The sequence below is a fragment of the Lepidochelys kempii genome, chromosome 12 (assembly GCF_965140285.1).
Source record: "Lepidochelys kempii isolate rLepKem1 chromosome 12, rLepKem1.hap1, whole genome shotgun sequence".
NCBI classification, from domain to species: Eukaryota; Metazoa; Chordata; order Testudines; family Cheloniidae; genus Lepidochelys; species Lepidochelys kempii.
This window is the reverse complement of record NC_136391.1, coordinates 41,435,623-41,684,253: the sequence shown is the minus strand read 5'-3', so window position 1 is coordinate 41,684,253 and position 248,631 is coordinate 41,435,623. Positions and strand designations below refer to the sequence as shown.

General features: G+C 43.8%; 3 protein-coding genes across 9 annotated transcripts; 1 reads left to right on the top strand and 2 right to left on the bottom strand.

The window, feature by feature from the left end:
• Positions 1-14,545: 14,545 nt before the first annotated feature.
• On the top strand, positions 14,546-22,983 carry NQO1 (NAD(P)H quinone dehydrogenase 1). Its single transcript, XM_078848163.1, is given in 4 exon segments — positions 14,546-14,669; positions 20,409-20,548; positions 20,616-20,768; positions 22,272-22,983. Coding segments are annotated over 4 exon segments (726 nt in total). The 3' UTR covers positions 22,581-22,983.
• An 8,589-nt stretch (positions 22,984-31,572) lies between these two features.
• Positions 31,573-182,112, bottom strand: NFAT5 (nuclear factor of activated T cells 5). 4 transcript variants are annotated; one of them, XR_013634503.1, is made up of 15 exons: positions 176,021-176,349; positions 130,771-130,896; positions 109,066-109,624; positions 102,603-102,795; positions 93,786-93,976; positions 84,149-84,321; positions 80,634-80,768; positions 80,372-80,424; positions 76,878-77,010; positions 67,689-67,766; positions 54,539-54,687; positions 49,996-52,417; positions 45,499-45,745; positions 43,604-43,715; positions 31,573-41,122 (listed from the first exon to the last, which is right to left on the bottom strand). XR_013634503.1 is itself a non-coding variant. In XM_073308338.2 (14 exons), the coding sequence occupies exons 2-13, from the start codon at positions 130,826-130,828 to the stop codon at positions 45,507-45,509; spliced, it is 4,383 nt and encodes a 1,460-aa protein (XP_073164439.1). In that variant the 5' UTR covers positions 130,829-130,896; positions 181,942-182,112; the 3' UTR covers positions 31,573-43,715; positions 45,499-45,506. The 4 variants fall into 4 exon arrangements, 3 of the variants coding, with proteins under 3 accessions (XP_073164439.1, XP_073164438.1, XP_073164442.1); XM_073308338.2 differs by lacking the exon at positions 176,021-176,349 and adding an exon at positions 181,942-182,112 and having other exon boundaries at positions 31,573-43,715; XM_073308337.2 differs by having other exon boundaries at positions 31,573-43,715.
• A 20,240-nt stretch (positions 182,113-202,352) lies between these two features.
• Positions 202,353-238,830, bottom strand: CYB5B (cytochrome b5 type B). Of its 4 annotated transcripts, XR_012154555.2 has the most exons (7): positions 238,259-238,830; positions 222,031-222,159; positions 220,481-220,507; positions 206,526-206,568; positions 205,185-205,380; positions 204,285-204,316; positions 202,962-203,013 (listed from the first exon to the last, which is right to left on the bottom strand). XR_012154555.2 is itself a non-coding variant. In XM_073308332.2 (6 exons), the coding sequence occupies exons 1-6, from the start codon at positions 238,412-238,414 to the stop codon at positions 202,846-202,848; spliced, it is 555 nt and encodes a 184-aa protein (XP_073164433.1). In that variant the 5' UTR covers positions 238,415-238,822; the 3' UTR covers positions 202,353-202,845. The 4 variants fall into 4 exon arrangements, 3 of the variants coding, with proteins under 3 accessions (XP_073164433.1, XP_073164434.1, XP_073164435.1); XM_073308332.2 differs by lacking the exon at positions 205,185-205,380 and having other exon boundaries at positions 202,353-203,013; positions 238,259-238,822; XM_073308333.2 differs by lacking the exons at positions 205,185-205,380; positions 206,526-206,568 and having other exon boundaries at positions 202,835-203,013; positions 238,259-238,809.
• Between the last annotated feature and the right edge of the window lie 9,801 nt (positions 238,831-248,631).

Below are 248,631 nucleotides of genomic sequence, written 5' to 3'. Positions count from 1 at the left end.
CCCCCGCGTTTCTGTAGGAAGTGGGTAGAATCCAATTAAAGGTCTGTTGTGCTGCAGTTTGCCTCAGTGACTTCAGATGAAGCTTGTTAATGAAATTGCCTCTAATGAACTCTGCTAACAAGTCTGGCATAAAACCCAATCAGATGTGTGGTGCTCACAGCTCTGTTGCTTCCAATGGGGAGAAGGAAGCCAATAAATACCAGATTGAAGAGTGAACTGACTTAAGATACGTTGAAATCTCAGCCAGAGGCTCTGGGTGCCATGGCAGTATTTTAAATCCTAATGCGCATTAGATGGAATGGGCCTGATGCCTGCTGGGAAGGCACAGACTGGAGAGGAGTATAATGAATCTTTTTGTAATAACGTCAATGTATATTGGCTTCCAACTGCTCTCTCCTTGCTCACAGCACAATGTAGGGGGAGCGTTCACAGGGTCTCCCTCCCATTAAGTGCTGCTTAAAAATACAAACAAGCAGCACAAAGGTGCTTTGTCAGACAAACAGCTCAAGGAAACCCACTGAAAGTCAACACATAGAACAAACCAGGTCTCCATGGGGCAGAAAGGTTACGTTAATGCCAGCCAGGACCTGGAAAATCTGAGCAAGCCAGTGCTACAGCCTGCTCAGTAGGACCAGCTGCGTGCAAGCAAACAATGTGTTTTACTGTAGCTGAATGTAAATCTCTACATTTACAAAGACCATAGGTTGTACTTACACAATAGGGGACTTTTCTCTGGGAAGCGGTGACTCCAAAAAAGATTTGGGGGTAGTGGTGATTAATCAGATGAACATGAGCTCCCAGTGTAACGCTGTGGCCAAAAGGGCTAAAACGATCCTGCACACATACTAGAATCTCGAGTAGGCAAAGGGTTTTACCCTGTATTTGGTACTGGTGCTGGAAACGTGTCCAGCTCTGGTGCCCCCAAGTCAAGAAATATGTTGATAAATGGGACAGGGTTCAGTGAAGAGCCACGTAAATGGTTAAAGGACTAGAAAACTTGCCTTTTAGAGACTCAGCTTCTTGAGTCTATCCATTTAGCTTAACAAAAGGAAGGTTAAGGGTGACTGAATCACAGTCTAAAGACCTACATGGGGAACAGAAATGCAATAATAGATGACTTCCATCTAGCAGAGAAAGATCTAACACCATCCAGTGGCTGAAAGTTGAAGCTAGATAAATTCAGACTGGAAATCAGGTGTACATTTTTAGAGGCAAGCCATTGGAACAATTTACCATTGGCCATGGTGGACTCTCCCTCACTGACCACTTTTACATCACAATTGGATGGTTTCCTAAAAGCTCTGCTCTAGGAGTTGCTTTGGGGAACATAGCACCATGACTGCTGACTGCCTCCTGAGCCCCCCTCGTGGGCAGGGTGCCACAGCCCTGCCCCTCTCCCCCCACCCGCCCCCTCTTCCTGGCCCTTTGAGAAATTACAGGTCACAGGTGGTTCCAACCCCACAAGGGCGCCCATTTATTGAGTCCATGGGTACATACGGGCTTGCTAGACCTCAAGTTCAGTTCAGTGTCTCTCTGCTAATGATGCCAACGTAATGCAAAACATAAACTCACCTAGTCTGCAGCCCAGCTGGCTTTACAGGCGCGCTCTCAGGTCTCCCTGCCTGGAGAGCTTTCCCCACTCTTTCCTGAATCTTCAGCTTCTCCTCTGCTGGCTGGGGCCCTACCAGGTGTCTTCTAGCTCCCTACAGCATCCCCAGGTCTAGCTGCAGTCTCCTGAGCTTGCCCTTTTACTGCAACTTCTTACTCTGTTTATTCTGGGATTAGTTGATTCAATCCAGGTGTGGCCCGTCCTGTAATCAGGACTGTTTTAGGCTCTCTATTGCATGGGGCAAACCCCCCCGTTACAGGGACATGCCATGGCCTGTGTTACACAGGAGGTCAGGCACTTGATCACACGGGTCCTGTCTGGCCTTGGAATCTGCCGCAGGTGTGCTCTAGATAGGGGCAGTACAGAGGCTCTAATCTATCTGGATGTCAGTAAAATATTTGTTACGTTGCCAGGTGGACATTATTAGTAAAGCTAGAGAATATAAGGATTAGTACACAAATGAGGGGGGAGGGATAGCTCAGTGGTTTGAGCATTGGCCTGCTAAACCCAGGATTGTAAGTTCAATCCTTGAGGGGGCCATTTAGGGATCTGGGGTAAATAATGGGGATTGGTCCTGCTTTGAGCAGGGGGTTGGACTAGATGACCTCCTGAGGTCCCTTCCAACTCTGATATTCTATGATTCTATGAGGTGGGTACGGCACTGGCTAAAAGGGAGACAAGTTGTGATAAAAGAGGAACCATTAGGCTAGAGCGAAGTCACCAGGAGAGTTCCTCAAGGAGCGGTTGTGATGGTATCCCCAGGATACAACCTGGAACTGGGGTACTGCTGGGCCCCTTAACTCTCCAACCTGGGCTGTCTCTCACAATGCATTGCTAGCGACAAGCAGCAAACTCCTCCAGGTGCTATTATCACTCAGCACAACCACATGTGGAGCCCCACACCCAGCTAGATTGCATGAATGCTCCCTGAGCCACTCATGAATCACACAGAGAAAGATACGAGCAAATCTCCCAAGCCCCCAGCCTTGCACCCCCAAAGTATACCGTCTTGCCCTGGTCAGAAGCCTGACCCCAGTATAAGTTTATTATCCAGTCCACCCCTCCCATGATGTCGAGAGGACACACACCAGCCTTTGTAAACTGAGGTGAGATTACCCAAGCACTTCAACCCAAATACACTGTTTTAGGTAAAACAGATTTATTAACTACAGAAAGATAGATTATAAGTGGTAGGCACAAAAGGTTAGAGATAGTTACCAAAGAAAATAAAAGGTAAATGTACAGTCTAAATCTTAAACCTTATTAGACTAGGCAGTAGTTGGATCAAGCAGTTTTTCTCATTTCACTGGATGTTGCAGGTAGGTTATAGTTCTTAATACACAGGCTTCCCCTTTAAGCCTGGGACCAGTCTCCTCAGTTCAAGTCTTTGTCATCCCAGCATTGTTGTTGCTTCCAGCGTCAGTGGTGGAAGAGAAAGGCCAAAGCATGATGCCACTGTCCCCTATTTTATATCCTCTGTCCACGTGCCTAGAAAACAGAAGCCCAGACATGTCCTGGTGGGCTTTGTTGAGTCAAAGGGTTGAGCAATCCCCCACTGTGTGATGCTTCTCTTACAGAATTGTAAATCCCTTATTTACAACTCCCCTGCTGATTAATGGTCTTTTAACACCCTCCTAGGAGTTTATTGTTACTGAAGAACTGGCAGTAGACAACTCTCAAACTTACAACATATTTCAGTAACAACCATTGAGTAAAATCTCATAACTTCATACACACTAACGATATACATATTTTGACAGAACAACGGGTTTCAGTAGATCATGACCTTTCATATGATATCTTCCATGGCATGCTTTGTATGAAATATACCATAATTCTATTACAGGGGTGAATATTGGGGTTCCAGGATGTTTCTTTGAGGTACTGTGTGCCCCAGTGGTCTTGGGACCAATCTTATTTAATATTTTCATTAATGACTGGCACAAGAAGCAGGAGTGTGCTAATGAAATTTGCTGATGAGAGAAAGTTGAGAGGCCGATTAGAATATCCTACTGAAAGAACCGGTTGACCCTGATGACTGGAGCAATGGAAATGAAATGAAGTTAAATAGTGCAAAGTACAAGGTGGTGCATTTAGGGGCCAATAACAAGCATTTCTGCCGTCAGCTGGGGACTCCTGGGGTGGAAATGACTGGCAGAGAAAGAGCTGGAGGTATTAGCTGATCACAGGATGATCACTGTGATGCAGCCACAAGAAAGGCAAAGATGCACCAGGCAAGGTATTTCCAGTGGCAGTAGGGACGGCTAATGCCATTGGGCGGTGCACTGATGAGACCGCATCTGGCACACTGTGGGAAATTCTGGTGACCCACATTCCAGAAAGATGAATTGCAATTGGAACAGGTGCAGAGAAAGGCTATTAGGTGATCAGGGGAATGAAAAGCCTATTTTATGCACGGAGACTTAGAGACCTAGGCTTGTTTAGCCTAGCAAAACAAAGAAAGAGGGGATAGAGTTGTTTTCTATAAATACATTTGGGAGGGTTTGCACAGGAACAAATGGGGATAAACTGGCTGTGAATAAATTTAGGCTGGAAGTTAGAAGAAGGTTTCTAACCATTAGAGGACCGAGGTTCTGGACCAACCTCCCAGTAGGAAGAATCAGGGTAAGAAAGGTAACTACTTTTAAGGAGCTTGATGAATTTATTATGGGGATTATATGATGGGGTTGCCTCTGATAGCAGGGGCTGGAATCACTGACCTGGGAGGTCCCTTCCAATCCTGTGTTCTTATGTTCAAAGTGGATGAAGATTTGGTACACAAGAAGAGACGTCTTGATACTGATAACAGTTTATTTAACAACCCCTCAGCATTTTCCTTATGGTGAATATTACTCCAATGTCTCCTAGGTGACAGTCAGTGAACCTTCCTCAATTTCAGGGGTCCAATTTTGCTCTTGCCCAGGAAAAAGAGGCTTATTTTTGTCTTTTCTGATTCACCGTGCTTGGCAGCTACCAGGTATCTCTGAACAACATGTTCACAAAGTTTAGCCTTTTCGTAGTCAGATACACCAATTTGTTTTAAGAATGTCTTTCATCTCAGAGTGCAGCCAGCAAGTTGCTGAGGTTCTGCTATTTTCATCATCACTAAAGACCCCTCTCATTGGTCTAGTTGGTGGCCTGGAACCAGATACATTATTTCAGCATATTCCATTATCAATTATTTAAAAGACCTGTTAGAAGAGGGATAATAAAGCTTAACAAAGGGCCGATAACCTTCCCAAACTGTTATGCAATCTCCGTCTTTCTTTTTAGGGCCAGTCTCTCATTGTTTCGTTTCTAATAAAGCCTCATCTCTGTTGGCAGACTTACCTGTTGGGGCTCCAGGGGGTCATTTCCTTTTAAAGTATTAAGCTCCAATTCTGAGATTGGCTACTATCACATCACCAGAGGCAGCACACAAAATAGCCTCTCTCTGCTACAGGGTAGCTTTGGTGAGCAGTTTTAAAAGGATCACATTTCTCCACATATGTCTTACTGCCAGCAAGTTTGTACCCAGATCTTTTGGGACCTGCGGACACAAACTCCAAATTGTGTTCCTTTGGCAGTATCTCATTGGTCAGATCCCCTAAACAATCCCTCAGCAATGGCGTCCAATCCCCTTCTTTATTCACAAAGATCACAAGAATCAGTGTCTGCAAACAATCTAACCATTGGTAGAGCTCTTGCCTCGCAGAAGCAGTGGGGGAGTGGGGGCGGAATCCCCAACCCGTCTATCACTAGCTTTCATGGCCTTCCATTCATGTTCCCATGTCATCCTCACCTCAGGGCCTTGCCTCCTCAGAAATTCAGGCTGCGGGTGCAGTGATCGCGCTGCCTGGAGCCCCAGAGCTGGGGGCGCTGTGGCCGTGCCCCCCAGGGGTTGTGGGCACGGAGGCTGTGGTGCATCGGGAGGGGGGCCTTGCCCCCCACCCCTAGCTGTCCGGGGCTGGGGGCCACGGTTGGGGGTGGTTTGGGCTCCTGCAGGGGAGGAGGAGATAAAAGGGGAGGGGAGGGGCCTCGGGAACAAGGGGAGGAGCCAGGAGTTAGCCTCCTGCTGCCGTGGCTAGCAGCAGTTCAGAAACGCTGCTTTCTCTCCAGGCCTCATGTGCTCTGCCCCAGGCCTAGGACCCACAGCTTTCGGATTCTCTGAAGTGCTGAAAAAAATGTGGGAAATGCCACTTGACTCCTTCCGACTCCATGGCCTTGGGCAATTTGCTGAGCTTCATGGACAGAAAATTTACAGAATCTACAAGTATGATTTCTCAGGCCCCCCGTTGGGCACATGAGTTTTCCACCCTGCATTAGAATGTCAGTGCCCATATTTTTCCTTAATCAACGAAGGATAAAAACTGTCGTAACTCTCAGTGTTGTGGACAATAAAGGTGAACCCCTTAAAATACTTGTCAACAAAATTGAGAACAAACTCAGTGACACAGTCATCCCCTTTAAAGTCCCAACTGGATGCATTATCTAACTGCCTGGCATAGATATAATTTGGCACATAGCCCAGTTTCTTGCATGCCTTCAAAGTCATATAAGAGATAATCCTCACCCTCTTCTCGAAAGCGAGGACTACATACAAAACACTAGGGGCCATTCGTGCTGTCAGTCTGCTCATAACACCGGGAATATGTCTTGCTTTCACAGTAGTGATTTTTAACATTGTATAAATCACACCTACCACAAAGACACTTAGTGTCAGTCAACTTTACCAATTGCTCCCAAAGTTCTGGGTTTTGCTACACAGACATTAGACCTGCAAAATAGCTTACAGCTGGGCCACCCCAGTCTTGCCCCATACACTTCAACACCGTCTGTATTTACACATGGACAGCAGTGCTTTTCACAGGCATGGTGGTGTTAGCTGGGGATATTATACTGACCCCCAAAATCTTCACACTTTACAAATGATCTCCTGGAAACTGGTGTTACAGGATTTAAATTAAGAGGGTTTCTGATAGCAAAAGTCAATAGGTGCTAATTATCAATAAATATAAAAGATTATGAAGAAATTCATTACTCGGCCACTTGGTCTTTTCCCCTCTGGTTCATCACCCCCGAAGGGGTGAAACCAGGCCCACAGACACAAGTTTACTTTGGCACATGCACTCCAAGAATGTGCACCCCAGAGACCTGCTTGGGGTGAAAATAAACAAAAGCGTTATTTAATAGACACGGCACAGACTCAAAGATCAAATAGTAAGGAAAAGCAAACCTGGACAAGCTCCACAAAAATAAACACAAAGATGCAACCTCAGGCTTTACCCTTTCAAATTAAATAAAATGCCTCCGATGAATTGGGCTGTAGCCCACGAAAGCTTATGCTCAAATAAATTGGTTAGTTTCTAAGGTGCCACAAGTACTCCTTTTCTTATTGTGAATACAGACTAACACGGCTGCTACTCTGAAACTTTTCTAATACAGGATACCTATTGCCTTTGACCCGGTTCCTACCAAACCCCCTGCCATTGAGGGGAGCCAGTGTTTCAGAGAGCACCCGCCAAGTGCGCATCCCTCGGTTTCTAGATGCATTTCATTTCATTCCCATCCCTTCCATTTTAAAAGGACTGTTCTTCTTCAGTCACTATAGCTACTCGATGTGAGGAAATTCCTAGTTTTCTCAGTGTCTGTCTATTAAATTGAATGTTGCCTTTTCCTTGGTTGTACAATGGATTGTTACTTGCACTGGGTTTTGTGTAAACACCTGTCTCGGGAGGTCTCTCTTCTTTCTGATTGCTTACTGTCCTGCTGCGGAGTGGTGCCTAAGTGTTATGAACACAATTCTCTATATACACAAATACTTAAATTGATAACCATAACCTGTATGCATAGCTCATAATGATCACTCCACTCAAAACATTACACATTTTCATAAAAGACTTTACTTGGCATGTTTTTAATAGTACAATAACACAGCATACAATCATAAGAACATAAGAATGGCCATACCGGATGAGACCAAAGGTCCATCCAGCCCAGTATCTGTCTACCGACAGAGGGAGTGAATCTAACAGGTAATGATCTAGTGATCTCTTTCCTGCCATCCATCTCCACTGTCTGACAAACAGAGGCTAGGGACACCATTCCTTACCCATCCTGGCTAATAGCCATTAATGGACTTAACCTTCATGAATTTATCCAGTTCTCTTTTAAACCCTGTTATAGTCGTAGCCTTCACAACCTCCTCAGGCAAGGAGTTCCACAGGTTGACTGTGCACTGAGTGAAGACGAACTTCCTTTTATTTATTATCTTATCTTACTCAACTGCTTATTCTTGGGGTTCAACGCTCCCACCCCGTTGTCCCCTCGGGGCGTCTGGATCCTGACTGTCACAGTTAGGTATGCCTTTCATTAGGGCATCTGTCTGCCATTTTTAAAGGCACATGCTAAAGATGTTGTGTAGAAAGAGGCAATTTGATTCCTGGTACAGAATTAAAACCAAATAAGGTTAACTGCTAAATTTACGTAGGTTTTATAAAAAGTTGGTGGAGAAATCTACATGCATTCCTTTTGGCTGGTATTTTTAACTCTGATTTATGTTTTAATGTGTGACAATGAATAAAATGCTATGTTCAGCATGACTCAGGAAACTATGGGTCAGTTAGATATTGATGGATAAATCCATAAAGTACTGTGCTCAGCAGGACTCAGGAAAATGTGACCCGTTGTAATATTGTGTGATGTGTCATCCCACTAGAGGTTCCGTGATTAAAGAATACCTTCTGACTGGCTCAGCCAATGAGGTTATCACAAGCTCCTAGAATAGAGGTGGGGGGAAAGGAGGAGTCCTTGTGGCAAATTTATTTGGGCATAAGCTGTCATGGGCTAGAACCCAATTCATCCAATATATGAAGTAAAAGATACAGGAGCAGGTATAAATACATGGAAGGATGTGGGCTGCTTTACCAAGTATCAGGTCAGTATAAACAGAGCAGTTTGTGTCATTTGGCCAGTAACTGTCTGTGGGATGAGATGCTTTTTTCTGCCCTCTGCCTTTTTTTCCTTTCTTGCTGTTTCAAAACCTTTTTGGTCATCTCTGAAAGATGTCCCCTGTAGTATGGGACTAGTTTTCTGGATGCAGGTTTTCTATCACTAATACTTTGTGATCTTTGTGCAGTTGTTTAAATCAACTATCTTTAGAAGTGTAATAACTGCATACAATTCTTTTTGCTAAAATGTATGCTTATATATCTATTAATACTCCTCCTTTATTCCTGTCATTAATACTTTGCATAGGTATTGAATGATTTTATTTAGAAATGCACTAACTACATAAAAATATTTTTCCTTTAAAAATGCATGTTATATATATAATATATACACACACACACACACCCTGATACAGATATATGTATTAACAATTCTTTATTCCGCTGCTACTAAGATTTAGTAAGTTATTTAGTGATTTTATTTAGAAATGTGCTGTGTTAAAATTATTTTTCTGTAAGAATACAGGTTAATCCTCCTCCTTTATTCTTCTATCATTCTGACTTCATACACCTGTTTACTAGTCTTTATTTAGAACTACCCTAAATGCATTCCCAGAGAGGAGTTATCAATGGTTCACAGTCATCCTGGAAGGGCATGATGAGTGGGGTCCTGCAGGGATTGGTTCTGGGTCTGGTTCTGTTCAATATCTTCATCAATGTTTTAGATAATGGCATAGAGAATACACTCAAAGTTTGCAGATGATACCAAGCTGGGAGGGGTTGCAAGTGCTTTGGAGGAGAGGATTAAAATTCAAAATGATCTGGACAAACGGTCTGAAGTAAATAGGATGAAATTCAATAGGGACAAATGCAAAGTATTCCACTTAGGAAGGAACAATCAGTTCCACACATGCAGAATGGGACATGACTGCCTAGAAAGGAGGACTGTGGAAAGGGATCTGGGGGTCAGAGGGGATCACAAGCTAAATATGAGTCAACAGCATAACACTGTTGCAAAAAAAAGCAAACATCATTCTGGGATGTATTAGCAGGAGTGTTGTAAGCAAGACATGAGAAGTAATTCTTCTGCTCTACTCCACGCTGATTAGGCCTCAGCTGGAGTATTGTGTCCAGTTCTGGGTACCACATTTCAGGTAAGACGTGGACAAATTGGAGAAAGTCCAGAGAAGAGCAACAAAAATGATTAAAGGTCTAGAAAACATGACCCATGAGGGAAGACTGAAAAAATTGGGTTTGTTTAGTCTGGAGAAGAGAAGACTTGAGAGGGGACATGATAACAGTTTTCAAGTACATAAAAGGTTGTTAGAAGGAGGAGGGAGAGAAATTGTTCTTCTTAACCTCTGAGGATAGGACCAGAAGCAATGGGCTTAAATTGCAGCAAGGGCAGTTTAGGTTGGACATTAGGAAAGACTTCCTAACTGTCAGGGTGGTTAAGCACTGGAATAAATTGCCTAGGGAGGTTGTGGAATCTCCATCATTGGAGATTTTTAAGAACAGGTTAGACAAACACATGTCAGGGATGGTCTAGATAATACTTAGTCTTGCCTTGAGTGCAGGGGACTGGACTAGAGACCTCTCAAGGTCCCTTCCAGTTCGATGATTCTATGATTATAAAAAGAATATTTTCCTCCAAAAACTAGGAAAAGGCATGAAAGCTATATTTATTCGTTTAGTTCTAATGTATCCAATACAGATAAATTAAATAATTTTGTAAAACTCTTTTCAAAATGGGCAATGGTGCCAAAAATGAGAGCTAGGGGCAGATCATAAGGCAAAAAGAGATGTGTGGAAACCTGTCATATTTATATAATTCTAAAAGCTCTGCATTGGCTAGAGATTCTCCCATCCAGATGCTGATCTCACTGAAGACCCTTCCTCAGCTGGTTCAAAAACAGGAAAGACAATACAGCAGTACACGTGCAATGGTCCCACTGTAGACAACATCCACTGAAAGCACAAAGAAAAGGACTCTTTGGACCTGCCAGCCCCCTATGTTTATGCAGACCCAGCTGCAATGCCTGTCTCAACACCACCGACAGGCACTAGGCCCTTGGGGCCTGGTCAACCCAACACGCCGGCTGGGGCCCAGCCTGCTACCCAGAGCTCTAGCCAGCCACAGTCCTCAGCTCCTGGCCTTTGCCAGGCTTTTTGCCCCCCAGCAGAAGCAGTCTGCCTGCTTCCCTCCCAGTCAGACTTCTGTTGCAGAGCTCCCCTCCTCTTCAGCCCACCACCAGCATAGGTATATCAAGGCAGGGTTCACTGGCCTCCTGGCCATAAAGGGGCAGTCAACCTTGCTACCAACTCCCCCAATATCTCAAATATCAGTTTTGCAGCAAGACCAAGAGAGATGCCGCTGTATGTTTTCCAATACGCATTACAGCTTGTCTTGGACAGCCGTGTCCTGTCTGTGACTTTTGCTGCTGTGGCTCCATGGTGGCTGGAAGCTGTGGGGTTCCCCCTCTGCCCATGGCAGCCGGAAGCTGCGGGGCGGGGGAGCCCTCTGCCCAGGGTGGCTGGGAGCTGCAGGGTGACCATATTTCCCAAAGAGAAAATGGGACACCCCCACCCGCTCGCCTAAGGCATCCCCCGGTGCGAGGCTGTCGTCCATCACTGGAACCCTGAGGAGGGCCCCCTCAGGAGCCTGTCACCTGTCGCTGGAACCTTGCAGGCGGCCCCATGAGGAGGCTGGAGGCTGTCGCCTGTCTCGGGAACCCTGCCAGGGCCCCACTGGCTGTCAGCTCTAGAGTCCTGCAGCCCCTGGGGCTGAAGCAGAGAATGTCAGGGATTCAGGACTTCCATGACCTCCATGACATAAAGGTCGCCTTAATTATTATGGATTTCCAAACTAAATTAGGCAGGTGATGAGTCAGGTCAATATGCAACCATGAGGCCCACAGCATATTTATATCAGACACCAGAGCATCCCTGTGCTGCAGTTATAACTACACAACCCAAACCAGTCCATCTTGTCACTGACCCTCCGTATCAAGAGCCTGAGACTGGCCCCAAGTAATCAACCACCACCCTGTACCAGTTGTGATGGGGCTCGTTAGCAATTACCCCAGCAAAGGTGAGCGTGTAGCTCATAGAGCTGGCGTCTTAGCACTGACACAAAGGAACGTATAGGCCTGTATCCTGTAAGACATTAGCTAAGCAGTTAGCATAAGGCTCCAGCTGTTTCCTTCACAGGCTGATGGAGGAATCTTCCATCAAGCCAACTTGTTTGTCACCAAGTTCGATGCCGGCATGTCGTTCCAGAGGTATTTGGTATGTACAGAACACACTTGCAAACTGAATTAGAGTCAACACGACAATTCCTTGCTCTGGCAATAGTGCAACTTTGCAAATGCAGACCGTGATGACAGATGCTGAATTAGACTTGCTGAGTTAATCAGTAATCCAGAGTCCAGAGAAGCTGTTGTTTCCATCGGTATATCAGGTGCTGAGGGCCGTCCACCAGAGGAGGTTCCCTAGGTGGCTGGTATCTAAGGAAGCAAACTCCTACAGTCCCCACAGACACTGGGCTCATTGTCGTGAGTGAAGTGAATGTGCCCATAGAACTTTGGGGATGCTGTCCCATGAATGAAGTTTGCACCTGGGTGTCTGGCTTTGCTCAGAGGCCTGCCTGGCACTTAATTCACTTGTTAATGCTCCTTATTTTGCCGGACTAAGTACTGCGGTAACAGGTGGACTCTGTTGGACTCCTTCCTTTTGTTTCTCTCTCTAATTATTGCTCTGGATACCGTCCACAATCAGCAAAGCTTTCTTGAAGTCCAGCTGACCCTCCGCAGCATCCTGAGTTGATGGCTGATCTGATTTTCAGATTCCTCTCCATTATTTCGAGTCTGGTGCTCAGTAATGCTGGTCTCCTGCTGAGAGAAGCTAGAGGTGGTTGACTGCAGTCTCTGGAGTGCTACCGTGTGGTCCACGGCCACCTTAATTTTTAGTATGTAGTCCACTTCCCAACCTTACTTTTAGTTTGGGCAGGAGGCAGTCATCCTTACCATTAACGCGTAGGTGAGGTTTGCAGCCCCACTTAATGACAGCATCGTTGCACCACATGTCACTAGAGCTGCCTGAGAGCAAGTCACTTGATGATGAAAACAGTTACATCTACAGGACTGGACTAGACTGTCCAGAAAGAGAAAATTCAGTTTAAATCTCTTGATGGCCATGTGCTCAATATACACCGAAAAACATAATTCACCATTCAATCATTGCAGCATTACAAAGCTGCATAGTGATCATCCCAAACAAGCCCGAGATAAGAACTGAACTGCACCAATGAAACAAAAACAGAAGGGACACTGCCTGGGAACACCAGCCTGCAGAGCGGGCGTAGGCTGCTCGTGATCGCTCTGCCATAGGTTTACGGTCGTCTCTAAGGGGCTCTGGAATCTTTCTGCCTAATCCCAACATTCCACTGACGCAACAACATAAAAAAGAGGCTGCTAATTGTTGGCACTGGGGAACGCTGAATTGATGTGTGACATCTAGCTCCACTTCTTAATGACCATGCTGCTGTGAATAGTGCCTCCAGACAGAGCCTGGGCTAAGAAACTGAGCTCTCCTCAAAAGGAAAGCAAGATGTCCCAAGTCTCTTTGCCCCCTGGAGGACATTAGTTCCTCTCCAGCATTGTGTCGAGGATGGGAATTGTGGTGGAGGAAGTGAGTGTTCTCAGAGGTAACCCTGCCATGCCCTTTATAACCTCAGCACATGCTCAACGGTCACACCTATTTCTCTGCACTTGAGCAGCCACAGGGCAAAATCTTTTGTTTGCTGCTGTTATCCGATGGAGCTATACCCATGTTGTTCAGTGTGGAGTTCTGACAACTTCATAGCTTGCCTGGCTTCCCTCTACTCACAATTCCCCATCACAGGGGACAATCAGCCAGCTCCATAAAAGAGAACGGGGAGGCACGGGACAGTGCTGTTGCTGTGAGATTTCCCTGGAGTTTAAGGCCAAAGGACAGAAAATAGTTCAGAGCCAGCTAGTTCCTTGCTGGAGACTTGGGGGCCCCTTTCAGTGGAAGCAAGGGCAGCTGAGGGGCATATTTTCAAAACAGCCACTCACACCTGACAGTCCTCTAATGACAACAAGGGTGAGTAATCGCAGTCACCCTGGCTATTCACGAGGGCGGGGGTTAAACCCATTCAGTTCAACAGAATAAGTCAGCTCTATTGTACTCAACCACACATCTGAACCATCCCTGTTTGTTTTATTGTAAACACATTTTTAGGATATTTTTCCCCTCCCACAACATACATTTCAGCTTTTTTGCTGTCAATGGGTCTCTCTTACACAAAAGACACAAGAGCTAGGTTCTCACAAACAATTTTTTTTTTATTTAAAAGACATACAGCTCCTTGAAAACAAACCAAGATGCTCCATTAAAGAAAGAAAAAAAAAAACCTTTAAGCTCCCTTAAGGGCCAGAGACCTTTTAACAGAAACACAGAGAGTCACAAAGCCCTTTTCAATAGATTGTTTTTTTTAAATTTACAGCTACCAAGTTTAATATCGCATGTTTGGCCCCTCACCATTTTCTTACTTCATCTTTTTAGATTTCTTACAAAGAGCTTTTTCTGAAGCAGGGTTCTGTAACTTTTTGTGCGGACCAGACGGTCAATATAACGCTCTAAGTAGGCATCTTCCAGTTTGGCCATTTTCTTTAAAACATGGTCAGGGTCTCCACTGAATTGCACAGCATTTATCAAGGTCACCCCTTGCGCTAAATGTTCTTGGGTGAGGCACAGACATTGCATAGCATAACCTATGGCAATCACAGCGTTTAATAAGCTTTCCAAACACAGCTCAGCACACAGGCCCCGGAGCTGGCAGTTTATATCCACCGAAGTCCAAGTCACACAGTCATGGTGCCACTGGCCTGGCACATCTATGACACAGCCCTCACAATCTTCAAAAAGCTTTCCCCTAAGACAGTGATTAAGAACAGCATAAACAGCAACGCGTACAATAGTCCGCATGACCTTTTTACGCTCACGACAGGGCTCGGTGGGGGAGGCCGGGGCCATTATAAGCGCTAATGAGGGGCGCCCCACCTGTTCGTGCTGCGGCCCCAAGTCTGGATCGCCAGCTGCTATGGCAGGTGAGCGAGGGAGCGGGAAGCTGCGGCCGGCCCAGCCCAGCCCGCGGCTTTGCTGCACTGGGGCCAGGCGGGTGCATGTCTGTCCGGGCCACTCCCCACGTAAATGGCTGCTCTGGGCACTCCGGCGCCGGCTCTTCGCAGCCGCATGTCTGCCCAGCCCAGGGCACCCGGGTCAGGTCCTGTCCTGTCCCCGCTCCCTTCCCTGCCCTGCCCGCCCCGGAGCCCCCCTGCGTTGCGCACCGCCTCGCTCTGCCCTGCCCGGGCTCCGGCCCGCACAGTACCCGGGCAAAGTGTGTTGAAGTGGGCCGGGGAGCGCTGGCCCCAGGACACGGCAAGCCCCGCAGGGACCCTGAGCGGCTTGGGCTGGGCGGGCACCTGGCGCGGCGTTGCCAAAACCCAACCGCCCCCAGCGTATGGGGCAGGGGTACTGGGGGGGCCGCTGCCTCCCCCCCCCCGCTGTGAACAGTGGGTTCGGGGCTATTTCCAGTCATTGAACAGCTCAAGGCCCACTGATTGTGCATCTCATCCTGTAACACCCGGGCTGGTGTCTGGTATCAGGTCTGCTCTCGATGACAAGGGCGCATGTTCTTGTCTTTTTCCTTGTCTTTTTTTTTTTAATGGAGGTGGTGACTTTGAAATAAAGGATACACAGTTATTCCTTACTGGAGAGTAAGGTGCACTTTTCTTCCAAGCTGGGCCGTTAGCATAATACAATAATACCTAGCTCTTCATTTACTCCTTCTCATAACACAAGAACAAACAAAAGGAAGTATTTCTTCACACAACCCACAGTCAACCTGTGGAACTCCTTGCCAGAGGATGTTGTAAAGGCCAAGACTATAACAGGGTTCAAAAAAGAACAAGATAAATTCATGGCGGATAGGTCCATCAATGGTTGTTAGCCAGGACGGCAGGGATGGTGTCCCTCATCTGTGTGTGCCAGAAGCTGGGAATGGGCGACAGGGGATGAATCACTTGATGATGACCTGTTCTGCTCATTCCCTCTGGGGCACCTGGCATTGGCCACTGTCAGCAGACAGGATACTGGGCTAGATGGACCTTTGGTCTGACCCAATGTGGCCGTTCTTATGTTTTCCATGGCCCTGGCTGTGACACAGTATCCTGACCCCTGGGTGCAGAGTCATAGTGAAACAGCTGTGGTTTCTCTCAGCCCATTACAGACATCTATAGTCCAGATCCATAAATTGATCACAAGGCGAGTATCTCACTAATCCAGGACCCTCCCTTCATGCTCTGGAATCAATATCAAACAAATCTGAGCAGAGCAGGGCTGAAGTAGCTGTGTCTGGGGTCTAGAGACCAGAGGCTGGGCTTGGTGGACAGGGGAATGAGTTTTGTTAGAGAGGGTTCAAAACTATAACGTAGAAGCAGTTGAGAGGTTCCCCACAGTTGGGCAGCACCTTTGCACTTGTCTCCCAAATACAGAGAAGTCAGTCCCACTGCCAAGGGCAAGTTATATCCCCTGCTTCAACTGCTCACCAAAGGGGCTGATCAGTTGACTTGGTCTCCACCAAGCACCCACCCCCATCTCCTCCCCTCGCACGCACAGGTCATGCTGGCAATTGGCAACTCTGGTAGTTGCCCAGGGTGGTAGATTCCTGAGGGTAGCAGATTTTGGGAGCTCTCCTGGTTTCTTTCCTGTGGGGTGGTGGCTGCCCCATAGGGAAAGAGGCAGGTGGGGCTGCCCATGGTGGGGGAAAGGAAGAGCCCCCTAACAGGCTCTGGGGAAGTTCTCCCCTTCCCAGCTCGTCCCTACCCAGGTCAGGGAACTCATGGTTATAGCTCAGACACTGAATGGCACAGGGCTGTTCCTGGTGGCACCAGCCAGTACTGGCTGCTATGGGCCCTGCTGCCTGGGAAGCCCCCTACCCAAGCTGCTACCTTCTGTGGCTGTCCCATGCTAGGAGCCTGAAAATTAGGCCCTCCCCTGTAGGGGTGGACCCAGGAGTGGGGGTGGTTAGGACCAGGCAGGGAATGGGGAGTGGACTGGTGCTGCAGACTGCTGTGCAGACAGTGCCCAGGTCATGGTGGGGTTGAGCTGAGCGGCTCCAGGGCAGGGGGCCAGAGGAGCCTTGGCTCATCTCCAACATCAGCTGCCTTCACTCTTGCTGTGGAGTATCTCCAGCAGAAATCCCCTGACCAGGCCGACTTCCTCCTTTACAAATTCATGATCTCTTCCCTCACTTCTGCCATCTTCCTTGCTAAACAACCCCACTTCTCTAGTTGGCTGAACTCCAGGCCTGCAATCTCAGCTGCATGTTTGCCCCCTTTGATTCACTCCTCAAACCCTCGTCTCCTGTCTCCACTTCTCTCTCTGCACAGGATCTCGCAGATTTCCTCCAAAAGAAAGTTGACAAGACACAAGATGTCTTTCTCCCTCCCATTGGCTTGCATTCCCCTGCAGTTCTCGCCTCCTCCTGTCACATGCACACACACTTGTTTGCTCTCCTCCGCTTGCCCCAGTCATCCATCTCCTTATCATACTTGCGCGCCCTCTCGCGCTGACCTCATTGTTCTCCCTAACCTCTCACTCTTTCCCTCAAGACAAGCAGCCTTACAAACAAACTAGAAACAGAAAAACCAATACGGCACACTAACTGGATTAAACGCTGGCTAACTGATAGATCTCAATGTATTTGTAAATGGGGAATCATCGAGTGAAAACCTTTCTGGGTGGAGTGTCTCACAAAGATCAGTTCTTGGACCTGTGCTATTTAACATTTTTATTAATGACCTGGGAAAAAACATAAAATCAATCAGTAAAAGTTTGCAGATCTGCCAAAAATTGGGAGAGTGGTAAATAATGAAGACAGGTCACTGACCGAATGATTTGGATAGATTGATACAAGCAAACAAGATGCATTTTAATATGGCTGAATGTATATATCTAGGAACAAAGAATGCAGGCCACACTTACAGGATGGGAGAAACTATCCTGGGAGGCAGTGACCCAAAGAGATTTGGGGATCATGATTAAGGCTACATTTTAGTCACAGCTCACAGAGCTGCCTGGCCACACCTCCACCTGGCAGCTGAGCAAGGGGGATGTCACCACTTCTGGGGAGCCCCCCAAATAAGTGCCACCCAGAGCCCACCTCATCCCCTCCCATGCCCCAACCCCCTGCACCCTCCCACACCCCAACTCTGCTGCTGGAGGGGTGTAGGGTGCAATGGCCCGAGACTGCCCCAGCAGCGGCCAGTGCACCTGGTGCAAGGGCTGCCCTCGCTGCCCTTGAGCCAGGCGCACTGGGCACTTCAGAAGTCATGGAGGTCACAGAATCCATGACCTCTGTGACAGACTCGCAGCCTTAATCGTGATGGATAATCCGTTGAACATGAGCACCCACTGTGATGCTGTGGCCAAAAGTGCTAATGCGATCCTGGGATGCATAAACAGTGGAATCTTGAGTCTGAGTAGAGAGGTTATTTTACCTCTGTATTTGGCACTGGTGCGACCGCTGCTGGAATAATGCATCCAGTTCTGGTGTCCACAAGTCAAGAAGGACGTTGATAAATGGGACAGGGATCAGAGAAGATCCATGAGAAAGATTAAAGGATTAGAAAACCTGCCTCATAGGAACAGACTCAAAGAGCACAATCTACTTAGTTTAACAAAGAGAAGGTTAAGGGCTGACTTGATTTGTCTGTAGCGTATTGTCCGCTACATGGTGGAAAAATATTGAAAAATGGGATCTTCTATCTAGCAGAGAAAGGTCTAACACAATTCAGCTCATGCTGGAAGTTGAAGCTAGACAATACAGACTGGAAATAAAAGGTGTAAACTTGTAACAGTGAGAGTAACTATTCTTGGAGGAACTTCTCAAGGGTCATGGTTCAGGATAAGATTTTTGTCATGGAGGTCACGGATTCTGTGCCTTTCAGAGACCTTTGTGACATTTTCCGCTTCAGCCCCATGCTGGAGGGGGCCCTGGAGCTGTAAGCTGCTGTCATTGGTGCTGGGAGTGGGAGCTGGAGCTGTCAGTCCTTCTCCCTCCCCCCAGTGCTGGTTATTTGTAGTAAAAGTCACAGACAAGTCATAACCTTCTGTGAATTTTTGTTTATTGCCCGTGACCTGTACGCAACTTTTCCTAAAAATAATAGCAACAAAATCTTAACCTTCGTCATGGTGGTTTCTCCATAACTGGCAGTTTTTCCAATTGAGATTGGATGTTTTTCCAAAGGATAGGTTGTAGGGAAAGTCACAGACAAGTCATAACCTTCATGACATTTCCAGCATGGCCCACCTGATGATCACTTTAGATAAGCTATTACCAGCAGGACAGTGGGGTGGGAGGAGGTATTGGTTCATATTCTCTGTGTATATATAAAGTCTGCTGCAGTTTCCACGATATGCATCTGATGAAGTGAGCTGTAGCTCACGAAAGCTTATGCTCTAATAAATTGGTTAGTCTCTAAGGTGCCACAAGTACTCCTTTTCTTTTAGCTGTTTGTTCTAGCTCAACATGGCTAAACCAGAGCTCTTCATCTTGCTCTCACTGCTACTTCCTTTCTTGGTCTCTCTGGACACTACTACCTCCCTGCCCGTCACTCAGGCTGAGTAAATCTTCCCAATTCTTTGTGTGTAACATCTAAGAGCCCCTTTCCGATCCATCCACACAGCTAAAACTCTTGTCCGGGCTCTCATAAGGATTACGGCACCATCCCTCTTTGTATCCCTCCACTGATTCCTCTTTATCAGGCTACTTGTCTTTCCTTCCAAGGCCCTTCATGGCCTGCCACCACCCAACCTGTCACCTTTCAGTCAGTATGGAAAGGCCGACTTCTGCCTCGATCAATCAGCCAGTGGTGCCAGCCTCCAGTGCCCAGTTACATTTTCAAACCGGCACCTACAGGCTCGCACGAGAGGTGCTTCGCATGAACATCCACACAGCAGTGTCCTCCTTCAGAACCCACCTTTCCTGGGGTGCATATGGAACCCTGGGCTGCTGGGGCCATCACCTGTTGTGCCAGCCAACGTTATCTCCTTGATTCTCATGCTCCCCTGTCGGTCGGTCTCTTGTCTTCTACTTGGCTTGGGAGGTCTTTGGCACAAGGACCATCTTTTTTGCTCTGGTAGTGCAGTACCTAGCACATTGGGCTCCTCGAGGACACAGTAATGCAAATAAATTTCATATTTACAGACTGTAACATGAGGTTTGGGCCAAGGGTCTGGTATCACAGTACTGTCCTCTGAGGACCACTGTCCATGACAGCTTGATCCCTGGCTGACCAGGAGAGGTGGTGGCAAGTTGGGCTGATGTATGAAGTTTTGCTAGACAGGGTTTTATGGGATATACTTTGTCCTCCCCTTTGCCCCCAAATCCCTCCTGCCTCGATTCAGATTTGTTGCTGAGTCTGGAGTACAGCATGTACTAGGAGCATGTGTCTGGGAGGGTGCATGGAGGGAGGCTTGTACACAGCCCCCACCCCTGCCAATTGCTGAACGGACTGTTGCATCAGCTAGGATCTGTGCACAGTTTTTAGGAACAGTAGGGGAGTCCCACATACTAATCACACAACACTTTGCAATGCTTTGAGTGACACCTGCGGGTTTATGAAAGTGCACAGAATAGTCAGTCCCCTTGTTCTAAAGAGTCAGTTCTTGGTCACCCCAAAGGCAAGTCATAGAAAAGCTGCTCAGTTTTATGATTGGTCTCTTGGGTGTCCCTTTCTCCCACAAAGGAGGAAAGGGCTCTAGCTTGCTGATGTGCTTTGCAGGAAGAAAGGCCCTGATTGTGTTGGCACACGAGGAGAAGAACTCCTTCAATCATGCCATGAAAGATGCTGCTGTGGGTGTGCTGCAGAAGAGAGGCTGGAGTGTCACCATTTCTGACCTATACAAGATTAAATTTAACCCTGTGCCATCACTGGTACTGAACATCACTACTCCCCTTAAAGTTCAGCATTTCCCATCTTTGTTCTTAGTACTGACCTCTGTCTCCTATCTCAGGTAAGTCAAAAGACCCCAAGAACTTCAAGTATGGTCCTGAGACAGCCTTGGCATGGGCAGAAGGTTGGCTGAGCAGCGACATTGTAGCAGAACAGAAGCTTGAAGCTGCAGACCTTCTGATATTCCAGGTACCATCTCTCCCTGCCAGAGGAAAGGGGAAAGTCCTGGGTTGAAAGAGAAGCATAATCATTACCGGACACTATTCTGGAAAGTGGGAGAGGTGATAGTGTCCCTGTAAAGGGAAGGATCTGTCTCTCCTGCCCCAGAGGGTGAAGCTAGCACGTATATGCGTATCCGCCTGTGGTGTGGGTAATAGAACTGAACACTGGCTTGTGGCACTCCCCAGGGCAAGGCTTCGGTGGAGATGGATAGGCTCAGCCAGCTGGAAAAGAGACTAGATATGGGGTAGGCTTGGCGGTTTGAGGCCCAAAGCCATTTCTCTACATCTAGGTTGACTCCACTGTAACGCAGGGCTCTATCCCTCGGTTGCTGTGCCAGGACCCCCCTGCTCAGCCCCTGGCACAGTGCTAGTTTGGGAAACTGGGGTCAGGTCCAACCTGCGTGCACAGGGGGTGAGGAAAGCTCAGGGTTGCTGGCAGGTATTGCTTGCCTGTTTGAAGCACAGATGGGAACTGAAGAGAAACAGTCAAACTAAAGAGTCCCATTCAACTGGGCCCAAGCAAACACTGTGAGTTTTAGTATGGGTAACATAAAGGGGTGCAGTTAGGCCCAAAGAATGTCAGCGTTGCTTACAGGCTGGAGGACTGGAGCCTGGGAAGAGTTTGGGGGCTACTCAGCTGCACATGAGCTTTCAGTGAAACACTGATGGGGATACATGAGCAGGGGAATCTCACGTAGGAGCAGTCAGGTCACTTTACCTCTGCATTGGGCGCTGGTGCAACCTCTGCTGGAATCCTGTGTCCAGTGCTGGTGCCCACAAGTCCAGAAGGATGTTGTAAATTTGAGAGAAGAGCCACGAGATTGGTTATAAGGCAGGTTTTCTAACCATGTAGTGATAGGCTCAAGGAGCTGAATCTGTGTAGTGTAACAAAGAGACGGATAAGGGGTGACTTGATGAGTGTGCTCTAAGTTCCTCCAAGGGAACAAATATTTAATAATGGGCTGCTCAATCTAGCAGACAAAGGTAGAACAAGATCCTGTGGCTGGAAGCTTGACAAAACGAGAGGGGAAACAGAGTAATTAACCATGGGACGAACCAAGGGTTTTGGTGGATTCTCTATCATGGGCAACTTTTAAATGAAGATTGGATCTCTTTCTAGAAGCTGTGTTCTGGGAAGTTCTGCAGCCTATGCTACAGCAGAGGTCAGACTGGATGATCACAATTGTCCCTTCTGGTCTTGGAATCTATAAAACTCCAGGCCAAAATTCCTGCAGCACAAGGGGATGCAAGTCACCCCTCCTGCTGTACAGCTAAACCCATAGAACAAGACATAACTTGAGGAATTAGATTTTCACAGCAAACCAGAAACCCTGAGGGTACCAGTATGTGCTGTTACTCTTGGTTCTCGGCCTTCTCCAGTAGTTGTAATAGCCTTGAACTGAAGGCGGCCTGTCCTGCCCAAATAAAAGCCTTGGCAGTCTTAGAGCTTTCCTGTGTTTTCTCATTCTAGAGTGGCCTGCTCCATTTCTGTGGCTTGCAAGTCTAGGAGCCCCAAATCGCCTACAGCATTAGTCACGCTCCTGAGGATGCCCGTTTGCAGATCCTGGAGGACTGGAAGAAGCGACTGGAAGCTATCTGGGAAGAGAAACCTATCAGTTTTGTTCCAGACATCAACTTTGATCTGAGCTACGTAGGGGGCTTTGTGCTGAAACAGGAGGTGCAGGACCGCCAGAAAGCTCAGAAATATGGGCTGAGTGTGGGGCAGCACCTGTGGAAAGCCATCCCACCTGACAGCCAGGTCAAAGCCCAGAAGAAATAGCTTCCTCTGCAACACAAGGCCCAGTGGGCTCCTCTCTGGTCTCTATCACTGTGTGGCTCTGCCATGGTGGCAGGTCTCTTGGCTTTACCCTACTTTCAAATGCCTTTCTGCTCTTTCGTAGGGCGAGGAGAGCATTTCTTCTCTTCCCACCTCTTCCTCATGGGGGCGTTGGTGCCTCTTGCAGGCTACTCCTATCTCCCCTTGACTCAGGGAGGCGTCAGTGCCATACCTCCTCCAGTCAGGTAGCGGTAATTAACCTACTGGGTTCCAATAGCATCTGAGAGTGGGATGAGTTGGGAATCTTGCCTCCCTATTATTACATGGTGCTTGCTGTTCACTACCCTGGTGGTCTTGGTATCGTACAATGTAAGCTCTCTGTTCATGTATAACACAATGATTCTAAATAAAGAGGTTTCCTATTGGAACTGCTTATTTTATATATCTGTGTCCTTGTGTTCAGGGGTGACCTTCAGGCCTGGACAACCCCTGCACTGAGTTATTGCACCCGCCCCCGAGGTCTCTACCAATCTGACCTGGGGGGAAATTCCTTCCCAATGCAGATACGGTGATTCGTTAGACCTGAGCATGGGCGTGAGACCCACCAGCTAGACACCTGGGAAAGAATTCTCTGTAGTAACTCAGAGCCTTCCCCTCAAGTGTCTAGTGTTGCCCACTTTCTAATCCCACAAAACCAAACACCCTAGCCATGCCCCTTCCCTGAGGCCCTTTCCCCAAGGCCCTGGCCCTCACATTTCCCCTTCCCTCGGTGGCTCGCTCTCCCCCACCCTTTTAGAAACGCCCCTTGTTTGTTTTGGAGGGAAGTCCCTGCTCTGCTGTCTAAATTTATGATCCTGCTACTTGCAAGGAAGGTTTCCATTGGGTTTAGAGACCTCCCTGATTTGTCTTGGGTCCACCATTCCAAAGAGCAGAGAAAAGCCACAGCCATCTCTACTGTTCCTTCTACATTGGCTGCCGAGTGTAGCCCTGCTGCAGGAACAGCATCACTGACAAAGCGTGCAAGCTGGCTCAAGGTGCTACCTCAGTCAATACCAGGAGGACAATAGGGGCAAGAATCTCCATCAGGTCACTTGAATAACACAAGTTTTGCCCCCTCTCTAGCTCACCTTGTTTTCATTACGTTTTCAAGTTGTCACACAGCTTGGAAGGTGATCTGGCTGCTGGGAGGAAAACGTTTGGTCTTTGTTTAACCACTAGGCTGAACCTCAGGAAGAGGACTGGCACTGCTGGCCCTGTCTCTTCCTGGGTAAGGCCTCACATTTGGTAGGGTCTGAGGTCAGTGCCAAAAGCTATTTCGCAGACCCCTTTGGGCAGTGGCCAGGCCAGGAGGAGGGTGCAGTCCTGTAAGTGCATATGTATCAGTGCAAACCTGATCATCAGTAGCCCTGGGCTATGGTAATATGCAGGTATTATGCTTGCAAATCTCTTGGCACAATTAAGTTTCATGGATGAGTGATGAGGAGATTCCCCCTTTAATCATGATATGTTGAAGAAGCCATTGAGCCACTTCAAGCCTGCTCTTTGGACTGGTAAAAGAAGTGGAGTGTATCCCTTGCCCACATTTAGAATTTGCTAGTGGGAGAAGGGTCACTCCTTTTACATTAGAGGAGCATACTTCCGTGGCCTTGGTGGTCTGATTCTTAGCCAAAGGGACACAGCTTCCCTCGGAGCCAGCGCAAGGTTTGAAATTATCCTCGCATCACTCCTACACAGACTGGAATGTTCTGATGTGCCTTAGAGAGCACACTGTGCAGCTCTGCTCTACAAGGACAGGCCACCCTGACTACTGGACCCTCAGACTCTCCCATCCAGGAGCTAGCGTGCCATAGCCACACCCCGAGAGCCTGGCTTCTAAGAGACTAGCCTGCAATCACTTGGCAGGTAGTCCTAAGGTCCTCAACTGCAATCCAGATTTTCCTTCACTTCTAAAATAAATGAGGGTCTATTTGCCCTATCCCCGGAGGCTTCCCTCACTGGATTTGGAAGTGAGGCCCAGGGAGATGACACACAAGGTGTGCAGGTCCTGCAGCCAGGTGGGTGTGCTGTCAGCAAGGCGCTCTCCATGTGCAGAACAACAGGCAGAATGGCCTGGGCTGCATTCCAACAGGCACCTATGTGCTGGGCCCTTCCTTTTGGGAACTGTTGAAAGAAGGGAGCAGCCACTGCTGCTGCCACCTCTGGCTCTGAAGGAGCCCAGCACAGCTGGGCAGCTAGGAGAGGTTTAGGGTTGAGCCACTAGATGGCACATGCCAGCTGTTGGTTGGTCGGAGCTGCAGCATGGATAGAAGAGAAGGGAGCAGTAACGCAGCCATTGCTATAGTGATTCACTGGTGGCAGCCATTCAACTTGGGAGAAACCTACAGGTGAGGGCTCTTGGGGTCCTCAGAGTGACGTCCCAGGAAACCGCTGGTGGGTTTTTAGGCTCTAACAGGAGTAGCTGCGTGAAATGTTCTCCCCCTGCATTGGCAGAGCTTTGACTCTGCACCCGAGAATCAGTTCACTCTGCAAATGAGCAATAGGAGACAAGTGGCTGGTGTGTGTGTGTGGAGTAGCTAGGAGGGCAGTGAGGGAGAACAGACCCCAGGGCTCAGCCGACCAGCTAGAGGAAAAAGTCTGACCAAACTCGCAGTGCGGCTGGCACAAAGCAAGTTCTCTCTTTCTGCATGTCAGCTCAGAGCGGGGCCTGGCTGGCTTTTCCCAGCCCCAGTAGCCACATGTGGCCTTGGTAGGATATTTTCTTTTGCATTCAATATTCTAATCCCAGTGGACCCAAAGGAACCTTTTCTTCCCCACTCAGAGACCGAGTTTGATAGAGTTAGAGATGGCAGTTGACTGAACTTGAAAAAAGGCCCCTTTACCCCACCCAACCTGCAACTGTACACGATGGGAGGAGAGGCACATCTCAGGGAATACCCAGCCTTTGATCAAAAAGGGGGGGAGGGGAGAGGCACCTGACAGCAAAGATGATCTGAACCTAGCACTGCCCCCTTCAGGGCTCTGCCTGAGTCCTCACTACGTTCATATAAATTCTGTATAAATCTGCTTAATTGTGGTGAACTGCAAACATTTGATTCAGCACTAACTGGTCCCAGTGAGGAATGAACAGTCAGAGGGTTGCAGGCTGGAGCACTTATGATACAGGGGTTGGTTGTTTCAAGGTTTTGTTAGTACAAAACCCTCCCGGCCCTCTTCACTGTAGAGGGCTAAAGCTTCTGACTAACTCCCTGCCTGCTCCAGACAGTATCCTGAGCACTCAGCACATGCGTGGGGGAGACAGTCCTGCCCAGCCAACAGGAAAAGGGCTGTGTCCCTTGGTCTCCCCCCCCCGGGCACTCAGAACAATCGGTTAAACCCCAACTTAGTTGTGAATTGCACATGACGTACTGCAGATGCATCCTCTGACTCTCACTCTTGCTGTTTCCTGGACAAAATCAAATATGGTGTTAGTTTAATGTCTGAGCAATCCCTGCTGCAATGTGCCTGCAGGGGGGCAGACTCACTCCACTGCTCTATTTTCTCTGGTCTTAGTTTGTTTGAAAATTTTACCCAGCATAAACAAAAGCAACCAGAGGTGCAGCACTCTGGCTCCTGAGTTAGTCCTGTGCCTCTGACAGTGCCACGTGCTGCTATTCATCCCACCAAGGGCAGGTTTTGTTACATGTGGAACCCACTGGTGGAATGAGGCTGTCTTGTCACCCATGCAGAATGGCTGGCAGCGTGGGGGTGGCTGGTGGACACAGCCCTGGAAAAGCAGGAAATGCTGGACACTTGAGGCACTTCGGCTCTTTCCAAGGTGACAGAGGCCACAGCTCGCTCAGGGATTTTCCTTAGTTTCCAAATCATTGAAGGCCAGGGGGGCATTTTTCTTTAACAAATCAAAAGGCCCATGAAACTGGACTGCAGATGAGGTAAATCACCAGGCTCATCCAAAATAAACCCAAGCACCAGACCCCGAGGGAATAGAGACCTGAGATGCCACATGCTTCTGGGGGCGATAATGCAACAAGAACAAAGGTCCGACTTTTCTCTGGAGAAAGGAGAATCGAATCCTTTCCCCCTGCACAGCTTCTTCCAGACCCTAAGTTGTGGCTGCTGCTGCAGTACTGAGACTTGCAGCAGAGAAAGGAGGGGCCACAGCACCCACGGCCGCTCGTCTGCCTCCCTGCATGAGCACTTATTCAGACGCTGCAGTGGCCCCAGGGGGTTAATGCAAACTTCCCACTGCTCCCTTGCTCCATGACTGCAGCAGGAGAGTTGAATGATTGTGTCCTTCTGCAGCACTTTACAAATATTACAAAATGGCAGGTCACAGGACCCTCAGGACACAGGTAAGTCATAGCCCATTTTACAGGTATTCAGAGTCACAGCAAGTCACAGACCAAGTACCAAGCAGTGAGCACAGCGCAGCTTTTGAGAGTTCCATTTGGATCACTTGACACTCCGCTCAAAGGCCCTGCTACAGGCAGCCTTGCAGCGTAGACTCATTGCCAGAGCTCCTCAGTGCCACTCCAGCGCCAGGAGGAGGAGCCTGCCTGAAAGCAACACCAGGGACTTTCATGGAGGAACAAGAGCTTGAAGTACTGGGATGACTCTGTAGCGATGGGAAATGTCCAGTGAAAGAAGTCAGCAGCTCCAAAACTGACAAATGACCTGAGCCTCTCCTGTGAGGACAGGAACGAACCAAGCATAGGGCTTGTTGGTGCCCATCCAAGAACCCATGGTGGTATAAGAGAGAGAGAGAGACAGAGAGAGAGAACACAGAGACTGTGGATTGTCAGTTTCCAACACGCTCAGCAGCAGCCCTTGCAGGGCCTGAAAACCAAGGAATAAGCTACAAAGTGCACAACACTTCTCATAAGTCTCACCTGGAGATCATGGCTGAAGGCCAAACACAGGGACTCTATTCTTTAAAGCTACCTGGCAATGTAAAAGAGGAGAAAAGAAGCCCCATAACATTATTCTACCCCCTACAATATTTACATATTCAGCTGAGAGGGCAAGCACTTTGTGTGTCAAGTCCTGGAAGCGGCAAGGCACTCAAGAAAGGGAAGGGACAGGAGGAGAAGGGCTAGATAGTGATGGGTTCTGAGATCAGTGCAGCTAGATGTGTTTTTAAAGTGGCACTGGAAGGCCATGGTATGAGTCACTGGGAGCTTTGCAAGTTCCCCTTTATGGGGACAGTGCCAGTGCAAAAGGATTAGTAGCTATTTTCAGCCACCAGTCCCTGCAGAATGAAAGAAATTTGCAGCAGAATGCTGGAGAGGATCCCATCGTTTAGGGCATCATTTTCCTACCATCTGGGATTATTCCACAATGAAAAGCACCTAGTCAGATAGAGAATTGATACCAGAGTCATTTCCAGGGTATATCCCCCAAATTCCTATTACCGTGGGGTTAGGAAAGCGACCTGATTTACTGAAATGAAACTGACATACTAGTTTAGAATTCTTGTGGCTACAGCTAATAAATCTACTTCATCACTAGGGTTGTGAAACAAATGTCAGCTACAGAACTGTGGCGGGTCAGAATCAAGAATTGAGAAATTGAACGATTTACCATTTATATTAGAAAAACAACCGAGCTCTTTGAGAAAAGCTGGGTCAAAATGGGATGAACTGAAAAATAAATGTATATACATATTTTAACGAGTTTAACTTTGACTCATAACCTCTGAGACAAACAGTGTAAGTGGGAATACAGACCTTGCATACAATTTAAAATGTTATGTTTCAAGCGTGTTTCACCTCGATAGGAACTTCTTTATCAAGATAAAGATTCTAGAGATAAGCTGTTTGATTTACAGCCCGATTCCAAAAGGGAAAGATGACTGTAAATGCCTTGTTTGGAGAAGAAATTGGAGGTTGTCAAGGTTCCTTCCCCACTCTGAACTCTGGGGTACAGATGTGGGGACCTGCATGAAAACCCCCCTAAGCTTATTTTTACCAGCTTAGGTTAAAACTTCCCCAAGGTACAAACTATTTTACCTTTTGTCCCTGGACCTTATTGCTGCCACCACCAAGTGTCTAACAAAAATAACAGGGAAAGAGCCGGCTTGGAAACGTCTTTCTCCCCAAAATCCCCCCAAGCCCTACACCCCCTCTCCTGGCTTGATTAAAATCCTCACCAATTTGCAAAGCTGAACACAGATCCAAACCCCTGGATCTTAAGAACAATGAAAAAGCAATCAGGTTCTTAAAAGAAGAATTTTAATTAAAGAAAAAGAATCACCTCTGTAAAATCAGGATGGTAAATACCTTACAGGGTAATCAGATTCAAAACAGAGAATCCCTCTCAGCAAAACCTTAAGTTACAAAAAGACACAAAAACCGGAATATACATTCCATTCAGCACAACTTATTTTATCAGCCATTTAAACAAAACAGAATCTAACGCATATCTAACTAGATTGCTTACGGACTCTTTACAGGAGTTCTGACCTGCATTCCTGCTCTGGTCCCGGCAAAAGCAACACACAGACAGAGAGAACCTTTGTTTCTCCTCCCCCCGCCCTGCCCCCAGCTTTGAAAGTATTTTGTCTCCTCATTGGTCATTTTGGTCAGGTGCCAGCGAGGTTATCTTAGCTTCTTAACCCTTTACAGATGAAACGATTTTTCCTCTGGCCAGGAGGGATTTAAACGTGTTTACCCTTCCCTTTACTATTATGACAGAGGTGATAAAGCTGATAATTAAGTTTATTTTTAATGTTGCTGCTGGATGGATGTTGTGATTGGTTTTTTAAAATAATCTGTTTTTATAGGATTTCTTTCATATTGAATGTTCGGTAACATTATTTTAAGCCCTTTCACCCAGTTAAGGCCATGCCAGTTTCTTCCAAAGTCGCCTCATGAATCTGGAGTTTGGGTTTTTTTGGGGAGGGTTGGGGGGAGTTACAGACATCAGTCACACTATGCAAAATATTGAATATGTGGGAGTAAGGGGCTTGGTGGCAGGGCTGGGAGGACCTAGGCAGCCACTAGAGGACGCGGGCTAGATTGGGGCAGTGTGGGAATTGGAGGTGGGCAGATTTCAGAATTGGGAAGGGGGCCCCTAACATGTTCTTGCATGAGGACCCTCTGGGGCTGTGTTATGCCACTGGCCAGCAGCCCTAACTTCAGAAGTACTTTTCTTGAACTGCTTTAATGACTGCAGTGGTAAGAAAAGCTTTAGCATAAAATTGTTCATTTTACTCATTTCAAGGATGATGACGTGATTAGTGAGAACATTTTAACTATGAATTATATATAGGAAGAAGGATCTACAAAGCATTTTTTAACGTTTCAGCATCTCCCTTTAATAGTGTTGTGTGTTCCTCCCACCAGGGGAAGGGGACAGTTCCTTATTCTGCATCAACAGACTTCACCTTTTGAAAAACACTCAGTCTTAGAGCTTCAACCTTATCTAAGGGAAAGTGCTTCTAGTTTGGTTAATCTAATCACTAAATGGTTTGAAATACCCCAAATCAAAACCACAACCCATCTTACAAGACACTGGAAAATCTCAGATTTCCAATGATTTTAAAAGAAAACCCAGTTCTTTTAGTCCAACATTCCAGCTTGTCAACACGAGAGCTTCCTGTCTCATGGTATTTCAAGGTAGCAATTGAAATCTTATTGTGTGCACTATGGATTAAATACATCCTTTGAGATTGCAAAGTAAAGACAATTCAAATCCACATGGGGCCAAGCTGACAGCTGCTGACCAATGTAGACATCTTGAGTTGTAGGCTCCCCTCTCCAAGCTGGTGCTGTGAAGACAGTTCTTGGGCTTGGTGAAGAACTTGTGTACCCCCTAGCCAGATGCTTTACAGATGATACAGTTATTTAGGTTAATCAAGACTAGAGGAGACTGAGGAACTCTGGAGAGACCTAGCAAAACGAGGTGATTGAATTTCATCTGCTATCATTCTGCCCAGTGTTGACAAATGTATGCAGACACTTGTGGAAGGAATACCCCTGGCAGAAGGATTACATAACAAAAGCATGAATGGTTAGACAGTCAGTCAGGGTCTCATGTTCACCCGTTCAAAATACGGGAACAAGGGATACTCAGTCAAAGTGAAAGGCAGCAAGTTAATACCACTGATAAAAGGAAACACTTTCCCTCCCAACCCTACCATGAATAATCAACCTGTGGAACTCCTTGCCGTAATGTATCATTGACGTCAAGGGCTTAAAAGGATTCTACAAAAGATCAGAAGTTTCTATGGCTAACATGGAAACATACAATTACATTACGGAGGACAATTTTATAGAAGTTCTAAACCTCATGTTTCTGGGTAAAAGGCTAAATCAATCACTAGCAGGATTGTCAACTCCTGCAATTTTATCATGAATCTAGCAATATTTTGTGCTTTTTAATCCAGCTTGTAGAATCCTATAATTGAGAATCTCAGTTTTTGTTATTTAAAAAGGTAAATTTCTGTTCCTCATGGATGCAGAGGAAAACTTGAAAATGTGACTTGAGTGAACCCTGAAGGCTCTGAAATCAAAAGGCAACCTCCCCTTTTTCAAAATAATACTGGGGGTCCAGACTCATTTTGGAAGGGTGTGGTAACACTGCAGTAGGCAGCATAGCTCACGACGTTGAAGGCCGGAAGGAACCATCAGATTGTTTCATGTGCCCTCCTGTATAACACAGGCCATTACTTTTCACCCAGTTACCCCATATTGAGCTCAGTAACTTGTGTTTGGCTAAAGCCTCACCTCCAGAAAGGCGTCTGGTCTCAATGGACGACATCAAGAGGGTGAATCCACCATTTCTCTTGGGAGTTTGTTGCAGTGGCTAATCACCCTCACCATTAAAAAATTGTGCCTTATCTGTAATTTGAATTTGTCTGGCTTCAGCATCCAGACATTGGTTCTTGGTCTGCTTCTCACTATTATATTAAGCGGCCCTTAAGTACCTGGTATTTTCTCTAATAAGGTTCTTAGACACTAATCAATTCACCTCTCAATCTTCTTTTTGACAAGCTAAACATACCGAGCTCTAAGCCTCTCACTGCAAGGCATTTTCTTCAGCCCTTCAGTCATTTTTTGTGTGGCTCTTTTCTACGCCCTCTCCAATTTTCCAACAGCCTTTTTAAAATGTGGACGCCAGAACTGTACACAGCATTAGAATATTGGTCTCACTAATGCCATTTTCACAGGTTAAATCACCTTCCTAATCACTATTCCCTGTTTATACATCTAAGGATCACATTAACCCTTTTTGCCACAGCACCAGACTGGGAGCTTCCTGGTCAGTTGCTTGTCCACTATGGGTATGCCTACACTGGAATTAGATATGCACACCTGTCTCAGGCTTACAGGGCTCAGGCTGTGGGGCTGTTTAACTGTACTGTAGACTTCTGGGCTCAGGCTGCAGCCCAAGTGCTGGGACTTAGAGCCTGGACTCCAGCCTGAGCTCAGACATTGACACTGCAATTAAACAGCCCCGTGAGCTCCAGTCAGCTGGCACAGGTCAGCTGCGGGTGTCTAACTGTAGTGTAGACATACCTCGTGAATCCTAAATCCTTTCAGTCACTGCTTTCTAGGCTACAGGCCTCCATTCTGTTGGTACGTCCTGCATTCCTTGTTCCTAGATCAGTGGTTTTCAACCTTTGGTCCGTGGACACATGGGGTTCCACAGACTATGTCTAAGGAGTCTGTGAAAGGCTGTACTTACCATAGAAGAGTGGTTTTCAACCTATAGCCTGTGGACCCCGGGGGTCTGTAGACGATGTCTGAGATTCCCAAAGGGGTCTGCACTGCCGTTTGAAATTTTTTAGGGGTCCACAAACGAAAAAAGGTTAAAAACCACAGTCCTAGATTTATAAATGTGCAAGTGGCTGTATTAAAAACACAGTTTGAATGGACCCAGATTGCGAAATAATCCAGATAGCTAGGTATGACTGCCCTGTCTTCAACACTATTTACCACTCTGACAATCTGGGTCACCTGCAAACATCATCAGCCGTGAGCGTCTGTTTCTTCTGGGTCATTGTTGGAAACGTTGGAGAGCCTCATCCCAGAGCCGATCCCTCCTGGACCCCACTGGAAACTCCCCGGTTCAATGGCAATGCCCTGCGGACAGCTGCTTGCTGATACCTGTCGCTAGCCAGCTCTTCATCCAGTTCATCGTGCTAATGTTTTCATCAGACTGTTGTGTGGTATTAAGTCAAACACCTTACAAAAGCATAACCACTTTACCTCTGTGCAGGTGCCGTTATCAACCAAACTGGTTACCTCAAAGAGTTAGATCAGATTTGTTTGACGAGACCTATTTTCAATAAAATCATGTTGATGTCAGAAATTACACTCCTAGCCTTTAATTCCTAATCAGTTGAATCCTGTATCACCTTGTCCAGAATTGACATCTAGCTAACCATCTTAGAATTACTTAAGAATTACCCTATAGACAGATTAACCATAGTTGTCCACTATGGAGGTTTCTTGCACCTTCCTCTTAAACATCTGGTATTGGACACTGTCAAAGAGGATACTGGACCAGATTAATATAGCAATTTTCATGACCCTATAAATGCAAATGCCATGGCCCGAGCAGCAAGGAGATTTCTGCCTCTGTAAGACCACTCTGGAGTTGGGAGAACCAGTTATGAGGTCAAAAGGAATCACTAAAACCCCTGGGAAAGCTGCAAAGAGTATTTGCTTGTGTAACAATTCCTACAAGGGTGCCTGAGCAGGATACCAGCCTGGACTCAGTCTCCCCTGTGTCAGCACCAAGCCATAAGGCTACCATCACCAGCCAGCCAAATTTATTAAGTACTTACAGTAGCTGCTTTTTTCACTGGGACACGAGAGAAGCTGCCTTTGAAAGAACATGACAGGAGTTCACGCTGCAAAATGAAAACTTTCAATGTTTTATTCTTGACTGCAGCTGTTTACAGAAATATAGTTGCGAGTATACAAATGTCCCAATAGAAGCAAAATATTTATTTTTATTTTAATATTCAACAAGTTATCACAGGATAGCTAAAAACATAGATGCAAATGAAATCTCCCCTCATAGAATAAACTGAAAACACCTGGTATCAGTGCTCTGAAGATCCCAACTACAAAAGCCATATACACAGAAATGCACAAAAGGAATATCTGGTGCTACTTTCACATTGCAGGACAACAGAAAAGATAGCTCAGTGGTGATCTGTGCACTCCAACAAAAACATGGCAGAAAGGCAGATAAACCACTCCAGAAAGAAAGGACACAAGCATGTTGAGTTTATGCAGAGAACAACAACAGAGGTAGAAGGCTCTAATTTGAAGCTTTTGGAGCTTACCCATTAAAAACAGTGAGCTGTATGGGGACAAACCTCAAAAACTCTTTATATCAAATAGTAATCAGCACAGAAAAGCTTCAGGTTGGTAATGGTCCTTTTAATAGGACACAGGGGCATGATCCCAATCCCATAACATCCAGAAATGCTCATTTTTTCCCTGAAATGGGACTAACACCACATAGGACTAACCTGCTCAGAATACTACCTCCTGCCTAGATGGAGCACACGCAGGAAGTGGACACTCTGGACCAGACCCTAAGCTACTGTAAATTCCTCTGGCTCCAAGGACTTCAATGATGCTATGCCAATTTGCACCAGCTGAGGATCTGTCCCTCTCCTGGCTTGGAGACCAGAACAAGTCTGGTGGCTGGGTTTCACAGCTGTTAGGCATCTGAACCAAGCACTTGTCAAGGGAGGATGAATGAGAATTCAGCAGCTGGAAGGAAGAGCACTGATATGCTTATGCTGGTTTGAATGAGATGTGCATTTTGTGGGACAATTTCCCAGCCAGGAGGAGCACAACTGCGGAAGGGAGTGTTTCTAAGGTACAGCAGGAGGAAGGTCAGGACCAGGTAAGTGCTCAGCATTAAGGGAAAAGAGGGAAGTCAGGGCATCGGTCTTGGACACTGCAAGGGAGCGAGCAGAGGTGGTTTGAATCAAACATGCCAGAATCGTAATGTCTGGGGATTAACTGACTGTCAAATTAGAATGCACCAGGAAAAGCTGTGGGAGCAAAATACATTGCTCTTCATTTCTGTCAAGAACCGACATTCCCGTTAAGAGTTTAATCTCTTCCTAAGTCTTCAACAAGTAAGTACTGGCAAGTCCAGTGCTCCCCATACAGCAAGATACCACTGGGGAGAACTTACTCGTCAGACTGCTTCAATAATTAAACCTTATTGGTTAAAACCTTATAACAAAATTCAGCAACCCTTGGTTTTTGATCACCTTTCCTTAGGTGCAAAAAAAATCAGAAAAAGTAGAACCGGAAGGCGCTACACAGGTAGGTCTAGGTCCTTGGTTTAAGCCCAGTCCCGCTCAGTAATGGGGTAAAAATCTTTGCCATTTGACAGACGTTTGGTAACCCCTGTTGAAAGTGGATTACTTTTATCAGTCCAGCTCCTAGCTAGTCCCTACCACAAACCCCACCAGGGTGTCCTTGGCACTATCTGGTAGCCTCTGCTGAGAAGCCTGGGAAACTGAGTCCTGAGAAGTGGCCCCTCCTGAAAAGGAGTGAGGCAAATTGGCAAAGAGAAGTGTGTGGGAAACGTACTGCTGTTGCCCTTGCTGAACCCATCCAGGGGACTGCGATTTCCTGGCCTGCCAGTTTGCACATTTCACAAAACATCAAATTCACTAAAGGTTAATAAAACTCTATAGAAAAATAGAAAAGCACAGGGATGTTTCAAACAGTCATTTCACCTTAATCCCATGGATTTTAGTGAATTGCTGAAAAGTACATATTTCTGGGATAATACTTATTATTACACTACTAATCCCTCCCCACTCATACAGTATTTACACATTTATATAGCTATTACTGATCTATTGAAGAGAGTTAGAGAAACAAGTGCACACTAAGGACAACTATGTTCTTTGAAAGTTATAAAAACGTTACTATAACAGTCTTTATGCATTTATATAATAAACTCAATGGTATAGTGATGGTTTGCAGTGTTGTTGTCAGCATGTTGGTCCCAGGATATGAGACACACAAGGTGGTGTGATGAGGTAATCTCTTTTATTGGACCAGCTTCTTCTTTTATTGTCCAACAACGGAAGTTTGTCCAATAAAAGATATGACCTCACCCACCTTGTCTCTTTGGCATATCATCTGATTCCAACTATATACATATGTACAAGTCAAGGATTTTTATGCACAATATATTTACATATATACAAGAAATTATATAAGGGAAAAAAGACTTTTCTACATTCTCTCTCAAAAGCACAGACTAAATTGGAGAATTTTATATGTACATTTTCCCCAGATTTTCTCTGCTGTGCCGTATCTTTTATTGTCTCTAAGTAGTGTATATCACATATCAAGTAAAGAGTTCATGAAGTCTGGCTCTTAGTAGGCAACTATTTGTACACAAATGTATACATTTGCACACATAACTGACGGTTTGCACACACCATTACCAGAACTGCAAGGGTGAATATTTTTGCATGTAGAATTATCAAGATCTGTCCCAAAAGACTCATCAAAATTCTACACTCAAGAGCCTTACAATATGCTCTTGACTATCAATCCAGCTAGCTTTTAAACATCTCAAATAATGGGTCTTCCACCACTCTCTTTGCAAGACTATTCCACAGAAACAGATCTCTCACTGGGATAATTCTTTCTTCTCCCAGTGGTCAGATTAAATTTCCCTTTTCTCACTTTCAACCTACAGTTCCAAGTTCAGAGAACACTAAGCAATTCCTCACCATGCTTGATGCTTCCACTGTTCAGATAAATACTTGTATAGACAGAGCTCTGCAAATGGGTACATAGTTTGAATAGACAGCCTGATAATTGTTAAGTAATAGAGCAATGTGTGAGATACAATTGAAAATAAAATTCTGTAATTAAATTTCTTTTTCTTCTGTGCATTGTTATTGTAGCCATATTAGTCCCAGGATATGAGAGAGACAAAGTGGGTGAGGTAATATATTTACTGGACCAATTTCTGTTGGTGAGACAAGCTTTTGACCTACACAGAGCTCTTCCCCAGATCTGGGAAGAGAACTCAAGAGTTTCACAGCTAAATACAAGGTTGAGTAGCTAGTTTAGCATAAGTAGTGTAAGGGACCATTCAAGGTGAAGTGGCCCATTAACACTCAGCAAAATTATGAATTTAAGTTCCCAGGCCTACCAGTCCTCATCAAAGGAAATCTGCACATTGTAAACAGATGAGCCTGGGAGCTTAAATACATAACTTTGCTGGACACTAAAAATCATGGTCTTAACAGAGACACTGGATTTATGGCTTATTACAACAATCTGTAACACACTAACTCCCCTTTTTGTCCTATGACTAAAGGGGTGTTAACGGGCCCCTTCACCTTGAATGGCCCGTTAGAATATATAACTACTTACACTAAAAAGAACAGGAGGACTTGTGGCACCTTAGAGACTAACAAATTTATTAGAGCATAAGCTTTTGTGGGCTACAGCCCACTTCATCGGATGCACAGAATGGAACATATAGTAAGAAGGTTTCAGAGTAGCAGCAGTGTTAGTCTGTATCCGCAAAAAGAAAAGGAGGACTTGTGGCACTAGTCTCTAAGGTGCCACAAGTCCTCCTTTTCTTCTATATAGTAAGAAGCTATACACACACACAGAAAAGGTGGAAGTTGACATACAAACTGTAAGAGGCTAATTAAGATGAGCTATTATCAGCAGGAGAAAAAAACTTTTGTAGTGATAATCAAGATGGCCCATTTAGACAATTGACAAGAAGGTGTGAGGATACTTAACAAGGGGAAATAGATTCAATATGTGTAATGACCCAGCCACTCCCAGTCTCTATTCAAACCCAAATTAATAGTACCTAGTTTGCATATTAATTCAAGCTTTGCAGTTTCTGGTTGGAGTCTGTTTTTGAAGCTTTTCTGTTGCAAAATTGCCACCCTTAAATCTTTTACTGAGTGGCCAGAGAGGATGATGTGTTCTCCTACCGGTTTTTGAATGTTATGATTCCTGACGTCAGACTTGTGTCCATTTATTCTTTTGCCTAGAGACTGTCCGGTTTGGCCAATGTGCATGGCAGAGGGGCATTGCTGGCACATGATGGCATATATCACATTGGTAGATGTGTGGGTGAACGAGCCCCTGATGGCGTGGCTAATGGGATTAGGTCCTACGATGGAGTCACTTGAATAAATATGTGGACAGAGTTGGCATCGGGCTTTGTTGCAAGGATAGGTTCCTGGGTTAGTTTTTTTGTTGTGTGGTTACTGGAGAGTATTTGCTTCAGGTTGGGGGACTGTCTGTAAGCAAGGACTGGTCTGTCTCCCAATATCTGAGAGAGTGAAGGATCATTTTTCAGGATAGGTTGTAAATCTTTGATGATGCGTTGGAGAGGTTTTAGTTGGGGGCTGAAGGTGACAGCTAGTGGCGTTCTATTATATTCTTTGTTGGGCCTGTCCTGTAGTAGGTGACTTCTGGGTACTCTTCTGGCACTGTCAATATGTTTTTTCACTTCAGCAGATGCGTATTGTAGTTTTACGAATGCTCAATAGAGATCTTGTAGGTGTTTGTCTCTGTCTGAGGGGTTGGAGCAAATGCGGTTGTATCTTAGAGCTTGGCTGTAGACAATGGATCGTGTGGTGTGTCCTGGATGGAAGCTGGAGGCATGTAGGTAAGTATAGCGGTCAGTAGGTTTCCAGTATAGGGTGGTGTTTATGTGACCATCGCTTATTAGCACAGTAGTGTCCAGGAAATGGACTGCTTGTGTGGATTGGTCTCGGCTGAGGTTGATGGTGGGATGGAAATTGTTGAAATCATGGTGGAATTCCTCAAGGGCTTCTTTTCCATGGGTCCAGATGATGAAGATGTCATCAATGTAGCTCAGGTAGGGTAGGGGTATTAGGGGACAAGAGCTAAGGAAGCCTTGTTCTAAGTCAGCTTACTTATGCTAAACTATCTGTTTGTCCTGTTTTTAGCAGTGACACTCTAAGTACCTTTCCCAGACCTGAAGAACAGCTCTGTGTAGCTCAAAAGCTTGTCTCTCTCACCAACAGAAATTGGTCCAATAAAAGATGATCTCACCCCCATCTTGTTTCTATAATTTATAAAAGTTTGACCTTTTTGGGTGTTTAATTTCTTTATTCCAATGAAGAAATTTTATAACAAAGCATCTTTCCTGCTGCTCATATGGTTGTTTCGGCTACGTCAGAGAAAGGATTTGAGCTCCTGTGTGGTTTGTCCTTTCTGAAGGCTTTGGAAGGACAATCTTGGAGAATGAAAAATCTTACCAGAGCAACAGAATGAGACTTCTTTTTGGACAGTGTCCCCTAATCAAAGTCATAGCAGGAGCACTGGAAAACTCAAGGCTTATGTAGATTAGAAAAATGTACATCTGTGCAACTGGACATGCCAGTTCTGTGTAAGTATGCTGTCAAGATTGACAGACACTAACCTGTTTATTTTTTATTTAAATTGAGTATAAATAAAAAAAGGTGTCCATTCACAGGCTCTGAGCACACTGACAATAATGTAAAATTAGCCAAACAAAAGGCCTGGTGGTTAACTGTCTATTTTGGCCCAGCAAGGCTGAAATGACTTCTTGAATTGATTTTGTTGACAAAGAAAATAATAGTAGAGCATTTGGCTTGGATAACCATTGAAAGAGTAGAAGACAATTAGTGCCAACAAGTAGACTGGCCTGTGAAGTGGAAAGCGATGATGATCATCTCCTGCCATAGGAAATGTTTGGCTAATGCTTGTCTTAACTTTTTCTACAGCCTAAGTGTTATCCACCTACTTTATTCATCACTAAAGGAATAATAGTTTAACAGTTTCTTTTTATACAAGGGTGTTGTTTACATGGAGACAACATGACACAGGTAGAAGACATACTGACGTGGTAGCTAGCAGGGAGCATCTCCCTGGATATTAGTCAGTTATTAGGAAACAGGTGTGTAGTACACATCAGACATGCTGTAGACACAACATCAGAAAAATGGGGTTTAGGAGAGTCAGGGAAGTTAATGGAGAAGTGACTTAAGCCTGGAGAATATAACCTAGTTTGAGGGAGAGAATGTGTGTGTGTGTTTTGTATTAAAGGTGGTTTAATAGAGAGTTCATGCAGGAGAAAAGCTCAAGAATCTTCTTAACTGTAAGGACAGTAGGACAATGGAACAAACTGCCTAGGGAAGCATGGAATCTCCATCACTGGAGGTTTTCAAAAAGAGGCTGGATAGCATCTGTCTTGGACGGTTTAGTCACAACAAATCCTGCATCTTGGCAGAGGGTTAGACAACATGACCTTTGAGGTCCCATATAACAATATGGTTCTATGAAAAAGAAACACTACACAGAAAATCCACCCTACAAATATAGTTCTACAGCTTTCCAGCTTCCATCCAGCACGTATAGCTATAAAACCATCTACTTCCATTGGTGAACATTGGCCTGACAGATATGAAAGCAAATTTCCTTTTGCAATAATGCTCCTAACATTTGATCTTTGGCAGTCTGGCTTCTTAAGTAATGTTCATCATAAGCAAGGGGTAATAGTTAATGTCATTTTTTGACTACTCAAGATGCACATATTTTCATTTACCTTAAATAATATCTAACTTTTCAAACCAAACTGGATTTGATTCCCCTGCCTCTCAATAACTCTACAGGCAATCCACTTTGTGTGCTTTTCCTCTAATACCCATACTGATGCAGACATATTATGGAATAAATAAGTTGGGGGTAAAAGAAAAAACAAAGGATAAGCTCCAAAAGTAAATGTCAACTATTGAAATCAAAACAGTGCCTGAGCAGGGCTCTGAAGGAACAAAGATGTGGTTCACATTATTTTTAGGTCCTTCTGCCATGAAACAACTTCTGTAAGCGGTTTCCTAGGCCTTTGCTGGCTCATTGAACCTCTCTCTTTATCCTCTGTAACAGCTGTTTGAAAGCAGCAGCAAGAGCACTTGTCAACCACTGAGCAAACCCTTCATTCAGAAGACAAATACTTTTTGTAACCAAATCACATGTTCAAAATGTTATACATTTAACATTGACCTAAAACAGACAGTAAATTTGACAAAAAAGAAAATATAGATAATGTCGTTATTTGAATATGGTAGCACAGCCCTTGTAATCAACAATCTAAAAATATGCACACATTTAAACATTCCCCCCACAGTGGGAATTGTAGCAGTCCTGGTAAAAGGTTCTATTTTGGACACCAATTTTATTAAATGAAGAACTGGTCCCTGGTTTCTTGGCACCGACCAACAACATTTCATCATGAGGATGCTCTCCTTCAAAAGAACAAAAAACAAAACAAACAGCACACAAGTCAGTTTATCATCCTCATCACCTCATTCTGCCCACTGTTGGCCTACGCAGCCATCAAGGTATCACCAAAAATCCTCGTTCTGGGACTTAGTGTGAACAAGCTGCTCTTGCAGAAGCCACCAGTTTCTTACAAACGGATTACAAAAGGATGGTGTATTCAATCCGATGCTGTGCAGAACCCTTCTATTCATCCTCAGACAGCGCTCATTCAGTGCTGACAGGCTGCTCTTTCATGTCCTGAACCATAACAAAGGATTTTATTTTACTTTTTTCCATAGCAGGAGAAAAATTACCGGAAGAAAAGCGTATGGTTCAGAGCTAAAAAGCAGCTCTGGACATTATGAAGTCGAGAAAATTTTCTTTAACATGATTATAATTTCAAACATTTTAGTGTAATTATAAATTAAAAGATCCAACACAAAGGAGCTAATAAAATATTAAATAGACAGTGACAGAGTAAAAGCTGAATGGCTCATTCTGAATGAAAGCCCATCAGACAGTTGTCTAAATGGGTTTCCTTACTACATCCCACTGCTGTGTGACAGACACAAACACACACTGAAGTTGTCCAGAGCCAACGGGAACAATACATTGCCAGATGGAATGGCCCAAGATGAACAAACTATTTATGTTGCAAAAAGTACTTAAATACTGAGTAAAGACATAACAAACCCCACCCTCACCCCCACCATTATCAGACGCCACGTTGTGGTAGAACATCAGACAAACTCACAAATTTACCACAAAAATGTGTGGCAAAAAGAATATTTTATATATATGTATATATATAAATTTTTATATTTATGCCATTGTACTCACTCAGTACAAATAGCAAAATAGTATACCATTTCCTAAATACAAAATATAGCTTTCCAAAAAAATGAAACACACATTAGATATAAACCATCCAAAACTTGAACGATTGAAAACTGTATTCAAAATTAAATGACCCAGAGCAGGTCTCTTTCTGAAAAGTTCCCTTCATATCGGCAAGAAGCCTTACTACTGAAAACGTAATTCAATGCCTCTCAATGAGAGAGAGAGAGAGAGAGAGACAGACAGACACACACACACACACACAAAAAGAGAAAATGAACATTGTGACAGATTTTGACACACGGGAAAAACCGTTAAAACCAAAGAACATCTCTACATGGCTCAACTAGGTGCACAAGTTAGAAAAAACACGCAGTAAACAGACTAGGGTAACTTGAAAACCATTTACAGGATACTCTCCATTACTTAAAATAACCAAAATGAAAAGTGACAGGATACCAATTATGCTACACCAAGGCATAGTAGCCACGCATGACAGCTGTTTGGCTCTAACCTGCATTAACATCTTTCTACAGGAAGGAGAGGGAAAAGACTAAAGAAAACGTCTGCCTGAGGTTATTGTGAGGCACCACATCTCTCTTGAGCTAGTCGGATCATCTGAAAGAATCCACATGCCTCACACTACAACTGCATGGCCTAGAGTGGGTTATTCTTAGATACTGTAAAACATGAGTAAATTGTTTTTAATTAATGTATGACCCCAGAGAGGCTACAACTCATGGGGACTGCTAGTAAAATGGATGCTTCAAACCTGCAATGAACCAAGAATGCTACAAAGATGCAGCAGCTCAGCTTGAAGTGATGTTTTAAAGAATGATTAAAAAACATGCTGTTTGCACCCATATGGGATAAAGTTTAAGACTTTATATCAGCAACAACAGGGAAAAGTAGGGTTTCTCTAGGATTCAGGAAGTTTGGGGGATGGAGACAAAACCAGCATTTTCTCACGCCCTCAAACCCTGGTGACATATAAAGATGCAGCCACTGGCTTGGCACTTTGCTACCACAGTGAGAGGTGCCTTGGACACCTAAGAGTTACTTCAGTTTCTAAAACCAGCAGGATATTTGTATTTGCTTAGGAAACAAATATAAAATTAGGGGGAGGGATGAAGAGCATGGAAAGAATGAAAGAGGGCAGCCTGGCATGAGAAAGCATAATGTTCAAGTTCTAATCTATGCCAAAACAGTGAGAGGCATGAAGCAGTTGTTTCCTCAGCTAGGCAGATTGCGCTCTTCAGTTCAAGGGATTTTAGAACACAATTTACTGTGACTTTCCCCTTCATTTTGATAGAGCCACCTAATTCTTACTCTATGCAGTTTATATCTAAAATCATCAGTACAGAAAAAAACCTGTTAATCACACCCTCAGATGGGAAGCACCCACATCTCTTTGGCTGCTCCTAGAGTTGTAGCAGATTTTCTGATTGTATATTATATATATCACCACCACCTGCTGCGAATAACACACCCCTGCAATGGTCCTTCAGCTCGACTGGAAAAACTGCAATTCCTTCACTGACTGACAGCTATGCCATGAATCACAATGCAAGTTAGGGCACATGATGTTCCTGCTTCACAAGCTTTCCTACTCAACAGAGGTGTTGTGAAGGAGGAAGGGAAGAAAGAAAAAGTAAACATGATAACGTGTTATTTTCTAACAATAATAGCTGAGCAGTCATGCTTTGAATTAAAACAGCAGCCCATTAACTAATGGGGCCTAGGAAGGTGGTTAACAGTCCAGTTCCACCCCCTGTAACACAAAGCACAGCTTTTCAGCCATTATTGGCTTCAGGTGTCTCAAATGCTATCATTATAGCCTCAATTGCTAGACACTGCAGTAGGCAGCAAATGTGCTCTTTAGAAAAGAGAGTGAAGTTTTACATATTTGCTTGGGTACAGGCCATTCTTTAACAGAACAGTTCAGCTCCATACACCCTAATCCAGAGCCACAAGGTCTGAGAGGATCTTGGAAATCTTTTCCTTCACAGAATTTCTGAAATTAAAAACAAAACAGAGTTAGGCATAACTAGTGAAGTCTCATCTTTCATGTAGCTCCTTCATTTGAAAGCTCTTTACAAATTACAGAAACAAGTCTACACCCAGTGCCAAAATGCAGCCATCTTTGGGACAGAATATGACAACTATCTTGCAGTTTACAACATCATTACGAAACAGTTTAGCTCAGAAAGTGAAGAGCACAGCACGCAATTGAAACTTCAGGTTTTTCTGGGAGGCAGAACATCATTACAAAAGGTGGATATAGTCAGACGGTGTGGCTATACCTGAATTGAAGAGCCCATATATATTTAATACTCATGCATGAGCAGAGCTTTACCTCTGATGTGGGGGGAAAAGGCACCTTCCAGCAATAGACACTTCCTAGCTCCGTGCTGTTGTATTGGCTCAGTTCTAACAATGATTCAGCAAGTGGTGCCTGTTCAATAAACACCATTTCCTGCAACGCCTGGCCCTCATGCGAACTACTTCAGCACGATGGGAAGGGCTTTGAAGACTATGGACTGAAGTGGCGTCTAATGCATCCACAATAAACCCAAAAAGTTTTACCTAAAGCCAGATTTGGTGACAGTTCTCAGAGATGCCAGGTCAGGCTGAAAGTGACCCATTTACCTTACCTTTGCCATTACAATGATTAGACTACAATGCCAGGTGACAGACCAACGAATGACCATTCAAGAACAAAACCCAAACTTGATCAATTATTTTCTACAGCTTCTGATCTCTTGATGAACAGCAATACTCACTACACTGGACTATTAAAAATTATACCAGGGGTTGGCAAACTGGGGCCAGCGGGCCACCTCTGGCCCCTCAGGACTTTGGATCTGGCCCACGGGATTGCCGCCCATGGTGCCACAGGCCCCACACTGCTCTCAGAAGCGGCTGGCACCGAGTCCCTGCAACCCGGGGGGGGAGGGGGAGGGAACGACACTCGGCAGCAGAGGGCTCCATGCATTGCCCTTGCCTCCAGGCACTGCCCCCCGCAGCTCCCATTGGCTGGGAATGGAGAACCACGGCCAATGGGAGCTTCAGGGGAGGTACCTGGAGGCGCGGCAAAGGCAGCGCATGGAGCCCTGTGCCCCCCCTCCCCCAGGGGCCACGCAGGGACGTGGTGCCGGCTGCTTCCAGGAGCGACACCGCATGGGGCCACGGCAGGCAGGGAGCCTGCCATGGCCCCAGTGCATGCTGCTGTCACCCCGGAGCCACTTTAGGTAAGCGGCGCTGGACTGGAGCCGGAACTCCTCCTACACCCCGCTCCCAACTCCCTGCCCTGAGCCTGGTCACACCCTGCACCCCAACCCCCTGCCCCGAGCCCCCTGCCACACCACACAACCATCCTGCACCCCAACACCCTGCACTGAGCCCCGTCACACCCCGCACCCTTCCTGCACCCCAACCCCCTGCCCTGAGCTCCTTCCCACAGTCCGCACCCCTCCTCCGCCCCAATCCCTTGCCCTGAGCCCATTCCTGCACACCACAACCCCTCGCACACCCCGCACTCCCTCCTGCACCCCAACCCCCTGCCCTGGCCCCACATACAATTTCCCCACCCAGATGTGGCCCTCTGCCCAAAAAGTTTGCCCACCCCTGAATTATATACTTGCTTCAGGGGCATAGAGATATATTAACTGATTTCTGCGTGCACTGTGACTGCATTGCAAAGTCATCATCTGTTAAAACAAGAGGTTCTTTGGTATATATAAAAACTTACTAAATATCATTGCAAGACCACCCACAGACCCAAAGTCACTACTTACTTGGCCAATTAAAATGAGCCAGTCATGTTGTTCCCCTGGTTTTGTAATGACACAAGCAAGTCATCAATTTTCTCTATACACTGATTGGTTGTCATAGACGAAGGTAGTGGAGAATTCTCAGATATCTGCTGAGACAGAAGCGTTGTCACTGCTGGTTGCCCCTCACTCTGTGCCTGACCTGGCTGACTTATAGCCATCAGCTGATCTGGCAATGCAGATGGTCCAGAGGTTAAGAGCTGGCCACAGTCTGTTAAGAAAGAAATGAACATAAATACAATAAATGATGACGATAATCCTTAGCTCTTATCTAGCACTTTTCACTAGTAGATCTCAAAGTGCTTTACAAAGGTCAGTATTGTTATGCCCTTTGATGGGTGGGGAAACTGAGGCACAACACAGTGCAGTGCCTTGCCCAAGGTCACCCATCAGGCTAGCAGTAGAGTAAGGAATAGAATCTAAGTCTTCACACATGGATATTGAAACTTGGAAATCCACTCATAAAAGGAGTTTGTTAACATACTAGTGTAAACATCTTTATTCAGGTCCAAATCGGCAGAAGAGGATGCACAAAAGTACACATGCTTTTGCACATGCATAAATTAGGTATGCAAGTTTGCCAGTGTACAAGGACAAATCAATTACACATAAGATCAAAAGATTCAAAAACATGTCAATAACCTGATTGAGGAGATGTACACAACTTTGATTTTACTGACATATGCAGTTCTGTATTGCTTGAATTACTCTATTAGTGGAAATTCAGAGCAGCTGATTATCCCACTGGCCCTACTTAAGCCAACAGCAGGAACAGGAAGCGGTCTGAACAATGAGGCTCCTCCCTGTTCTGGACTGTGTGCCTTGTGCTTCCTGCTCCCCCAACCTGATTTTCTGGCATCCTGACCCAGCATGACTCCTGGCATCTGATATGTGATTCTGATCTCCAGCTTGTCTCCTGGCTGTGACTTCTGGTATTCTGACCCAGCCTGACCCCAATTCCCAACTTGGGGTCCTGATCTCAAGTTTGTCTCCTGCTTCTGATTTCCCGGTATCCTGACTAAGCTGACTCTTGATTCCCGTCTCATGAGTGTGGACTCCGGCTCTGACCACCAGGTTTGTCTACCCACAACCCGGCCGTGACAGCTTATTTGGCGCACAATAATGCTACGAGACTGAGCCCAGTGGGAGAAGTATGGCCCAGCAGCACCACCAGAGTCACTGGATGCATCAAGCACTGCAGGCCCAAGTCATGCAGCTCATCAGGGAGAAGTAGTGGCTGCAGAATTTTGTTCACCGTGACCAGCTAACATGTTAAAACTACAACTTGCCCAGCTTACACTACGACTATAAAATGCTAGCTATCATTTGTTTAGAAAAAAATTCCTATCATGGACAAGTGTAACTCATTTTCCCAGTTTAGATAAGACGATCAGCTATTGCTGAAGGATTTTAATTGGTTATTTTATTATGGAAAAAGAGAATAGAATCAAAAAAATAACAGAAATAGCAGAGTGGCCAATCCTGTTCCTGCTTATGACAGGTTTCAGAGTAGCAGCTGTGTTAGTCTGTATCTGCAAAAAGAAAAGGAGGACTTGTGGCACCTTAGAGATGAAACAAATTTATTTGAGCTTTCAAATAAAATGAAAGCTCACTTCATCGGATGCATACAGTGGAAAATACGGTCGGGAGATTTTTATATACACAGAGAACATGAAACACCCATTGTACACAGAGAACATGAAACACTCATTGTTTCATGTTCTCTGTGTATATAAAATCTCCCGACTGTATTTTCCACTGAATGCATCCAATGAAGTGAGCTGTAGCTCACCAAAGCTTATGCTCAAATAAATTTGTTTAGTCTCTAGTCTAATGCCTAGTCTAGTTTAGTCTTTAGTCTAGTGCCACAAGTACTCCTTTTTTTTTTGTTCCTGCTAATGAAATCAGTGGGGGAAACTCACAGCAGGATCAGCACTACCAAGGTTCTCAGCAAAACACAGTACTTTTTCCTGAGAGGTATTCATTTTAATTTCACAAACTGCGCTTTAGAGAAAAGCATACTGCAGAGCAATTAAATACTTTATATTAGTTAGTTGGTATTTGCTAGCGAGATTATATATACACACACATACACACACACGAGAGAGAGAGAGAGAGAGAGAGAGAGAGATTGATTTAAGGTAACACTACAAAACAGAGAGGAAGCCTGCAGAAACACTGAAGACTGCATGGTAGGAAATTTATGCTAGCAAATACTAGCTAACACCAGTATAACTTACTATGACTAGGCTACATGCAGAACCAGATGTGTGTTGTTTAAATAGATCAGTTGTGCCATTTATCCACTGTTCCTGAACACTACAGAAACACTAACCCAGGAACCAATCCCTGCTACAAACCCCATTGCCAACTCTGTCCGCATATCTATTCAAGGGACACCATCCTAGGACCTAACCACATCAGCCACACCATCAGGGGCTCATTCACCTGCACATCTACCAATGTGATATGTGCCAGCAATGCCCCTCTGCCATGTACACTGGCCAAACCGGACAGTCTCTACGCAAAAGAATAAATGGACACAAATCAGACATCAAGAATTGGAACATTCAAAAACCAGTAGGAGAGCACTTCAATCTCCCTGGACACTCAACAACAGACTTAAAAGTGGCCATTCTTCAACAAAAAAAACCTTCAAAAACAGACTTCAGCGAGAAACTGCAGAACTGGAATTAACTTGTGAACTTGACACCATCAAATTAGGCCTGAATAAAGACAGAGTGGCTGGGTCACGACAAAAAATAATTTCCCCTCTGTTGATACTCACACCTTCTTGTCAACGGTTGGGAATGGGCCACATCCACCCCGATTGAATTGGCCTCGTTAGCACTGACCCCCCACTTGGTAAGGCAATGCCCATCTTTTCATGCACTGTATACTTATACCTACTTACTGTATTTTTCACTCCATGCATCTGATGAAGTGGACTATAGCCCACGAAAGCTTATGCCCAAATACATTTTTTAGTCTCTAAGGTGCCACAAGGACTCCTTGTTGTTTTTGCTAATACAGACTAACATGGCTACCACTCTGAAATTAGTAGGACTGTAACAATCAAGGCCTCAAAAGGATAAACAGCGTAACACATTATCAGCAGGGGTATCATAGGTAAGAACCACTATTTAAAAAGCAAACTCTATATAGGAAAATCAAACATCTGTCTCCTTTTACACTTAACTTTAAGATTCTTATCACTATCCCTCCTATGCACTGAATGAGGCAAGCTTATTTTTGGAAATACCGAATACAGTGATACTTCTCTCTCAGAACAAATTTTGGCATTAGTCAGAATAACTAGTTTTCCATGTGTTTGGAAACATCCTTTTTATTCTTCTACTTTCTTTACTTTTAATAGTGAGTGTTCAAAAAATGGAAGTAAAGGGACTGGCACACACGAGGAGTGAAAAATGTTGAATATCCCATTGAGGTAAAATCTGAAGACTAATTATTTTTGTAATGGGGTGAGAGAGAAGAAGAAAATACTGCAAACTTCAAGGTGAAAGTTCAGAATTCTTAAAGGAACCTTCAAACGTAACTGACAGATCTCAGAAAGTAGTCATCAATGGGGAATCATCTCTGAATAGGGCTGTTTCTAGGAGGTTCCATAGGGATAGGTACCTAACTCAGTGCTATTCAACATGAACTCCTAGTGTGATGCTGTGACCAAAAGGGGCTAATTAATTTGCTGGATGTATAAACAGGGGAGTAATAAGTAGGAGTAGAGGGGTCAGTTTTACCTCTAAACGTGGCATTGGCAAAACTGATATCTGAGTACTGGGGACAATTCTGGTGTCTACATTTTTAAAAGGACATTGACAAACTGGAGAGAGCACAGAAAATCACCACAAAAATAATTTGAGGGTTTGTTTATCTTATTAAAAAGAAGATTGAGAGATAACTTGATTAGAGTATATAAGTACCTTCACAAGCAGAAAATACGGGGTACTAACGAGCTCTTTATTTTTAAAAATAACTTCACTGACTTTTTTAAACACATCCTTTTATTACCTCTATATAAGTACTAAGCATGAATTAATTATTTAGAACAGATCCTCTTCTATAAAGTCTAACTCTGAGCACCAATTTCATTTTTCACATTGAGCACAAAATTTCCTTTCCAACCACCATGGTTTCATAGATAATCTTTAGTATTTTGGGATAAATGGTGTATATCCAACAGAAATGCAACTGTATTGGCTTATACACATGTACATTTTTTGCATGTTCCATTGAAGGTGACAGAAGTTTCTCAAAAGGCATGGGTGTAATTTATGTCTTTCCTGTCTTTAATGACTAACACTTTCAACAAAAGGACTGTAACCATTACCACTTAGCACTTTACACCTCTACAGAGCTGTACAAACACAAGTAATTTGGCAGCCTCCAAAGTAGCTGTTTTTCTCAACCATAATATTAGAATCAAGGATTTTTAATACTTACTATTTTGAATCCCAAATAGGAATATTCCTGAAGTTTGTTGAGATGAAGCAGGAGAATTCTGCAGTTGGTTGATAGCACTTCCTGCTGTATTGTGAAACAAAGAAGATTGTTGCTGTGCAGGAGAAGCAGCTCCTTGAATACCTGTCATATTGTTCTGAGAAGAGTAGATGGGAGACTGCTGCAGCTCTTGCTGGCTCATGCTATTCTGCAAGGCAGACATGGAAGCTGAAGAGATGAAGAGGGTGACTTGCTGCTCTTGAGAACCTGGTGATCCTTGAACCAACTGAATCTGGGGTGAGTTATGAAACATGGTGGGCTGCTGTGTCTCTGTCTGGCTGGTCCCAGGATTCTGAAGTGGAGTCACTGTTGTTTGACTCTGGAACTGCATGGGCTGTTGATCTTGATTCATTGGCGTCATATTGGATTGTGCATGAAAAAGAGATTGGTTCTGCTGCTCCTGATTAGTGATTGGATTTTGATTTGGGTTGAAAAGCATAGTCTGCTTCTGAGAAGCAATTGTACTTGTATTTTGAGTACTGAACATCATGTTCTGCTGCTGCTGTTCTTGGGATGGAGGGCTACTCTGAATAGCAACCATTGAGTGTTGAGACTGGAAGATAGCCCCTTGTTGGTTCTGGGGCATTGTACTAGATTGGAGGGAGCCTAGTGATACTTGTGCCTGAAACAAACCCTGCTGAGTGGGCTGAGCTTGGGGCTGATCTTGGGGAATCATAGGGTTTTGAATGTGGGGTATCTGTGCCTGCTGCTGGAAAGAAGTTTGCTGCTCTGTGTTTGTGGCTGTCTGAAGTGGAGTAATGGAATTCTGTGTTGTGAAGAATGACATCTGTTCTTCTTGAGTTACAGGGTTGTTCATTGAATTCTGGGAAAGGAACATGTTGGCTGATTGCTGGTCTTGAGGTACAGAAGAGCTCTGCAATACACCCATGGCGTTCTGGGAGTGGAATATTGGAGGCTGCAATTGGTCCGAGGAAGAGGAAGTGGTCTGACTGTGGACAATGGAATTTGGACTACGAAAAATAGACCCTTGTGTTTCCTGGGATATATTTTGATCATCACCAATGGGATTCTGAGAGTGAAAAAGTTGAGCCTGTGAATGTGGGGACTGCTGCATGAAACTTCCTGACTGAATAGACATAATTTCCCCACCTTGCTGGAACAGTCCACCTCCCTGCTGTTGAGTTCCACCTGCCTGAACGGCCATCATGTTTTCTGTAGATGAAAACAGGTTAACTTGAGGCTGACTTTCCCCACTGTGTTGCATCTGAACCATGGTCTGAAACACATTGTTTTGCATCTGTTTATTCTGTCCTGAAGCTTCTTCTCCATCTGCAGAACTCGAGGTCTGAAACATGGTAGAGCCATTGGTCGAGACTTGCTGCTGAGCAGTAGTAGTTGTTTCATTTCCAGAAACACCAGAAGATGAGGAGAATAACTCACATTGCATCTGCATGTCTTCACTTGTTGATAGCCCACTTAGCAAGTGGGAAGCTTGCTGGTAAACAGGGGACTGCTGGAGGTTTCCATTTCCTGAAGCTGCTGAGGAGAAAAGATCAGATTGCATCTGTGTTGCAGCCTGGCACATACTTTGCTGCATTCCAATCACCATTGCTGCAGAAGTCTCCATTGCCTGCTGCTGCTGCTGATTGGACAATGAGCTCTCAGGCTGTGGATGGACATTTTCAGCTCTTCCAGACAAAAGATTCTCTTGCCTGGAATGGACTGCTGTCTCTGATGAGGAAAATATCCCAGGATTCACACTGTTTTGGATTTGACTAACTTGCTGAAAAATGTCTGCACTGAGTTGCTCTTGAACATCCTCACTACTATCTGACCCAGAAAACAAAACCGAAGATAACTGCTGTTCAGCTTCTAAGACTTGCTGGACCAAATCAACATTTCCACTGCTTCCACTGGCAGTACTGGTTGGAAAATTTCCAGCTTGCAGTTGCTGTATAGTGTTCTGTAGCTGACTCACACTGTTTGCAGGTGAGAAAATACTTGATGAAATCTGTTGCTGTAGTGTCTGTGCTGGTTCTGATAGCGTTGACTGCTGTTGCTGCGAAGCCTCAGTTAACTGTGACAGAGTAACTACTGTGCTGTCTGACGGCAACACCTCTCTGGATTGGGACTCTCTAGTCTGGAACTGTGTAGCTTGCTGCAATAGTGCATCACTATTCTGCAGCTGGCTGGGAGCAGAGACAGCTGGAAAGCTACCAGGCTGTGAAATGTCCTGTGTTTGGATAGTAGTCAGAGTCTCTGGATTATACACTTTAGGCTGTATCTGATGTTGTTTTTCACTCTCAGAAGGTAAATGAGAAGAAGCAGTTGAAAAGGTTGCATTTCCTGATATGCTGGACATATTTTCTAATGTTTGTTGAGTTGGTCCTACCACCTTTGTAGCCTGGTGGGAAAAAAAAGCAGTACACATTAAGAAGCGTGTAGGATTACTCGGGTCATGCTTAGAAACCTTCAGTGATGCCTTAAGATGTGCAAAAAGAAAAGGAGTACTTGTGGCACCTTAGAGACTAACCAATTTATTTTATTTATGCTCAAATAAATTGGTTAGTTTCTAAGATGCCACTAGTCCTCCTGTTCTTTTTGCGAATACAGACTAACACGGCTGTTACTCTGAAACCTTAAGATGTGGTTATAGTTAATAAGATGATTTGCACTGCCACAAGAGATCAGAAAATACTGTAGCTGATTTTAAAAGGGGATGCAAAATTTTAACCAATAATATTTGTTATTATGATGCTAAAATAAGGATGATCAAACCTTCTGTTTCACTGCATAAACTGATGCTGAATGGGACCAGGAAGGGATTTTCACCCATATACTCTGCAGAATTAGCTAGATATATTAAGTGGGGGTTTATTCACTTTTCTCTGAAGCATCAGATAGTGGACTATTGTAGACAAAACACTGGACTTCATGGACCAGGAGTGTGATCCAGTATAGCAAGCAAGGTTTATGTGCATCAGTGTGGGAAACTCCTATTTGTGAAGCTGTAAGCCAGATGTAGGATAAAATAACTTGCTCAGTTTTTATTTTTGAGCCATTGACAGTAAAAGTTGATAGGCTAATTCAGTAAGAGAAATGGATTTGCAACCCTTAACTTTTCAGTTGATTTTTGTTCTGACTGGGGGGGAAGCATGTCTTAGTTTTTTTCTTTGTGGGAGGTAGTCTAAATTCTTAGCAGGAAGTGGTAGCATTCATTTCATAGACACATAGGTCAACAGTTTCAAACTTGGGTGCAAAAAGTTTAGACAATTGCATATTTGGTTGACCTGATTTTCATAGCTGATCAGCAGCACTGCACAACACACCTGGGTTTCAGCGGGAATAGTGGATACTTAGCATCTTTGAAAATCTAGTCACTTTTATAAAGTTGCCTAAAAGTGGAATTGAGTGCCTAAACTGTATGAACATTTTGAGTTTGTTGAGGTCACTTAATAAATAGTTGCAATGTAGAATGGCTTGCAGTATTTTCTTTTTCTCGAGTCTCCATGAAGTCATCGGTTTGCATGTATGTTTGTCCTGGCTTTATCCTGACTGTTCCTTGTTTCACTGACTGTGGTGCAAATAAATAAAACTGTTCTGTATTCATTGTGCTGCTGTATAACAGAGAAGCAGCCATACAATGGTGATACTACTAACATTTTTCAGCTATTCTCCAGCTTTGTGTTATACCAACAAATTTCCTGTAGCAGTGCTTCCCTTCCTCAGCTGTTTTCCTTATCTTTTACTTACTTTGTCTTGGTTACGTGCATTTCTCATTTGGCTATGTTGTCCAGTTTTGAGACTCAAAAGCGGATACTCATACCTTACAAATGAACCTGCCTGCACGTAGTTGGGGAATGTAGATTACTCTAGGAGGAAAATTTCCCACTGTCCTAGAAAAGAACCAAAAGGCATCCCAAACAAAACATCCTAAATAAGCCATTGGTCATGGTTACCCAACTTTTTTCTTAAGTGATAAACTGGTAACTATCTCCTCCACATGCCTCTGTATTGGCACTGGGTCATAATTTTTTCCTTTACTCTGTCTGGTTTCTCATGTTTTCCTATCTGTAGGTTTTTTTTCTCCCCCCACTCTGTGTATTTATCGTTTTTTTCCTTTTTGCTCCTCCTCATTCTCCCAAATCAACAGAACAGGCTGCTGCTCAGGGCAGGTCACTATTAGGAGCTTTCTGGAGGTTGGCTGTGTTTGATTTTACGACGGAACACAGTGCAACAGGAGAACAGAGCCTTGGGCCAGCAGGCTACTAACAGAACTTGTACACCCGTGCTGCTCCACAGTCTGGTTCACTATGGACAAGTGCAGGAGTAAGAGCTCCTGTTGATGACTTTTAAGGGAATCACTCTGCTTTATGTGCATGTCTGGATTATAGGTTTGTCTGGATTTGAGCTATGAAGTTTTCACCACTCTCCTATTTCTCTCCTCTGCTGCACACTACCAGGAAATAGTCTGACATGCCCAAAGCTTGGATAGTCAGCATAGTGGGATCACAATTTAACTTACCTTGAAAATAGTGGGAGATCTTTTTTCAGCTGTAACTTCCATTGGAGCCACATCTTCATTCTTAATCACACTGGTTGGCATAAGTGGAGTTATCAAGGCACTAGGGAGAATATTTACTTTATCCAGGTTACAGCCAGTGGCTGCCACTGCTGCAAAACAAAGAGTTGATAAAATGTTATCCTGCATTATAGCCTCTAAAATCAATGTACTGATTCCTTAGTTGCAGACTACTGGGGAGATGGTGGCTCTTTTCCAGTGCAGATTTGCTGGGATGCTATAAACTTTCCTCCTCACAAGAGATGGCATACTAAAAGGAGAGAGAGCACTATAAAAATCAGAAACCTTGAAACGATCTTGGAACACACATTGAACCCAATAAATCAAACAACTGTAGTGTCAGATAAACAGGATTTTAAACAAACAGCAATGCTATACTTTGCATTTCACGCAAGAGTACATTTCTAGACCAGCATACCCAAGCAAACCCATACTTAAATTGTCTAAATTACGAACTTCTAGGCTCAAGAAATGATTTTCCAGATTGCAATAACTTAACTGTATTGCATTTGAGATCGCAATATGAAACAATCCGGTTTCAGGATATGTTTTCACAATGGCAAGTTCACAAAGCAGTTTGGTTAAGTCTTCATTGGGATGAAGCACTATAAAACAAAAATCTTGACCCAATCTATATATCAGCTTTATGATGCAGTACGTAAATAAGATCCAATTTGTCATCTAAATGTTTCTAAACTTAGAGGGCAGCTTCTTGAGGAATGACATTTTTTCAATCCTAAATCCTTTCTAATCTAGTTGCAAATTGTGCCTAACACGAACTGATGGTTTTGGATGTGAATAAAAGGGAATTACTTAATTTCAAAAGTTTGCTGAAACTGCAAGTCTCAGACCAAGAAGTAAAATATATGAAGCCTGAATTCAATGAAGTGCTAATCTTTTTATCAAAGGGCTGTTATCTTTTGCATTTCTTATCATCCCAGACCCAAAATCAAGGCTATGAAACAATTTTCCTGTTTGTAATGTACACACAGCACAGCATGATACTGACTATGAAGAGCCTCTGCAAAGTGCCCTGGACAATGCTTTCATGTCCTACTCCATGTTCGTAGTACACTTACTCTGCAAAAGATCAGAGGTTCTCTCCCAGAAGAACATTTTGTATCTTGAATAATAAATCCTCAGCCACTAGTTAAACATAGTGTATAAATAGCCAAATAAGCTCTCCTCCCTCTTTCCGTCTGCTCAGTTTTGGAATGTCTCCGGAAACAAACCACAGGATTTACATATTGGCCAGTTAGCAGGGAATACGGTTTAAGTGAGACAAGAGTTTCAAAACATTATTTTCATCTCAGAATGGCTACGTTTTGGCCAATTTGATAGAGATATAGCATTTAAACATAACTATTTGTGATCAGGATTTCTTTATGATATAAAGGCAGGATTTAGAAACTTATCTTTCAACTTTAGTCTCGTGCTTCTCAGGAACAATGAAAAGTTCTTAATGCATTTTTGAAGAAATGGCAGATCAACAACCATGTTAGTACAAAGGTAATTCTAAATCCCAATGATGTATGGGTTAAACACAAACAATGGTATGTTGGTTCACAATCAAAGGTATATTTCTTGAACTTTTCAACAAAATTTGGCTGGAAACCAACAGAAGAAATTGGGAGCAATTAGAAAAAGTAGTAAAATATCACAATATTTCTTTATGCTTAGCGCTAGTATTTCTTTACATTTGTACTCTCTCAACCAATACTGCACTATTTAGGTAGTTATGTAGCACACTCAGCACAGGATCTGGAGACTGACACCATCACCAACAATTTCAGAATAAACTTAGCATTATGGAGGCAATGTCAGATATAGAGCAGTTCTTTAGCCAGAGTCCCAAATCTTGTGGGTCCACACACATGAACACCCTTTCCAAGTTTTAAAGGATGCCCCAAGATTCAACTCTTGAAAGTTGGTCTTCTGCACAGCACTGACATGGGTCAGAACTCCAGCATTCTTTCAAAATGTTAGAATTGTGGATTCGATGTTTTTCTTTTTCAATAAATGGAAAGGTTAAGTTTGGAATGGAAAGAATCCCATGAGTAATGTGCATAAATATCTGTGAGAAACAATAAAGCCTTCAGTGATGAGCATGGCAAAGCCTGGCAGCTAGTTATTTAACATTATGTGTAACGCTCAGTGGATTTGTCCCTGACTCCACCAGCCCACTCCATTTGGCAGGGATGCCACTTACAGAGAACAATAACTGCAAAGATTAGTAGCAAGTAAGAGGATTTAAATAGCCAGGATACATCACAAAGGGGAGAGAGAAGGGTATAAATAAAAATCATGGACTCAGTGAATTGACATGTTCAAGACATTAATGGCCACTTGGATTTATGAGAAAGTTTTTTCTCAGGTCCTTTGCATTGAGAGCGCAAGAAAGATGTTTTGCATAAGCAGAGGGTTAATGATTTAACAGAGGAAGAATGTTTAACAACCTCAATAGAAGAAAGTATGATGTTGCTACTTTTTAGAATATGAATACACATTGCATAGGATTGCTGTACGCAGATTATAGAACTTCAGGGCCTTTGCCCCTTCCTGCCCTAAAACAAAGTTTACCCATCCCGTTTACGGTACCAAGCTTCTGCGTGTAGCCACAATGAATACATCCACACTAGGACTTTTTGCTTTGTTTGTATCGCAATGGTTGAAGTGTTAGTTTAAACTGGGTGCAGGTGTTTTTCCACTATGTCATCAGCCTTCTCGGTGTAGGGTGACAATGGCAGCACCCCATGTACACAAACAATTCGGCAACCATTTCTTCAAGTCATTTGTACCATTCCCTGTGACTGATGTGCAATGCATTCTGGGGTGATCCAGTCTGAATGCTACCTAGACACAGACCACAGCTCTGGACTACAGAGAAGGATCCTGAGTTGGAAGTGGGTTTTAGGGTCTATAAACCAATAACCCCAGAAAGGGGTTAATGGACTGCGTTGGGCGTACAACTGCTTAAGCTGTCAATCAAATTCAGTAAGGATAGGGTTACGGTCGAGGACTAAGGACTCAAATGAAAAGTAGCTTCAATCCAGGGCTGCTCAAACTCCAGAAAATGCACCCCTCCCTCAGGGCTGGAGGAACCTGAATAGCTAGGGCCTGAGACAGCCAAACTGAGAGGAAATTTGATTGCTGATAGGAAACACAGGGCAAGTGAGTCAAGTGCTTTTGAAGAGCCCCTGGAGAGATGAACTTCTGGGGGGTTGGATTTTTTTTGATTATTTCTCATGCCTTAGACAGCTGTGTGCTATTTAGGGATGGCCCAGTTTATGAAATAGTTTGCACATCACCTCCATATTGGTGAACATAACAAAATTCATGTGGCGGAGGTGGGGCCGAGGGGTTCGGAGTGTGGAGGGAGCTCAGGGCTGGGGCAGAGGGTTAGGGCGTGGGGGGTCAGGACTCCAGCTGGGGGTGTGGGCTCTGGCGTGGGGCCAGGGAGGAGGAGTTTGGGGTGTAGGCTACCCCAGGGCTACAGCGGGGAGAGAGGACTACCCCCCTGGCCGCAGCACGTCCAGGAGTGGGCTGGGGCTGGCAGGGAGAGGCGCCTCTCCCTGCTACAGCAGATCCAGGGCTGGGGGAGAGGCATCTCTCCCCTGCGCAGCGCTTAATAGGCTGCTGCGCAACTGCGCAGCTTAGAGGGAACTTAGACATAGGTGATGAATTAGACATTTTTTTGGCTCCTCTCTCTCTTGTGGAGCCAGAGCAAAAAAACCTGGAATCATAGAAACGTAGGACTGGAAGGCACCTCAATAGATCATCTAGTCTAGTCCCCTGCACTGAGGAGTGACTAAGTATTTTCTAGACCATTCCTAACAGGTGTTTGTCTAACCTATTCTTAAAAATCTCTAATGACAATGATTTCTCAACCTCCCTAGGTAAACTGTTTCAGTGCTTAACTACCCTGACAGTTAGGAAGTATTTCCTAATGTCTAACCAAAATTTCTTTTGCTGCAATTTAAGACCATTTCTTATCCTGTCCTCAGTGGTTAAGGAGAACAATTTATCACCCTTCTCTTTATAAAAACCTTTTACATACTTGAAAACTATCATCATGTCCCCACTCAGTCTTCTCTTCTCCAGACTAAACAAACCCAATATTTTCAATTTTTCCTTGTAGGTCATGTTTTCTAGACCTTTAGTCATTTTTGTTGCTCTCCTGTGGACTTTCTCCAATCTGTCCTGAAGTGTGTTACCCAGAACAGGACACAGTACTCCATTTAAAGCCTTATCAGTGCTGAGTAGAGCAGAAGAATTACTTTGTGTCTCGCTTACAACACTCCTGCTAATATAGCCTAAAATGATGTTTGCTTTTAGTTTTTTTTTTTTTTTTTGCAACAGCATTACATTGTTGACTCATATTTAGTTTGTGATTCACAGTAACCCCCGGATCCTTTTCTAAAGTCCTCCTTCCCATTTGTGCAACTGATTATTCCTTCCTAAGTACAATACTCTGCATTTGTTATTAAATTTCATCCTAATTCAGACCATTTCTTCAGTTTGTTAAGTTCATTTTGAATTCTACTCCTGTCCTTCAAAGCACTTGCAACCCTCCCAGTTTAGTATCATCAGTGAACTTTATCTCTATGTCATTATCCAAATCATTATGAAGATACCGAATAGAACCGGACCCATGACAGAGCCCTGCGGTACCCCACTCACTATGCTCTTCTAGCTCGATAGTCAACCACTGACAACTACTTTCCAACCAGTTGTGCACTCATCTTATAGTATGTTCATCAAGGCTGTATTTCTCTAGATTGTTTATGAGAAGGTAAGACAATAACAAAAGCCTCACTAAAGTTGAGATATTACATCTACTACTTCCTCCTCAACAACAAAGCTTGTTACCCTGTCAAAGGAGGATATTAGGTTGGTTTGACATGATTTGTTCTTGTCAAATCCATGTTGACTGTTACTTACTACCTTATTTTCTTCTAGGTGCTTATAAAAAGATTGTTTGATTATCTGCTACATTATCTTTCTGTATACCGAACTTAAGCTGCCTGGTCTATAATTTCCTGGGTTGTCCTTATTCCCCTTTTTATAGGTAGATACTATATTTGTCCCTTATCCAGTCTGCTGGGATCTCTCCTGTCTTCCAGGAGTTCTCAAAAATAATCACTAATGGCTCAGAGATCTCTTGAACCAGTTCCATAAGTATTCTAGGATATATTTCATCAGGCCTTGTCAGCTTGAAGACATCTAACTTATCTAAGGGCAGGTCTACACTAGAAGTGCTACATTTGCGCAACTGCAGCAGGTCTAGTGAAGACGCTCTATGCGGATGGGAGAGCACTCTCCTGTTGGTATAATTACTCTGCCTCCACGAGAGGCGGAAGCTTTGTCAGCGGGAGAGCGTCTCCCGGCAATATAGCGCCAGTATGGACAGCACTTAGGTCTCTGTAACTCACATTGCTCAGGGGGGTGGCTTTTTTCACATCCCTGAGCAAAGTAAATTAGATTGATTTAAGCAGTAGTGTAGACTTCCCTAAATAATTCTTAATTTGTTCTTTTCCTGAGACCCTACCCCATTTACACTGATGTTCACTATGTCAGTTATCCTATCATTGCTAACGTTTTTGGCAAAAACTGAAACAAAAAAAAGCATTTAACACTTCAGCCACTGCTGTGTTTTCTGTTACTGTCTCTCTCTCCTCACTGAGTAATGGGCCCACCGTGTCCTGGGTCATCCTCTTGCTTCTTATATATTTGTGAAATATTTTCTTATTACCCTTTACACTCCTAACTAGTTTAATCTAATTTTTGCCTTGACATTTCTCATTTTGTTACTGCATGCTTGCATTGCTTTTTTGTACTTATCCTTCATAATTTGACCTAGTTTCCACTTTTTGTATGACTTTGAGTTTCAGTGTTGTTGATGATCTCCTGGTTAAGCCAGGGTGGTCTCTTGCCATAATTCTTATCTTTCCGATTCAGTGGGATAGTTTGCTCTTGTGCCCTTAATAGCGTCTCTTTAAAAAACTGCCAACTCTCCTGAACTCTTTTTTCCCCTTAGAATTGCTTCTCACGGGATCTTACCTACCAATGCCCTGAGTTTGCTAAAGCCTGCCTTCTTTAAGTCCACTGTCTGTATTCGGTTTTCCTTCCTATTACTCCTTAGAACATTGAACTCTACCATTTCATGATCATTTTCAGCCAAGCTGCCTTCCACTTTCAGATTTTCAACCAGATCCTGATTGTCATAAAGGTTCTTCAAAGTCTTTCCCTACGTTTTCCCTGCAAGTTTAAACCCCATTACATATTGTTCTATCCTTGCTGATTGGTCAAAAGTGTCCATTTGGTTTCTAAGCACATCAACTGCCAAGGCCCAAATGTAAAACTATTAACTTTAAATATCAGCTTTGTCATTTTAACCTGGAGCTATGGATTCTTATCAAACTTGTGATCACATTGTTTAATCTGCTCTCCTTTCAAACTGTCTTTATCAGAGCAGGTTATGGAAATTTCCATTAACCTTGGCACACTAGTTTTAACAAATGAATAAGAAATGTCCCCCCCCTTTACTATGTTCCAATACGTACAATTTAAATACACCTCCCACTTCAAAACTGGGGAATTTTGCAGTTTATCTCATGAGCCAAGTGACGCAAACGTCCCAATTAAGCAGTATTAATCACACAACCGACACTGGAGAAAATGAGTGAAGAATATTAGAAATAATTAGTATTCTCAACTTCCCCAGTGAAACCAGATATAAAAGCTCTGCTAGGCCGCTACAGAACAGCCCCCACTCAGCTTACAATATGGTCACAATGTAACTTCAGCCCTAAGGTAACATTCAAAGCTAGAATATTAAGAGGGGATTGATGTTAAACTTAGTTCTTCTTAGGGTATGCCTACACTATGAAATTAGGTCAATTTTATAGAAGTCGATTTTTAGAAATTGATTTTATACAGTCAATTGCATATGTCCACACTAAGCGCATTAAGTCGCAGAGTGCGTCTTCACTACCGTGGCTAGCATCGACTTACGGAGCGGTGCACTGTGGGTAGCTATCGCACTGTTCCTGCAGTCTCCGCTGCTCACTGGAATTCTGGGTTAAGCTTCCAATGCCTGATGGGGCAAAAACATTGTTGCGGGTGGTTTTGGGTACGTCATCAGTCACCCCTCCCTCCGTGAAAGCAACGGCAGACAATCGTTTCAAGCCTTTTTTCCGTGCAGACGCCATACCACAGCAAGCATGGAGCCCGCTCAGCTCAGCTCACCATCACCACTGCTGTTGTGTCCTGGGTGCTGCTGTCAGCAGACGATGCAGTACGACTGCTAACTGTCATCATCCACTGCTTCCGCTGCAACTCTGCTCTTCTGCTCTTGTAAATGAGCTCAGTCTCAATAGCAAATTTCTCCATGTTGTCGTCATCCACCGCTTCTGCTGCAACTCTGCTCTCCTGGTGCCATGAATCCACCTCGCAGGTCCTCTCATCATTCTGTATAAATATCTATTCTTGTGGCATCCGTCATCCACCACTTCCGCTGCAACTCTGCTCTCCTGCAGACGCAAGCACGGCAAGCATGGAGCCCGCTCAGCTCACTGCTGCTGTTGTGAGCATTGTAAACATCTTGCACATTATCCTGAAGTATATGCAGAACCGGGCTAAGAGACGCCAGCATGAGGACAATTTTGATGAGGACATAGACAAAGACGTTCCTGAAAGCACGGGCTGTGACAACTGGGACATCATGGTGGCAGTGGGGCGAGCTGATACAGTGGAATGCCGATTCTGGGCCCAGCAAACAAGCACAGACTGGTGGGACCACATAGTGTTGCAGGTATGGGATGATTCATAGTGGCTGTGAAACTTTCGCATGCGTAAGGCCACTTTCCTGGAACTCCGTGAGTTGCTTTCCCCCGCCCTGAAGCGCAGGAATACCAAGATGAGAGCTGCCCTGATAGTTGAGAAGCGAGTGGCGATAACCCTGTGGAAGCTTGCTATCCCTGACTGCTACCGGTCAGTTGAGAATCAATTGGGAGTGGGCAAATCTACTGTGGGGGCTGCTGTGATCCTAGCAGCCAATGCAATCATTGACATTCTGTTACCAAGGGTAGTGACTCTGGGAAATGTGCAGGTCATAGTGGATGGCTTTGCTGCAATGGGTTTCCCTAACTTTGGTGGGATGATAGATGGAACTCATATCCCTATCTTGGCACCAGACCACCTTGCCAACCAGTACGTAAACCACAAGGGGTACTTCTCAATGCTGCTGCAAGCACCGGTGGATCACAAGGGACGTTTCACCGACATCAACGTGGGATGGCCGGGAAAGGTGCATGACGCTTGCATCTTTAGGAACTCTGGGCTGTTCGAGCAGCTGTGAGAAGGGACTTACTTCCCAGACCAGAAAATTACCATTGGGGATGTTGAAATGCCAATAGTTATCCTTGGGGACCCAGGCTACTCCTTGTTCCCATGGCTCACGAAACCGTACACAGCCAGCCTGGACAGTAGTAAGGAGCATAGAATCATAGAATACCAGAGTTGGAAGGGACCTCAGGAGGTCATCTAGTCCAACCCCCTGCTCAAAGCAGGACCAATCCCCAATTAAATCATCCCAGCCAGGGCTTTGTCAAGCCTGACCTTAACTTCTAAGGAAGGAGATTCTACCACCTCCCTAGGTAACGCATTCCAGTGTTTCACCACTCTCCTAGTGAAAAAGTTTTTCCTAATATCCAACCTAAACCTCCCCCACTGCAACTTGAGACCATTACTCCTTGTCCTGTCCTCTTCTACCACTGAGAATAGTCTAGAACCATCCTCTCTGGAACCACCTCTCAGGTAGTTGAAAGCAGCTATCAAATCCCCCCTCATTCTTCTCTTCTGCAGACTAAACAATCCCAGTTCCCTCAGCCTCTCCTCATAAGTCATGTGTTCCAGACCCCTAATAATTTTTGTTGCCCTTCGCTGGACTCTCTCCAATTTATCCACATCCTTCTTGTAGTGTGGGGCCCAAAGCTGGACACACTACTCCAGATGAGGCCTCACCAATGTCGAATAGAGGGGAATGATCACGTCCCTCGATCTGCTGGCAATGTCCCTACTTATACATCCCAAAATGCCATTGGCCCTCTTGGCAACAAGGGCACACTGCTGACTCATATCCAGCTTCTCGTCCACTGTCACCCCTAGGTCCTTTTCCGCAGAACTGCTGCCTAGCCATTCGGTCCCTAGTCTGTAGCTGTGCATTGGGTTCTTCCGTCCTAAGTGCAGGACTCTGCACTTATCCTTATTGAACCTAATCAGATTTCTTTTGGCCCAATCCTCCAATTTGTCTCGGTCCTTCTGTATCCTATCCCTCCCCTCCAGCGTATCTACCACTCCTCCCAGTTTAGTATCATCCGCAAATTTGCTGAGAGTGCAATCCACACCATCCTCCAGATCATTTATGAAGATATTGAACAAAACCGGCCCCAGGACCGACCCCTGGGGCACTCCACTTGACACCGGCTGCCAACTAGACATGGAGCCATTGATCACTACCCGTTGAGCCCGACAATCTAGCCAACTTTCTACCCACCTTATAGTGCATTCATCCAGCCCATACTTCTTTAACTTGCTGACAAGAATACTGTGGGAGACCGTGTCAAAAGCTTTGCTAAAGTCAAGAAACAATACATCCACTGCTTTCCCTTCATCCACAGAACCAGTAATCTCATCATAGAAGGCGATTAGATTAGTCAGGCATGACCTTCCCTTGGTGAATCCATGCTGATTGTTTCTGATCACTTTCCTCTCATGTAAGTGCTTCAGGATTGATTCTTTGAGGACCTACTCCATGATTTTTCCGGGGACTTGTGCACGTCCAGCTTTTCTAAATAGTCCCTAACCACCTCTTTCTCCACAGAGGGCTGGCCATCTATTCCCCATGTTGTAATGCCCAGCGCAGCAGTCTGGGAGCTGACCTTGTTAGTGAAGACAGAGACAAAAAAAGCATTGAGTACATTAGCTTTTTCCACAACCACTGTCACTAGGTTGCCTCACTCATTCAACTATAGGCTGAGCAAGTGCAGAATGGTGGTAGAATGTGCCTTTGGACATTTAAAAGCTCGCTGGAGCTGTCAGACTTCAGCGCAACCAACATTCCCATTATTATTGCTGCTTCCCATGTGTTCCATAATATCTGTGAGAGTAAAGGGGAGACGTTTATGGTGGGGTGGGAGGTTGAGGCAAATCGCCTGGCATCCGATTTTGAGCAGCCAGACACCAGGGCGATTAGAAGAGCACAGCAAGGCGTGCTGCAGATCAGAGAGGCTTTGAAAACCAGTTTCATGACTGACCAGGCTTCAGTGTGACAGTTGTGTGTATTTCTGCTTGATGCAAACCAACTCCCTTTGTTAATTTTAATTTCCTGTAAGCCAACCATCCTCCCTGCTTCGAAATAAAGTAACTATTGTTTTAAAACCATGCATTCATTCTTTATTAATTAAAAAAAAAGGGAGATAACTGACAAGGTAGCCTGGATGGGGTGGGGTGAGGGAGGAGGGAAGGATAAGGCCACATTGCTTATTGTAGCCACACTACAAATCGGACTGTTTGAATGACAGCCTTCTGTTGCTTGGGCCATCCTCTGGAGTGGAGTGGCTGGGCACCTGGAGCCTCCCCCCACCACGTTCTTGGGCATCTGGGTGAGGAGAATATGGAACTTGGGGAGGAGGTCAGGCGGTTGTACAATGGATGTAGTGGGGGTCTGTGCTCTTGTTGACTTTCCTAAGCTGCACCGGATGCTTCATCATGTCCGTTGTTCCCCCATTAGCCTTAGCATTGCCTCCTGCCTCTGTTCTTCGCGCTCACTTAATGCTTTCCTAGCCTCTATCACTGAATGCCTCCATGCATTCAGCTGTGCCCTATCAGTGCAGAAGGACTGCATAAGCTCGGAAAAGATGTCATCGCGAGTGCGTTTTTTTCACCTTCTAATCTGCGATAACTTCAGGGGTGGAGATGATAGGGGGAGCCTAGAAACAGTTGTACCTGGGGGGAGGTAAAAAGGGAGAGTAAAATTTAAGATGATTCATTTCTGAGAACAAAAGGGAGACTCTTTCACAGTGAATCAAGCAATTCGCAGCAGACAGCACATGTGCTTTACGTACAAGGTCGCATTTTGCCTTTTATATTGAGCGCCTGCTGATATGGTGACATCACAAACAGCTGGGCAACAGAAAAGTTTCCATGCAGCCACGGTAAGTCAAAGGGTACGCGGGGTTGGCTTCTTACACATAACAGGTGGGAATGGTTTCAAACTGCAGTGCCATCCTTTCCCGTAGCAAGCAATGGGTTGGGTTTCACATTTAAAAGAAGGGGCTGCGGTTTTCGGGCAGATGTGCAGCACACACCTACCCGCACCCCACCGCTTGGCTATTCTCCGGGATGATCCCTTTTAACCAAGCGCAAATAGCCCAGCCTGAACGGGGTCCTTTTATTGTTCCCTTACAAAAATTCCCCTATTTCAGCCAGGTGACCATGAATGATATTCTCCTGACGCTAACACAGAAAGATATAGACCAAATGTTGCTTGAATGTGACCAAAACCCAGGACCATTCACTGCCATGCTTTGTGCTGCAATGATTCCAGAATATTTTCAGAGTACCTCCAGGAGAGCTTCATGGAGATGTCCCTGGAGGATTCCTGCTCCATTCCCAGACATGTGAACAGACTTTTCCAATAGCTGTACTGGCTGTGAATGCATCCCAATTCTTCAGGGCAAATCAAACGTTAAACACTATTGCTTTTAAACCCTGTACTGTAGTTACAAACGTGCACTCACCAGAGGTGCCTTCTCCAGCTTCAGGGTTGGGGATCCTGCCTTCGGAGGGCATTAGCTTCAGGGTGATGAAAAAGTCCTGGCTGCCAGGGAGAATGGATTCACTGCTTGCCTGCTGTGCATTCTCCTCCTCCTCTTCCTCATCCACAAAATCCTCCTCCCTGTTGCGTGAGACTCCCCCCTTGCAGGTGTCCACAGACAGTGGTGGGGTGGTGGTAGGGTCCCCTCCTATAATGGCATGCAGCAGATCATAGAAGCGGCACGTATGGGGCTCTGACCCAGAGCAACCGTTTGCCTCCTTTGTCTTTTGGTACGCTTGCCTCAGCTCCTTAACTTTCATGCGGCACTGCTGTGTCCCCCTGTTGTAGCCTCTCTCCAATATGCCCTGTAAGATTTTGGCAAATATATTTGCATTTCTTCTTTTTGATTGGAGTTCTGCCTGCACAGATGCTTCTCCCCATACAGCAATCAGATCCAGTGTCTCCCTTTTGGTCCATGCTGCAGCTTATTTGCAATTCTGGGGGGAGTGTATGGTCACCTGTGCTGCTGAGTTTGCCACGCTGACCAAACAGGAAATGAAATTCAAAAGTTCCCGGGGCTTTTCCTGTGTACCTGGCTAGTGCATCGGAATTCAAAGTGCTGTCCAGAGCGGTCACAACTGTCGATTTGCGTCCGCACTACCCCAAATTCGACCCAGCAAGGTCGATTTTCGTGCTTCTCCCCTTCCCGGGGAGAAGTACAGAAGTTGATTTTAAGAGCCCTTTAAATCGACGGAATGGGGTTGGTTGTATGGACGCATTCATTTTAAAATACACCTAACACAGCTAAATTCAGCCACACCCTGTAGTGTAGACTAGGCCTTAGTCTTCTAAATTTTATCTTGCATAAATTAATTCTCTTATATTTTCTAAATTCCCTGTAATAATTCCCATGTTAATTGTGTAAGTGACAGAAACGTCGTTTTCTCTCATCCTCATCCCTTGGAAGCATATTAAAGAAAGAGTGGAACATAGGGCCATCTAAAGGAAGAGTCCAGATGGATTTTTTTAAAACTTCTGAATGGTTTTTGCTCTACATTAATCCGTGTTTATTTATATATATATAAAAACACTGTAGTTGCAGGGTGAAGTCTTCAAAGTCAGAAAAGAAAAAAAGTTATATGCATACAGTCTAATGATATAATCACAAACTATTTCTATGGGACCCCTATCTCCTTCAGTGTACAATCTGGACAGGAATGATGGAGGAAGTTATAGCTCACTCATTAACAACATTGATAAGAATCAATTTAGTACCTTTTATAGCCTCTTCAAAAGAGCAAGGCTGTGCTGGGCTGGAGATTTCTTTCTTCACATTAATATTCAGAGTACCAGCTGTTGAGACAAAAGACATTGCTGAATGTCAGGTATGTTGAAAGCATTGTCACAAGAAATGGCAACTTACTTTACAGTAACTGTGGTTCTTCAAGAGGTTTTATCCATATATATTCCACTTTTGGTGTGCATGTTCCCAATGCACTTGAGTTCAGATTCTTTTGGCCACTGATGTCCATTGCAGGCCATACTGGCACTTTGCGTGTCTTACTGCCTCTAACTGAGGGCATAAAGGGCAGGCTACCCCAATCACCTCTCCATTCCTTCACCAATATAGAACCCATATCTCTTCTGTCTCCTTGGTAGCACGGAAAGAGGGCAGGTTGTGGAATAGATAAGGACAACACATCTCAAAGAGCCAAAGTTACTGTTCGGTAAATAATTGTTTCTTCTTTGAGTGCTTGTCCATATATATTCCACTATTGGAGACTCAATCAATAACCTAGATGACAAAGGAGGTGGGTGCGAAGAATCTACCTAAAAAAATTATTTCAAGAAAGCCCTACCAAAATGAGCCTCAGATCTTGACGCTTCCACTGTGTAGTTATGCTGGATAAACATATGCATCAAACACACACAGCTTCCCTACATGTCTCTCTAATTTTTCTCTACCCTATTCTGATTGTGCCTCACACTCCCCCTCACCATGTCTCTCTCTCTCTCTAAGACCAGGTGCCCTCTTTTAAAGGTCAGCTGGGGTGAATGGACCAGTCACAGGTGCACTGGCCCTGCTCTCACTTAAAGTGTCAAAGTCACCCTGTGACATACCCTCATAAGACTTTTAAAAAAAATGTAGCAACTGTATGGTGTGAAAAATGTGAAATACACATGAACTGATGAGCAGAAAGTTGAGATGCATCCAATGAAGTGAGCTGTAGCTCACAAAAGCTCATGCTCAAATAAATTGGTTAGTCTCTAAGGTGCCACAAGTACTCCTTTTCTTTTTGCGAATACAGACTAACACGGCTGTTACTCTGAAACCTGTCATACTAGGATCTGTCCATCTCTGAGATACCACATCTGGCTGGGGAGGCAACTGCACTGGAAGTTGGATGGAGATATTCTTCTGGTCTGAGGACCAGAATTGCCTCAGTGATGCCTGAACTACCGTGACTATTCTGGCTCAATCCTGCCTGAGCTTCACGAAAACTCTTGGGATCAACAGAATTGGAGGGTAAGCATACATCCGTTCCGGAGAGCAGGGGATCAGAAATGCATCAGACAGGTATGCCAGACTTGGTCCTCCTCTGGAGCAGAGCTTTTGACACTTTGTTTTCTTTGGTGGCAAAGAGGTCTACGACTGGATGACTCCACTTGATGAATGTCTTGGATTTTAGTGTCCTTCACTGACCATTCATGGTCACTTGCAAATAGTCTGCTGAGATCTGCCAGCATATTCTGTAATCCTGATAAGTATTTCTGTCAGACTCATACAGAAGTTCCACAGATGTACAGATTCATGACAAAGCATCTGCTCCCCTTTGTTTGCTTATATAAAACATTACTGAAGTGTTGTCTGTTAGGAATTGACTTATTCAGCCTTTTAGAACTCAGAGGAAAATCGTGTGTGCCTGATGAATGGCGCTTAGCTACAAGATATTTATGTGAAGCCACGCTTCCTGAGGAGTCCATATGCCCCATGTCTGAAGATTGTCGTAAGTGGACTTCCCATCCCAATGTGAAGGCATCTATCACCAATGTCTTTGATGGTAATTGTGGAGAGGACACTTGCAAACTTTGAGAGTCTTTCCACCAGCTTAATGACAAGAGGATTTCTGGGGGAACGTGCACTGACATATCCAAAACTGCTTGTCGGATATTCAGACTTCAACCACCCTTGTATGCAAAGGTGGTGAAGTCTGGCAGGCTCACCTATGTACACGTAGGAGGTTTTGTGTCCCAAAAGTCAGAAAAATTCTTACACTGGTTTTGCGATTAATTTGTAGGTGGGCGGATAGATCTACCATAGCTTGGAATCCTTGTTGGAACAAATGGGCCATTGCTGGAGTCCAAAACCACACCTATAACTTATCTTTTGAGTAGGAGTTCGTACTGACTTCTCTGATTACTTAGTCTCAGGAAGGCAAGGAGTTGCAAAGTCAGTTACCTGTTGATACGACTTTCTGCAAATGAGCCAGTCATGTAAACAGGGATGAATCTGAACTCCTTGTTTCTTGACGTAAGCTAGATATTTCATGAATACTCTCCATGCTGTCAATAGGCTGAATAGTAGCAGCCTGTATTGGTAGTGGGACTTCATTCATCATACATGTAGGAAGTGCTATTGGTAAATAAGCAACCTGAAGGTTGAGAGCTGCATACAAAGTTGCGTAGATCTAGGGTTGGAATAAATAAAGCCAGAACTACCATCCTGAACTTAAGCTTGCAAATGAAGGGGTTCAGTTGTCTCAGATCTAGAATAGGGCACCAGCCCATTTCTTTTGGGGAATCAAAGTCATGAAAGCAAAATCCCTTCCCCCTGTGTTTTAGAGGAAATTCTTCAACTTCTCTAAGATTGAGAAATGATTGTACCTCGCAATGTGACATGTTCGCATGAGGGGGTCCCTGAAAAGAATGGGGAAGGTGTGTGTGTGTGAGGTTAGGGAGGATCTGTAACTGAATGGAATAGCCTCCCTATAGGATTTCCAGGATCCAATCGTCCATAGCGATGATGCTCCAGAGCTAAATTCCCTCTAAGCTGCATGGCCGCGCAGCAGGCTATCAAGGGCTGCGCAGACAAGGAGAGGCGCCTCTCCCCCAGCCCCAGTGCTGCCAAGGCCAGAGAGAGGCGCATCTCCCCCGACACTGGGCTGCTGTGGTGAGAGAGGGCTGGGGGGAGTCTTCTCTCTCTGCCACAGCCCTGGGGCAGCCTGCACCCCAAACCCGCAATCCCTGGCCCCACCCCAGAGCCCTCACCTCCTACATCTCAACTCTCTGGCCCTGAGCCCCCTCCCAGAACCCAAACCCTTCATCCCCAGCCCTCACCCCCCATACTCCAAACCTCTGCCCCAGCCCTGAATCCCCTCCCACACTCTGAACCCGTGGTCCCCACCCCAGCCACGCACCACCTCCATATTGGTTCAGATAACAAAATTAATTCTGTACATGGATGTAAAATATTAGAGGGTACATTGCTCCAGACCACAAGAAAATGAAATATATGATTCCTAAAATGAAGGGAACAAACAGGAAAAGCCAACAGAATTTGTACGTTACTCCTGACCAAAAGTCAAATCTACTGCTTTAATGATGATGAATGCTGTAGCACAGACAATGTACTGCATGCAGATGACTTCCTCATGTGGAATTTTTCATGCTTTCCAAGTGATTCAGGTTGCCTAAATTGGATATAGAATGATTTCCTTTACTGTTGTTGAGGCTCATAGAGCTTCCACTTTGATGCAGCAGTATGGACTCCTAAAGAACTCAGCATGGCCAGAAAGTCCTTCAGACAGTGAGAAGTTTTGTCTATTTTCATACTGAAAGGTTCACATCCCTCAAATGGAAGAGCCTCAGTTTTAACTCTTTATGGGTCACTGATGACTGGAGTACATCTCCTAATAGCAACTGAGGTAGTCATGGATCTAAAAGCCATATCCACAGTACCAAGAGCTGCCTGGAGGAATATACACACCAAAAGTTGACCTTTGGCTATCAAGGACTTAAACTACTCTTATCTTGGGGAAGCTTGTCTGCAAATTTGAGTATGGAATCCCAATTCAAATAACCATACTTCATCAACAGGGCATGGTAATTGGTGATTCTCATCTGGGGACTGTACATAGGATACATTTTCCAGGCAAATATATCTAATTTCTTGGGTTCCTTGTCTCTTGGTGTTGCTTTCTCTTGATTTTGCCTCAACCTCTCATTCACTGCTGTAATAACCAATAACACTGGTGTGAAATGTCTATAAAATTGCTCAAAGCCCTGGGAAGGCACTTGAGCAACAATCTGTTCTTTTTGATGTTGGTGTCAAATAAGCAGGTATCTGCCAGAGCAATTTGGCTGGCTATAGAAGTCCCTTGTTGATGGGCATCGCAAGATGTCAGGATTGTGCATGATTTTTCCTGGACCACCTCAGCTGGAATTTCCAATGTGTCAGGCATTCTGCGCTGCAAGTCCTGGAATGTCTTGAAAGTCATCTGGGGTTGAGGTAGATGATGAAGATACCACAGACGGATGATGATGAGGATGAGAGGGGAGCCAGGATAGGGTAGTCCTCTACTTGTAACTCCTCATCAGAGCCTTGAGCAGACTGTTCAGCTGGCAGAGGAGCAGAACAGGCTGGGTGTAACCCCTGCCACCCCAAGAGATGATGGTAAAGGGGGTCTAGCCCTGGATTGGGATAGATGCAGACAATGGTGTTCTACAGTGATGTATCCCTCATGGAGTCCAATAGAACCAAGGATAGTGGTATGCACAAGGAGCAGATGGCTGGGGAGAAAAGGAGAGCTACCACGGAGTACTATCTTTCCTAGAAGAATAAGGAGTACTTTTGGCACTTTAGAGACTAACGAATTTATTTGAGCATAAGCTTTTGTGGGCTAAAACCCACTTCATCAGATGCATGCAGTGGAAAATACAGTAGGAAGACACACACACACACAGAACATGAAAAGATGGGGGTTGCCATACCAACTCTAACAAGACAAATCAATTAAGGTGGGCTATTATCAGCAGGAGAAAAAAAAAACTTTTGTAGTGATAATCAGGATGGCCCATTTCAAACAGTTGACAAGAAGGTGAGAGTAACAGTAGGGGGGAAAATTAGCATGGGGAAATAGTTTTTAGTTTGTGTAATGACCCATCCACTCCCAGTCTTTATTCAAGCCTAATTTGATGGTGTCCAGTTTGCAAATTAATTCCAGTTCTGCAGTTTCTCGTTGGAGTCTGTTTTTGAAGTTTTTTTGTTGAAAAATTGCCACTTTTAGGTCTGTAATTGAGTGTCCAGGGAGGCTGAAGTGTTCTCTGACTGGTTTTTGAACGTTCTAATTCTTGACGTCTGATTTGTGTCCATTTATTCTTTTGCACAGAGACTGTCCGGTTTGGCCAATGTACATGGCAGAGGGGCACTGTTGGCACAGTAATCTGGAAAGGTTGAGAGCCACTAGTCTAGGGTAATGAAACTCCCTCTTAGATGCATACTGACCGGAATACCTAGACTCCATGGCACACACTAGTGAAACCTCCCTTTTGCCACATCACTGTAGTGCTCATGGCATAGACATGTCTCAACACTAATTAGCAACTAACTGCTATGTACCTATCTTTTTACAGCCATGTACAAACAATGGGTAAACTGCACAGTGAGTGAAGAAGCTCAGACATCACACGGCTTCCTGGCACGGGAGAAGAAACTGCGGCAGCTGGAGTCACTGTGCCCTTTATGCCCTCAGTTGGAGGTAAGAGGACACACAGGGTGCAGATGCGGCCCCCAGGAAATACTGCTGGCCAAAAGAATACGAACTTCAGTGCACTAAACAAGGGTATATGGGCGTAAATTGCAGCAAAGGCAGTGTAGGTTGAACATTAGGAAAAATGTCCTAACTGTCAGGGTGGTTAAGCTCTGTAATAAATTACCTATGTAGATTATGGAATCTCTATCAGTTGAGATTTTTAAAAGCAGAGGTTAGATAAAACACCTGTCAGGGAGGGTCTAGACAATACTCAGTCCTTCCATGAGTGCAGTAGCCAGTCCTATGATTCTATGTGTACAGGCACTCAAAAAAGAACCCATACAAAATACACAACACACATTAGTTACATATTTCCAGGTCAAATAGGTCCTCATAAAATACATCAGTTTAACAATCATTCAGTAATTCACTTCTATCACTGGAGGCCAGAAAACAATCAGGATAAATTCAGGAGAAAAATGTTCACTTACATCTCCTGACAAGATTACATCTTCTAATACAGATACCAAAGTAAGTAAGTGAAAAATAAGGGAAAAAAGTCTTTGAGTCATGCAAATGCTCCTGGAACCCTCTCCCCCATAATAAAAACAGATGGTGTACCATGAATACCAGTATGATATTGGAAAACACATTTTACAACACACATATGAAATACAGTTTTTGTGGAGCTGAATACAGATATTCTATGAATGCACCATCTCTAAACAGAAGACTCTCTTTGGGTCACTGGGCCAAAGACCTGAACGCTAGGCTGTACCCCACAAGCTCATTATAAACTTTGTGTGACCATTAATATTTTACCAAAATTACTTTAGACATTCAATATAGGGAATAAACTTCTAGCTCTCTTCTCTCACAAGCAGATGATGTAAAGCTATCTGTCCATTCTACTGACAGCCATGTTGTATACAAGTAACCACAGGTAGACCATGCATTGGGATTTTCAAAAGGAGCCTAAGGGAGTCAAGTGTCAAACTCCCCTGAGTTTTATTTAGAGTATCTCAGCCTACGGACTACAAATAGCTGCACTGAAGGTTTTCACCATCGCAAAGCTTTTATGTCTTTTTAACAGGTTTACAGTATATAATCTCTCAGGCATTTGCAATTAATGTATAACTCCAATATCTAGCTGCCGCTTTCAACATTTCTCTAATCTTAATGTTTCAGGTAGACCATATTCATGAGAGTTCTCCTTGAATTCCTTTGCTCTGCAGAAATAGCAATGAGAGATATAGGACAACAAGACATCAGGTTCTTATTATATTCTCATTTTGGAGCATGGAGAATGACACACAAAAGTCCTTATGTATCAAGGTAAGAGTACATCCATAGTGTTGACCTGTTATTGAATCTATTACATCTTTCCTTGCCCCCACCCTGATAGACAGAAAACAGAAGATGAGACTCTCACAGCTGATCAAATATATATAGCACTAAAATGAAGAGCTGTAGGTTTACTATTTAAAATAATCATTAACTAGCATTTCAGAGGAATTTTGTGTCTAAAGACTATGTTACAAGCCTGGGAATACCAACAGACAAATGAGCCCCATATTCACTCCTTATGCAGGCACAATTTTCTGTGCACACACCTGTGTGAACCTGTTATGGTAGCAATTTTCTGTCCATTGCAAAATTTGTCCAAATGGAATTTGCACATTAAAATTCTACCACCAGCATGCAGTTATTACTGCACTGAGTACATGCAACATGTGGGAAGTGCAGTTGAAGCCTCACTGAAAAAGAGATCCAATATGTGTAAGTCTGGGAATGAGGCCAAGTTTATACTACCAGCCGGACTGGCGGGTAGTGATAGATCTTTCGGGGATCGATGTATCGCATCTAGTGTAGACACGATAAATCGATCCCCAATCGCTCTGCTGTTGACTCCGGAACTCCACCACGGCGAGAGGCGGAAGCGGAGTCAACGGGGGAGCAGTGATCCCGCGCCGCAAGGACGCGAAGTAGGTGATTCTAAGTCGATCTAAGATACGTCAACTTCAGCTACGCTATTCTCGTAGCTGAAGTTGTGTATCTTAGATTGATCTCCCCCTCCCTCCTAGTGTAGACGAGGCCTAAGATAAATTGTTACTATACCTCTCTAGAGGTACTTCCTTACAGTCACAGGCTCGTACAGTGGTGCTAACAGAGCCTGCACAACTCTTCCGTTCATCCTTTGTTTTATGCTGACTGTGCTTCTGCTCTATGTATTCAACTGCAGCTATGCAGAACTTTTCATTGCCCTTTTTGCCATTACATAGGAGATCCCCTTGCCTGACAGCTTGACCTCCCCGCATAAACAGAAGTAAATAAAATCACATCCCCTATGAGTACTATTAAGTTGCGTATCTTATCTCTGCAGTGTAAGAGTCTCACAATGTATCGGTCATATTAGTGAATTATGGGGCATCAGTCACATAAAACAAATTTACATCTTATTCCCAGCCTAAGATAGTCAATATAGTTTTCAAGTTAAAAATAAAAAAAGAATTAGCAGTGTACTTGTAAAGTTTCATTTTCATTTCTAAATTGAACAAGCAAGCTGGTTACTGTATTAGAGATTGTGGCATCAAAAAACAGAATATATTTGTATGATTTGCACCCTTGGATCTTTCTACACAGAATGCTTGGTGCTATTTATTTTGCTATATCTTCCACTGCAAACACCTGTACCTTCACTTGCCCTACAGCTTGGGTTCTTCCTTGTTTGAACTTATATAAACCTGAAATTGATACTACTATGTGAAAGCAGCAGCCTGTATCTGGCTGGGATTCCCTCGCTACATACCGTAACAAGGATGGAAGTTAACCCTTCAGACCTCATTTCTTGACAGAGCGGATTTTGCTAACAAGAGGCGCTCCCAGAATATTAACATTTCCGACGTTGATATAACAAGTAACCAGAGAAATGTTGATAACCTGCAATATCAAAGTTTACTGGGACTGAAGAAAAACATTTTGATAGTTGGTGAAATATTACACAGTCTACGAGAAAACAAAAGCCTTATATTTTATTTTAGAGCAGTGAGGAAACATTTGCTCCCTAATTCTTCCTCAAGCCCCTTTCCCTCTACGGTCACCTGTCCACCATGTGTAGTGTCTCCTCATCCTTTGCAAGCCTTTTCACCACAACTAATACAATTGCGATTTGACTTCATTCTGTGTTTAGCCTCCTGTTCAGAGATGAATTTTAGGACTCAGGATCCAGGGTGTAGACAGCTGAGCTAACTATTTGCTTTCATGACATCTCTAAGGGTGGCTCTTCCAGTACTCGAAAGTACACATCCCTGTCTTTATTGCAACCATGAGTGTTACTGTCCCTCCCTATATTAGGGTCTGGGGCACAGAAGAGTCCTCAGCTGAGGGAAGGAACCAGGAGCCTTTCAAAGTGCTTTGGCCAGTAGAGGAACTGTCATGCTGGTGACTCAAAACATTCTTCCTAGAATACCTTGAAATTTCAGAAGGTTGTTTAAGCACACATAGGTACCACTTTATCAAAGAAGAAATGTCATTGTAATGGTATATTATTGTTGAGCACGTATGTTTGTTGAAAAGCCTATTACCCAACTTCACACAGCTGCTACCCTTGTTAGCCCCTTTCTCTCTGCTTCAATATTCAGAAATTAAAATCAGAAAAGACCTTGCAGGCAATTTTGTCCATTCCCATCCCTCATTTCTTCACTTTACGTACATGTATCTGGAGTGTATGTAAATGACTGCACATCATGTGATCTTCCAGCATTGGTCACCACATATATCCCCACAGAAACAGAAGAGGTTATTTTCTGGTCATGATATGGTGGCACCGTCACAATAAGATGATTCTGTATTGCCGAGAGAGAGAGAGAGTTCATATTAGAAAGATTTCTTCATTATTTTAATTGCAATTTAAAAGGTAACTATTATCCATACAAAGAAAGCCAAATCAAATTAAAAAATGGACTAGCACAAACCCTAACAAATACATTCTAGTAAAACAAAACCTGTAAGAAGTGCGGAGTAGACTGGGGGAAGGTGGTGAAGCTGTGCTTCTTTTAAAAGAAATGGACAACCATGTTGAGCTGAAAAGGGCACTGGAATGTTCTGCCTATACAGAGCTTATTTGTAACATATAGTGTAAATGGGGAGGGCGGGGCGGGGGAGGGGGGAGAAGAGTGGGAAAGACATACACATACCCTTGAACTCCGGCCCTGCTTCAGCAAAGCACTTACGTATGTGCTTAACTTTAAAACATGTGCTTAAATACCACTGAAAGCAAAGAGAATTAAGTACATGTTTAAGTACTTTGTTGAATAGGGCCTCTGTACTCAATATGAGCAGAGAGGTTCAGGTTCCAGCATCTCAGGCAAAGAGAACCTGAGTACAAGAGTCCAGTACATCTCCTGAATTCAAGATATTTACTATTTCATATGTAGTGGCAAGTTATGTAAACACAGAAGATATGAAAAAGATAAAAGGACATCCACTTCGAAAGACAAGACAAGGGGCAGAAGAGTCAAAGGGCTGCTTAATTCTGTTCTGCAGAATTCACTTGTACTTTCCTCTAGTCCCTTTTATTCTGCAGCATTACAAGAGTTTTACGGTAATTTTTGCATGGAAGGTTTCAGTCATTTCTATCACCTACCCTTTAAAGATAATGTATTACGCATTGGGCTATGTGAATGCAGCAAAAAAGTCCCTGTAAATAAAGCCTCCCAATTCAGTTCCCTAGTATTTGAAATTCTTTTTATTCAAGGACATTTGAATGAGTATTTGCAAGAATGTTCACAGAAAGCAAAAGTGTCACAAATAAATATTCGCTGGAGTATTCACACCAGATGTGCTTTTGCAGCCATTTGGAAAAGCTCTTTTAATTCGCACAAAAAATTCAAACAATTACAGACAACAAAGAAATGTGTAAACATCTCAACTTATTTGCAAATAGTTCATGAACAAAAAAGTACTGCTGTTAAATACATAGGGTAGACCTATGTATTTAACATATGACATAGGTCAGACCTATGAATAGCAAACAGACATCAGCAGATGCAATCATGAACAATCCACAGAACAACTTTTGTTCCCAAACTATCTGTCCAACCATTAGAAATAAGAAACTGGTAAAAACTGTGTTTGTGGGCAATTTACCAACAGAAAAAAATGACCAGCTCCAGTCAGCACTGTTTGCAATATGAATTCAGCCTACAAGCCACCTAACTGTGTGCAAAGATTAAGTCAGTTACTGGGGAACGTGTCACTAAACAAGGAAAAATTTAGCCAGACACAAAGAGCACAGAGAAAATACAGTGCACTGATAACACAATAACTCCACAGGTGAAAGTCATGGGCAAAATTTTAGATCCTTCCTTTTAACTATGTTATATGTACTATAACCTTTTACCAACTATTACATAAGGATTCTCCTTCACTGGCTTAACTGTGAAGTTCCACTCTGAGAAGAGAGTATAGCAAAGTAGCACCATTTTACTCACATATAGGTTCCCTGTATTTTCTGCTTATTATTTGTGTGTTAACACAGAAAACCTGTTCTACGAGCTGTGCAAGTTATTTCTGTTCACCTTGCACAGCCAGCAAGAGCAGATTTCGAGTCATTACACATTTTCATGCATTGTTTACTAAGTTCCCCTTCTATTTAGTGTTTTATACCACATAGCCATCATTGTGGTATTTAAGTGTCCAATTACAAAACCAACTTACATTTATGCAAACCCACTAACAACAATGGGGTTGCTTTGGTGTCACTAAGGGCATAATTTGGTGGCTGTAACCTTTAGTCTCCTTATAACACACCATAAAGGAAGATATTCAGTTCCACTTTCAGATCCTAGATTAATTGCCAGTGCCACAAACTCGGAGGGGGGGGGAAAACCCACTTAATTTTACTTGCAAATGTAGCCTGATCTGGAGTCAATAAGAGAAATAACTTGCACGTTCACAATGCTATTTTCATTGTCAATTTTCAGACAAGAACTATACCTTAAACTCTGTTTTTGACATCAGTTTGTTTAAAATTTCAAAGACATCATTCCATAACATTTCTTTAGATTGCTAGGGATAATAAATAATATTCTTTCCTTCTAAAACCAGTTTAGAAATCCCCTACAGCCAAGTCTGAATAAAACAACACTTGCATTCTAAGTGGGTTTACACATCACACAGTGGGGCCTTCTGCAAATCACCCCTTAGCTTTCGCCTCAGTGAGCCTTTAGTTAGGTTTTTATATAGTAGCTTCTTCATTTATTCTATTTGAGGGTGTGTGTAGGGCTGTGTGCTTTATTGTAAAACTGAACACACCTAGAGCCATAGGTAGTCCCGTTTTACAGAAATGGAAATAGATTTTAAAAAGACTAGTAGGATAGGGAACCAAGTGAGGAATATAACATCCTTGGGAAAGGGATATGGAATACCTCGTAGAAATATCCTTGGAAAGCAACAATCCCAATGAGAGCTTTTTTTTTTTTTAAACACACACACTAGTTGGGGTGGAAAGGAACTCCCACCAAAGAAGAGATTCTCTATATCATGGAGCTTTGCCTTCTTGCGCTCTCTCTCTCTCTGGGCTTAGTATTTTCCCTTTCTAAGGGGGGCAGCTAAGTTAAACATGTTTCTGTACCTTCGTTAGGCTGTTTTTCAATCTTAAAACTGACTATCTGCCTTACTACTTGTGAGTTGGCCAAGATATAACCAGATGCTCAATTTTGACAGACAGATGCTTTCTTTGTTAAAAAATTATTACTCCATTAAGTGCAAAAAGCTATGTTAAGGGAATATTAAAGTTGGAAGACTACATGGACAAAAAAGTCAAGTAGTAAGTAAAATAAGTTATGTAAAATTATAGATTGTGCATGTGATAAACACATTGTTTTTCCTTAATTTTTTTTTCCCCCTCAAAGTTAGCTAAGTATTATTCTTTACTTGTAGTGCTGATTGAAAATGGAATTTCAGAGTAGAATATTTTTCTTAACATTATCAACACAAAACTATCATGCTTCCAGTATATAGTATGTGAAATCATACTAGACACAATTTCCTTAATTATATTCTTTGCATTGTATGTGTGAAGAGCAAGCCTTCCTGGTCTCTACTGGCCAAGACAATGAGAATAAAGCTAAGAATCAAGCTTTTGTCTTGAGTGATGATGCAGGAACATTTTCAGATATTTGTATTCAATGTATGAGTAAGTACCTGATGAAATAATTCCATGTCTATTTCAGCTTCTGCTTTCCAAGAGTTTTCATCTGATTGAAAGTAAAAAAATATATATATTATAACTTTTATTGCGCATTTATACAAAACTAAAATATTGTTTTGGTGTCTTCAATAGAGTTGCTATAGTATTTGATGCTTCATTAGCTCTTAAGAAGTGGAACAAAACCAAGTAGTAGGATTTTAAACCCAAACATGTCCTCCTTTCCTCCACCCAAGCCCCTGTATTTTTCACACTGACCAGAAATATTCTCTTGGAAGATCACTTTTGTTCCCTTAAGAAAGTTCTTGCCAATCAGAAAGACTTCCTCTTCCCCCTTCACTGAACAGCTGTGCAGACTTTTCTTGAGGATCTCTGGCACACCAGCTGGTTGAGCTACAATTGGAAAGACGAGCAGTTTAAAATAAAAGGAACACTAATACCTTTGACAAAAAGGTATTTTCTTTTACATAATTTCAAGCAAAGATCAAAATCATTCCAAAACCTCTGCCTGTACTTACACAACAAATAACAGAAGTTAGCATGAAACTTAGAAACTATTTGTTTCCAATATTTCATTTCACATGGTAAAACAGTTATGACCTGTAAATTCTCCATTTGGGTGATATGTACCCCAAAATCACTAACAAATTATGCACATCCCTTTTCTCATGAAGAGGTATGTCTATAACTCTCAGAGAGGAAATCATAGAATCACAGAAGCTTAGGGATGGAAGAGACCTCAGGAGGTCATCTAGTCCAATCTCCTGCTCAAAGCAGGAACAACCCCAACTAAATCATCCCAACCAGGGCTTTGTCAAGCTGGGCTTTAAAAACCTCTAAGGACGGAGATTCCACCACCTCCCTGGGTAACCCATTTCAGTGTTTCACCACCCTCCTAGTGAAATAGTTTTTCCTAAAATCCAAACTAGACCTCCCCCACTGCAACTTGAGACCATTGCTCCTTGTTCTGTCATCTGCTACCACTGAGAACAGCCTAGCTCCATCCTCTTTGAAGGCTGCTATCAAATCCCCCCTCACTCTTCTCTTCCGGAGACTAAACAAGCCCAGTTCCCTCAGCCTCTCCTCATGTGCCCCAACCCCCTAATCATTTTTGTTGCCCTCTGGGTGAAGAAGATTGCAAGGAATGGCACAAACTGAGATAGCTACAGTAATTAAGTGCAGGTTTCATGAGTGCAACCAGCGCAAACCATTAGTCTTACAGTAAAAGAGACAATATCAACTTATTTTTAATTGACTAGTTTTTAAAAATTCCACTTTCGGTTTAAAATTCCAGTATGGTCTGATTTAAATACAAACAAACATTAATATCTTTTGTAAGGCGCTTTCTGCTTCTCTAGTTATCAGCATCTCTTTAGCAAGAGAAAAACCGAGTAATTATCTGACCATATATGGAAGTATTTCATCTGATTATACAAAATGTGTCTCCAAATGCACAAAGTAAACAAATTGGAAAAAAATTGTGCTATTCTAGTCAACTATAGGAGTCTTAAGTAAAGTGAGTACAACTTTTTCCATGCAAAAATATTATTTTCAAGTTGTTAATGTCCCTTTAAGGTCATAACAGTTATCTAATGATCCACTAATATATAAGCATGTTATTCATTTGGACATAAAGCAAAACTATTGCTGAAGCTGATCATCTATTTGTAGTTTAGAAGCAGCAAAAAGATTTTGCATTGCCTGAACTACAAAGGAGTAATCAAACAATATTGTTTTGATCTATGCAAGCAGATCCACAAGCAAATCTAAAAATCTACAGGCACAACTCAGAGACAGCACAAAATAGCATGTTCAAGTCCAAAATAGCATGTTCAAGTTTTCTGTGACAAAGCTTACTAGTTCTGTGACACTGAAGCCATAGCAGATTTCAGTAAAACCTTACGACCTCCAGAGCTAAAACCTCATGACTTCCAGAGCTAAAAGTGTGAACTGCTAAAGCTTTGTAGCCAAGGGCTGCAACAACTCATATCCTCTGTGAATCAGCACAGAGGAGGACTCAAAAACACACTCACCAATGAGTTACAATTACACAGGCCCTCAGTTCTCTGTGAATCAGAAGCCACTGGCAACATATATTAATGTACATATTAAATTTTGTCCTTGCTGTGATTTATTTCTATATTCTCAGACCATTTATCAGATAGGATTGTACCCTCATTAAATAAAAAATGGAGCGTCACCCAGGGCAGTGAATGTGCCTACTTGCGCGTGCCTTCTATAGTGCCAAGGACACTGCTGGCGCGATGACAGATATACCAGCAGCTTCCAGCTACCCAGCCCTATACAACTGAAGGACAACATTTTTAAGCTTTATATTAAGAAATGAAAGAACATACAAGTGCAGTAAAAGGTACACTGCAAACAAGTCACATTGTTAACATACCAGAAGAACAGGTTTATAAGCAAAAAGTAACTCAATATAAGTTATATGCCACTATTAATCCTGTATGTTCATTAGTGCTACTTGGTAGGCTAAAGGCTAAGAGTAGCAGTGCTTCTGTTAAAGGGAAAGGGGAGAAAAACAGGAAAATGAAATTAGGTTACAGGCTTCATGCCAAAAACAAGGAAACGTTCTTCATACTGAGTTTGTTTTTTCCATGGCATATCTGACCAATTATTTTGATGCACTTGTTTATAATACTACAGGTAAGTCTACAAAAGTAATTTTACATTGTATGTATGTAACTAAATTCGCATACAACTAGGTAATGGTAGTCTTTAAATAGTTAATATATTGGCATTAATGTAACTAATCAAATCTTTCTCCCTTTTCCCTATATATTTTGTATAGTTAAGACAAAATTTTGTTTTCATACAACATTAAGTTTATTTGCCATTTAAGAGACCTGAAGTACTTAGGATCTCAGACCTCCAAACACAATAAAAAGTTGTGGAGAGAGAATGAAACAAAAAGAAAAAAGGCAAAAACTTATGAAGGCTCTTACTCTCCAGGGTCCCAAAGCTCCTTTCATGCTGGGATGAAGGGAAGAAGCTCCCCTGATCCTCTTGCTACCACCTCTGGTGGTGGCTCCCGGGAGGGAGGGAGAGGTTGCACAAGGAATGGAGAATAAAAGACATCCCGCCATTCTAGTACTGCCATCTCTGGGACTGACTCCATATGGGGTAAGAGCCTCTAACCTTCTGCTGCAACCTTTGGTTTTGTCTCCCATACTGTTCAGTTAAATACAAATATTCAGCCCACACATGTGTTTTCAATGCCAAACAGAGCATTCTAACATTCAGTGGTAAAAAATAATAATTTTCCATTGTCTTAATCAGAACTGAACTAACTTCCAACCTGATGAACTGCTATAACTCTACAAAACTGTTTACCCACTTCTACTCCTCAAAGCTGGGCGGTGACAACTACATTTACAATATAACAATGATGTTAACAGCCTGTAGCAGAAAAGCTTATTTCATTTTGTGATCAGCTCAAGGCAATGCAGTAAAAAATGTTTCAACTTTCAAAACCAGCACGTGGCTTAATTACAAATCAGGAAATTATAACTGAAAAAGGATTTTAAAGACCCCACAATGTTCCAAGGAAATTTCAACTCTAGGTTTAACAAGATTTTTGTGTTGGTGGATTTTTTTTGTTTTGTTTTTTTAACACAGACTATTACAGCTGGATTAAATGAAGCACAAAGACGTTTATAGATGACTTTCCCTGAGGCGACAGTGAGTCACAGTGATTTAAATCATATTAAAACCCAGCTTCCTCCGATTACAATTTTTACTTTGCTACTTACTGCATAAAATCGGAGAGGAAGGTGTCTGGAGCGTTAAAGTTGAGCCATCTTTCCGAGTGAGGTTAACACGAAATACCAATCTGGCACGGGTGCTTTTTTTCTTGGAACCAGCAATCCCTATTCGAGCTTCAACATCTGCATTTCTCAACTTCAGTATTCCTACACAATCAACCCTAGCAACACATAACATTTGAGTTAATAACCCAGTAGGACTTCCAAAACTACAGCTATAAAACTGACCAGAACCTGGAGTTCAGTAGGTTTACCATCTCAATAGATCTATTCCGATTTGTTTACCATGCAACAGAGTCAGAATTTTCTAAATGCAGTTAAGAGTCCAAAGCAGTTCATGTGCCTTAACACATGACAGGGCACTGAAACGGCATCTCTAAGGGAGTTATATCACCCTAGCCTCAACTCATCCCTGCCTGCTTTGTCCAGGAGATGATGAAGCAAGGAAAAAAGTAGTGAGAAACTATGAAGACTGCAAACCTACAGAACTTCAATTTATTCCATATTAACTCTGCCAGCCACTCAATTTGACTCTGCAGATCCCCACCCCTCACTCTTGGGAGACTGAAAAGCTAGTTCTGAAGGAGTAATGCAAACTAGGGACATGAAGAGCTACTTTACCAAAATTCTACCTCCACTCTAAGCTTCTTTGTCAAGACAGTAATGCCTTGGCTGAAAGCATGAAGAAACTTCATGTACTCACATGGTTGACTTACGGCTACTGGAATCTGGTGTGAGCAAATGTGCAGTGCCTAATACAAAGGGGTCCTGGTCCATGACTATGGCCCCTAGCTGCTAGAAGAATACAAATAAATAATAAGTGGTGGATGCATGTATGCCCTTAGTAAAAAGGACCCTATACATACCGGCAAGAGCTGGTGCACCGTACTGGGGCAGCCCAGCTTCCCCAGGGGGCAATTTAAATTGTCTGGGGCTCCCAGCCCTCCATCCCCCCCATGGATCCCAATACAGGCACTGGGGAGGTGGAGGGCATGGGTGGTCATGGTAGTGCCCACAAATGACTGTACCAGGCTTGAGGGTCGGAACGAGGGTGCGATTGGGGAGATCCCGTTGGTGTAATGGTGGGCCACACTGTGAGGCCAGAGAAAGATAATCATCCTGATCACTGCCTGACTCCTTGCTGGAAAAGGGTGGTGCTGACCAGGGTTCTGGGGGTAAATGGCCCAGATTTACCTGTAGTGATACCTAGATGTGCTCGGTACCTGGACCCCAGTACCAAGTAGTGGGGATTCCAGTTCTTCCATAACCACAAGGTCCCCCGAGAAATGGAACTCCCACAGTATCATTGATACACTCAGTACTATCAAGGAGTCCCAGTGCTGACTTGTCGGTACCGACTGTTGTTTATGTGAGGAATGCTCCAATAAGGGTTGATTTGATGCAGTCAGTGCCAAAGATGGTTTTATCTGTGCCGATCTTTTAGAGGTGGTACAATCTCTGTCTTTATCTCTGGGAGGTGGGGCCATTGCTTCCAAGCCCGGGTCCCTGGGGTCCTTAGGCACTATGGCAGAGCTTGTACTGGGGAGTCACTGATAATGACTGAGGTGGGTGAGTGTACCGGGGATCCCCTCTGGCTGGCCAACAACTAGGTTTGAGGGCTCAGAGCCCTTTTTTTTAATGGCTTTGCAGGGGAGAATCAGCTGACCTTTTTTTTTTTTTTTTTTTTTTTTGCAATTCTACCCCTCTGCAGTATCAAAGCTCTGGGGATGAACTCCCAGGTCTGAGGAACTGACCAACTCTGAGGTCAGCTGGTAGTTGGAGTGCACCCTCATGAAGAGAAGCCTTAACTTGAGCTCCTGGTTCTTATGAGATGTCATCTCATCTCCATGAACTTCTGCAAAATAAGTGCCTCTCCAAGACACCGGACACAATGAGAATGCCCGTCCGTTACTAGAATTGCCCCATTGCCGGAGAGGCATCTCGTGACTGTGGGGGAAACCAGGCAGGTGATTTACATTTTTTCCACGTTTTTTGTGGGCAAAGAAAAGGTTCTCTTTTCTTAGAATGGAAAAACAGAAACTCTAACTACTAAAAGGAAACAAAAAACTCCAATAATAGCCACTATTTATACTAAATGCTATCAAGAAAGAAGAGACTACTGCTCTTGCCATTTGAGGCCAAAGGTGGTTCACCCACGCAGCGCTAGATAGCTTCGAGGCAGACCACAATGGAGGAAGGGAGGGAGGACGCACATGTGGGCTGAACAAACAATGCTACCTAAAATATCGGGTTAGAGATGCAGGGGCGCAAATACACCTACAGTGGAGCACCCGTAAAAGACACTTCTCAAAGAGAATATACGGCTCTTTTTTCTAAGATGCAGATACAATTGCTAGATATCTTCTACAGACAAAGTACATGGATGTGACGGCTTCTCTTATGGCCAAACAATACTTAGTTTAGCATACCTATTACTAAGATTGCTTTGAAAAGTGGGGTCTGTTGGGTGGAATAAACCAACTCCCTTAACATTGAAAGCTTGCTCTTCTACTGGAGAGAAAGAAAGTCAGATTACTGAATGGAGTCTTTGCAAGGAGATCATCACTGAACAGTAATAATTGTAGTGTATAGTCTTATAGACCGTGAAATGGTTTGAGAAAAGCTCAAGCTATCATATGAAGAGAAAGTCAGAATGAGACACAACACTGGAAAAATCTTTGCTACCTAAAAATCTTCATTCAAAACAGAAGGATGATGGCCAAGCAAAACAGCTGGTATTCTTCTTTGTAGATGAGCCAAATTTTGGAATAAAGGAACAGAGACCGACAATAATCGTAGGGTGGGTGTGTGTGTGTGTGTGTGTACACACACACACACACACCTCTTAGTAACCAGTCAGATAAAGATACAGCTGCAGACCATGTCTTCATAGGTGTGCATGGCATTTCGTGCTATCTCATGGGGCTGTCATGACAAAATACCAGTTGGCATAAGAAGGGATAAAATAAAGAACCCAGTATTGGTAATGAATCTGACCTACTTTAAAAAAAAAAAAATCTAGTAACATTTCCAATACATTTAAAGAAGCAGGGGGAGGGGCATTGACAACAACAATTTGGAAACTGATCCTCTTAATCATCCCTTAAGTTGTCTTAAGTACAAATTGGGACAATTGTCTCTAATCACTTCCTATTCTTAAAATCTCTGTTGTAATAAAGAAATATCAAGAATAAGAAACAGATTCCTCTTTGCCTGGTGAGAACAGGTTCTATAATTTCTAGATCTACCAGAAAATACTTCCTGTTTTAACAATATCATGAGCAAAGTCCCTGGAATGGGAGAACATGGAGGTATTCTTTTACCTTTCCTCCAATTCCTTAGTGACAAAACATAGTAAGTCAGTGTCACAGATGGTCATTTGACCTTTCCAGTTGAGGGAGCTTGAATTTAACTTTCAGTAACCTCTAAAGAGGCCCAAGACTTTCAGGCTGATATCACTGAGCTCAAAGAACAGATGCTAATCCTACTTTTCTTTTTATTCATTTTGTATTAATTAGGTCAGAGATCCAGATCATTGCTTCATACTTTAGGATAAAATCCTAAATTACAAAGCCATGCATAGTGCTTACTCACTCAACAGAATGGACAGCTGAGCCTTAAGCATCAGAGTCCAAATAATGCATTTAGAGAGCTCTAGACTCCTCTGAATGGTGGCAACAAAGGACCGTTTAAATGCTTCTGAAAAGTGACCATTTTATAACCAAGATGATAGTTGTACTTTGTCATAAATGCCTGATTCTTTGCCAGCTTCACAGATAAAGTTAAAGGATTGTCAGATGGATTGGACAGTAACAAAACAAACTGGGCTGGGGGAGTGCTAAAAAACTCTTTCCGCACTTCTCACTACGGACAAATCCAAAACCTGCTGGACTCAGTTCTTCAATAAGCTCTAAAAACACTAATTGAGAAGGCATCTCCCTCTTTTTCCTTGCCTCTCAAAAAAAAAAGTTGAAAGAACAACTGCAAGACTAAGTCCACTGATGAATCTTCATGTCCTGCAAGTACTTACACAATGTTGCAAACACTAAACAAAGAATGTGAAACTCTAATATAAAAACTAAAGATAAAAAAAAGCATTTAAAAAAAAAGACGTGTAAGACAATTACCTTTTCCGTAACTGGTGTTCTTTGAGATGTGTTGCTCATGTCTATTCCACAATACATGTGCATACTCGCCACGTGCACCGGTGCCGGAAGTTTTTCCCCTAGGAGTACCCATAGGGGGAGCGCCCCAGCGACCCCTGGAGTGGCACTTCCATGGTGCGGTATAAAGGGAGCTATGCGCTTCCCCCACCCTCAGTTCCTTCTTGCCAGACAATTCCGACAGAGGGGAAGGAGGGTGGGATGTGGAATAGACATGAGCAACACATCTTGAAGAACACCAGTTACGGAAAAGGTAACTTTTTTCTTCTTCGAATGATTTCTCATGTGTATTCCACAATAGGTGATTCCAAGCTATATCTGTTGGAGGTGGGTAGCAGTTCACAAGTTCTCAGGACGGAGGACAGCCCTGCTGAACCTGGCGTCATCCCTGGTTTGGGAGATGATCACATAGTGCGAAGTGAATGTGTGAACCGAAGACCACGTGGCGGCCCTACAAATGTCGAGGATGGGGACATGGGCCAAGAAGGCAGATGAGGCCTGTACTCGAGTTGAGTGCGCCTTCACAATTGGTGGCGGGGGGATACCCGCCAGCTCAGAACAGATACAGATGCATGAAGTGATCCAGTTGGAAAGCCGCTGAGTGGAGATCGACCAACCCCTCATGCACTCAGCCGAAGCGATGAACAGTTGCGAGGGCTTTCTGACCAGCTTGTTCCGCTCAGGTAGAAAGCCAGAGCCCGTTGCACATCGTGCATGTGGAGACAGCGCTCCTCATTGGACACGTGGGCTTGGGGCAGAGGACTGGCAGAAAAATGTCCTGACCCATGGGAAAGGCGGAGACCATCTTCATGAGGAATGTAGGGTGTGGGCGGAGCTGGACCCCATCCTTATGAAAAACCGTGTATGGAGGCTCGGAGGTCAGGGTCCTGAGCTCCGAGACTCGCCTGGCTGACGTGATCACGACCAGGAAGGCCACCTTCCATGCTCTGCTGTTGTCACCGCGAACTTGTGACCGTGTCAATGAGCCCCTTCAGCATCTCGAACCTGTCTGGTGGGAGGGAAGCTGTGGCTGAAGAGGCATCCAGGAGCGCCCCATAAACTCCATCCTTTGAACCGGGACTAACGTGGACTTGGTGTCGTTTACCAACAGGCCCAAGGCGGTGCACGTGGACAGGAGGAGCGTCACATGATCCCTCACCTGCGACCGAGAGCTGCCCTTGACCAGCCACTCGTCCAGATAGGGAAAAATCTGGACCCCCCCCCCGGTGCCTGAGGTAGGCCACTACCACCGACATACATTTTGTAAATATCCTGGAGGCAGTGGACAGACCAAACAGGAGGACTGTAGACTGGTAGTGATTCTGCCCCACCACGAAAAGGAGGAAGTGTCTGTGTCCCTCGAATATGTGAATGTGGAAGTACGTGTCCTGCAGATCAAGGGCAGCGTCCCAGTCCCCGGGATCCAGGGAGGAGATGATGGAGGCTAGGGAGACCATGCAGAACTTGAGCTTCACCATGAACTGGTTTAGATCTCGCAGGTCCAGGATGGGACTGAGTCCCCCTTTGGCCTTTGGAATAAGGAAATAGCGGGAATAGAACCCCTTGCCTTTGAATTCCCCGGGCACCACTTCCACTGCTCCTAGGCCCCAGAGCTGCCCCACCTCCTGCTCGAGCAGGGCTTTGTCCGAGGGTTGATCCCTGAGAACTGGGGGGGCACCCCTAAGCGTCCCATCAAAATCGCCTTTTCCCCACCTGTTTGCCCTTGGAGGACCCAGGTTGCGGGGCTGGCCTTGACTGCCTCTGAGGGCGCCTTTTATAGTCCTGCGCCTTCTTATAGGCGGCCTCGTATTTCGGGTGGGAGGCCTGAGCGAGAGTTTGCTGCGGCTTAAACTTAGATTTAGCCGGAACATAGAGACCCAGAGTCTGGACGATCGTGCGGGAGTCCTTTACACCATGCAGCTTTGTATCCGTTTCTTCCGCAAACAGAGCTTTGTCATCAAACAGGAGATCCTGCATGGTGGCCTGCGCCTCACTGGGCAGCCTGGACAGCAGGAGCCACAACGTCCTTCTCATGGAAACCGCGGAGGTGCGACCATATCCGCCGCATCTGAAGCTGCTTGCAGCCACTGTACCCTCCTCCACCAGCGCCCTGAACTCCTTCCTATCATGCTTCTGCAGGGAGTCTTCAAACTTGGGCAGGGGGCCCCACAGACTGAACTCATGCCAGCCCAGGAGAGCCTGGTCGTTTGCTACTCGTAACTGGAAGCTTGAGGACAAATAAACTTTTCTTCCAAAAGAGTACAGCCTCCATGAATCTTTATTTTTTGGGGTAGGGCTGGCTGGCCCTGCCGTTCCGTTCTTGACTGACTCGACCACCAGGGAGTTGAGCACCGGGTGGGTGCATAAGTACTCGTGTCCCTTGGCGGGTACAAAGTACTTGCGTTCTGCTCTCTTGGAGACGGGCCAATGAGGCCGGTATTTGCCACAGGGCATTTGAAATTTTTGCCACCCCTTCATGGAGAGGCAAAGCTACGCTGCTCAGTACTGAAGAGGACAGCGCATTAAACAGGGAGTCCAAGGGCTCCTCCATCTTCTCTGCCTGGAGGTGGAGGCGTGATGCCACCCTTTTTAGGAGTTCCTGGTGGGCCCTAAAGTCCTCCTGCAGGACTGTGGGGGGCGGGGCCGTAATCGCCTCTTCTGGGGAGGGCGAGGAGGCCGGTGCGGTACTTTGGGTGTCCGCCGGCACCGGAGGGTCCACCACCTGGTTGGTCTCCGGGCATGGTGCAGAGGATGTACGTCCCACTGACTCCTTCCTCGGAGGTCTGGAGAGGGAGGCCGGTGTTGCCTCTGAGGCACCGGCTACCAAACGAGCCCCCACCGGGGGCTGCGTCGGGGGCCACAGTGCCCACTAGTACCACTGGTCCGGCCATGGGGCCTGGAGTCACTGCACTTGCTGCGGCACCTGCTGCTCGGCTTGGCTGGCCTGGACCATGGAAGGACGACTACGAGCTGAAGCCGGGCTGATGAATGACCTGCCGCTGTCCCGGGACCGGAAGGAACGGCAGTGCCAGGAGCAACACCAACCACGGGACCGCGATCCCAACGTGGAGGACCGGTACCATCGGCAGCAGCTGCTCTGCAATCGGCTCCAATGGGTGGACCTGTGACGGTGAGATGCCAGTGATTGATGCCTGGGGCTGCGGAAGCGATGCCTTGGTGGGGTCTTGGAGTGGGATTCCAAGCGATAACAGCATCGACGTCCGTGCCGTGACCAGCTGCGGTAACCCCTGAGATGAGGGCCTCTGGCGACGTCTGCCTCGGTCCCGTCAGTACTCACTCCTTGAAGTGGAGCGGTGCCAAGAGTCTCGGTCGGATGGCATCCAACCAGACAGTCTGGTAGGAGTCGAGGGTGATCCACGTGGACTTTGACCTGAACGGTTGCTGGGCAACGAACAGCGTTGGGAACGTTCCCGGGACCGAGACCGGTACTGAGCCGGGGACGACTGTGGAGATCCCAGCGGTGGCTTGCCCCTGGAGCACGGGACTGACATTGGTGGCACTCCTGGTACCAGCATGGACAGGACATAGAATCATAGAATATCAGGGTTGGAAGGGACCTCGGGAGGTCATCTAGTCCAACCCCCTGCTCAAAGCAGGACCAATCCCCAATTTTTGCCCCAGATCCCTAAATGGCCCCCTCAAGGATTGAACTCACAACCCTGGGTTCAGCAGGCCAATGCTCATCCCAGGCCCCCTGCAGGGCCTCCGGCAGAGAGGGCATCCGGGGAGGCCTGGTCTGAAGCGACCGAGCGACTCCGCTCTATGTGAGTCAGAGGCCTAGAGGCCGGAGAGGATTGAGGACTGCCTGACATGGGTCTAGCCTCTGCCCCGGGTTTTCCTCAGTGCGGCTGCGAAGGCGGCGTCTTTTTGCCTTCTTCTGTCCCATGGACGGGGAGCGGTGCCAACTGGTGGGAGACTCCGGAAGGGTGCCGTGCACTGACACCGCAGTGCCAGCTCAGAGCGGCGCGCCGGAATCGGGGTCAGCGCCAACTCCATCAGAATGGCCCGGAGCCTAACGTCTCTTTCCCTCTTGGTCCGAGGTTTGAACGACTTGCAAATCTTGCAACAATCGCTGATATGGGTTTCTCCCAAACAGCGTGAACAGCCTGCGTGCAGGCCACTCCGAGGCATACATCGCCTACAAGTGTTGCACGACTTAAAACCTGGGGAGCGGGGCATGCCCCGGCTCAGGCTCTCTAACTGAACAGCTTACTAACTACAGGTACTAACACTGAACGAATAAGCAGTTCTGGGGACGAGCTACAGCAAAGCAGGAGCAGAGTACTTCCGATGCACCTTCACTGGCAGCAAGAAGGAACTGAGGGTGGGGGGAGCACGCAGCTCCCCTTATACTGCACCATGGAGGAGCCACTCCGGGGTCGCTGGGGAGCTCTCCCCTACGGATACTGCTAGGGGAAAAACTTCCAGCACTGGTGCACGTGGCAAGCACGCACACCTATTGTGGAATACACATGACCAATAACTCGAAGAACACAAAGTGAACATTGGGTAAAATAAACACTTTGGGTGAGCTTAGGGTGGATTTTAAGACATTTTCCTTACAATATGTTGTCTCACTAGTATTCTCTCTGTGTCAAGGTATTCATATTTTAACTGCTTTCAAAACAGTTTGATGAACAAATCCAAAAAGAATCTCTGGAAGCAAGTTAATGAAGGGGAACATTAAGTTAAAAAATTGTATTTTGAAGGTGACTTGCTTATAAAAATTAATCCGTCTACTCAGTTTGTTTTCACACAAATGCTGGAAGCAAGCTATTCAGTGAATAAATAAAAAAGCAATTTATTTCCATAAAGTTTTAATTATGTCAGACTATATTTAGGAAGTCTTATTTTTCGTCTTTATTATCTTGCTCCCTACTGTACATATGTTAAAAAAAAAAACAACCCAAACCTCTCTTATTTAAGATAACACCAAATTAACAAAAATAATGAGGAGTCCAGTGGCACCTTAAAGACTAACAGATTTATTTGGGCATAAGCTCTCATGGGTAAAAAACCCACTTCTGCAGATTTATGGCCAAATAAATCTGTTAGTCTTTAAGTTGCCACCAGACTCCTTGTTGTTTTTGTGGATACAGACTTACACAGCTACCCCTCTCATAACATCAAATGACACCTTCAGACTTGATTCCTGAAGCAAAAAATAACCTCTTACTGCAGTGGTTCTCAAACTTTTGTATTAGTGACCCCTTTCACATAGTAAGCCTCAGACTGCGACCTACCTTATACATCAAAAATAAGTTTTTTTTAACATTTAACAAATGCTGGAGGCAAAGCTTGGTTTGGGGGTGAAGGCTGACAGCTCGTGACCCCTGCGTAATAACCTTGCAACCCCCTAAGGGGTCACAACCCCCAGTTTGAGAACCCCTGTCTTACTGTTTCATCCCAGAAAGACAGTGACTCCAAAAAGAATTACTTACGCAAGTGTCATGTTGTTGCTAGGGTCAAGGCCAACCTCTATAACCGTAGTACCCTCTATGTCCACCTCTTTGCAGGGAGTAGTGTTTCGCCCAGTTACCCTGCAGGCCTGGTAGAACCCATGTGGCTTCACTCGACCAGAGTCATTACCCACAAACACTTGCAGCACTACTGGCTCATTGTGACCTTCCAGCTAGAACCAAGAAACAAGAAGTAGATAGTAAATTGACCTTATAATTTATTATGAAATAAGACATTTTAAAAACAGTACAACTGAATTGCAATGTTTCAGTTAAAAGATACACAACCTCCAAAAAACTGACTGAGAGTAAATGAACAATTTCCAAGGAGGGAGGAAGCAGAGAATTTCTATATAAATTTACAAAATGGCAGACTGATGTTTTGTTCTTCTTAATATCACATTGCTTAGATTGTAGCCTCAGGGATTTCAAAACCCGATTTATTCTTCCATAAAAAATATAAAGTAAACAGCAACTAGCATTCTCAGTTAAAATGTATGATCAATGTTGATTCACTGTCAAAATATTTTATGAATAAAGGCTTCTTAGAGACATCTGTTCATAGGTGCCAATCAATACGTTCAGTATTAATGTGCTACCCACAATCAGTTTGCAGGAGAATACATTTATGCCAGGAGAAAAACGTGTTAGAGTATTACAGGACTTTATAAGACTAAGTGTTGGCATTATATGTAAATTTACACTCCAATTTCAAACGAAATAACCATTCCTAAACTTTTTATAAAAATATATTTCTACATTAGATTAATGAGCTCTTAAAATGTTAACTGTTAATACTGTTTGTTCTTTTATACTCTGCATACTGATCCTAATCCTGTTTGAGCCACTTCAGAAACTCCTCGATCACAACAATGCCATGCAGTTCAAGGTAACAATTTCATGTTAACTAATGAAAATACTTCTATAAAATTGCACAGAGGAACCTCTATTACACTGTAGAGCAATTAAGAAAAAGGTTTTCAAAAGATTAATTGGTTTGGAGGAATTTTATATTTGAGAAAACACCCATCACTCAATGTATATAGTGATTTAATTCTCCAATATTTTCTCTAATCCCACTTTTAATTAATAATTTAAATTTGTGGTTTGATTCACAGGGAATAGATCAAACATCCTGCAATATTACAAGTGCAATTCCTATTAACTAGCAGGAACAGGTTTTTTGCATCATTGTTTTACTAATGGCACTTACATGTTCAGTTGGATATGAAATTCATTGCACCATTCATGTTGCAACCCTTTGATAAAAAGTTATTCCAAGAACCTCTCCAGCTATAATTGTATCCAAAATCAAATTCCCATTCCAACCAACTATGCTTTCAAGTTTAAACAAAGCTCATCTTCAGCCTACACACTTACAGTGCCTCTTGTACACAGCTCTTATACAAGTCTAATAGTGTCTGGTTTATGATTTTCACGAGGATTTTTCATATCTTTAATGAGACATCAGTACATACACAATGTAATTTGTCTACTTCCTGACAAATATCTTAACAAACAGGACTCTGCTTTTACTTAGACGGCAAGAACTAATGAAACTGTTCTCTCCGTTCCTGATGCCTTTCTAAAATATATTCAGTATTTCTTCAATGAGCAATAAAGGATTTTCTGTGCAGCATCATGAGCAACCATGGAACTGTTAGATGTGAATTGAAAGCTTACTTTTTCCAGACTTGTTTAGTCAGATGCTTTCACCTTGGATTTTTTTGAGTACATAATTGTCTTAATATTATATTATATTATAGTTTTGGGGGAAGTGGAGGTGGATAGATGGAGGTTGTTTTTGTCTGGCATTTTAATTTACCTTGAAACATGAAGGAACAGCATTATGAGAATGTCAAATATATTAACAAAAAATTGAAGACAGGATTATGTTACACTAATTACTCCAACTACTCAAAGTGTATATGACACGGTCATTAAACAGCAAACTAGAAATGAAAGTATATATGATGTTTCACAGCAGAGAAAGGTCAACTGTGCATGCATTTGACTCAACAGATTTTAAACCAGAAGGCACCATTATGACCATCCACTCTGGCTCCCTTGAAAACAGAGGCCAAAAAACCTGTAATAATTTCTGCAGCAACTCCACAACTTCTGTTTTAACTGTAGCGTATCTTCTAGAAAGGTATCGAGTCTTGATTTGAAGACTTCAAATGATAAAGAATTCACCACATCCCTTAGTATGTTGTTCCAGTGGCTAATTCCCCTCACTGTTAAAGATCTGTTCTTTATTTCTAGTCTCAATTTGTTTCACTTCAGATTTCAGCGACTAGATTTTATGATGCCTTAATCGGCTAGATTAAAGAGCCCTCTACTATCAGAAATATATCCCCATATAGATAGATTCTTATGTTTTAAGGCCAGAAGGGGTCATTAGATCATGTATTCTGATCTCTTATATAACAGGTCACAGAATTTCACCGTTACTCTGTAGTAAGCCCAGTAACTTTTGTCTGACTAAAGCATACCATCCAGAAAGGCATCCAATCTTGATTGGGAAAATCTACATGTGCTTTATCTGAAAATTTTCCTTCTTAGAGTAATGAGGTCTACAAATACATGACACTGGGTCTGTCTGTCTGTACATGCAGTCTTGGAGGCAGAGCAAATGTGTCAATCAGTGTCAGGGGAGGAGTGGCTCCACTTCCAAGAAACACCCAGTTGAGACACTTCTGTAGCCTAATACATCTCTGTGCTAGTAAGGAAAATTAAGCAGTAAGGTTAAGTAGAACAATACTCCTGCAGAGCAAGGAATTCAGTGAATAATAAACTGAGTGCAATTAATAATCCGATGTGTTTCCCCAATTAGCCCATTCAGAGTGGGTTGGATCTGTGGACCCTCCTACTCCAAGAAAGGCAATTTTGAGGTAAGGCACAGATAAATTTTCCTATTCTTATTCACAATGAGTTCCACAGATCCATGACACTGGGATTTTCATAGCAGTGTCTACTAGGGGGAGGGTGGCAACTATATGTTATATACAAAAAGAAGGTAAATACTGGAATGCTACAGCAAAGAGCACATGTCTAACGAAGGCAGAATCAGAATGTCTGCATGTCCAGGATGTAGAATGTGGAGATAGTATGAACAGATGACCAGGTGGCTACTTTACAGATTTCCTTGCACGTAAAAACATAATGAGCACACTGGGTCAGACCAATGGTCGATCTAGCCCAGTATCCTGTCTTCTGACAGTGGCCAGTGCCAGATGCTTCAAAGGGAATGAAGAGAACTGAGCAATTTATCGAGTGATCCAGCCTGTCATCCAGTCCCAGCTTCTGGCAGTCAGAAATATAAGGACACCCCAGAGCATGAGGTCCTGTCTCTGACCATCTTGGTTATCCTCCATGAACTTATCTAATTCTTTTTTGTATCCAATTATACTTTTGGCCATCACAATATCTCCTGTCAACCAGTTTCACAGGTTGACTGTGAACTGGGTTAAGTACTTCCTTATGTGTGTTTTAAACCTACTGCCTATTAATTATATTGCATGACCCCTGGTTCTTATGTTATGAGAAGGGATAAATAACACTTCCTTATTCACTTATTTCTTCACTTATAAACAGGGCTGTCCCGGGGGTGGGGTGGGGGAAAGAGGCTTGGGATGGAAGTGATGAATTTGTCACTTCCAGGACCAACCGTGCCAGCCAATCGCACTGGCCCACAGGGCCCCTGAAAGCGTGGGGCCCGAAGCAGTCACCCCAATTCGCCGTACCCAAGGGATGGCTCTGCTTATTGACCTCTGTCATATCCCCCAATTCGTCATCTATTTTCTAAGATGACTAGTCCCAGTCTTTTTAATCTCTTCTCATATTGAAACTGTTCTATACTCAATCATTTTTGTTGTCCTTCCCTGTACTTTTTCCAATTCTAACATATCTTTTTTTAGATGGGGTGACCAGAACTGCATGCAGTATTCAAGGTGCAGGCATACCATGGATTTATATAGTGGCATTATGATATTTTCTGTCTTATTATTAAGGTTTTGAGTATGTCACAGAAGTTGCAGAAATCATGGGGCTGGGTGCTGGACAAACCTCTCTCCCCATTTTGTCAGGGATGTTTTTAGTAAAAGCCAGGGACAGGTCACAGCTTCTGTGAATTTTTTTCAATGCCCATTACCTATCCATGACTTTTACTAAAAATATCCATGACAAAATCATAGCCTTACTTATTATCTGTCCCTTTCCTAATGCTTCCTAACATTTTTTGTCAGCTTCTTTTGACTGGTGCAGCACATGGAGCAGATGTTTCCAGAGAACTAGCCACGATGACTCCAAGATCACTTTCTTGAGTGGTAACGGCTAATTTAGAACCCATCAATGTGTATATATAGTTGGGATTAGGTTTTCCAAAGTGCATTAATTTTGCATTTATCAACAATGAATTTCACCTGCCATTTTCTTGCCTAGTTACCCAGTTTTGTGAGACCCGTTTAAAACCCTTTGCAGAGCTCTGGATTTAACTATCCAGAGTAATTTTGTATCATCTGCAAATGTTGCCATCTTGCTGTTTACGTCTTCTCCCAGATCATTTATGTATATGTTGAACAGCACTGATCCCAGTACAGACTGTTGGGGGATCCTGCTATTTACCTCACCACTGTGAAAACTGACCACTTATTCCTACCCTTTGTTTCCTATCTGTTAACCAATTACTGATCCACAAGAGGACCTTCCCTCTTGCCCACTGACACCTTACTTTGCTTAAGAACTTTTGGTGAGAAACCTTGTCAAAGGTTTTCTGAAAGTCCAAGTACAGTGGATCACCATTGCCCACATGCTTGTTGACTCTCTCAAAGCATTCTAAGAGACTGGTGAGGCATGATTTCCCTTTACAAAATCTGTATTGACTCTTCCCCAACACATCGTGTTCATCTATGTGTCTGATAAATCTATTCTTTTCTGTAGCTTCAATGGGTTTGACTCATACTGAAGTTAGGCTTACCAGTCTGTAATCATCACTGGAGCCTTTTTTTAAAATCTGGACCATATTAGCTATTCTCCAGTCACCTTGGACAGATTCAGATTTAAGCAATAGATTACGTACCATAGTTAGTGGTTCTGCAATTTCATATCTGAGTTCCTTTAGAGCTCTTGGTTGAATCCATTCCAGTCCTAGTGACTTATTACTGTTTAATTAATCACTTTATTCTAAAACCTTGTGTGAGTCATATGATTCTTCTGCCCAGGAAATTGCAATATCTCTGAGGGAGTGAGCTCTGATTTTGGAAGATGGAGTTATGCTTTTTTATTTGCATGCTTCTGAGATACAACAGCTCAGCCTGGAAATGGAGGATTCTGAGGCCTTTGTTCCCTTTGGAACCAGATAATAAAGAACAAATTATTTGTCTTTCTAAACCAAGTTGTGCAGTGGATATATATTGTGAGATGTTCAAGTGTACCACAATCTCTCTTTGGGATGCAATGGAGCTGGGTAAAAGGATGAAAGGATAATATCCTGTGCTCTCTAGAGCATAGAGTCAACGTTTGGTATGAAGGCAGTATCGGTTCTGGTTCTGAATCTGACTTTATTTTTATGGAAGATGCAGCACTCAGGTTCCAGGAAGAGTTCCCAATTCAAACACCTGCAAATTCATGGGATTACTAACAAAAAGACCAGTTTAATGGTTAGAAAATCATAAGATACTTTCATGAGCAGTTCAAATGGAGGGTCTATAGTGGAACTGAGAATCAGGTTAAGATCCCATGCAAGAACTCTGCACTTTAGGAGAACATAAAAGGGATGTCCATCCCGTCCTGTTCTCCTCCCCCCCACCCAATCTCTCAAAAAAGCATACCATCTCCTGGACAAGATGAAATCCACTACTTGTCTGTTGTGCTAAGGACACTAGACGAAGCAGCAATTTGACTTTTGGGTGTCAGCATAGCTTGAGTCCATCTTGAAGAAATTCAAGAATCCATGGTAGCAGAGAAACCCTTGTCCTGGTACCAATGGGTAAACCTCAACGAGGTCCTTAAAATCCACCGAGTTAGTAGATTTATTTCTGACAGCTAAAAGTGTGGATATTACCTCTTCTGACTAACCTTTTTGGCTTAAAAGGCTCTATTCAAAAAGCTGGATTCTTATTACAAGGAACAATTATGCATATTAGGGTACATTACACAGCAAAAAAATAAAGAAATTAAAAAATAAAAACAGAATCCTGGCAGCGAGTCTCAGAGCCCGGACAAACTGATTTGGGCTCATGCTATGGAGCTAAAACTAGCAATGTAGATCTAAGGGCTCGGGCTGGAGCCCTGACTCTGAGACCCTTACCCCTAACTAGGTTTCAGAGCCAGAATGTCTATACTGCTATTTTTAGCCCCACAGCATGAGCCCAAGTCAGCTGATTCAGGCTCCAAGACTCACTACCAGGGATCTTTATTTTTTTGTGTTTTTTCTTCCTCTGGGTAGACATATTTTTCGATTGCTTTCTGGATGGAATGCAAATGGAAGGTCTCTGTGCCATGTTGAGGAGATTGAGAACCAAGGCCTCATTGGCTAAAACAGGAGTACCAGAATTACCGCAGCTGGCTCTCTTCTGATCTTCTAGAGTTCTAGTGACAAGAGGAAAGGGAAAGAAGTCATATCTTGCCATCTTTGTGACAAGGCATCTGTTGCTTTAGATTTGTGATTCTACTGGCAAAAGACGAACACAGAAAATTTGTAATTCAGGTGGGGAATAAACAGATCTATCACTTGGAGACTAAATTCCTTTAGCAGAAATTAGAACACCCCTGCGCGTAGTTCCCATACTGAACGGTCTAACTTATGCTGGCTGAATGAACTACAATCATTTCCCTTTGGTTATGAAGCGAAGTGACTCCAGATTCCTCTTTACACAAATCATCAGGAGGTGAGGTTCTTTTAGTGCTGTTGGCATGTGACATGGCTCAGGTGTTGTCTGTCATGTTTGGACCAGATCCCTTGAACAATCTTTGTCCCTGTCTGAGCACCCCATCCCTCCAGATTGCATCTGTGATGACAACAGTCCTGACTGGTTTACCTTTTGGGAAGCCTGACTTGAATCTGCTCAGACTCACCCAACATCTGAATAACTTGGAAATCTCCTAAGGAGAGACACCATCACTGAGCAGAAGAGAAGAGGAAACTCATGCAAGCAGAGGGTCACTAAGAATATCCACATAGGAGATCACTGATTCCCAGAAGCAACAGAAGCTCATCTTCCCAAGGTTGAGGGGGACCAGACTTGCAATACTGTCCATCCATGTTAGAATTGCCTGTTAAAGACTGTAGGGGCCCTTGGGTTAGTAGAGGACAGTTCATGTTTGTTTATGTTGTAGTCCTGATGCACCCTGGCAGTTTTCATGCCTGAAAAGCTTCACTGGCCTTTTGATATTTTGCTTCAAACTATGCTTCCCCAGAGAAGGGAAGGGAGCTGCCACTCATGCTGGGTCTGGGGCAGCTGCCTGTGCCAGCCTAGGTGATTTTGTTACCACTGCTTCCTGGGTGCTCTTTGAGTCAAGGAGGGATAGCTGCAGGAAACCCTGCCTTAGCTTCAGAGAGGCTTGGGTCTCCATGGAACAGACACAGATCTCCACCAAGGCACTCAGTCACTAGGGAGATGCTGGAGACAGTTTCTGGTTTTCCTTCTCTTCTTGGCCTTTTCCACTATGCTGCATTCTATATGGGTGAGCAGGAGGCATGGAGAGTCCCAATAACTATGAGGAGAAAAGGAACCCACTCTGCTGATGAAGGCAGACCCTGAAAGCCTGGAGATGTAAGCCTTCCTTCCCACCTCTTTTCTCTTCTTTGCATTTGTTCTGAAGCAGGGAGGAGCTGGTCTGCCTGCCTGCAGCTAAGGAAGCAGATGAAAAATTGGCAGTTTCTCAGAGGTGGAGCCACTGCTCTCCTGGCATTGACTGACCAGTTCAGTCTCACTCCTTGGCTGTACATAGCAGAGACCCAGTGTCATGCATCTGTGGAACTCATTATGAATAAGGACTGAAAATTTAAAGAGATGGAGAAAGCACTACTTCTCTGGGTAGTTTATTTCAATGGCTAATCACCTTCACTGTTAAAAATCGAAGCCTTATTTCTAACATGAATTTGTCTGTTTTTAACATCAAGCCATTAATTCTTGTTCTGCTAGATTAAAGAGACCTTTAGTGTCTTGTATTTTGTCCACAGGAAGATACTTGTACACTATAATCAAGCAAGCTCTAAATCTTCTTTCTGAGAAGTTAAATTGATTGTGCTCCTTAAGTCTCTCAGGGTATGTCTAGACAGCAACTGGGAGCGAGCCTCCCAGCCCAGGTAGGCAGACTTGTGCTAGCTGCTAAAACTAGCTGTGTGGACTTTGGGTGCCAGCAGAGAGTCAGGCTAGCCACTGAGCTCTAGCCCACACAACCCCCATGGCTTAAGCTCTGGTTGCTAGACAACGTGTCCTCCACACAGCTAGTTTTAAGCGTGCTATCCTGAGCTCTGCTAGCACAAATCTGTCTACCCGCACCGCAAGGCTCACTTCCAGTTGCAGTGTAGACATGCCTGCACTGTAAGGCATTTTGTCCAGCACTCAATTCATTTTTGTGGCTCTTCTCTGCGCCTTCGCTAATTTTGTGAAGCCTCTTTTTAAAATGTGGATTCCAGAACTGGATGCTGTATTCCAGTAACAGTCTAACCAATCAGCCACACAGAGGTAAATTCACTTCTCTGCTCCTACTCTCTACTCCTGCATATACATCCAAGGATGACATTAACCCTTTTCCCCACATCATTGCCCTGTACTACTATAAACAGACTACCTTTACAGTTGGAAAACCTTGTTGTGTCCTGTCTTTCACTGAGCCTCGGCTGCCCTCAGTCAAGTACCGAGCTCTGTGCTGGGTCTCCGGCTGTACCACAATCTTCAGCTCCTTGCCTTCACTTTTAGTAGGATACTGACCACACAGCATCGGGCTCTTCTTCCCTCCGGCTCCTTTCTGGCTTTCTGATGCTCTGAGAAGTCCAAGCAGACCATTGAGAACATGTTATAAGAAATTCCCATATAAAAACAAATCAATGTAAAGAAGGGCCATAGATCAGAGGTGGGCAAACTACGGCCTGCGGGCCACATCCGGCCCACGGGACCGTCCTGTCCGGCCCCATAGCTCCTGGCCCAGGAGGTTAGTCCCCGGCCCCTCCCACGCTGTTCCCCTCCCACGCAGCCTCAGCTCGCCGCACGAGCAGTGGGGCTGCGAGCTCCTGTCGCTCTGAGCAGCATGGTAAGAGGGCAGTGGCGGCGTGTGTGCAGCAGTGCAAAAGTTGGCTAGGGAGTCCCAGGGGGCAGTCAGGGGACAGGGAGCAGGGGGCGGTTGGATGGGGTGGAGGTTCTGGGGTGGTCAGGGAACAGGGGGGGATGGATAGGGTGTGGGAGTCCTGGGTGGCCTGTCAGACTGTGGGGGTGTGGATAGGGGTCAGGGCAGTCAGGGGACAGGGAGCAAGGGGGGTTGGATAGGGATAGGATCCCAGGAGGCGTGATTTGGGGAGGGGGAGTCCCAGGATGGGGCAGTCAGGGGACAAGAAGCAGGGGGGGTTGGATGGGTCAGAGGTTCTAAGGGGGGCAGTCAGGGGGCAGGAAGTGGAAGGAGGCGAATAGGGGCAGGGCGAGGCTGTTTGGGGGGTACAGCCTTCCCTACCCAGCCCTCCATACAGTTTTGCACCCCAATGTGGCCCTCGGGCCAAAAAGTTTGCCCATCCTTGCCATAGATTAAAAAAATAAAATGGCAGGTGAAATATTTATAAGAGCAAATGTTGAAGTTAGACTTGTCTCACTGACAGAGAAGGAACCCTGGAGGGTAAGGCAGGACAACGCTTCCCTGTCTCCTCCATTCTATGAAAATATGAACTGTTTTTCACATAAATAGCAGAGGGGAAACCAATTAGCATTACTAGAATACATTAATAATAGGAGGAAGACATATATGGTCTTCCCAGTATATTGTATAATCAGAAAACGTAGGGAAAATGATATGCATATTTGTAATATGACCTAAAACCTCACCAGAATTAAGGTTAAATTATATAAATTTCTTCTTAGACAGAAAAACAGCCTCATGCCTGTCTCCTCCTGAATTTGCATGACCATGCAAGTTCACAACTAGTATTTGGCAATTTCTGTCAGATCAGATTGAGAAATTTATATGAAAAAGCTGTTTCAAAAGTATTTGGCTTAAGATGATTTGCCATAATTGCACTGATTTTAAAACAAACGCAGTGCATGCAACAAGACCGTCTTTTCCCAGGTGTTTGGTCTTCAAACGTACTGTATCTTGTGATCAGTTCCATAATTAAAACCTGAACGAAGAAGCCCTCCAAAGTATAACATTTCACAATCAATTTTTTTGTCCATTTTAAAGGATCAAGAGAGAATGTCTCACTGACCTTATACAGTGGAGGTTTGTAGAATATCATGAACCAAAGTCTGATAAACACCTTTACCAATAGTGAACAGAACTATTCCCCTGGCAACTGGGGTAGGCTGGGAGAGGGCTTAATCAGTTTATGCAGAATGTACGTTTTAACTGTATCAACAATTAGTTTCTGCATTTATGGCTGTGAAGAAACCGTCTAAATGTCAACTAGCCAGTGTTGCCTTCTTGAGTGTGTGGATAGCCTGAAAAAAGGGAAAGTGTGAGATTCCCTCGTTAGCAATTTGGCTGGGGAAGGAAAGGAAACCTCTTTTTCCTCAAGGCCATTCACTGATGGTGGACCTATTTCCTGGCAACTTTGCCAGCCTTAAACCTGGAGAGGCTATTTACACTCTGATTGGAAGAGGTGATGGCCCATGGATTTACACAATGGTGGATCTGCAAAGTATCCAGCCTGAAATTCTCACTGTACAATACCACAGAGCAAGGCTCCATAATCTACAGGAATTGCACATCTTCTTTACAGGTTTCAGAGTAACAGCCGTGTTAGTCTGTATTCGCAAAAAGAAAAGGAGTACTTGTGGCACCTTAGAGACTAACCAATTTATCTGAGCATAAGCTTTCGTGAGCTACAGCTCACTTCATTGGATGCATACTGTGGAAAGTGTAGAAGATTTTTTCATGCTTTGTGTGTATATAAAAAGATCTTCTACACTTTCCACAGTATGCATCCGATGAAGTGAGCTGTAGCTCACGAAAGCTTATGCTCAAATAAATTGGTTAGTCTCTAAGGTGCCACAAGTACTCCTTATCTTCTTTACAGGCTTCCCCAACTCCTTGCCTAACTCCTGTATAGCTGAACCACAGTAGTTTTGCTACAAGACAGGCCTTCATTGCTGTAGAGAAGAGTGCAAGTTTTTCCCTTAATACTGCTACATGTCTGATTTTTCACAAGATTTCATCCATCATGCTCTCAGCTATACCAAATCTTGCAAGACCCTTGAACACTTGCAAAAAGTATGAAAGTAAATCTTCTGACTAAGCATCTAGTGGATGATTTATCAAGGGCTGCAGAAACTTAATTTTGTGTATTTATGAAATTTAACCTCTCAAGAGTCAAACTGTCCTCTGAGCCCGTTATTTATTCAATCTTAGCACAGAATCCCAAAGTGCTTCACCAGACCTGTTTTGTAGGCTTGCTTTCAAATTAAAAGAAAAGATGTAGAACTTAGAGGTTATAAAAGCATACAAATTGCAATAGTACCATTTTATGGCAAGAAATCCTTATTATTCAGCTTCAGTGTAGCCAAACAGCCTATTACCACAAAAACCCCTTCCGTTTTATTTTCACCCAGTTTTTTTATTCTACAGAAACCCTCTTCCAGTTGGAACAATCTACACAAGTTCAATGAAACACTAAGTAAACAAATGTAGAGAGCAGTATGATTTACACTACTGTCCTAGTTAACCAAAAATACTAACTACATTCAAGGATTTTAGATGATCAGTTCTCCATAGTTTGTTAGGAAATTACTGCAGTATACTAGCAGTTGAAAGAATGATGTTAAGTTTTGAGTCACTACATTTTCTCTGCTTTTCATGACATCCAGAATTTTAAATCATGTAATTAAACATGGGAATCAGAAAAGGAATGTTAAGCAATCTAATTATTATGAAAGTATAGTCATATTGTTCAGAGCTCTGAGATTGGGATTCACATTTCTTTGCCTTTACAGCTCACCTAATTACCTATGTCACAAGAGAATTCTCAATACAGAAACATATGGGTCACACATTTTGATCTCTCACACTCAGAATTCCAGCTAAACAGATTAATGAAGGACACTAAGATCATAGGAATTGATGGGAAGGAGAGACAGACATGTGACCTATTAAAAGTATATACACATTTAATACTTTGGCCTCCCCAGGTTACCTATGTGTTTTCTTTAATTATTCTACTTTTGAATCCTGAGTTATCTTGCTTGGTAAAATACTCCACATATACTGTGTTATTTTTCTTTGAAGAGGTACTGATTGCCAATTATTTGGCATGTTTTCCCCTTAAGAGTCTCTTGAAATTATGGTTATTATTTACAATCTAATTACCTATATTAGAGAGGAATTTTAAATATTTCACTGGAATCCCTCTCATTTGTCCCTGTTCCCAACTATAAAGGAGAGCTGATATTTCTACACTGTCCTTCTAAATTCAGTTACCTTTTACTCCCAGAATCAGTGGCATTCCATTTTCTATGCCTGTGCAAACAGCAACAGCAATATTTTACATATACTTATTTATTAATTAGCTTAAGGGGTATCAGAACCAAACAAATCATTCTGACTGGCATGGATGTTCAAACGAACTGCCAAAGCCAAATGCTTTTATTAGAACACATTCCATGATGCCTACTCAATATCTCAACATTCTATTTTTGTTTTGTTTCTTCATTGTCCTGCTAACTTAAAATGTGTGCCATCTGAACCATAGCTGGTCCAAATGAAGACTTGAGACTAATAGTGAGACCGAGACTTGGCATGATTCCAATGGAGGAACAGGAATCCTCCTGTTTGCCCTGGAAAATCATCAAAAATCAAAGCCTTTTAAAAAGGCTTTCACAAACTCTCTTCACAGTTTCTATGGAAGTGGGCTTTTTTCCTCTAGCTCTGACAGAAGATTAGAAGTCTCTTCTGAGGCAGCTAGTATTTCAATTGCATGAATTAGCAAATATAACAAATGTCATCATCCTCCCTCTTCTCCTGATGCCAAAATGTGAGTCAACTAACTTGTCTGAGCTCCACTAGGCAGAAAAGCAAAAATCTACAGTCACTCCTACAATCTATGTTTGTAGTGCTGCATCTCTGTACTCTAGACATAGATGTCCCCCTGCAGCCCATTTCTTTATACACCGGACACTTGCTAGAACGTGGGATTTGGGATCCATGCGTGGTACTGCGTTAACGCGGGGACCGCATTAAAATGAATTCCAATTAAACTAACTAAATTTCGGATCCATGGCCACAACTGTGTTGTGTGTGAATTTGCGCTATATAGACGCACGTTCTAGCAAGGGTCTGGTGTACTACCCACTTCTGATACTAAAGCATCTACTTTTAACTAGAATCTGCTACCTGGAACTTTATTAATTTTCTTCTTACAATCTAGATATATTGTATAATGCATACTACTATAATCAACCTTGTTCCCAATGTTCCAAAAGGTTATGGCTATATAAACATAACCTCTCCTTTACTAATGCATGCTGCTTAGCTCCTGTTATGGTAATAATGAACATTTTGCTAGTTTCTTCATTATTAAAGCTACAGAGGTCACATGTCTGCAGCTTAATAAACCTGTGCTCCCTGTCTGGAGAAAACTTCTATGCACTCACAATTCTTGTCTACAGGAAGAGCACTTCTTTCCATGGTAACTGAGAATTGCCTTCTTTCCTGTAAGCTTGGTGCAACCTTGTTTTCTAGCTTTCCAAACAATTTATTTATTAATCTGAGAAGCTACAAATCAATTTTAAATACTTAAAATTTCACAGCATTATAAATTTTTCCTGGTGAACTTATCACCAGGATGTTGGACTGTTTCACTTATACGTCTAGACCATTTGTGGTAAACAGACAAAAAATTGTTCCATTGATCAAGTACTTTTTTGCAGAAGGCAAGAGGAAAAGACTGGGTGGCAATGTTTACTCTGCATCCTTTGTTGAGCCTGGTTCTCATCTTACCAAACGAGATATCTACCATGAAGCCGCAGGCCACTCTGGAGAGTTTCTTAGAATCACTTTCTCAAAGCAACATTTTAAGTATGGAACTGCAATGACCCTGGGAACACAGACTAAAGGCTGTTTCCCTTAGGAATATGAAAAGCTCATCTTTCCAGTCAGTCATATTTTAATGTTCACCATTCCAGTGATGAACATTAGAACACATTGCAAGCACATACATAAAAGTAAAAAATAAATCTACCCACTTGACTGCAGTATAAAACTAAGTACTAAAGAAGCCACAGATAAAAAAAAAAACAAACAAAAAACCCCCCAACAAACTATTGTAAACTCATGGACGTTTTCTCTCTCTAAAGCAACTACTGAAATGTATTTAGTAAACTGTGTGAAGTGGTAGAGATGAGAGACCACCACCCAGGCTTGCCCACATACGAACACACACATGCACACAACCCAGAAGCACAGAGAGAAACAGGATTAGAGATTTATTTCTGAAAATCAAATACAGAAGTGAGTTCACATGAAAAACAAAATTTGGTTCAGCAGATAATCTTAACATTTTATCAAATAAAAAGTGAAAGAAGACGTGTTAATTTAAATGCTGAAAAATCGTAACAAGCAATTAACTTCTATATCCATCGCTCTCTCTATTTGATAAATAGAAAGACAGACAGAAGCAGATAAAATGTATCAACTGAGATCCTCACATAAAAATCTGAACAAGGTATTTTTAGGAAGACAGTGTAGAACAGTTGTAAGATCTCTTCAGTACTTATAGCTCTTTTTAAATAGACTTTTTACAAATGGAGCCATAGAATTGAAAAGCTTTCTATCCTTTGGGAATCTCAATCCACTGGGGAAAAAAACTTGGATAATCTCACCAGTACTGGACTGAATAACTAACTAAGCTTAGAATATGTTATATTGCAATAAATCTTAGCTTTACTTCTCTGTAAAGCTTAGCAATTTTAGAAGAAACTTATGAGCTAAGATATAAAAGGGAAGGAGAGGCTGTGTTTATGTGAAAACCTGAGTAGAACACTTGAGAAAAGTCAGGAGTATGTTTTATTAGCTTGGTGTTACATATGGTGATAGAACTTTAAAAAATGTAGATACCAACCCATTTCCTGCTTTTGAGTTGCCTTTGCTGTCCGTGCTGAGCTGAGAAAGGACATAGTGAGGCGCTTTGGCACTGTCGGCATCAAATATATCCATGCTGGATCCTTCACAGTCTCGACGTTTGATCCCTGGCCTCTGCTTTGGATTTCGTTTGCGTGATTTACGTGGCACCTCAGTGTTATCATTGTAGGAACTGGTGCTCATGTTACTGAAGTTGGAGGGGGAATCCTCCATCCACATAATGCAGCTCTGCTCTGATTCCAATCCACACCCTTCATCTTGGCAGGACATCTGACTGTTATCCAGCAAATCCTCAGGTGGTGGTGAGATGTACAGGACTGTATGTCTCTTCGGCATTGATTGTTGCTGCTGGACTGTGTTACTGGTTAACTGCTTTTCACTTACCCCTCGGTTACTTACCCCCACGACTGAGGAGCAGCTCTCCACTTGCATAGCCTTGCTGTCGGTGACTGAGGTAGAGTAAATGGTAGGACTGGAAGAGGTGGTAAAGGAGCTGCAAGCACCGCCCATGGAGGAAGAGGAGGGAGCTGAAGAAGCATCTGCGGTGTACAATTCAGAAGTAAATACAAGATACATGTTTGCACCTGTGCTGGCTATAGCAGTCCCATTGAAATAATGTGATTTGTGAACTGATTTTTCCCCCAAATGAAAATTTGGAATTTGGTAAGTTTGAAAATGTAAATGCTTCAAGCAATACAAGGTCTAAGCAATACAATATTATTTTTGAAGTGTCCAAATGGTACTTAAACTTTTGAACGATAATCAGTTACGTTTTTAGTTAACTTTAGGTCATAAAAAAGGCTGCAAGCAAACAACAAGGCTTTTATTGCTTCAACTGGACTAATCATTTTATCTAAAACAATGGAAACCCCAATGCAAAATGTATGCCTGTAGTCCACATTCAATGCCAATTAAACCATTCATTATTAGAATTTTTTGAAAAGACGGGACTGTGCTTAGCCACAAAATATTAAAATAAGTTTCTAACCTATGAAGCAGAGAACTACAGGTCATTTTTAATGCAGACACTCCCTGCTTCAGAGGCAAATCCTGGAATAAAAATATGAGAAAATAAATGAGAAAATTGCTGCTGATTCCAGATATCAATTATAAAATGAGAAATAAAATATAAAATCAACTGAACTGTAGGCAAAATGGAACTGGTACCAGTCACTATGATATGGGTTGTTTATTGTGTAGGTTCAGAACAGGGACAAAACTGATTTGTAGCATGCTGAGCATGGAAAGATAAAAGGCCACTAGGAACTCAGAGGCTGAAGAAGTCATCATCAAATTACATACCCCCATCTCCCAAGAACTTGTTAGCTGGTCCCCTTAAATACAGAGTTAAAAGCCATATAGAACCAATGAGGGGACAGAACTCTTAGTTCAATCATGCCTCAGTGTCCTCAGAGACATTAATAGAGTCCTACACCTATCTACCCACCTACTCTAGCAAAAATTATTTGACTAACTAAACTGGGAACCCTACAGATCAGACTGCCCTTGATACAGGAAAGCAGGACTAAGGGTTCAACAACAACAACAACAAAAACAGAAGATTTTTGAAGAGCAACAGGGTCATTTCTGCTAAAGATTTTTTTTAAAATAAATCTCTCAAAACTTGACATATCAATCAGCAAGTTAACAAAAACAAAGAAGGTTAAAATTCAAATAGATGTTTTCAATGATAGTAGCTTATTGCAGAACAACTCACAGAACTTCACGTTTTACATCAGATTGTAAACCCTCCAGGGAAGGAACTATTTTCTTCTGTTTTTATAGTGCTGACCACACCAAAACTCAAGCAAAAATACCACCACCACAAACTTCAAAGGGAAATAAACCTACACTGGAATATCATAGCTGAATAGTCATTATTGCAGTGCAAAGAGTAATATCTGCTGTAAGGAGGAAGTTAGGTTTTTTGAGGGGTTTTAAATCCAAAGACAGGAGTCTCTGATAAGCCACTCAAATGATGAAATTATTTCCATAATGTGGAAATTCAGTTAATTAATCTGTATTCTAACCATCTTGGACCACGCTGAGGAAATCTCAGAGAATTAAAAAAGGGGAAAACACAGTTTTTTGTTTAACCATGAAGTGAATATTTATTTTCAGGTATAGTAAAAATGAGAAAATCATACAAAACCCCTGTGTATTTGTGATTAAAATTGAAGCATCAGAACCATATGAAGAGTCATTAAAAATGAAGGCTGTTTTTAAAACAAAAAAACTTAGATGTTTTTCTGTTCCAAGTGAAATGAAAAATAATCCCTGTCTGTGGTTAAGTTTTAAGAGAAATTTACTTGTCAGTACAGTTTATCAATAAATTACTCTTTTGGCTATGTAGAAAGAGACTCCCTTCCTCCACCTCCTGGACAAGCTGAATGATACCAGTTCCATTTTCCAGTTTGTTCCTTGGTAAATGTAGTGGCTGAAGCTGGAAGATTCAGTCACTGTGAACTGCATTCAAATTTAAAGACAAATTTATCTGTTTTGTAGCATGCATTAATACAATGCTTCTTCTGTAGAAACATTTATAAAATTGGAAAAAACTTCTTCATCTAGATATTAATTTCAGTGACAATATTTAGGAGCTGATTTGCAACCACTTTGAGCTGAGAAAGATTGCTACCATACATGTTTTTACCTTGTTTAGTTAGCGGCAACAGCATTAGTTTTCATTTAGTATTTGTAAACTCACCCACATAGAAATAAGAGTGTGCAGCACGCACCCGGCACGTGTGCTGCATGCAAGGTTTGCAAGTGGAATACATGAAGCATTCAGCAATAATGCTGCAGACTGGTCCTGCAGCAGAGCAACATTTTCCCTTCTTAGGTATCAATCCATTTACAGATTGAACGAAACACCATGCACATCCAGAATGCAGAATATGAACATGTCATGGATCCCTGCCCATGACAAACATTTTAACTGGAGTAATAAACAATTACACAGCTGACCCTTGAGTCACATAACAAAGTTCTAAAATTGGGATAAAGGTGATCAGCCTTCTGCAGAATTTAGTGTTAAGGATTACTTGTGGAAACATTTTGTAGCAAATATTGAAGTAAACATTAAAATGAGCTCTTCTAAAGAAGCATTCATGTAAAAAACCAAAGCAGCAGAATTTAGCACTTTATACATGCAAGTCTGCACTGGGACAGGTATACCAAACGGTGATCATATCCTGCATTTAAAATAGAAACCCTAGAAACCCAACAGATGAATTTTATCTTAATTTTTGTGGAAAAAACTTTTGGCACGCGGCCCATCAGAGAAAGCTGCTGGGGGCTGCGGGAAGCAGTGGCCAGCACATCCCTCAGTCCGCGCCGCTTCCCACAGCCCCCATTGGCCTGGAATGGTGAACCGCGGCCAGTGGGAGCTGCGATGGGCTGAACCTGCGGACGCTGCAGGTAAACAAACCGTCCGGGCCCGCCAACGGCTTTCCCTGACGGGCTGCGTGCCAAAGGTTGCTGATCCCTGATGTAAACAATATTATTTATTAGCACAAAGCAAAATAGCTGGTAATGCTGTCTGAGGTCACCAGCGAACAATATTTCAAACTTTAATCATAAATACTACCAGGTTCCAAAACAAATTTCCTCTGTATTTTTAAGAGAATTTGAAGGAAATATATATTCTCCTAGAGGGACCAGTTGCACTGTATTCCAATTAGCAGGGATGTCCTGTGTATTGGTAATGAGGGAAACAAATGGCAAGCTAAACGAATACTGTTTAATACAATCCAAATATCCTTCTCTTTTGCTATATATTCTCAAAAGTATTCAAATATCATCCGTTAATATGCAACTGTTAAAATATATGTATAGCTTTGTGAAGTTCAGTGTTTTTCCGATCATACCTCAAAAATATACAAACAGCAGCACGAGGATCACTTCAATCACAGAAGCAGATCATTTATATTCTGCCCTTATACAAATCCAGGCAAATTTGAAATGTATTTTTGAGGATAAATCAGTGTAAATGTGCTTTCTAAACATTTCAAGTTATGCCACTACTAAAAATAATGCAAGTATTTCGTGTTTAGAGGTAGAGCCAATAGGTCTCCAGCCAATTTATCCTCTTCCTAGTTTAAAGTGTAAACAAGTATGATCAGCCAGGTATGAATTCATGAAGTTACTATAATGAATAACAAATCAACATATTTTACATAATTTCATTGTGTTTTTTAACTCTAAATATATTTGGAGCCAGTGACAATCTATGCATATATCTTATACACAAAAGGGATCCCTTGGTTGAATATGCTGCATTTAAACATTCTTTATTCCAAGTTTTCAATACTTTAATCTTCATTGGTCCTGTTTTAAAACTTGAGAGCATTTTTCCATTTCCTACCTTTTCAGAAATTATCCAACAGAAAAAGGAATTGTTCCCAAGAATACAGGAATTGAGCATTGTCATACATATAAAGGGAAGGGTAAACACCTTTAAATCCCTCCTGGCCAGAGGAAAAACCCTTTCACCTGTAAAGGGTTAAGAAGCTAAGATAACCTTGCTGGCACCTGACCAAAATGACCAATGAGGAGACAAGATGGGGGCGGGGGGGGGGGGAGGAGAGGGGGAGAAACAAAGGTTCTCTCTGTCTGTGTGATGCTTTTGCCAGGACCAGAGCAGGAATGCAGGTCAGAACTCCTGTAAAGAGTTAGTAAGCAATCTAGTTAGATATGAGTTAGATTCTGTTTTGTTTAAATGGCTGATAAAATAAGTTGTGCTGAATGGAATGTATATTCCTGTTTGTGTGTCTTTTTGTAACTTATGGTTTTGCCTAGAGGGATTCTCTATGTTTTGAATCTGATTACCCTGGAAGGTATTTACCATCCTGATTTTACAGAGGTGATTCTTTTACTTTTTCTTTAATAAAAATTCTTCTCATAAGAACCTGATTGCTTTTTCATTGTTCTTAAGATCCAAGGGTTTGGGTCTGTGTTCACCTATGCAAACTGGTGAGGATTTTTATCAAGCCTTCCCCAGGAAAGGGCATGTAAGGCTTGGGGGGATATTTTTGGGGGGAGACGTTTCCAAGTGGACACTTCCCCTGTTCTTTGTATAACACTTTGGTGGTGGCAGCTTCTAACCTAAGCTGGTAAGAAGAAGCTTAGGGGGTCTTTCATGCAGGTCCCCACATCTGTACCCTAGAGTTCAGAGTGGGGAAGGAACCTTGACATGGTAGCAGAGCGGTGGAATTAATCTGAAATCATTTTGAGATTTTGTTTTTAAACCAGAAACACAGAAGGATTAAAAGAAGGATTTTAAAAGATTTTAAAGGGTTTTGTAAAAGGGGACAAAGCAACAAGCATAACAAAAGGGATTTGTCTTTTGTGAGCTGGAGTTTTCTCTACCTAAAGGCAGGGTAGTTAACCTCCTGCAGGGAAATTCACAAGTTCTTCACAGACCTGAAGAGGTGGGTTGTTTTTTTTTAGCTAGGAGCAACTAGAGGGTTTTTCTGTCTCTTTGCCTGGAGACAAAGGTGTTAGGTTTTGTTTTTTTTTAAAAGGATTTTTCCCGCAGGCTGACAATCACTATCAGAGAACATCGGTATCCAGGTACAGCACAACCTCTTTTTTTTTTGACAAGCCAAGTTTTTGTTTGTTTGTTTTATTTCTAACCCTCCGGTGTAAAGTTAGTTAAAAACAGAGAGGCAAACATGACAGAGCCCAAGGCAGAAACAGCCAAAGAGACTGCCCACAGGAGAGCTATGGAGGCAAAGGAAAAAGAAATGGAGGAGACGAAAAAAGAGAGGAAGCATGAACTGGAGTTGGAGAAGGTAAGGGCTGAGCGGAATCTACTGGATAACCCTAACCATCCTTCCCCAACAATCCACAAATGGGAGCGACTGTGTCCACAGTATGATGAATCCAGTGATATCGCTGAATATTTTCTCACCTTTGAGAGACTGTGCGCACTCCATAAAATTCCTGAAGCTCACAAGATGACCACCTTGATCGCAAAATTGACTGGAAGAGCTCTGGACATATTCAATAAGATGCCTATTGATGAAGCTTCTAACTATAATAAGTTCAAGAATTTAGTTTTAAAGCAATTTCAAATTACACCTGAAATGTATAGAGTAAAATTCCGAACCCTTAAAAGAGGGCCTGGACTAAGTAATGTGGCTTATCAAACCAGATGAAGGATCTGTTAGATAAATGGGTCCAAGGAAGGGGTGTTAGCAGCTTTGAAGGAATGTGTGATTTGATAACTCAGGAGCAATTCCTGAATATGTCCAAGGAGGAAATAAAACAGTGTTTATGGGATAAGGAAATGGACTCAGCAGAAAGTCCTGCTTCTTATGCTGAGCGATACGAGCAGTCCCAGACCACCAGAGAGGCAGGGCAAGCCAGAACAAAATGGGTGGAGGGAGGAGAGAGGAACAACTCTGGTCGCAGTTAGAGCAGATACCAGAATGGAGACTCTCAGACCACACCCTACTACCGGGGGCAGCCCAAGGCCCCAACTACACACTAAGGAATACTCCAGGCACCTTATCGTCCTGCCACACCGTTCTCCAGCAACCCACCTCGCCCCAGTGACCCGTCAGCTGGATGAGGATTTAAATGTAACGAGCCGAGGCATATGAAGGCCAACTGCCCCAAGAACCCCAACAGATTACAGTTCATTGCACCAGAATCACACCAGAGGTCCTCAGGCCCAGATACCTCCCAGATATCCTGGGAGCGGAGGGAAACTGTGAGTGTGGGCAGGAAGAAGGTCACCGTGTGGAGGGACACCGGAGCAAAAGTGTCGGCTCCCCATGCTTCCTTAGTGGACCCCAATTTAATCAACCCAGAGATCCAAGTGACAATTCAACCCTTCAAGTCCAACTCTTTCAATTTGCCTACAGCCAAGTTGCCTGTCCAGTACAAGGGCTGGTCAGGAACGTGGACTTTTGCAGTATATGACAATTATCCCATCCCCATGCTGTTGGGGGAAGACTTGGCCAATCATGTGAAGCTAGCCAAGAGGGTGGGAATGGTCACCCGTAGCCAGGCTAAGCAAGTCATCACGCCTAGCTCTGTTCCGGAAACTTCTACCAGGACCTGGTCACAGGTGATGGAACCAGACCCCACGGCAACGTCTGCAACAGCAGCAGTGGATCCAATCCCAGAGACCCAGACAGAGCCAGCCCCAGAACCGGAACCGGTGGAACAACCAGCACCTGAACCATTGCCCGCACTGAATCCAGTACTTGCAACCCCAACACCAGAGGGCCCCACTGAACCTGAACCGGCAGCAGCTGATAACCCTACACCAGAGGCTCAGCTGGAGCCTGAACCCCAACATAGTGCACCAGTGGAGAGCGGTTCACAGTCAACAGAAACAGCCCCATCCCCTACATCGCTTCCAGGGGGACCAAGCCTAGGTCCACAATCCAATGAGGAACTGATGTCTCCAGCATCAAGGGAACAGTTCCAGACCGAACAGGAAGCAGATGAAAGCCTCCAGAGAGCTTTGACGGCAGCGTGGAGCAACCCACCGCCTCTCAGCTCTTCTAATCGATCCAGGTTTGTTATAGAAAGAGGACTTTATACAAGGAAACTCTTTCTGGTGGATACCAGGAAGACTGGCATCCTCAGAGACAGTTGGTAGTTCCAACTAAGTACCGGGGGTCAAGCTCTTGAGCTTAGCCCACGATCATCCTAGTCGTCATGCTGGGGTGAACAGGACCAAAGACCATTTGGGGAGGTCATTCCACTGGGAGGGAATGGGCAAGGATGTTTCTACTTATGTCCTGTCTTGTGAGGTATACCAAAGAGTGGGAAAACCCCAAGACCAGGTCAAAGCCTCTCTCCAGCCACTCCCCATCACTGAAGTTCCATTTCAGCAAGTAGCTCTGGATATTCTGGGTCCTTTTCCGAAAAAGACACCCAGAGGGAAGCAGTACATACTGACTTTCATGGATTTTGCCACCCGATGGCCGGAAGCAATAGCTCTAAGCAACACCAGGGCTAAAAGTGTGTGCCAGGCACTAGCAGACATTTTTGCCAGGGTAGGTTGGCCCTCCAACATCCTCACAGATCAGGAACTAATTTCCTGGCAGGAACTATGAAAAGCCTTTGGGAAGCTCATGGGGTCAATCACTTGGTTGCCACCCCTTACCATCATCAAACAAATGGCCTGGTGGAGAAATTTAATGGAACTTTGGGGGCCATGATACGTAAATTTGTAAATGAGCACTCCAATGATTGCGACCTAGTGTTGCAGCAGTTGCTCTTTGCCTACAGAGCAGTACCACATCCCAGTTTAGGGTTTTCACCATTTGAACTTGTATATGGCCGCGAGGTTAAGGGGCCATTACAGTTGGTGAAGCAGCAATGGGAGGGGTTTACACCTTTTCCAGAAACTAACATTCTGGACTTTGTAACCAACCTACAAAACACCCTCCGAACCTCTTCAGCCCTTGCTAAAGAAAACCTACAGGATGCTCAAAAAGAGCAAAAAGCCTGGTATGATAAACATGCCAGAGAGTGGTCCTTCAAAGTAGGGGACCAGGTCATGGTCTTAAAGGCGCTCCAGGCCCATACAATGGAAGCGTCATGGGAAGGGCCATTCATGGTCCAAGAGCACCTGGGAGCTGTTAATTATCTCATAGCATTCCCCACCTCCAACCGAAAGCCTAAGGTGTACCATATTAATTCTCTAAAGCCCTTTTATTCCAGAGAATTAAAGATTTGTCAGTTTATAGCCCAGAGAGATGACACTGAGTGGCCTGAAGGTGTCTACTATGAAGGGAAAAGTGCTGGTGGCGTGGACCTCTCCATGACCCTTGGGCATATGCACCGACAGCAGATCAAGGAGCTGTGCACTAGCTACGCGCCGACGTTCTCAGCCACCCTAGGACTGACTGAACGGGCATACCACTCCATTGACACAGGTAATGCTCACCCAATTAAAGTCCAACCTTACCGGGTGTCTCCTCAAACTCCTAAAATTGCTATAGACCGGGAGATCCGGGATATGCTACAGATGGGGGTAATCCGCCCCTCTGGCAGTGCATGGGCATCTCCAGCAGTTCTAGTTCCCAAACCAGATGGGGAGATACGTTTCTGCGTGGACTACCGTAAGCTAAATGCTGTGACTCGCCCAGACAACTATCCAATGCCACGCACATATGAACTATTAGAGAAACTGGGATGGGCCCAATTCATCTCTACCTTGGACTTAACCAAGGGGTACTGGCAGGTACCGCTAGATGAATCCGCCAAGGAAAGGTCAGCCTTCACCACACATGTCTGGCTGTATGAATTTAGTGTACTCCCTTTTGGGCTGTGGAATGCACCCGCCAACTTCCAAAGACTTGTAGGTGGTCTCCTAGCAGGATTGGGAGAATATGCAGTCGCCTACCTTGACGATGTGGCCATATTTTCGGATTCCTGGGCAGAACACCTGGAACATCTACAAAAAGTCTTCGAGCGCATAAGGGAGGCAGGACTAACTGTTAAGGCTAAGAAGTGTCAAATAGGCCTAAACAGAGTGACTTACCTTGGATACCAGGTGGGTCAAGGAACTATCAATCCCCTACAGGCCAAAGTGGATGCTATCCAAAAGTGGTCTGTCCCAAAGTCAAAGAAACAGGTCCAATCCTTCTTAGGCTTGGCCAGATATTACAGGTGATTTGTACCGCAATACAGCCAAATTGCCACCCCACTGACAGACCTAACCAAAAAAAAACAGCCAAATGCCATTCAGTGGACCGAAGAGTGTCAGAAGGCCTTTAACCAGCTTAAAGCGACACTCATGTCTGACCCTGTGCTAAGGGCCCCAGACTTTGACAAACCATTCCTAGTAACCACAGATGCGTCCGAATGTGGTGTGGGAGCAGTTTTAATGCAGGAAGGACCGGATCAAGAATTCCATCCTGTAGTGTTTCTCAGCAAGAAGCTGTCTGAGAGGGAAAGCAATTGGTCAGTCAGTGAAAGAGAATGTTACGCCATTGTCTATGCTCTGGAAAAGCTACACCCATATATTTGGGGACGGCGTTTCCACCTGCAAACCGACCATGGTGCGCTGGAGTGGCTTCATACTGCCACGGGAAATAACAAAAAACGTATTCAGTGGAGTTTAGCTCTCCAAGATTTTGATTTCGACATCCAACACATCTCAGGAGCTTCTAACAAAGTGGCTGATGCACTCTCCCGTGAAAGTTTCCCAGAATCAACTGGTTAAAATCATCCTTGAGATGTGGAAAATATTGTTAGTCTTTATATACTTGGTAGTATATTTAGAGGTGCAGGTGTCTAATTAACTCTGTTTTCTCCTCGAGCTCCAGGAAGAAATCACAGCCAGCGTTTCACCCTACCTGTGATTTGGGGGACTTGTCATAAATATAAAGGGAAGGGTAAACACGTTTAAATCCCTCCTGGCCAGAGGAAAAACCCTTTCACCTGTAAAGGGTTAAGAAGCTAAGATAACCTCGCTGGCACCTGACCAAAATGACCAATGAGGAGACAAGATACTTTCAAAGTTGGGGGGAGGGAGAAGGGGGGGGGGGAGAAACAAAGGTTCTCTCTGTCTGTGTGATGCTTTTGCCAGGACCAGAGCAGGAATGCAGGTCAGAACTCCTGTAAAAAGAGTTAGCAAGCAATCTAGTTAGATTCTGTTTTGTTTAAATGGCTGATAAAATAAGTTGTGCTGAATGGAATGTATATTCCTGTTTGTGTGTCTTTCTGTAACTTAAGGTTTTGCCTAGAGGGATTCTCTGTGTTTTGAATCTGATTACCCTGTAAGGTATTTACCATCCTGATTTTACAGAGGTGATTCTTTTACTTTTTCTTTAATAAAAATTCTTCTCTTAAGAGCCTGATTGCTTTTTCATTGTTCTTAAGATCCAAGGGTTTGGGTCTGTGTTCACCTATGCAAATTGGTGAGGATTTTTTATCAAGCCTTCCCCAGTAAAGGGCATGTAAGGCTTGGGGGGATATTTTGGGAGGAGACGTTTCCAAGTGGGCACTTCCCCTGTTCTTTGTATAACACTTTGGTGGTGGCAGCTTTTAACCTAAGCTGGTAAGAAGAAGCTTAGGGGGTCTTTCATGCAGGTCCCCACATCTGTACCCTAGAGTTCAGAGTGGGGAAGGAACCTTGACAAGCATACAACAACCAGAATGTCAGAAAAACCCCACTTGTATCCTGCAAAATCAGAGTACAAACACAGGCCTTTCCCAATTTAAGCATTTTCTTTTTGATTTAGAGTGTAAATTATTCACTGTAGAGACACATTAGGCTACTATTCTTATCTGATAGCTTAGTTACCTGTGCTTTAACAGTGCTTTCCAAAACCCACAAATATTAAATTTTGTTTACTTAGATATTGTTACTATATTCTGTATTTGCACATTTGAAATAAAGATTGAATATTAGTAAGACTTAGCTACAATTTTCTTAAAATTATTTTAGAATTAAAATTTTATAGGATATAAGCCAAGTGCATTTTTTGATGGGGTATGCAGCCACGGGACCATAAATGCTAATAAAACAGGTCTGCAAGTGTATTTTGTATTTAAATCCTTTCAGATTAGAGTATGGTGGATCATTGTTAGAAACTAAAACCCTTCAAGCTATTCTGAGCTTCACTTCTACTCGATATGAAGTTAGTAGAAAAGAAGAAACTAACTTTCATAATCTGTTGCCTCCGCTCCTGCAAATATTTCTGCATAAAGCCAAACAGATTGATACAGATCAAGCATTTTAACACAAGGCATTTCCTGTTCCCTTTCAGGCAACACAATTTACACATTAATAGTCAGATGCAGTTCTATAGTTTGTAAATGAAAGAACCTAAACTAACCAAGAACTGTAACTTAACATATTTGGTCAGTGCTGGAGTTTATAATAAAAATCAAGAACAAACATCTATATCTCTGCACTATTTCTAGAAGGACTGATGCATAATTTCTAGTTGGTCATAGCATCAGTTCACTCATGTTTGCTTCCAACAAGCTGAAAGCTGCCTATTAGTCCCAAGTGACGATCTCACTTTCAGGGCAGTAAAACAGTGTTATTTTCATAGCCTCTTCTTTCTATGAATTGGAATAATTTAGGTTCTTTCTGAAAATAAAAAGCAGCCAGAAAGCAGACAGTGGGAAAATAGGATGCAGTGTCCATGTGGCACAAATGCATGCTGCTAAATTCACAGGCTAGTATCAGGAAGATTGGGAATGCAAAGCTAAGAGCATCCCCATGTACAAATTAGTGCTGGATTTTGTTTTACAACAATTTGTTTATTGAAAAGGAAAGAAACATTAGCTCCTGAATTACCGACTAAGGCCACATTATATATTTCTATAATTCTGTGAAGTCAAACAAGACTTTCAGCCTTTAAAATAATTATGGGGGGTGAGATGATCACTGCTTGCCATGGAGGGAGTTGCAGTCTTTGAAAATAGCTTAAGAGGAGCCAATCCTTGTTCCATGAAATCCTTGTTCACTCTCTTCAAAGAAATCCTTCACTACTACAAGAATTTACAAACCCTCAAAAAGAAACAAATGCCTTACTACCGACATGCAATGTGAGTCACATCCCACAGTGGAAATTGTAAGATTTTAAATGCAACTATGTGAGATCTTTTTGTTTTTTTAAGTATTCCAACCCCCCTATGCATGAACATTCACTACATACAAGAAGTCATTAAGAACTCTCCTTATTTTTCAGGGCCTAGCATGTGTGCCATGTGGTCTACTACAGGCTGTTAGAAAACCACTGGTGACAAAAATGAAAATTCCATCAACACACAGGATAAAGTTTGGGACATTATAGGTAAGCTCCTACTTAACTTGCGATACAGTGGAAATCGCAGATTCCTCAATATTAGGCTTCCACCGCAATTCTGACAGCAGGAGTCCCCGCTCAGCCCCGGGACCCTGACAGCAGAAAAATTGCAGAAAAATAATAATGGGCTTTATTACTTCAAATAAGGCCCATTATTTCCTCTTCGCAATTGTCCATGTCTTGTCTGCAACTCAACCACATTTTTGTGACAATCATCCCGCAATTCAAATAGGGCCTTATTTATAGGCCTAATGCACGGAGTGTGGCCCTCCAGGAGTATTATTTATATACCTTACATGCTGTATTCTTGGCAATATTTGACTTTTTCAGAATAAAACAGAAGGATGCTACATACATAATTTCAAGCATCAACCCTGGTGTTGCCAAAGGTTTAAAAGTTATGAACCAGAACTTACAAAGTGGCTGCAAACCTGCTTTTAACACCTCATATGCCAACTTTGGGTTTCTACTTTTCTTCTTTTAGTATTTCTAATGTAAAGTTAAAAACTTTACAAAAAAAGTTTAGTTTTCAATCAATCCACTATTTAGAAACAAAAAAGAAAGAAAAAAAGACTTATGAAGAAGTCTGAAAACAAGACCGACCTATACCCTGGGTGAGATTGGATGGGTTAAGTGTCTCTGGCACTATTTGTCTTCACTATTGACAGACACTGTCACAACCCACCACACGATGCCTGTCTCTGAATGGCGGAGCTAGAATGCAAGTTAAGTATTAATAGAGAAAACAACTAGCATCCCAGTAAATATAATCAAGCAATCCAATTCACCAATTAAAAAACAGTCACACAGATTCAAGATAGGCTGGTTATTTTAATTTACATTAAGCCCAAAACAGTTTCAATTCCTTACAATTACATGCTGAAATAAGCAGTACTTTATACCTAGATTAAATACATCATTCTATCTGATTTTATATAAACACCACCAATTATTTACACTCATGTTTAAAGGTACAAAAGTAGTAATTTCTTACCTGCAACTTTTTTGTTAGTGGTTCTCATCCACCAATTCAGTTTAGTAGGTTTTCCCACTCAGAGTGGTGTCAGAGGCAACCAAGCAAGTCAGGCAGAATTCTACACCTCCTCAGCTGCTCCCTCTTCCAGCTCTCACCTTTCATCTCCCCAACTTCCTGACATAACCAAACCATCTTAAAAGGAATAATTCTGTAATGTCTTGACTAGTGGATCAGAATTACAAGAAACATCTCCAGGTAGGAAATTCTCTCTTCTGTTCCTCAAATCCACCAGTTCCTTCCAAAAATGTAGTAATATTGTGCTGGACTAAGTGAGGTTTTTATACCACTATGACAAGGAATTTCTCCCCAGTAATTACAAACTAGGTTTGTCCTCTTTTTCCTGTTTTTGCATTATTTGATAATAAGAATAGTGCATTTTCATAATGAACTAATGCCAAAACCTTCTTAATGGGTGGGCTTTATTGCTTATACATCAGTCAAGAGAAGGCGGAAAGCAACTTTAGACTAGAACAGAAATAGGAATTACAGACCTAAAGGTCTATTACTTATTCCACTGTATTTTTAGAGGAAATATATACTACCAACAGAAATTTCCATTAAATGGAAAGAGTGTTTGTGAGAAACTTTCCTTTCTTCGACTCTCCCAGTACATATCTATACTCTATCACCATTATACATAGAATTCAAATGATGAGAGAACGTCCTTGCCTTAACTGCCATCAAGCTAATTAGACACTGGCCTCTCCTGGACTGTTGAAACTATCTTCATAATAGTACGTACCTAGAAGTGACATACTGGGGAGTGCAGTTTAGAAATTTGTCAGAAATTATTTGTATTACAACAGTGCCCAGAGGTCCCAGTATGCTAAGCACTGTACTATCACATCGTCAGAGGCAGACCCTGGCCGAAAAAGCTTTACAATGTATATTAACCTTGTAAAAAAAAAAAAAGAAGCAGTTGATATTTCTTGGCTGAAACAAACCTGCTATATATAGTTTTTCCTCAAAGCTGTGCATTCTCTGAAGTTTGTCCCCTTCAAAATTTCCTCCCCTGAAAGATAGGGAAAGGCACTTCCCGATCATTCATCTGTTGTGTTGTGACTGAAGTGATGGTTTTCTGCATTCCTGACTACGAACTGCAAGAATTGAAAGCTTTCCAAGACTTTGGACACCAGACCAAAACCAGATCGAGCTTTTTATTTTTCATAATCAAGTCACTACATGACATCATAAACCTGCTATGTTGGCAGGTTCACACCTTTGAAGATTCTGGTAACTGCTTCCAGATCAAAGGAAAGGACCAGTGACTGACACTGCCAATGAAATCCGTCTAGAATAAATATGAGAAATTTCTGCTATTGATATATGGAAATAAGCATAGGAAAAGATGATGTCCTGGGTTCAATTCTGCAAAAACTCACTTTCCATTTTCAAACTTTATTTTCAACTAACTGATTTGGATATTTTAGGATGAGTATTACCCAAAAGCTTCTTTAGCTTTATGAAGGAAGAAAATGAACCTAACCCTTAGAGTATGGTTGCAAGAGGGGACAAATTAATTAATGGTATGGCTCTTGTATTAATTAACAAAAGAGCAACAAAATATCATTTTCAGAGTTAAATGTACAAAAATTATTACTGCAAGTATTATGGAGCCCCCCTCCCCCCGCAGGAGAAGTTAAATTACCTCTTTAAACCTGCCTCCTATATACCATTTTAAAGAAAGGAACAAACCATATATTCCTAGCTGTAGTATAAATGAAACATCTACAGTAGCGCTGAATTTGCTAAAAGGTTACAATTAGCCCACTCCACAGGGACAAACTTTCGAAGATTCAGAAGTATTATTCCTTTTGTTTAGAATACCAGATTCCACCTGCTCCATAATACCTCATATCTCGTGGATGGCAGCTGACAGAATCCCACAGATCATCTTTTTTTAAATATTTTTGGGTGGGAAGAGACATAAGAAGAATGTGCATTCAGCTATATCTTTGGGGAAACTTTGATCAAACAGGTCTATGCTACTCTCTCTCAAGATACCAATATTTATTTTTGTATATTGTTCGCACAAAAACATTGCTCAACCTGTCTGATTACATGCTATATATGGCAGATGCAATTTAAGAGGATTCTGTGAACAAGCTTCAGGGTTGTGGAATTTGTGTCCCAGTGTTTACTATAAGAAAACAAATTGATCGTTTTATTAGAGCTCGAAAAGTTGAGATGGGAATTGAAAACAGCCAGAAAATCAAATCAGATGCAGGAAGGTTGTTCATAATTGTGGGGAGGAAAAAATATGGAAGAAGGATCTATTTCCACAGTGGCAAAGTGGGAACAAGAGATCAAAAAGACACTGGAAAGGATGCATTCCTTACTGCACCCCAAAGATTTGCAAACTGTCCTTTGTTAAGATTCTACTGGAGGGAGAAGGAACAGGACTACACTCCCTTGATATTTTCTGTGTAAGGGTAGAGAGGATTTTATTGTACATACTAATTCAGAGAACAGGTTCACCCTTCACATTTACCTTTCAAAAAGCAATACAGTTTAAAGTGCTTAGGAACAGGGGCTCTTGTATTTGAAGCATTCCACATAGAAGATGACAGAGGGCTTTTGACTTGCTACTAGAAAGGAACACAAGAGAAGAGACTTAGATTAGCATTTTGAACAGAAAGATAAAGGCTTTTTTAAATCAGTTTCGTACAAACCCATGTCCTCCAGATGTGAAAAATCTCATCAACATCTGAGAAATACAACTGAAGAATCAGTCACCTTCTCCAACAAGGGTTTGAAAATGCTCATGCCAGGAACATCAAAAGTGTGGGTTCCTGGAGCTCCAGCTACTGATCTATGTAAGTAATCAACTCCAACTACAGCCTAGATTGGGACTGCTTCATCATCTGGGTCTGCAATCAAAAGATCTTAGTAAATGATCCATATTTCCTGTTAGTAATATGCTAATGCTGGCTCACGTTACTCTTTTTCCTGCCCTCTGGATGAAGATTCTCCTACTGCAGCAGTCTACGCAAAGAGCTCACAATGCTAGTCCTTAGTGCTGATGCATATAGGGATCCCATTTTCCTCCTCCTATTTTCTGGAAGTGTGATGGAACTAGTTACCTGAGAAAGAAGCTGAGGATATCAATGTTGCAGCACAAAATTCTGGATTCCTAGTTGTCTATACTTGCCTGATTGACCTTCAAAGAGTGGGTAAAACTCTTCATCTGAATTGATGAATATGAGATACACATTGTATTGCTTATGTTAAAATTTCAAATGTGTTCATAAAAATCCAACTATTAAGACCCAGTTTTAAAATTTTTAAACTGACCTGTAAATTGTAAAAAAAATATGTTAAATGGTAGTACTAGAAGTCTGTTTCTGTCAGGCCCTCATACCTGTAAACAGCCCATCCTGCTCCTCCAAAAATCTAAAGAGTTAGCTGCAGCAAGATTTTTATACAATGCATTTACATGGAACAAAACCTCAGAGCAAAGCATCTGTTGGAAAACCCTACAGAAATCTGATTTTCAGCCAGATACTGTGTTACCCTGTGGCTACGGAAGCAGAAAACAAATTATGTTAAATTTTAAATGAGAAAAAAAAACCTCATCACTCCCTATGATTTAATCTTCTCATTGCTTCTAGTAAAGAACAGATGCACCTGCATCATTTTATTTATTTATTTTTACTAATAAATGCTAGAGCTATTTCTAGTTAACCCCATCTCTTAAAAAACAACAATGTATTTGAATGGGTTCATCTACAGTGATGTAGGTTTAAACTTATAACATACAAAATACATTGTAGTTTTAGGATAAATAAGATAGCACACAAGATTTACACAAAACACTAGAAAGAACAAACAGGCTTATGATAATTTTAGAGTAGCAGCCATGTTAGTCTGAATGCATCCGATGAAGTGAGCTGTAGCTCACAAAAGCTTATGGTCAAATAAATCTGTTAGTCTCTAAAGTGCCACAAGTACTCCTGTTCTTTTTGCTTATGATAGTGGAACTCTAAGATGACAAGGTCACCTTTCTTCCCAACTTTACCATTTCTACGTCAGCCACTTGAATGTGCGTCTGTGCTCTTTTACTAACCACTTTTTAAAAGTGACAATCAAGATGAGTGAATGGCCAATCTTGGTTTTTTAAATTAAGTATAAATACACACAGCCCTCTTTCTCTCTCTACAATACGCACAGGGAGCCTGGAGTGACCTTCCCACTTTTTTTCCTATTAACAGAAAGGAACCTCATTCAAATAGATTCCTTATACTGCAAGAGTCAGGGCCAGCTGTGGCAGCTGCCTGAAGAGACTGCAACAACCCTAAGACAATTGGGGCATACAATAGAGAGGGGTGCACCCAAAAAGGAACTAGTGCAGCACAGAGGAATACTGTTCCTTCCAAAGAAGGAGAAATAGCAGCCTTCTGACTGAAGCACCTGTGCCCCCTTCCTTTGGGAACCTGGAGAATTTTGGGTATAGGGGAGAAACAAACTCCTCCTTCACAGGAATTGAGAGAGAACTGAGAAGAGGGCTGGGGAAGTGTAACCCACCACAACTGGAAACTATGGCTCCCCTGGGAATAAGAGAATCAATCCCTCCAAAACATTCAAAAAGAAGGCATGTGTAATCCTCTAGGCGAGCCCAGCCTGGGCTCCAGTCTACTAACTCCAGCCCTAAGTGTAAACTTCCCAGACCTCCCACTGAAGCAGGACTACTGGGCTCCCCTCCTTGCAGACGTTTGGTCAAGGGGAAAGATGGAAGGCAGAGTCTCTGAATCTCCCCAGCCCAGAATCTCTCTCTTTGCACTGGGCAAATCCTACATGCTCAGAGAGGGCTCCTTGCTGTGTGGAGGAGATGGTGGGGAGGAAAAGAGACTTGGCCCTCATCTCACCTCTCCGTGGCAGATCAGAAGTCTGCTTGGAGGGAGTGCAGCAGAGCCACTGGCACTGATGCAGCAGCAGAATGATCAGGGATCTTGTGGCAACACTAGTAACCAGCCCACTGGGTCCACGACAGAGCCTCACACTCACTTCTCCACTCTCTCCTATTGTTTGTGGAGGGGGCTGTTTCTTCTCCTATTGCCAGCTTCCAAATGGAGCGGTCACAAGTCAGGTCCAAAATTTACCAGACTAACCCAAGCAGCCTCTCCCAATCTTGGAGACAAAGGGGGTGTTTCTTCCCTTACAACCTCCAAAACTGTCCTAAGTTCACAGGGGAAAGAGACACAGGTGGTCCTGTTCAGCTCTCCACATGGTTGGTTTTTTTGGGGAGAGAAGCCTTCTCCCAAACTGCACCAGATGGTGGAGGCAAAGAGGGGAAGAACCCTTCCACTGCTATGTATTACTCAAACAGTAGATTCACTTGCATTATGTCTGTTTTACACTTCTGTTGACTCCTGTCACATTCTGAAAGTGTAGTCTGGGGTTTTCACTGGGGGTCTAAGGGAATTAGTCACCTAACTGCCACTGAAAGTCAATTAGATATGGGCACATAACTCCCTTAGGTTCCTTCAAAAGCCCCAGTCAAACTCTTTGGGTTATGGACCATCACAGTTGTTACATGTGTGCACAGCACAATGGTGCTGATCACTGACTGGGGCTTCAAGGTACTAATGAAACACTATTTAAAATACCAAGATTCAATCCTTCGGACACTCACTTTTATGACAGGTGACATCAGTAATGAGATCCATACTTTAATGTTTTATGCTAATTGTTAACAAAGTTTATATGATCTAAGCTGTTAAATTCTTTACAATTTTACAATCAAGTATGCCACTTTTGATCCAGCTTTTTAACTGCACCCTGTGAAATCTAAAAACCCAACTGGCTTTTCACAATTCTGATGCAGAAGAATCTTCATCACAAAGTGACATTAAAGACACCTTTTAGTTCAGTGAACATGGAACCTTCTTCCAATGTTTACAAATAAACCTCTGATCTACATTATTTTATTTCAGTTTTCTTTAAAGGAAAGAACATAAGGCCCTACCAGGTCAGGTCCATCTAGCCCAGTATCCTGTCTTCCAACAGTGGCCAATGCCAGGTGCTTCAGAGGGAATGAGCAGAACAGGCAATCAAATGATCTATCCCGTCGCCCATTCCCAGCTTCTGGCAAACAAAGGCTAGGGACACCATCCCTGCCCATCCTGGCTAACAGCCATTGATGGACCTGTCCTCCATTAATTTATCTAGTTCTTTTTGGAACCCTGTTATAATCTTGAACTGTCAATGCTGCAGTGTAACCCAAACACAGCTACCACATTCCCAGCTTTTTAAACCGATCTGGATTGACTGTCAGCAGATGCTAAAAACCTAGCAGGAACAGACATTTAGTTCTGTTTATCTCAATTCAAATGCTCAAAAATTGTCTCAGTAAAGGTACAAACATAATTAGCAGTTACATTTCTATCTGTGAATTTAACTGTAACAGTTTTTTAAAAAATCTGTGTTTCTGCAATAGTGCTCAATTGTTGCTGTACCTTTAAACCAGATTCATAATTAAGAACTGAGCTAAAATATCTTGTAATTTAAAATCTTTTGGAATCAAACACTTGTAAAAGAAATTACCACTTTTTATAAATCTAATGACTAGCAAGCTCCACAGTACACAATTAAATCCACTGGCTCGGTCAGAAAATGTCTGGCAAAACATGAACGGTGATCAGTGCTGTAAGTTTCTCTTCCAGATTTAAACCTTTTCAGCACCCAACCAGGAAGTCTGTTTAGGGCACTGTGCATTTCTGGGGCATGTTTTTATATAGAAGGTTAATGCACATGAATCTACAGCAAAAGCTGCATAATGCAGCTACCAGCACCCCCACCTCAAACGTTAATTTTCTAGAACATCAACTGATGGTCAACACACCTCTCTCAAACTTAATATAACGTTATAAAGATTACAGGGATCCAATTATTCAAGAAATCTCAGCCCATTAGGGAAGAGGTATAAGCCATGGGCACAATGATTGGTTTGCCTTTTTGCTAAAGTTAAACTGCTTACTAGTCTATACAGCTGACCTAAGAGTTCCAGCTACGCACTAGCACTCTGGAGAGCACTGGTGCCAACCTCACAAATCAAAACTTTATCCTTAGCAATGGACTCACACTTCCCTACGAATTTTTTTAAAAACAAAAATCAATAAAAGGGACTTTATGCTTTAAGTTTAAAATATTCTGCATAAGGAGATGATCTTAGTATTTTGTAAATAAAGTTTAAGTGTCATGTCCCACACTTTCTCCAAAATGACACATTATAAAAAGAAATGTGCTTAATTCTAAATGGTGTACCTAATTTAAATAATACTTTCAGACATTTTTGATAAATATGAAATCACATTAAGTAGTTATTTATGTTTTAATATGCAATAAAAAGATTACAGCACATGCAACAACAGAAAATATATCTAAGTGTGGTTTAATCCTGAGAGCTTCTTCAGGCCATACCAAGGAAAACATGGTATTTTTTCTTCCTATAGCCTGATAAAAGACTTAAGGCCAAAATACCATCTCATATTCTATCTTTTATGCTATGTGGAATTCATTGTTTTACACACATTGACTCAGTTCCAAATTGGTGCCTACCATATCTGAAAAGAAGAGTGCATTCTAGGAGTTAGTACACACCTATGGTGTTGAAGACTACCAGTGGGAAAAGCACAGTATTACATTTCTTGGTTGTAAGTACATTATGCATGTAATGCAAGTATGATTAAGGTAACATGTTATTGTAATGTATATCAGTTTGACTGTTAGTCTCCTAGAATGAGCTCTCATTTATTTCTTCATAATCGTCTCAGACTCCAAACTTTGCCAGCACTGTTCATGTTGGCCAGAATACTACACATCTTAAGGATATAACTGAGCAAAGCGGAATGCTTACCAGCAGCAACTACAGCTGGAGGAGGCGAACCTGCCTCACCACCGCTTGTTTGGCTCATGGATGCTACAGATGTTTCTCTGGAGGGTGGTAACTGCAACTCCTTTGGGAGGAGGTCATAGACAGATTCTGAGAGAATAAAAAGGAGAAGAGGGGTTTAAACACAGAGATCAACTGTCATTTTTATAAACATGGATTATATTAAAGATTTTAGTCTAGGAATATAGACCATCGATGTGGCATCTCAAGACGCTTCATAAGTTGCTGTATAGGTAAATTTCTTGGAGATCACTGACCCATAGAATCAAGTTGATTTAAAAAAAATTAAACTTAAAATACACAAGTTTTGAAGACTGAGCAAATTTGCATTTTCCCTTTCAAGGCACAGAGTGACCATCTATGAACACAAGCATCTATGAACCTGCAACACATAAGGATGCCTTTGAAACAATGCAGATGATGAAACCCAGAACAAACCACCTGAGATCTGGAAACAAAACTACTCTCAGTATCAAGCAGTGGAAACAGCTTCCAGTGGAGAATAGAACAACATTTAGGAAATAATGTAAAACCTTCCTATTTAATAAATCTTTGTCATGATAACCATAATCGTGGTCACAACACACGTCACCTCTTTCCCTCCCCGTCCCAACCAAAATAAATAAATAAATGAACCTATCCCAAACGAAGATTCTATAAACTGAAAGGGTATCAGAAAAGAGCCAGAACACGCTAGAGATGCTGTTTTATGTGGAAGGCCCTCAGACTCTACGATAATGTGTGGCAGTATAAATAAGTATTTTTGTGAACGTATCTGTTGTGAAACAGTTATGGCTGCTACACTCCACATGCCTGACACAAAACCACAACAGCAAAGTTCAAGATGTTAAGTCACCTAACACCAAATTCACTCTGCTCTTCCACTTTTACTGCTGATTCAAAGGTTAACTATTCACCTGTAATCACAATTATTTAAAATGAGCCCCATAATAAAAGCTGCCACTGCATTCAGACAATAAGAATATGCCATCTATCTACTTTACAGTGTATTTATTAGCACACTTGGTAAAGCCAGAAACATGGGTCTTTAGTAAGATATTAACAGGCAGGTATGGAGCCATCTCTCCAAAAGTGATGCACAAATGCATACCATTACTGTTTCATGCACCCAGTTTAGGCATACAAATACTCTGATGTACACATGCAAATGGGTATACATGTGCATTCCAAAATGCCAGAAAACCTTGACTTCCCCTGTATCACGATACTTATATGCCAGATATATGCAAAATTCTATATGCATTATTGAAAATTTGTCTGACAACAAACAACCATGCTGTCCAATCAAACCTAAAGTAATCAAGACTTGCACAGCATTTCTTCTGTAAGAGGAACTTCATTTAATTACAAAAGTACAGTCAGGCTGACAATGCAACTGACTAAAAACCTCTATCCAGAGTCAATTCTATAATGAATGGCATATATATATGTTCAAGACAAAAAAGGTTTGAGAAATCTAACCCTGAATAACTATAAGACATATATAGCAATTGCTTATCATGTCCCTCAAACTCAGAAGCTCACTAAATGGGGAAGAGTGAAGAAACTCTCACTGATTATTTGGATAGTAACTGGCCTGTGAATAAGAAAGTTACTTATCTTCATAATTGGAGATATGTAGTCCCTATCTGTATTCCGCTATGGATACACAGATGCGCTCCATGCCCCTGGAGCCACAGAATCTTGAAAGCAGCGTCTGTTGGGCCACGCATTTGCCCTTGGTCTCCTGGTACTTCCAACCAAAGAAACAAAGGGTGGGGCAGACCAACAGCCTCCCCAGTTCTTTCTCTACCATGAATCCAAAGATGGGCTAAAGGAGAGGGGAAGGAGGACAGGTAGTAGAATATAGCTAGGGACCACACATGTAGAAAATCCTCCAGTTATGAATTTAAGTAACTTTCTTTTTTTCTTCAAGTGCTGGTCCCGATGTGTATTCCACTGTGGGTGACTGACAAGCAGTACTCACATAGGAGGGTGTGAAGAGGCAGATGGCAGAACGGTTTGAAGGACTCTCATTCCAAAGGATGAGTCAATGAAGGAGTCCTGTCTTAAAGCATAGTGCCTCACAAACATGTGGATGGAACTTCACATAGCTGCTTTGCAAAAGTCACACAGAGGCACATCTTGAAGCGATACCATTGATGTCATGTGTGTTTTCATGGAACGAGCCCTCATGCTCAGGAGGGTCAGAAAAATTAGACAGCTGATAGCAAAGTAAAATACAGCCCAAGATCCATTTATATATTCTATGAGAGGATATACCTTGACCTCAAACTTTTTCTGCTATGGAGATAAACAGTCTGGGAGATTTTCTGATTGATATTGTTCTTTGCAGGTAAACAGCTAATGCTTGGCACATGTCGAGGAATGAAGCCTCCTCTCTTCTGCAGATGTGTGCGCTTTTGGAAAGAATACATTTTAAGTGAACTGACTGGTTCAGCGGAAATTCTGAAATTTCTTTGGGTGTGAACCTAGTGTAGCCTTTTATTTTATTTAACATGAATTATGTAATGTGGTATTACACCACTGGGGTTCAGCTCTGGTAGCTACAGTTTCAAGTTTAACAGAGTGAAAGTCACATTTGCTACTTGCTTCAGAGTTAGAGTCTCTCAGAACACAAAGATCAAAGGTAGTGACTACACATAGAGTCACAAATATAAGGTCTAGTCTATTTTACAAATTTATTCAAGTTACAATTAAAGTTATCATTGCCCAAGCATATAGAAATTCTATACAGACCTATGCACAAGTTACAAATATATTATAAGAACTGTGACAAAGCTCTGTCCTTGCCTCCATGGGTCCCGCGTTTCCTGGCAGCTTCCGCTAGCCTCAGAGGCTCACTGTGACCCTCCACGTAACCTTCTTTCTCTAGAGACAAGGGTCACAGTCTACTGAGCCATTTTCATCATAAGCCAGTGAGGGAGGTGAGGAGAAGTTATCCTTCCTTGCACAGTCTCTGCTGTTTCCCAGTCTCAGTGATTAATCAGGGGGCAAAGGTGGTGGGGGGAGCCCAGGCCCACCCTCTATTCCTGGGCTCCAGCCCAGGGCGCCTAATAGTATCAGCTATGATTGCTGACCTTTTAGAAACATGACATGTACAATTCCCTGGGTTACTTCCCCCACAGCAGCCCTCACTGCCTCAAGCTCCACTTCACCCTTACCTCAGGGCCTCCATCCTCATGCCCGATATGGTGTGTACTACTCAATCTCTCCAACAGCGCAATTTCCTCCTACAGCTCCTGACATGCCCCCCCACCTGACTAACTGGAAGGCTTTTAACTAGTTTCAGCCAGCCCCTGATTGGCTTCAGGTGTCCCAATCAACGTAGCCTTCTCCCTGCCTTCTGGAAAGTTCTTAATTGGCCCCACATGTCTTAATTGACCTGGAGCAGCTGCCATTTCACTTATCCTGGTACCAGGGATTTGTTTAGCCTGGAGCTAATATATCTATCTCCCACTACTTTTCTATAGCCATCTGGCCTTGCCCTGTCACAGAACATAACATAAGAATGGACATACTGGGTCAGATCAAAGGTCCATCTAGTGCAGTATCTGGTCTTCTGACAGTGGACAGTGCCAGGTGCCCCGGAGGGAACAAACAGAACAGGTCATCATCAAGTGATCCATCCCTTATCACCCATTCCCAGCTTCTGGCAAACAGAGGCTAGGGACTCACATCCTTAACAACAGTGTCAGGGTCTGATGGGTCTCTCATGGCTTGATCATCAGTAGAGGAATGGTGGAGTCTCCCATAGGGAGCTCAAATATTCCCGTTCTAGGCATCCCTTTTAAAATGTGATTCTATCTATACCTACATTCAGCACAAGTCCATAAAAATGTCAACCCTCTTTTCTCTTACTGGTCTGTGTCCATTGGAAACTTAAGGGACCCCCAATTTTCTATAGGCTGCGTAAGTTCCCTTTATCCTCATTAGCGCTGACACACACAACCTGTATCCTGTGGTTAAGACATGTCGGAGACAGATGCGCCTTTACAGTGTTTTTATGATCCAATATTAATCTTCTGAGTAATTTTTTGCAATCGTACCAGTTGGTATCTCTTTTCCCATAATCTTAGGGCATCAGGATATCTTCCGGTCATTTATGTCATCATTTCTTGTCTCCAAGACCTAAAATTGCTAAGGTAAAGTCTTGCAGGCCTCAACAGGTTCTCATGTTTCAGCTGGTCTTACTCATGTCTAATACTTTGTTCCTCTAAATACTGATCAATCTTATACTTTTATAATCCTACAAATTAACTCTAACATACAATGAACATATGTAATATAACTGATTAATCATATCACACAATAAATGGATAATAAACTAAAATCATTGGCTACACTAGGATGTAAGTGCAATGAGACCTTCTCTATATGGAATATAGCATAAGGTGGATCTGCCATCAGAGCTAAGTTAAGTACCATTTTCTAGTGGAATCCTTTCTATTATTAATAAGGATGCTTTGTACAGCTTCAGGGCATGAATGTTCTAGAATCGATGCCAATCCAAAAACCATCATCTGAGATGGAATGGTTGGGGATTGGGGTGTCTGATTTTGCCCTTCCCATGGATCAGAAGATCAGAAAAAAAGGTGAATGCTGACTGGTGACTGAGATGACATACATAGGAGACTCAGGAACCAAAACTGTTTGGGTCAGTGGGGGTGATGAGGATGACTTGTGTCCTGTCCTGATGAGTCTTCCATAAGACCCAAGGTAGGAGGGGTAAGAGAGGGAAGACATAGTTCAGATGGTCTGGCCAAGGAAAAAATACAGTAACACCCTGAGAGTGACATCTTAGGGCTCTTCTGGAGTAGTATATGTTGCACTTCCTGTTTGAGAGGCCAATAGGTCCCTTATGGGGGTTCCCCATACAGCTAAAACAGTGCTCACCATAAAGTTGTGTAACTCCCACTCAAGGTCAATAGCAAAGCATCTGTGAGGGAGTCTGCTAGCACGTTTTTGATACCTGGAAGCTAAACGGTCTCTCCTGGGACTTATCGCTACATGCACTTGTGTCACGCTAAGTATGATTTGTATCCCAAACTCAATATCACGGGGCCCTGTTCGCTTAAAGTAATATTGCGGGTGAGAAGGAATGAATTTACAGCTCAATATTTAACTTTTTTAGCTAAAAAATTTGAACAATCATGTGGCACCAGAAGACACATTGTTCTTGTAGGCAATAAACAGGTCTTTAGTCTATTTCAGCTTTTAATACTTTAATCCTCCCAGTCCATCAGCTAGCTAAGTTATGCATCTCCTTGATGCATGTAACAGTAGGAATGGAAAGCTAGACTTGGAAAGAAGTTCATCTGGGCTCATCTTCATTTGTGAAGTACTAACTGTATTAGCACATCAAAAAAAGCATGCAAGATTTCAGACACAATATATTTTGACACACCAACCCAAGACATTTATTCACCTAAATATTCTGAGTCAAAATATTTGTCCAGAAGATTTAAATCCTGAGCTCTATTTCTTAATCCAGAGTGTTAAAGGTACATTTTAATTTATTTATTTTAAATAGCACCGTACAAATTACAAAATACATATTTAACTAAAAGGCAAAGAGAACAGAAGCGTGAAAGGAAGTTCAAGACCTAGGCTATTTTCAAATGAGTGCACATATAAACACTCCAATATAAAATAATGGGAATTACACCCATAGAAAAGACCAGACCCTTCAGCTTAAAACCATATAATGTAGATCTGTGGTTCTCAAACTTAATTGAGAACAAAAATTACTACACAACGCCAGGAGACAGGGACCATAGGCTGAGCCCACCCAAGCCCTGGGTGGGGAGGCCAAAGCCTAAGCCCAAGGGCTTTAGCCCCAGGCCTGTAACCTAAGCCCCGCCGCCTGCAGCTGAAGCCAAAGACTGAGCCCCACTGCCCAGGGCTGAAGCCCTTGGGCTTGGGCTCTGGGCCTCAGCAAGTCTAACACCAGCCCTGGCGACCCCATTAAAACAAGGTAGCGACCCACAGTTTGAGAACCCTGTAGATTAACTCACTTACATAATGCCATTACTATGCATTGCACTTTACAGGCTTGCAAGAATAGAGTTTCTCTGCGCTAGAGAGATTACAATCTAAATGGAAAAAATATATTAAAAAGAAAGGGGAAAGGATAAGGCCTTAGTGACTGACCAAAATACATTTGGCATTGTAACACCACTTTCCCCAATCCAGAGCTGAGACACATCTGCTGCCTCAGCTTCTCCACTGCCAACAGTCTTCCCCAGGCTTGTAGGCCACTGTGGTACTTCTAGCCCTCTAGTCAAAGTCAAAAGTCCATCCCTCTTGGGGTAAAAACGAGTTCCAAATGAAGTCCAAACAAAATACAGTGCTTCCAACTATCTTCTTTACTGGGTCCCAGTCCAGTCTGTCCTGGCCCAAAACTACCCTTTACAGGGGACAGACTACCCTCTTCCAGGCACACATTATCATAAGGGAAAGAGGCTGCAATCCCTATATTACTTTTAAAAAAAACAGAAAAGGACAGAAGAGAGAGAACTGGGTATATTAGTCAATCACAGGATTACTGTGAGTCATCAAAGCGATGCAGCTGTGAAAAGGGCAAACTGGATCCTAGGATGTATCACATAAGGTAATTCCAGCAAAGATAGAGAAGTATTAATGCCATTGAACAATGCACTGTTAAGATCTCATCTGGAATACACTATACGAGTCAGGTCACCCATGTTCAAGAAAGATAAATCCAATCTGGAACAGGTGCAAAGAAGGGCTATGAAGATGATCAGGGGAATGAAGAACTTACCTTACAAGAAGAAATCAAAAGAGCTAGGCTTGTTTAACCCAGCAAAATAAAGGCTGAGGCGATATGATTGTTCTCTATTCAGGACGGTAAACACCAGGAACGGAGAAGAGATATTTAAGCTCAAGGACAGCGCTGGCACCAGAACAAATGGGTATAAACTGGCTGTGATATAAGTTCTCTCTCTAGTGCTTTTACCTTAAAAATAAATAGGCTTTCACAGGAAGTGCTGTGTGGTATCTTATAACTGTTGCCAATGACACTATGTACTGTCTCTGAGGGGAGAAGCAAGCAGGCCTGTCTAGGCAGACTGTCTTTTGCTGGAAATGAGAGAGAAAACAGGGACCTATTTGGTCAGAATGGAGTCTTGGGTCTCCACTCAAGAGAGATGATGGCCAGGGGAGCTGGAAGCTTGAGAGTGGCTGCCCTTGCTGAACCATAAAGGAGATGTATAGGTGCAGTTGCCCTGAACTTGCCATGAATATATACAGGCTGGGAATTAGAAGAAGGTTTCTACCATAAAGAGGAGTGAGGTTCTGGAACATGCTTCCAATAACCATAGTGGTGGCAAACAACCTAACTGGTTTTAAGATGGAGCTTGATAAATTTGGGACAGGATTATATTTCTGGATTGCATGTGACGACCCAGGAGGTCATTTCCTGAGGAAACTACAATCCATCGGTGATCTTCCTGAAAACACCATCCTGGCCACTATGGATGTAGAAGCCCTCTACACCAACATTCCACACAAAGATGGACTACAAGCCATCAGGAACAGTTTCCCCAATAATGTCACGGCAAACCTGATGGCTGAACTTTGTGACTTTGTCCTCAAACTTTGTCCATAACTATTTCACATTTGGGGACAATACCTTCAAATCAGCAGCACTGCTATGGGTACCCGCATGGCCCCACAGTATGCCAACATTTTTATGGCTGACTTAGAACAACACTTCCTTAGCTCTCGTCCCCTAATGCCCCTACTCTACTTGTGCTACATTGATGACATCTTCATCATCTGGACCCATGGAAAAGAAGCCCTTGAGGAATTCCACCATGATTTCAACAATTTCCATCCCACCATCAACCTCAACCTGGCCCAGTCCACACAAGAGATCCACTTCCTGGACACTATGGTGCTAATAAGCGACGGTCACATAACCACCACCCTGTAGCGGAAACCTACTGACCACTATTCCTACCTACATGCCTCCAGCTTTCACCCAGATCACACCACACGATCCATGGTCTACAACCAAGCTCTACGATACAACTGCATTTGCTCCAACCCCTCAGACAGAGACAAACACCTACAAGATCTCTGTCAAGCATTCTTACAACTACAATACCCACCTGAGGAAGTGAAGAAACAGACTGACCGAGCCAGAAGAGTACCCAGAAGTCATCTACTATAGGACAGGCCCAACAAAGAAAATAACAGAAGGCCACTAGCCATCACCTTCAGTCCCCAACTAAAACCTCTCCAACGCATCATCAAGGATCTACAACCTATCCTGAAGGACGACCCATCACTCTCACAGATCTTGGGAGACAGGCCAGTCCTTGCTTACAGACAGCCCCCCAACCTGAAGCAAATCTTCGCCAGCAACCACACACCACACAATAGAACCACTAACCCAGGAACCTATTCTTGCAACAAAGCCCGTTGCCAATTGTGCCCACATATCTATTCAGGGGACACCATCATAGGGTCTAATCACATCAGCCACACTGTCAGAGGCTCGTTCACCTGCACATCCACCAATGTGATATATGCCATCATGTGCCAGCAATGCCCCTCTGCCATGTACATTGGTCAAACTGGACAGTCTCTACATAAAAGAATAAATGGGCACAAATCAGACGTCAAGAATTAGAACATTCAAAAACCAGTCGGAGAACACTTCAATCTCTCTGGTTACTCAATTAGAGACCTAAAACTGACAATTCCTCAACAAAAAAACTTCAAGAACAGACTCCAATGAGAGACAGCTGAATTGGAATTAATTTGCAAACTGGATACAATTAACTTAGGCTTGAATAGAGACTGGGAGTGGACGGGTCATTACACAAAGTTAAACTATCCCCCCCGTTCCTCAGACGTTCTTGTGAACTGCTGGAAATGGCCCACCTTGATTATCACTGCAAAAGGTTTTCTCCCCCCGCTGGTATTAGCTCATCTTAAGTGATCACTCTCCTTACAGTGTGTACGGTAACACCCACTGTTTCATGTTCTCTGTGTATATAAATCTCCCCAACGTATTTTCCACTGAATGCATCTGATGAAGTGAGCTGTAGCTCACGAAAGCTTATGCTCAAATAAATTTGTTAGTCTCTAAGGTGCCACAAGTACTCCTGTTCTTTTTGCCCCCATGGCTGACTCTGCCCAGTAACTAATGATGCTGCCTCCATGGCTGACTCTGCCTGGCGACTAGTGATGGTATCTGTGTCCCTCTCACCCAGCCAATGGGAGCTACGGGGGGCAGAGCCTGCAGCAGACATGGCCGGCAGCTTGGCCGCATGCGTCTCTCCTCCTTGGGCCGCAGCGGGGAGGTTCTCGGGCCGCAGATGGCTCGCAGGCCAGGACTTTGAGACCCCTGCACTATAGGAACTCTTATATTTACAAATATAGTTTATTAATACATTTAGCAGTCACAAACACCCTAACTCAGTAAGCAGATAGATATACTACAGAATGTACATCTGCACATCCATATACTCACACCATCTTCTACAGAACAATCTGAAATGTTAGCCATCATCTTCCTCATCACCATCACCTTCCCATCATCACAAGTGGCCGTCATTTTGGCACCTCCCAGAGACTACATCTCTTTCTCCTACCGCTCCTAGGCTGGGATGTCACTTTTATAACACACTACGCTGACCCCACTATGTTTGATGCATATTCAGTAGGGGATTTTTCCCCCTTTTCCTTATTTGCGTTTCCTCACCTTACTAATGTTGGGGTGTCTTTTTCCTACAGATTAGTATATCAGTAATCTCAACTTATTATCATATACGTCCATTTGTTACAATGGCCCTTTTGTGGTTAGGTATCACATTTGTTATTTCTGTCCTAACTGGTTATTTCGGTTCTTTCCAAGTTTTAAGTTGTGGTGTACCTGTTAAGTTTTAAAAGGGTCTGAATTTAGGAAAGCCCCTACGTCAACCTGCTTTAACGCATCCTCTATGTTAAAGGCCGCAGTCATATATGGACTTATGCTTTAGTTCATCACCATCTATTTAGGTGAAAGGTCCCAAACATATGTATGCTAATTTTGCCTTAGTTCAACATACAGGATGTGGCTTGCAGGTCCCCTTCTGTTTCAGCGGAAGTTATGATATATGTTGTACAAAGTATGCCTTGTGAGGTATCATTTGAAAAGTCAATCTGTTGAACATTACTGTAATGAAGTTATGAGATTTTGCTATATGTTTGTTTGTTACTAAAACATGCTGAGTCTATCAATGCAGTCTAGGTTCTTAGAGATAGCAAAAGGACTGTAAACAAAGGCCTTGCATATCATCCCTGAAGAGGCTTCAAACATCACATACACAGATGTGAGCAAGAAATTTACTATTCACCTGAAAGACATTTTAAATCTCATACACCAAAGATCGATTGTCTGCACCCCAGCTGGGAGAGTATTCCTCACAGAGGAGGAAGAGGATACAAAATAAGAGACACTGGCTTCCCCGTTACCTTCCCCACCTCGACACAAGGAAGAAAGATCTTTTGGAAGACAAAGAGAAACATCACTGAACTGTGGGAGGCACGGTCCGAAGCTGAAGGGAGACAGCCTGTGAAATGTATTTCAGCTTATGATGAGGCAACCTGTTTTGCTTTTAGAACTATTGCAATTTTATTTACACCCCCCTCCACCCCAGGCCCTGCTCTCACCCCTGCTCCGTCTCTTCCCACCCACTTTCGCCCTCTCCCCCGCAGCATGCCCCATCCCCACTCCTCCCCCTCCCTCCCAGAGCCTCCGGCATGTCATGAAACAGCTAATTGCGGTAGGAGGGAGTGGGAGGTGCTGATTGGCAAGCCAGCAGGCAGGCAGGAGATGCTGGGATGGGGGGAAGCTGGCTATCGGTGAGTCAGCGCCTATGAATACTTTGCACATATACAGTCCTTTAACTTGCCAAACCGTTGATCCATATATGTACTCCCTCCAGTAACCAAATCTAAGATGATGAAGTTTAAACTCCAACCTCTGTATATCTAGGCTTCCAACTCAATACAACATGCTAACTACGATACAAATGAGACCGAGAATCATTCTGAAAATATGACAAGACCATTATATAAATCAGTGGTATAAACTTGCCTGGAATATTTTGTTCAGTTCCAGTTGCCCCATCTCAAGAAGTATATGGCAAAAAAGCAGGGGCTCAGAGAATGAGAATTATTAGAGCCCTGGAAAGTGCTTATATGAAGAGAGACTGAGAAGATTTGGACCGTCTGCCTTATGAAGTAAACAAGAGGACATGATAAATGTATACAAAATAATGGTATGGAAAGGTAGATATGAAACTTCTATTCGCCCTCTCATAATACAATAAAAGGATATTCAATTAAAGGTGGCAAATTTCAAACAGAGAGATACATGTTTTCTTCACAACATGCAGTCTACCCATGGAACTCACTGTCACAAAATATAACTGAGACCAGAGCTTAGCAGGATTCAAACAAAAATACGATACTTATGCAAATAACAAGAATAACCAGTTATAATAGTAAGGATTTTAAAAATAAAGTTTAGGAACAGATATAAACCCTCTTGCTTCACAGCATAAGCCAACCTCTAATTACTAGGGGTTAGGAAGAAACTTTCCTTGGGGCAGGTTTTCCATTAAAGTGTTTTGTGCACGGTTACTTGCACCTTCCTGTGAAGTAGACTGTATTGGTCACTGTCAGAGACAGGATATTAGATTTGTCGGATCACTGATCTGATCCACTATGGCAATCCCTACATTCAAACACTTTTGAAATTATAAAAGCGTTAGGGACATCGTACAACAATTCTGTTGACCACATCCTTCACCACTCCCTTTGGCTCAGAGATGCCTCAAAACAATAGTGACTCATTGTGACTCTCCAACAAGCTAAAACTGGCTCCTGGCTATTGGCAGTGGATCTTCATTTATGTTACTTAACAGAAGCATAAAATGATGTATCTGACATCAGGCAAGCATCCACTATCACCCCAAAAATAAGACTGTTATTTATTACCTTAAATTATGCAATACTGTTGAGAATGAAAACCCAAATCTCTTACATTTGTTAATGTTCAAGATCTTTATTCTTTATTTTTTAAATAAATTAATTCCCAGTTGAACTAGTTTAATGTAAATTGTTTTGTGTTCTACACAAAAAGTGAAACTTTTCAGAAGCACATAATGAAGTTAGGCACCTGACCCCAATGATTTTCAATGAGAAGTGGGCATCTAACTCTTCGGCACTTTTGAAAATCCTTATTCTATATAGCCCTCCATCATTTGCATTATTGCAAAATGCTGCTTTGGAAAACATTGGAAATATATTTACGTGAGCAATTCTTCCTGAGTTATGATGACAAACAATGGAATGTACTATTTTGACCATGGTTATATATTTGCACTCAGCTTGTGAGTAGGCTTTTGTGCCTTCAGATACTGTCCTACAGTGCCAATGTGACTGACAATATTTTGCAATGTACTTAAGTATAAAAGAGTGGATTAAGAAACCAGTTCAATTTATTTCTTCATTTCCTGGGTTTCTTAAATTGTCAGATGCTTAATGTGTGTATAATTGTAATTTGGATTAAATTACTTAGCTCAAACAGTTTACTGTTATTGAAGACACTGGAAAATGTTAGTTCTTATTTGGCCATTACTGATCTGTACGCCCAGTGTAAATGTCTGAAATAAAAATATAATTCCCTGTTTGAATGTTTTTTAAAAAAAGTAGTCAACAAGATCTCCTTTGGCCAGTTGACCAGATACCCTCTAACTACAGGACTAAACTTGACGTCAGAGGTAGATATAAAAGATGAGGGAAGTATTGTGATATACTAGCAAGGTCTAGGTAAAATGCCTTGATGAGAAGTCCAGTCCTCTATCCTCAGGTGCTACCCAAATTTAAGGAGATGTCTGTGAAACTGCACCAACAGGAGAAAGCAAGCTAGCTGCCTAAAGCTCGTTATTGGAATGAGGTTCACGTCCACTCTCCAATGACCTCCAGAAGTGTCTAAAGCGTACTGTGGAATGTTCCCTACAGTTCAGATCAGCCCTCTTTGTAGGAAATTACCTATTATCACCCCAAAAAATTAAGATCCGTGACAACCAACCAAGTAGCTCATCATCATATTTTAAATTATAAAGTTATTCTTAAACCCACTTTAATTTATTCAATAAAAATATACTTGCAACAAAATAGCTACCCAAATGTTGAACTACAATTTCCAAACCATAAAATCCCTAGCCTCTTGCTGCGCTCCCACCTAAGTAGAAGAAAAACCCAGATAACAGCACTCCAGTTCTCACTGGTATTCTGCTGCATAAAGAAGCACAATCAACTTATAGTCGTTCAACAAAAGTTAATACATTTCACCATCCCTCTCTGTGAAAAGCTGATCCCTTAAATTTTGAATTTCCTTTTATACTCAAAGTTTTCATTAAGAGTAAAGGGCACTTTTAAAAATCCCTCTTCACCAACAGATTGTCTTGCCTCAAAGTGAGAACAGATGTTTCAGGATTATTCCAGATCAAACCAAAAGAGAAAAATCTGCTGGTCAGCAAAAAGTAAAAGCACACCCCTCCATTCATAGAGCACAGACATGTAGATTGGCAGTGACCTGTTTCCTATGCCATGCATCTATTCAGGCAGTTATCAGACACATTATTTACAGCAAGCCTCCAAATTTCCCATTCCCCTCCCCCACCCAAACCCACAATGCTAGCTTGCTAGAGGCTTCCATGTATCTCATATCCAACTACTCAGATCAAGGACACAAGGGGACGAGACAGATGTGTGAAAAATTATTATTTTAGATGCTGTCAAATTTCTTCAAATGCCCTTGCTCTGATTATCCCTCACTCCTAATCTCACAGCTGAGGTCAGCTGCTGCAACTCTTATCTTCTTGCCAGTTATACTGAAAATTAAAAAAATGACATTTCACATGGCCACACTGACCAGAGGCAACGAGCTAACATCATCCAAGACACCAGAACGTTCTACATCAAGGACAACCAGGATTTTGTATTATGAGGTGACTGAAGACAGGGTAAAGCTGTACATATTCATTCACACCAACTGAACAATTTATATACAATTACTGTAATTAAAAAATTCACATGGTATTAGAATTAGTTGCCATGATGGTTCACCAGAAATAAATTACCAGGATCAAAACAGCAAGCACCCATTTTCAAAACGTGTAGATTACACAGTGTAAATCTAAACCACAATCTAGTCTCAGGTGAGTGGCATGCATCATTGCCTATCTTGAAATATCTGCAAGAACAAAAAATTCTCAAGGTATTCGTCAAGGTATGTCACATATATGAGAAGGATTTAGGAACAGATCCTCAGCTGATGTAAACTCTCATATGGCAATTTACATCAGCTGAGACCTTTTGGTTTTTTAATGAAAATCTGTATGCATGCAATCAAACATTGGCCTTCTTTGCAGGCAGGCTCTCAGAGTTCTGCACAAAAGACACTAAATTAGAATCATCTTGAGTACTTTACTATCATCCCAATATAAGGGGCCTAGTGTATATTTGCCTTTTCAAAGTTCTGTTATATTCAGGTTCTTATATAGTCCTCATCACAGTATCAGAGCACATTTCAGAAGTACATTAAGCAACATGACTACCATTTGTCACACGAGTCTTTCTACCCAATGGGAAAACTGAGAGCTTTTAAAAACTTATTTTTGTAGTCATTTTATGCCTGGTGTGGTGTGTGTGTATTTGTTATTAAGGGCACGGTCAAAGAAGTGTCCCTTGCACTTGAAACAGAAAGCAGTGATGATCAAGGTGGTTAGATCCTGCGGGAGTTCTCTTGCATAGCCTTCAACAGGCCCCAAAGAAAGCTCTATCTACTGCAGAAACAACCTTTACCTTTGCTGTGGACAGTTCTAGTGTGCCTGGGAAGCAGAGTTGTTGACCACAGTCCTCATTTAAGAGCTTCAGGCAATCTTTTACAGTGAAAACAGCTGTCACTTTGGAATGAAGCCCCTCCTGTTAAAGAATGAGCCTCACCCTGAAATCCAAGTACAGAGTTGGATTTTGTGCTACCACTCCAAGAGATGGGGAGGGGGAAAAAAAAAAAACAGATTAGTCTTACTAAAGCTGCAAAGGGATTGTGGAGTACCAAAACCTAGTTTAATTGTTGTGTAGCAGGTTGTGTCTCAATTAAGTGCCTGGCTATTATGCTATAACGGCATTTCAGTTATACTATATATGCATTATTGATAAAGTCCTTTGGAATCCTTTGATGAAACAAACTGTTTAAGTATCTGTAGTTCAGTTCTATTCTGGAAGTGATTAAAAGTGATACATTGTGGTTATTTATAGTGTCACTGACTAGACCAAATTTGCTCAGTTTACAGACCTTTGTTTTTTGCGGCGGAGGGGGTATTAATGTTAATCCTGCACAATTGAGACAGGCTGGAGGAGATGGGGCAGAAGAGGTCTGTGGCCACCAGAGTCCACTCCAGGGCCTGGCATGGAATCCAAGATTCATGGGCCTCTACTTTCCTCCACAGTCAATAGACTGCTCTGAAACCTGCAGGAAACGTATCATCCTCTTCTAATGCTGGTCCACATAGAGCATGACAACCTACTACTGTTCTCACCTATGCATGAGCTCAAGAGGCAAAATGTCTGTGCTGTGGAGCTAAGGTTTCCAAACCTACTAATAATCCAGGTGGATGTCAATATGATTCAGTTTGCTTTTTTTAAATCCTACGAAATCACACACAAAAATATATTACAAGAATATTAAGGCTGCAAAAATCAAGTTCTCAAAAGTTAGGAAATGCCACAATTACAGTTAATTTGTTCAACTTTGTGAGTATGCATTATGACACAGTCTTTAAATACATGACCACATAATATTTTTTACATAGGAGCCCTGCATCATTAAGTGCATAAGATGGACCAGGCTCTGGGAATGAATCAGAGCCGTTTAGTGAAGGAGACTTGCTTGAAGGAAGGAGAAAGGATGGTTCCTAATGGTTAAAGCAACTCAATGCCACTCTTGAGAACTGGATTCTACCCTTGCCTCTGCAACAGAGTTCTTACATGATGCTGGGCAAGTCACTTAAGCCAAACTTTTCACAGGTGTTCACTACTGTGTATTCCTCATTTTATAGGTCCCAACTTTAAACCCTAGGCCTGATTTGCAGTAGGGCCAAGCACTCTCAGCTGCAACTGAAGTGAATGGGTGCTGTGCTTTGAACATATTAAGAGCTATAGAAAGCTATGTACTATTTTAAAAAAAAAAAAAAATCAGACCCTAAGCGCTCCCTAACTTTTACAGTACTTGACTTTGTAACTCTAACATTCTTTTAGCATAGTTTTGTGTATGCAACGCTACTTAAAATGGTATCAAATATCCCAAGAATCAGGTTTGCCTCTGAAGCTTTTATAAGTTACACACACAATAGAAAGCAGGATTATTTTTAGCTAGAACCCTGAATGAGCATAGGTGGGAACCACAGTCTGTGGCTACTACTAAAAGGATGACAAATATTCATTATGGCACTCCATGATAAAGCTAAACCCATGTAATGGCAAAAGAACTAAACAGAGGTTTATAGTTTGTGTAAACCAAGCAGTTTAGTGACTAATTGAACTGCATTTGTTAAATCATATTATCCAATTTTTATTTCAGGGGTCTTTTGTTGTGTGTTTGATCTATGTTAATTTGATTAAATCTACTATATGAAAAATAATGAAATCAGCTAAAGAAATTACATAACTTAAACTAGGTTATATGTTTAAAGGCTACCACATTAACTGGGGAAATTTTCCAGATAGCTTTGGACACTTCTATACCAAAGACCAGGCTTTGAAGTGAAGACTGTTAGCTGTTGTTCAAGGGACTTGTCACCTGATGTGCTGAAACTACCTCTGAGCCCGTTTTCTTTGACGGCTTGGGACTCCAGAACCCTGTCTTCTTACGCCAGACATGCTAGCCTGCTGCAACACAGACCCAGGGTCTGAACCACGCCCCCAAAGCTGCAGACTTAACTGAAAACAGCTCAGCAAGTACTTCTGTCTCCAGCACCCAGACACCCAGCTCCCAATGGGATCCAAACCCCAAATAAATCTGTTTTACTCTGTATAAAGCTTATACAGGGTAAACTCATAAATTGTCCGCCCTCTAACACCGACAGAGATATGCACAGCTGTTTGCTCCCCCAGGTATTAATCACTTACTCTGGGTTAATCAATCAACAAAAGTGGTTTTATTAAATATAAAAAGTAGGATTTAAGTGGTTTCAAGTAATAACAGTCAGCACAAAGTAAGTTACCAGGCAAAATAAAACAAAACACACTAGTCTAAGCCTAATACATTAAGAAACCAAATACAGGCAAATCTCACCCTTACAGATGTTCCAATAAGCTTTTTTCACAGACTAGACTTCTTCCTAGTCTGGGCCCAATCCTTTCCCCAGTACAGTTCTTGTTAGTTCCAGCTCATGTGGTAACCAGGGGATTTCTCATGACTGGCAGCCCCCTTTGTTCTGCTCCACACTCTTTTATAGCTTTGGCCCAAGGCAGGAACCCTTTGTCTCTCTGGATCCCCACCCCTCCTTCTAAATGGAAAAGCACCAGGTTTAAGATGGATTCCAGTATCATGTAACATGGTCACATGTCCTGGGAGACCCCAGCCTTCATTCTTCCAGGGCTGGCCTGCAGGTCCCCAGAAAGATTTGCAAGTAAACAGAGCCATTCACAACCAATTTTCCTAATCAATGGGAGCCATCAAGAGTCCAAGCCACCCTTAATGGCCCACGCTTTGCATAATTACAATAGGACTTCAGAGTAATACTTCATATTTCTAGCTTGAGATACAAGAATGATACATTCATACAAATAGGTCGAACACACTCAGTAGATTATAATCTTTGTAATAAGAAAAGGTGTATTTGTGGCACCTTAGAGACTAACAAATTTATTTGAGCATAAGCTTTTGTGAGCTACAGCTTACTTCACTGGATGCATTCAGTGGAAAATACAGTGGGGAGATTTATATACATAGAGAACATGAAACAATGGGTGTTACCATACACACTGTAACAAGAGTGATCACTTAAGGTGAGCTATTACCAGCAGGAGAGTGGGAGCGGGAGGGGGAAACGACGACAACGACCTTTTGTAGTGATAATCAAGATGGGCCATTTCCAGCAGTTCACAAGAACGTCTAAGGAACAGTGGTGGGTGGATGGGGAATAAACAAGGGGAAATAGTTTTACCAAGGGGAAATAGTTTTACGTTGTGTAATGACCCAACCACTCCCAGTCTCTATTCAAACCTAAGTTAATTGTATCCAGTTTGCAAATTAATTCCAATTCAGCTGTCTCTCCTTGGAGTCTGTTTTTGAAGTTTTTTTTTGTTGAAGAATTGCCACTTTTAGGTCTGTAATCGAGTGACCAAAGAGACTGAAGTCTTCTCCAACTGGTTTTTGAATGTTATAATTCTTGACATCTGATTTGTGTCCATTTATTCTTTTATGTAGAGACTGTCCAGTTTGGCCAATGGACATGGCAGAGGGGCATTGCTGGCACATGATGGCACAGATCACATTGGTGGATGTGCAGGTGAACGAGCCTCTGATAGTGTGGCTGATGTGATTAGGCCCTATGATGGTGTCCCCTGAATAGATATGTGGACACAGTTGGCAACGGGCTCACTTCATCGGATGCATTCAGTGGAAAATACAGTGGGGAGATTTATATACACAGAGAATCTTTGTAATGACACCTTGCAAGAGACCTTTTGCATAAAGCATATTCCAGTTCCATTGTATTTACACTCATAAGCATATTTCCATAGAACATATGGAGTGCAACATCACAGCCACATCTATGCGATTAAGATTTTAATGAGGCTCTATCCTTGCTGAAGGATCAGGACATCTCCAAAGCGCTAGCAACGGTGACAGTGCTAGCATACATTGCCCACCAGCACTTTCGAACTCCGAGACTGTGTAGACTGCACCGTGATGAAAAACGCTGACAGCAAGTTTACACCAGTGCTCCTACCATTGCCAGCACTCGCAGAAATGCACCACTGACACTGCAACACCGGAAGACGTTCACAGAACTTTCAAGCGTACACAAGGCTATTTTACATAGCCAGACACAAAAATCTCACTTCCAGTTCCCACCGGCTGCACACAGAAGAAGCAAATCCTAAATCAATGCAACTCATGAATTCATAGCCATTTCCATGGCTGCATCTACACTAGCAAACTTTGTGGCTACAGTTTACCACTGGTGAAAGAAATAGTGCAAGCTCCACTGTAGACAGGATTTGGGCATTTGGGGTTAGACACAGTGATTGTAAAGAAGCCTGAGTCTTGCTTGTAGTACAATTTGCCCTATTTCCTACCATCAATGGAGCTACTCCAGTGGTGTATTACAGCTTCACAGCTTGCGAGTGAAGAACAGCAAAAAGAACATAAGAGCGGCCATACTGGGTCAGACCAAAGGTCCATCTAGGACAGGATACTGGGCTACAACACTGGCCAATGCCAGGTGCCCCAGAGGGAATGAACTGAACAGGTAATCATCAAGTGATCCATCCCCTGTCGCCCATTCCCAGCTTCTGGCAAACAGAGGCAAGGGACAACTTCCCTGCCCATCCTGGCTAATAGCCATTGATGGACCTATCCTCCATGAATTTATCTAGTTCTTTTTTTGAACCCTGTTATAGTCTTGGCCTTCACAACATCCTCTGTCATAAATATAAAGGGAAGGGTAAACCCCTTTGAAATCCCTCCTGGCCAGGGGAAAGCTCCTCTCACCTGTAAAGGGTTAAGAAGCTACAGGTAACCTCGCTGGCACCTGACCAAAATGACCAATGAGGAGACAAGATACTTTCAAAAGCTGGGAGGAGGGAGAGAAACAAAGGGTCTGTGTGTCTGTCTATATGCTGGTTTCTGCCGGGGATAGACCAGGAATGGAGTCTTAGAACTTTTAGTAAGTAATCTAGCTAGATATGTGTTAGATTATGATTTCTTTAAATGGCTGAGAAAAGAATTGTGCTGAATAGAATAACTATTTCTGTCTGCGTATCTTTTTTGTAACTTAAGGTTTTGCCTAGAGGGGTTCTCTATGTTTTTGAATCTAATTACCCTGTAAGATATCTACCATCCTGATTTTACAGGGGGGATTTCTTCATTTCTATTTACTTCTATTTTTATTAAAAGTCTTCTTGTAAGAAAACTGAATGCTTTTTCATTGTTCTCAGATCCAAGGGTTTGGGTCTGTGGTCACCTATGCAAATTGGTGAGGCTTTTTATCCAACATTTCCCAGGAAAGGGGGGGTGCAAGTGTTGGGAGGATTGTTCATTGTTCTTAAGATCCAAGGGTCTGGGTCTGTAGTCACCTAGGCAAATTGGTGAGGCTTTTTACCAAACCTTGTCCAGGAAGTGGGGTGCAAGGTTTTGGGAAGTATTTTGGGGGGAAAGACGCGTCCAAACAGCTCTTCCCCAGTAACCAGTATTAGTTTGGTGGTGGTAGCGGCCAATCCAAGGACAACGGGTGGACTATTTTGTACCTTGGGGAAGTTTTGACCTAAGCTGGTAAAGATAAGCTTAGGAGGTTTTTCATGCAGGTCCCCACATCTGTACCCTAGAGTTCAGAGTGGGGGAGGAACCTTGACATCCTCTTTCAAAGAGTTCCACAGGTTGACTATGCGTTGTGTGAAGAAATACTTTTGTTTGTTTGTTTTAAACCTGCTGCCTATTAATTTCACTGGGTGACCCCTAGTTCTTGTTATTTACTTTCTCCACACCAGTCAGAATTTTATAGACCTCTAATATATCCCCCCGAATTGTCTTTTTTTCCAAGCTGAAAAGTTCCAGTCTTATTAATTGCTCCTCATACAGAAAGCTGTTCTATACCTCTAATCATCTTTGTTGCCGTTTTCCGAATCTTTTCCAATTCTTCATGCATCTGAAGAAGTGGGTATTCACCCACAAAAGCTTATGAGCCAACACGTCTGTTAGTCTATAAGGTGCCACAGGACTCTTTGCCGCTTTTACAGATCCAGACTAACACGGCTACCCCTTTGATACTTTTCCAATTCCAGTATATCTTTTTTGAGATGGGGTGACAACATCTTCCTGCAGTATTCACGATGTGGGCGTACCATGGATTTATATAGAGGCAATATGATATTTTCTGTCTTATTATCTATCCCTTTCCTAAGGATTACCAACGTTCTGTTAAGCTTTTTTGACTTCCGCTGCACATTGAGTGGAGGTTTTCAGAGAACTATCCACAATGACTCCAAGAACTCTTTCTTGAGTGAAAAGAAAAGGAGTACCTGTGGCACCTGAGACTAACAAATTTATTTGAGCATAAGCTTTCGTGAGCTACAGCTCACTTCATCGGATGAGTGGTAACTACTAATTTAAATCTCATCATTTTATATGTGTAGTTGGGATTATAAGGTTCGCTCACGAAGAGATGCTACTATTTTAAGTCTAATCATTAGGTAGAGTGCTACTAACTGGTGATATCATTAGGATTTAATCATAGCTGAACAGTATAAAACTGATAACGGCATTTAACTTTTTTTAAATAAGATTAAACTTGAAGGGTTTTGTAATTTCTTTAACAAGTTGGCAATAGCACTAGCACAAAAAATATTTTTATTTGTTTTAATACTAACAAGTAATTTGGCCCGTAATTTCTAATTCAACTAATCAGTTACTACACTATTCCCATGCCATTAGAAAATCTGTTAATCTCAATATTCAGGTTTCTGCACAACAAGGTAAGTGGAGAAATTAATTATTTTAAAGTTGAAGTTAAACAACTGACAAAGGCATGTGTTAATGGAATACTATTTTTTGGCATGCTTCCAAATATCATATAAAGCTTTCCTGGCAGTGTTTCAGCTTTCTCTATTCACAGCTCAAAGAGTACTTTTATAAATGTGGACAGACAGTATAAATCCTACACGTTTCTATCCAATTTTACACATTCCAGAAGACAACAATGTGATTTGGCAAGTGTCACGTAAATAATTACTATGCAGGGACTTCTCAAAACAGGTTATTCGATGGCACCAATTAAGGAGACGGGGGCAAATGCCCCACGGAGGGGTGGGGATCCTTGGCCTAACCACTTGTAAGCAGTAGTCCCATACTACATCAGGACAAGTGCTGCTGGTGCAGTCCAGAGCATCACTGTGCCTGTGTGCTCAAAACACTGCAAAAATTTGGCCCAGCTGCCCCCCCTCTGGCTCAGATGAGGTTATAACCTGGTGCATGGGGAATCTGTTACTGAGACTGCTGAATTGGAATTAATTTGCAAACTGGACACCATTAAATTAGGCTTTAATAAAGACTGGGAGTGGATGGGTCATTACACAAAGTAAAACTATTTCCCCATGCTTATTCCCCCCTCCCCCCCCCCGTTACTCTCACCTTCTTGTCAACTATTAGAAATGGGCCATCCTGATTATCACTACAAAAGGTTTTTTTCCTCCTGCTGATAATAGCTCACCTTAATTGATCACTCTCTTTACAGTGTGTATGGCAACACCCATTTTTTCATGTTCTCTGTGTGTGTATATATATATATATATATATATATACACACACACACACACAGAACATGAAAAAATGGGTGTTGCCATACACACTGTAAAGAGAGTTATAGTTAGTCTGTATCCACAAAAAGAACAAGTACTTGTGGCACCTTAGAGACTAACAAATTTATTAGATCATAAGCTTTCATGGGCTAAAACCCACTTCATCGGATGCATGCAGTGGAAAATACAGTAGGAAGATTACATATATTCGTTCTTTTTGCAGATACAGACTAACACGGCTACCACTCTGAAACCTGTTACTGTACAGTGGAGGCAGCACCATCTCATGTGCTGTGGGTAAAAGAGAGGGGGAGACTACCAGGACAAGGGAGACTAGAAAAAGGTCCCTTGGAAGCGTGAGAGGAAAGGAGGGCCAGAGTCAGTTTCCCCCCTCACCCCAAGCACCCTCTCCAAGAAATAGCTGAGTAGGAGCCACTGGGTTATCCTACATCATTTTAAGGCTCAGATTACAGACTATCAACTACTTCAAAATCCTTGAAAGTACCACAGACTCTAGAGTAAATTAACTAGGGAATGACAGGATTGCAAATATACGTACCAAGTACGGCATCTCCAGCGGTTTATATTTTTAAAAGATGCATCACCAAGCATAAGGAAAAACAACTAAAAATTCCTGTCTGTGGTGCACAGAATTAAACAGAAACTATTTAAATAATCCAAAAGAAAAAACAATGTCAAGATGGTTAAGGTTGGTAGTATTTATCTGTAATTAAAAGAAAAAAAAATTTAGTGGGGTATTGTACTTCCCTCCACCCAGGAAATTAGGTTAAGGATATACTTAAAAGAAGTTCAAGTATATTAAGATACAGAAATTCAATTAAGGTACTCCTGCAACCCTAACTCTTTCTGCAGTGATGCCATGCAACCACAATATGATGATGATTAAAGCATTTCATTGTTTGTGGTTCCAGAATAAACTGATATTACACTAGTTTTTTTTTCTCCCCCTTCATAGTGTCACGACAGAGCAGAGTTAAATACATTTGGGTACCTGATGAAGTGGGCTGTAGCCCACGAAAGCTTATGCTCAAATAAATGTGTTAGTCTCTAAGGTGCCACAAGTATTCCTGTTCTTTTTGCGGATACAGACTAACACGGCTGCTACTCTGAAACCAAAAATTTCATACTATAATTTATTTGGACTTCTTTTAACTGTAACCTTAACTCTGAATTTCCTGGGTTTGTCAGACTTGGGTTAGGATAGTTACAACACCTTGCTAATGTTAAGTTACTCAAATTACTGTATTCTTTCAACTCAACAAAAGGATAGCTTTGTCTTTGAATTTTCTTTTTTTTTTTTATTTAGTAAAAATGTCATTCATAAAAACTAAACAAGAAACCCAAAGAGAATGCTATTATATGATATTTCTAAAGATTTGAAGATGTGTAGTATTAATCTTTTTGAAAACTTTAAAACTTTTGAGTGCAGATTCACCATACACCAGAATGGTACAGAGCCGCCAGAGCATGCCAGCCAGCTAAACTGGGTTTACAGCTGCATTGCATAACCTGAGCAGCACAAAGCAGCAGAAGCCTCCTCGTGGAAGTGATCCTTTATTTACAGTTGACTTAGAGTAGTGTTTCTCAACCTTTTCAGGTCAGCAACCCCTTATTTGAAACAAAAACATTTTGCAACCCCTTTATATTTACTATAAAAGAGGAAAATGTTATCATTGGTAACAAGAGAGAGAGAGGTTGACAGAATACTTGACCTTGACAAATAAGGGAGCATAGGAAGTAAGAGTTCCTTTGCTTTAGACTGTAATCGTTTTTCACACCTCACAACACACCCTGATTGTTTTTCATGACCCCTTTGGGGGTGGCTACATACTGATTGAGAAACACTGATTTACAGAGCTGTGTTAGTGAGACTGTTGCTTTTTCAATGGGGGCAGGCAGAGCCCAGTTCTTGAGTACAAATGTCTTTGCACTTGAAGCTCTCCACCTATGCTCCTGCCTCAGTTCCCCAGCAGAGCTGCCTTGGTGCACAACAGAACCAAGCAGCAGTGACATAGGGAGTCTTTCAAACACTAATACCAAAGCTAGCAAGCATACAGCTATGGGACTTACGGAAAAAAAATACCAACAAAATGACAGTTGGGTCAGGTAATCTAACAATGAGAACTCTTGAGACATGTCCAGTCTCCCTCATGCCAGAGTCATTACAACCTATAAAGCTGTTGCATAAAGCTGAGTCACAATGACCACATGTAAGAATTACCTGTACTGTTGACCTGAGCCTGTCTATAGTCTATACAATCATAGCCATTAGAGACAATCATTAATATTTACCTTAATTACAATCTAATTTCAGCAAATAGAACCTATGCACAAGATTTCAATTAACTGTAACTATACAGAAAGTTTTAAGAGTCTCTGTTATGCCATTATTAAGATCATTTGGGCCAAAAATAGCTGACATTGATCCTAAATTTCTTAAAGGACCCAGTTTTCCATTAATTTGAACTCTAATGGATTTACTTGCAATTTCTCAGAACATTCATTCTACTCTCAGAGTAAGTTCTCTAAGACGGGAGATGCACCATTTCTCACATTAAATGAAGAGGTCGACTCCCTGCTTTAGGTTCAATGCAGAACTCAGCAATAACCCTGAAGTTGTTACCAACACCTCCATAATTTGCAAGCAAAAACAAATCCTATGCAACAACTGGAAAACAGAAGGGAAACTGAATTTTACAGGGAATTTCTGGCCTAAAATGCCAGTTTCAATACCTCTGTGAACACATTACTTCCTTAATACACATGCATAAGCTATATAAAGAGACATATTAAAAACTCGCCAAGAAACTAAGGTTAATTTTGCTTTAAAAAGGAATAGTGGTTATGTTTCCTTTGCAGTCAAGTGATGTGTTCTCACACTTCCCCAGTTCTTAGCCATTTTTAGTAAAAAGTGAATGTATTGCTAGTAAAAGGTGCCCAGAGTGCTCTAGAAAATTAAGGCATCATTTTCAGAAGAGGTACAGTACAGCAGACTGAACCTCTGATAACACATCTCTACACTAGTTCTGAGGGATCATGTCTTGGAATTACATGATAATTTGTATTCTCCATTAACATAGTCAAAGGAGTTGTGATTGTTATCTGCCCAACAGGAACCAGAGACTCATTTCATATTGGTTACTGAACAGCTACCAGATGTGAACACATGCAACTATTGTTTTATGTAGACAATATTGGAGCTGACTCTGTTCAGACACCAGTCTGACCACATTTGGGAGCCCAACTGGACAACCAGGAGATTTTTGGGTGGGAACTCTAGAATGAAGTAACTTTGAAATGAATAGAAGACAGCCTTTTTCCTGAGGGACACATATGTTCACACTTTCACTGATGGGGGGGGGGGAAGAGTGTCAGAGCCAGAAGCTGTGGGAACAGAGTCCATCTTGACCAGCTCCATTATTAGGGTAGGAGGAGTGCCTGGCTCGAGTGATACCTACTTAAACTGGCAAGCAAGGCTAAGGTTAGGTAAGACTTATGCTTGTATACCTGTTTATTTTTCACCCTTTTCTCCCTGCTTGTGATATTCCTATGGATAAAAATATATATACTGTATTTTTAACAAATTCTGCCACTACATTTTCACACTGGTCACAGGCTCCCAGATGGAAATCTAAGCAGGGGCCAAAACCCATCTGGACCGTCTAGGGACATGATTGGTAAAGGAGGGGGTGCAGTTGCCTAGTCAGTCTGATCTAAAAATGGGGTGAATCTCATGATTCCGCTCAAAGAAGCACAGATGTAGGCACCTCACTTGGAAAGGATACCCACGGAAAGGCAGAGAAGGCAAAGATACAGCTTCACCCCGACCCCTTGTTTCAGTTTTATTATTTATATGGTAATCAGTAAGGAGTCCAGTGGCACCTTAAAGACTAAAAGATTTATTTGGGCATAAGCTTTCATAGGTGAAAAAAAACAAACACATCTTCAGACGCATGGAGTGAAAATTACAAATGCAGGCATTATATACTGACACATGAAGAGAAGGGATTTACCTCACAATTGGAGAGCCAGTGTTGACAGGGACAATTCGATCAGGGGGGATGTAGTCCACTCCCAATAATTGAGGAGGAGGTGTCAATTCCAGGAGAGGCAAAGCTGCTTTTGTAGTGAGTCAGCCAGTCCCTATTCGAGCCCAAATTAATGGTGTTCATTTTCAAATGAATTTTAGTTCTGCAGTTTCTCTTTTAAGTCTGTTTCTGAAGTTTTTTTGTTCAAGTATGGCTACCTTTAAATCTGTTATAGAATGTCCAGGAAGACTGAAGTGTTCTCCAACTGGCTTTGTGTGTTAGCATTCCTGACGTCCAATTTGTGTCCATTTATTCTTTTACGTAGAGACGGTCCGGTTTGGCCAATGTACATGGCAGGGGGCACTGCTGGCACATATAACATTAGTAGATGTGCAGGTGAATGAGCCCCTGATGGTGTGGCTGATGTGGTTGGGTCTTCTGATGGTGTCGCTAGAGTAGATATGGGGAAAGAGTAGGCAACAAGGTTTGCTTCAGGGACTGGTTCCTCGGTTAGTGTTTCTGTGGTGTGGTGACTAGCTGCTGGAATTATTGGGAGTGGACTACATCCACCCCGATCGAACTGGCCCTGTCAACACTGGTTCTCCACTTGTGAGGTAACTCCTTTCTCTTCATGTGTCAGTATATAATACCTGCATCTCTAATTTTCACTCCATGCATCTGAATAAGTGTTTTTTTACCCACAAAAGCTTATGCCCAAATAAATCTGTTAGTCTTTAAGGTGTCATCAAACTCCTTGTTTTTTTTTGTGGATACAGACTAACATGGCTACTCCCTGATACATGGTAATCAGTGAAGGACAGACAGAAGCTTGCTTGTGGAGGCTCACTTCCTAACCCCTTGCCTTCCTTCACATAAAGCATTTTGAGATCCTGAGATAAAAATATGCTATTTATATATCCAAAATGTCTTCCCAAAAGCAACATTTTATTCAGTTGTGTTATATATTCATTTTAAAAAAAATTTTTAGTTCAGTTGTGTCTGCCCACTCTAAAAGAGCTGAAATGGAACTCATGACAAAAAAAAATCCAACATGGCTCTTTAGAGAAGAGTTGAAAATGGCCTATTCTGCAACAATCATGTCCACTGCTTTCCCCTCATCCACAGAGCCAGTTATCTTGTCATAGAAGGCAATTAGATTAGTCAGGCATGATTTGCCCTTAGTGAATCCAGGCTAACTGTTCCTGATCACTTTCCACTCCTCTAAATGCTTCAGAATTGATTCCTTGAGGACCTGCTCCATGATTTTTCCAGGGACTGAGGTGAGGCTGACTGGCCTGTAGTTCCCCAGATCCTCCTCCTTCCCTTTTTTAAGAATGGGCACTACATTAGCCTTTTTCCAGTCGTCCGGGACCTCCCCTGATCGCCATGAGTTTTCAAAGGCCAATGGCTCTGCAATCACATCCGCCAACTCCTTTAGCACTCTCGGATGCAACGCATCTGGCCCCATGGACTTGTGCTCATCCAGCTTTTCCAAATAGTCCCAAACCACTTCTTTCTCCACAGAGGGCTGGTCACCTCCTCCCCATGCTGTGCTGCCCAGTGCAGTAGTCTGGGAGCTGACCTTGTTTGTGAAGACAGAGGCAAAGAAAGCATTGAGTACATTAGCTTTTTCCACATCCTCTGTCACTAGGTTGCCTCCCTCATTCAGTAAGGGGCTCACACTTTCCTTGACTTTCTTCTTGTTGCTAACATACCTGAAGAAACCCTTCTTGTTACTCTTAACATCTCAAATGCATCCCAGGGGAAATCTGGTTAAAAATCCCCCTTCTGGATTAGAGAACTGAAATGTTAGTTGGACCAGTAGGTTAACAGTCTTGTAAGAATGAATGGTACACTGTGTTCACAAAAGCTATTTAATTTTGGGTTCAGGACCATTGCAAGTTTTGCACTTCATACACATTGGCTGCATTCTACAACTGTGGTTGCAGTATCCTCTGCATATCTAACCTTCACCTCTTGGCACCACTTTCTGAGGTGGCTGCTGCTGGGCAATTTCAGAAGGCCTTTGGGATACCCCAAAGAGCATAGGGAAATTGTGAAAAGAGATGTCTCCTTGTACATTTCCCTCCACTGGGAATCTCCCATAATTCCTGACATGTTCAAGTTGTTTTTTTCAAAATGGTGGCTCGGCTGGTCAGGCTCTTCTTGTTCAGCAAGAAAGGTTTCTGCTGGAGCTTTTGGACAGACATCACAGGTAGGGCCCTACCAAATTCATGGTCCATTTTGATCAATGTCACAGTCATAGGATTTTAAAAATCGTATATTTCATTATTTCAGCTATTTAAATCTGAAATTTCATGGTGTTGTAATTGTCAGGATCCTGACCCATAAAGGAGTTGTGGGGGGAGGGGTCACATGGTTATTGTAGGGGGGGTTATGGTACTGCTACCCTTATTTCTGCGCTGCTGCTGGCGGCAGCGCTGCCCTCAGAGCTGGGCAGCTGGAGAGCAGTGGCTGCTGGGCAGGGGCCCAGCTCTAAAGACAGAGCAGCCACCAGCAGCAGCCCAGAAGTAAGGATGGCCTGGTATGTTACTGCCACCCTTACTTCTGCACGGCTGGCAGGGAACTGCCTTCAGAGCCGGGTGCTCAGCTAACAGGCACCGCTCTCCAGCCCCCAGATCTGAAGGCAGAGCAGAAATAAGAGAAGCAATACTACCTAAATACCTAAAATAACCTTGTGACCTCCCTGCAACTCCCTTTGAGGTCAGGACCCCCCAATTTGAGAAACGCTGGTCTCCCCATCATAGGGTAAAACCACACAAAAGACCAGATTTCATAGGAGGAAACTAGATTTCATAGTCCATGACACATTTTTCACGACCGTGAATTTGGTAGGGCCCTAATCATAGGGCACTGAAATGAGACAGTGGAAGGTATACATGCCAAGAACCAAGCAATTGCACAGTTTACACTGCAAAAAAGGTGCACATCCCCCACATAGAAACCAGTTCCATGCAGTAACTGCACAGGATAATTAACAGGCAGACTGTTTCATTTGGGCCTGGATCACAAGTGCAGACTGGTGGGATAGTGTTGTTCTACAGACCTGGTTGCTGCAGAACTTCAGAATGAGAGACAATAGCTATTTGTATGTCTGTGGTGAGCTAGCCCTGACATTGCAGCAGAAAACTACGAAGTATGAGTGCCCCATTTAGCATGAAAAATGGTCATTGCCCTATGGGAGCGACCTATGCCTAGCAGTTACCAGCTGGGTACCAAATTAGCATCAGTAAGTCCAGAGATGATGCTATTGGTCTGAAGGTTTGCAGGGGTATGTCTACACTTTTAACTGGAAGGTGTAATTTCCAGCTCAAGCAGACATACCCACACTAGCTTTGACTGATATAGCATGCTAAAAATAGAGTATAGCTACTGTGGTGCAAGCAGCTAGTCACTATGAGTACGTGCCTAGTGTCTTGGACAGCTAAGTACTCGGGGCAGCTAGCCTCCCCTGCAACTTGTGCCAACATCTCTATGCTCTTTTTAGCACACTAGCTTGATCAGAGCTAGCCCCAAGACTTTCCCACAGCAAGCCAGAACAACATCCCCAGAAAGCTGTGGGGAAGTTTTGGGGCTAGCTCCCACTCACTGCCCTGACAATGCATGCAGCCTCAGTGCCCCTACACATGCAGCCCCAGAGAGGGCAGGAGGGACCCAGAAGCAAGGGCTAGGGAGCAGAGCAGAGCAGGGATCAAGTGCTGTCCTGCAGGAGGAGGAGCACCAGGGTGCCCAGATCAGCACAGCCAGGGGAGGGATGACCCACAACATCCCAGTGGCCAGGAGATGCCTTTCACCTGTCAGCTTTGCTTCCTGCTCTGGACAAGCAAGGCAGAGCAGGAAGGGAGAGCGCACTCAGTCAAGCAGTAATGGCGCTTCCAGACACTGTGCTGGTTGCCTGAACCACTGCTCTTTTGCCATCAGGAATTCTGTAATACATCTGGAGGACTTCTGGGACCTGAGTCAAGCCAGGGCCGCGTGCACACAGGAAAGCAATAGGGCTCAGACCATAGGTCCCAGCTTAACATGGGTTTTGGACCTTCCAGGCCTGCAGGGTCCTGGGACCTTGGGGCTGAGACCTAGGTTAGCACATTTGCAGTATGAATGCAATGGGAATTTGGCTTGAGCCCAGGCTCAGACCCGGACTTAAATTGCTGTGTAGACATACCCATAGTCTTCATGGGAGCAGAAAAAGCTTGAAAATATTAACCCTAAAGGCTCAAAAAACTAGAAGGCAAATAAATACAATTTATTTAATAGCTTCTGATTTGTGGGGGGAGGGCTGATTCATGATTATGAATGCTTGAGATTCACAATACTTCAATTATTGAAAGAGACATTTGGACATAACTCCATGATATTGGGGTAAATAAGTGCAATGATTAACAGATAACTCCATAAGTTAAATGTTATGCCCCATTACCCGGGGATGTGTTAACTACACACCAATTTGAGTGCTACATCTGCTTAACACTAAGGCATTATAAAAAGACAGAAGGAATTTGCTTTAGTGCACAACAGAAAAACTGATTTCAGAGAGATAAGCACTAGATGCTATGATGACGTCCCAATATCTGGTGTGACAGGTACAATATTGTATAAATGCATTAAACATATTGCCAAAATCTTCTCTTATTTGCAATGTTTGGATTTACTGTTAGAAAATTTTCCCTGCTTCTCTGCCATTTTAAGTCTAGCCACATGGAATGCATCAGGAAGCCACTGTGCAAACTGAAATGGACATTTTCCCCATAATGGAAGAGAGCAGCTAAAAGCAGGAGGAATTTACCAGTATCATGGAAGGAACTAAATGGTGATACTATCTTCGGCAGCCACTTATGTCCAAGGGACGGGGCAGAGGTACTGACATTGCTACCTTCATGAAGAAGCTATATCCGCTCTTTTATACGATACTGAAGGTGACATTAGTAAAAATCAGAAAACTTTCCTCCTAGCCACTGAGCATGCAACATCAGTCCCCACTAGAATACTTTATAATAAAAACTGTAAACATGCTACAGAGTTCAGAGTAGCAGCCGTGTTACTCTGTATTCACAAAAAGAAAAGGAGTACTTGTGGCACCTTTAGAGACTAACAAATTTATTTGAGCATAAGCTTTCGTGAGCTACAGCTCACTTCATCGGATGCATTCAGTCTTTTCCACTGAATGCATCCGATGAAGTGAGCTGTAGCTCACGAAAGCTTATGCTCAAATAAATGTGTTAGTCTCATCTTAAGACCCTGCCTCCTCCTACCAAACCATGACAGTTGTCATCTCTGGATCCCTGTTAACAGATTCTGAGATCCTGGCAACACTTCCAGCTTTTCTAGCAGAGTTCCATGACTCCCTAGTCCCAGGGCCAAGTTAAGGGAATTTGGAGCCCAAGGCATACTACAACATGGGGCCCCCCCCGTGGCTCCATCTACTATTTGGAGTGGCAGTGACATGGAATCCCTTGCTAACCTCAAAGAAGCCAGGGGAACAACAAAGGGCCCCTTCTCGCCTCCCTATCAGGAGAGCGGCAGCAGTCCTCTTCCCTCAACCAACAGCCTGAGAAACAGGAGTAACAGCAACCACTTACAACCCAGATGCAAGGGTATCTGGGCGGGTGAGAAAACCAGACTCACTGAACTCTTCCTCTCAGACACACAGAGTCCTTTGTTGGGGTGGTGTTGGTGGGGAGGCCCTCAGATTAGCAGATCTTAAAGTTAATACTCCAGAGATGAATGGGGAAGGTCATGTGTCTCAGAATTATTGTCTGAGGCTACCTGCAAACTCAGGCAGATGATTCCATATAACTTACACTCAAATTCACATTTAAGTTTTGCTTTCTAACCATGAAAAAAAAAAAAACATTTTTGAAATGAGACTGTGATGTAATTGCAACTCTAGGCTGTGGGACCCTAGGTAGAAGCTTATCCAACTTACATCTTAATGAGTGCTGCCTGGTCCACCCAAACTCCCAGGGTTGTTTTTCTTCATCATCCATCCATCACCATGAGATCACAAGGCACTTCTGTACTGCAACAGCAATTCCAGATACATGGAAGGCAAAGTTACCAGATTTTGGGCCAGCTCCTCAGAAAATGAAGAGGTTTTCCATCTGGAGCTGGGCTAACTATTGGTGTCCCTGGCCTAATTGTACTGCACCTTAAGTCTCTTGATTTTTTTCATGGCATTGCTTACGGTTCTGTCAGTTCATGTGGCCACCTGGTCAAACAGCAGGGTACTGCATATCACTTTGCTCAGCTAACCTTAGATCTCTCTCTTTCCCTGAATCAATACCAGGCCCAAAAACTAGCTTCTCACCGGCTAGGAGCAAGTTCATAGGATGGTTTCTGCCAACCACTTGACCCTTGGGCAGTGGTGTGCATAAAGTGGACCAGAGAGACTACCTTGCAGTGACAAGATCACTGTGGGACAGTGCTGAGAAGACTTGCCCAATAGGGGTTAATATGTCAGTGGTCTACATCGATACTGATGCTATACCTCTTCATCCAAGAGCAATGAAGAACCCTGGCCCCAAGTTGAAAACTAGCAGAAAACTCACACCATGCAACATTGTATCCACAAAACAGTAACATCTTATTAATTGGTGTATGTAACATCTAAAATGCTGTAAGTTAAAGGTAAGTAAAAGTACCCAAGTTGTTAGACAGCAGTGCTTGTTGAGCAAGCTAATCTTTAGATGGTATGGGTCTACTATACAAGTAATGGGTCTGGCTTTCTCCATTAAAAACAAGTGTTATGAAAAGGTCAACTGGCTCAAATTTTTCAAGAGCTGCTAAATTTTCAAAGGGCAAGTTATATCACATGGAAAAATTAGTTAAGGGATTAGCTTCAGCAAAAAGACCTGCCATTGAAGCTGATCAAAGATATTGTTAAAGTGAATAAATTCTTCCCATTTGGCTGACTCAAAGAGCAAATACAACTGCACATATGCTGAGCAGTTGTACTAAAGTAGTGTTTGCCAGCTCTATTTTCATTCAAATAGAAGCCCTGTTTTCCATTACCTTTTCCAATTCACATTACCTCTGTGTATACTAGCTAAGACACCTATCACCTGTGCACCCAAGCACTGCCATCTGGCAGAACCAGATCTCAATCACAGTTTCTAAAACAGCTGACGGCAATGAAATTCTTGAAATTGTTTTTTACACAATTTCAGAGGTACCCACTGCTAACAAGTGTCTGCAATGAGTCAATTTCCAAAAAGTAGAGGAGAAATTAGGATTGAAACAAGATATACTGTGTCAATTCAGATTACTGTTATTTAGATTGCAGTAGTGTCCAAAAAGGTGCCAGGTACTTTCCCTAACACCACAGGAAGACAAAGGCCCTGTCCCAAAGAATGCAGCAATTTAGTTTATATATTAGCTTTAAGAGAACGGTTAAATTGGATTTTACGAAAAGTAATTGGTGCTGGCCATTGTAAGACAGGATACTGGACTTAATGGACCAGGAGTCCAAGGCAAAGTATCATAGAAACTGCCATAATATAAACAGACACTATTCAAATTTTCAGTTTATCACTTACCTGCAGTGTAGTACTACCAGAACTACCACTGATCAGTTTGTATTTGCTGTGCAGACCTCTAAACAAGGTGGTACCAACACAACAGGTCACTTCTGAAGGGACTGCAGACTAAAGAAATGGGTGTTTTTTCCCCCCCTCTCCCTTTGGCATTCAGTTTTTAATTGCTGGCACAGGAACGTGGCCTGCAATTTTGGCAGGGAGAATAATGCAGCGTGCAACTAAAAAGATAAATGTATTTTAAGAAAGCCTCTGAGCAGAGCTCTATTTCCACACATTCTTGAGATGCAAAGCTCACCCCCAATATGAGAGACTTCACCCTACTCTCTAAATGTTTCCTTGGCATGTTTCAACTTGTCTGCATGTTCCGGATATTAAAAGCAAACTGAATTACTGCCCATCTCGCTCATGTTTGCTTAAAAAGCAAAATATAGCCTTTTAACTCCACTCCTGTTTTGAAAACCAAGAGAATTTTTATTGTACTATCTTCAAACTTTGTAAGTGATCTGAAAGGTTTTTGAATTATTTAGAAAATAACAATGGTGTGACCTCAATGTTCACAGCATGGATAACTGATGGATGGACTGACTGCATCCAAATGAAAAAGATAGGTAATAAACACTACGTAATATATTATGTAAAACATTAATATTAAGTATATTTTGTGATGGCAGATTTATAAAACAGAACACTAATAATCCATACATATTTATACTGTACCACCATTGGGCAGTTTCTACACATTACACCTGAAACATGCATTGTTATGACAAGTTGTTGATGTAAGGGGTTTTGGGAAATGACAACTATTTTAGCTTTTTACTGTTTGTCCATTAGAATCAGACGTTACCATACAGCCTTAAGCCAGACCTGAATGTTCAATTCAAGATCAGTGTGATTACTCCTGAGGGCATTCTGTGCCAAAAAATTAAAAATTTTGTCCGCAATACTGAAAAATTCTGCAAATTGTATTTGTCAAATAAATGTGAAAGCTCCAGTAGGGCAGTGGAGAACACAGGCCACTTGCTGCACAGAGGTGGGAGATCACGGTGCAATTCCCCCACATGGATTCAGCAGGGAAGCTGCACCCAATCCTGACACAGTGCTGAAGAAAGCGAAGAGCTGTGTAATACTACAATTATGCTGTTTATAACCTCTGAGGAGAAAGCAAAGGAGGCCTGCTTAGGAAGCACGATTTGCCGGGGACCTATGATGGGGTATAGAAACCCCATGCTAGAGAAGAAGGGGTTAAGGAGCCCTGCCTGACCAAGCATGCAAAATCTAGAGGGAGAACTTAAAAAGGGAAACAGAGTAGCTAAATTGTAGGCAGAGGAGGTAACTGATCAGCCTTCTGAACTCCTAGGAAGGAGCACCACAGGAGCTCTTGCTGTCTGAAGCTTGGGGATAGTGAATGAGCCTGCAAAGGAGGGACTGGTGACTTTTGACACTCAAACTTTATTTTTGTGTTTCAGTTCTTTATCCTAGGGGAAGAGAGGCACTGAGAGGAAGCAACTCTGGGACGCACCTGGATAGCATCCCAATGTGCAGGGGCTAGCTGCCTACTACTGGGTCCTAGAACAGAGCCTGGTGGAGAGAGTGGACCTGGGCTTCTCTACCAATCCCTAATGAGGCAACCATGGTAGATGTCTATCCTTCAGCAGGGTAGGTGGAGAAGCCCCTGATGATACAAGGGTCCAGACAAGGGGTGGGCAAATTATGGCCCACGGGCTGGATCTGGCCCATCAGGGCTTTGGATCCAGCCCACAGGACTGCCACCCCGGTGGCGCCACGGGCCCTGTGCGGCTTCCGGAAGCATTCCTACCTTATTAATTCAAACCTAGTTATCTAGCTATGAATATTTCCTACTGAAAAAGAATACACATGAACTTTTTTTAGAAAATGAACTTTTTGTATAAACTCTAGTTGTGTTAAAGGTAACCTTAGTTGTGTTTTACTGAATTATTACAGGAGAGTTAAATCAGAATAATTGGTAATTTTTTTTTTTTTTAATTATTTGCTTTTCGCTTAAAATGGACAATGAAACTGAACTGGTCAATTTCACTTTTAAGCCTCACTGCAGGGAAGTATTCACAGTCAAACTTTTTTTTTTTTTAAAGTTCCATTTCTATTGAAGTTTTGTAAGTCCTCTCTGCTGAAATTAAAATCTAGATTTCAAGCCTTGACTAAATTGGTAGCATCTCTGTAATTTAAAACAAAAAACTGCTGGTATAACTTTCTGGTCAACCACAGTCACTGTTGTGAGGACACCCAAAAAGCTGTTGAAACTTTTATTTAGTAAGTCAACATAGATCACCTGTTCGAGGCCAACTAATGAATTTATTATTGACAATAGCGGTCTAATACTAGGTCCTCGTTAATTTAATCAGAAAGTCTAATGAACAAACGTAAAGCCAAAGAGAGTATCTGCAACTCGATCAGGTTTAGAGTTTCTATAGTTACAGCCAATATAGACATGCTCCAGTAACAGGTTTTGCAGTTCTTGGCTTACTGCCACATTATCAGCAAGTTACAATCCTTCTACCACCATTAAATGTAAACTTTGTTTATAGCTATGAAGTAAAAGCTTAAACCACCATGCATATTAATACCTGAAATAAGTTTGCATATTGACAAAACATATAATGCCAACTTTAGAGAATGAAGTTATTTTGAAAATACTGCTTTTCACTTACAGACAGCTTTCTTGAAAGTATTTTCACTTCTAGGTCTGAAGTCTGTTTTAAAGTCTCAAACCAGCTGTTATATTCATACAGAATACTAATTCTGCAATGTGATCCTGGGAAGAAGATGCTATCATTCACGTGAGACAGAACAAAAGATTTCTGCTGCTGGTCCAGATGAAGTTAAAGACCATAAGATACTTTTTGAGAGTAAGGGAGGTGTAGGGCCTATCTTTATTCCTCTGCCACAAAGGCAGGAAATCATATCCTGAAGAACCTTCCCAAACCATAAAGTCACTTTAAAATCCCTAACTGCTTCTACTCAACCCGGGAATATAGCATCTCCAGATGTGAGGAGTTCTCGTATTTCACAGAGTAAATCACCTGGTTTTGGAATGACACCAGAGGCCAACAAAACCAAGCCAAGGGCAAAACCATAGACACAATACCCTTCCTTTCAAGGATTTAGCCCTATGACACAAGCAGTAGTCTTGAAAGAATTGACAGCAATCAGGGCTGCCACGCAAGACTGACCTGTCCCAACTGGATTGCACTAGACATTTCAATCACTACAGCCCAACATTTAACCTCCCATTTTCTAAGTTAATCAAGAAACTAGCAAAAGACAGTAACCAGACCCATCTGTTATTTACCAGACTGCTGAATTTCTATCATTTAGGTTTCACATTAGGACATAGTCCACCAGAATAATATGCTGTCTCAGTACCATCTCCTCCTGCCTAGAGACAAGGAAAATACATTCATACATACCCCAGTGGACTTTGTTACTACATTTAGTTTTATTGATCACCAACTATTCCTGTCCTTCTTCCAAGGAGTTGTAGCACTGAACAGAAAGGATCTGAAATGACTCAGGTTCTTCCTCCCAGATTAAGCACAGAGGAAAAGTTCCATAAAATGATCGTCTTATCTGTGAAACCTTCAACTGCATAGTCCCACAAGAGTCAATTCTCTACCCCATATTATTCAACATCTATATGAAGCTGTTGGGAAGCTGGTGAGACAGTGAGAAAATTTAGGATGAAATGCCAGCAGTACACGGACATCATCCTGTTCTACATTTTCTGTACATAAAAACAAAACACAATCCTAAACAAGGCCTACACCAAAACCAACACCTGAGTGAAGAGCAGAGGGTAAAGATGAACCCAAGACAGAAAGATCAAGCTGGTAGGAAGAAAGCAGCACTTCAAAGAACTTCCCTCCTCTATAATACCCTCAATTATTGTGGGTATCTACTCTCAGACTGATAAATCAACCCTCAACCTTTGGATCCTTTGGGATTCCTCAGCGCTACTGGATACACAGCACAAATTGTAAACAGAAGTGAGTTGCCACCATGGCAACTGAGCAGAAAATTGAACCCCAACCTATCAAACATACACCTGGCATCACACACTCATGACTCCAGGCTTGATTATTTATTGCTGCTCATATCCATGAGTCAAGCTACACACCCTGGAAAAGGTTCAATTGTCAAAAAGCACTGCAGCAAGACAGGTTACTGTGAACATATCACTCTGGTGTGCTGTTCTTTGTGCTGGCTTCCCTTACATAGAGTCAACCTGAATAGAGTTCAGCTTTAATTATACAAGGTTTCTGTTCTGATATTCAAATCCTTTCATGGGATTGGTCCTTGCTACCTGGAAGATCACATTTCTCTCTTTGACTATGACCTCCCTCAACAGCGACACTTCATTTGAAAAACAGAATTACCGATCAATACGAGGAGGTTCATGAGAGGAGGAGACAGATATTTCCCGGGAACTGAACCTGTGCAACAGTATTCAACCCAGCAAAAGACAGGAATGACTATGGAACTAACAACTTTCAGAACTAAATACAAAACTCATTTATTCAACTTAGCTTTCCCTCAGTTTCTTCACACTGAGACATACAAACTAGAAAGCAAACAAGAGCCTTAGAAAGGAGATGAATAAGAGGGAACACGAAGTACACAAAATAATACATGTATAAAGAAGGAAGATCTGGAGCTTCTGTTCTCTGTCTCAACACAAGAGCACAGAAACAGTCAATAAGAAATTGAGAGGTGGCAAATTCAAAACTATTTAACAGAAATACCTTTTACACACTGTGTGATTAGATTGTGGAACTCCTTCTCACAGAATGTCACTGAGACAAAGAACCTAGCAAGATTCAAAGTGGAATTAGACATTCATATGGATAGCAAAAATATCAAAGAGTTATAGTGCCAACAATTTTTGAAACGGATATTTCAGGAATTTAGACAATCTCTAACTATTATCTGTTAGGAGGAGACCTTCATAAAGGCCAGATTACCTAATCTTTGCCTAGTGCAGGTTTTCTTGCACATTCATCAGAAGCACTACTGTTAGAGACAGGATACTGAACTAAATGGACCATGGGTCTGACACAGTATGACAACTCCTTCCCTCTATGTTCCTAAGAAAAACTAAAAATATAAATCAGAGTATTATTTTTATTATTTCTATTCCTATATAATTAGGAGATGCTCAGATACTATAGTGATGAGGATCAAACAAATTGATAATTGCAATATCCTCCCCAACTTTTCTCAACACAAATTTTAATATCCAAAGTTGTAAGTAAACATAAAATGGGCGCTCTAGTTCTCTTTGACTATGTAGTCACTGTATTACTGGGATTTAACTCATTTTAGCATGGATCAGCATTCATGTCATGCTCTCCATCAGTACCCAGCCCGGGCCGGGGAAGCTAATGATCCAACCAGCGGACCAAATTTGGTGAGGACTCCTAGTCATGTGCCACCTGAGGCACGTTGCGCATATGCTAAGAAGTTAAAACACTGAAATACCTGGAGTATGAAAAGGCTCTACATAAAGTGCTAAAATGCTTATTAGAAATTTTTATTTGATAGATAGATATAGGTCTTTCTGTACCAACAATTCTCTAACAAACATCAAAATGATTATGAAGTCACCGAAGCTTTAAATAAGGAAAGAAAACATGTCATGTGCGCCTATACAATACTCCCAGTACAAAGAGCTTCTACTTTACTTCTTAAAGGCAGCACAAATACATCCTACAAAATGCATTTTTACAGTTATACTGGATTTGTAACTTTTAGAATAACTCAACTACATAAGGAAATTAATAAAAGAGAGAGACAAAATACAAAGTCCTACTGTTCCTTGCACCAGTGGAAAACCTGACTTCATGGCATTGTACAAGCATAGGTAAGCAATATATGGCACATAATTTTGGAAAGTGGTTTAATATTTCCGCAAATTGTTGAAATGAAAGGATTAACTAAATTAGTGGATACTAATCAGTTTGGATTTAGGGCCTATCACTCGACAAACTGTTTCACTACGATGAAGTGAGCTGTAGCTCACGAAAGCTTACGCTGAAATAAATTGGTTAGTCTCTAAGGTGCCACAAGTACTCCATTTCTTCATGGTACTTAGTGGCCTTTCAAGTGGCTACAATGCTATCATTTACGTAATTTTCTTAGTACTGAAAACAGCACTTGAATCTACCAACCACAGGACAACTAACCTCTTGGTTTTCAAGAGTATGTGAGCCAGTGATTTGTCTCTTAGATTGCTAATTTACCTTTGTATGACAAAATTCTTGTTGTTTTATCTTGAGGATGGTGTTCTGCAAAGTCTGGAGTTAGACCCATTATTATTTTCTTTAGATATATTATCAGTGCATGGTTTTAATGATCTATATACAAACAACATGCATATTTTTGTTTCTTTTGCCATGGGTTGTGGTTTGGGTTTTTTTGTTTTTGAGGCTATCTGGCATCATTTTTTGCAATGGTTTCCAGACATTAGACCTTGAAGGGTTTTTTTTTTTGCTTGGTTCTAACAACCACATACTCAAGATAATATGGAAATGGGCACCACGGACATGCTTTTAAGAACCCCTCTGGCATTTGTTTCTTTTATCTTTTCAAGCTTCCAGTGCATGACTGGAACTCCCAACCTAAGAATTCAGTGATACTATCTTTACAGAAAGGATATTCTCTTCCAAAAGCTGAATAAAATCTATTTATAAAAATATATGTAAATGAGATAACTCAAACTGAGACAGATATAGTAGGAACTATTAATCAGTACAAAGACTGACATGTGTTACAGCATCTTGAACAAAGAGAAGTCATTTTCGTAGTTCATTTGGGCTTCCAATAATCCATATCAAGCTTTTGAAATTATTAAGACAGTCTATGAAACAGTTTTCTCCATCATTTCAATTATGTACTTAGTGTTTTTACATCAGAAGCGTCAAACCAACCATTTGACTTTGATAAAGTCATGTAAAATGTAACTCAGGCAGACAAACTCATTGTTCCAACAGCACTACCACCATATTGATATTTCTATATTGTTGCCCATTTTGAATGTTTAAACAAGTGTACTTAGATCCTACTGCTTGAATTCTGATTATTTTTCCTATGGTTTGGAAGTAAACTTAATTACATGGAAACTAACGTGGTCAAATATTTATGATTCATATGGTCCTTTTACTTCCAAACTTTGTACAAATATTAATAGTCAATATTCTATGAGATTGGTATTATACTACACTGTAATTGTCTCAGAGTGCAGCAATATTGTATAGTTTTAAATAGACTCATAAATTAACACAAGTTTATACAATCCAATTGGTAGAGGGGCTCTGATCTGCATGATGACTACACTTCTCAACAACAGTATAGCAATTATGTAAAATCCCACCCTTTCAATACTCCCTAGCCTACACCCACAAATGTAGATGCCTCAACTTTTGGCCATTCCCACTGTGTCCAGAGTTTTTTCCTAACTCTCTCGGTTTTTAGTTTATGCACTGAATCATAAGAGGTTAGACAGAAGAAAAATACAAGGAATATAATATAATGGTGGATGTTCTGATTATCCACACAAACATTAGTACTTTTCTGTACCCATCTAATGGCCTCAAGGATAACATGGGGCAATTACGTCCTCAGATTAATTATTCACTGTGTAGAAGTATTTTCTTTTATAGTTTTAAATGTGTTGCCTTTCAATTTAAGTGAATGTCCCTTTGTTCTTATCGTATGATAAAGCATAAAAATGAAATCCTCATATTTCTTTATATTATTGTTGATTGAGTTAGATCAAAGTGATTTAAATCACCAATTTTAATCATGATTTAGATCAGGAAGCAGAAAATCTATTACTTAAATAATCAATTTTATCACAATTTGCATTTGCACAACAGTTATTTTTCTGAAAGACAGGTTAATTCTCACTGGATGGTAACCATTAAAAACACACTGATTTGCAATTAAATATAGTCTTTGCACTAAATTTAGTGCTTCTTTTTTCTAACAAGGAGAACACACAATAGCTATTCATATTTAAGCAGCATAGCTTAACTTTTTACTAAACGATTAATTTTTTATTTGAGATTTTTGTCAAGTTGGATATGGACAGAAATTCAAATTCAATTAAAAACTACCTTAAGTGTGCTAGATCCATAAAAAAAAAAAGTCTGTCGAAACATATTTTTAGATACAAAACAACTGATTTATTAAACAGAAGGAGATATTATTTGTAGTTAGCAAATTGTACTGATTGTTTCTGGTCACCACGGCCTTCAAGACTTGAAACATAGTGAATCTCATCCTCTCATACAAAGCATTTATTCAGCTATTGTAAGAGGAAGGAGCTTTCCTAATTTTTCAACTAGCAATTAGTTTCTTAACTTTGAATTAACTAGTTATTGACCTGAACAAGTTGAATAAACTGAAATTAAGATAACATTCTCTACATCTGTGTTCAAGATACTTAGTGATTTCCATCATTTCAGTGGTCTGACTTTCTTTAAAACTTTGCAACAAATCTGTACTGCTTTAAATCAAATACAAAAAGATATTAGAATATAATAAATGTACACATTAATATAGGTTGTCAATTTCAAATATTTGTTTAAATAAACCTATATAAATTTAAAGTTTGATTTGTATTTAAATCAATTTTTCCATCTACTCTGTTTTATAAACCTACATCACACCCAGTCTTATTCATCTCCTCTACATTAAACACTTTACACATACTTCTAGTCATCATTTCATCCATCTCAAGACCCTTTCAAGTTCTGCTCTTTTTTCAGAAATAATTACCAGAACTAACAGTGAAGGCATATCAATTACATTATGGAAGCCCACCAGTCTATATATTGTATTTCAGTTGAAAACAGTTTTGCACTTCAAGCAAATTCAACCACTTTCTTACAGATAAAGAATACAATATATCCACTCGAAAATTATGGCACTTGAAGAACAAAACAGATATTCTGAGAATTTGTATTAAAAAAAAAAAGGCCCATTTATAGGTTAAAGTTAAATTTAAGTGAGTCCTTTAAGAAATTTGGCAGCCTATATCAGACCATTTTGTCCTAAATTATCTTAATGAAGTAACAGAAACTTTGCAGCAGAGCATGGCAGCAAGGTTCCCCAAACAAATCAGCAGGACCCAGTTCAGAGAAGTTTATCAAAATGAGTGCTAATAATTTATTCTACATAATAAAAAACCAAGCTAAAGAACAACGACAACAATGGATACTTTTCCATTACATCAGTCCATTTACTCATTCAAAGTACTCTATAAGTCTTGTAACTGGCCCAGTTTCCCCCATGTGACCCTTCCTCACCTGCCCTGCAACTTACTCTGCCTCTGGACCTAGGAGTTTTATAGAATGCTTCTTTACCCAGAACCCTTTGTACAGCAGAAGGGAAGTCCCTCTCTGGGTGACTGACAGTCTCTCCCAGAGAGGGGGGAGAGAATTAAAAAAGTCTAAAAATCATTTTAATCTAATCTGGTACTACAAACACTATTACGTACTAGTCACAATTGTACGGTTACTGCATGGCACCATGACGAGTTAAAGCTGTTTGAGTACCTTAACTGTGTATTTCCATACCTTAACATGTTTGAATTTCTTTTAAGTTTGGTCTTAGGCCTGCATTTCCTGGGTTTATAACTTTTCTTTTGGGGATAACAAGATAATTCTGATGTTTCTGGCCTTTAAAAAACTGGGTACTGGTTAAGGTACCTTAACTCCAGTTTAATAGGTTTTTTTTTTTTTACTTGGACATAATATATAGCAGCAAGATATGCTCACTATTTTCTATCCCTTTATTATACATACAAAAGTTGTATTTTTCATCTCTCTGCTGCACAATGATCAGATATTTTATTAAGCTGCCCACAGCAACACCCAAATCTTTAATTTAAAAGTGAGTTTAGCAATCAATGATGTGTTCATGTAGCTCAGATTATGCCTTCCACGGCACGGTCTCCTTATTACCATATGTTTGCCAACAGGGACTTTCACGTGACATCAGGCTGCTCATTCACCTAGCACAGCTCTGACGTTCCATACATTCTTTTATCATCTTGGCTATCCCTAAAGACTGTAGCATCTGAAAACTCTGCCACCTCCCTGTTCACTCCCTTTTCCAAATCCCCAGTTAAGAGAGTAAATACTAGTCCCAGCTCAAACCGCTGGGCACCATAAACTCTCTTGCCATGTTGAAAATTAACCACATATCTCAACTCTTTTTGTTTTTTGACTCTTAGCCAGTTTCGACTTTGTGACAGAATTCCACCCCTTTCCCTGAAACGACTCAGTTTATTCAAGAACATTTTTTTTTCCATTGATTTAGTCAACAGCTTTATGAGACTCCTGCGCAGCTGTGTTTCCATTCCCCCGGTCTCCGTTGGTTTTGAAGTCACAACCGAGACGCTCTACCCAGGCCCGCATGCAGCCAACATGTCAGCTTCGGCGCTGTTTACACACTCCGTCTGCGTGCCTTCCAGACACACTCCGACATGGCAGTGGGAAGCCAGCGGCAGCAGCCGAGCGCCGGCCCGGCCAAGGGAGAGCGGCACACGCCGCAGCCCAGCCCCTCTGCCCACGGGTCTGATCGCAGAGCGGGCCGCCTGCCGCGTCCCGTGCGCACCAACCTGTTGGGACACATTCTTGAGGAGCCCGTGTCCGCGCCAGGAATGCAGCCCGAGGAGCCCCGCTGCCATCTCCGCGCCGAGCGGGGGGCTGGGGCTTCCCTGGGATGCCTGCCGGGGCCCGCTCCCCGCGGCGGGCTGCTAGCATCCTCCCCGCTCCGCGCCGGGCAGGTCTCCCTGGCAGGGGCCCGGCCGCCAAGCGGGGGCGCCGCGGGGCGAGCACCGGAGCCACTTCTCGGCAGCCTGGCCGCGGCAAGCGGCGGCGGGTCCCGCGGGGCCGAGCGCGCCCGCAGCCCCGCCCCGGGCCCCGCACTCACCCTTGGAGTAGAGAGACTTGGGGGACTCGAGGTCGAGGTCGGCGCTGAGCAGAGAGATGAAGTCCGAGGGCATCGCAGCTTCGCGGCCCGGCAGGGGCTGGGGGGCCGCCGGGAGGAGGGGCGCTGCTGCCTCCGCCGCCCCGGCGTGGGGAGGGGAGACACCGGGAGCCGAGGGGGCGCGCCGCGCTCACTGCGGGCCGGGCTAGGCCAGGGGCTTCCCGCGCTGTCAGGATCGGGCTCCGCCGCCGCTGACAGGAATCCGGCCGCTGCCAACGGAACGCTCCAGACTGCCCCCTCCGTTACTGCTCTGCGCATGCGCCAACCGAAAGGACTCCGGAGGGTGGCGCACATCGAGAACTACTGAGCGGGCGACTTGCGCACGCGCTCCGGAGGGGGGACGAGGGAGGGGGCATGGGGAGGGGAACAGCCACAGGTCAGATATCGTGCGCAGGCGTAGACTGACCCAGTCAGGCTTTGCCCATTTTGATTCGCTCGTTGGGTCATTCTGCGCATGTGCCTGCCTGCCCACGGGCCCCTTGGTGAGGGGTCGCGTGCTCAAATACCGGGGGGGGCCCGCGAGTGAGGTTCTACGCCTGCGCAGTTTCTGGGCGCGGCGGGAGGGAGTACTACCAGCGGGGGAGTAGCCGGGTCCGTGTGACTGACGGAGGGGGGATGAGAGAAGAGCCTCAGCTGAGGAAAGAGCGAAGCTTCTAGAACACCTGAAGGGGCAGGCCCGACCCACGCCACGGGGGGGGGGACCGGCCAGACCAAGGGGGCTCCTGAATGGGCAGGGGGCCGCGCCACGCTCGGGGCCGTCCAGCGCGTGGAGGGGAGAGATGGAGAATCCAGTTAGCCCCTAGGTAGGGGGGGATCTTACCTTGTGCCTCACGCAGACAGGGGAGGAGAGTTGCCAACTTTCTCATCGCACAAAACTGAACACCCCGCCCCCCCAGGTCCTGCCGCCCCCGCTCACTACATTCCCCCTCCCTCCCTTTCACTGGGCGCGGGGGGCAGGGCTCTGAGGTGGGGCCAGAGATGAGGAGGTCAGGGTGTGGGAGGGGCTCTGGGATGGGCTTGTCTCTGGCAGCTCCCGGTCAGCCACACAACAGGGGTGCTAAGACAGGCACCGTGGACTGCGCTGCGCCGTGCCCCAGAAGCAGCCAGCAGCACGGCCGGCTCCTAGGCAGAGGTCTGCGGGTGGTTCTGCGCACTGCTCTCCCCCACAGACACCGCCCTGCCAGCTCCCATTGGCCAGAGTACAGAGCTGGTGCTCGGGGCAGGGGTAGCACGCAGAGCCCCATGGTGCCTCCCCGCCTAGGAGTCAGACCTGATGGCCACTTCCAGGGCGCAGCACAGTGTCAGAACAGGTAGAGACTAGCCTGCCTTAGCTGGGCAGCACCATTGACCGGACTTTTAACGGCCCGGTCAGCGGCGCTGACTAGAGCTGCCACGGTCCCTTTGCCACCGGGTGTTCTGGTCAAAAAACGGACACCTGGTCACCCTAGGTGAATCTCCTGGAACTTTGTAATCACTGTAGCTTGACAAGCATGAAGCAGCTCCTCTCTGACCCTGTGCAGCTCTGGGGCAGGTGTAGTGAATGCTAGTCAAATGGTCTCTGGTGAAGTAAGGCCCCTTTTTGTTGCACATTTGACCACACTGACTAAACCACCCTGATTGGGAAATGAAAGAGGAAAAAGCAGAACAAGAGGGGAATGCTAGCTGCTACCAGGCAAAGGTGAGAAAGAGCTGGAGGACCCACATAGGTTAGGCTGCAGGGATCTGTGTTCCTCTTCCTGTGCTATAGCTTTTCACCCTCAAGTACAGACCAGAAGAGCTAAATTTTCTCCCCCCAGCAACAGTTTGAAGAAAATCATTCAAAGCTGATTGAAGAAGTTGGAGGAAAACCATTCCAGAGCTGTAAAAAAAGGTCACATTTGCTGGAGTTTGAAGTTTATGTCTCTATTTCAAACCTGATTTCCTGTGATACGTTAAAACTTGTCATGGACTCGTTTCCCTTAAAATAGGGAAGGGTTGATAAGGTTTAGGTTAGAATGAAGAAGTTACTAATATTCAACTTAATCTTTTTGTGCTCATCAAGTCAGAATAGTACCTATTATTCTGTCCGTCAACTCTCTGTGAATGGCATCCCTTGTACCACAGTCTACCAGAGCGTTGTGTATCAGCCCATGTGCTGCTAGTTTTTTTTCCTCTAATTAAACAGGATGTTCCAGGCCTCAATTTCTTGAACTGCTGAATCTGGTCCCAATGACAGTCAGCCTGAGGACTCCTACTAAACAGCTGCTCTGTGAGGGTAGATGCTACAAAGGCCCCAAAATTACTATTTGTTTTTAAAACTAACAATTTTGAGTTTTCATTCTTTACAAAGATATCATGCTTGGTCCTGCTCCATACAACTAGTTGGTATCTTATATCCCAAATAAATTATATGTACATAAGGTGTGGGTAAGAGAGCCCTTTCCTTGAAAGGTGAAAAAATGCAAGCGAATGGGTGACCTATCACAGAAAAACGAAACACTGAAAAAAGAGGGGGTCGGAGACAGACAATAGTTCTTGCTATTTAGCCTTTTCTAAAATAAGCATTTTCTGAGGCTTGTCTGCCTGCTGTATAAAGGGGAGCCAGAGTATTCAACTCCTTCACAGAGGATGTAACCTAGATGGCATCACAAAGCTGATGGGATGTTTCTCACAACCATAATGTTGATATTATCCCTATCAATCAATTCAGGAAAGGGAAAAAGAGAAGAGGGGGGAGCACTAAGTGGTGGGGGGGGAAGCACTGTGCACACTTGGCAAAGAAAACCCCACTTCACGTTTGAGGATCTCAAAGTGCTTTACAAAGACAAATTTACTCTCTAAATAATATCAGAATAAGGAAACTTCAGCACAGAGTTTAAATGACCTGCCTGGGGTTTCACAAATTTGAGCTTAACAAGCAGCTAAGAGGATAAATACTTTTAGAAAAGATATGAGAATTGGGGTGGGGGAACGACACAGCAATTGGCATCTGTGGAAGAGCACTAAGATAAGCAAAGAGTGAGTGAAAAATTCTTGGATCAAGGCGCGAGAGAGACCACAGGATAGCATAATCAACTGCCCAGAAGTCTGGAATGACAAGTATAATTAAAACTAAGATTCCTAAGTTTTCTCTAGTGAAAAACTTCATTATGCCAAGAGCATGGTATCCTGGCAGATGCAAACTCCTCGTGGGTAAATTTTCTACTAAGAGGGAGAAAAACTACTGAGAAAGTAAATAACAGAAGTGTTGAAACTAGTGACCAAAGTATACTTGAAATAAACACACTGAAGACTGAGTTCACAGAAGATATGGATTTCAAGAAAGTAAATATTGGGGAATTAAGAAACTTAGTGAATAATAGGTGATGTAAAGTATTAAAATTCACCAATGTGAAAGAAGGCTGAGGAATCTCAAACTTCTTAATTGAGATTACTATTCCTCTGATGAAGAAGAAATATGAGACAAGTGTGGATGCACAAGATTCTGGTCCAAAGAAATGAGAACCTGCACTGGGAATGGAAAAGGGAACAAAAAAAGACTATACCATACAAAATTTCAAGGTAAAAGAAGAAAACAAAAAAATACCACTGAACTTCTTCATATTAAGAAGATATGTCTACACCAGGGGTCGGCAACGTTTGAGAAGTGGTGTGCCAAGTCTTCATTAATTTAAGGTTTTGCATGCCAGTAAGAAATTTTACATTTACAGGGGCCCCCCGACGGAACCCCAGACTGGCAGCGGACTGAGCAGAGCCAGCAGCCAGGACCCCGGCTAGCAGGGGGCTGGGCGGCTGGAACCACAGACCAGCAGCGAGGTAAGCGGGGCTGGCGGCTGGTATCCCAGGCCAGCAGCAGGCTGAGCAGGGCCGATGGCCAGGACCCCAGCTGGCAAGAGGCCGGCAGCCAGAACCCCAGACCGGTAGTGGGCTGAGTGGGGGTGGCGGACAGAACCCCAGACCAGCTCACCCACTGACAGTCTGGGGTTCCATTGGTTCCTGCCAGCCAGGGTCCCGGCTGCTGGCCCCACTCAGCCCGCTGCTGACCGGGGGTTCCATTCACCCAGGCCGGCAACTGAGACCCTGGCTGGCAAGGGGCCAGCGGCCGGAACTCCAGACCATCAGCAGGCTCAGCAAGGCCAGCGGACAGAACCCCAGACTGGCGACGGGCTGAGCGGCTCAGCCCACCGCCGGTCTGGGGTTCCGTCTGCTGGCTCCTGCCAGCCGGGGTCCCGGCCGCCAGACCCGCTCAGCCCACTGCCAGCCTGGGGTTCTGTTCACCCAAGCAGGCAGCAGGCTGAGTAGGGCTGGCGGCTGGCAACAGCGTGTCAGTAAAAATCGGCTCGTATGCCGCCTTTGGCATGCATGCCGCAGGTTGCCAACCCATGGTCTACAGTAAGAGCAGCATATTGAATACAGACACTACATGCTCAGCTAGCACAGGTGTAAATAGCAGTGAAAACAGTGAGGCATTGCTTAGGTGAGTCAAGTACAGAAATGTCAGAACTCTAGAATGTATACCCCACACGGCTCGCCACATGCCAAAGCAGTGCCTCCCATTTCTATGCTGCTATTTTTGCAATGTAGTTTTCTGCTGCTTCCTGGCTTCTGGAGCTTTTTCCTGCCACATTGAAAGGCTCTGGCTGGGGGAGAGCAGTGGGAGTTTCTGGAGCCTTCCCTGCTGCCAGAGCCTTTCACTGCCCTCTGTAGCCACACACCACCATGTGGACACAGACTGCCTATCACTGCTACATGTAACTACATATACCCTGTACACTGCTGCAAGTGTGAACACGGCTGAAGAGAATAAATGAAAAATAAAAATATTTTAAAAGGCATTTTAATGAGCACGTCTAAAATGGTTGAGCTACTGAACTACTTCTCAAAATTCTATCTTTAAACAATGACTAGTATAGAAAAAACAAACAACAGACTTCATGAATATAGTGTAACCCCCCTTTCCTCTCTGTGTTACTTGGGAGCAGGCAACACTCACCTGGGTGCCTAATGCTGTTGACAGTAAAGGAGATCCGGAGTATCCCAGTGATGATGTTGGATAGGTGGGAAACCTCTATCCACCCCTCTGTTGTAGTCCCTTTACTTGCAAAGGAAATTAAAATTGGTGGTGCCTCCACTTACCTGGACCCTGTACACACTCAATGGTGTGTCTTGGGAGCCTCAAGGAATAAATCTAAACTAATCCGTGCAATGGGTCTTACTCAAAAACACCAGTTCTAAACAATATACACTTAGACTGGAGTTAACACATCTTTACTTAACAATTTAAGAAAACATGATAGACTGCGATTAAATGTCACCACTAATTTAAATCAGCAGGGGGCAGTTCAATAAATCAATTAACAAATACAGTGTACTATAATAAATGAAACTTATTCTAACTTGCGTTTACACTGCCACCATTTACCCCACCTCTGAGTGAACTCTCCTCTGGATTTCAGAGGTCTAAATGCTTGCGTAGGTACGCTTGAGGATCTTGAAGCTGGGGACAACACTCTTGGTCCAGTGAATCAGTCCAGCCAAGGCAACAAGAGGCAGGGCAATTCTAATTTGGAATCATTCCAAACTGCACAACCCCTCTGAAGATGAGAATTGTTTTAACCAGATGTCAGGAACCCTGGGTTTGGTTACATAACAAGACCATTCCATCTCTTCTCAGACCCAGACAACCCCTTACAGTCTCTTCACTGGTTTCAGAGTAACAGCCGTGTTAGTCTGTATTCACAAAAAGAAAAGGAGTACTTGTGGCACCTTAGAGACTAACCAATTTATTTGAGCATGAGTTTTCGTGAGCTACAGCTCACTTCACTTCTCTTCACTGTCCCCCTTCCTGGCAAGTACTTTCCCAAACAAGGGTGGTGGCTACTCACATTGCCTTCACTGGAGGCCCTCCTCAGTCAGTTCTGGGCACAGCAACAGTCTCTGCCCTGGCTCCAGTGAAGCCACCAACAGCCTCTGAGGCTCCCTGCTTGGTCAAAGCCCCTGCAGGCTCTCAGCTGAGTTCCATCGACCAATCTCAGCTCCTCTCCCAAAATGGAGCCCACTGCATGCTCTACCTGGCTGCATTCCCAGTAGAAGAGGAAGTTAGTTTCTCTCTCTCTCTCTCTCTCTCTCAAGGCATCATGGGAATTGTAGTCTCCAAGGCTGGATTGCAACACTCAGGATCTTCCCAACTGGAACACTCCCAATTAAATTCAGAGGCCTCTATAGTAAAGGGTGCCTACATTAGCTGTCAATAAAAGCATGTAAGGAAAGACATGGGAAAACTGACTATTCATCGGACTGTACGAATAAACAGGCCCAGAATCTCGGGGATCTAAGAAGATTAACTAATGAATTTATTGAGCCACTGACAATTAGTTTTATCAAATCTTGGAGAAGGAAGAAAATAGACAAATGCAGTAACAATCTTAAAGAGGGCAATATAGAAGCAGTCCTTATACTTATCATCCATTAAAGCTGATTTCTAGGACTCAGGAAAAAAAAATGAACAAAAATAAAAATCTGCCAAACTAATATTATAGTGTTAGGCACCTTAGAAATGTATGTAATAATCTGTAAACACCTTGGTGACACAGAAATCAGGAAAAATATACAATCAAAACCATGCAAATCAAACCTGAGTGCTTTCTGTAATCAAAGTAACAAAATGAATGGACATAGAAGAAATAGTCTATGTTCTCTATCTAGATTTTAGAAAAGAATTTAAAGAGTACCTCCCAAAATTGTACTTGAAAATGTAATTCAACATGTCTTGGGTGAAAGTACTGTCCCACAAACTGAAATACATCTGAAAATAGTCCATAAACAAATATCAGTAAATGGCAATGTATCGCACTGAGGGAAGTGTCCAGAGAGGTGCTTCAAAGTATCTTTAAGACCTGGTTGCCTTTAACTTTCTTTGACGGATTAATGAACTTGAAGGGGTAATAAATAATAGTCAGTTGGGAATAACAACTGCAAACAACAAACCGAGAAAGATTAGAAAATGGGCAAGAAATAGTGCTGGGATTCAGTCTACAAAAGTAGAGCCCAATGTCATCAGAGAGAACTCATTCACAACACAAATCCACCAGGGAAGGAGATGTTTCAGAAGTCCTAAGATGAGACCAGACCAATGGTGACAGTGGTTAGCAGATTAAATATGAACTTGCAATGGGCTGTTGTAGCAAAAATGTTGTTTTTTGTCTGCATGTACAGTTATATCCTGGAACAGGGAGATGAGAATACCTTGGCTCTCAGGGGCTCTGAAATACTGCATTTAGTTCTGATCACCTTTAGTGCTAGAAAGATTAAACAGTCTGAAAAGAATTCTGAGGAAAAAAATGTAGGGGCTGGAGACACTAATTTGTGAGAAGATTAAAAGAATGAAATAAGCATAGCTTGGCTAACCAGTTACTAAGGCTACGTCTATACTGTGAACTAGGGGTGTGATTCCCAGCTCATGTACACATACTTGCACTAGCTGTCATCAAGCAAGCACACTAGAAATAGTATAGTGACAGTAGCACAACCAATGTTGGACCACATTGGACCACGTGACCTTGGGAAAAGGGTTTCACATCGCTGTGCTTAATTTAGCCTCTCCGTAAAATGAATTGAATTGAATTACTTACATAGTTCATAAGGGTGTCAAGAAGTTTAATGTTTCTAAACTGCTGAGATTCTCAGGTAAAAGGAGCTGTGAAAGTAGTATTAATGCAATTGTATTCCTTAATGATATCAGAAGATACTTTTGAAACTGCAATATTTAAAACTGTAGGGTTGTACTTAGTTAAAAGAAACACCTGTTAACTTCTACAGCACAATTTAGTTCATTTGGGTCTTCTCTTTATAAATACATATCTATTTTATAATTGGATCTTTCTACTATCTAGTGATATGTTAACCCATGTGTTGAATATTCCTCTCCTGATACACTTGCATGTTTGGGGTAAGTGAGACATTTCTGAGGGGAATTTTGAAAATCATAAGATCAACAACTAGGCCTCTGGACCCTGCATAGAAGAAACAATGAACAAAACTATTCTGGCCTTTTGGGATGCCAGGCTTATTGGGAGCTACAGAACAACCTTGTTGCTTCATTCAAATCAGTGTATTTTCTAAGGTAGTGCTTTACACAGAATGAGCTCACACATACAGATACAAATTTTAAATCTCAGATATAAAATATACCTTCTGTATTAAGCGGATGTTAGAATTAAAGGATTCAGCAGACCCTAGATTGCTCCAAATTTCCTTTTTTTATACTAAATTTTACATATTAGTACTTCATTTTTATTAGAATAATCCTTCTTAGTTTTCATTCACTCATGTCTAGGGGGAAGCTCTTCCAGTTCCTGGTAGTGAAGGAAGGAGGATACCAGCAACTGTTCCAGGAGAAACATGGAACTATGAGCTTGGGTCTTGGCCAGCAAATCAAGGAAGATCTACTGTAAGTACCTTTTCCCTTAGACTTTTTAAAATGTTAAGTCTGTGCCTGCTCTGGTACTGATCCAGAGTCTTAAATTTTAAGTTTAATGTGGCTACTGTGCAATCCACAAGGTCATGGAACTGCAAAGCATCTTCAGAGTGGGAGGACACAGAAGCTACACCCACAAACTCATAGGATGTTACATCTAGATCAAAATCTATATCCATTTATTCCTGTTCAAAAATAGGAACTATCTCCTTACCCTCTTCTTCAGAAAGCATATCAGTTTCTACCAGCTGAGCTACCAACAGATACGGAAGAAACAGATCTGAGAACTGTTGAGTAACCAGATCCTTAACGGATTAAACTTCACCTCTCCATCCATAAGGAGGGTGATCCAGTAACTGTGGTGGTGGAATCCAATAGGGACTTGAAGACCAGAGCTGCCAGTCTCTCCAGTAGCGGGGATCTGGAAATATACCATAGGAGGAGGAAAAGTATAAGGAGGCACAACTCAGGACAAATCAGGTCTCTTGATTCTTCCTCCATCTCAGATCCACTATGGATCTCACTGGAGACAGCAGTGGAACCTTAGGGTGAAAAGAAATAAAGGATGAGAAAGATCTGTCCATAGGGGTCTTAGGAGGAGGCAACATAAAAGGGTCAGGAAAAAAACTAACAATCTCCTCTGCTCTTCTCCTCTTTTCAGGTGACAATGAAGCAAATTGTGGAACTGAGGAAGACTCTCTTCCTCATTGCCAGATTTTTGTCAGACAGATCTGAGGAACATTTAGAGCAGGTCTACACTTAAAACTCTGCAGCTGAGCTAAGAGGCAGCTTCACCTCCCCAAGAGGCAGTAGCTATGTCATTGGGAAGTCAGAGGTTAGGTCAGTTTTACTGTCCCTCAGGATTGGGGATTTTTCACACCCCTGAGCGACGCAGTTATGCTTATCTAATTTCCGAATGTAGACCTGGCCTTAGGTGCAGGACAGTGGTCATCAGCCACGACTGTTAACATTCTCTTCGAATCTGAGGAAAGTCCGGATTTCAAAGTCAGAATCATAGAGGCTAAGTCAGACTCGGACAGATTCAGTAAGTCTAATGTACAGGATCTGGCATTGCTTACAGTCACTGTCTTCTCTTTCAACTGCTTCTTCAGAACCAATACAGTCAGAATCAATATGGATTTAGGTACCTTAGCAGGCCATCGACCTTTTTCTATCAATGGTATCTTCAAAGCCTTGACAGTTTTAGCTAAAGGATTGGAAACTGGAACTGATAAAGAACCCAATGACTTGGAACTCAACCTTGCTAAAAAATGGGGGGAGGGATAGCTCAGTGATTTGAGCATTGGCCTGCTAAACCCAAGGTTGTGAGTTCAATCCTTGAGGGGGCCATTTAGGGATCAGGGGCAAAAATTGGGGATTGGTCCTGCTTTGAGCAGGGGGTTGGACTAGATGACCTCCTGAGGTCCCTTCCAACCCTGATATTCTCTGATTCTAAGCCATCAAAGCCAAATCAGGCCTATTAGTTTTCAGATCCAGTGATCTTCCAGAACCGGTTGATTTAGCAGCCAGAGATTCCTTGAGCAGCAGCAATGTCTGTTCTGCCTCTCCTTAATCTGGGAGTGAAAGTCCGGCAAATAGAACACCCATAGAAAAAGTGTCCTTCTACCAGGCACTTAAGGCACCTCATGCCTTTATCTGACACCAGGATGACAACTGGTAATGAAACATTTCTCTTAAAGCTCAGCAACAGCTTCACCTGCAGTTCCACCATAACACATGGAATTGCCTTATGAAAGTTATATTAAACTATCTATATTCTACTGTGCATAAATTACCTTACACAAAACCTATACTAAGAACAACAGCTATAACAAGGCACTATAACTGGAGAAACTCCGGATCTGAAGGACCAGCCTAGTTCATTTCTGTCTGGCATAGCAGGTGAAAGGAACTAAGACGGTAGAGAGAGAAGCACCCCCTTCGTCTTGCCCTTGGAACATTCAAAAACATCAAAGGGAGAGTCAGATGGGGCTCACATGCGCTCCAACAGGCACTGCTTGGAGAAGGTTCTACTGTTGGGCACCACACGGTGGCAAAGTGCCCCACAAGTGGGAATATGCAGAGCCACTCAAAGAAAAAGCATGTGTCAGTACTATCTGGCCCATACTGGAACAACTAATATGTCTGCGTTCTATCTTTTTCACCACAGGTGGGATTAAAGGAAACAATGAGAATATATAAGGTTCCTCTATGCTCTGCTCTCAACAAAAATACATGGGTGATAGTCTGTCCATCCCTGCTCTGAAGCAGAACAAGAGAAACTTTGCACTGCTGTTTGACAGGAAGAGGTCTATAAATGGACAGTGCCACTTCTTGAATAGACAGGTAGTCAGGAATACTGGCTAGCAGAGGGGATGCTGCTGCAAACATTTCTCCTGGTCTGGGAAGCAGATACAATAACAAAGCTGTCTTACGAGAGAGAGAAAGGTGAGGAGGAGTCTTATGGCTGATCTGTTAAATCTCCAGACTCCCAAGGGTAAGAGGAAAAACCCTGCCATGCTAGTGAGGCTACATAGGAAGAGAGACTGAAGTGGGATACCTAAAGAGACAACAGCAACTAAAAGAGAACAAGAGCCCTGGGATGTCCCGCTGTGCTATACAAGCTGTCCCAAGAAGCCTCTCAGTTTTCCCCAGGAAGTTCCAAAGCTGACCAGGACAACCCATGGAACTGAGATCTCAGCTAAAGCTCTTTGCCATCTAATGCTCTGGATCAGAAGAGGGTGCAGGCAAGGGCATGACTATATGTTCCAGTAATGGAATACTGGCCACATATGAAGGAGAGGAAGTTGGGATCCTAGAGATCAACAGCAGACAGAGCAGGAGAAGCCCTTGACACCATGGTATGAGGGCAGACAGCTCATCCACACAGTCTGTGGACTAATTGGGATGTTTTTCTTCTGGGAAGGAGCAATGGGTGGTGGGTGACCCACTGGCTTGGGGAGACTAGCCCCCCAGTCCCGTCCTTTCCGTCCAAGGCAGCCCCGCCCCTTCCGCACCCATTCGAGCCCAACCCAGAACCCCTTCCCCCACCAAGGCCACTGGCCACTGCCCCAAGCTCGCATCCCCAGCCCCAGAGAGACTGGAGGCCGGGCAGCACGGTCCCAGCCCTCTCCCTCACCCCAGAGCGCCAGGAGCCAGGAAGTGTGATCTCAGCCTCGTCACTGGCCAGCCCCGGAGCACCGGGAGGTCCGGCAATGCGGCCCCAGATCCACAGTCCCAGAGCACCGGGAGGCCAGGCAGTGCGGCCCCAGCCCCCCGGCCCGAAAGCGCCGAGAGGCCAAGCAGCGCAGCCCCAGCCTCAGAGCACCCAGTGGCCAGGCAGCGCGGCCCCAGCCTCCCCAGCCCAAGAGCACTCAGTGGCCAGGCAGCGCAGCCTGGGGCTACGGAGGCTGGGGCCGCGCTGCCTGGCCACTGGGTGCTCTGGGGCTGGGGCCGCGCTGCCTGGCCACTGGGTGCTCTGGGGCTGGGGGGGCTGGAGTACCCAGTGGCTGGGCAGTGAAGCCCCAGCCCCAGCTAGGACCATGATGGCACAGGGAAAAGATGGCCGCCCGCAGAGCGGGAAGCAGATGGAGGAGGACTGGGGGTGGAGTGTGGGTGGGGCCACACCTGTCTGTTTTGGGAGGCTCAGCCTCCCCCAGCCTCTGATACCCGCTGCCTATAGAAGGAGCTAAGAACTCCATAACAGAGGAACCCTGAGCACTTCTTTCAGGTTTTGAGGGCAGCCAGGGGAGACACTGTGGCATCTTCTAAATGCATATGGGATATGAGGGAAGGTCCTCTCCTAGATCGTTAACTGGTTAAAAGATAGGAAACAAAGGGTAGGAATAAATGGTCAGTTTTCAGAATGGAGAGAGGTAAAAAGTGGTGTCCCCCAGGGGTCTGTACTGGGCCAGTCCTATTCAACATATTCATAAATGACCTGAAAAAGGGGTAAACAGTGAGGTGGCAAAATTTGCAGATGATACAAAACTACCCAAAAGAGTTAAGACCCAGGCAGACTGCGAAGAGCTACAGAAGGATCTCTCAAAACTGGGTGACTGGGCAACAAAATGGCAGATGAAATTCAATGTTGATAAATGCAAAGTAATGTACATTGGAAAACATAATCCCAACTATACATATAGAATGATGGGGTCTAAATTAGCTGTTACCACTCAAGACAGAGATCTTGGAGTCACTGTGGAGAGTTCACTGAAAACATCCACTCAGTGTGCAGCGGCAGTCAAAAAAATGAACAGAATGTTGGGAATCATTAAGAAAGGGATAGATAATAAGACAGAAAATATTGTATTGCCTCTGTATAAATCCATGGTATGCCCACATCTTGAATACTGGGTGCAGATGTGGTCCCCCATCTCAAAAAAAAGATATATTGGAATTGAAAGAGGTTCAGAAAAGGGCAACAAAAATGATTAGGGGTATGGAACATCTGCCATATGAGGAGAGATTAATAAGACTGGGATTTTTCAGCTTGGAAAAGAGATGACTAAGTGGAGATATAATAGAGGTCTATAAAATCATGACTGGTGTGGAGAAAATAAATAAGGAAGCATCATTTATGCCTGGTGACACAAGAACCAGGGGTCACCAAATGAAATTAATAGGCAGCAGGTTTAAAACAAACAAAAGAAAGTATTTTTTCCACACATTGCACAGTCAATCTGTGGAACTCCTTGTAAGAGGATGTTGTGAAGGCCAAGACTGTAATAGGGTTCAAAAAGAACTAGATAAGTTCATGTAGGATAGGTCCATCAGTGGCTATTAGCCAGGATGGGCAGGTATGGTGTCCCTCACCTCTGTTTGCCAGAAGCTGGGAGTGGGTGACAGGGGATAGATCACTTGATGATGACCTGTTCTGTTCATTCCCTCTGGGGCACCTGGCATTGGCCACTGTCAGAAGACAGGATACTGGGCTAAATGAACCTTTGGTCTGACCCAGTAGGGCCGAGACTTTGACGGCTGTCTCAAATGGTTTGTCTACACTGCAATTAGACACTTGTGGGCGCACAGGTGGGGGTGACACAGGCTTGCAAGGGTTGAGCTGCAGGGCTGTTTTATTGTGGTGTAGACATTCTAGCTTGGGCTGCAGCTCAAGCTTTGTTACCTTCCCACCTCACAGGGTCCTCAAATCTGGGCTCCAGCCTGAGCCCAGACATCTACACTGTAGTTAAACATTCCCGCAGCCCAAGGCCTGTGAGCCCAAGTCAGCTGGCATGGGCCATCTGTAGGTTTTTAATTGCAATGTAGACATACCCAAAAAGTCTTTGCACTGATAGCCTCATGGCATGGCACCAGCATCTTCTTGACTATAGAAGATCCTGGTACTGAGGGAGGTGCAGGGGTGGGGAGATAGCTGCACTGGCTTAATCCAACACAACAAAGCTCTTCAGTACCAATGGAATCTCTGGTGTCAGCGTAACCCACACACCTCCTGGGTGTGGTGTTCTGTCCCATATAGTGACACTGAGACCGCTTAAAGAGAGAGATAAAGTGAGTCTGCTCTGCAGCCTTAGCTACCAGTCAGCTGGCTTTTAGCTCATGCGGTAGAGGCTCATGCACTAAGCTCCAGAGGTGACCGGGGTCTGTCGAGGTTACATCAGCACAGAAGTAGGTGTCTGCTTAGGACCAGGTTTCTTCAGTACTCAGGAAAGACCCAGACCAATGGGATCCTTAGAAGACAATGTCTGCTTCTGCACTGATAAAGTTCTGGCACTGGAAGGCTCTCTCTTCTAAGCCAGTGTGGTCTCGTGCCTAATGAAGACTAGGCACTGAAGCCATGGACCTGATCTATCTAATTAAGTGTGGCTCTCAAGCTGATCATTATATATATTGTGGTAGTGCATAGGAGCCTGAGCTATACCTTATATACAACTATCTCTCACAATGAATGTTTCCTTTAATCTCTTTAGTTTATTCCAGTCTCATCAAAACCTCTTGTTGTGCGAATGTACAAATGATCCTTACAGATAGAAACTTGAATTTTGAAAGGCAGGTGCTTAAAGTTAGCACCTAAATCAAGCCTTTTATTTAGCATGCTGGAACCACTTTGACATCTGGGACACGATTAAAGCAAAACAGTAATTTTGAAGGTCTGGGAGCCTACTCTGACCTCCTTTGGCTACAGGGAGCTGTAGTTTTCTAAGGGTATGTCTTCACTACCCACTGGCTTGGCGGGCAGCGATCGATCCCGCAGGGATCGATTTATCGCGTCTAGTCTAGACGTGATAAATCGACCCCCGAGTGCTCTCCCGTCGACTCCTGTACTCCAGCGCCGCAAGAGGCGCAGGCAGAGTCGACGGGGGAGCGGCAGCCGTGAAGACACCACGGTAAGTCAATCTAAGTACTTCGACTTCAGCTACGTTATTCACATAGCTGAAGTTGCGTAACTTAGATCGATCCCTCCCCCCCCCCCCCAGTGTAGACCAAGGCTTAATGATAGTCATGGTGATTGAGCAGGGCCCACAGAAAGGCTCTAATAACGTTATTACATTTTTAAAAATAAGATGGAGGGACATATGTGGGTACGTCACGCAGAATATAAAGGGCCCTAACACAAGCCTTTTATAACCTCAGCTGTCTGGTTAAAGGGCAGCATGTAGCTCCAGTGGACTATGCTTTCCAGAAACTAACCAAAGCTCAGTGGTAATGTGTGTCCATCCCACCACAAGTGGGACTGTGTAGAGATCTGGTCCAAAAAGATCCTCCCTTTGTCTAAACTGAGGACTGGCCAATGTTTCCTCCAGAGCCCCTTAGCATTATTCCTCATATTAGCCTTATGGCCTTAATAGGTGTTCCCTACTGCCACCAGGATGGATATTGCTCAACTATGTTCAGCTGGTCTCTCCTTCACAGGAGGGCAGTGTTGTTTTTGAAATCTGTAAGTATACTGAAGTATATTTGACAGACCCGCAACCACCTCTTTTTTCATGCAGCTGCAGGGGAACCCCACCTCAATAGGTAAGGGCCCAAATTTCACCATCATTTAAAATTAAAATACATACACCAAGGAGGGTATAGGTACACCCCCTTTATTTTAGAGAGTTTTTGGAGAAAGTTGAGAAGGAGCATTGTTATAGCTGATTCACTAGCTGGCTGAGCTGTTAATTTGTTCCTGTCTGAATGTTTGCTTTTTAACTGTAGTCGTATGTTTTGCTGTTGTAAAATTGAATATTGGGGGTTCTTAAAGCTATACCTTATATACAACTATCTGTCACAATTAATGTTTCCTTTAATCTCTTTAGTTTATTCCAGTCTCATCAAAACCTCTTGTTGTGCGAATATACAAATGACCCTTACAGATAAAAACCTGAATTTTGAAAGGCAGGTACTTAAAGTTAGCACCTAAATCAAGCCATTTTATTTTCATGCAGCTTCCATAAGTTTCAGAGGGAGCTATGGGTGTGGCCACTTCTGCTGAGGAAGCTAAAGATGGACTCAAGTGCCTAATTTTAGGAACCTAAATTTGAAAAATTTGGCCATGGTATTTTTTTTCCTCTTTGAATGTACAGCTCCAACATTTTTTTAAACTTTGCATTTAAATAATATATGGCTTAATTTTCTCAAGATGCACTACCCTAAGTGAAGCTACTATACACATTTGCATTATGGGGTATTAGAGGTTTAGATTTGTAAGCAAGATAATCAGATTAAAACCCCAAATCTGTCTTTATTAGAAATGAGGGGATATTAACTTTTGACATAGTACAGTAGAACCTGCACAGGAGACTACCCTTATTAGGCATCCCCCGTCTTAAAAGACTATGCCAAAATATCCACAAATATGCTGAGTACACCTCTGCCCCCCTTTTATTAAGCCGCCTCCATGAAGTAAGCAACTTTTTGCCAAATACCTGAAGTCACTCAAGACATATTTCACTGTACGTAAAATGAGGAAACAAGAAATGTTACCTTCTGAGGCTATGAAGTACTTGGAGAAAATAATCTTAGCACATTTTATTAAATTAATTTAAAAGTTTCTGATCAAACATGTTCTTCTGTAAATTCAGACTTTCAGGGAAAATTGTTGACTATTGTTAATTGCTGGGTTCCTTTTATAAAGGAGGAAATAATTATTTTTTAAAAATCTCCTGGAAAAGAGCGGTTGTGACAAATCTTAGAAGAGTATTTCAGGGCCCCCTCATTAATCAAAGAAAATCCAGAGTTAGTGAATTTAATTATTTGCAAGATGCTTCCCTTGTCTGTATAACTGTCTTGTAATGAAAAGGTCAAGTGATTTTTTTTTTAATCGTTCCAAAATAAAAAAAACTGTTTTCTTCTCAATCATGGTCTCACACTCTTTATAAATTGGATCCAGCTCTTAACAATATTTGCCAACTTGAAAAGAGACTCAGATGTTCATCTTAGAACATCTTGAGGGGTTTTAAAAGGGCTTCCTTTTTGCAGCTTTAGAAGCAATACAGATGTTTAGCATACTCCTTCTTATGGATCTCTAAAATAGCTACACAAAAGCGTAGCGCAGCCTCTGGTGCCTCGCCAGCCCTTCATGCACAGGCACACATGGCTCTCAGGGATGGGATAAAGCCATTACACCTATACAGCCACCTAGTCGTTAAATAACAACGTCCTGAAATAAGCTTTTGAACGATTTTTCACCTATTGAATTCTTTTATTCTAGTGTTTGGGTCCTACTAGCTCTCTGATCAGGTATGTAGACGTTAGCGGTCCTGGTCACTTACCTCCAACAGGAATGGCAGGTGTGTGGGTTCCTCTGGAGAGAAAATTCCATGGATAAACAGGCCGTGAAGCTGCACAAAGGACCCTCTCGTCCCCCAAGAGTGAACGCATCACTTCCAATGAGTCAGCCAGGTTCTGCCATAGGGAGCTGTGAGACTCTCCAGGCTTCCACTCTGCTTGGTGGCAGTTTGGCTCCAGCATGCCAGAGTTCACAATTCAGCCAGAGCTGTCAATTCACCGCAGAACAAGCTCAGCAGGGAAATTCCTTTGGGGCTGTCACAGCCTAAATGCTACTGAGATTGTTCCTGGGTAGAATCTTTAACTGTTTGCCACAATCTTCTTTTCCATGAGTCAGCCCAGTATGTAGTCCAAACGGTCACAGCTGAACAATCCTTGTGAAGCTCCTCTCTTCACACTAGGGATAACTGCTAGCATCAGTGGCTGATTCAAGAGATTTCCTGTGTTCAGCTGTATGAACCTGACTGGCAAGTCAGAGCTGTAGCTGTTCCAAGTTAAACATGTGGCCCTTCTGCCTCTTATCCTCTCTAAAAATTAACTCCTTACAAAACACTGTTGGTGCCAGAAAAGCCTCAGTATCACCATCTGTCAGCTAGAGAAAAAAGCCCACTATCTTCAGCAGCAGAGCTGCACTGGGAGAGAGGCTGTCTGTTCTGCCAGGGTAGAGGTATTTATTGCTGCTCTGCTTATTGCAGCTGTTAGTGGGAGCTGATAAGCACTGATCTTCCCCCCAGCTACTGGACTAGCTGTGTGCCAGTGCTTCCTATCCCACTCACTGCACCAGTGCCTACTAATAGAGGCAGACTCGGAATTATGAGCTTACTTCACAGCTGGTGGTCGTATACTCCCAGCACTCTGCACCATTCCCTACAGTACCCCCTGCTGGGAGAATTAGAGTGAAATATTCCCCTGTGAAAGGGAAAGACAGCATTAGCACACCATGTAAAGAAGGTTGGATTGAATTTATTGATTTATATAGGATCTTTTGTATCCCTCCAAATGCTTTACAAAATTACAGGCTTAGAATACAGTGTATGCATCACCACAACTTCCCTCACCCCTTGAAATGCAGCCACTTCCAGTCTGGAATATATCAGCCATTTAGTTGTGGGAAATGAAGAATATCACGTCCAGCCACAGCAGAGAGGGAATTTCATTAACAAAGTTGAAATTTGGCCTGGACATCGAGGGCCTCAGTTCCCGTTCTCCAACCCAAATTACATGGATGTAGCTCCCATTGAATTTGTTGGGAGAAGCACCTATGTAGCTGGAGGGAGTGGATTTGGCTTTAAGACCAACAATCCCACTCTTGCAAGAAATTGCTGTGGGATCTCTGAAGGTCACGGGGGCGGGAGGGCAGGGGCTGGATCTCAGTTTCAAGTCTCATCTAGAAGAATTTTCCTGTATCATAACTGAAGGAAGAACTTTCCTCCCGCTATTGGAATCGCTAAGGCTACTTACTGCACCAACAGGAGTTTTCCTGATGATCTTCCAGACAAGCACTGACCAGTTTAATACTGCTTAGCCAGAGATCTAACAAAAACCATCTGCGGTGCTCTAAGTGGAGGTTATTTAATAAGGCACTATCACCATAGTGTGAACCACATCTCAATAAAGTGTCTCATGGAAAACAGCTCCCCTTCACAAATGAGTAACATCCTTGTGGAAGCTTCAGCAGTATTTTAAGCTGACTTTAATGCCATGAGGGTTTTGTCCTCTTTGGATAAAATGAACCACATTTTGCTTTTGCTTTCTCTTCCCCTTGCACCTATTCTATTTCAGTTGGAAACCAGGAGAGTCGATACCATGTGACCAACAGGATATCCCCAGACCAGCACCAAGAGCTGCCTGGAGTGCAGTTTGGAAATTGCTGCAAGCAGATATTAATGCTAGATATATTTTAAATCAATAGAAGGGACGATGCTGCCTCCAAGAGATATGGAAAGCAGGACAGGCACAGGCTGCATATGTGAAAAATGCAATGGAGTCAGAATGGAGTCAAAATAATGGCATTAGGGATTCTGGCCAGAATAGCTTGATGCTGCAGTATGTTGAACTGGAAAGAGAGATTGCATAGCAACTTAAAACTTAGTTTTAAAATTATTTGCGCTTCCAGTTGGCACTTGCTGCAGGGCACTATTTAGCATTTAACATAAAAACAGCAGAGGAGAATGAATATAAAATTAATGTATTTACTGAGCAGCAGAGAATACAATTGGGATTTAGATTAGATCATTCTTAAAAGGACAATGCAGGGGTGATTTAGATAGATGGAGCAGCCATAATGCACTTAGGACTACAGATAGCCTTGGCTGTTGTGTATTGTGTACCTCTTATGGTGAAAAACTGTCTCCCCTCCTTCTATTTGAAATGTATCCCAGCATTCTTCTAGTTGACCAATACAGTGTAGCTCAGTGGATCACAACCAAGAGTAAGCAAATTCCTTGGGGTACGCAGAGATCTTTCAGGGGGTACATTAACTCATCTAGATATTTGCCCAGTTATACAACAGACTACATAAAAAGCATTAGCAAAGTCAGTACAAACTAAATGACAATGACTTGTTTATACTGCTCTATATACTATACACTGAAATGTAAGTATTAATATTCCAGTTGATCTATTTTATAATTATATGGTAAGAATGAGAAGGTCAGCAATTTTTCCATACTAGTGTGCTGTAACACTTTTGTATTTTTATGTCTGATTTTGTAAGCAAGTAATTTTTAAGTGAGGTGAAAGTTGGGGCTACACAATATAAATCAGACTGCTGAAAGGGGTACAATCGTCTGGAAAGGTTGAGAGCTACTGGTGTAGCTTACTGCCTGGTCTGCAGAACGTAGTTGGAGTGGTTAGATCAGATTCTTCTGGGTTCTGTTTTTATCAGCGCTGGACTGACTTGCTGCTCTTGGGCAAATCATAACTTCAGTGTACTTCAGTTGCTGTAGGGGTAAGAGGCTCTTACAGCAAATGTCAACACTTATTTTCAGGCTTTGGGGTCCTGATTTATAACCTATTTCAGTCCATTCAAAGACTCCCATTTACTTTAGTCTTCACTACACTGTTCACTAGGACCGTGATCCAAAAAACACTAACCAAATGCAGAGCAACATACTGTCTACCAAGGAAATAACTTATAAGCATCCCTCTTACTCTTAATAACTTTTTCTTCCAGTAAAAAGCAGACCTAGGATGTCTTCTGCTCTGACTGGATTCTCTGCTTTCTGGATCACACAGCTGTCTTCTCATAATTCAGGAACCTCTTTCACAATACCTGTTTGGCTGCATGTTATCCCCAACAGCTGTCTTAAATCATCCTGCAAGTACAGGAACTTCTGACTTCAGCCCAAGTTAAGGCCAGGTGATTCCCCACGCCGACCCCATTTTCTCTCATGCAGATGTCCCCTTTAATGTCTTCCACCTATTTTCCATATCTTCTCTTCTTAAGTTAAGAGTCTCACAAACATACTCACTCTTTAAATAGTAGCTTGGTAATTTTGTTGAATCACTGAATAGTTCCTCTACTGTACCCTCTTTGCATTTTAATTTAGTAGCACTTTCCATTTTTTCAAATCACTGCAAAAACTAATCATTTTCATATATAGCTTGTTTATTCCAGTTGTGAGACTGTAGCCTTCTGCAGCATAGGCATGAAAAACATGGTGGAATGATTCGGTTATGTTCACTAGGTCACAATCCCCATCTCTCAGTCACACTTCTAGTTTGATCTGCTTGCTTCCCCTATTCCTTGTATTTGGGCAGAGAAAGTTCAGTTCATGTTTGTCTGTTACAGAAAATCTGCCTCGTCTTTATATTTTATATTAGATTGAGTTAATCAACAATGCTGCCTCTGTATCGTGAATTTAAAGCTTGCCTAGGAACACTTATTTCACTAAATAGGTTTTGTCCAGCATTTAGGGGCAGACTAGAAAGGCCCACTTCTAGGGGTTGCTCACTTTTGTCTTACTGGGTTTCCCCTGCCCCCTTTACTCAGCTAGCATCAGTACAGCCCCATGCTTGTCAGCTCTTTCCTCAGTCTTTTCACTTTCTTCCCAGCTGCACTTATTCTGGGGTACCCTCTCCCTGCTGCGCAGCTACTTCCTTCTCCTCCTTAAACCTAAACCCTTCACAATAGGGATTCTCTTTTGTGTGTTTGTACCTAGCACAGTGGGGCCTTTGGGAGCAACCCTAATGCACATTTACTGCAACAATCACAACAAACTACAAGAAATCAGCCCAATTGTAAGAGCTGGACTAATTAGCAGTTGGAGAAAGCAGGTGTTATTCATATATGTAATTACCAAAAATAGTACAAGTGTATAATTGCATACATTTCATGGCTCCCTCTCCCCCATCTATCTGAAGCTTTTCTTCACTGCCAAAAAACACATGTTTAATTAGGGGATAATTAACACATGCTAACTATGCCACTGTAAAATCCTAGTAGAGACAGGTACTACAGTTTTACTGTGAGGTAGCTAGGAAAAGTCAACACTATACCCGTGCCTATGGTAGGCCTCACCTAGCTACCTCACAGTAAAAACGATGGTGACTTCTCTCCGCTAGGATTTAACAGCGAGATACTTAGCATGTGTTATCTCACTGTAAAAAAAATCACCATACTTTTGCAATGCGGACAAAGCCTCGGATGATGAGGTCTTTGGGACAATCCCTGTCCCAGCTTTGTTTGTATACCACTAGCACAGCAGGAGCCCTGCTGGGAGCTCCATTTGCTACTGGAGTACACAAAGGTCCAATTATAGAAGACAAGAGGCTGTACTTAGTTTCATATTAGTAGGAGTTAAGAACGTCCCCTATAGGACATCTCTCAGGTTTGTCTGAATAACTGATTTGATCCTTGAACATTTCACTTCCTGAACAAACCAACTGAAGTTTAGTAGAATTAGACAAAATAAATGAATAGGTATCCAACCTCTTTACAGTTCTGCTATTACAATCAAAAAATGGTTCAGATTCTTCCAGTGTAGCTTAGAATGAGAATGTATAAAGGAAACCCTAAGAGCTGCTATTACTATGTGGAATCAACATACATCCCAGAAAGGAGCAACTCTGAGAAGTGGGAAGGTGAGATCGTGGTTAACAGCATAACTATCTCAGACAACCATTTAGATCCTAATTACAAATTTGTAGTTGCAACAGAGAAAGAGATCATGGTTCCAAAGAAACCGGGCACCATTTTCAGCAAGAATTCTCTCTCTAGGAGACTGAGTTAACCCACTATTGTGGTACCTGTGCACCTCACAAAGTCTTTTCGTGCATGGATACATTATTTTATTACAATGTTTAATAACTTTTTTAATGTAGGTCATTGTGGCATTAATTATATTATGCAAGAAAACACTGAACTCTGCCTGCACCATGTTTTGTCCAGAGGCTACAGCTTTTCTGAGTGTTTTGCAAGAAACAAAATCTTTGGCTTAGGCTTTCAGGTGAACTGGTGCAATCTGTGTGGATGGGAAATCACAAATGCTGCTGCTGTAGTCTAGTCCTTCGTCTGAACAGATGCAGTCAATGTGAGACCTTGAGTTTGAAAAATGTGAGAATGATCTGCCTTCTGTCAGGACACAGAAAAATAAGCAGAGACTCAATCCGCCACAAAATTTTCCAGTTTTAGTATAACAATTGAAGGAAATCAGTTCAATACAGAACTATGCACTCATTAGCTGTACAGATGCTTATTTTTAAAAACTATATAATCCAGTGTTTCACTGGACAGACAATATCCAGATACAAATTTGCATTGTACAAATCGTTATAGTTTCAGAACCAGGCAGCTTCCTAAATTCTTCCCATCACAATCAGCAATTTACTTAGATCAGTTTCCAAGACAACCAGATCTGAACCTTGGCTTTACAGACAGACCTGTACCTTGTTCCCTTGCAATTTGTTTCCTTTATCAGGTAATTTCAACAGAAATGAAAACAGACTCAAATCTGGCTCCCTGGTCTTCCTAGCATCCACAAAGCCAGTGTTACACTTGCATTCATATGTCAAGGAATTTAGGTTCCTGAAGAGTCAAAAACCAATAGCAGTCCAAATACTCTGGCACTCTGGAGGCCAGTTTAAATTTAGTTACATTAATAATTTTAAAGCTGCCTCTGGTCATGTATACAGTAGTTTAGTAGAATCCTTTTCCAAAACACCTGAAGGGAACAGACCCTACACACCCAGCTTTATTTTCACTGAAATATCTTTATTCCATGGATGAAAGCGGAGACCAAACCTTTATCATGTAGCAGGTCTGGTAAACTTGCTCTGAGAGAAACTGGGTATAAAGACAAAATATTTTTGTTTTTAAAAAATCCTGAAATGAAAGAGGTAAACAAGCTATTGTTAATGTTTCTTTGTTCATTCAAGTTTTAAAGCTGGTTTTAGTTGGTAAAACTCAGGGTTAAAGCTATAATCCACATGACTTTTAAGGAAAAAGGAATGAAAAAAACTGGATGAACCCATTACTTTTTAAAAAAAATAATTAAAGGAAGTGTACAAGCTTGGGAAACTTATGGACTGATTGCATGGTCAGTCACGTCAATGCTGGCACCAGCTAGGTATGCGCCTAGCTCAGTTCTGCAGGTGTGCTTCCATCTGGACAAGTAGCACCATCCTATTTCAGTCCTAGACAATCCAACCTGCCTATCATGGCTGCTCATCTGATGAATTTTTGGTCCTACAGCACAGTCAACAAACTTCCAATTGTGTTCGTGGCCAGCTCTCCAGCAGCAGGAGGTAATTGAACATGCCATCCTTACCCCAGGAATCAGATGCAACTATGTGCTGCCATTTTACAGTATTAGAGGCAAATTACTGCTCCAGGAATCAGTGCAAGTGTCTGTCAAACACATTCACTGCACTCAATTAGACCAAACAACTGTTTTAGCTCTCCTTTCAAATACATATATAATATGATCCTACTAGAGGAAACCCAGAGGCAGATATTATTAGATGCCAACTAGGTCTTCCTCCTTGTGAAAACTAAACTCAGTAAAATAGCAATACAGACTTGAAAACAAGCCCCTACTGCTGTTAAGAAGTAAACAAGTCACTCACAAAAGTATCCCCTTTGTCTGGAAGAAATCGAGGCCAGATTCACAGCTCTCTTACAGAGCACTATGCTTCCCCAACTGTCTGCACCCCAGATATTTGCTGACTGATTTCAAACTGTGGACTGCACCACAGTCTATCATCAGTGGAAATAGACAAGCAAGAGCCCACAGTGGACACTACTGGCTGAAATGTGACAGTTTCCACAGATATTAAAACATGGCTCTCACTGCCTAAGACAATAAATGTAGTGCTGGGGGAGGGGGAGGGCAGGGATTTCTATATGATGGATATTTAGTTCTCTCATAAGGATGAAATAGATTGTACATATGCTTAACTCACAATGGATTAAATTCTTTATTAATGAAGTCCTGTATCAGACGTTCCATTTTTTTGCCTAGGATTGATGTCAGGCTTACAGGTCTATAATTAGCCAGGTCATCCCATATATCCTTTTAAAATATTTTAAAAAGCACAGATATTTGCAGGATCTTTCCCAATGGATTTTGCTTGGCTCAAATTTATGCCCCTCTTACAATTGGACCTAAAACACACACACAGTAATCAGGCTGATAAACTGTTAAAGTTAACCTTGGGTTCAGTCCCTTCCCTTGTAGCAGCAGACCAAGGACAGCTTGTAATGGATGGAATGACTAAAAGCAGTGTTAGGAATTCTCAGCACCACACAGTAACCCCAGGGTTCCCCACACTACGGACGGCAGCTTTCTACCTCCCGCAGTTCACAGTAGAAGACAGAACATAATCCAGAGCAGGGGAAGGGAGTCCTGCACCAAAGAGAGGGGCCTTTTGATAATTCTGTTCTAAGGAATCCCGATATGGAAGAGGACTCCGAGGCAGCAGCCCCAAAAGCCTGCTAATTAGTGCTAAGCCACATGGGTGATGTGGTGGGAGCGACAGGATGCCGCATGTTGGAGGGGAGTTAAGGCCATTTCAACAGTCATTCTTTCCCATCAAGGGAGACTTCACGGCCTTTTATATTGAAAAAACCTAGCTTGCAATTCCCAGAGTTCAAAGACAACTAAACAGTAACTTCGGGGAGCACACTGGCTGCCTGGAGTCGGGAATAACAAGCAGCTAAAACAACACACCCCCTTCCAGAGAGTGTTCTCATATACAGGACAGAGGGATGTAGTAAAAAGAGAAGCAATAAAGAAAGGAGGGCATTCCTTATCTACTATCCAGTGACAAGCTCTGCTACGGTGCTCTCCTCATTGCTAAGATGCCCCCAATTGGGAAAAAGAAAAGGAGGACTTGTGGCACCTTAGAGACTAACCAATTTATTTGAGCATAAGCTTTCGTGAGCTACAGCTCACTTCATCGGATGCATCTAGCTCACAAAAGCTTATGCTCAAATAAATTGGTTAGTCTCTAAGGTGCCACAAGTCCTCCTTTTCTTTTTGCGAATACAGACTAACACAGCTGTTACTCTGAAACCCAATTGGGAAAGAGTCTCAGAGCAAGTTAGAAACAACAGAATCACAGAGGGATGATAAGAACCAGAATTCCTCTTTTCTATCTGGTGTTGTGTTGTATTCCGCACTGCAGTTAGCACAGATTGTAGAGTCACAGGACTACACTACTGGAAGAGATAAGAAAGATCATGCTTTATGATGCATAAAGCATGGTTTGTGCTGCCTTTCTTCCCTGTTTGGGGCTGGCAGCAGAAGGGTAGCTTCTGGAATAGTCTCAGGAAAACAGGGAACACCCACACTCCAGTCCCAACAGAAAACCAGAACATCATACACCAATCCCAAGCAGGGAGTTCTAACTGCTACTCTTCCCGCTAGCCCTCCCCAGGAACCCAGGCTGTACGAGGGAGGTGTCCAGTCCACCCTCATGTTTAAACAGGAATGTGTTTTACCCCGTCTACAGAGCTCGGGTAGAGAGAGAAGAGACCTGTTCCAAGAAGCCAGCTATCAGTCACTATGGAGGTAGGGTCCCAAGTACAACAGCTGTGAGCTCTCATTTTACAGGACAGACATAAATATTAGAAAGTGAAATGGATCATTTTTAAAATATATATTTGCTTAACCATTTAAACACAGCCACATATATGAAGAGACAACAAGAGCTAGCAATTTCCTGCTGCTCCTGTTACTGTTGCCTGGGTGCACTGGGAAAGCTGTTCTGCTCAGTCACAGAACGCTTGCTGGAGGGGATCGTAGACAGCTTGCAGTTTCTTTGACAATGCTCACATGAAAGACAGAGGCATTTCACAGGCTCACACGCTAGCAGCTGTTCCACATTGTTGGGATTAACAAAAAGGTGTTAAAAGTTACCCATGATTAATTATTACAGGGAAACAGACTAGATATATAATGGAATATTAGGACACTGCACCTCACCCCCTACCTCAAAACACATACAAAGACACTGAGGAGAATGTGAGACAAGGCAGCGGATCCCAGAGTCAGGACAGACTCTCTAACACTAGCTTGGCTCTGCAGACACCACCGTTGCTAGACAGACTCAAAGCTAAGAACAAAATATGCAAGGTTTAAGAAAACCAAAACCCCAGAGCTCTTGCTTGCATGCGTGTGCTCTCATGCTTCTCAAGGTTCCAGCGAGGCCAGATCAAGAGGATTTCCCATCCAACATGTAATATCGGTACATTAAGCCTATGACCAGTGCGCCGAAGATGGGGATTAGCCATGTTGACCAGAAACTACAGAAGAGAGGGGGAAAAAAATCAACACACAACACAAAAAAACAGAAAAGAGCAGCAAATTAATAATTTATTCCTAATGTCCAACATGCTCAAATCTGGACTGGTTTGATCTGGGAAATTCTCTGAGAAACCACATATTTAGACACTGAGAGGAGCTCACCTCCAGCCAAGCTGACTGGCCTCCTTACAGAAGAGGGCCTTCTACATCAGTCATAGAAATCCAGAAACCTGTTCTGATTCTATATACTTCTTGGACTAGGGCTGCCAACTTTGTAACTGCACAAAACCTAACACCCTTGCCCTGCCCGAAGGCCCCACCCCTGCTCACTTTATTTCCCCCCCCCGTCCATCGCTTGCTCTCCCCCACCCTCACTCACTTTCATGGGGCTGGGGCAGGGTATTGGGGTGCGGAAGGAGGTGAGGGCTTCAGCTGGAGGTGTGGGCTCTGGGGTGGGGCCACAAACTAGGGGTTCAGGGTGCGGGTGCAAGAGGGGGTGAGGGTTCCCCATGGCTCCTGGAAGCACCTGGAATGTCCAGCTCCTAGGCCAGCATGTCTGGCTCCAGTGGGAGCTCTGGACTGGTGCTTGGGGCAGTGTGCGGAGCCCCCGAGGCTGCCCTTGTGCCTAGGAGCCGGATATGCTGGTCACTTCCGGGAGTCGCAGGGAGCCTGCCTAAGCCCCGTTGTGACGCCGACCAGACTTTTAGCAGCCTAGTCAGCAGCGCTGACCAGAGCTGCCAGGGTCCATTTTTGACTGGGCGTTCCAGTCAAAAACCGGACACCTGGCAACCCTATCTGGGACTACAGCAAAACTAGCCTGGCCACTCTACAGTAAAAACAGCAGCTCCCACAAATTTGCCAATCCATATAACGCATTAACAGTGTGCCAGGAATCTGTGACATTCACCTAAATTAGCATGACAGTGGAGCAGTTTGCAGCCATAGTAATATTTAAAATGAAAGTGTGAACCAGAGGCTGAAAGTTCCAGGTCGCTAGGAGGCCTAGCTGTTCTGAACAGGATGGAGCTTTGCATGCTGGGACTTGTCTCCATGGATGGCTCCTGCATATTAAAGGGGGAAACTGTGGACTCACATAAAACTCATTGGGCTGCAATTTGGCTACTTATCTTGGACTGGCTGCACTCAAGAGCTTTGCATTAAGGTTCTGGGATTTCTGCTCTGTACATTGACAAGGCACAGAATTAATATGTAATGCTACAGAGTGCCCCAGCCCTCAGACCTCTTTATTCCTATATAAACGGTACTATACCTTGACTGGCTTGAGGGTGTCGTGTTTGGATCCTGAGGAGAAAGAGAGATACATTATACAAGTTGTACTGACAGAACTACAACCCTGAACATGTAGCTGCCATAGAGAGGGGACAGAAAAACCCTCACATCTTCCTCCCTTTCCCATACCTCTCTTTCCCTTCCATAACCAACACAGGGTTCTCACTTGCTCTCTGCCACATCTCTTCACTTGCCTCCCTGACTCCACCTCACACTCAGACCTATTCTCTAAATACAAGCATATGCTGGATTTACCCATCCTTAAAAGCAAAATGAACTCTTTACCCCACCTGTCTGCAGCAACCATCCAACTTCCTCCCTTCACCTCTGAACTCATTGAATGTGCTATCTACAACCATTACCTCAAGTTGCTCTCCTGCAACTGCATCACAGATTCCCCCTCCAGTGTGGCTTCTGTGCCCAGCATTTGACCAAAATTGCTCTCACCAAGTCTGAATGATCTCTTCCTGGCTAAATCGCTGAGCCTGTATTCCATTCTCATCCTCTTGACCCCTGCTGCTTCACATGGTCAGTCTCATCCTCCTCAAACTCTTGCCTCCCTTGGCTTTTGCCTGGTTCTGTCTGATCATTCCTTCAGCACCTTTTCTGGCAGGTTCATCTCTTCCCCATCTCCCAGTCTCCATTGGAGTCCTACAGGGCTCCATCCTCGGCCCTCTCCTCTTCTCTCTTTCTCTGGGTGATCTGTTCACACTACTTCATATGCTATGGATGATTACTTGTAAATCTACCTTTCCACTCCAGACTTCTTGTCCTTCCACCAAATTCCATGTCTGACACAGATGTCTCACCAACAACCTAATGTGCCCAAAAATGGACTCCAAACCTGTATCTACTTCCCCCAGTGACTGACACCACCAACCTTCTTGTCACTCAGGCATAGGATCTAGGAATTTTCTTCAACTCCACATATCCAGGATGTCTCCAAATCCTAACACTTCCTCCATCAAATTTCCAGAATTGATCCTCTTCTGTCCAGGCAGCTGAAACTCTCAGTCAGGCCTTCATCTCCGGTCTTGGCTGCTTGAACCTCATAGCCACCATTGCTGCCCTCCAATCTGGTCAAAACACAGCTTCTAAAGTCATCTTCCTTGCTCACATGTCTAACCACATCACATCCTCCTCCTGTAATTCCCTCTGCTGCCTAATCCTCGTCCACCACGTCAAATTCAAGTTTCTTCTCTTTACCACCAAAGCCCTTTACTACTCTGTCCTTCCATATTTATCCCCAACTTTCTTCCAATCTCCTGGTGATTAAGTTACTGACCACACACTTGTCTGTTCCTTCCATAAATAGCTTTGCGTTTTCTGCCACGTCATTCCTTATTTATAGACTCCCTCCCGGAAGTGATTTGTAAGGCTAACAACCCTGTCCTCCTTCAAATCACTTTTAAAGATCTATTTCTTCCATAACACCTACAAGAAGTCAGTCAACAATTTATGCCTACAAAGGGGCAGGTAGGGCAAGTTGATATTTATGTATTAAGAATCCTTAATTTTTATACACATTAGTCTCAGCCTCCCCCTTCTCTTCTTTTATTATAAGCATTTCAGGTCAGAGACCACATCTATCTCTATGCACAACAGGGCCCAATCTTGATCGGAGCCTCTAGTCACAACTATACTTTATTACACAGGGATACTATGTGGATAGATACTACAGCCTTTAAGAGACACGCTACCCCATCTCCTAAGACAGACAAAGCCTGTAACTAGCCCACATCACAAAAGAAACATGGGATTTGCCAAAACATCAAATCATTGGCTCAGCTAGCCAGATACCTTGCATCCAGGACAAGTACCTGATGTTTCAGAGGAAAGTATAAACATCTACAAAACATCTGGACAAAAGCATAATTTTGTATTTAACATAGAGATTGGGAAAGATTTTTCCCCCAGGCAATCAACTGATGCCATGATGTCTAAGAGATTATTCCCCTTCTTCGTTGAGCTTGAAGAGTTGCATATGGTGTGTCCACATCATCATCCACTCCTCCCACCTTTTTTTTTTTTAAAGTGAGTTAGTTTTAGTGTTTGTGAAAAGGTGTCAGATAACAAGGAGACACAAAGCCAGCCCGGGGATGGTTTGGGGTTTTTAAAATATATGATTGTATATACAAGCAAGAGTACTGACCTTCAGTGAAAGTAAGTTTCACAAAGTGACTATACAATGTGTAAAAATACTTTCTTTCCTTTGACTTACTGTGAAACGGATGAAGTATGAAAGTGATCCCCTTGTTTTCATGCTATGGGGCAGAAGAAAGGAAGGACCTCCTAAGAACTGAATACCCCTACAACACTTCCCCTTTCCAAGGTCTTCTACAGTGTCTCATCCTCCGTAAGTCCCAATACACCTCTAACCAATGTGCTGCCCTTTGCAATTTATGCTGTCTTTGAAATTAAGATGCTGTTTTAGATGCAGGGATACCATCATTTGTGCTTGAGAAGAACTTTGAGATCTTCAAAAGGAAAATGATATCAAAGGGGCAACATCTTTTATCCATCTTTTGTTATTTTTAAATACACCTGAGCACCTACTTGTTCCCCTAGATTGCTGCAGCACACTGGACTGATCTTCTCCACTGAACTAAGGACAGCAGCAGTGATCTTTCTACTTAGAGCATCCTGCAAGTTCAGAACCTATCAGAAGAGGATAGAACTTTCTTCCCCTCCAGTGAGCATTATGTTGGATTTATCCAAGTTAAAATGCACTTTCCATAGTGCTGCCCAATCTTTCAGTTTCTTTAGATCCCCTTGGAGGCTCACCATCCACCATTTTGACATATCTAAATATAGCAAAAAGAAAAGGAGTACTTCTGGCACCTTAGAGACTAACCAATTTATTTGAGCATGAGCTTTCGTAAGCTACAGCTCACTTCATCGGATGCATACCGTGGAAACTGCAGTAGACATTATATACACACAGAGACCATGAAACAATACCCCCTCCCACCCCACTGTCCTGCTGGTAATAGCTTATCTAAAAAAAGAAAAGGAGTACTTGTGGCACCTTAGAGACTAACCAATTGGTTAGTCTCTAAGATGCCACAAGTACTCCTTTTCTTTTTGCAAAGACAGACTAACACAGCTGTTACTCTGAAGCTTATCTAAAATGATCATCAAGTTGGGCCATTGGCCCACCTTGATTATCATGCACATTGTAGGGAGAGTGGTCACTTTGGATAAGCTATTACCAGCAGGAGATTGAGTTTGTGTGTGTGGTTTTTGGAGGGGGGTGAGAGAACCTGGATTTGTGCAGGAAATGGCCCACCTTGATTATCATACACATTGTGAAGAGAGTGGTCACTTTGGATGGGCTATTACCAGCAGTGGGGGCGCGGGGGGGAGGCGCGGAGGGTGAGAAAACCTGGATTTGTGCTGGAAATGGCCCAACTTAATGATCACTTCAGATAAGCTATTATCAGCAGGAGAGTGAGTTTGTATGGGGGTGGGGGGGTGAGAAAACCTGGATTTGTGCTGGAAATGGCCCACCTTGATTACCATGCACATTGTAGGGAGAGTGGTCACTTTTGATAAGCTATTACCAGCAGGAGAGTGAGTTTGTGTGTGTGGTTTTTTGGAGGGGGGTGAGGGAGTGAGAGAACCTGGATGTGTGCTCGAAATGACCCACCTTGATTATCATACACATTGTGAAGAGAGTGGTCACTTTGGATGGGCTATTACCAGCAGGAGAGTGAGTTTGTAGGGGGGGGGGCCGGCGGAGGGTGAGAAAACCTGGATTTGTGCTGGAAATGGCCCAACTTGATGATCACTTTAGATAAGCTATTACCAGCAGGACAGTGGGGTGGGAGGGGGTATTGTTTCATGGTCTCTGTGTGTATATAATGTCTACTGCAGTTTCCACGGTATGCATCCGATGAAGTGAGCTGTAGCTCACGAAAGCTCATGCTCAAATAAATTGGTTAGTCTCTAAGTTGCCACAAGTACTCCTTTTCTTTTTGCAAATACGGACTAACACGGCTGTTACTCTGAAACCTAAATATAGCAGTAAGCTGTGAAATGCCCTAAGTTCTCCTCATACTCAGCACAGCTGCTCAGGCTGGCACCCATTGCTATACACCCTTTATTGAAGCATGTGGCTCTGCATCAGCTTATGAAATAGGGTTGAAATGAAAAAAGAATAATTTGAAAGGCCTGCTGTTCTGTATAACTAACCTGGGATTTGAGCTAGTTTGAACGATACTCTCCATGGCTGACCAGAACAAACAGACCCTCCCAACAGACTGCAGAAAAAGAAGAGGTTGCCTCTTGATGTCTAATGAAAGGGCTGTCTAAAGCAGAGCTGTTACCAGGCCAACTCTCCTAGTCAAGTACAAGGAGAAGCCAACTGCAAGACACACATTTAACTCCTTAATTAGATTCCATTTACTAAAGATTCGCCACCCCCATCCTTTCAAGGGTAGTTTTCCAATATGCCTCCCCACCCAGGTTCTGATCCAGGAGTCCCCAAGTTTTCAGCAGAAGCCCTAGAGATCACTTGCTGATGCTAACACAGAATTAATGATTTCAGGCCAAACCCAGGTGGTTGGGTCTGTCTCCTGGGTTGAATCTGACAACACTAACAGTTCAGTGATCAGGACACACTGAATGATGCAAACAGAGGTCTGCGGTTCAAGGTGTGGAAATAACACTCTGCTGATGTCAGGGGAGTGAGGTTCAAATCCCACACTGAGGTGGTGCTGCTGATCTTTAGAACAAAAACAAAGTAATAATTTGCTTGCAAGGTTTATTCAGGATCCCAATTTGTGTAAACACAAAACCACCAGCTCTGTGGAAGAAACACTGAATGACTCAGTTTTTTCCCTCTGGTCCTGAGCCACAGGCAGCAATGTACACAGTACACATAGGCCTGGAAAGATGGAGTTTGGGGCTTCATTTTCCTAGAGCAACTAGTAAACTGGTCAGCTGTTTTGGCAATCTCCAGAGGGAACCATGCCTAGCTCTCCTGGGCTAGAGCAGCGAAGGCTGCCATTCAATTCTTAATCCACCCCCGTGAAATTTGGAGTATCTACACAGGAACCACCAACATTCAGAGAGTACACTTTTCCCCATCAGTCTCTTGGATGGGGTTGTTCATTGAGGTTAGTCGAGGAAGGGACAGTTCACAACCCAGTCCGTGTTCTTGAACAATTATACAAGAGATCTGCATAGTAAGGCCAGCATACTGTCTTTTCATGTTCTGTTTTGAAATGGAATTGCAATTAAAAAAAGGAAGTAGAGTCAAATGCTGTAGGAGAAGACTTCCAACACAAAGTCTGAGTTTCCCCGATATCTATACATTAAAAGCTGCAGATTGCGCAAATTTTTTTTGGAGTAGGAGAATGGGTTGGGGACAGGTGGTGTCAAACAAAACAATAATATTTTCAACAGGCAAAATAAGCACAATTCCAGTCAAAGAGTGAGATTAATATCTGATTCAAATATTAATCTGATTAAAAGATTCTTAAGCAAAATAAGCAGTCATGGGATAAGAGGGAAGGTCCTCTCATGGACTGGTAACTGGTTAAAAGATAGGAAACAATAGGGTAGGAATAAATGGTCGGTTTTCAGAATGGAGAGAGGTAAATAGTGGTGTCCTCCAGGGGTCTGTAGTGGGCCCAGTCCTTTTCAATATATTCATAAATGATCTGTAAAAAGGGGTAAACAGTGAGGTGGCAAAATTTGCAGATGATACAAAACTACTCAAAATAGTTAAGTCCCAGGCAGACTGCGAAGAGCTACAAAAGGATCTTACAAAACTGGGTGACTGGGCAACAAAATGGCAGATGAAATTCAATGTTGATAAATGCAAAGTAATGCCCATTGGAAAACATAATCCCAACTGCACATATAGAATGATGGGGTCTAAACTAGCTGTTACCACTCAAGAAAGAGATCTTAGAGTCACTGCGGATAGTTCTCTGAAAACATCCACTCAATGTGCAGCGGCAGTCAAAAAAGCGAACAGAATGTTGGGTATCATTAAGAAAGGGATAGATAATAAGACAGAAAATATCGTATTGCCTCTGTATAAATCCATGGTATGCCCACATCTTGAATACTGGGTGCAGATGTGGTCGCCCCATCTCAAAAAAAGATATGTTGGAATTGGAAGAAGTTCAGAAAGGGGCAACAAAAATTATTAGGGGTATGGAACATCTGCCATATGAGGAGAGATTAATAAGACTGGGATTTTTCAGCTTGGAAAAAAAAATTAAGTGGGGATATGATAGAGGTCTATAAAATCATGACTGGTGTGGAGAAAGTAAATAAGGAAGTGTCATTTACTCCTTCTCACAACACAAGAACCAGGGGTCACCAAATGAAATTAATAGGCAGCAGGTTTAAAACAAACAAAAGGAAGTATTTTTTCACACAACGCACAGACAACCTGTGGAACTCCTTGTAAGAGGATGTTGTGAAGGCCAAGACTATAACAGGGTTCAAAACAGAAGTAGAGAAGTTCATGGAGGACAGGTCCATCTATGGCTATTAGCGAGGAGGGGAAGCGATGGTGTCCCTGGGAAGGGCAACAAAGAATGGATCACTTGATGATGACCTGTTCAGTTCATTCCCTCTGGGGCACCTGGCATTGGCCTCTGTCGGCAGACAGGATACTGGGCTAGATGGACCTTTGGTCTGACCCAGTATGGACGTTCTTATGTTATGTTCTTATGAAATGTACATTTCAGAAACAAGCAGACAAAAGGTGTGTTCCAGAGTCAAGTGCTGAAAAGAGTAAGGAGACCATACGATCAAAAAGCAGCGAGGACTTAAGAAATCCCACTTAAGGAACACAGAGCAGCCATCTACTTGTAGTGTGAAAAAAGCTGCTATGGATTTGTTGGGTACCAAACCAATGCATACTAGAAACTGCTGGGGCACACACCACCTTTCATATCTAAGAAGAAATCACTCAGTGCCAAAATGCTCCAGAAACAGAAACTTGCAGCAGCATCTGAGAACCCTTACCCAAAAACACCAAAGCAGGTTCCAAAGAGCACAATGATGCAATAGCCATATTTTTAGGTTACAGCTCATCACTGAAGAAGTGAACAAGATGGACATCAGCAGATAAGGGAAAGCATTAGACATATTAGTGATCTTCTTGATCAGGGGTTCTCAAACTAGGGGTTGTGACCCCGCAGGAGGTCATGGGGTTATTGGGGGGGGGAGTGTCACGAGCTGTCAGCCTCCTCCCCAAACCCTGCTTTGCTTCCAGCATTTATAATGGTGTTATAAATATAAAATATTAAAAACACATATTTTTATATTTATGTGTTATATAAGGGGGGGTTTGCACTCACAGGCTTGCTGTATGAAAGGGGTCACCAGTACAAAAGTTTGAGAACCACTGCTCTTGATGAATCATCCTATAATTGTAAGGCCTTCCTGTGAAAAAAAATCTTGATACCAAAACATGATGTAGTCCTACAGCAGAAGGGTCCATGTAATGGGAAGGCAAGATTCTCTTCTACTCTCACCCTGTTAGAACCATATGGGAAGTGTCAGGTTAATTCCTACTGAATTCACTGGGACAGGGATGACTCATTTAACTCCAACCCAAATGCGAAGGGAGGCGGAACAGCTCTAGAAAGAGCAAAGTAGGGTCTGCAAGAGACAGACAGGAACTCTAGGGTAGCCAAGCCTGTGGAGAAGGCCTGAGGAGTTTCTTAGGTTGAGTTTGTGTTACTTTCAGCAATACAGCCAAACCCGGTTTGGGGTAATTTTTGACCTTACACAAAGCGTATGTAGCCTTTTGTTGGACTGTGGTGGGGAGCAGTTTATTGTCCACAGAACATCTAGCTCAAGATAGAATCTGGCAAAACAAAGCTGTATCATCTTCCTTCTATTACCATTCTTCCCTGCAATCTTGTCTGACACCAGTTCTAAACTAAAGAGTTGTGTAAACATGCCTGCCTCAAACATAGTATTGTCTACTACCAAGTGGAAGGAACTGTACTGATTGGGAAAGCTGCACATGTCAACATGCTCTTAGACATAAGAAAGATTACCAGCTTCCTTCCAGTAGATAAAAGAAGCTAAAACATGGCTCTTCCACACCTATGAACAAAACTTGTACTTTAAAACAGAAGAGAGTCTTCACCAAATCACATGCTAACCATCAGCTGAAGAGATCATGTTACAGTGCAATCAACCACAATTAAGGCTACGACTTTGTCATGGACATTTTCAGTAAAAGTCACGGACAGGTTACGGGCAATTAACAAAAATTCATAGAAGCCGTGACCTGTTCCTGACTTTTATTAAAAATGTCCATGACAAAAAGCTGGAGGGAGGAGGGTCCAGTGCCCTGCTGTGGTTGGGAGCTGCGGTCCCTGCCCCATGACTGGGAGCTGGGAGGGACCCCGCTGTGGTGGCTGGTGAGCTGCGAGGGATCCCCCGCCGCCTGGGGAAGTCTGGAGGATTCCCCACCGGGGGGAGCTGCTGGGGCGCTGCGAGGGGTCCCCAGCACCCGCAGGGCCTGAGGAGTTCCAGGGGATTCCCCCCACACCTGCAGCAGCTGGGGAATCTGTGGGGGACCCCCACCACTCCAGGCGGCAAGGGTACCCTGAAGCTCTTAGCCACCACGGGAAGGTGGGTAGCCTGCAGCTCCCAGCCGCTGCGGGCTGAAGTCACAGAGGTCTGCTGACTTCCGTGACCTCTGTGACCAAACCGTAGCCTTAACCCCTTCAAGCAGCATCTAAGCATGCACTGAAGGACATCACCACAGGTTAGGTGAAAGCGCTAGTTTAACCACAAACAAAGACTGTATAAGCTAGAGGACGATCAGAAAGGCCCAGTGTAGTGAGGTGGAGTGGCCTCCCACTGAGCCAGAAAGGGAGGAGCCACTTTGATCCCAGGCCCACTCCTCCCACTGGAAGCTAATCACAGGACCTTTAGCCTCGTTGAGCCTGAGCCAGGGAAGGAAGCAAATGTCTCCAACCTGGTGCACAACCCTGGCGCTGAACCTAAGCTGCGCTGTGCCCTGCCCCTAGAGGAGACTGACCCAGGAAAAGAGCTGCCAGGACTGCTGCTTGCCATATATCCCAAGGCGACAGAAGACCCCAGGATACAAAACCCCTCATCAAGACCATGGTAGGAAGTAGCCCAGGGAAACCAGACGCTGGTCGGTTTTGGTGTTAGAACCCGAGTCAGCATGTTGCAGTAGGAGCCCTGCTGACCCAGTGGTGGAACCCTCTGGCACTGCTAGGGTCTTGGGCTGGTGGAGCACGGTGGGCCTGGATCCCCCTAGCTGCTGCTGCCAACCCCACCCTGGGGTGGCAGCCTCCCCATCTTTGAGCAAGAAGCCTGCATTTGTCTGCCATCTGTCTGAGCCAGGACTTCAGGCAACAGACCATTTGTTTGTGTGCTCTGCCCTGCCTAAGGACCTGAGCTCCCTTAGAATCTTAGAATATCAAGGTTGGAAGGGACCTCAAGAGGTCATCTAGTCCAACCCCCTGCTCAAAGCAGGACCAATCCCCAATTAAATCATCCCAGCCAGGGCTTTGTCAAGCCTGACCTTAAAAACCTCTAAGGAAGGAGATTCTACCACCTCCCTAGGTAATGCATTCCAGTGCTTCACCACCCTCCTAGTGAAAAAGTTTTTCCTAATATCCAACCTAAACTTCCCCCACTGCAACTTGAGACCATTACTCCTTGTCCTGTCATCTGCTACCACTGAGAATAGTCTAGAACCATCCTCTCTGGAACCACCTCTCAGGTAGTTGAAAGCAGCTATCAAATCCCCCCTCATTCTTCTCTTCTGCAGACTAAACAATCCCAGTTCCCTCAGCCTCTCCTCATAAGTCATGTGTTCCAGTCCCCTAATCATTTTTGTTGCCCTTCGCTGGACTCTCTCCAATTTATCCACATCCTTCTTGTAGTGTGGGGCCCAAAACTAGACACAGTACTCCAGATGAGGCCTCACCAATGTCGAATAGAGGGGGACGATCACGTCCCTCGATCTGCTGGCTATGCCCCTACTTATACATCCCAAAATGCCATTGGCCTTCTTGGCAACAAGGGCACACTGCTGACTCATATCCAGCTTCTTGTCCACTGTCACCCCTAGGTCCTTTTCCGCAGAACTGCTGCCTAGCCATTCGGTCCCTAGTCTGTAGCTGTGCATTGGGTTCTTCCGTCCTGAGTGCAGGACCCTGCACTTATCCTTATTGAACCTCATCAGATTTCTTTTGGCCCAATCCTCCAATTTGTCTAGGTCCCTCTGTATCCTATCCCTGCCCTCCAGCGTATCTACCACTCCTCCCAGTTTAGTATCATCTGCAAATTTTCTGAGAGTGCAATCCACACCATCCTCCAGATCATTTATGAAGATATTGAACAAAACCGGCCCCAGGACCGACCCCTGGGGCACTCCACTTGTCACCGGCTGCCAACTAGACATGGAGCCATTGATCACTACCCGTTGAGCCCGACAATCTAGCCAACTTTCTACCCACCTTATAGTGCATTCATCCAGCCCATACTTCTTTAACTTGCTGACAAGAATACTGTGGGAGACCATGTCAAAAGCTTTGCTAAAGTCAAGAAACAATACATCCACTGCTTTCCCTTCATCCACAGAACCAGTAATCTCATCATAGAAGGCGATTAGATTAGTCAGGCATGACCTTCCCTTGGTGAATCCATGCTGACTGTTCCTGATCACTTTCCTCTCATGTAAGTGCTTTAGGATTGATTCTTTGAGGACCTACTCCATGATTTTTCTGGGGACTGAGGTGAGGCTGACTGGCCTGTAGTTCCCAGGATCCTCCTTCTTCCCTTTTTTAAAGATTGGCACTACATTAGCCTTTTTCCAGTCATCTGGGACTTCCCCCGTTCGCCACGAGTTTTCAAAGATAATGGCCAATGGCTTTGCAATCACAGCCGCCAATTCCTTTAGCACTCTCGGATGCAACTCGTCTAGCCCCATGAACTTGTGCACGTCCAGCTTTTCTAAATAGTCCCTAACCACCTCTTTCTCCACAGAGGGCTGGCCATCTATTCCCCATGTTGTAATGCTCAGCGCAGCAGTCTGGGAGCTGACCATGTTAGTGAAGACAGAGGCAAAAAAAGCATTGAGTACATTAGCTTTTTCCACATCCTCTGTCACTAGGTTGCCTCCCTCGTTCATTAAGGGGCCCACACTTTCCTTGGCTTTCTTCTTGTTGCCAACATACCTGAAGAAACCCTTCTTGTTACTCTTGACATCTCTCGCTCGCTGCAGCTCCAGGTGCGATTTGGCCCTCCTGATTTCATTCCTACATGCCCGAGCAATATTTTTATACTCTTCCCTGGTCATATGTCCAACCTTCCACTTCTTGTAAGCTTCTTTTTTATGTTTAAGATCCGCTAGGATTTCACCGTTAAGCCAAGCTGGTCGCCTGCCATATTTACTATTCTTTCGACACATCGGGATAGTTTGTCCCTGTAACCTCAACAGGGATTCCTTGAAATACAGCCAGCTCTCCTGGACTCCTTTCCCCTTCATGTTAGTCCCCCAGGGGATCCTACCCATCCGTTCCCTGAGGGAGTCGAAGTCTGCTTTCCTGAAGTCCAGGGTCCATATCCTGCTGCTTACCTTTCTTCCCTGTGTCAGAATCCTGAACTCAACCATCTCATGGTCACTGCCTCCCAGATTCCCATCCACTTTTGCTTCCCCTACTAATTCTTCCCAGTTTGTGAGCAGCAGGTCAAGAAAAGCTCCCCCTGTAGTTGGCTCCTCTAGCACTTGCACCAGGAAATTGTCCCCTACGCTTTCCAAAAACTTCCTGGATTGTCTATGCACTGCTGTATTGCTCTCCCAGCAGATATCAGGAAAATTAAAGTAACCCATGAGAACCAGGGCATGCGATCTAGTAGCTTCTGCGAGCTGCCGGAAGAAAGCCTCATCTGTTTGTTTCCCTTAAGACTGTTTGTTTGCTCTGCCTGGCCTGAGGGGCCTAGGCAGTATTATTGCTTGACCCTACCCTGGCACTGGAGCGTGGCCTCCCACTGAGCCAGAGGGGGAGGGACAACTGTTAACCCACTGCACCCAGCATAAACCTGATCCTGTCACACTGCACTTCAGTGATATTATATGATTATGGCAATTATAAATGTATTTCATGCAAGATAAGTTATGTGGTGTCATTGAAAGGGTTATAATTTGCTGAATATGATTATCCTATGTGTATGCAAGTATCATTTTTGTATCTGAAGTTATGAATATTGACTATGTATCTGTATTTCAAATGTAGATAGACCTGGGGAACGCCCACTAGACAATATGCTTTCAGTGTACACAATGAATGGGGAAGGGCCTATTTAGGGCAATGGGCCATTAGGGAAAAAAAACAAATCTCCCATCTGGTAAGCCTTCCTGTGAAGGCTCCAAGCAGCCTGTGAGCGATGGCTGCTACAACTCTACAGCGACATGTGAGGAGACCACGTCTGCAGACTGGTCTGGGAACAAAGGGTTCATGCCATATGCAAAAAGCTATATAAGGCAGGGAGTGATATCCTCTGGTGGTGTTCTTTGCTCACCAAACAAGAAGACTCCTGAAAATCTCCTGAGGAACAAACACTGAACTGGGGAAAGTGCTGGACCCAGGCTAAAGGGATTTTTAGCCTGTGAAACGAAACACTTGGGGATTCCAAGCTGTAAAGCAAGTGCAGCTTGCCCCTTAAGAATCTGCAGCCTGCTTGTATCATCTCTTTGGATATGAATAGCAGATTCTCACCCTATCTATTTAGTATATTAAGCTTAGTTTGCGTTTTTTGTTTATTTGCTAGGTAATCTGCTTTGATCTGTTTGCTATCACTTATAAGCACTTAATCTATCTTTTGGGTTTTTGCTTCATCTGAAGCAGTGTGAGAATCATATCTCTGGGCAAAAGGCTGTTGCATATTCCTCTCCACATTGAAGGAAGGGGCAAATTTTATGAGCTTATGCCGTACAGTTCCCTGTCCAGCACAAGATGGTATAATTTTGGGTTTATACTCCAGAGAGGGTGCATGCCTGAGGAGCAGGGAGTAGACTGCCCATGCAGAGGCTGGTCAGAGAGCCTGCTTGTAACTGCAGCTGGGTGTGCCCCTACTTGTATGTATGCTGGTGAAAGTGCAGGCCGGAGGGCTTTGTAGCTTGTCACAGTAGTACAGTGTGAGAGGGAACCCAGACTGGTGGCTCATGGAGCTCAGCAGTACCCCAGTTCTGGGTGGCACTCTGGGGGGATCCTCTCACACATCCATCCTTCAAATATTTTTTTCCCTCTATGGAAGGTAGACCAAGAGAACACAATGTGAAGCATAAGACAGCAAGAGGGATACCCACAGGCTTTAAGGCCAACTACAGTAGCAGAGTCTCGTCAAAAAGACACTAGTCAGTAACTAAAGACAGGAAACAAGTCCTACACACACGTCTCCCCCCCACCAAGCATTTAACAAGTTGGCCCTGTCAAGTCCAAGTTTTTTGCTTTTGATACTTGAACACCAGACAGTATGATACACTTTCATATTCTGGCACCAAAGCTTTCAGTTTCCAGTTCTTTTAGTAGTACCCAAAAGAGGCCTGAGCTACCATCACCATGACTCCTTTCTCATATCAGTATGAGATGGTGTGGTATATGTCACTATATCCAGACTCTCAGGGTAACAATCACTACAAAAGTGCCAAATGAGAACAGTGCATTTTGATACTAGTATTTGAAAAAGCTGGTCAAGCCCTGCAAGCCTGCTCTGCAAATCTAGTGGCTAATCTTGAGTTAGGTGAGCAGGTTGCCTCTCAGAGGTTTCTTCAGCCTTTAGACTAGGAAGGGCCTGGATATGAGCAACCACTGGTACCTTAAAGCATCTTCCACTCCACTGCTGGAGTTGCAACTGGAAGATTTTGTTATTTCTTTAGATGCACAGGAGTAGCCTTTTGCTGAGCACATAGTGAAAGTGAGGAAATAAACACTAAATAAGTAGTTAACAAGAGTGCAACTGTTCAAAAGCAACCCATCAGTTGTACCTGGCAGCGGGGAAATTTGGATGGAGGGTTTTTTCCTCCTTCTGTAGGGAGGTTTTAGAGATTCCTGTCGCATCCAAGCGGAGAACCATGTCACACTAAGACCTCTTTAGCTACACAAATGTTAACTAAAGTTAAGATACAGGAGGTGATCTTAAAAGTTAGATACCCAGGGGACAGGTGCCTTAAAAACACCCACAAGATCAAAGATTACTTTATTGCAGTGTTGATTTTACTGCAGAACTGTGGTTTTTTCCTATACTTAGAAGGAAATATGACAGTGTGGTGTTTATAGGACAGGAAGCAAGGTAAAATATCTCCTTTTCTGGCCACCACTGCATGCATAAATTTGCAAACAAGTAACATTAACATAAATAAGACACGTTCCTCCACTCACTGGCATACAAATAGGAGTGACCTTGCTAGGATATCCTTACACATTTTCGTTCGCTAGAATGGACACACCGTTTCGGTGGTTCTGTAGTTGGCTGTGTGCTGGTGCAGTTTGTTTCTGCATTTGAAGAGGTTACTCATATTTTCAAGGATCTTTTGCCCTCCAACACGTCACAAACTAAACCATGGTATGGATTTTACGACCTCTCAAGACATTGATACTGCACATGGGAATAGCAGATCCTGCCTAAGCAAGGCCGTTTTCAACGAAGGCCACAAATGCATGGTGATATTGGCTTAAATTTTTTGGCTGCTGGGGAACACTTTCAGATTAGTAGGACACTTCCCTGGACATGGTGTTTACAATCAAAAGTTGATGTTCTCAGAACAAGTTCAATAAACTGTGAACTAGGACATCATGGTTGTTTCAAATCTTTATCAACAGGAACTGGGGAAGAAGATTTAAAAAGAAATGAAAGGCACAGATAATGCTTAGAACTAGTTCAAAGAACCATTTTATTCCTCTTTCAGTAAATGTGTGGTGTACCAGAACTGAGCATGGATAGACTCCATAGGCCTCATTTACACAGTCAGAATTGCAAGGCAACAGATGGCCCTTCTGGGGACAGACGGGTGCTAAATACACTCCTGTGTCTGACCCAGAACTGTTGGCTGTACTTCACATGGTGTGCAATTTAGGCCATCATACTAAAAGTTACATCTACCATGGGTGTCTGCTCAATAATTCTTGTGTGGTCTTCACCCTGCATATTTCCCAGCTCCTCAAACTCAATCTGCGTAATCTAGACACTGGATTTGCAATGAGAACTCAGAGAAGTTGGTATTACTGTGGCAAAAAAAGAGGGAAAGACCACTCTAGCAACTCAATCATCTGTTTTAAACAATGGGCTTTCTGTCTAACGGCTCATGCTGAAGTGCTTTACAAATATGTATACAAAAATAACTTTTCCTACCAAATAAATGCAGCTAACCTTGAGTGTAAGATGGTAGCTGTGTAGCAGCTCACAGCAACACTACAGAAGAGATTAGGAATGGAAGGAAGATACTGTAAGTAAAATTTTGGGGGAATTTAGGTAAAAAGATGTAATTACTCAAATTGAAATTTGGCAGGACACCAATGCTAACACCCCAACTCTCGGTTTAAATGCCATGAAAGACTCTGGAAGAAAACGATGCCCTTCCCCAACTAGGGTAAAAATACGACAAATCGCTACTCTCTAAAGAATGAGCCATATCTCATTTGCAAAGCATGATACCATCTTTCTCTTCCACTTCATATCCCATGTGACAGTCCTGCTGTTCCTGGCACGGCCGTGAGTCCCCTCTTCCCCAAAGCAGCAATCCACTAGTAGTTTCTCTATTCAACCCCTCCCCTGCACAGACACTTTCTTGGGTCTCTTCACCAGAGTGTCCAATCCCTACGGTTTGTGTAACCTCTTCCATCTAGGCTAATGCCTAACATACTGCGTAGAAACAAATGAAATATCTGCTAATTGAACCCAGCAGACTCCTAGACACTAAATTATAGAGGTTTCAGAGTAGCAGCCATGTTAGTCTGTATTCGCAAAAAGAAAAGGAGGACTTGTGGCACCTTAGAGACTAACCAATTTATTTGAGCATAAGCTTGGTGCCACTTGTATCCGATGAAGTGAGCTGTAGCTCACGAAAGCTTATGCTCAAATAAATTGGTTAGTCTCTAAGATGCCACTAGTACTCTTTAAATTATAGAGGGGGAATAAACAATTGCTTCTTACCTTAGAGCCTTCAATGTTACGATCACACTGCAGGTTTTTGGAGGGGTTGGGGGAGAAAAGAGAAGAGAAAAGATTACAAACATTGTAACTTTGCTTTTTGGAAGGAAGTTTTCAACCATGGCAGAAGAATCAGCAGGCACCCAACCAGCACCACCTGCACAGCTGCCTGGAACATTTCAACTCCAGCTCCTAGCTGTGACCAGCAGCAGATCCTTAAGAGCAGCGGGACCATCAGTGCCCGAACTGAGGCCACTGCCGCCTGAACAGGGTCCCCGCCCCTGCGCCACCCCTTCCCCAGAGGCTCCACCCCACACTGACTCTTCCCCCCCGAGACCCCGCCTCCCACTCCTGCCTCTTCACTCCCTTCCCCCCTCATTGCTCACCCTTATGGCCAGTAAAAAGTGGGAGGACATAGCCCTCCTACTTTTAAAAGTGATGGGTCCATCCCCCATTCTGGTACTCCTGCCTGTGACCAAGACCTTGACATCTGAGAGGCACTGGCTTTACAGCAAGTTTACTCACAACGCATGTAGAACGCAAGGGTCCACAGCATCAGCTGTCTCACATCATCAATCCCTGAGCCACAAGGCAAGGAGGAGTTTAGACCCCCCCCCCGCAGAGTCAGCTTCCCAAAGGAATTTCTTTAAGGGACTGCAATTGGGTGAGCTCCCACATTGGCCCTGCAGGAGCTGAACTGGGTAAGGTGCAGGGGGTTAATCAGCTAATTCAGCTGCAAACAGGGGAGCTTTAGGCTACAGGCAGTTAATTAGAGGCTCATATGTGAAGAAACAGGTGTGGCCTGTAAAGCCAGGTAGTGGGCTCCAAACTGGGTGGCTAGGAAAGGCTGCAGGAAGGTAGGCAGCAGTCATTCCTGGGGAGGGGATTCTTGGAGCTGGAACACCCAGAGAGAGAAGGGGAGCCAGACAGGTAGGAAGCAGTCCAGGAAAGGAGCAGTGAGGGGAGAGAAAGGAGCCCAGAACTGTTGAGCCAAGAGTCCCTGGACTGGAACCCAGAGAAGATGGCAAGTCCTGAGTTCCCCTACCAGCCTCCGAGGGCATGGCCCAGAACTGAGGTAGTGAACAGCAGATTGCCTAGCACTGTTGATGGACTGAACCTTGGAAGGGGGAATGCTGAGTGACCTAGCTGGAGGACTAAATCACAAAGGAGCTGCTGTGGGTCCTGGAGCAAGAGGAGCTGCAGACCAGAGTCAGAGTGATGGTGTGCAACCATGACCAGGAATGTCAATCTCGAACTAACCCCACAGTGACCAGTGGGAGGTGTCAGCCCAGCAGTGAGAGGTGCGCCCTGTGACAGGGACATTGACTAAATTGCAATCAGAAGAAGCCTCTTGATAGGGGAGATTTGTTTAGATTTTAATATACAGCCTCCATTTCAGCATGTGTTTGGGGGTTTGTTTGGTTTTTTTGGGTGGAGGTACACAGCAACTCCACATTTAGGAGGACAGATCTTGATGTAGTTGTCTGCTGGATTACCCAGGGGGGGCATGCACACTGTTCCTTCTGGGTTTGTCACACCCAGCTGTTCCTTACCGGGTGAACCTCTCCTATGAAGTACTGTTTGAGCATTTCCCTGGCATCCGTGGAGTGTCCAACATCTTCAAAGCTCTCTGTGGCATCCCTACCAGCCTGTTCCAGCAAAACCTCCTCTCCACCTGGATGCTGGAAAAGAAGGAATTCAGTGAGCCCAGGGCTGAGGGATAAAAAGCAATGAGAAGAATTCCAGTCCCCTTCCCAAATGCTCTGGTAATGTCCTGGGCCCAACAATGCAAATGTACTCCAACTTTTTCTGTTCATCACAGCCCCTGCAGAACAGCTCAAGAGAACCCCACTGAAGGTCCAAGTCTGCAGCCTCCCCTTCAGGCAGTCATGAGTAATGAGAGAGCACTGCAGGGTCTGGCAAGCACCTGGAATCCAGCCTTACCTGCTTTACAGACAGCAAAAATCCCTCCACCAACAAGAAGCAATTCCTCAACATCCACAAGGAACCCCTGACTCAGCCCTCTCGGTCACATCTGCTCTGCAGCCCCTAAGGTTCATCGCCAAGACAGGCTGGTCTGACTCCTGATGCACCTATACATATTCTCGTGCAGAAGCACAACATAGGATATGAGCAGGAGTTCACCTCTAGAGAAGCCGTAAGTGCAAGCAACACAGGAGCCCTGAACTGCAGACCATAAGGCGCTGAGTATACTCCATCAGTGACAGTGACGATTTAGGCACAACAGAGAGCGTGCCTCCTCGTGGCTCTTGAACAGAGCATGCTGGGTAGGCCAGGCACTCTCGCTTGCAGAGAGCTCTTTCCTGCTGTGTGCTTTCCCCTTTCCTTCTATGTATGAACCATTCTTATTTCTTCTTCACCTGCTGGAATAAAGGCTGCTAGGGAAGGGCTCATAGATGCTCATTCTAGGATGCTCCTCTCCTGGATGTCAGTGGAGGCAACATTGCTATTCCATTTCCCCAGGGTGCTGCAATAAGAGGATCTCTGTCTGCTTTAGTTAATCTTTCCATTTACAGTAACAATAGAGAGAGGGCCAAGCTTGCCAATGGTATAAGCTGACAACTCTAGTGACCCTCCTTGAAGCAGCCTCTGATTCACCAGCATTGCATTTGGCCCCCTCTGAGATCCAGCCAGGGCCAAACACTCAGCAGCCAGGGGTAGTGAAGGTCCTAAAGAGAAGTTTTACTATTTGCACTTTGACTGATTTAAAAATTCATCTCTGAAGTGTCTAAATCACTGAAATTAGTCTCCTTCCCCCTCAAGGCTGCATTCCTCCATAGAACCTGTATCTAACTTGTGTATAAAACACCACAGGCTATAGAAGATACCTGTTCACCCTTGAAAAGCTGTAATCAACAACAGAATGATAGCTGTGCACAGACCTACTGTCAGGGTTCCTTCCACACTCTGAACTCTGGGGTACAGATGTGGGGACCCGCATGAAAGATCCCCTAAGCTTATTCTTACCAGCTTAGGTTAAAACTTCCCCAAGGCACAGATTTCTTTCTTGCCTTGGGATCGCTGCCACCACTAAGTAATTTAACAAACAATCAGGGAAAGGACCACGTGGAGTCCTAATTCCCCCAAAATATTTCCCCAAGCCTATATACCCCCTTTCCTGGGGGGGCTTGAGAAGAATATCCTAACCAATTGGTTACAAAATGATCAAAGACCCAAACCCCTGGGTCTTGGAACAATGGAAAAATCAGTCAGGTTCTTAAAAAGAAGGATTTTATTTAAAGAGAAAAAGGTAAAAGAATCACCTCTGTAAAGTTAGGCTGGTAGTTAACCTTACAGAGTAGCAGAAAATTCAAAGAGCACAAAGGAACCCCCTCTAACCCTAGTTTCAAAGTTACAACAAAACAGGGATAAACCTCCCTCTAGCAAAGGGAAAACTCACAAGTTGAGAAAAAGAAACTAATACACCTTGCCTGGCTGTTACTTACAAGTTTGAAATATGAGAGACTTGTTCAGAAAGATTTGGAGAACATGGATTGATGTCCGGTCCCTCTTAGTCCCAAGAGCAAAGGAACACAGAAACAAAGAACCCAAAACAAAGCCTCCCCCCCCCTCCAAGATTTGAAAGTAGCTTTTGTCCCCATTAGTTCCTTTGGTCAGATGCCAACCAGGTTACTTGAGCTTCTTAACCTCTTACAGGTAAGGAGGAATTTAGGCTACCCCTATGGTTATGACACCTACCCTGAGTCAGAGTTCAGAGCGGGTGTTGCATATGAACATGCTTCTGTAAGGAGCTGGGAAGAACCATGGGGAGTGTTTTCCACCCAAGCTAAGCCTTCCGAGGGTGAGGGCAGAGGTTAAGTGTCACTTTCATGATGAACACCACAGGCCTTTCCCATTGGCAGGTTTCACACCGCCAGCCTACTACCTCCAAAGTGAGACACAAGAGCGTGCAGAGATAGTGGATGCAGGTGGGCAGTACAGGAAGAAATGACAGATAGGAAAAGCATGATTAAATCCCTTAGGAACTGGATTTTTCCTGCCTCTGGTTTTGTTACAGAGAGCAAGAATGCAGGAAAGAAGATGGAAAGATGCTTACTGAAACCGAACAGCCTTGCCCAAGGCAGAGAACATGCATCACTAAGAAATTAGATGCATTCTGCCATGACAGCCAAAGCATGAAGTGCACCTCATCTTTCCACTCTGCATTTAAGGGAGTTGTGCCCGAAAACTAGCCAAAGTGATTCATCTAAAGCTGTAGATCTTCAAGGGTAGTTTTCAGGGCTTGAAAAATTTACCCAACACCTATTAAGCAGAAGTCCATTAGCCAGGAACTAATAACTTAAACACTGTGCACTGTAAGTTGCTATTCAACGTAAGGGTAGCAGCTAGGGCCCTTTCAATTTTTGCCTCAACATAGCAGATGTTGTCAGAGAACTAGCTACGGTGACGCCAAGAGTTCTTTCCTGAGGGGTAACAGCTCATTTAGACCCCATCGTTTTGTATGTATACGGGGGATGATGTTTTCCAATGTGCATTACTTTGCATTTATCAACACTGAATTTGATCTGCCATTTTCTTGCCCCATAACCCAGTTTTGTGAGATCCCTTTGTAACTCTTCACAGTCTGCTTTGGACTTAACTGTCTTGAGTAATTTTGTATCATCTGCAAACTTTGCCACCTCGCTGTTTCACCTTTTTCCAGATCATGTATGAGCAGGTTGATTGGCATTTGTCCCAGTACAGATTCTTGGGTGATCCCCCTATTCGCCGTTCTCCACTATGAAAACTGACCGTTTATTCTTACTCTTTGGTTCCTATCTTTTAACCAGTTACCCATGAGAGGACCTTCCCTCTACCCCATGACTGCTTACTTTGCTTAAGACCCTTGGGCGAGGGACCTTGTCAAAGGCTTTCTGAAAGTCCAAGTATACTATATCCACTGGATCACTTTGTCCACATGTTTGTTGACCCTTCTCAAAAGAATTGCAAGAGATTGGTAGGGCATGATTTTCCTTTACAAAAGCCATATTGACTCTTCCCCACCATATCACGTTCATCTGTCTGATCATTCTGATCTTTACCACAGTTTCAACCAGTTTGCCTGGTATGAAGTTACACTTAGCAGCCTGTAATTGCCAGGATTACCTCTGGCACCTTTTTTAAGCAAATGAAATAACATTCATTATCTTCCAGTCCTATGGTACAGAGGACAATTTAAGTGATAGTTCTGCAATTTCATATTCGAGTTCCTTCAGAACTCTTGGGGAATACCATCTGGTCCTGGTGAGACTTATTTCTCCTAGCACTCCAGCTGTGCGAACCTGATGCAGGGAAGGAACCTCTGCTAAGAAGTCAGTTTGTTTCAATATTGCAGGGACATCTGCTCATGTACTGCTTTTTTAAATCAGGATAGAAGAAGTAGTGAAATAACTAATACAGGTACAGTTGCTATCTGCTTCTCATTCCCCTGTTCAGCTAGGCAGAGGGGGCCCTGCAGAACAGTTTATGTGCACCAGGATGTCCCATAAATCCTCCATAGAGATCTCTAGGAAACTTTCCTGGAGGTAATCTGAAATCCTCTGCTAAAGGTTTCTTGGGAGGGCTGCCTTGTTTCTTCCCCCCATGGTAGGACACTGCCATGCTATTCAGTGAATTACTTCAGCAGGCACTATTGCTAGAGCCCTGCGTGGATACAAAAAGGCGTATCCGCATCCAATCCACAATCCGCCAAAATTGTCTGTGGATTTGCAGGGCTCGAACTGGCTCCACAGGTCACTATGCCACAGTGACGCAGGGCTGTATCAAGCCCCCAACCACCCCATTTCTCCCCAGAGACCTCCTGCCCTGCCCCCCCACTCCACCCCTGCCATACCTCCTTCCCCACTTCAGGCAGGGAGACTAAAATTCTGGGCCCTTCTATGCAGTGCCACCCTCTCCATGGGGGGCTCGGACATGCCTACACAGTTGCGGCACCTCTAATGCACGCAACCATTGCTGCCTGGCTCCTTTAAAGAGCAATCCCTCCTTCAAAATGGTGCTTGGCTCACTTCCTTCTGGGAGTTGTAGTTTACCTCCTCCTGCTGCGCAAACTGGCGACTATAACTCCCAGAATGTCCAGCACACTGCTGCGTGATTCAGAGAGCCAAGCTGGATCCTGCAAGCTGGGTGACAGCCGCTCCGTTCGGGTGATTGTGTGCTGCAGAGCCCTGTGCAGATACAAAATTTATATCTGCATCCACGCTGCGATCCGCAAAAATGGTCTGTGGATATACAAAGCGGATACCAGTGGATTTTCAGGGCTCTAACTACAGTCCTGGGGGAATTCTGCAACAAAAAAATTAAATTCTGCACATAATATTTTCAAATTCTGTATATTTTATTTGTCAAAATAACATAATATAATCACACCAGTTTCAATTATTTTTGGTCATTTATTTCAAAATACATGTCAGCAAGTATGCCTGTAACAACACAGACAACAAAATAGATTCAGAAAATGTTTTTTGACAAATAGATTCCTTACTAGGCATATTAATACAGAACTCTGTGTGATAATTCATTTAAACTACAATACAGAACCATATTTCCCGCATCCCCCAGAAGCAGTGCAAGGTTGGGGAGAGTCGGGTAATGGAGGAGCTGAGAGAGAGGGAAGTAAATTGCTGAGAAGGAGCGTGGGTGTGAACTTGGAGGGTTATTGAGTATGGGTGGGAAAAGTATGGAACAGGTTTTTTGGGGGGTGGGGAGAGATGGTTAGGGAGCTTTCCCCATGCAAACCCTGGCTGACCCCTACCCTCTCCTGTTCAGTCAGGCACATGTGTCCCTCCATCCCCACTCAAACCCCAATGTGTGTCTATGCCCCCACTCAGCCACTCCTCCATCCCTTTGTGGCCCTGCACTTCCACTGCCATTCAGCCCCTGCCCCAGTCTGTCCTTGCCCATTAGTCCTTATGAGCCCCTATCTGATCCCCCAGCACCCCACGCTGTCTGTTGCCCCATAGCCCCATCTCCTGACCTGGCTCAACAGCACTGTGAAGAAGGCTCTGTGGCTCTGCAGGCTCTCTCTCTTCCCTAGCTGGCTGGGAGAGGGTGCTGTGTTCTATCACCACAGCACATTCTTGTGGGCAAAAGATGGAACTGCAGCATCTTTTCAGCAGAAGCTTTTTTCTACTCAAAAAAATAAATATGCACAGCTCATTAATTATGCACGTGCAGTATTCCCCCCAGGAGTAACTATTGCAGCGCACAGGCTAGCAGCATACAGACCTGGTCTGCAGCCAGACACATGCAGGAGCTGCTCCCTTGCAGCCTCGGTTACCCACAGAAGTGAGATATCAGCTACAATCAACACTGCCTGTGGAAATCAGTGCCAGCATTCAGTACAATAGCCCTATCTGCTTGTACAGATACCCCATTGCTACCCCATTTCCCCCACCCCCCCTTTTTGGGCCATACTCACCATGGCTGGGGCTGCAACCCTGCTCTGTGACTCCCAAGGGAAAGTGAGAAAGTTGTGCTTGTAACTTGTTTGGATTAAGGGGTGTAAGTGCACTGACAATGGTACCTCTGTCCATTGTCTCTTTACCAGCTACAGATGTGGCCTTGAGGGTATCATCAGGCACACTGACGGAGCAGATCATACAGATGCGGAGAACGAAGAGGAATAAGGAAGACATGTTCCAGGAGGTGCTGCAAGCCTCTGGAGCTTCAGATTACTCCCTAAGCAGCATTGTCATCTGCTGCCCATATTTCCCGTCCCGACTGTCCCTCTGCATTTTGTCATTGATTGTGAGCAGAGAACTTGGAGGGTGGCAAACAGACATGCTGCGGTCTCAGATTCAACTTCAGGCTGAACACATTTGTGCTCACCTCCCCCTGCAGCCCACAGAAAATGGCATTCCAGGACCTACCTATGCGCCTCCCCCCGCACACTGCATGCATCTTCCAGGGCTGCAACAGTACCCAAGTCACTCCACCCAACAGGGGATTAAACAAATTGACAACCCCACATACACCCAGCTGAGAGAGCCTTGCTATTGTGTGTGCTTGTAAATTCCCTGTTCCTTCCCCTTTGAAGATACTTTTCTCTGTATGTATGACATTTACCTCAGCATTACACAGGTATGTTTGCAAATAGTTCTGCGCTGAGCCCGTTATAGCCCTGGTATCTGGCTGCTCAAAGTAAGCAGGCAGCCAAACCACCTTCACGTTCCACCCCTGGGAAAACTTCTCCCTCACTTTGCTTCACAGATATTATGATGTGTACAGCTGGCAGCTATGACCACAGGGATATTGTCCTCATGGAGGTCGAACCTCCTGAGGAGACAGCACGAGCGACGCTTCAAACAGCCAAAGGCACACTGACCAGTCATTCTGCACCTGCTGATTCTATTGTTGAAATGCTCCTTGCTGCTGTCAAGGTGGCCAGCGTACAGCTTCATGAGCCACGGGAGCAAGGGGTAGGCTGGGTCTCCCAAGATCACTATTGGCATTTCCACACCTCCAATAGTAATCCACTGGTGTGGAAAGAAAATCCCTGCTTGCAGCTTTCTGTCATGCACCTTCCCTGCCCAGCCCACGTTGATGTCGGTGAAATGACCCTGGAGATGCACCAATGCTTGCAATACCATGGAAAAGTAGCCCTTTCTGTTGAGGCACCCTGTGGTGTGGGGCCAAGATAAGGATATGCATGCCACCTATTGCCCCACCACAGTTAGGGAACCCCACTGCTGCAAAACAATCCCCTGTTCACGCACACTGCCCAGAGTCACAGTCCTTTCTTAGCAGGAGGCAATTAATAGTACTGCACATTTGCATCACAACAACCCCCACGGTGGATTTCCCGACTCCAAACTGATTTGCGATTGATCGGTAGCAGTCTGACGTTGCCAGCTTCAGCACAGTAATTGCCAATCGTTTCTCCACTGTGAGCGTAGCTCTCATTTTAGTGTCTCTGCACAGGAGAGCTGGAGCAAGCTCTGCACACAGTTCCAGGAAGGTGGCTTTGCACATCCAAAAGTTCTGCAGCCACTGCTTGTCATCCCAAACCTGCATGACGATGTGATCCCACCACTCAGTGCTTGTTTCCCGAGCCCAGAAACAACAGTCCACCATGTGCAGCTGCTCCGTGAACACAAACAGCAATCTTGAATTGTTTCTTTCACCATAAGGCAGACACCAAGGCATCGTCAGAGTCACAGCTCATGAAAAACTGCGGGATTAGGTACCTTGTGTTCATAACGCTCAACAAAATAGTGAAGAGCAGTCCAGCATTCATACTTCCTGACAGAGATGGTGGGCGCGCAGGTTACAGGGACTGTTGAAAAGCAGCATGAAATGTACTAGGATGCACATTGAATTATGGGATAGGGAAAACTGCATCATGGGATCCTGAACCTGCCCCCATGAGTAGGGCCCTACCAAATTAGTGGTCATGAAAAATGCGTCACAGACCATGAAATCTGGTATCCTACTATAGAATCTGGTCTTTTGTGTGCTTTTACCCTATACTATACAGATTTCATTGGGGAGACCAGCGTTTCTCAAATTGGGGGTTCTGACCCAAATGGAAGTTGCAGAGGGGTCGCAAGGTTATTTTAGGGGGTCTGCGGTTTTGCTACCCTTACTTCTGCGCTGCCTTAAGAGCTGGGTGGCCGGAGAGTTGGAGCTGGTGGCTGGGCGCCCAGCTCTGCAGGCAGCAGCACAGAAGTAGGGGTGGCAATACCATCCCAGGCCAGCCTGCTGCTGGCGGTGGCTCTGCCTTCAGAGCTGGGCGCCCGGCCACCAGCCACCGCGCTCCAGCTGCCCAGCTCTGAAGGCAGCACCGCAACCAGCAGCAGGGCAGAAGTAAGGATAGCAGAACCGCAATGCCACTCCCCTCCCCTTAACTCCTTTTTGGGTCAGGACCCCTACAATTACAATGCTGTGAAATTTCAGATTTAAATAGCTGAAATCATGAAATTTACGATGTTTAAAACGCTATGAGCATGAAATTGACCAAAATGGATGATGAATTTGGTAGGGCCCTATCCATGAGGCACTGCAAAACCTTCCCAATAAATCCTGCGGTAGATGGTGGTGAATTGCACAGTGGGATAGCTACCCATGACGCACTCCACCGACACAAGAAGCATAGTGTGGAGATGCAACAGTGGTTTAATTACAGTGGTGGCTGTATGTCACGAACCGTAACTTAAGTCAGCCTAACTCTGTAGTGTGGACAAGGCCTTACTCTTTCTGTCTGGGTCATACATGTTACAGGCACTGTCATCCATGGTGGACCCATATACACACAGGTTCTGGCTACACTAGATAACTTATAGCAGTGCACTGTAAGCTCTTTAACGTAGCTGCTCTAAGCCAGCCCCCGCAAACAGCGGTAATTACGCTGACATAGCACTTTCCACACTGGTGCTTATATCAGTGTAATTGGTCACTCAGTGGGGTGGTTTATGCACACCCCACAGCAACAAATTATGCTAACATAAGTTGTGGTGTACACAGCCATAGGTACTCATAATAAAGCGGTTCTTCACGATACAACTTCACAATATCAACCAGAATTCATGTAGAGAGCCCCAACTCACCACTCTTCAGTTCCTGATCTGTAAAATACAAACAACACCACTGCCTACCTCAGAAGGGGGCTGTGAGGAGAAGTCCAGTAAAGATTTCAAGCCCCCCCCCACTACGATGTTTATGAATACCTTAAATAGAAATACAAGGAGTTTTGGGAGGGGATGAGTTAAGTGCCCCAAACAGTAGTGTGCACGTGGTGGAGAAAGGGGCATGCAGCACAGGGCGACTTACACTTCACAGCACTAATCAAAAGGTATATTTACCCCTGCTCCTGACAGGCCATTTCAGCACATAATTGGAACGTTAACCCTCTGCAGTTTACCTGTAATATTTAAACACAGACATAGTTTTCATAGCTCATACAGTTGCAGCACAGAGACACCACTGTAACCTGCATTCTGGGGCTTATTTTGTTTCAAATGGTAAGTGAATTACCCTTTTGATATTTGGGAGATATTTACGGAAATGGTTCTACTTCAGCTGAAACACATCAGGCATACCCCCCACTGCAGCCCAGCCAGCTCTGGAAGAGAAACAGATACCAACTCACTATAGGTTTTACATGCAACTTGAGGAGCTGCCTTTGTACATCTCCCTCATTCTGTCCACGTTCTTATGACCTGATGGACTTTTGCCATGTGGTAAGTCCAATGTCTTAGAACTTCTATTATGTAACCAGCAACATAACATGATAAAGTTTAAAATAATCCATATTGCAACGGACACACTTTAGACAGACTGACCAGCACCTGACCCACTGTGTCTGGTTTGCAGGAACCAGAGTGGCCTCTCAGAGATTATGCAATAGCCCTGCAATAGCACTTCAATGAGCTCAGCAATTCTGTACAAATAACATGTGGCCAAGGGCTAGACCAGGCAGCAATTAGCAATTCCCCAACCATTACAGAGGATTGAGGGGGAACATTTCATGCTGAATCCCTGACATCTGCAGTTACAGCAATTCAGGCCTTGTTTACACTGGCAAATTTCTGCCAGCAAAGCAGCTTTCTGCGTTGTAACTCTTGAGCTATACACACTGCCAAGCCACTGCGTAGTTCCAGCGCTATAAAAAAAGCCACCCCGACAAGAGGATACAGCCTTCTGTGCCGGGGCTACAGTGCCGTGGTCCCAGTGTAGATACCCTGGTCAATTGCAGCACTGCGACTGGCCTCTGGGAGATGTCCCACAATGCCTGTTCTAGCCTCTCTGGTCATCAGTTTGAACTCTACTGCCCTGCCCTCAGGTGACCATCCATCAGCCCCACCCCTTAAATTCCTTGGGAATTTTGAAAGTTTGCTCAGTGACGCGTGCAGTGGTCTTAGCGCATCTTTCCAGGTAACCATGGCTGCTCCACGCACCAGACAATCTCCGGCTTGGAGCAATGCCGAGCCGCTGGACCTCATCAGCATTTGGAGAGGAGGAGGTCCAGTCCCAGCTGCGCGCCAGCCGTAGGAATTATGACAACTACGGACAGATTTCACAATGCATGACAGAAAGGGGCCATGACTGGGACACACTGCAGTGCAGGATCAAAGTGAAGGAGCTGCGGAATACCTACCACAAGGCGCGGGAGGCAAACTGCCGCTACGGGTGCTGTGCCCACGAGCAGCCAGTTCTACAAAGAGCTGGACGCAATACTCGGTGGTGACCCTACCTCCACTGCAAAGGCCACTGTGGATACTTCGGTAGCTCACATGCCAGTCAACAGTGGACTGAGCCAGGAGGAGGAAATCTTGGATGGGGAAGGGGACCCAGAGGCAGAGGACGACTTGGAGGTCAGAGATGCATGCAGTCAGGAGCTCTTCTCTACCCCAGAGGAGGTTAGCCAATCACAGCTGTTGGAACCTGGTGAAGCGCAAACAGGAGGGCCCTGGTAAGTGGCTTTGATTTTGGGAATCACTGAAGCGAGATGTTGGGGGCAGGAGGGTTGCAGAAAGCAGGCTTGTGTCTGTATGATGCATGTACCACCACATGCCTAGTCTGAGCGGTGCAACAGGGTATCGACTGACTCCGTCACTTCACAGGAATCTGCCTCAGAGATCTCCAGGAAACTCTCATGGAGATATTGGGCAATCTGTTGCCGTAGGTTCTTTGGCAGAGCTGCTTTGTTTCTTGCCCCATTAAGGGTAACTTTCCCGTGCCACTTTGCCATCACGGGGGGGGGGGGGGGGGGGCAGGGAAGAGGATCATTGCTGCACACAGGCAAGCCACATAAGGGACAGGGCAGAAGCTGCAGTCTTGGAGAAGACCCTCCCTTGATTCCCTGCTCACCCTCAGCAGCGAGATAGCTTCCATAATGATCACATCCTGTGGAAAATGTGGGGACAGTAAATGGTTATAAGGCCCCCACCTACAGTGCTGGCTCTCCCCAAGAGCCGTGTGCCCAGTGTAAAGTACGGTCCTGGAACACCGATTTCCCCTGCGGTTCCTCATCATTTTCAGGGTCTTGTGGCTCATGTGTACTTGCCTGGTGTCAGCCAATTAGTGACAGGTATGTGAATAGTGGCTGTGTTTTAAATCAGTGGTCTGCGTGTTGCAAACAATACGGCTTCTGTAAAATGTTGCATTTTGGCTTCACAGATATGACCTTGGGAGCCCAGCCTTCGTCTTTGTTATCACTGGCTGAATGGCTGCGCAGAATTAGAAAGTGGCCATGAAGAATTTCTGCATGATGTCATGATGCACTCCGAAAAACAAGAATTGAAGGAGTGGCGGGACAGCGAGAAGAGGGATCAAAAGGAGAACACGGCGTGCCAGAACAGTGCGGGATTCATTCCTGCAGACTGAAGAGGCAGAGCGCGCAGTACACAAATCATTGAAAGATGGCGCCAAATCCGGACGAAAGCACAGAGATTGTTGGGATGTGAAGCAATGCATCATGGGGCATTGGGAAAGGACCCAGGATGCCCCACAACTCCCTCCGCCTTCCCACAACTCTTAGCAACAGAAGAGGAAGAGATGCTCTGTGGGATAGCTGCTAAGAGTGCACCGCTCCAAATACCACTGCAAGTGTCACAAGTGTGAACATTCTATTGTACAGGCAGCTGACGGTGTGAACACACAACAGTGGTTTCCCTTCAGCATTCTCTGAGCGGCGCTGTAACTCTGCTAGTGTAGACATACCCTCAGAGATCTCATGCAGAACAGTTTATCAGACACTGGGCTTGTTTAAAAAGAACAGGAGTACTTGTGGCACCTTAGAGACTAACAAATTTATTTGAGCATAAGCTTTCGTGGGCTATCAAATAAATTTGTTAGTCGCTAAGGTGCCACAAGTACTCCTGTTCTTTTTGCGGATACAGACTAACACGGCTGCTACTCTGAAACCTGGGCTTGTTTAAAATCCATTAAAGTGCCTGGGTCTGACACTCTCCAGGAACTGTATTGACTACATAGGGCTAATGAGGATTAATCTTGCTTTCGTCTGTAAAATAAGGTTTGATTTACACTTAAAAATGTAACTGGTATAACTATGTTGGTAAGGTGTATGATTTTTTTGCCTACATAGTTATCGCACTAAAAGCTGTAGTGTAGATGCAAGCCTAGCCTACATTAGAACAGATTTGCTGGTATGGCTATACAGGTATAGCTATATCAGCAAATCCCCCAGTACAAACAGGGGAAAAAGTGCTTTTGCCAGTACAACTTAGGGTACTCTTGTGATCAGTACCTATAAATACCCAACAGACAGTGGCTCGGCAGGTTACATTTCAGACACTGCAGCATGCAGATGCAGTGCTGAATGCAATACTAGAATATAAATGGCACATCTAGATAGGCAGAGGATCTGGGAGCCAAGACCCCTTTATAGTCCTGCAGAGAAAGGCTGTGTCCACATTAGAAGTGCTTTACCGACACAGGATTACTGCTATGCCATACTGGTGAAGCACTCCTAGCATGGATGCAGCTAAACTGTCAAAGTTGTGCTTTGTACCAGTATAACAAGATCACTCCCTGTGAGCAACAAACTATACCAGTAAAAGCCCAGTTTTGCTAGTATAACTTTCTCTACCCTAGCAGCTTCTGCTAGCACAGCTCTATTGGTCAGGGATGAGACCTCTTCACACTCCTGACTGACATAGCTATTTCGTCAGAAGTCTGTACTGTAGACCTCACCAAAGACAAGAAAAGATTTCAGTTCCATTTCACTATGAAAGCTGCAAATAATGCAAAACTGACTCAAGCAAAGAAGGGACAGCCTAAGCCAATGCAGTGTGAAAGACCCCAAGGGGCACGGAGGCTGCCTGCCTTTTACAAGAGTCTTCCAACAAGATGACCATGACTGTTATCATTATCACAAATTCCAAAGGAATGCAGCCTCCTTGCAGAGCAAGCACTACCCAGATCAATCTCTAGCTAGGTCTTTAAGACAGTCTTGCTGGATGTTCAGTCTATGATCATCACTGCCAACCTCACTGCATCACCATAGCTTTTGGCATGTAGGCCATCATTGACCATGTAGCAACATTCCTTCATAAGTGTGCTCAAAATTCACTGGTCTTCTGGCCTAATAATATGTCCATACCAAGGAAGATGCCAAACCAAAATCTGTGCTGATGGAGGTGGTTGGTGGGTTCGGCTACAAATATCTTCATTGCAGATCTTAGTTGGATGTTTAATATGGATCTGCTGACAAAGACAACAAGAATCAAAGACATCAATCTGGTGCTCTTCAACCTTCCTCAGAGCTCTCATTTCCACTTCCATACAACTGAATTGGTATAACCATAGTCCTGTAGATCCACAGCTTCATAGTGAGCTTGATGTTCCAATGTCACCATGGAGGCTAAAGGGCTTGGAACATGGCAATGACATGGTGATTGCTGACTTGCTTTTTCATCACCTGAGGATTCACAAGCAGACCCCAGTACACTCCACATGGTTTCACTAGGACTCATTAACAGTCGAAGGTGGTCAACCATAGGTGCTGGGCGTGCTGCAGCACCCCCAGGCTTGAAGTAGTTTCCACTATATACAGGGTTTGCAGTTTGGTTCAATGCCTCTCAGCACCCACACTAGGAAAACTGTTCCAGCACCTCTGCAGTCAACAGTCATTGATGTACAAATTGGCAGAGATGCTGAACTGGGCACTGACAATCTGCTTCTGCTTAGAAAAATACACCTCTGACTTTGACATCAGCCAGATAATAGGCTGAAAATAGTCCCATCAACCAAAAGCTCTTATTAGAACCCAACTAACAGACAGCTTCCTGTTCCAAACTGCTCAAGGCTGTTTAAGTGTTAAGAGACCAAAGTTCCACTTTCTCAGTCATCTGATGAGGAATGGCATTGTTTCAAGTCATCAGTGCTGACTGCTGCAAGGTTGGCTCAGGGGCCTAAGCCCTTCAAACATCAACCATGAATCAGTGAGGAGACACTCACGGCAACTGGAGCTAAGAAAGAAGTGAGGCTACAATTTGAATCTTCTAAGATACATTTGTTGAAAGAAAAGCAAAGGCTGAATGAAGGAGTTTGACTTCGGGACATCGTCAAGTCATTGTGTAAGATAAGGAATCCTATTCTAAACTGGCTGCCTGAGCTGCCCAGCAGGCACAATCTCCACAGTCTTTACTCAGCTTTGTAGTATCTGGGGGGGTGAAGGTAGCACTATCTTGTCCAGTGTACAATAAAAATGAAATTTGTCTTACTTTGTAAATCCTGGAAAGCTTCACACACACACACAAAGCTGTGGCCTCCAATATCTCAGATGCTGCAAGATGGAAGGACCCAAAAAGTCTGATGAGTTATCATTCTGTCCTCTATCACATAGCCTGTAGATTCCACTAGATTTGTTTTTTAGTCATCATGTCTTGGAGATCAAAAATCCTGCTCATATTCTTAATAATGTTATGACCACATAGCAGGTGTATGTAAATGGACATTTTCAGCTAGTGGTAAACCCAAGCCAAGTTTACACAGAGTACAAACAGTCCTGAAAAGGAAGATGGTGCTTTTTTCAGTGAAGTGCTTCTGTTTTAGCATTGGTTCAGAACGAGGTGATACATTGCTATGTAGAAGCCAGAAGCTCGGGAGGGTGGTGCTGGCATGGCAGCTGAGGTTTTATTTTGAGGTGGGACAAAAACACAGCTGACAATTTATTGCCATTTTTTGTTCTGCTCAGTTATTGACTCCAAACACTGTTAGGAGCAACCTATAACTTAAAACTTTTCAAGAATCCAAGTCAATAGCAACATGAGTGACCACATAGCACTGCTCACCCCAGAGAATGCAGGAGAACTGCAGACTATACACAGGGATAACTCCCTTCCCAGGCAGAGAGATACACCCACTTCTTGGAAGTGAATAATGTGACAGATACTCATCTGTTGAATCACCAGCATCGTTTCCTTTAAAACCTGGATTCTGCTTGGAGATTGGTCTTCAAAATATTGACCTACCCTGTATATTATTATTATATTACTGACACTACTTAGTATATTATTTGCAGTGTTGTTGTAGCCATGTTGGTCCCAAGGTATTAGAGAGACAAGGTGGGTGAGGTGATATCTTTTACTGAACCAACTTCTGTTGCTGAGAGGAACAAGCTTTCCACAGACCTGAGGAAGAGCTCTGTGTAGCTTGGAAGCTTGTCTCTTTCACCAACAAAAGTTGGTCCAGTAAAAGATATTACCTCACACACCTTGTCTCACAACTTGGTGTAAAATCTTTTACTAATTCACGTAGCCAACGGGAACCAAGATAGAAATGCAAATCCAAGCCTTTAATTTACTTTTTTCATCTCATGAGGGGAGCAGAGATGCCAACGAGAACTCCTTGGTTCAATTATTTGTTCGGAAGAGAAAAACGGAAACAGTTTGAAACTACCACATCATGGGCTACCGCTACCCCCCTTCCCACCTCAAGCCACTTGCTGCGTCTGCTTTAACTCAGACTGGCGGCCGCACGGGGCAGGAATGCGCCCGTCTACACAGGCTGCGTGCCTCACAGACAAGGGAGTCCCGAGCCGACGGGTCCCTCAGGACGCCGCGGCGCTACGAACACAGAACGATGAATGACAAAACCCCGCTGCGGGGCAACCACCGTCAGCGTCTCCCCATCTCCGCCGGGCAAGGGAGGGTCGCTCCCGCCACAGGGGTGCCCAGCAGGGCGGTGCTCCCCCCGGGGACATAAACACCAGCGCCTCCCCCGGTCCCTCCCCAAGCCCGCCCCGCCTCTCGCGGCCGGCAGAGGGTGTCCCCGGGCCGGCCCCGCGGGCCTCACCTCGCCCAGGAAGCGGCCGACGTCGTACACGCGCCCGTGGATCACCAGCCAGGCCTCGCGGCTCGAGTTGCGCTTCGCCACCTCCGCCAGGGTGAAGACGGGGCCGCCCTCGGGCGCCGCGCCGGCCCCAGCTGCGCTGAGCGGCTCGCTCCCCATCCCGGCTCCCGGCTCCTTTACCGAACGGCAAACTAGCTAGGCCCCGCGCGGCCGCCGTACCTAGGCCACACCCCCTCCGGGCCCTAGAGACCAATGGGCTTTTCCGCGTCCCAAGCCGGTTCCCCCCGCTATCGACCAATGGCGAAGAAGGGAGCGGCCGGCCGCTCGTAGCCCGTCGTGGTTCGACTCCTAACAGCCAATCAGAGGTGCCCTCACGCCCCACCGCAGCCAGTGAAAGGGCGAGATTCCACCGACCCGCCCAAGCCGGAGGCGGGACGCGGCTCTTTGTCTCCCGCCTCCTCGGGGCTGCTGAGGAGGAGCGCCGAGACCGGTCGGGTCTGGTCACGCGGCGTGAGGCGGGCCTTATGCCACGTGCGCGCGGCCCGGGGTCTCTGCTTGCTCCGGGGGGGAGGGGGCGCGTGCCCGGGTTACCCGGGTTACCCGCGCGGCCCCGCTGACCGCCGGAGCCAGGGCCCGGCCCGGCCCGGCCCGGCCGCCTTTGCCTTGCGCCGCCGTGGGCCTGAGCCTGGTCACGAGCCGCGCTGGGTCGGAGTCCCCCGTCCGGAGCCGGCCTGGGGAGCCGGGCCCGCTGCCAGCCCCTGGCGAGTGACAAAGGAGGAGGCAGCGACGCTGGCCTCCTCCGCGAGTGGCGGTCCCGGCGCAGGGCTGACCCCCCGGCGCAGTTCGCGCGCAGCGGCCAGCCTGGGAAGCAGGACCGCCCCAGCGCGCCGCCTCTCTCCTTTCCACCCCCGCCGAGGGCGGGGCAGCAGACCCTCTGTTGCCTCGCAAGCCTTTGAAATGGCCCGGGGCTTCACCACCCGTCAGGAATTTCTAGCAGTTTCCAAAATAAAATGGCCCCGCGCCCAGCCGCAGACCGGCGTGCGGAGCCCCCCGGGCCCTTCCCCCGGCAGGTAGCCCAGCCCTGTGGTCGAGCAGCGGCCCTTCCAGTGCTGCTCCGCTCCAGCGCGCTGAAGCCACAGCGGTTAGCTTGGAAGTAAGGGGCATCTCTGGGCCTGAAGTTTTTGCCCCACCTCTCTAATGGACGGTTTCAGAGGAACAGCCGTGTTAGTCTGTATTCGCAAAAAGAAAAGGAGTACTTGTGGCACCTTAGAGACTAACCAATTTATTTGAGCATGAGCTTTCGTGAGCTACAGCTCACTTCATCAGATGTTGTGAGCTGTAGCTCACGAAAGCTCATGCTCAAATAAATTGGTTAGTCTCTAAGGTGCCACAAGTACTCCTTTTCTCTCTAATGGAGTTTTTCTTGTACGCGTAGGTCATATATTTAAATATAATCCGCTGTATTTGCTGGTCAACAGTGGGCTACAAACTTCAGTCTCCTTGCTGAGGGAAGAATGTTGCATAACTCAAAAGAGGTGTTACGAAAACTGTCCGTTGTTACAAACAGAGAGCGAAAGAATGACCCTACTAACTCCAGACTATTTACTACAGCTGGGGTTTTCCGAGGAGACCAGTGGAATTAAACACCCAAGCCCTATTTAAATGCAGTGGGAGCTGGGCGTCTTCCTCCTTTACACTTTCTTCAGAATCCCAGCCTACGTGTCTAACAAATTTTCCAGGTTTCTTTCCGGTCACAAAGGAGTATTTTTGTTATTGAAGATAAGGAAATTGCCCCATTGGTGCCTGCCAACCGTAACTTAAATCTAATTGTATTGCTGTTTTCCATAGCCCAGCTAGCTGTAGCTGTGAGCTAAGAGCTGAAGTATAGGTTGGTATTCAGTTACACTGGTTTATCTTTGCCTCCTTTTACTGGTGCTGTCTACGGAAATTAATCAGGACCAAGAAGCAATCAAAGAATTAGTAAGGAAAGAGATGTTTTAGAATAGCAGCTGTCTTAGTCTGTATTCGCAAAAAGAAACGGAGGACTTGTGGCACCTTAGAGACTAACCAATTTATTTGAGCATAAGATTTCGTGAGCTACAGCTCACTTCATTTGAGCTTATGCGCAAATAAATTGGTTAGTCTCTAAGGTGCCACAAGTACTCCTTTTCTTTTTGCAACATTCATAAACCAGTCAAACAACACTTCAATCTCTCTGGTCACTCGATTTCTGACCTAAAAGTGGCTATTCTTCAACAAAAAGACTTCAGAAACAGACTCCGAGAGACTGCTGAATTGGAATTAATTTGCAAAGTGGATACAATTAACTTAGGCTTGAATAGAGACTGGGAGTGGTTGAGTCATTACACAAAGTAAAACTATGTCCCCTTGTTTATTCCCCACACACACTGTTCCTCAGATTTTCTTAAAAAGAAAAGGAGTACTTGTGGCACCTTAGAGACTAACCAATTTATTTGAGCATGAGCTTTCGTGAGCTACAGCTCACTTCATCGGATGCATACCGTGGAAACTGCAGCAGACTTTATATATACACAGAGAATATGAAACAATACCTCCTCCCACCCCACTGTCCTGCTGGTAATAGCTTATCTAAAGTGATCATCAGGTGGGCCATTTCCAGCACAAATCCAGGTTTTCTCACCCTCCACCCCCTGTTACTCTGAAATCAGATATTCTTGTTAACTGCTGGAAATGGCCCACCTTGATTATCACTACAAAGGGTTTTCTCCCCCCATTCCCCCACTCTCCTGCTGGTAATAGCTTATCTTAAGTGATCACTCTCCTTACAGTAAAAAGAAAAGGAGTACTTGTGGCACCTTAGAGACGAACCGATTTATTTGAGCATGGATGAAAGCTCATGCTCAAATAAATTGGTTAGTCTCTAAGGTGCCACAAGTACTCCTTTTCTTTTTGCGAAGATAGACTAACGCGGCTGTTACTCTGAAACCTCTCCTTACAGTGTGCATGGTAAACACCCATTTTTTCATGTTCTATGTGTATATAAATCTCCTCACTGTATTTTCCACTGAATGCATCCGATGAAGTGAGCTGTAGCTCACGAGAACTTATGCTCAAATAAATTTGTTAGTGTCTAAGGTGCCACAAGTACTCCTTTTCTTTTTGCAAATACAGACTTAACACGGCTGTTACTCTGAAACCTGTCTTTATGAATGTTATAATTCTTGACATCTGATTTGTGCCCATTTATTCTTTTATGTAGAGACTGTCAAGTTTGACCAATGTACATGGCAAAGGGGCATTGCTGACACATATCACATTGGTAGATGTGTAGGTGAACGAGCCTCTGATAGTGTGGCTGATGTGATTAGGCCCTATGATGATGTCCCCTGAATAGATATGTGGACACAGTTGGCAACGGGCTTTGTTGCAAGGATAGGTTCCTGGGTTAGTGTTTCTGTTGTGTGCTGTGTGGTTGCTGGTGAGTATTTGCTTCAGGTTGCTTCAGTGTTCACTTCCTGGACACTACGGTGCTAATAAGCGACGGTCACATAAACATCACCCTATACCGGAAACCTACTGACCGCTATGCTTACCTACATACCTCCAGCTTTCACCCAGACCACACCACACGATCTATTGTCTACAGCAAAGCTCTTCGATACAACCGCATTTGCTCGAACCCCTCAGACAGAGACAAACACCGATAAGATCTCTATCAAGCATTCTTACAACTACAATACCCACCTGCTGAAGTGAAGAAACAAATTGACAGAGCCAGAAGAGTACCCAGGAGTCACCTACTACAGGACAGGCCCAACAAAGAAAATAACAGAATGCCACTAGCCGTCACCTTCAGCCCCCAACTAAAACCTCTCCAATGCATCATCAAGGATCTACAACCTATCCTGAAGGACGACCCATTGCTCTCACAAATCTTAGGAGACAGGCCAGTTCTTGCCTACAGACAACCCCCCAACCTGAAGCAAATACTCACCGGCAACCACACAACAGAAACACTGACCCAGGAACCTATCCTTGCAACAAAGCCCGTTGCCAACTCTGTTAATGATAAACACCCATTTTTTTCATGTTCTGTGTGTATATAAATCTCCCCCCTGTATTTTCCACTGAATGCATCCAATGAAGTGAGCTGTAGCTCACGAAAGCTTATGCTCAAATAAATTGGTTAGTCTCTAAGGTGCCACAAGTCCTCCTGTTTAAGGAAAGAGAGCCATTGTGTGAGATGCACCAGTTGCGATAGGAGTAGGAAAAAACATTCAGCCAAAGAAACATCTCATTCAGACCAATTTTGTGCTCTTACAGTATATCGTCTATCCCTCTACTCCTCCAGAAACAGGGAGTTATATATTAAACTCATTTATACCACTCATCAGAATGGCACATTCTTACTGTCCTTTGATATCCGCTGGGGTGGATAAATGTTTTCCTCATGCAAGCTGCATTGCACATGACGTGATATTTTTCACAGCCCTGAGCTATTCAGCTAGGTTGATCTAATGTTTAGGCCTAGACAAGTGCTCAGGTTCTACACTGTATCTGTCCAAAGGAAGCTGCTCTCCTGTATTAATGCATCAGATTTCCTTGTGCCTGACAATTACTATATAGACCTTTATCATAATTCTTATTCTATGCTCTGCTGGCACAAACTACTAAGGGCTGTTCTACACGACAAAATTAGGTCAGCTTAACTATATCACTCAGGGCCGTGAAAAATTTCACACTCTGTGCAATGTATTTAAACTGACCTAGCCCCTGGTGTAGATGCCACTAGGTGTACGGAATAATTCCTAGTCACCGCCCCGTGGAGAGGTCAATGGAAGAACCCTTTCCATCACTGTGGTAAGTGCCTGCACTACAGGGGCACATTTTGTCCAGAGCTGCTTTGTGGAGACATGTATGTGAGCTCCTGTGTGTGTAGTGCAGAGTCCTGGGGAGCAAGCAAGTTACAACTCTATCTTGTCTTCATTTATATACAGAACGAAAACTGTGTTATCGCTTGCAGCCTCTCTACTCCCCTCTCTCATCATCCTTTCCTGTCCCGTGCAACAAACATCCACCTTTTCCCCTTTCAGACACTTCAGATGTACTCTTAGACAGCCCACCCTAATCAGACACATTGAGATCTTCCATATTTATTTGCCTAAAATAAAATAGCAAAATAAAGCAATAAACTCATCCTTTGGCCACTATTACTCCTTACGGCTCTTAGACACCAATGGGAGCCTGAACATTATCGTTCGTCTGTCTAGATAACAAACACGTTCGTGCAGGGATTATTTTCCTCTGTTTTGTACACACAGCTGGTGCTCAATAAATGATAAGAGAGAGAGAAGCCTGTGGTGACCAGTATGTTCCTTGTAATTTTCCTGTTTTGTTTCCTGTCCCCTTTACAGTAACTCAGGCAGAAAGGCAGGCATGAGACACCAGCAATGTGCAGGTCTTGGCCTCTGGAATGTTTTCTTTCATCTCTAATCATTGCACTGGGGCTCGTAAATCAAGCAGTTGGGACAAAAAGCACAAACATGGCTGTGATTTGTTCCTCCCTGCTGAGGTTGGGTTTTGGGGCTTGTTTGGGTTTTTTTTCATAGAGAAAACCAAACCTTTCCTTGGTGGGGGATTGATAATGATTCTGGGCTGTTAAGAGATGTTCTGGAGCAAATAATTTCTTACATTTCTATAGGTCCTTTAAAAATGAGACATTAAGGTGCTCTGCAGACTTTGTGTGAGACTTCACTGCCCTCTAGGATGAAATGCAGCGCAGCGCACACCCTAATTGTTCATGGGTACTTTGGCTAGCTGAAACTATTAGAGTAAATTAGGTCAGCCAGAGAGTAATTTACCTGAGCTGGAATTTGACTGGCACACCAAGACTAACATTTCTACCTTGGCAAAAACTGTCAGGGGATTTTTTGTTACCATAAAGTGGCTCAGACCTTCCTCCAGAAATAAGTACTCCAACAGTACTGGGGTCTTTCTTCAACACCAGGCTGAGCCATGAGGTTCAGCTGTCATACAGAGGGAAGAATGTCACGTATTCTGTAACCAACAACACTTCTTGAAGCACACTGGGGATTTCTGTGGATATTTCCCATCCACGTGCCAATCAGGCCTAACATTGTGTAGTTTAGGGATCTGACTAGCAGGGGAGTCATTTGCTATGTGTTGGAGGAGTTGGTATAGACTTTTCTATATTCTCCATTATCTCTTCCACTCCTGCCCCCTGCAACTTTGCAGGATATAATTGTGATGCTGGCAGACCAAGTGCCAGCTCATGGCATGGCCCCAGGCCTCACTGAACACTGACAAATGCATAGCTGGAAACCAGTCTGACTCTCCTGTCTGTTATATTGTTAAGATAGATATTAGAGTTGTAAGAATGTGTTTGGTGTTTAGGCCTTATGAATAAAGCTACGATTTAGTCTCAGGTACTTTTAGTAAAAGTCATGGACAGGTCATGGGCAGTAAACAAAAATTCATGGCCCATGACCTGTCCATGACTTATTCTATAAATACCCCAGACTAAATCTTGGGGTGGCTGCTACTGTGGTGTGCACCCCAAGGGGTCACTGCTGCGAGGGGCACACCGCTGCTGGGGGGTGGGGGCAGCAGCACCAGCTGCCAGGGGCCGTCAGAGCAGCCGCTGCTCTGGCTGCCCCAGGGACCACTGCTTGGGTGGTCCCCAGGGCCCGCTGCCCTGGGACACCCAAGCAGTGGCCGGTGCAGCTAGCTGTGGGGCTGCCTAAGTGACTGGCTACAGAGCCACTCCAGCAGCAGCCGGTGTGGCTGTCCCTGAGCTGGCTGCTTGGGTGGCACTGGGGGCAGCCATAGTGGCTGTTGCAGACGTCACAGAGGTCTCAGAAAGTGACGGAATCCATGAATTCTGTGACCTCCGTGACAGACCCTGAGCCGTACTTCTGAATAACTTGTAGGATGCTGCATAGTCTCACTCATCAGTACACCATGTTATAAAGCAATAGCAAATGTTTGCAAGGTAAACCTCATCAAACAGGAAAGGAATCATCTCTAATGCAAATGGTGGCTTCCTACAGAAGAAGTAAAGTCCTGCCCAACAAGAATGTCTTTGAAACTCAGCCCTGGTCTACACTAGGACTTTAGGTCGAATTTAGCAGCGTTAAATCGATGTAAACCTGCACCCGTCCACACAATGAAGCCCTTTATTTCGACTTAAAGGGCTCTTAAAATCGATTTCCTTACTCCACCCCTGACAAGTGGATTAGCGCTTAAATCGACGTTGCCGGCTCGAATTTGGGGTACTGTGGACACAATTCAATGGTATTGGCCTCCGGGAGCTATCCCAGAGTGCTCCATTGTGACCGCTCTGGACAGCACTCTCAACTCAGATGCACTGGCCAGGTAATCAGGAAAAGAACCGTGAACTTTTGAATCTCATTTCCTGTTTGGCCAGCGTGGCAAGCTGCAGGTGACCATGCAGAGCTCATCAGCACAGGTGACCATGATGGAGTCCCAGAATCGCAAAAGAGCTCTAGCATGGACCGAACGGGAGGTACGGGATCTGATCGCTGTTTGGGGAGAGGAATCCGTGCTATCAGAACTCCGTTCCAGTTTTCGAAATGCCAAAACCTTTGTCAAAATCTCCCAGGGCATGAAGGACAGAGGCCATAACAGGGACCCGAAGCAGTGCCGCGTGAAACTGAAGGAGCTGAGGCAAGCCTACAAGAAAACCGGAGAGGCGAACGGCTGCTCCGGGTCAGAGCCCCAAACATGCCGCTTCTATGATGAGCTGCATGCCATTTTAGGGGGTTCAGCCACCACTACCCCCCCAGCCGTGTTGTTTGACTCCTTCAATGGAGATGGAGGCAATACGGAAGCAGGTTTTGGGGACGAAGAAGATGATGATGATGAGGAGGAGGAGGTTGTAGATAGCTCACAGCAAGCAAGCGGAGAAACTGGTTTTCCCAACAGCCAGGAACTGTTTCTCACCCTGGACCTGGAGCCAGTACCCCCCGAACCCACCCAAGGCTGCCTCCTGGACCCAGCAGGCAGAGAAGGGACCTCTGGTGAGTGTACCTTTTAAAATACTATACATAGTTTAAAAGCAAGCATGTGAAAGGATTACTTTGCCCTGGCATTCGTGGTTCTCCTAGATGTAGTCCTAAAGCCTTTGCAAAAGGTTTCTGGGGAGGGCAGCCTTATTGTGTCCTTAATGGTAGGACACTTTACCACTCCAGGCCAGTAACGTACTCGGGAATCATTGTAGAACAAAGCATTGCAGTGTATGTTTGCTGGCATTCAAACAACATCCGTTCTTTATCTCTCTGTGTTATCCTCAGGAGAGTGAGATATAATTCATGGTCACCTGGTTGAAATAGAGTGCTTTTCTTCAGGGGACACTCAGAGGAGCCCATTCCTGCTGGGCTGTTTGCCTGTGGCTAAACAGAAATATTCCCCGCTGTTAGCCACAGGGAGGGGGGAGGGTTGAGGGGGTAGCCACGCGGTGGGGGGAGGCAAAATGCGACCTTGTAACGAAAGCACATGTGCTATGTATGTAATGTTAACAGCAAGGATTACCCTGAAAGAGTGTAGCCACTGTTTTATAAAATGTGTCTTTTTAAATACCGCTGTCCCTTTTTTTTTCTCCACCAGCTGCATGTGTTTCAATGATCACAGGATCTTCTCCTTCCCAGAGGCTAGTGAAGCTTAGAAAGAAAAAAAAACGCACTCGCGATGAAATGTTCTCTGAGCTCATGCTGTCCTCCCACACTGACAGAGCACAGACGACTGCATGGAGGCAAATAATGTCAGAGTGCAGGAAAGCACAAAATGACCGGGAGGAGAGGTAGCGGGCTGAAGAGAGTAAGTGGCGGGCTGAAGAGAGGGCTGAAGCTCAAATGTGGCGGCAGCGTGATGAGAGGAGGCAGGATTCAATGCTGAGGCTGCTGGCGGACCAAACCAGTATGCTCCAGTGTATGGTTGAGCTGCAGCAAAGGCAGCTGGAGCACAGACTGCCACTGCAGCCCCTGAGTAACCAACCGCTCTCCTCCCCAAGTTCCATAGCCTCCACACCCAGATGCCCAAGAATGCGGTGGGGGGGCCTCCGGTCAACCAGCCACCCCACCACGGAGGATTGCCCAAAAAAAAGAAGGCTGTCATTCAATAAATTTTAAAGTTGTAAACTTTTAAAGTGCTGTGCTTAAAGTGCTGTGTGGCATTTTCCTTCCCCCCTACACCACCCCTCCTGGGCTACCTTGGGAGTCATCCCCCTATTTGTGTGATGAATGAATAAAGAATGCATGAATGTGAAGCAACAATGACTTTATTGCCTCTGCAAGCGGTGATTGACGGGAGGAGGGGCGGGTGGTTAGCTTACAGGGAAGTAGAGTGAACCAAGGGGCGGGGGGTTTCATCAAGGAGAAACAAACAGAACTTTCACACCGTAGCCTGGCCAGTCATGAAACTGGTTTTCAAAGCTTCTCTGATGCGTACCACGCCCTCCTGTGCTCTTCTAACCGCCCTGGTGTCTGGTTGCATGTAACCAGCAGCCAGGTGATTTGCCTCAGCCTCCCACCCCGCCATAAATGTCTCCCCCTTACTCTCACAGATATTGTGGAGCACACAGCAAGCAGTAATAACAGTGGGAATATTGGTTTCAGAGTAACAGCCGTGTTAGTCTGTATTCGCAAAAAGAAAAGGAGTACTTGTGGCATCTTAGAGACTAACCAATTTATTAGAGCATAAGCTTTCGTGAGCTACAGCTCACTTCATCAGATGCAGTGGGAATATTGGTTTAGCTGAGGTCTAAGCGAGTCAGTAAACTGCGCCAGCGCGCCTTTAAACGTCCAAATGCACATTCTACCACCATTCTGCACTTGCTCAGCCTGTAGTTGAACAGCTCCTGACTACTGTCCAGGCTGCCTGTGTACGGCTTCATGAGCCATGGCATTAAGGGGTAGGCTGGGTCCCCAAGGATACATATAGGCATTTCAACATCCCCAACAGTTATTTTCTGGTCTGGGAATAAAGTCCCTTCCTGCAGCTTTTGAAACAGACCAGAGTTCCTGAAGATGCGAGCGTCATGTACCTTTCCCGGCCATCCCACGTTGATGTTGGTGAAACGTCCCCTGTGATCCACCAGAGCTTGCAGCACTATTGAAAAGTACCCCTTGCGGTTTATGTACTCGGCGGCTTGGTGCTCCGGTGCCAAGATAGGGATATGGGTTCCGTCTATGGCCCCACCACAGTTAGGGAATCCCATTGCAGCAAAGCCATCCACTATGACCTGCACATTTCCCAGGGTCACTACCCTTGATATCAGCAGATCTTTGATTGCGTGGGCTACTTGCATCACAGCAGCCCCCACAGTAGGTTTGCCTACTCCAAATTGATTCCCAACT

What these genes read in the sequence shown, in the direction of transcription:
- NFAT5 (XM_073308337.2), bottom strand. Translation starts at nt 176,093, where the DNA reads ATGCCCTCGGACTTCATCTCTCTGCTCAGCGCCGACCTCGACCTCGAG. An exon ending in AGCAACAACATGACACTTGC is followed by an intron (nt 84,322 to 93,785) that starts GTAAGTAATTCT and finishes ATGTGTTGCTAG; the next exon opens with GGTTGATTGTGTAGGAATAC. An exon ending in TACATACACTCCAGATACAT is followed by an intron (nt 67,767 to 76,877) that starts GTACGTAAAGTG and finishes TTGTCTCAACAG; the next exon opens with CTGGTACTCTGAATATTAAT.
- CYB5B (XM_073308332.2), bottom strand. Translation starts at nt 238,414, where the DNA reads ATGGGGAGCGAGCCGCTCAGCGCAGCTGGGGCCGGCGCGGCGCCCGAG. An exon ending in TCGGCCGCTTCCTGGGCGAG is followed by an intron (nt 222,160 to 238,258) that starts GTGAGGCCCGCG and finishes CTTCTTTTCCAG; the next exon opens with CATCCAGGTGGAGAGGAGGT. An exon ending in ACACCCTCAAGCCAGTCAAG is followed by an intron (nt 203,014 to 204,284) that starts GTATAGTACCGT and finishes TCTCTTCTGTAG; the next exon opens with TTTCTGGTCAACATGGCTAA.